General features: G+C 38.6%; 5 protein-coding genes across 5 annotated transcripts; 2 read left to right on the top strand and 3 right to left on the bottom strand.

Annotated features, from left to right (window-relative positions):
* Positions 1 to 37,805: 37,805 nt before the first annotated feature.
* Positions 37,806 to 44,905, top strand: OLFML1 (olfactomedin like 1; the record flags this gene model as incomplete). Its single annotated transcript, XM_082000125.1, has 3 exons — positions 37,806 to 37,931; positions 40,019 to 40,307; positions 43,369 to 44,905. 3 exons carry the CDS (start codon positions 37,806 to 37,808, stop codon positions 44,145 to 44,147), a joined length of 1,194 nt encoding a protein of 397 aa, XP_081856251.1. The 3' UTR covers positions 44,148 to 44,905.
* Positions 44,906 to 78,555: 33,650 nt separating this feature from the next.
* On the top strand, positions 78,556 to 168,281 carry PPFIBP2 (PPFIA binding protein 2; the record flags this gene model as incomplete). The annotated part of the gene is made up of 28 exons (XM_082000656.1): positions 78,556 to 78,631; positions 96,198 to 96,412; positions 116,726 to 116,815; positions 122,271 to 122,384; positions 132,037 to 132,168; positions 138,411 to 138,593; positions 140,611 to 140,703; positions 143,172 to 143,280; positions 144,814 to 144,846; positions 146,625 to 146,686; positions 148,722 to 148,797; positions 152,471 to 152,568; positions 152,764 to 152,828; positions 153,096 to 153,164; positions 153,567 to 153,627; positions 157,499 to 157,643; positions 159,272 to 159,304; positions 159,861 to 159,999; positions 160,654 to 160,782; positions 161,355 to 161,505; positions 161,686 to 161,797; positions 162,311 to 162,399; positions 163,321 to 163,443; positions 164,136 to 164,261; positions 165,089 to 165,277; positions 165,690 to 165,860; positions 167,468 to 167,533; positions 168,210 to 168,281. Exons 1-28 carry the CDS (start codon positions 78,565 to 78,567, stop codon positions 168,279 to 168,281), a joined length of 3,012 nt encoding a protein of 1,003 aa, XP_081856782.1. The 5' UTR covers positions 78,556 to 78,564.
* A 2,418-nt stretch (positions 168,282 to 170,699) lies between these two features.
* Positions 170,700 to 187,571, bottom strand: LOC309405420 (NADH-cytochrome b5 reductase 2; the record flags this gene model as incomplete). Its single annotated transcript, XM_082000190.1, has 11 exons — positions 170,700 to 172,057; positions 173,901 to 174,000; positions 174,870 to 174,955; positions 175,500 to 175,583; positions 177,022 to 177,151; positions 178,195 to 178,301; positions 180,082 to 180,154; positions 180,930 to 181,076; positions 182,590 to 182,767; positions 185,154 to 185,230; positions 187,521 to 187,571. 11 exons carry the CDS (start codon positions 187,569 to 187,571, stop codon positions 171,885 to 171,887), a joined length of 1,206 nt encoding a protein of 401 aa, XP_081856316.1. The 3' UTR covers positions 170,700 to 171,884.
* A 264-nt stretch (positions 187,572 to 187,835) lies between these two features.
* OVCH2 (ovochymase 2) lies at positions 187,836 to 207,702 on the bottom strand (the record flags this gene model as incomplete). Its single annotated transcript, XM_082000929.1, has 21 exons — positions 207,398 to 207,702; positions 204,943 to 205,052; positions 204,157 to 204,248; positions 202,830 to 203,002; positions 201,706 to 201,801; positions 201,158 to 201,309; positions 200,266 to 200,461; positions 198,767 to 198,790; positions 197,284 to 197,374; positions 197,047 to 197,180; positions 196,505 to 196,645; positions 194,295 to 194,425; positions 193,806 to 193,899; positions 192,871 to 193,002; positions 192,385 to 192,465; positions 191,565 to 191,751; positions 189,968 to 190,037; positions 189,202 to 189,397; positions 188,777 to 188,928; positions 188,276 to 188,444; positions 187,836 to 187,858 (listed from the first exon to the last, which is right to left on the bottom strand). Exons 1-21 carry the CDS (start codon positions 207,486 to 207,488, stop codon positions 187,836 to 187,838), a joined length of 2,535 nt encoding a protein of 844 aa, XP_081857055.1. The 5' UTR covers positions 207,489 to 207,702.
* Positions 207,703 to 233,870: 26,168 nt separating this feature from the next.
* FAR1 (fatty acyl-CoA reductase 1) lies at positions 233,871 to 262,566 on the bottom strand (the record flags this gene model as incomplete). The annotated part of the gene is made up of 11 exons (XM_081999840.1): positions 262,372 to 262,566; positions 257,651 to 257,826; positions 252,909 to 253,088; positions 249,927 to 250,104; positions 248,829 to 248,873; positions 248,597 to 248,715; positions 248,050 to 248,117; positions 246,357 to 246,528; positions 238,767 to 238,896; positions 236,105 to 236,232; positions 233,871 to 234,033 (listed from the first exon to the last, which is right to left on the bottom strand). The coding sequence occupies exons 1-11, from the start codon at positions 262,558 to 262,560 to the stop codon at positions 233,871 to 233,873; spliced, it is 1,548 nt and encodes a 515-aa protein (XP_081855966.1). The 5' UTR covers positions 262,561 to 262,566.
* Positions 262,567 to 288,358: the final 25,792 nt, after the last annotated feature.

Below are 288,358 nucleotides of genomic sequence, written 5' to 3'. Positions count from 1 at the left end.
AACTAATCCTGAGTTACTGGTTTTGTTCAGTTATTCCTAATATGACAGATCCTCCTAATACAAGATAATGAAAAATGTATAAAGTTCTACTGATTACATGTACAAGTAAGTAAAAGAGTGAAATCAGGACATTAGATTCTAGATCTTACAGTGCTTAACAGATTTTCAGCACATGTATTAAATTATTTCTTTCATCAACTGCCTAAATGCAGGACATACTATCTATAGCATCTTGGGTGGATAGAAACAAACAAAACAAAAATTTCTTTATCTACTTGCCTCAGATTATTACCATTGTTACACTTGACCTATATCAGTATACAGCAGGGTGGATGATGCCTTGTAGTTCATTTGCTCAAAGCATACACAAGTTGCCAGCTGCCTGCTCATCCAAACATGAATATCCAGTATCATGTAAAACATTATGAAAGCTGTAGCCAAAGAAAAGCGTTTACACTACATTTCATCTGAGAAAGTCACATAAGGCTAATCTCTTATCTCAGAAGGCCTGAAATCTATAAAATTGTCTAAAGCTTTAATAAAATGCAGAACCTTTACTGTTTCTTCCTGCCCTGATGGGATACACACACAGCATAGCACTTACAGAAACCTCAGGCTAGCTCAGTCTGATATACATTATTATTTATGCAACAGATATAGGATTAATTATTTACAGTACATGTTTAGTCAGGTACACATTCCCTTATCTTTAAAATAAGCTTCCCATTTAATTAATATCTCATTAATTTCAACAGCATGCTTCCTTATAACCAGATTTTGAAAAGTAACTTTTGCTCTGTAGGTTCAACACAAAAAGCAGAGGTATGTATGAACAAGCCTGAAGCCCTCATTGTCCAGAGGACAGAAAAATCCTATGAGCTTTTAAGTAAATAAAACACAAATTACTAGAGAAGACTTCAGACCACCCAGCGGTTTTAAGTCAGCCAAAACTTAGACACTTCAGTACACATTGCATTCAGATGAAACTTTTTGTATCTAAATTATCCCCATATTACATACGGTTTTGTTTCGAAACATATCAGAGGGTGCATTTAGATAATCCTTATTACAGTACTTTCTGAGCACCTCACAACCCTTTATGGTTGTCATTTTCTAAGGAAGTACTTTCACAGAGAGCAAGAGACTCAAAGGTCCAGAAACTTGAAAGACTGCAAGTACCTAACTGCCTTCTTGAAAGCAGTTTTCCCACAGTAATTCAGACCTGCAGCATTAAAAATCTGCAGCACACCAACCATGCAGCATACATTTGAGCATGGATCTCATTTTCTTGTCCTGAATCACCTTTTCATTAACGGTACCAGAAACCCTTAGAAGACAGGATACATGAACAGATATGAAGGGTTACTGGTTTTGGGGTATTTTTAGTTGACTTTCTGAAGGTTGTCATCAATGTTGTTGCTTGAATTGCTCAGAAATGCTCTATGCAAACACAAGGACTGATCCTGCAAGGTGCTGATCCTTGTAGTCCTGATCCAACCATCACAAAAGTGCAAGCAGAACTTCATAGTCTGCTGAAGCTAAGCACAAGTGTTGCAAAGTGTTCTGCTCAGCTGGCACAAAAATCTTTAACATCTTACAAGATTCAGCCCCTACGTTTAAAACTTCTGTAGGGATATTTACTTGTGATGCAGAGGTCTCCGTCTGATAAGAAGAGGAAACTAACTTAGACACCAACCTGAATGTTCCTGGCACACAGTTGCTGTGAAAACTACCCTTCCCAGGCCTTGCATGGTTTCTTTGTCTGACAGCCACTGCTGTTTACTAGATTTATTTTTAAATGCTGCAAATTGCTTTTGGAGTTCCAGTCCCAGATACTGATTTCCAAAATGCAAAGCTTCTGAAAGAATTTTGTGTAGAACTAACTCTCAAACATATTATGCAATTTTTTTTGCCCAAGATCTTTCTGACATAAAAGGAATTTATTTTTAAAGGAATCTGCAGCAGATTATGTATAGAAAGAGATAAGACAGCAACAAATGCAAATTAAACTTTCAGAGGAATATTATTTGAAGAGTTTTTGGAATTCTGATATAACTTTCACTTCTAGCACATTTAGACAGGGGCAACAAACACCAAGCCAAAAAATGTTGCTGTTGATTTCAACAGGTTCAATAGTAGTTGCAAAGTTGAATATCCCAGCATCTTTATAGCCTCCAAAATAATCAGAGGGCATAAGATTTCCAGCAATTACAGAAAACATTCTTTAAATCTGGAATCAAAATCATCTGAGCGCTTATGTCTGAAATTTCATCTAATATAAATTCCCATTGAGTAATTCCCCAAGAAGTATTCCAGGCAAGGTGAGGGAATTGGCTATGTTGGCTTCATAATACAACTGTAAACACTATTGGAACATACTTTATTATTTCAGCTATCAAACAGTGTTACTTTACCCAGATCCACAAACTGTCATGTGTCACGAAACTCAGGCTTGCTTTGGCTACTCCTGTAACTCCGGCAGACTTCTGACAGGCTCTGGAAGAGTTCTGCAATCACAGCTACAGCTGCCTCAGGCCTCTCTGGCATTTGTTGAACAAGAATCGTGATATTTGAAGGTGCACAGGCTCAAACTCCCAAGAGGTCTTCTCTCATGTCCTCCCTAATCAAGGATGTCACCTGCCACCTGACCTCAGGAAGTCCTCTAAAAGACACTAATTGTTAGCTTTTCTGCAAAATACTCAGAAAACACACTGAACCCCAGCCCTTGTTTCCTGCACCCAGTTCCAAATTCAATTTTCCTTAGCTTTGCCCAGAAGTATAGCTTACCTGCAGAAGTATAGCTGTCTCTAAGCTTTTCCCCTACAGCCTTTGATAGAAAATGCTTACATACCCTTACTATCAGCTTTCCGCATTAATCTAACTGATTTTAGGAGCAGCCCTTCTTATAGCAATCTGCTACCAATCTCTTCTAGGGCATCTAAAAAACCCAGCTTGCCTGAACAGTACCATGATTTAATTACCCTGTTTTCTGCAACACACAGCCAAACACACACAGAGGCAAAACCATGGTTCACTTTCCTCCAGTCATCCACAAAACTAGCCTTATCAGTTTTTAAGTGTTTATAACAGCACACCTGCTCTTGCATTCATTTCCCCACAAGACCCCATATGGCCATAACAGTTGGTCAGCAATGCCAGCCTCCTCACTGGTCATGTTTTGCACAGGCTCCTGCCTAGCCACTGTGAATTGTGATTGACATAAAATTTGCCAACATACACTTTTTTCTTGTGAGATAATGTGAAAACAAATACAATGACACACGGAGCATTGCAAAGCCCCACAGTTAGAGATGCAGGGTAAGCCAGCTGGAAAAGTGGTTTTGAGGCAAAGAGCCCGTGGGAAGAAGCTCTTTTCTCAGTTTTTGCTCTTAATCTCTATGTTCTTTAGTTTTCTTCTTATCTTACCAGAACAGAGTTAGCAACACAGTAGTGCAGGGAAAGATGAAAAATTAACAATTCTGAAAATACTGAGATCCAGAATCTGTGATATCTCAATTTTCAGTAAAACTCATTACTGAGAGCATATTTACAAGTGAATTTCTCATCATCATTGAGATGTAATGTAAAGAATGGAGAAATTAGTTGTGACGACTAAAGAAGCAAATTAGTGTGAACTACACATTTCTAACAGATCTTCAGAGAACAAAATTCAGCCAGCATAAAAAAGTAAATAATGACTAAATTATCAATAGTTTCCAAAAATTATCTGATTATATAATATTCTCTTACTTTCTGCTGATGATTTTTTAAATGGAAAATATTTCCACACATCCCCGCCACAAATGCAGCTATTTCTTTTTTGCCCAGAGGCACGTTGTCTCAAAGGATGTACACAGGCAGAGACTAACTCACACAGACACATGTTCATTGTTTTTTCACAGAAGCCTTTAATTTTGGCCTTTTTCCTTTGATGATCTCAGTAAAAGTAAAATGCAGCCTCCAATCATTTCAATTTCTCTATTTATTGCAAATTTGAGCTTTAAAGCATTGTCCTGGTTTCAGCCAGGATAGAGTGAATTTTCTTCACAGAAGCTGGTATGAGGCTATGTTTTGGATTTGTGATGAAAAAATGTTGATAACGTACTGATGTTTTGAGTTGTTGCTAAGCGGTCAATGACTGTCCAGTTTTTCATGCTGGCCTGCCAGCAAGAAGACTGGGGTTCCATGGGAAGCTGGGAGGAGACACAGCCAGGATAGCTGACCCAGGCTGGCCAAAGGGATATTCCATACCACATGATGTCATGCTCAGCATATAAAGCTGGGGGGAAGAAGAAGGAAGGTGTGAGGGGACATTTGGAGTTATGGCATCTGTCTTCCCAAGTAACCGTTACATGTGATGGATCCCTGCTTTCCTGGAGGTGGCTGAACGCCTGCCTGCCCATGGGGAGTGGTGAATGGATTCCTTGTTTTGCTCTGCTTGTGTGCATGGCTTTTGCTTTCCCTATTAAACCATCTACCTCAGAGCATGAGTTTTCTCACTCTTGCTCTTCCGGTTCACTCCCCCGTCCCACTGTGGGGGAGTGAGCAAGTGGCTGCATTGTGCTTAGCTGCTGGCTGGGGTTAAACCACAATACGCATTGTACCCAACTCCTTCATGGTACCACCTTTGGCATTAAATTGAGTTGAATTAAACTCTTGAGTATAAACCTATGTGGATGGTTGGGGTTTTTTTTCTTTCTTTCTTTTTAAACACCTTCTCTCATTAGGCAATGTGAGTAAAAATATAAAATATTTTGCATGCTGAAAAACAATGCACAGCGAGAAGGTATATGGATATATGAATACTGTAAGGTCTGATGTAGTCATCAAGAATTTGAGAGATAAAGTTGCTCATCGGTAATTTTTATACAGCTGGTATGATAACCCCTTGGCTTTCAACCTATTTATTAGTCCCCCTAAATCTGTGAATTTATAGCTCAAATATTTGTTCAGGCTCTGTTATCATGGCCTCTCTGACTCTGAAATCCTTGGGAGTTTCTGTGCCAAGATTTTTACAGCCAACAACATTTCTGTTACTTGACTTGCATAACCTCCTCTGTCTTGTTTTATAATACACATTTAAGACCCAAAAAACCCCCATCATTTATGACAGTGTTGAGAACAGCTAAAACAGGAATTTATTGACTACATTTCTGTATTCACTGGTGAACAGAACTTAAGATATTTTTTTCTAACAATTCACCAGAATTATTCTTCTCAGGTCTATCAATCACAAAATGAGATCAGTGGCTCTTTAACCCAAAGAAAGAACATTTGACCATTATTTTTTGACCATGCATCTCAGGAACCCCAGTGCTATTTTATCCTTTTCTGTAACACAGTCCCACTGAAACACACTGTCTTGAGTCACAGAAACCTAGACATACTCAAACTGCATGTATTCATCAGAACTTCTGATACTGGCACTCATGCATGCATTTCTTTCTCCACGGTCCTCAATGAGACTTATGGTTCTCTGATGTCCTTTGACAGAAGGAAGAAAGGAAGGAAGGAAGGAAAGATGGAAAGAAGAGAACTCTGGCATTTGTGACAGAAAACAGGCAGATGCATACAGTTTCTGACTTTTAATGAATCAACATCCTGACTGGGGAAGAAATAAAGATATTCTCTTCTTTGATAGAGAAGCTTGCTAAAATGTGCCCTCTTGGAGCCATTCCAGGCTGTGAATGGCACAGTTAACACATGGTGCTTCCACACAACTGCACAACATGTTACCTTCCAGAATGAGAATGATCATACTATTTCTCAGAAAAATTAATGAATGTAGCACACAAAACTTTCTCAGCAACTAGCCAATTAGTCTGGAACTTGCTACTGGAAAAAAATCAAGGCACTGCTGAACCTCACAATGTTAGCAATGAACCTTTCCAAAGTTAAAGGTACAGAGAGAACAAATGAGAAAGCAAATTTAAAAGAAAAATCTCTTTTTTAAAAAAAGGGAAATCAAGGATGCTCAGTCCTTGCTGAGCTCCAAAAGTGAGCCCTTCTGAGCTCACCTGAATTTTTTTGAAACAATACAAAATTAGTTGACTATAATATGAATCTAGTCTTAAGTGACATATATATGGGTAATAATATAAATTTGCAATTGCCATAAATCAGATTAAAAAAAGCTGATGCAGGAAGGAATTATACCTTAATTTCTTGGCATTTATTAAAACGAGGACTACAGTTTAATGTTGTTGTGTAGTAGTTCTCTTAAAAGCTTACAGAAAAATTACTCTCTAAAGAGATTGTGGAGTTTACATGGGAGAGGAATTAAATTAGGGAAGGAAACTTGCAAACTTGCAGAAGAAAACTTGCAAAAACTTGCAGAAGTGCACCAAATTACCGTACTTTAAAATAAACATATCAAATGCCATTTCAGCTACGCCATTCAGACTCATGATCCTAAAAAACACTGGAAATTTCAGTGGGATGCTGGAAGTACATAAGAACACAGATGCCTAGAGCTGTGAAATTCTCTATGTATTTTTAGAGGAAGTACTGAAAACTGTAAAAGAGTTCATGGCATCATATCTTTTAGTCTGCTTGGATCTCTGCTTATCAAATGTCACTAAAGAAGTTACTGGTTCTGTCCTGAAAAAGCATCAAAATCCTACAAGCTGGAGTACCATATTTCATGACTGGAAAGATTACACAAATTTCATCACTGCAAAACAGACATTATTACATTCACTTAGTTCAAAATCCAAAAAGCAAAATCTATGCATTTTTCATCTAAAAGTATTTTGAGTTGCTTTGACATCACAGTATCATAGCACTGAATAGTCGTCATTATTTATATACATTATACACAATGTCTCTTATAAGACTGGCAAATTACTTAGAATGTCTTTCCCGCAGTAGTTCTAGATATAGCTGGGTTTGATTATTTCGTAAAGACCTGAGAAAAAAAGTAGGTCTGGGAAAGGACTTTGAAAGTATGTTTTGGTCAGCCTGGTTATGAGGACTACCATAGACAGAAAATAGTTATGAATGTACTACTCACCAGCACTGTACACAGCTATTCCATGCAGAGACAATGAAAAAGCAATCTCTGTATTAGAGCCCATGGGGAATCTGAACCTAGAGCAGGTACCCGAAATTAGTTTTGAATCAGCAGCTTATTTTAAAAAGCTATAAACTTACAAGTATTGAATGCTTTCAACTGATAGAAAAAGACAGTGGGAATCCCCTGCATAAAATTCCAGCTTCACCCACAGTAGTGTGAAGTATAAGTGCTTGACAGTATTTCCACAAAGTATTTGTCAAAAAAAAAAAAAATCTTTCCTTCCCCCAGTACAAACCTTTTCTCAAAAGCTGTCAGCTAGTTCTAATGAAACAAAACAGAATTGCAAGCATTTTTAGGACAGGACCATAACTCAAGATGTTACAGATAAATTGGATAAATGATAAGAAATTAATAATGTGGCATTCCATGAAGACAACCACTACTGATTGTGGAACTGTTAACTCTTGATACTCCAAAGTTGAGCTAAAATTTGACTGAACTGAGAATTCCTGTCTCAATATAAAATTGAGTTTTACTTTTGAAAAATCAAGATAAAATTATTGTGCTACTCTATGAGAAAATTAAAATTCACAGTCAGCTACAAGTGCTTCCAGCTAGAACTGGTACTATGGAAGGACACCTTGCAGGTCCATTTATTTTACCTCCAAAGAAACTTTACAACCTACATGTTTTGTGTTTATTCAATGTTTATTTCTGCAGCATGCACTCCTGTAGTTTGTCTCAGCAAGTCATAGTCTGAACAACCTGTTTCTCTTCTGTTACCACAAAAAATACAAGACATGTCCTGATCTGGTTTCTACTCTGTCTAAATACATGGGATTTTTCAGCTGGGTTCAGTAGTGTCAGACTATGACTCTCTTACCTTTTCTTAAAAACATGAAGACACAGTGGATACTCAGAAACGTTTTTTTTTCATGACAACTGAGATATACAATGTAATGCATGGTCATCAAATGCAAAATCAAACAAAAATTCATTATTTACTCATCAGTAAATTGCAGTACTGGTAAGACACAATGAGTGAAACATACTGAAAACTTCAGCACTCATAAACTTTTCCTTTGTGACAAATGCTCTTTCTGCACTTGATGATGATTCTACCTTACATAAAGTTTTTTAATTTCCCCTGTTCAAGTCCCTTTTATCCATCACTACAGAAGAAATTATTTTCTGCTTGGTTTTCAGTCAGCCTGAGGTATTTTTGAAGATCATAACTACTGAGATTATCAATTGGACAATACTATTTATGGACATGAAGACTGAACTGTTCCACTGCTGTAGCACAACAATTAGTGGAAATCTGAAGCAGTATGACAGATTTCTATTGCACTACATAGCCTTACTAAGTAATGCTTCTTAGAAAATTGCTTCTTAGACAACGAACACTGTAAAACTGTGTTTTCCCTCTGTAAAACTGAATAATTGCATTTCAAAAACCACACATAGGACTGGCAGCATCCAGCTACTCTCCCTGTGTATAATTGGGCTAAAGAATATAGTGACATGCACATGATAGCTTAGGTTGTGTCATATAAAATAAGATAGCACTGTGTAATCTTATCTGCTACCTGTTCTCTCTCAAGCAACGGCGTACCTGTGTATTTTCTAATTTATGCAGAAATAATCCTCATTTTCCTTCAAAACTCTCATTCAGATTTTCTTTTACTGCATTAAAAGAATTACAGTTTCTCTAACGCAAAGAGTACGTTAGGAAAAAAAAGTACATTATCTCTAGAACAGCGTGGCTAAGCTTTGGTCTGTTTTGACCAGTGCTTATCAAACCATTCAGAGCCACTCTATTATGACTTTTTGTCTCCTGCCTGTTTACCTCACTGAGTTTTTGACTACTTTATCGCAGAATCTTCTCAAAAGCAAGGGCTATAATATTGTACCATTTATAGACTACCATATACATAATTTCACAACTGCAACTGCAAAACATTGATGGATGAAAAAAAATTTTAAGAAGAGTAGTAACATCACAACTGGCTGGATTTTAATTGCCAGAATTTAGCCATAACAGTATGGTGAATTTAGTGCTTATTTATGGGCACTAGAGATTTATACACATTTTCTATCAGCATTCAGTTTGGAACTAAGGACATCAAGCTGGGCTAGAGCTTGGACACAAGACTGATTTATTGCAGGTTTTCAGTTAATTGCAGTGGTGGACTGTGAGGTAAAATAGATCACTTTGAATTTATTTCACTGCTACAGGCTAAAAGCATGTACAGTATCTCTTATGAATTGTCAACTGACATGTTGTAACTCAACCAGTAGCTCAGTCCTTAATTTTGATGTTACAGAGAAAATTTTAAGAATATAGAGGGAAAATTGAGGGGAGATGTGTATATTGTCCATCACACATTTTTCTTTCTTTTTCTTGCCACCCACTCTGGCTGGATATTATGAGTTGATCCATAAGTACATTGTTCAACTACAACGTGTATGTCTGTTGGGGTAGCACAGAGTACAGCACGTCTCCACTAGAAAATACGTTCTCTCAGTCACCTTTACAAAGACAGGAGACAGTCATGTAAACTACTGAATACTGTATCAAGGTATTAAGCATCAAGCATTCACACTGAATGAATTTGAGAGGAACCACAGTGAAAATTCTAGCACAATGGGGAATACTCAAAAACTTCAGTTTAATTTACAGAACTGTAAAAGTTCAGAAGTTTATCAGAACTAAAACTAATCATCAACTGCTGGAAAGATAGGGCTGAGAATCATTTAAAAATTGCCTGGTACCAGAAAATTTGGTTGACAAATTTTATCACAAGTTAGCAAACTTTGGTTGACTGGACAACCTTACAAAACAGAAGGTTTTGTCTGATTAAAGAGTAGCTTTTGAGTTAAAACAAAGAACAGATTTTCTCTCCAGATCTTTCAGAAAATGTACTTCTGGTCAGGCTGGAAACACTGCATGGAACAGACACTCTCAAGGGACTTCATAAATTCTGTTTCCAAACACAAATTGCCCCTGGGAAGGCAAAAACATGGAAATAAATATACTGGAAAAGTAATCTCAAAATTTTCATATCTTGATCATTCATATCTTCCTTTATTTTTTGTGTGATAGCTTGAGCTTTGACTTGCTATTACTGTCTTCAATATATTATTTAGTAATATAAAACCACAAACATTTTTTTTATTCCCTAAGATGAAGTTCCCTTGCCTCTATATTTCTTCTTCATTATAACTTCAGATTTCTGAGGCACCAATACCAGAAACAGGTAATTATTGTTTCAAGTGGGAAATTAGCATCAGGAAGAGAGAAATTCTGAATGAATAAAGTTACTAGCTTTGCAATTGAATTGGAAGACAGGCTCTTTCCAAGTCAGTGTTCCTCCTGGTACAAAAAAGTGCCCTTTACTCCATGCACTATACCGTTAATGGGGCATTTGAAACTTCTGAAAGGGTGATGGTGGACAATTTTATTGAAACTAATTGATTGCAGAGCAGCACAGTCTTAAGAAGATCTCCCCAAATTACCCTCGTTATCCCTCAGTGTTCATTCAGATTGTTAACTCCTAGAGAAGTCATTGGGCTTGAATGTGGACTCAATTCTAAGCAAATATTGATGACAGTGATTTTAGGATCAACAGGAGCAAAAATATTAATTTACATAAGTAGTTCAATAATGTTGAAAATTATGCTGATCTTATTGTAGACTTTTGAAGAAAATTAAGTGTAATCACTGGAGGTATTGAGCAGATCTAACTCGCAAAATCTTCATGGAAGCCTCAGGCTCTAAGTTATTCTGAGGGTCAACATTCAGACCAGGGTGAATTCGGAGGTTGTGGCAGCCATCATGAAAAAATCACTAGCACAAATAAAGTGTTAAGAGTCCAAAAGTAAAAAGATGAAGCCTCAGTGTTTATAAAGTGAATGCAGTCCTGAACTGGAGAAACCAAAATAGCACTGTTCATCTGTAGCTTACAAAAATGATGGAAATCACTAATTAGAAGAGGGCTGCAGAGCACATTTGAAGTAATAACCAGAAAGAGAATAGCCAATATGGATTTCAAAGGGAAAATTTTCATCCACAAATATGATTATAAAAGGTTATAGAGCTGATTATGGCAGCTCATTCAAACTGTTTGATATTCAAAAGGCATTTGAGGATACATCTCCTGCTGAAAACCATAGAAAAAATAAATTTGAGTCACATAGAAGGATATATCCTATGGTGAGCACTAATTGCATTCATCTTTTATTTATATATGGAAACCTCATAAAACATTCCCTACCCCAGTGTCATCCAAATACTTTCCAGACTGAGCTATATTTAGGACCCTGCTCTACTCCCTGGAGATGGAGGTTCTGCCACACTCTAGGATCTGTCTCACTAAAAATCCTAAAATTCTAAGAGCAAGGGGATTCACCATTCTTTGTTATAAAAATATAAATTAGTGCAGTTTCACCTTACCTTACCCATCTGCATCTTTCTGTCAACTCTTGCCTGACAGAAAGAAACATTTTTTGGGCAGAGACAAGACTTTTTATTCTGACTTCACAAAAGTAGGGTCACATTTCAGAACCTGGATGTCTGCACTTACTTGTGTACATGCTGATGCTGTTTCAAGTCATGAGTTATCATCACCAATTGCCAAAAAGTAACAATTCAAATGACTGTATCTTTGTTCCATAACTAAGCAGTATTGGCATGATTCCATTAATTTTAATGTCATTCCCCCTCCCAGACATTGGGTTAACCAGATGCAACCTCTATTTCTGTCATGTTCTTCAGTAGTTCACCTTCTGCTACTTCCCTGCAATGTGTCTATTATTTCATCAGACCATTAATATCTTTCTGAATTTGTCATTTTACTAATGATCAATGCTACAGGAAATCACAGAAAAATTTCATTCTTTTTTCATCACTCCATACAGCAAATTATGAACAGGAAGGATTGCTTCTTTTTTATAATGTCTAGTTGCAGGCACTCACATATTGTAGCTATATGCAAATACATAAGTACCTTAATTTGCAGAGATTGTAATTAACACCTGTAACCCCAAATGTCTTCACTGTGAGTTCTGGATAATATGCAATTTTTGTTAGCAACAAAACAGAGAAAGAGTATGTGGATATCTCAGCACATATATCTTAGCACAGAATATTTGAGCAATTCTGTTTTAACACATTTATCATCTTAATAATCTGGTGAAATAGAGAAGCTATAACTGATTTGCACAAGTAAGAAGTTTAAAAAAAATAAAACCTATTATGAAAATCCATTAACTAAACCTGCTTGCTCTTCAATAAATCTTTTTATAGATAGTTTAATTAGAAAGAGGAAAAATGGGTAAATAGTGTTTCAGAAAGCCTAATCCAAAACATGAATACATTCTTTAAATTCAACTAACATTGTATCTGTTATTTTTTATTATTTTTATTTGAAAAGCCAGAATTTTATTCACATCTATTATTACACTAAATGGTAAAGTCAAAGCTGTAAAAAGAAAAAGGAAAAAAAGGGGTTTATGGTTACATTTTTAAGTATTCAGAATATTGAAAAAGATCACACACGCATCTAAGTACCTAACCATTTAAATCAACAGAAAAATATTTTATGTTTGATACTGGCAGATATTGTAGTTCCTGCCTGTATATCTGTGCTTGTCTGGGTCAATTCTTTCATATGTATATTACTGCCGCATGTCTCAAAATAGAGCCCTCCAGTTAGGGCCTGAGCACACAAATCCTATCTGACTGCTGTGGGAGTTGAGGGTACTCAACACTTTGAAAGAACATTAAGCACTAAAACTGGAAAAACTTTTTTTCAAACAATTTCAAAGAAAAAGAGTTCTTATTTGCACACAAATGAATTCTTGAGTCATTTCAGCAAAGAACAAACAGCTTTGTACTAATGCTGAAACATTTCATTTAGGCATTTTTAAACCAAGGGCCTTAACTTTTCATTTTGAAATGAAAATTTGAAATGGAATTCCATTACAATTAATTTTACCAAAAAAAAAAAAAAATTCTAAAAGTAGGTCTTGGCTATGCTAGTAAATTAATATGCACAAGACTGTTCATCAGCCCTCAGGCCAGCTGGCATGGAATGGCTCACGTCCACACTATAAAACTCTCCTCCCTGCCAAAACAGGCTGCATTCAAACTGCTTACTGGGAGGGCTCCCTGACCAATGTTGACTCCTGAATCATGCCTAGCTATTGTTTGTGAAAGTGGCAGTGAGCTCAGGCCAAAATCAAGCAGAAGACCTTTTTAAAAGTGTGACAATATAGACAATGAAGCTCTGATATATGCCAATGTTCCTTGGCACTATTTAATTTACTAGAATCAACATACCCCGAATGTTCTTGAACTGAAAAACTAGTTCTTTCTTATTCACTGAAGGGCAGAGAAACATGTTAGACAGCATTTAGTCCTCCACGAAACCAGAGAATGCTGCTGGTGCCTGCCATAAGAAAGAGTGACTGCCGTTTCTTAATTTTGGCTGACCATGAGATCCATGGTGGGATCCAGATGTACAATTTTAGGTGTTCCAGCATTAGCACTGATGAGCTTTACGAGATACCGTCACAAACAACGAAATGCTCGTTCACTTCTAAATTTTCAAAAAGTGGCTATGAAATCTCCAAACTGCCACACAATACTTATGTCTGCCTCTTTTATAGCCACTTGCAACAGTAGATAAAACAGCTCATTAAAGAGCTGAAGCCCTTTCAACAAACTTCATTCAACAAACTGTTCAACAAACTTCAGCTTAGACACTTAGATCTTCCACTCCCATGGATTGGCATGCTGTATAGTGAGACCCTGTACCATGATGAACAAGTGATGAAGTTCCTCATGTGACTTCATCACACAGATGCTTTAGAGGCTCTGTAGCTCTGTCAAACATCTAGAGTTTTGAAACAAATTATTTGAGCACCATGCAATCTTAATACTTTTTTGCCAACACAATGCTATGAAATGTAAAAGTCCTCTTATCCTCACTTCACAAAATCAAAAAATAACTATAGTCAATGGAGAATGAAAGAGGGGTCCTTCTAGAAGATCACTGAAAGTGATTAAGCTAGGCTTTTCCTGTGAAATGACCACTGGAGAAGCCTCTCTCTTTCCAAAAAGGCAAGAGAGAGGCAAATTAATCTTTCTGAATAGCCCTCAAGTCTGTTTTTGCCTCTAAAATGAGTAAACAGTACTTCTGTATTTCACAGCAGTGCTACAATGATGAACACATTAAAGATTATAACTAGGCAAAGTTTAAAGGCAATATCCTCTATCAGAAAAAAAAAAAAAAAGCAGAAATTATTTTCAGGACTGAAAAACAATGTGAAGTGTTCAAGTATTACGGTTCTGTATATGTAGCTAATCACAAGTGTCCTAGCTTTGTCTAATTCCCACAAGAGGTCAGTGGCAGCATTCTCCAGTCCTTGTCCAGAGCTCTGGTCACTGGACTATTATTTCTTTTCCAATGTGAATGAAAGGTTCGGCACAGTATCAGCACAGAAATAGTGCCTATTGTGCAGCACTTCAGCAAAACAGTTGATGATCTTCCTGCAACCTATAATATTTAACAACTCCTAAATTTTGTATGACTTGAAACTGGAGATAAAACACGAGAAACTTCATGGGCTAAATAACAGGTAAGAGGATAGAGATGCCTTCGTAATACCCAAGCAGCCCATTGATATTATTTATCTTATAGTTAAATTTTACTCTCCACAGTTAAATCTTGCTGTTTGCTTTCAGTAAGCTTTCTCTCTGCTCATTAAATGAGGTTTAAAAAAAAAAATCTAATTCAACAAAAAGTTCATTTTAGCACAGCAAAGGATTTTTCCATACTCACAACTGCCCTAATCTTCCATCTCTTTTTAAAAACAATTCTTTCTTTTCACTGCTTCTGTTGAGCTTTTCAAAAGCACCAACTTCAAAGTATTCCCTTCTGCAACCATCTTTCTGCATATACTATGTACTGCATATATACAGTATGATCACATAATTCACAAGCCTCTCAACATTTTTAAGGGTTTCACTGTCATAACTGGAGCCCTGAGGGCCTGTAGGATAAAGTTAACCTGTCCCTGAATGGTATAGGTAGAGAAAAGAATCTCCTAGCTCAATATGGTGCATTCACGATGTGGTGAATGGTCTTGATTTCAAAATCCTCATTCAGTAAGTAAACAGTTATTTTTGTGCCTATGTGGACTGCATCAGGGAATTACGTGAATCAGGAATCTCTGGGTTAGAAGATTCCTGGGAAACCTGCCAAAATTCACTACCTGAAAGACTATTTCTTACCCAATTCTTTCACTGTGACACATCTTGTAATTGCTGTTTTATGATCCTGTTCAGTTTTCTGCATCAGTTGCGATGACAGTATTACCGTAACAACAACCCTCTATCTAATGAGACCAATTATTCAAAGGTTATTTCTTGTCTTGTGACAAATCATAGGCTGTCACTACTTCCTTTCTCTCCAGTGACAGAATATCAAGAGTGACTTCAAATTTTCCTCATCTTGGGAATTTTCTTGTAAACACTAAAATGTGTCCTTACAAGGCTCTGCTTCAGCAGAGTAGCAGGGAACAAAGGGGACTTCTGCTTGCCCTAAAGGACCCATGAAATCTCAACTGCTTCATTCTGAGTTACATAAAGGCTGAAAAAAGCAAAAAGTCAACTAGAAGTCATCATGATAAAGGACCAAATGATAAAACAAACAGATTAAGCCAAGTGAAACCTCATTTACTCCAAAATAACTTACAATCTTGTTAATACTAGATATCAAAGACTAGAAAGAGATCTACCATAACAAAGCACATGCTTTTCCCAGTCAAAGCCTTGATGTATTTCCTGCTCTAATAGCTGACTGTGATGCATACAGAAATTTGTGAAAGGTGATGAGAGGTCAAAATAAAATGGTATGCCAAAACCATAAGAAAGGCAGTGTTCAAACTGAGATTACAATGCAAATTCCTTGATTTTATACTGACTCATGTCTCTTGCAGCATGCTTCTTCCTACTGGAAAGGATGCACATGCTACACAGGGTACAAAGCTCATGTCTTAATGACAAAGGAAGACATTTAAGATCTAGTAGCTGGCTTGCTAGATATGTCAATATCCCGGTAGTGATCTGACTGATGTGATTGTGTCCAAGAGAAGGATTCTTCAGAGCAAATGTGGGCTTTGCGCTGTTCACATCTCAGTCTCTCACTCTGATCTAGCATACTTGTCTTTGCATGCACAATACACCCAGTAAAGGCCAACTTCTGTGTCAGTTACTGCACTAAATTACTTCAACTGTAGCAAGGCTGAGAAGGGATGCGAATTAACAAGAGACAAATTCTGTAAATGGTGTCATCACAGAAGATGGAAAGAAAAGCAACTTCACGTAACTAAATTTCATTTCCATTTATACTGAAGTAAGGGCTCTGAAAAGACCCCCACAAAAATATCTGGAGAATGATGGAAGAGGCTTACTGAGCAAGGATTAATAAATAGTAGTAGAGTCATTTTGACTTAGTTGTCTCAATCTTTAATCATAAACCAGAAATTTTTGATGTTCACGCTGGAATTCACAAAAAGCTTTTCTTCTGAAAAATTTCACCACCAGAATTACTCATTGTCCAACCGTGCATTTCTTTAGGCTTTGCTGAAATCATACGTTCCTTCACGTTTCCACAAAAGTAATAATGCAGATATATCTGTGTTAGTAAATTGATCATATACTTTTGTAGATGAACACCTGAACAATCTTATTCCATACAGCCACAAGATAAATAGATATGCTCCTTCACACATCCTACCACCTAGGCTGACACGTGCCTTAGCTGTCCTCTGATCTTTATATAAGTTTCCTTCCCATGAAAAGCAAGAAACGGAGGAAAGGGAAGCCTGGCTTGCACTTGAGTCTTTTCTTAACAGGTAGTCATGTAAACACCTAGACCCACAATTTAGATATAACATTAGAAAGTCTATTACCTACACAATTTAATTAACACTCTGTTGGGACCTGGCTAAAGAAACCCCTTATGGATTTGTCTAAGTCCATCCCTATTCAAATGTGGAATGAAGCATATATTTAAACATGTGATACAATTTTATACATTCAGTGAGTCCTAGGTATAAATACCTGTCTGTTTTTCTACATAGGAATGTTTTCTTGTACCAGAATTTTTATTAGGTTTTAAGTACATTCTTGTATTAGTTGTGTACATTTAAAATACACGAATATCTCATATTGCAAGGATATATGGGACAAGTTTATTACTTTTATAGTAAAATAAATTAATTCAACTTGACTGTACATGAATTTAGAGACAAGTGTGTTCCATAAATCATTAGCGTATCAAAGAGAAGGGAATGCAGAAACTCACAGGATCAAGGTGGTATAGTAGTTTTAGCAGAGAAACACTATGAAAAGGCATAATATTCAGTTATTAATAAAGTTGCTAGAACCTTTCATGAAATTTTGGTCCCAATCATGTGGATGGAAGTTTTGCTGCAAACTTTGGTGAGTCCAGATTTGGCTTTCCCTGTTTTCTTTTGCCTCCTCTTCAGTCTTACCAGTCCCCCAGAAAAATCAATATCCACGATAATATCTTGACCCCATGGACTTCAAGGAAATAACTGTATGTAATTGAAGCTTTCCTTCAGTTAGAATCACAGGATTGTTGATTTTATCAAATAATAATATATACATTTCTGAAGTGTAAAAATAAAACTACTTAAGCATATGACAATATTGCCCATTTAGCCTGAAAAATATTCCAATTTAGAGTAGAAATGATGTGTTCCAGTGACATACAGATTAATTAATAATTAAAAAAAACCTCAGTGTGAATTAATGAACACTGTAGCTTCATACAATACAGTTTATCTTTGTAACAATATAAACAAGGATTTAACTTTGTAACAAGAATGCAATATGCATGACCTTCAGGAAATCAACTTATAAATACTAACCAGAGTAAGCTGTATAGACAGGTATGTCAGGCTATGATAAAAATTACCTTGCCAACAATATCCTGATGCAATGTTCTCTCATTTCAGATTTGCATATATTGGAGACACACTCTAATCCTTCCTCAAATGCAGCAGTAGAATGTTTCGAAGTTTGGAATACTGCAGACCTAGATGATAAAAAAACCAACATTATTTCATCAGAACAATGAACACAAAATGATCTGCCTTATCAACTATCAGTCTTACACAGAATTTGTCAAAGAGATGATATGATTTATGTGAGAAAAAATTGCTTTAGACTAGAAAACCTGAAACCATCAAATATTAAACAGAGTAAGGGTAGCATTAGTTCTTTCTGCATAAAAAAAAGTGGGTTTTTTTCATTGTATCCTAACAATATAAACTCTAACAACCCTGCTAAGGCCAGGTCACAGTTTGAGTTTATTCATGAATATTAGTGTCCAAAGTATTAATCACATATCAAAACTGACTTCACACAATTTCTAGTTTTGTTTAGTTGCTAGATGATAGGATTTAAGTTCTACTTGTGAAAAAAAACAACAATACAGAATATCTTTTTTTTTATCATCATCATTCTGCTATTAGCAAGTTAGTAATAATAACAGAGCAGTCATGACACAAAGTTTGCTAAGCTTTTAGAAAGATACTGAAACAAAGATATGAAAAAAAATTCACACTAGTGTATGGGAACCTGGAGGAAGATGATGATGGTATGTCATCAAAAAAACAGCTATATTATATGTTTTTCTGGTTACATTAGGTTGACACAGATATAATGTTAAATTCTGGCCAAATACTTATACTTCTAATTTCATCTGGTACTTCATTCAGCATATTTTCCTCTCCCATATTTAGGATACTACTTTTTATTTTTCTTACTTTGTCTGTACTTTGCTGTTGCACTGCACTTAGGCACAAAAATTCATACCTGCTTTGTAACTCCTTTTATACTGCCAGAGCAGTCCTTAGACATTGACTCTCTAGAAAAGATACAGTGGTGTCACTATTCCAGTGAACTACATTTCTTTCTTCCAAGAGAGGATACCGATAAAGTAAATTCACCTACACAGAAATTAATTGGACAGATAGGATTTACTTTTTTTCCAGGGAAGCTTACTGTTAACCAGTAAGCTAGCTTACTAAACTACTAGCATAATCCTATCCAGGCATCCATCCTGAGAAGAAAAAGAATTAAGAAAAATCAGAACAATTTCTTCTTATAACAGTTATATTGCCACTGGGACCTAAATTACACACTTTTGCTTTCAGGTTATTTTATTCTCTAGAAGTCCACATCTAGAAGTACCTAGAAGACTCAGTGTGGGAGAGAGACCCTCAAGAAAAACTTAGAATATTCACAACTCTAAACTTGAAAATGTTAAGAATAATTTCACATTTTCATCAGATGGTGATGTAGATGATACAATGTTGTTGGCACTAAGTGATTCCTAAAAAAAATTGCCAAATGTCATTTAATATTTTGCCCAGTCTTTTAATCCTGTGCTACCCAGGTGAGCCCTAGAAATGTCATTCTGCCACCTTAATGCGTACTCAAAAATCAGTGCAAATTTTAAGAAGTTTTTCAATAACCTATACAAAATTTTTCATCACAGATATTTGTGTACATATATTTCTATTTTTTTGAACTTTCTTGTTCTTTTCTGAAAAAAATCAGTGTTTATGTTTTTTCCTGAAAGGCATCAGGAAAAAAAGAGGTGTTATAAATAACTATAACAGCTACAACTAAATTTCAAGTGGTTTTTTTTCCAAATGGTAATATTTGGTCTATGATAATCTAACAACGGAAGAACGATAAAGCTTGTAGGAAGAGGTAATATCTTTTATTAGACCAATTAACACAGTTTAAAAAGACAGACTGCCAAAGATGGGTGCGCATTGCATGATAGCTTGTGGTTTTTTTCATATGTATCAGCTACTGCAACACCTTCCCCTGCAAGCTTTCCATCTCAATGAATGGTTTCATTACCAGTGATGATTTCATCAGTTTGGCACCTACCTGTTCTATCCATTGCCAATGAACCCTCTCTAGGCAGTAAGGAAAGACTCTGGCCCATGGAGCAACCATTTAAATACATCTGTCATTTTTGTTTCTATGGAAACATACATCTTGCAGCTTTTCCAAGCTAATAGTCAAGTTAGCCTCTCAGTCATGTTCTTTTATTTTGGTATTTTCCTCTTAATCATCGTAAGATATTTTACTCTCATGTCCATATGTTTTGGAAAAACTATGCTTACAGCCACTATTTGCCCTTTAGTTCTGATTGTTATTTATTTAACCTTGATTGAGTTAGCAGATATCTTTTTGGTTCACAGCCACAGTTCATCACATAATACCTACACAATACAGTTCCTGACCTCTTATCTGACTCTGTCAAAATCCCTTCCATTTTGCTACCTTAAAAAAATTTGAATTTTTAGGTGCTCTAGATCTTTCTGATTAATGATTTTTTTCTCTACCTCCTACATAGGCATATTCTCTGGAGAGAACTCCAGACAATGCCTATCCAAACAGTCAGAACAGTTGCTGGAAGTCACATGACATATCAACCAAAATGTGCTCCAGTAACCATGGAAACAAGTACACCCATTTGTGTATTAACTGTTAGTCTGAAAATTTACAAAAATAGTCTGTTAATTTTCCTGACTGCTATAGTTGACAATGTGTCAAAAGAGATCTTCCCTTATTTATTTCCATACCTAATGGTTACTTGTCTTAAATAAAGTCTTCAAATCATCTGATCTTCTATTTCCAATCACTTTATTTCCTGCATGACTGACCATAGGAGGCTTCTCATAAACTTATCTGTCCAGGCCCTTCAGACAACATACTGAGGAACAAGAGTTCTAATTAGAGCTGGCTTGAAAAGCTTTCAAATGAAAAATAACTAATAGAACTGCCCTTGTTACCTTCAGCACCAGATGAAGGTTGCTATCATGCTCCTATCAACCCGAACAACCTCTCACTTTGGCCTTCAAAGAGTCTGCCTATGCCATCATGAGAAAACATACAGTCTCCTCCTGCATCAAGGCTGAAATTTTCACGTAACTACCAACATGAGTCACTTTAAATTATCAACACATATGGGGAAGTTCCCACAGGCTCTCCAGCAGCCATGAACACTCTTCCCCTTTGCAGGACTGCCAAGAAGATGCAGCAGTGGGTACATGCCTCACTTCTCTTGAAGTTAATGTCCTTATAGTATGACAAGGTGGGAACAGATTCTCATCAGACAAAGCCCGTGTTCCTATTGTCATGCAGCAGAGGAATCCAAGAAAGGCTTGCCCTCCGAGACAGTAATCTTTGTTAGCTACTGCACTGCTACTACTGTCTGATTTTTACTTTTTTCAGAACCTTCTGCAGTTTTAAAATTCTGTTAGAGACGCAGGAACATTTCCTTCATCAGGAAGTATACAATGTTCACAAGAAAGGGCCTTCATCCTATGGGTCCTGGGACGCTGTTGCATTAAACATCAAAAATAATGAGCATAATCATTGATATAGCTCTTCCTAACTGTATACTATTTCCATACTCTCCCAAAATGAATAATTAAAACAGTAGCCTGGCTTCACCTTCAAAACTCAAAGCATTTTTCTTCTCAGCCTTTCAGTACTTAAAGAGGGCATCTGAGAAAGATGGGGACAGACTTTTTAGCAGGACCTGTTGCGATAGGACAAGGGGTAATGGTTTTAAGCTAAAAGAAAGTAGATTTAGACTAGATATAAGGAAAAAAATTTTCACAACGAGGGTGGTAAAACACTGGAAGCGGTTGCCCAGAGAGGTGGTAGATGCCCCACCCCTGGAAACATGCCCCTGTTCACTGCAGGGGGGTTGGACTAAATGACCTTAAAATGTCCATTCCAACATGAGCCTTTCTATGAGTCTATAATTCTATGATTCTATTTCAGCAGAGAGAAAGACAGGCTTACTTGTCTCACTCAAATGCAGCTCATTACAAAGGCCTTTGTGACTATAAAAATACCATCTTGATTTCACCATGACTTTCTAACACACAATCCATCATATCAGCAGCAGACATGAGTGCAAAACGGGTGTCTTGAATAGTTCAGATGTCCTCTGCAATACTCGCAGTTCCTTCCTCTGAAGAATATCAGAAAGTATTTCAGAGCTCCTTGAACAAAATCTTCCAACTTGGTTTGATTAATTAGTGTAGTCAGAACCCTTTTACAAGACTAGTATTATATCTTAATTAATTGCCTAATGTTTCTTTTGCCTTGGGAAATTTGATTAATGGTCTTCAAATGAAACATCTGGTCATACAAAGAAGCAATCACTCACTCCTCTAATGGAGTATACAGATTGTAAAGGCACTAGGATTGGTGCAGATAATGTACATGTAGCACACACTGCTGCTGCTGTCTCTGTTGTTCCAGGACACAGTATCCATTTTAGGTGATTTTCAGCCGAATGCCTTTCTGTGCTTGATGCACAGGCACTCAATCCCATTCTTGGTTTCAAATGTAAATTAGTGCAACTCCCAACTTGCATTGGACAAAATATTCATACATCCAATTCTGTACAGACTGCCTTTTCAAAGCCTGTACTAACTACTCCCTCAAACAACCACGAGAAACAAACAAAAAACCCATATTCTTCAAGCTTGACTGGTCTTAGCCTTCTCAAGGATTTTCTGTCTGTGCTATCCTGATTTCTTTTTCTTCAGTGAGCCATGCCAGCGCCATTATTTTTGTATAGAGAAAAAATACTGAGTTGTCAGAATAAATCAGTAAAAATCACTCTGCACCATTATATGAGGTGCTAGCACTTCTGCACAGGATGATTTAGATCACCCTGCATGCCCACTCAGAGCTCTTCCACCCAACCATCTGTTAGTTTATGCACATGCTTGCTCACACAGGTGTACCTGTGAGCTGGCCCATTTTATAGGTTCAGCTAAGAAAGAGCCATTTCTATTCAGTGCATGTCCAAGGTAAGTAGTAGGTTACTCAGCTCAGCATGAAAATCACACAGAAAATTTCATAGGATCTGCTAGAACAGAGCTGAGATTGTGCATTGTAAGTGTCCAAAAAGAGTTAGTACAGCTTACAGTTGGAAAGTCTTGCTCAAGATATCTTCCAGAACACTTTCAGTCTCTCAAAAGCAGTTTCTATCACTGAACTGCAGCTTTAATTCCTGTAGTTTTGAAGCACTTCAAGAAGGTCACTTAAGTCTTTTTGCCAAGGAAGTATACTACTAGAAATTTAAGAATATAAAATTATAAAAGTTTGTTTTATTAGTTGAACTCTGACATCTTTGAGAAAGTGCCTTAAATTAGGAATTCAGTTTTTATATTCTAGTTTTTAAAATGGGATTTCAGAGTCAAGTCCTGGGCACTAACTTTCAGGTTAAAACCCAAGATGATCTGTGTCTTCAGAGATTTTAATAAAAATCTCAGTCACTAGAACTTGTTCCTTATACCTTCAGATGCTTGTGAAAAAATAAAAGGATTTTCAAACTCAGAGAAAGATGAATTGAAACTAAAACAAAATTTCTTTCCCTATATGTGTTATTGCATATTGTTCACAATTCATGTCCATAAACTATTTTGAGATAGCTGGCTACAAACAGACACATGGTGCACTTACATGCAATATATTGTGGTTATTAAATACCATGTGAGATTCTGAGAAAATAACATGTTCTGATACTAACTACTTTTAACTACATTGTTATGCATTCACCTTCTGACAGAATGGGTTATATTTGTGTAAATCACAGTGAAAAGAATAGAAACCAAAGATCAGTACTGCACTTAACAGCATCAATATACTTTTATCTTTTCCAGGCCAGACATTGAAAAGAAGTATCATTCACTTAATGGGTGGTTATGTTTGCCTCCCTGGTACAAATATTTAATGATTTATAGTGATGCATTTCTAAAATACTTTTTCAGACAGATTTGTGGGAGCTATTCTGGGTACAGGAAGGCACCTTCATCTTCTGAGACTGCAAATCTGAAAAAGTAGTCAACAAATGATAAAGTCATATTTTGGAATCAAGACAAAATGAAGAGTAAAAAGTACTGCCTAAGGTAATGGCTATTAAGCTATTTAGAGTGCTTTCAACTGACAGTATCCATTTTTTATCCTCCTGATTTGAAGAAGCCAAATGACAAAATACCCATTTGATGTAGTCGGTCTGAAGCACTCAGGACAGAAAATTCCAGTGTTTATTTTTGTCTAAATTAGTTTGAAGGACATCTGAGAGGTAAAAGATCATCCAGGTCTATACCATGATGGATATTCTACTTTGATTTGTCTATGGCATTCCTTGAATAATGAAAGAAAAGAGAAAATAGATTGGAAATTTGTGGTAAAACTTTAAAAAACAAGAGAAGAAAGTGGCTCTTCTTCTTGGCTCAACAGCAGAAGAACATTTGGTTAGTAATCTGAATTCATATGTGGAACCACTTTGATACAGCAGGTTGGTCCAACTGGCAGCCAAAAGAGCCCACAGGGCAGCCCAACTTGGCTCATCAACTGTGTCTCAAAGGAAGCAAGGTAGCAGACAAGGCTGAACAGAACATGTAGTGGCAGTCCATGAACAAGCACTCAGACCCAGAAGGTCATGGTGCCCATGTTCTAGGCCCATGCCTAGAGCCCAGAACAAGTCCAGTGCCACAAATAGAAAAGATAGGCGATGCCAGTGGATGGCATAAAGATTGCTGTGATAACCAACTGTGCAGCAAAGCCAAAACAAAGCCATAATAAAGAAAAGCAACTAGGCATTCAGCCCTGAGAAAGCAAACACAATCTTTTCTCTATTGTTCAGTTGTTTCAAGGCTGTGCCTGCTGTCTGATTCCTACATCATATATCCTTCTTCCCCAATAATACGTTAAAAAGAAAAAAAAGGTTGAAAAATAATGAAAAAAATTATCACATTTCTATAAACCTGAAAAACATCCCTGCCAAAGTGCATCACTGTTTGGTTATTATATCACTGATTCCATACCGTGCTGTTAACTACATTTAAATTTATGTGATATAAAAATCTTGGACAAGATTTGGTATCCCTCATTTCAGCCAGTAATGAACTAATATTGTAAGTATTGTTATATATGAAAGCAAACAATTAAATTCTATTCTGTCTTTGTCATCAGGGACATTATGCCTAATACCTGGGTGGACTTCTATGTTATTTCACTATAAAGGCTATTAGTAAAACAATAAATTGCATGTAATATAAAAATGGAGCTACTGAATGCCTTTTGTATTTCCTGCTGGTAATTATTGTCAAAACATCGTATTATACAGCCTTCACTGAACAGCAGCAGAATGTAGCTTTTAACTGAAATTGTTGAGACTGTGTTTAGCAAAGGGTGAGTAGTAAATTATTCTGCTTATTTATTATTCAGATTAAGCATTCCAGAAACATTTCCTATTCTATTAATTAATAATTTGAGAAATACTCAATGCAGAAAGCTGTGAAGAGACAGCTTTTTAGAATTTGGTTGTTTCATGTGCAGAATGTAAAATTAAATTGCAGGATTGCACATTTATTTGTTAAGAAATAAACAAGTAGCCTTCCTACTCATCACTTCTGATGTGCAGCTTCCCCAGCTCTGTCCTGGCTGCCAACTCTTTACAGGAGCAAGACTAAAAATAATCTAAATACTAACATGTAGTTGATCACCTAATGTATCAAATCCTGTCTATCTTATTTTATACTTCTCCACAACCTGGATGTGCAAAATCTGGAAAATTAACTAACATTGTTGTAGCTACAATAGCCTAAGGATACAAGCCAGGCAAGATTTATTGGGAGACATAATACCTTTTATCAGATCAAGTGATGCAGCTGGAAAAAAACAGCAAGCTTTCAAACACACAAAGCTTACTTCTAAGTTAATTAGGGTGCATATACATATATATGCACATAGGCCAAGCCAATGGAGTCAAAAAAAACCACAGAACACAGACCTATGTCCAAATTCAGTCTTTTTTGTTCCAATTTTACTTCAAAAGTCACATATTTCAGAAATCTCTGAGATGGCAGTGCTACATCAGATGTATTATAATCAGTTCTGGGAGAACTGAGATTCTTTAGCCCCCATAGGCAGTGCTGAAAATTAAAAGCCACAATCTGTCCAGCTTGCTCTCTTTGCCAGTTGTAATTAAATAGACCTTCACAGTTTATGTTTTCTCTACAATATTTTGCATACAGCTAAGGTTCTTTTAAAATTAAATTATCAAAACTTGTTTGCCTTCTATTTGTAGTAAGACAGGGCTCCTGTTTGTTTAATTTAGTACCCAAGAGTTCACACTGAAGACTGATGTTTGAGATTACAACAAACTATTTGCTTGACTATTGTAAACTGGCAGACATTCCTGACATTAAGACAGATGTGCCAGAAGTACATTCTGCTCACTATTTTCTGACAGTATAAAAAGTACGTTAACTTATAAATAAAAGATTTAACCATGCTTGTGACTGCAAAATTTATGACTTCTCCTGCAAGTGTGTGTGGTCCAGTGGAATTCAACTCCCTGAACCAATCTTTTGCAAACACACAATAAACTTCCTTCAGGCAAGAGAGCTGTTTTTTTATTTATGAGTATATAGTTAATATTACAAGCAGCTATGAAAGGGAAGAAAAAGGAAATCAGAACATGTGAAGCATCAAGACGTTCCAAAATAGGTAAGCATAAATTTCAAAAACAGGCTTTTAAAATTCAATTGAAAAATCATTCTGTATTGTATACTATTCAGAAAAAGAATATTTGCTGCTTTTGGATAAAAAGACATACTTTTACAATGCCAGTACATTGGCATAATGATACAGTTCATAGTCATCAATGCTCCTATACCATTTCTAGCTGCATCTTTCTCATGAACACATTATGTGAATACAAAAATAAGTGAACGATGGAAACCTCGGCAAGTTTCCACAAGTTCCTTAACTTGGTTCTCAAGATACTAAAGGACTGGAAAAAGCTGCAGGAGGGGTGTACTGCAGACATCAAAGCTGTCCTGACTAAACTGCACCACCTAAAAAGCTCAAACTCAAGCCAAAAGGAAAAAAAAAAATGAAAAAAGCACTAGATCCAGGGATAATTACCACTTATTTCAACAGTGTAAGAAGGAATGAAGTTGGAGAGGAGTAAATTTCAACTTAATGGGACACTAGTCCTGAAAAAGTAGTGGTGGGATAGAAACCACATAAATAAAAGCAAATTTAGTCACCATTTCTATAGAATCCTGAGGAATAATTTACCATCTTAGGAATGTTTCCTATCTTTAGACAGTTCCTTACTTAAAAATACAATTCCATGCAAGGATTGTTTACCTGAAGGATCTAAATCCAGCACAAACTATCTGCATGCTGTTCTATATTGAACCACTTTGTGACCTTTTTTCCACACACATGTAAACTGTTCAAATCAGAGATCAATCACATATACATACATTTATGATATAGAATCATATTTTCTGAATAACTAATCACCAATTAACTCCTGTAATCTGCAATGCTATGCTTAAAACAGTAGAATTCCATTCTCATTTCATGCTTGACTGTAACCTCAACTATAAGGTCGCAGAACTTCCCCGCACCCCCAATGCTACTCTAAGTAAATCCCATCTGATACTATCAAAAGAAGCATTACAGCAGCCAACCATCACTCATATGTCACAATCTGGAAAAAAGGGCAGTTTACAGCTATTCTATAATAACAAGGATACTGCTATAGAGAAAAGGAGTATATCATACTAATCAGGTAGTTGTGGAAACTGTGTATCTCATTGAGCATAAATTGGCAATTGCTATCGAAAGGAATCACTCTAGGTGTTTTGGACTAAATTAAAAACCTTCTGTAAGAATTCATCTGTGCAGAAGTCCTGCTGGGCAAACTGATTTTTCTATGTGCATTTTCCATTTTGCCTACATTCAGTTATATTGCAGGGGATTTGAAATTTCTCATGGGATGATGTTCATTGAAAAAAGGTAATTGGGATAGCACAGTTTGTGAAGCTTTTGAGCAGTAAGAATAAAGCCAAATGTTCTGTTCGTATCACTAGCATTGTAAAATCTCTGCACGGCTTTTAAAGTTTATTAGCCCAGCTGTAGACAGAAACACTAGGTAATTAGGTAGGTAAAAAAGACTCTCAAGTGTGCAATTGCATTCCCAGTAACTACTTTGGAAACAAGTCCCGTAATAGCACTCAGTGGTCTGTGGCATCTTTCATCCAAAGTGTATTTCACCTATCACGTTTATGACTGAAATGCAGTAACTGTGAAAAACATAACAACTGCTTAATAATGCCAGGCAACCAGGTGAAGTTTACAGCGATAAAGGAAAATGGGTTTCAACTCATTTCAGTCAATGGCAACTTCAAGAAGAAAGAAATTATTAAGAGTTTACTTTTACCAAACCATCCAGCTAGAGCCACTTCTCCATGTTACAAAGCATATGGTTGGATCTGTAATTACCACTAACTAGTCAACTAGTTTTGTCCACGAGCTCTCTCTTTCAATGTCATACCATCCCCTAATAGCTGTCACACCAGCTCAAGACAGTTTACAGATGTGCATATCCCCATTTAAAATAACTGGGGTTAACCACATTCTCACTTAGTCTGGATTTGAGTCCAGGTTTGTACCCCAACTCAGAGCCCACCTCAGCAGCTATGCTTAGTGCACTGATGGCTTTGCAACAGTTTGCTCGGGAGAGAGCCAGCATGACAAACTCAGCAGAAGTTCAAGCTTCTGTGCAGTGAATAGGTTTTAAGAGGCAGGGCTTTTAGTTCCTGCCTCTACATGCTATCATGAACTGTTCCTGTTGCCATTTCAAAGTCAAACAGACTGACTTAATTTGTGGATGGTGCCAGTCTTTTTGGCTGTACACCAGAGCAGAACAAAAGAGAAACAATGAAATCCATTACCAGTAGGAACTGAGAGGCCACAATACTAGTGGTCCAGTGTCTGTTATCTCCCTCCTGAGACAAGTACCAGCCCACCCTAAAGTGAAACAGCTGCTGAAGGTCAGGACCATTGCCAGGCCAAAGCTTAGGTCTCACAAGTGGGTCACACATGCAGCATAAACAATCACCAACAACTTCATGTCCCTTGGCTGTGTGTGCAAGAATGTGCTGTAATCCTGACAGTGCTGTAATCCTGCTGACAGTCACTGGTTCATACTCCTAGTTTTCTATACTCGGCAGAATTATATGCATGCATTACAATATACAGAGGGCACCAGTTTGACCATCTGGCCGTAGATGTCAGACTGAGACATTTTCCAGTGGCTGCATCTGGTTTCTCTACAAAGAGCAGTATGTTTGCAGCTTTGGGCCTGTTATATGGTATGGCTGCAGATGCGTTATGTAGGCTGCCAGATTTTCTTGCATTGCTTTCTCTTGATTCATTTTTAACTCTCTAGTGTTTTCTTTGGAAGACTACATACAAGCGTATTTGTTTGGTAAAGGTTTAATAAGGAGCTAAGGCTTATCCTATATATTTCTCCATATGTGCTACCTTCATCCACCTGATACTTAAGCCAAAACTATTATATAGAGATGGTTTTGGAAGTGCTTAGCACTAGAAAGAAGAGCTCATTAGCTTCCAACAGGTTTGTGAAGCAACAATTCCCATACCAACATCACTTTCTAGTTGGTCCAAGTTGTCTCCTGTCTCTATAATAGGTAAGACACATCAGACACATGGAGAAAACGAGTCAAACATGATTCAGTTGTTTTGAAAGGGAAAGCTATTTGCAAAACTCTCATAACATGAAAGAAAAAAAATAAAGAAGAAAGAAAAAGAATAACTAATTAGTGAGAAAAGCCAGCTAAAGATGATGAGTCCTGTTCCCTGCATGAAACATACACAAGCAGGAAATATGTGGTCCTGCATGGAGGCAGGAGAAGGCATTCGGAGATCCTGATCTATAATTAACATGGCATGTGTGCTGGTTTTAGCTGGGATAGAGTTAATTTTCTTCATAGTAGCTAATATGGGTCTCTGTTTTGGATTTGTGCTGGAAACAGTGTTGATAACACAGGGGTGTTTTCATTATTGCTGAGCAGTGCTTACACGCAGTCAAGGTTTTTCTGCTGCTCACCCCACCAGCAAGTAGGCTGGGGGTGCACAAGAAGTTGGGAGGGGACACAGCCAGGACAGCTGACCCCAGCTGACTGAAAGGATATTCCGTACCATGTGACATCATGCTCAGCATATAAAGCTGAGGGAAGAAGAAGGAAGGGGGAGACGTTCAGAGTTATGGCATCTGTCCTCCCAAGTAACCATTATGCATGACGGATCCCTGCTTTCCTGGAGATGGCTGAACTCCTGCCTGCCAATGGGAAGTGGTGAATGAATTCCTTGTTCTGCTTTGCTTGTGAGTGTGGCTTTTGCTTTCCCTATTAAACTGTCTTTATCTCAGAGCATGAGTTTTCCCACTTTTACTCATCTCATTCTCTCCCCCATCCCACCGTGGGGGAGTGAGCAAGCGGCTGTGTGCGGCTTAGTTGCTGGCTGGGGTCAAAACATGACATCATGGCACATCCTCAGCTCTGTAGCAACTTTGGCCCTTAGGAGCTAAGATTAATATATATAACAAATGGTAGTACACAAGCATATCATTCAAGATAGATTACAAAACTGTCTATACTTTCTAATGCCTGGCACACATCAAACATGGACAAAAGTTATAACGTTCCCTTAAGAGGGAGTTCCAATAAAAAACACGAAGCCCAGAAATAAAGATTTAAGTCTCTTTCTGTAAAGTCTCTGCAGAAACATGCCACAGGATTTTTCATATATCCTACGCCATTTCATTCAGTGTGAAATTAGTAAATGACAGATGTACTTAAGAGTTTGGAGGACCAGGAACTAGCTTGTAACAAAGACCAGGAAGAAAGTCACAAAAAAGAAGCTAGTGGCCAAGTCTAATTTGTCACTTATACCATGTCAGGCAGTAACATCTTTTTAAATCACCCTTCAGGCAGGCATAGATAGATAGCATTGTCAACAGATCTAAAAAAATATACGTAACACCCATTCGTGTATTAGCACTAACACAGCCCATAGCATGATACACAAATTCTCTGCCTAACTCTGCCATGGCAGCACAGCATGTGAGAATGACTGCAGTGATTGCTTACCCCAGACTGTTCTCAAAATTAAGCCAACTGTGTTTATGGGCCTAGTACAATGACATTTCTATAGAGACTGTACAATCTTTCTGCCAGAGGTAGAAGTGCACAGAGGAGACAGTGAGTTCATGGTAGAACATTTGGATGCAATACTCACATATCATGTGCAGAAAAGGGAATACCTTGTTGTTATACCAGCAGGCCTAAAGGATGCAGTAGTGTGCTAGCTCCCAAGTGTCAGGAATAAATACGTCCCAATGGAGGATTACACTGATTCAAGTGCAGAAAAGATATTCCCTATGTACAGATGCTTCTTGTCCTCTGTTGCAAAGAACCACAGCAGGAATTTTGTGTTTGAACATATGGACAAGTTAGTCATGCCCTATCTACTCAGAGAAACAAACAGAGCCAGGCTGAATAGCTTGCAGGGCAGAACAGCTTTTTTTTTTTTTTTTCTACAACCCAGTAAAAGGCCATGATGGTGACACTGAATTTCTATTTTAATCAGTTAATAGAAACAGTTTCTGATTGTCTGGCCAACTGAGGGCTAGAGAGATGGCAAATTTTACCATATATGTATTACTCTGTGGATTCTGTCCTTTTCAGTTTGCCTATTAAGACAAGTGTTCTGCTTTTTTCCTAAGAAAAGACTCTATGGGTTGCATATTTTCATGACCAGACTGAGTTGTCTTCAGCAGAAACTTGCATTTCAAAGCATACAAATTCAGTGTGCACTGAGCCCTGACAGATCAAAGGGAACAGATCAAATCCACTTGTTACAACATTGCAGAATGTTATATGCTGTGCACAGACATATGTGACCCTTTTCCTGGGTGGAGATAATTAATTTTGGTGATATGATAAAGATTGAGGAATGGATTCAGTATAATAATGATAGCATGATTGCTGAACAGTTGGTTGACTGAACATGGTTGCTGAACAACAGGCTGACTCCTTCAGAAGAATCAAAGAAATGGTAATCTATTATTCATGACAGCTTAACATGTTTATGTCTTTTTCAATCAGCATAGTGCATGTGCTTTATTATTCGTCATGAACTGGCACTAGGACCACCTCATCAGATACACTGACTTTCAAATGTCATAGCTCTAACCTTAGAGAGAGAATAAAGGCCACAAAATCCATTTCTTGCATATGTACCATGCTTAGAGTTCACTCTCTGTTGGTTTGGAAGATAAAATTTCTAATCTGGAGACTTTTGTGAAATTCTTATTTTTTATTCCTTTTCAGAGATTGGGTGCAGCATAATATGAAGCCTACATTAAATGAAAATATGAAAGCGTCTTGACATGATGGGGCTTTGAAAAATGACAATTTCAGAAGTTGTACAGCTGAACGCTCTGCAGGTCCAACTGATATGCCCTCTCCTGACCTGGAGCTTGTCTCTCAGATTTCTCTGAACTGCTCAGATTAATGTGCATCAAAAAAACATGCTCTCCTATTAGGTATTTATTCTGTACTTATTAGCTCAAAATCCCCTGCTCTGTACCACAATTACTAACAGTATATTTTGTTTAGACTCTCTGGCATGCATCAGAGATAATTTTGAGATCATAAACAGGTTGGCAGAAATTAAAATTTGAAATAAAAGAAATTAAAGTGATGAAATTTATTTTTCATACCAGATTAGAGAGAGACTGAAATCTATACCTGTGGATCTCCATTTAAAGTCAGAGTATGTCTCTTTGGCTCAATTCCTGAATGCAATTTTTAATTTTGAATTCATCCAGAGAAGTATGCTTGAACAGTATAAAAATCTAACCAACCTTTCCAGAAGTAGAAATGTCAAGACTCCCAAGTAGGAACCTGAGAACACAGTAGGTCTCATTAACCTTAACTTAGAAACATAGAACTGTAGAAAAGTTGGGGTTGGAATGGACCTTTAAAGGTCAACTAGTCCAACCACCCTACAGCAAGCAGGGACATCTTCAACTAGATCAGGTTGCTCAGGGCCCTCTCCAACCTGACCCTGACTGTTTCCAGGCATGGGGCATCTACCACCTCCCTGAGCAACTGCTTCCAGTGTTTCACCACCCTCATTGTGAAAAATTTCTTTCTTATATCTCATCTAAATCTACCCCCTTTTAGTTTAAAACCATTACCCCTTGTCCTATTGCAACAGGTCGTGCTAAAGAGTCTGTCCCCATATTTCTTATAGGCCCCCTTTAAGTACTGAAAGGCTGCAATCAGATCTCCCTGGAGCCTTCTCTTCTCCAGGCTGAACAGAACTTTGAGACCAGGATTCAGCTGATAGCAAGCAGATATAAATAGCAAGAAAGATAATCACAAACATTTTCTTCTTTATTCACATTCTGATCTTTTTTTAAAAATTTATTTTAAAACATCCCTTACTTTTAAGTATGACTTTTGAGTTTACGCTTGGCCCCTCTTTCATTTTAGGACTCATTTTTATTAGCAATGTGAAAAAAACAGCTCAACAAATCTCAATCACCCTCATCAACTCCTGCAATGGCCCCTTCAGGGCCTTTTATGTCCTAGTTCCCCCAGTTCATAGATACTTTCCTATCATTTAGGTTTGGGGTAGATTTAGTTAGACACTTGCTAGCACAACTCCATTCTATTCAATTCAAGTTTCTGGTACTGTAGCTATCACCATAATCTCTGAATATGTCAACAGCAATCACTTGGAAATTTAATATAGGGTCAGAGTTTTAGTTTTAAACAATATAACTGAAGAGTCCTGAATTCACTGCTGTAGTCTCAGAGCACATCACTCTGTTACAAACTCTCTTCATATCTGCCAATGAACTACAAAAGTATGCGTTATACATCATCAGTAAATATATTTTTTCCACCAGCTAGTGACATTTAGTCATCTCAAAGGGACAGTTACTTAACGAGTTTTGACAGCTTTCCCAGGTATATACAGAACCCTTCTCTCTTCTTTGCAACATGCAGGTACACAAGTTACAAATCCATCTCTTCAGGGCAACAACAAATGAAACAACACTGAAATATGATGAAACGTCATAATGTCAGTGTCTACTACTCCCCCCCAAAAAAGTAAACCATACCATTGAAGGCATTTAAAATGTTAAAAATATCTTTTCAGGTTTTTACTCTGGTAACCTTTAATATGATATTTAATAAACAGAAGTCATGCATCACACCTAAAACATCTGTTTCAAAAATAAATATAAACAAAAAACCACAACTGGCATTGTCAACTGAACTGAGGGGGCAATTGCCATAATCATTTGCTGTAAACACTCTGAATTTAAAACAATGTCATTTTGAGTAGTGTACTCCTGTGAATAGGTTTCATGAACACGGACATTCAAGCAAAACAAATTTTAGTGAGAATATTCATGAGTGTATTTCACACTATAAAACAAGCCAAAAGCAGCAAAAATTTTAATATTAGTTTATATTGAATTCAAAGTTTGTTTAGTTTCAGGGTTATACAAATCTAAGCTTCAAGGTACAGGGAATTAACTTTGATAAACAGAACATGTAATCCTGAGTTTTACAACAACCAAACAAACAGACCATGCAAAATAATTACACATGGTTGATTTTTACATCAGATTATTTCATGATCTGTGTCCAGATGAAGTTCTGTGGATTTTTTCAATACTTAAAGGGGGCTTATAAGAAAGATGGGGACAGACTCTTTAGCAGGAGTTGTTGCAATAGGACAAGGGGTAATGGTTTTAAACTAAAAGGGGGTAGATTCAGATGAGATATAAGGAGGAAATTTTTCACAGTGAGGGTGGTGAAACACTGAAACACAGGTTGCCCAGAAAGGTCGTAGGTGCCCCATGCCTGGAAACAGTCAAGGTCAGGTTGGAGAGGGCCCTGAGCAACCTGATCTAGTTGAAGATGTCCCTGCTTGCTGTAGGGTGGTTGGACTAGTTGACCTTTAAAGGTCCATTCCAACCCAAACTATTCTACGATTCTATGATTTAACTAGCTCCAGCTGTAAATCAGTACAAATAAAAGAGGGATTCATTTTGCCTTTGTGATTTCATTTTTAGAGCCAGTCCTCATGAGATGATTAGTTTTTCCTGCAGGTACTGGGCATCCCGAGCTCTTGCTGATTCCAGGAGGTACTCACTTTCACCTTTTTGGAAGGCACAGACCCCTAACACTTGTGAGCTTATCACTGCAGCAGCAGACTGCTAAAGTTTACTAGCACCTGGCGTATTAATAGCTTTCCATTCATGTGTCTCTCTCATTCTGGACCATCTGAACCATCCTTCTTTCTGTATGTCTTATCTCGTTCAGAGAGTTTGGAAATGGTGTATTTCAGTGAAGTTTGCCTTTCAATTCTAAGGACTTGAGAGCCGCCTAGTGGAGGCCGCTGTCTGAATGCCAAAATTCACCGAAGTCACCTTTTTATCACAATGTATTACATCCCTTATTGGTATCACTCCTGACACTGTTCTTATAGCTGAACACCACATAAGGACTTCAACTGGATTTCATGTTTGTCTTTTTTACAGAAATGTGACTCACTCTCTAAGATATAAAACTTAAAGCGGTGTAAAAAGAATAAGGCAGAATTAGAATTGAGTGTTGATTTCCCACTATGAAAAAAATCTTTTGTAACCTCGTAGATCTCAGCATTAGACAACCTCATCAAGTCGTGGCCAGTACTAACACGGAACTTAATTCTGTAGACCCAACTCTGAACAAAATTGGAAAATACACAAGAAAATAATGATACACTATATATTATTAAACATTATGGTTCATCAGCGCCAAAATCTACCAAATTTCACAACCATAAACTAAAGAAAATTGCAATCACAAACAAAATTCCATTATTTCAGATAGTTATCTCTTTTCCTCTTGTTTTGCCTATAATACATTTGATTAATGATCACAAGATGCAAACCCACCAGGCACACATGCACTGAGGTATCACTGATGCATCAGGTTGTGTAGCCATTATTCTAAAGCATGCGTGTATGAAGTCAGTAATGCAGAAAGCTGTAAATCATACTAGGTCTCTGATGTTTTCTTTTCATCTATCTGTTCTTGCTTTATGTGTAGAGGTTAACTAAAGATGAAAACCATAATCGAATCTGTTTTAAGCCAGTCTGGACTTCAGGAGTAAAATCTGATGTATATGTGTATTACTTAGATCTAAGCGATAGGAGTGTGGACTTCCCACCTTTCTCAAGGTTGTAATAGCATAGGGCACAGCATTAGGAGAGCATCTGTTGCTCAGTAAAAGCCAAGGAAGAAGGGTGAGGGAGCTTGGGAGTTAGGGTTGTTTCCAAAGCTCAGAAAGAAAAATGGCAGGCTGGGTTTATAGAGCACACTGGGAGTCTATTACAGTCACAGACATGGATAGACCCAGCAATGACACTATGTGCTTTATGTATTATGGCTCTGGTGGAACACTGGCTTTGCCTGTAAATAGGAATTGGCAAATTGTTTATGTCTCTTAGGATAAAGCAATATTAAAAGAAAAAATCTGTGTACCTCTGTGAAATTTGCCTGTAAAGCACGCAGACTGGTACCTCACAACAATCAAACAAATAGAGGTAAAAATCTGCCTGCTCTGACACATTTTCATGAATTCTGTCACAAGTCGCATGCTTACACACAAGGCAGTCAGAAAGAAAAAGAAAGCTCTGTTAATGTGAGGGGAAAAAAAACTGTAGAGAAACAAAAATGGGAAAAAAGTAAAGAGGTAGAGAATTCTGAGAGAGAGAGAGAGAGAGATATCCAGTTTGGCTTCAGATACAAAAGGAGATTTCTAACACCTTAGCACATGGTTTCCTAGCAAATACAAAGTTAGCATAGCCACATATATTTCCAGACAAAGCATTCAGTCATGGAAATTATGAAAAAGAATAAATAAAAATTGCCTCAGATGCAACAGACTCATGTAAGTTAAATATTCTTTAAGTCATCCTAAGTAGAATTATTCTGAAAGAAGAGATCTATCAAGGACTCCCATTAAATTGACACAGAACTGTGTTAGGGATATTGATTTTATCTGGAAAAGTACTGGCAAGAGAAGAGGGCAAGTAAAAAGATTTTTTTTTTTTTAATAATTTTATCTATGGTTTTCAGTGCTCTGCACACTAGAAGTGAAAACAATTGCTTTAGATTGTTTTACAGCAACAACTGTGGTTGCTGAAGTAGCTACAGAAACTATGCATCAGATCTTCCTGTGAAAGAATGACCAGTGCTCCACTGACTTTGAATCTATGCTGACTTACACCAAGTACATACTGTACAGTGTTGGTCACACGGGAAAGCAGATGGGAGGAGAAAGGAGGGAAAATAAATTATTTTTATTTGTATTTAATAAAATTTGGCCTACAGGCTTTATGTGACTCAGTACTGAACATCTGGGATTGATCATATGATCACAAACTGGAAAGCAGTCATCTGGCTTCTAGAAATAAACACATTCAGTTCCTCTTCCACAACTTTATTTTTTTAATGATAAACTGCAACAGCCATTTTAAGTCTTTCTAATACTTACAGCCTCAGTATTTTTAACTTTTTAGTAATTTTTAATATTTTAATTTTCACATCTTGGCATTAGGCAACTGTTAAATCTTATTTAACACTGGATCAGCAGTAGTGTTTAGGATTGCCCTCCACACACACACACACACACACAACTAATTCACTACTTTTTTGCTTCAAAATTTTATGAAACATGGTAGTCTTGCAACTCGGATTTTTATTAGTTCCATTCCTCACAAGCATCCTGGGAGCGGCACAATATATGATGCAAGATGCAGCACTGATGAATTACATTGACCGGCGTTTCCTATCTTTAGAGGTATGTGCTATCTGTATCATTGTGTAATGCTGCCTAATTGCAAAGAGGTTTGAAATTGTACGAATGTTCTTCTGCGTATGAACACAGAACAGTTTGTATGCTAAACATATCAGGAAGATAAATTTCCAGCTTTTTCAAATAAATAAAATTGTAGCTAAACTTTTAACTATAATGATTGCTAATTACCACATCAATATTTATTGTAGGTTGTAATTTCATAATGTTATGCTTTTATTCTATTACCACTTCTATTTTTTTATGACATCAGTGAATTTAGCTAAATATGCAAATGTTTCTAGTACTGTCACAGTCCATCCTAGGGAACAGTATAACCATATTGTCACCAGCAGAAGTGCTGTCAAGTATTAAGGAGGAGATAAAAATTTATCAGGTATTTTTTCCTATGTACAGATGAGCCTTCCTGGAATAGTAGTTTAAGACATTTTTGTGTAAGCTAGCAGTGTATCTCCAGTTTAACTAGTAGTTTAAATAATCCCTTACAGCTGGGAGACTGAAATAGGTATTTGCTTTCAATTAATTATATAAAAATACCACTACCTGCCTCTTTCTCTGCAGTAAAAAACTACCAGTACTGCAAAATATCTTTTCAGTCTCGGCACGATAGATAGATAGATAGATAGATAGATAGATAGATAGATAGATAGATAGATAGATGATCATAGATAGTTTATCTTAAATCATTAACATGTCCTTGGCTCCTGACTTGCATTGGAGACTTTTAGAGAAGTTTTAACTTGCCTGATCTCACATCCCCTTTTTGCACAAAGCTCTCACTGGTCTTAACTTCACAACATGGAAAGAACCGAAGGATTAGTCTGGTATTCTGTTCCCATTGTGTAGACCGAGATTTAGATTTTCTTAACCACTACAGGAATAACTTCAAGTGGTAATTTCTATTCACTTGGCACACATTAAAAATTATGCCATTCCACCTATGGAATATGTTGCAAAGGGCACCAAACAGAGAACAGGAAAAATGGTGAAGCAGATATTGAAGAGAACACTTGAAAACATTTAAAATAAAGTTTTTGTAGAAAGTAATTAAACAGCTTCCTGGGGACTTATATTCATGTATAAAGGGCAGGGGGAGGGCACACAAAAACCACACCTCGCAAAACAAGCAAGCAAACAAACAAACCATCACCACCAAGTTTACATGGAACATGTGCATACTGCACTAGTCATTCTGTGAAGTCAGACATCCCCTAGACAAACACCACCTTAAAACAAAACACCTGAAATCTGTGCAGAAAGCACCAAATCAGAATACCCAGTCTCGCAGTTAGATCTACTACAATTGTGTGTTTGGCTTTAATGTTGGCTCGATTTCCTCATCTTCCCAAAGTGGCAGCTGTCCTTCTATTTTCAGGTCACCTGTGATCTTTACAGAAGCAGCTGCATTACAACAGAGAAATCGCTTTCCTCACCTTTAAAAATGTTGATAACTTGCATCTAGATATAAAGAAACATTTGTGGGTTTTTTTAATACATACAGCCAACTATTTGACTAAAAAAAAAAACCAACAACAAAACCTTCACAAACATAGAGACGTCAGTGTTTCCATTTTCCATTTTAAATGGATGATAAATAGCAACACTATATACTGTCTTGGTCAGAAAAGGTGTATTCATGTAAAATGTTCATGTTTGTAGATTTCTTGCAGAAAACTTTTTGAGACTGCTTCACCAGTGGTCCTACAGGATGAGTTCTGAAAAGTTTCTGGAAAGCATGTAATCAGAGATCATGTGCCCTTAAGTATCGCTGGCTGTTTCCACCAGAGCACTTTTCCCTCTTTAGGCAGCAAAACGAAGTATCTGGTCATCAGCAACCACATCAAGAACAAAAATGTGTATTTTTTGTCGAGAGCTGTTAATCCTAGTGCCAGTCTAATATGTCCTTTTCATATAGATACACAGCAACAGACCATCAGTTTGAAATAGATGGGGGGCAGGGGGACTGGAATGGAGAGAATAGCATCATTTTTAAAGTAATCGTGAATAAGGTTGTAATCTATACAGAATATACACGTATATCCATGTATTTTCTTCCTGTGTTCTACCTCAAGAAGAGGCTGGAAAAATGCAACCAAGACATACTGGATTACGTGGAAGAATTCAGAGACTTTTCAAAGATGGTACTGTCACGCCTGGCAGGACTGAACAATTATAAGGCTGAGGTTAAAAGTCAAGTAGAGAATTTGCTAACAAGAATTGAACGAGCACAAAGGGACATTGACTATTTTGGATCTGTCACAGATTCTAATACATGTATAGAAGTACATGAAGACCTGATGAAACAGCAGCTATTTGAAGAAGCAGAAGAAAAAAAGAAACTTAAACTCATTCTTAATGCAAGTAAGAACAATTTACTTTTCAGAACTTTGATCTGAATGAGCCAGTCCCCTGCCAATGCATGTATGCTGATATAGGGATAACAGATTTTCAAAAGTTAGGTGGATACCACAGATAATTGCATGGGGTTTTTGTTGTGTAGATACTAGACTTAAAAAAAAAAAAAAAATATTACAAAAAAGGTATGGGAGAGGGAGGGAAGAAAGTACAATTCAAACATTTACTTTGCAGATACTCTACTGCATATCAAACTGATTCTTTGGAAGCTGCTTTTTATTAAAAAGTAATGTAAAAAGCCTCTGATGGTATGCTCTTGTGAAGTCTCAGAAAAAATGCCACTGCATTTCAGAGTATTGCACCTATGCCAAGGAATTAATGATGGTCTTTGTTTTTTGGTGTGGGCAACGGTCAAAACCTCAACTCAAAAGCGAACTCATGAGTTAATAAGAAGACTTAATTCACTTCTACAATTTGCATCTGTCTTACTGTCCTGCTTTGTTGTTCTTTTTCTCCCTCTCTCCCCTCCACGTACTTTATCAAGAGAGCACACTGACTTAGTTGCAAGTGTTAAGATACGTAGTATGAAGAATATATACACAATCTATACTTTTTTTAAACAAATTAAGTTTTATAAGTATCTTTACCTTAAGGAAGTTATAGATGTAAATTACATATTGTAGACATATTTGAAGTAGTCTTTCATTTTCACCCAAAAGTAGTAAGAAATGAAAAATAAACAATAAGAAATATAAACTGCTGGGTTTTTTTAAATTCAGCTGAAAAATCTTTAGCATCATCACTTATAAAATTCCACTAACTTCAACAGAATTAAACTGATTTAATTTTACAAATAAGTTTATAATTTGTTGCTTGAACTCTTCCAGCAGCAGAGAATTAAGGCAGATGGTAACAGAAGCAATCACCTATTCTGCTTCTAAGCTCTAATCCTATACCACAGTTGAGAGCTCTGAATATCAAGATTTTTTTTTCCATATATAGATTTTTTGAACATTAGGCATGTTTTTGAGAAGCAAAAAAATTTTGGGATTTTTAAACTGACTGTGGTAATGACACTTCGAAAATTATATATTTCTGACGGTTTCATAGGGGAAAAATTACTTTCTATTTTCCCTTTTTGGAAATTATTACTTTTAATTTTATTGCAGCAGTTCATAGCAACTTTCCTTTTGTCAATACTAGTCAGATCCTTGTCCCATTGAAGTCAATGGCAAGACTAGTTCCTGTGTAGATTTTACAGCACTTAGAAAGCAAGATCCTAAACTCTAGCAAATAGCAGCTCTGCTTCTATGCTAGCAGATATCAACCAGAAGTTACGATTATTTTTGCTGAGTTGCTCCAAAAGTCAAGCAAAAAAAAGGTTTTTTAAGTCCAGCTTTGTTACTGGATTTGGTTCAAGTTCACACAGACTTGAAAATAACAATCAAGCAGGATCACTGTTTTTACATGCAGTAGTTGATAGCTCATCCTGCTTTGGGTGGGAAATGGGAAATTATCTTCTGCACATTTCAGGGTATGATAAGAAACAGTGGGCTTTGAAGGTATCATTGTGGAGAATGTGGAAAAATTTTGGTAAACTTTTTGCTCTGTGAATATTTCAGTTTCTCAGTCTTCCTGCAAGCTGTTATTAAAGCCAAGGAGAGTTTAAAATCTTCTCTCGAGAAAAGATACATTATTCATTGATTTCAGATAGTAATCTGGTTACTTCTCCTGCAGAGGAAGATGTTGCTAAGGCTAGCTAGCTATTTTGACTCAACAGTTTTAAGTTTTTAGAATCTATCTAATCAATAAGCATTAGATTTGGGAAAGCTACTGTGGCTTGCTCAGGGTTGGTGCATCCAAAGGGAGGACTTCCAACACAAAAATCCATGCTGTAGCAGCAATATCCAAACGCTTTGGTCAGAGGGTACAGTACACACAAATGACATAAAGGTTGCTTTCTACAGGCAACTGGAATCTTGCCACTGACTTCAATAGGTTCATATCAGGCCAAACAGGGAGGCTGGTTTTTCTTTCTCCATTTCATCTACTGCCAGAACTTCCTGCCTTAGGGTTTTGTTTGTTCTGTTTACTCAAATGGCTGCACTTCACTAAAGGCGATTCTTTAAACTTCAGATAGTACCTCTTGTAATATATCTGTGCCTTTGGTAAACAAGATCTTAGCATCTAAACGCTTGAGTCTTCACAAGTTCAGTGCTTTTCGGTCTTAAACATCTGTGCAAAGTGCATACAAAATGTAATGAAGCCAAAACTATGATTCGCTCTCTGCTGGCCAATTTTATCCCTATAGTGAGGTAAAAAACTGTGTCATTCCACCAGCCATGCTTCTAGCATAAAAATTGGTAACACAGACATCATACCAGTTCATTGAAAGACCAACTTAATGTATGAGCATTTCCAATTTTGTGATCTATATATTTTTCTAGTTCCTTTGTCCTGAAAGTGTTGGGAAAGGAAATGGGATGATAACCCAGTATTTTGGCTTTCTGTCATATGATGATCTATTTTTACTTGTCTTCATACTAAAAATGCAAAAAAAGAGGCTAGCAGAGGATAAGAGAACTCCTGAAACAAAAATACTATACACATGGATATCAGGAAAATGGATTTTAATTTGTATGCCTTCAATAAGAAATAAATTTCATTATTTTACAGTGTTGATCTAAAACAGAAGTCACTTCTCTGAAGTAAAAATTACATCCCTGTAAAAGAACTGGCAAGAATAATCAGAGAATCACTAATTGTGCTCTTGGTCTCCTCTCAGGTACACAAATAGAATCCTTTTTGGATAACATGGGTCTAATAGAGCAGAAAACAACACACTGTGTATCTGGAGAGATGCAGTTTCCTTAGGAGGAGATGCTGAATATATCATATAAAATTAGCTTCAACACTACTTACCATAGGCACGCTGCTGACACTTTTACTGATGTATTGACCCTGGCCTTATAGTTGGATTAAAAGGAAGATAAGTAATTCAAAGAAAGGAAACTAGAAAATTCACAAATATTCTAATTCATTTTTTTCTTTGGATGTTCCCTTGCAGGTTGCGACCACATGCTTGCAGGTATTAAATCCCTAAAGATAGTTAAGAAGACTGGAGATAAGCATGGCTCTTGGATGAAAGATCCTGGCAAAAAGCATACAAAAATTTATTTATTAAATGGTTCTGTAAATAACGTTATTTTGGAATTTGCAAATATCATGACATTCATGGAAAGCAATCATACACTAAAAGCTCGCAGAGTCACCTTGCCATTTCCCTGGGAAGGAACTGGCCACATTATATATCAGGGTTTCCTGTTCTATCACAGATACGGCTCCTTAAATGAGATAATAAAATTCAATATCCAGAAAAGAAATATAACTGACCAAATGCTACTGCCAGGGGCTGGAAGGATTCCTGCATATCAGCTTTCTCCGTCTACAAAAATAGATCTTGCCATTGACGAGCAAGGGCTCTGGGCAATCCATGCAGAACCAGAGACTGGAGGAAACATTGTAATTACTAAAATCAACCACATAACCATGGCAATAGAGCACACTTGGGACACATCATGCAATAGCAAGGATGCTGAAGCAGCTTTCATGGCATGCAACACACTCTACGTTGTGTACAACTTTCCTAGCGGAGGCACCTCTCGCATACAATGTGTTTATGATGTTCTGGATGCTGTAAATACTTATGAAATCCCAGTATTGCATTTTCCAAAACGTCAGGGTAGTCATTCCACTATACATTACAATCCTAAAGAAAAGCAACTCTTTGCTTGGGGTGATGGATCCCAGATCATTTACAAGCTTCACACAAAGCAAAAAGTTTAGAATCTTCAGCAACTTTTCAAATACACTTAAAAGCTAGCAGTCGCATGTCAACATGGTCATTGCAGCGTAATAAAATTACATTATTCCCATCTTTACAATCTATTTTACATAAATTTAGTCTTACATATCCCAGTGATCTTAAACTAATGTCCAATTAAGAATATGTAAAGACTCCATTAATATGAATTACTTGATGACTAAATACCACACATGTACAACCTCTCCACCCCCACACAAATTAGTCTTAAAGACTAAGGCTAATTAAAAAAAAAAAAAAAAAAAATCCATCTCTGGCATGTTCTCTTCCAATCAAAAGTATGTAATCAACTCTAGTGCCACTGAAATCAAACTAGAAGTCCTTCCTGTCCAATACACATTATCTGACAACATTTACTACCCTGAAGCTCACTGTAGGAAGCCTTCTTGTAAGCAGTATAAAATCACATGCTTACAGACAAATTATCTATAAAGTTTTAACAGAAGAGGTTTATTGTATGACAGCATAAGAGTATACAAGCTCACAAACATGGTTAATTTTTAACATATAATTCATTACATATTAACATATAACACATTAACATATAGTACATTACACCAAGGCTATTCCTAATAATTGAACTTTGACACTATTTCCATGAAGTTTCCACATTTTTCTTACCCATATAGCTGTACAGTCCACTTTTCATCCTGCTAATACATTATCTACAGCTAAATATTCACTTTTATCAGCTTCAATTTGCCACTGTTCAATTTTTTTCAGTGTATCACTGCTCCTGCATCAGAAGGAATGTTCCTAGATGATCTGTTCTGCACCATACACTATTTTTAAATGCTTTACATATTACTCTTTAATTGTTTCCTTTCTTATTAGTTTGCTTTCAGCATCTAGTTGTGAGGAATTTTTTCAATACTTCAAATCACTTCCTTTGCTTATAGCAGAATCTTTGTTATCCTATCCTCTGACTCTAGCAAAATACCTGCACAGAAAATGTGGCCCTGGTGAACACAATAGTGCAAGTGAGGGCATGCCACTGGTAGTCCTGGTTTTGTGAGTAACAGGTAAACTCTAGGTAAACACAAACACATTTTTGTTTCAAAAATAATATTAAAAAAACCAAAGATACCTCAGACTTTTACTTGTGAAATACAAGTACTGGCTGTAGTTTTTGGATTTCAATGACAGATGCATTTCTGTTTAATAAAAAACAAAACAAAAAACCAAGAACAAAACAAAAATGCTGCTTGAAAAGCAATCCACAGCTACAGAAAGCCCACTTTGTTCTTTACACTGAAAGAGGTGTTGTTCTGGTTAAAAACAGCTTCAACAGAACAGCCAAACATCAGGGAATGATTTTGAAAAGGAGTTCCAGAATACAAGAGCATATGGACTTCTGAGCTGCAACAGTGTTACTCTGCTTTTAGCAGAAGAAACTATATCATTCTAAGCAACCTGAATGACTACAGCATTACCCCTGTGTTACAGAAGCCACAGGAAACACTGTTTAAGACAGTCTCAGGCTGAAAGCAAGGTGCACTGGCACTGATTTCCTGTGTGACTATGGGTCAAAGGCAGATTCAAGTATTTGGCCTTTTATTTGTCATCTGTAAAATTACAAACACAGAAATACAAAATGGTATTAGCTTTGGAATGCTTTGAGATCTTTTACTGCAAAAGGATGTGTAATTTTCTTTACTTAACAAATAAAGGCTTTTGATGCAAATATGGATTGAGTCAGCTCTTTAGAAAAGGCATTCTTGGAATATGCTATGCACCACACTACTACATAACAGAGAAAGCCTACGCTATTATTCAATATAAAGATTTCAATGAGCAATCCTCAAAAGTTCAGGCAGGGTCCTCTCTGAACCTTGCTGCCCTGGAAATGCAAGCTTCATAATGAATTAAAAGGTACTGCCTAGTTTTGATAAAAGGAGAAAGTTTTGTATGGATTAGCTTCACTAGATTATTTCCTATTGTACAAAATGCAAAACAAATGAAAACAAGAAAATAGAATAACAAAGTTTCCAAAAAAATCAAAATTGAGGTTCAGTTCAAGGTGGGGAAAATTTTCAAGCCTTCTAGTTTCAAAAATCTATATGAACAATCAAACACTTTGAAGAGCTGAAATTCCCAGACGTTAACCTTGATACTGATTTGTTGGAAAACCATTTATGTACAATCATAAGACAACAAAGATAGAAGGAAGCATCATTGAATTAGCCTGTCTCAACTATTCTTTAAAGCCTTTGATAGTAGGGATTCCACAGCTTTCCCAGGGAATTTACTCCATCAATTCACAAGCCAGATGCTGTAACATTTTTCCCAAAGCACAACTTCAGTTTTCCTTGCTGCAATGCAACCCCATGGATTTTTGTCCTGTCCAGCATAAGAACATGAGTAGCCTTATTTAATCAACCAGAGAGTTATCCAACACAACAGCCAATCTCAAAGAGGTACGAAGAAAGAATACATATGGAAGGGCATAAAAACAGTGCAAGCATGTATCTCTCCCTTCAGTGATTCAAGACAGAGGCACTGTCTTTGTGGTCAGTATCGCTGAAGACATTTCTTTCATGAATTTCATACAATCATATAATGGTTTGGGTTGGAAGGGACCTTTTATGGTCATCTAGTCCAACCACCCTGCAGTGACCAGGGACATCTTCAACTAGAGCAAGCTGCTCAGAGCCCACTCCAACCTGACCTTGACTGTTTCCAGGCATGGGGCACCTACCACCTTTCTGGGCAACCTGTGCCGGTGGTTAACCATCCTCACTGTGAAAAATTTCTTTCTTATATCTCATCTCAATCTACCGTCTTTTAGTTTAAAACCATTACCCCTTGTCCTATCGCTACAGACCCTGCTAAAAAGTCTGTCCCCATCATTCTCAGATGCCCCCTTTAAGTACTGAAAGGCTGGAATCAGGTCTCCCCGGAGCCTTCCCTTCTCCAGGCCAAACAACCCCAACTCTCTCAGCCTGTCTTGATAGAAGACGTGTTGCTACGGACTGAGTTTTTGGCCTACTCATTTCTACCAAAATTAGTCTGGAAAACAGTCAGGAAAACCTGGGATGTAATTCAGTAAGGACAAGAGCAAAGAACTATACTTAGGCAGGAACGATCAACTGCACAATTACAAAAAAACCCAAGCTTCAAATATGTAAAAAGCTATTGCAAAGCAGAAGAGAAGTGTCTGTCCTCCATATTTCTGATAGACAGAAACAATCAAACTGCAGTCAGGTTAGATATCAGAAAATTCTCTGACTACAAGGCTCGTGAACCTTGGCACAGACCTTTTTATCTTAGACACTTTCAGTGACAGAGAACTCACAATTTCCTCTGTCGGGAGCAATATAGGTTTGGGCAATTTTGCATTTTGTCAGGTGGTTGATCACAACAATAGTTACCAGCAGAGAGGAGAAGTGGTTTCTGGATGCTATCTAAGCCATCCTGGGAAGTTAACTGAGAAAAATGAGCATATTGTCAGGTGTCTATTTGCTCTCTAAGAATCTTTGAAAACTCTCTTGAAAACTAGTGAAGCTCCAAAGCTGAGAAAAATCACTTGACTAGACCAACCTTTCTGTATTTGTACAGTCTGTGTGATCTGATGTTGCATTCATTTGCTTTGAAATATGTAATTGGTATAAAAACATTGAAAAATAGATCATTTTATAACTCTTATCTGGGTTCTCTTGTCCAGTGTTTGTGATATATAAGGTTAGAAACAATATTTTTATTCGGATGTGCAAGTAAAAATCATTTAAATAGAGGATTATTACACTAGATTGTTCTGTGACCTCAAAGTTAATAATAATTTTCTTATTCTTAATTAGCTGGAAAATGAAAGAATCCAACATATGAACACTAATTGGTAATGCAATGAGTTAGATCATAAACTTCTTACGTGTTTATCTGTTATCCAAATATTATTTGATAAATAATTATCTTTATAGCATTTTGGGGGTCAACACTGATCTTATACTTTGTACTTTTTTTCTGATCCCTTGTAATGCCTGAAATCACCTGCAACCATTAACAAATATCCAGGAAGAATTAAGCAGTTTTGTGGGGTTTTAAATATAGTTTTATCAGAATATTTAATTTAAATGACACATATTTATCAGAATATTTATCTGAATGTTTAATTTAAACAACACATATGCCCAATCACTCTCTTTTAAAGGCCCCATCTTATGCTGCTTGCACTATCACTGTCCATTTACTTCAACTGAGGATTAGAAGATAAAGTGTCAATGCAATTTCCTGAGTACATATTCAATTTGAAATCAATACTGTGCCATGTGGATGGATGGCTATCCCTGTAAGAGCTACAAAGATTTACTTTGGCTTTATGCTCACACTGTATTTTTCCAAAAGCAATTTTAAAGTGTCTGCAAGATGCATGCTGATTTAATGCCAGCTTTCCAGTGCCACATGTGCAGTTGGTAAAAAAAACTTTGACAGGAAAGATTTTCTTTAGAATAGCCGCAAAACCTGATTTAAAGCCTTACTTCTTCTCTAAGAAGATCCAGAAAACTGAAAGAACCATCTGAAATCATCTATTTCAGTCCCCGAGGCAATCAGCTCTGAAGTGTGTGGAGAACTCATATCACTGTGGAAAACGTTATCTCCTATCAGGATCTCCAAAAAAACTCTATTTCAGTAATCTTTTAGCAGAAGCAATTTTGCTGAATGCTACAAATTGCTTGTTTCCTCCACCATTTTGGAAGCTAGTGACTACATCCAGAAAAAATGCATTTTCTATTTAACTGGTTGGCCACAAAATGCAAACATAAACTTGCAGGATTAATGACAGAAGTAAAGTCAAAATGTATTGCTCCAAGTTTACAGGACTTGCATGTAGACAAACTGAAACAGCCTCCAGACTACCCTGCACTCTTTTCTTTTCATGGCATTAGTATCATAAGAAAAATAACATATTCCCATCCTTGCTCCAGGTTTGATACAACTATATTGCTAGTTGGTCCTGTCAATAAACAATTTCTTATTAAATTTCAAATAAATATAATTTCATTCCCCAACTTACTAATACCAAAAGTAAGATATAACTTTGAATAAACCTTCTTCTTATTACATTTGGACTGAAAACAAGGGTTTGTTTTACTAACCAGTAGATATAAAGGAGGTATACTTTTTTCTATCTAAGCAATTTAAAAAATGTTGGCAATGGTCATATACTTGTATGTTTATGTTTTGACATGTACAAGTGAACGTACATAAACGGGGAAAAATATAAGGGCACACAACTGTAAAAATATAAAATCATTCACATATGCCATTGTAGTTTTCCAGGTGAAATCAGAACTATAAAACCATGTATCTTAAGCTTATTTCATAACCTGAAACAAAACACCTCCTTTTTCTTGAAGAGCAGAAGAGATCTAGTTTCTTTAAATGAAAACATCTGATTTCTCCCCACCCACAACCACCCAGCTACTCCTGCAACATAAACCCCCATACGTTTATCAGACATAGCACAGCACTGAAATCCAGGTAGCACAATTAAGTTGCAGTTGATTTTACCAGCTATGATTTTAGTGACACCTTCGAACGGAGCTCTAAGGCAAGGAAGGTGCTGCTTATTATATCCTTCCAGATAAAGGAAACTTTTTGTTGAAATATTTATATTAACATTTGGTGTCATGATGCTTGTCTGGTATTACTCACAACATCAAATTAACTTCAACACTCTAAGTATTAGTATTCATAAAAATTGAATTTTAATTTCACCCTTGTTTGTGTCTACGCTAAAAGAATTTGTTTGACTGTTTAGTGAGGAACTACAACATCACATGACTAACTATCCAAGAAAAACAATAAGGAATGTTCATAAACAAGATATGAATAGTTTTTAAAAAGGAATGTGGTATGTTCACAGAAATAGAATCCTGATACCTGACAATGCACAAGCAAGACAAACGAAAAGTTAAATTCATATCCTTATTCATTCCATTATTCAGGGAAACAAATATTTCATCTGTGTACAATTGTACTGAATAAAGTCAGCATTTTAGGTTCTCTATGAATGGTGAACTAGGCTTTAAGACCAAACAATATAGCTGTGTTTTTTAAAGGACCCTAAAAGTAAACCTTTTTCTGAATATATCAGCTCAAAAGCACACAACAGATCTTAACAGTGGGAAAAAATCATTTACAATAGCAAAAAATGAAACATTGCTTAGGCTGAACCTGTGAGTCACAATTCAGATCTGGATGCAGAAAGTCACTGTCTTAAGCTACAATTATGACAGGAATACAGTCATTATCACACCAGCAAGTTTTTGATACTGAGGTACTCCTTTTGATTTGACATAAGTTCGTATTTAGGAAAAAACTAAGGATCATGATGTTTATAAATATGCAAAGAAAGAAATCTAGTTCCATAAGAAGAGCAGAGCACTTCTGCTAAAACAAGTATCAGAGCCACAATAAAGATGACTGACCATAATTATTTCCTGCTCAGAGGACTTTTTGGGAGACAGAAACTCCTATTTATTAACATAACAAGTCAAGGACAGTGCTCATTAAGAAGCTGCAGAGAATAAAATAATCTTATGATAACACACAGTAACATATACATCTTATCTAAGTTTGAATGTGTATAATAAAATTAAACTGCAAATTACCTGAAAAGGCTTGTTTAACTGCCCAAGTGTCAAAAGTCACAGTGCTTGTAAATAACTTCTTCCATGATAAGTTCTGGTTTTATTTTGGACTAATGGAAATTATGGTAAAGCACAGAAGAAATTGTTTTAGTTTTTAATCAGAGAAAAGCTTATTGAGAGGTTTATATAGCTGCACTCAGTGCAAAAACACAGCAGGATTTAGAAGTCATTTGCAGTGAAACACAGGTTTTCTCAGAATCAACCAAAACTCCAGAAGCTGTGGCACTGTGATCAAGTTAAAAACAACCCTTGAGAGGGCTCATGCTGGTACTTAATGCGGTTCCCTACCAGCTCCAGTCCCAACGTGGTATAAAGGTGCACGAAGGCTGTGCAGCTTCTGCCCCCAGGTTATAGTCCAGTTCATCTCCCAGAATGGTACAAATAAGGGAGGCAGGAAATGCATGATTTGTAAAGAATGTCTCTCTGATTTTCTAACTGGAAATGTATATATAAGCAGCTCACACTGAAGACTTTGGTTTGGATTTTTTTGCTTCCAACCGTGGAGATACACCCTAAGACTTCAGTTTGTGGTAGGATCTATGCAGACAGAGACCATGAAGTAAACTGGACGTGTATCTCGATTTGAGTGAAAAGGACAAGATGATTTCTTTTGGCCACACCAGAGAAAGGATAATTTTAAAGTGGCTGACACTATTTATCATCCCCCAGTAATACTTTCAAATTTACATAAAATCTGTCATGAATTCAAATATGTCATCTTATACTCATTTTCTTGATAATTAGCTTTAAATTTATAGGCAATACATTGGAAAATTAATTAACATTGTTGTAGTCAGTTTTTATGATATGAGAGTTTAGATCCCTATGCTAATTAATTTTAAAAATAAAAACATATCAGGAGACATTTTTCTGGTTACTTCTAAAATCTCATGAAAGTATAATGTCCAAGATATGGACAGTCATCTACAAATTAGGTTTACAGCTCAAAGACAGAGCAGAGAGAGGAGACACATTAGCCTAAAAAAAAAAAAAACAACCCTAAGAGTGAAGAATTGCTGAAAAACTGCAATCTGTTGGATAGACAAAGTAGGTCTTGGATGCTAGATCAAGTTTCAGAAAACCACAAAGTTTATCTCTGAAGCCAGAGAGAGAAACAAAGGGAACAGGCAAAAGGGAAATGGCTAAAAGTCAGACTACAGAGAGTGAAGAAGGGCTCTTTGACAGGAAACCTGCATTGTGTAGAAACAGGCTGTGTGCCCCCGGGGAATCTGTAAATCTAGGAGTTCTTCTTGCATATGTCAATCATGGCCAATTACTCATAATTTCCAAGCTATGCACACTATGGTACACACATATATGTTATCAGCTACTGGATCCAGGATAATCATTAGAGATAGGGACCTGCTGCTTTTTTCTGGTTTTGGCTTGGTTTAGGGGAGTGAGTTGTTGGGGTTTTTTTTGCAATAGATCTTAGTGACTGCTTGCAGGCTGACCATTAAGATAATTTTAAGATGCGTATCAGAAAAGACTCAGTTATACTTGACCGGTATGTTGCTCACTTTTCTTTAATCTCCACAGAAGGTGCCATTCATCCTCTATGAAGTCACGTTTCAGCTAACATCAGAAAACCACAAAAGCAAGCTGATCAGTAAACAAACCAAGAGGTCAGGCATGTGACCGAGTTCCTGCATATCAGCTGAGTCACAGTAACTGACCTTGCCTGCTCTTGCTAATGTAGAGGTTCGATGAAAGGGGCTTAAGCTAATCTTCACTGCCTGAGAGTTGCAACAAGTCACACACCACAGCTCATTTCTGCAGCTAAGCAAGCACAGAGTGTTTTGTTATATCAGACTAACTGAATCATAATACCAAACAGCATTGGCTGGAGCTCCCTAAGGTCTGCCTCTAAAACAAAGGTGAAGGCATGACTTGTTACATCTGCATGTATGATTATGAGAAAACGAACTGTGTGATAGCAACTGTAACAATCAAAGACAGAAGCAATCAAGAGCATTATCTGGGAAAAAGAGCAGAGAGAGACCCTTGTCTCCTGGCTCAAAACTTGCAGGTAAGACTGACTTGGAGTTTTTCTGCTATTATGGTCTCTCTTATGTTTGAAGGTACAGGATTTTGTGTGTGTTTTTTAAATAAGACAGATCTTACAAAAAAAGACATCTTACTTGAATCAAACCTAAATGCTGTCTAGAAGCTTTCATGAAAAGATAATAGAACAACAGATATCTTTTGAGTCAAGAAACAGCTTAATAATGTCTTATGTAATTCACGATACTTTCTAGCATGTATTTTTTTTACTATTTCTTAATGCAACAGATTTAGACAAATGCCAAGTCCCCCAATGTTATGAGTTCAGTCTGACTGAAACAAGTCCCATGACTCAAAATTGCTTCAGTAAAGGAGACGGAATAACAGTTTATATGATAGTGTATTCTCTAGACATAAGCATGCAGTGACTTACAGTAAAAGCTCTGTTTTCCAAGCTGCAATAAGGCGGCCTTTGCCTCATGGTTACAGCAAATGCAGATGTTTCGAACAGCTGTCTGCCTGAAAAGACTGCACCTGCCCTCCATTAGCTTTAATTTACTATGGTAGGCTTGCCAACCCAAAAATTTATAAAATGCCTCAACATACGGAGCTAGTATTTACCTGGGAGACAAGAACATTCATTCCAAGAATTCACTCGTGCCTGATTTAAAAGTTGAACACTAGATGGAGCTATGTCCTCGTAGCACCACTAACTAAATTTGGATAGTAACAGCTGTCTCCGGTGTCATTCCAATTAATTAAATGCAAGCGGCCAGATCAATGGCTTCTTTATAAATGTCTTTAAAAATGCTGAACAAAAGTAATAGTATGTTCCTAAAAGCCTTTTTTTAAGAACTGCATGTGTCCATAAAAACTTCTGGAATTTAAACAGAAGACTGGAGAAAAAAAATCTCAACAAGTATAGCACTCTCTAAGAAAACTACCTATATATTAAGGGATTTTAAAAGAACTTTATTTCATCTGTCTGAGTAACGGCTATCTGAAAAGAAGACTTTTATGTCACATGTACTGCTACAGAACAGTTATGCTCTGAACTGTGAGAGAGAAAAAAATACTAAGTTCTGGGTTACTATCAAGTAGCTCAAGTAGCTGTAGCTTTCCTGGCAAGACACCAAGAAAATTTCAAGCGTAATCTTATGTAGAGGCACAATATCTTTATTTAAACTCTCATCTTGAATATTTTACATTAACTCCACCAAATAATGACAGGGGAAAAAACACACAGCCGTATCTTAACCCATTAAAAAAGAGCATACCACATATGTTGGAAAAAAGGTTTCAAAGGATAAGAGACAGTTGTCCATTATTTCCTGTCTACAGCTGATTTAACCATATTTACATGAAAGGAAATCTCTGAATATTTAAATTGAACCTTTTTTCTCAAACAAGATATTACACACTACTTGCAGCTTTCACAGTCCTGCATCACAATGTTTATTCATTGTTTTAATGCTGGTGTTTCCTAGTCTGTACAGTCTATGAATATGAGTACTGTGATTTGAGGAAAACAGTGAAATTGCACTGTGACTAACCTTTCTGTAGTCTTCTTGGAGTAACGATTTTGATAAAGAAGGACATGAGGTCTTAGGTACCTCTTGTGAGAATTATTCAGCAAATTGATAATAAAAAATAAGAATGATTTGGTTTGAGTTTAGACTACATTATCTGCAGTTAATTTACTCTCCTTCATAAACAGTAAAATTAAAGCTTTATAAAAACTTTTCAGCAAATAAAACAGCAATTTGGAACACAAAGCAAATTGATGTATCAAAACACAAGTGTGTTTTCGTGCCTTATAGCCATGAGGTTCTATCTAGGGAGCATAGCCATTTAGAGCCTCCATCTAAGTGTCTGTTTTGGTTCTCACCCTTCAGTGACTATGAACCAAGTGTCTGTTTTGGTCCTCACCCTTCAGTGACTATGAACCATTTTGTCACTTTTCCGTACAGTCCAGTAATAGATCAAACAGTGCGCTATGAAAGAACCACTAACATGCATAAGCCTAAGCACCATTCAGGCATACTTGCAGGATCAGGAACATGGCCTGAACTCAAATACAGGGCCTCTCAGCATTGTCAGCATGACCCATAATGTCACGGTGACACCGAGGAAGAGAAACACAGATAGTTCTGCTCAATAGTTTTTAACAAAATAAAAATATATCCTGGTCATTATATCTAGCTGAGATAAACAGTTATAGAGCAATACGTGGAATCTCACAGATAACTTTCCACTGATGTTCGAGATGGAAGAAATGGTCAGTAAAGCAGTGCCGAGCAGCGTTCTCTTTTGGGGTTCCTAACTTGTTTTATTCATAGGTCTTTTTTGAGAAGGATGGTTCTGCTCTCCCTGAATAAGCTTCATTGTTATATAAGAGAGGCAAAGATTTTAACACAATGCCAGCTTTGTGACAGTAATGTGTCTGCACTACTGCAGAAAAGAAACAAACCACTCTTAGTGAAGGGGGGACTTCTGGAATGGTAATTAGCCAAGAAGCCAGGACAGCTGAGGGAGTGCTTCGGAAACCCGCTACGCTGGGAGAGAGATGCAGAATTAATCCACTTCAGTTAAAATGGTATTAAACAGGACAGACAGGATCAGCAAGCTAAAGGTAGCCCAAAATTAGGATTCTCTCTGCTTTCTGGTGGTACAATACTATTATAGTAGTATCAGCACTCCATATATCAAACAATACAGAACAGTAAAATGACTACACATGAATACTGCAGCAGTAGCAGGACAGTGGTTTGTATTCTGTGCTTAGTCTGTGCTGCTCAACCTCCCTCTGCTTTTGCCTTTGCTTCCCAAGGGAGTGGCAGTAATTGCACAGCCTCCCTGTTCCAGGTCCTTTCCCTTCACAACACTAGGGCGAGGCCATGGTCGCCTTCCCATGCACTGGCTGACACTGCTTTTCCCAACAAAACTCTGGAGTACAGCATGTGCAAGCAGGGTCTTGACTATTCCAGGTCAGGAATAAACAAAAAAGGAGGTAACAACCCTACATAAAGGAGTAAACGAGGTCCCAGATGCAGCTTCCATCATGTGGAAAGTGACCCAGATCTGTCCCAGATCACCAGTGATGCTAGTTGGAGAAAAGGAGGGGAAACCAGGCTGGTGTTGAAAAAGATCCCCAGCTTTGCCCAGACTGTTCTAAATTCCACTAAGCCTTTCCCAAATGGTTTAACGACCCTGCAGCAAACAGTGCTATAGTAATACTTTTTGGTATCAGTATTACGAAAGATGCAAGTATTATCAACCATTACAATTTTGACCACTCCTCTGTGTGACCTATTTAAGATGACTACTTCAAAGCTCAGAGGAAAGACAAGAAAAATTCAAAAGCAAGCCAAATTAATACAAGCCTGTGGATTCTTGCCAGTTTTAATTATTCTTTAACATGTTCAGAGATGTTTCAAAGGCATCCTACTTCACTTCTCATTTTCTCCCTCTCCTACCTTAGGCATGCTTGCTCTGTAAGTGAGGTCCAATTCTTTATCTGGAATATCTGGTATGTGATTCATGGTCTTGGTCTCATGCATAAGCTTAAAAGAAAACTGAAATCATATATAACTCTTCACAAGGTCAGAGGGTGCATCAGTTGGTAACAGAGAACAAAATGTTTTAACATTCCAAATACAGTACAAGCATATGCTAGGCAAAAGGAAATCCTAAAATAGAGGACAATTATTGTAAGTAACAGAATTACATTAAAACATCACGCATATTAAACATGCTGAGACTATTTAGATGGAAGCCAACATCATCGCAGAGGGAAGACAGCGAATAGTGGTGGTTGAAACACAACCACTCCACAAACAGTGAAAAGCGTGTATTAATTACATTGTCGACGTTACAAGTACTCGAAACTCTTTATCCCACTTTCTGCTAAATGCTTGCTGTTATTTATCAAAGGAATACTGACACTGGAAAACTGACATACTCAGAAGTACTCAGCACATGCATGCTGTGAAAGAGCTGTGTCAGAATCACACATGGGGGATGACTTATTTGGGTAAAAACGGGAAAACAGAAACCCTTATCAGATTCTGGATCAGCAAGGCACTCAAAGTGACAAGTAGACTCTCAATGACCAAAACCTGCAGCATTTTTAATATTTCTAGAAGTCATCCTGGAACCTCTACAGACAGATGTTAAACCTACACTTTTCAAGTGTTAGTCTTTATGTGTTTGCTTCCTTGGAGACTTCCTGCACTAGAGGTTTTTGCAATCATAAACATAGCATTAGAGAATGTTTTTAAAACAGGAGTCAACAGAAATATGACATAAAACACTTATACCAATACAAATGGCCTATGTTATTATTTTACTACTAGAATTAAAATAGATAAGAAGTGCTTTAAGTATGCTTAATACCTGATTTTTAAATCTTTGAGGAAAGAGAGTATTGTTTTTCTCAGTTAACAACATAAAGTTTTTGTTAACTTAGAAAATCCCTGGTATGTAGGAATATGCACTGAAAATATGTCTGGTAGCACTATTTAAAACAACATAGTTTTAATCAATTGTTCTACTTCCAGTATTAATGATACAAACAATAACACTCAAAAATTGGGGGGGGGGGGGTCCAAACCCTTCCCTTCATACTCAAATTCACTGAAGGGCTGATAATACCCAGCTTTCATCTCTGCAATGAGGTGATGGGAAAGGTTTCTGTGGACCCAAGGTGTAGAAGGCTGCAGCTTGGCCAGCCAGACCTCACCAGTTCCTGCAGGGAACCTCATAGCTGCAGAAACTGAGGTACTGAAGAGGCACGAGACGTCGTGAGGCACCAGCCAGGTGCCTTGAAACCCAGACAGACCAGAAACAGGATTTTCCTCCACTGTCCGTCCTGTCAGGGACCAGGCCGTGCTTCCTAGCCAGGAGCCCTGGCACAGCCTTGATTTTACACTGACATGAGAGGTGGGTGTCAGGCATTTTTATGCCGCTACAGGTGCACGCGCCTACGCTACGGTGCAGTGAGGAAACGGCGAGCACCCACCTGCCTACCAGCCTCACTCCTCCCTGCCTGGGCTCTGCGGGGGACGTCTTTGCGCGGGCCAGACCTACTGCGGATGTCCCGGAGCGCCCCGTGAGCTCCCAGCGGGCCCAAGGCCCGGTCAGGAGGCGCCGAGGCGGCCCCAAGCGGCTCCTGCTCCCGCCGCGGGGCCGAGCTAACGGCTGCCGCGCGCCGTCCGCGGCCCCTTCGCACCTGCCTGCGCGGGGGGGGGGGAACAGGAACGCCGCGCGCCCATTCCCCCCCGCCGCACAGCTCGTTGTCACGTGGGGATGGCAACCGCCGCCGGTCCCGTCTCCGCAGCCAATGGCGCGGGGGCTGAGCGCGCCGCGTCCCTCGTGCGCGTGAGGGGAGCTGGGGGCGCGCGCCGGCCGCCAGCCGCCGTGTGGCGCACCTGGCGCCGCGGAGGGGTCGAGGGCGGCCGGGAGCTGAGCCTGGGAGGCGCTGCCACCGCGCAGGTCGGTGCCCGCCGGCGGGCGGTGCGAGCCGGGGGCGGGCTGCGTGGGAGGGCGCTCGGCGGAGGGGTCCTGCCTCAGCGTGCGGGGTTCTGCCTCAGCGTGCGGGGTTTGTGCGCCGCCGGCCGGGCGCTTCGGGTGTCCCCTGGGCGTGGGCTCGGCGGTGAGGTGGCGGAGCGCCGGGCCGAGCTGTGCCGCGGCGGTTCGGCTGAGGCACCGTCGGGCAGGAGGCAGGTCAGCGGGGCACGCCAGCTCCTGGCGCGTTTTTTACGAGGAAGATCCTTCACGAATCCTGTTGCCGATGTGACTACAATGCCTGTTGCTTCTCCTTTCTTAATGCTTTGCCATTGCTGTGGGAGTTAAGGACTCCATACTGTTGAGAAGACTTTTAAACACACGCGGCTCCTGTAAGTTAAATATTTATTCTTACAGCGAGCAAAGCTTTGAAACTTGAGTTCAGCTAGCGTTTCAGTAAATAAACCGTTTTATTGACATGGAACAGTCGATTCAGAAACTCTGCTGTCAGTAATGACATCCAGTTGTAGCCAAGTTCTCTGAAGTGGAAGTGAGGTGTTCTCCACCCTCCACCCCCTCACCCCCCAGTCTGTAGCTGAAAATTAATTCAGAAAAGAGGGACGTGGGGGAAGGAGGAGAGTTAAAAGGACGAAAAGAGCAGCTGGAAGATGAAACTGGCTATAATGGGCTGTTTTACCAGTACAGAGGTAAGGGAGGAAAGTGTATGAGGACATGTCAAGTGATCTCCAGTTTCATCGTTCAGCGCTCGTGTTACCGTGCTACTATGATAAAACTACCGCCCCCTTAACATTTACAAGAAGGATAAGGAATTGCACCCCTTTGTGTATGATCATTTGTTCAGTTTTGCATGGGGCAAAATAAGATATTAAGCATTGATTTGGTAGGTCAGTAACTGTGGTTCTGGCAGTATGTAGGTGAGGTGCAGTATGTGCTTTTGAAGATTCACATGTACAGCTCATTTCCATAGTCACCTACATCTGAAGGTCTTGTACAATTTCAGATTTTTAATTGCAGGGTTTTGGCAGGAGGGGGAACAGTGAGGGGCACTTTTCTGTGTTTTGGGGTGTTTTTTTTAAATGGGAATATGTGAACAGGTGCGTGAAGGGCTTCATTCTGAAACTTGTATGGAAATGTGGAAAGAGTAGATGAGAGAGCAAAGAAGGCTGAATTTCAGCTTTCCAGGTTTATTGATTTATTTTGCTTGTGTTCCTTACTTTGGCTTGGATTAACGTGGCTAAAGCCAATAAATCTTTATGCTTCCTTGTATCTTCCCAATGGAGAAATTGTTGGAGTAGTGTGAGAGTGAAAGGACAAATTGGGACAAGGCTAAGCAAATATAGGTTGTTTTTAAATTATATGGATTTACCCTCCATTTGCTGATAGTCCCAGCTGGAAGCAATTGTAAGAGCCTTTTGAACCTAAAGGAAACCCAGTGTTAGCACCCCTTAGTGCTCTCCCAGAGCAGAGGGAGAACTCAAAAGAACTTTATGTTTGTCTTCAGGACAAGTACAGCTTGATACCAGAATATGAGGGGAAAAATTTATTAAAATTATAATATAATTTGTAATAAATAAAAAAAAAATCAAGTCCCTAGTAACAAGACTTAAGCTGAAGGATAGCTCAAGTCTAATCTTGCCACTGGCCGCTGCTGTTTTTTGTAGACACCCATGATATGCCTGTATCTGTTTCGAACTAATGTTAGCATAACTTTTGAAAACTTAAGTGCTTTATTTACTGAAGTCAGGTAATAATAAAGTGTCTTGTCAAAACTTATAGCAGTATCTGTCTTACATCTGGGACTCTGCCCTATGGAAAGTGCCAAATTAAAGGGAGGGGACAGAAACTGATTAATCTGTGTGGCTGAAGCATGGTAGGAATTGGGCTGGGAGCCTTGTTCCTTGGTTCTTAGTTCCCTTGCTGCTTTCATCTCCTGTCCCTGGAAGTTGAGGAATTACAGGAATGGTGGCAGAGGGCACTGCTGCTACCATCTTTATTTTACTCCAGCAACCTCATCTATATTAGGGCAATGCTGGAAGCAGGGAGGACAGGAAAGAAGTAGGGAAGGAATAAGTAGAGATGGGATAATAAGTACTATCCTCCCCTCACTCCTACTGTATCTGATCTCATTTCATCTTTGTTAATGTGGTACCTGGTATGTGGAAGAGTGATTGGTGTGGGTGTGTGTGTAAACAGAGGGAGAATACATCAGTGTAGGCATAAACTAGAGAAGCGCTTTCTGGGTTCTTGAATCAATTCTCCCTGTTTCCTCTGTCATGCTTCTGTCATACTGAGTCTCTCTGTTACTCTAGACTGTGCAGGCTCTAATGCACCATAATGTGACTTAATGTGGTAGTGTTTGAATGGAGGATGGGAAGAGAACAGATGGAAAAGAGTAAGTGAAGACCGTAAGAATCACCTTCCCTGAACACTTTGATACGGTCAGCAAACAAGGGGGAAAGGCAGAGGGAGAATGTGCTGTGAGTAAAAAACATGGAAAAAAGAAAAAAAGTTAGTGAGCCACCTTTTTTTTTAACATGTGCAGCTCTGCTTCTAGCTCTCATTTACCTAACTTCTTTCCTGTTTGCCTCTTTCCGGTCTCTCTCCCTTCAAAACAAACAAACAAACTCCCACAAAACCCTGTAAAGCACTTACCCAGCATTTACCCCTAGACACTCCTCTCACTCTTATTACACTATTCAGACACAGTCCAGAAACTTAGCCCACTTTCCCCACAGCTAGGGATTTGTTTGAGCCTTTCAGCTCAAACAAATGAGGGCCTTGACCTGGTAAGATTAGCAAAGGACTATGCTCATACAGGTAATGCAGAGCCTCAGTGGGGCTTTGCTAGTTAGCAAAAAATCCACCCACCCCCGAAAAAAAAAGAAGATGATATTTACAGGAATATGATGAAACCATCTTCTTGCTTTAGATGTCTATAGTATGATTCAGAGGATTCAGTGTTTATCAAAACAGAGAAATGATGCATAAGGAAATGTGTTCTGTGATAATGATCACTCAGTGTAGATGCAAACATGTTATCATTCAATGTACTGTACCAAGCAAGGCTTTTCTGCATTTTCTAGAAATAGCTAGTAGTGTAGAAATAATAATGCAACAGAAGATGACATTGTTTAAGGCAGTAGGTAAGAACCTTCAGAAGTCACTTTTCTGTTAGTGAAGTTGCATCATTCAAATCTTTGGAGACGTTTATCATCTCAGTTTGCCACCTCATCCTTAGAGTTCAGTGAATTCAACTTCTTAAGGTATAATCTTGAAATTCTCCTAAGCTACTGAATAAAGTTTAGCCAGCAATGGCTGCCCCTGCAGGCATGCTTGATCAGTTACTAGAGTTCAGTAGACGCACTTGAAATCATTTTGCTTAAGTAACTTGATCCCTTGAAAACTGGAAAGTTTAAGCCATGAACTAAAAAGTTCTCTAAATTTTCTCCAGTTTGCTGTTGTCTCTTCTGTGCTATCAGCTCACCTGTTACTTTGAAGAGCTGAAGAAACTGAGACTCCCACCTTTGGACAATCTGTTCTTTAACTTTGTCTAAGCACTAACTCTGAGGTGATAACATGTCTTTGATAAACTGTGACAGCTTGAATTTCTTCCTGCCACCCCTTTACAGTATTTTGTAGTTCTACTTTTAAATAGATGCACATTAGGCAACAAAATAAAGATACTTGTTTTGTAGCTAGATGCCTCTGCCTATATGTTTTAGCACAAATTATTTCGGGTCTTTTGTTACTTTTTTTGTTTCCCTGCATCTTCATGTGTTCATTTGCTATAAAACCATTTCCCAATAGCACTTTGCTCTTATTTGTCAATTCATTGATGCAGAGAACAAAGAAACTAAATTACAAAGATAATTCCTTTCTGAAAGAAACATAAAAAGTAAATCCTAATGGCACTGTTGCCAGTCTAGGTCAATGTGCAGATTTTACGTTTATACTGTGTGTCTGCCAAGTTACAATGTAGTGGTTTAAAGGACTGTAAGCATGACCGGGAAAACCGAGGTGGTTTTCGGTTGTTTTTTTTCTTTATTAATTTCTTAGGTTTTTTATTTTTGCCTTCCACCAATAAAGTGAAGTCACTATATCCTGTACTGACAACATATCACATACTCCTTGATATTTATACAGAGAAATGGAAGGAGCACAGATGCTCAGTGTACGAATGCATATTTTCTTAAAGCTCTTAGTACTGATGTTTCAAACTGAACAAGAGATAACGAAGATGCTCTTTAAAATTATCCTCATGAGCTTTGTCCAAAGAATAACCCATCAAAATCAGAGCAGACCAGAGAAAATTATTTCTCTGCCAGATGATCAACAAACTGATGGGGAGCCATTAGTGTTTTTCTCAACTCTGTGTGTGTGTTATATAAAATATATTGTTGTATTTATTTTATATCCACATGAAAATGTACGTTCATCTGTTTAGCTGAATTATCCAGGTAAAACTTGAAGTAAATGGAGATAAACGTTGAGAATTGAATACAAGGACAATAGAGCACTTTGTGGTTTAGAGAGGGGAGAAGATAAGAAACCTCATAGTGACCAGATAGTATGTGACAGACAACATGCCTGGAATGATAAATGATGGATCTGACTTCCAAAAAGTTGCAATGACAGAGTGTGAACTGCTGATTGTATGAGAAATCTTTTGCATATCACCCAATACTATGGTGCTAAGTCGATGATAGTTTCTTGAAGCAGGTGTGAATTTGAAGAAAACAGATCAGCAGGCCTGATTCTCCTTCAGCAAAATCTTGAATTAGGCTGGAGGGGTGAAATAAGACTGAAGGCTCAAAATCAAGACATGCTGGATGGAAGAGAAAGACAGGTCCAAAGCCTGGCTCTGTTACAAGTGTTGCTTATCAAATGCTGACTCTGAGTCTTGTTTTCATTAGAGCAATGATGTAACGTGTATGAATATTCATAGAGAAGGATTCACTTGTTGGCTATGTCTTCATACTACTTAAGATCAACAGATTGTGTGCCAGTTAAAGTAATTACAAATCTAATATGCTGAATTCTAATCTGGATTTCAAGCACTGACAGTAAGGGAACTGCTATTTTACTTTATCCTTTTCTGAAAACAAGTCTGTCTGGCCTCCACATTTAGAGGTGACTTAGCTGGGGATGTCTTCTTTCTGTCTGTACTGCTCATACAAAGAAGTAATTTTGTTTCCAATTTGCACTATTTTCAATCCAAAGTTTATTTCTTCTTAGTTCGACAGGGGAAAATATTGTCCCTTGAATACAGTAAATCATAATTTTATTCCACTACAATACAGTGCAGATGGTTTAATAACACATCATTAGAACATCTTATTCTAATGACATTGCAGGAAGATTTATGAATGTGTTTCTGTGATGATGATAAACTAATGCATGTAATCTAGTCAGCTCTGAAACTGAAGTATTTTGATGTTTCACTCCAGATAAAAAAAATTCTCCAGCAGAGACCTTGGGGAGGTAAATCTGACATCTTAAATAGATAGGAAACTAGCACAAAGCATGCTGGGAAGCAAAGTTTTTGCATTCCACCTGAATGGTATTTGCTATGTGCACTATTAGACAGGGGATGTATTAAGACTTCTCTCAGAAGTCTTCTCTATCTTTTACTTAAAATGTTCTATCACTTTGTAGTTCATAAAGAGATTTCTGTTAAATCATCTTTGTCCTATACATCAGTGCCTTGGTGACATTCCAGCCACTGCTAACATATGCTAATAAAAACAAACTCTTAGGAATTGAAGTAGAAGATCTGAAGAGGTGTCTTCCAGCCTCAACTATTCTGTGACTCAGTTATTCTGTGATAACACTCCCATATGCTTCATAAAACTGTTCTCATTGAGTTTAAGTGCAGGTCTTCACAATGCAGTTAACACAAACTCTTACCTGAAATTTAGTATTAATTCCATTCCTTTCTTTGATGTGGAAATCCTCATTTTTCAAGTTTTTACACCCAAACTAAGGTATGAAGTTGTGCTTTGGTTTATTTATGATTGTAGCCTCTCTGTATACGTTGCAGTGAGGGTACAAGTGAATAATCACATAAGCATAGGTCTTTTTCCATTGGCCTTACCATCATTCCCTAAGCAGTTTCACTGGCAGATTTATGGTCACTCAGCAGACCAGGAGAAAAAATGGCAAAACAAGTCACTGGATTTTGAGATTTGTTCAGGACATGCATTAACAACTTCAGAAACAGTGAGATTGTAGGAAATGTGGTAGTAGCTTCAACTCAGGTACTTAGGCAAGGACCCCAGCTACCCTTGTTAGCTGTGCATTTGAAGTACTTAACTAGTAAAACCAAACCAAAAAAACCCACACACCCTCAACCAAACAGTAAAAACTCCTCTACCTGAACTTAAGATACGTTTATGCAAGTGCTGTGTAAGCAGATATACATATATAAGTAAAGTGTTGTAAGCTCTCTTGTAATACATACTTTAATAATTGTTTCAAGAAGGGAAGAAGAAAAAATCCTAAAATTCAGAGCTACTTATATGGACCACAAACACAGACTGGTTGTAAAATATCAGTAAATGTAGGTTATGTAATTATCTTACAGAATGTGTTAATTGCACCTGAAAAAAATCAGAATTAGTCAAATGAATAGGTTTTTTTTTCTTGAAAGTAGTCTTCTGTAACCAAAATTGTATATACAAAGTATTCTAGAGTTAGTACAGATTATAATAAACCTGAAAACCTCAGTCATAAACATTATAACTTATTAGTTAAATATTTATTGAACTAAAATGTTCAATTTTAAGTGTAGGAAGTTGAATGTGTCCAAAGTAGTAAATTTACCTGAAACTGTAAAGAGCAGTTTATGGTCTGATCTGCCAAACTTCAGATGTACAAAAGGAAAATCATATTAGAACCTTTTATTACTAGAAGAAAGGAGAGTTGTTATAACAAGCTCTTGTGCAAGAAAAAGATCTGTTCTGGCCTGCTTTGCAGAACATACTGTAGTGTTGTGAAAAATACTTAATAGCCCACAATAGTTACTCACCTCTACTTTGTCCAGTGCATGCTACGTTTCATAATAGTTGTAGATTAGGCTAAGGATTAGGCAACTGTTGCAAGAATTGTGGTCCAAATGTGTTTTGCTTTGATTGTACTCTCCATTTTAATTAGGAAATTTGGTAGCATCTTCAGTTTTGCTTGTAGTTTGTGAAGCCCAACTGGTTCTCATTTCATATAAACTACTTGCAAAAGGATGGACTGTAGAAGACTGCTGGGTTTTTTTTAGCATGGGGAGAGGAGTTTGTGTTCAGAGTAAATTATTTGGTACATAGGGAATTCATGCCCTAGAATGAATTTAGTTTGGATTCAACAGTCATTTGTTGTTTTTTATTTAATCAAAGCTTCTGATTATCCAGGGACTAATTGAGAAGAACGGGAATAGAAGCTGCTCACTTCCTTTGGAAACCCAGATTTGGGTACGTAGAAACACGAGTTCCAAATTAGTCGAGACTGATAAAACTGCCATGCTAAGCACCTTGACTAGTTTGCCAAGCAGTATGCCTGTAAATATCGTTTTACAGTGAGTGTATTTTATTTGCTTTTCTTAACTAAGTGAACAGTACGGTTTCTGTAGTAGAGAAGAAACAATTTCCTCATGACAGAGCAGTATCTCAGCGTTTGTTAACATGACCATATTTTTCTTTTCAAGTAGGAAAATACTGGATTTTTTTTTTTAAAGTAATAAAACTATCCTGAATATTTCCGCTTGGAGTTTTTGAAGGCCACTGAAACACAGGGGGCTAAGTCTCTCATATATAATAGCAAATCAAATTTTACTTACAAATTTAGTATGAAAGTATGAAGATGTCATGATCACTGATATGGGAGCAGACTTTCATCCATTTTCTGGAAAATGAAATAAACTGAAGAACTGACAGTGAACTCTGATTTCTTCTTCTCTCCTGAAATAGAAGAAAAACTTAATTAATTTCATCCAATTTACAGTCATTTGAGTAGTTCAGTCTTTTTTCTTTTTTTTTTTTATTTGTATGCACTGTCACTTGGCCCCAGATATAAGAAACTTCTGAGATATTTTTCATAAAGCCAAATCAGGTGGTAGCTGTTAGGGATTAAAGGACTTTGCAAGTCATTTGCCTGAAATAATTTCATTTTGTGGTTGTTTTAATAAACAGGTCTGATAAAGGCGTTATTATCAAACAGTAAAATACATTATTAAGTTATTACCTCAGGAAACTCCATAGGTTTATTCACAGTCAGACCAAACATGAGTAGTAAGCCTTTCAAACGGGTCTGAAAAGCTGCTCTGAGTCTTGACGAATATGCTGAAGTAAGACAGTGTGTGAAGGATGTGTAAAAGCCTGACACTTAGTATCCCCTCAGGTGTTATTGCTGTTTGGGACTGTGACAGTATGCTTTAGGACTTCTGGCCTTGCTATAATGACACTCAGGCCCTTATACTACTGCAGTAATATAAAAATTCTGTTTTGTTTGTCTTCTATATCAATACAAAGGTGTCTAATCCGTTTATTTCAGAGCCCGGGAAATTCTCCTAACTTTCTAATAATATATTGCCTCAGGTACTGTTATACTCTAGCATTTGCAGTAACATCTGCAATTTTTCTATTCATTTCAATCATATGATAGAGTTTTTCTTTGGACTGGAAGTAACACATAGTAGCGCAAATTTTAGGCTACAGTTTTATTTTTTTGGCAAATACTTTTGGATCATTGTTCATGTTCAAGTAGTTAATTGAAACACTCATCTTGAAATTAATCTAGAGAAATACTATGTATGTTCATTACCATGGTTTAACTTCTATTTTTTTCATGCCCTAAAAGTAATGGGAATTCAGTAGTAAAAGAGAACAAAAATGATCCTTTATACATTTCCCAATTGATGAATTATTCTGACAGCATCCTGAACTTCATATGTAAATATGTATATAAAAAACAGAAGGATACTGAGTTTATGAATGGGTCTGTTTCTACGTCCAGTTCTTGCATTCAGTTTGTGTTGAGAAAGGCATTTTTTTATTTGCAAAACTTCTAAGAGCTTTCTGAATTAAGTGTCCTAGCAAACCTGTAAGCCAAAATGGCTAAAGTGGAATATGGTGGCTTTGGAGGCTCATACGTGTAACCAGTTCTACTGAGCAATTAGTCTCTTTCTGAAAATGATGTATACTTTTTAGATTTTGCAAATTCAGATAGGCATTCTGATGCACGGAACTGTGGCTATACATTTTCTTATCTCTTTCTTAGTCCTACATATAATGTATATTGTACAGGGAGAAATTTAAATTGATTTGACTTACCCTTGATAACATGATTTGACATGGAAACTTGTTCATTTTACATTTGTATAGAACTGAGAATAAATGCCTTGAAATGGTTGGCAGACATGGCATGTGGTTGATGAGAACGCCTAGCGTGTTTGATAATAAAAGATGCTATATACAGTAGTAGACTTCCAGAATCTCTTTTGTGTGTCATCCTGTGCCATCGTATGTATCTGCTTGATGGAAGCAGCATGCTGGGCACTTCAGAACTCTTGTAAGCCTATAAAAAGTTGGCACAAAATATCCAAAACTGGATATACAGTTACCTGAAACTTACTTGTTTCAGTTGTGGCGATAGAGCAGAAACTAATAGCACACATAGATGAATGTGAAATAGAAAAACTGAGGACTCGAGTGGGTTTTCAGTGTGGTGATTCTTTTAAGATCCTTTGCTAGCTAAACATGTTTTTCTGTGCGCAAAAACAGCTCCTCCATAGAATAGGTCATTGAGGAGACCTATATATCTACTCACACGTTCATTATGGGCTGCTTAATCTCTCTCTAGTCACCTTGGTGTTCATTTTCCTTCTGGAAAAACAAGAATAAAAGATGTAGCATTTTTCTTGCCACTTGTAATAATGTTTCTTCATCTGGAAGATACTACAGGTTTCTCTCACCTATGTGAATCTTAAATGTTAAGATTATTAAAATATTAAATGTTGCTTTTGGCTGTCAAGTTACTGTTGTGTTGGTCTTGCAACATTGCCTATCTATAGAATGCTTTTTCGCAGAATTACAAAATTATGTGAATCCATTAAGTAAAGTAAATATGATAGGAGGATACATAATTCTCTGATTCAAAAATCAGCTGTGGCATAATGTTTGATACAGCTACTTCCTTACTTGTTGACTAGTTCTGCAAAATCAACAAAATGTGTCATTTTAGATCAGGATTTGACTTGTGATGGAGAATTTTTGCTTCTTGGTTATACCTATTCATTAGCAGAGAAAGAGAAAAACTTGAAGACAGCTTTTTCCAAAGATATTTTCATTAATCTTCAGGAAGCAATCAATATAAGAATGTTTTGTTTATAAGCATAAGCATTAAACTGACACAGCTGTTAAAATCTATATTTTCATTGATTTGATGAGTAATGTGGGATATGTGCTTTTCATAGTAATCCATTTGTTGTTCCTAGTTTAATGCTTTTAATCCAAGCAGATTCACCTATGTTGAATTTGCTGTTTCTAGCAGAAGTATATTTTTACTTTCTTTGTTTCCCACAGACACTTTCCTCAAAATAGCTACTGAAGCTTAAATCTATACAGAAGTACTTGATACTGTCAGTTCCTGTTAGTGTGAATTCAGCATGTTTGTGTTCACAGACGCATGGTGGGTCATATTAGACCAGCCTAGTGATGTTTCCAGTTATTTATAAATTGCTGTACAAAATGTTTCAAAGAGGGAAAAATAGTAATATGAAATTAAATTTTACAAAGTCAGAAAAACTGTGGTTTTACTATTCATTTTTAAGCCCCGAGTCTAAAGCTGAGTTTAGACTTCACAAAAGTCTTCATATCACATTAATAAAGCTGTGGCAAATTCAGGACAGAGCTCTATAACCTGAGTAACCCAAAAGTAGATAAATTTGTAATGAAAGATAATCTTAAAAAATATCTCTCTTAGTTGTATCTATGTTGGACCATTTCTCTGTGTAGTCTAACCCAGACCTCAGCTTTTTACCTTAGAAATCTTGTGGATAAAAATTGTCTCTCTTGATTGTAGAAAAGCACTTTTCTAGCTTGTTAACCCTTCTCTTTGTTCTGAGGTTCTGTTCTCGGGTATCTCAGTGTCCATGGGTGCCAATTCCTCTGCCAGTCCTCACCCACTTCAGTGTCTGTCCATTTTAAGGAACGCTTAGTGCTGTCCACTCTTCTAATCCTCCAAAGTGAGTTATTTCTGTAAAGATTCATTGCTTTTACTTTGCGTGGAAACATTCACACATTCACTTATGTCATCATGTATTTCTTCTGTGGCATTTTTCTAAAGGTCAGAAATACCCTGCAACCTGAATGCTACAAGTAGCCTTGGTCCTCTCATCTCAACAACAGCACAATAAAACCAGAAAAATTCTATAGAGAAGCAGCAAGTGTGTTGAAAAGTATGGATTGGGTTTACTCTGAGGAGAGACTTGCAGGATAATGACTCTTCCATTAAACAGGGATGTTGTAGGGGAGAAAGGGGGATAAGACTGGAGAGAGACTGTAAGATAGTGGCATGAAAAAGTGAGCAGTGATTAACCACTGTTTGGGGTTTTTTTTCTGTAATGTCATAGCATTCACTGAAAAATTGTACAAAATGGTTTTGAAAAGAAGTCAGATATATCTACAGAGGGTAGGTCCTTCAACATCTATGAAACATGGTGTTTCCTGTCTAGTCTGTGTTTCCTAGTCTCATGCTTGCTGATTATTGGGAAAGATAGAGCAGCAGACTGATCGCTCTGCACCTGTGTTGCACTGAACATCATTAGAGACAGAGCACTGGGCCAGACAGGCTTTTAGAGTGAACGAGCATGACTGTTCTTATGGTGTTGTAAGAGTTCCAAAAATACATAGCTGTTTTCTGCCTGAGTCATATGAATTTGATGGATACCTGTCTTGATTACACTACAGGCAATAATAAATAGAAGTCAAGGCACTAGGACCAAGGACTGTATGGGTTCTAAAAACTAAGCCAGTTGGCTGTTTGCTCTTTGTTGGCGAAGCAGATGATTTTTACAACGATCATCTTTGTACATCAAGGAAGAGAAGAAAATGGACGCTGTAAGCAGATTTTAAAATTGGACTTCCTTACATTTCTTTGAGCTATCAGATCTCCTGGCCCTGTGTTAGCACTGGCCTCTGTCACTGAAACATCTGTGTTTTCAGACTAATATTCCAAATGGTACCTGCATAAGGTAATGCAAAATCTCTGTTTCACAGTGCTCATATACACTTCTGTGTCCCTAGTGGGATTTATACACATGTACTTAATCGATTAATAAAGTAAGTTATTAGTAATGCTTGTTCTGCAGAGTTGGTTCTATAACAACTTAGTGCACAAGAAGAATGATTTCCATTTACAAACTTACTGAAATGCAGAAAGGCAAACAAAAATTGAACACTAGGATTTTTCATAAGGGACTGGCCTAATCCAGTAGGTTGTCACGGCCAGGCTGAGCAGCCTTCACTTCAGAGATATTTGAAAAAGCCTGAGAACTATTTATGAATCATAAGAAATGTTATTCCTGCTTTGCAAGTTTTAAAAAATGTTTTATCCAGCAGTATAATTTGTCTAAATTTTTAGGATTTTTATAGAGGATAGCTTTGAATACTTTTGTTAATCATTGTTGTGGTTTAACTCCAGCCAGCAGCTAAGGAGCACGCAGCTGCTCACTCACTCCACCCCAGTGGGATGGGGGAGAGAATCGGAAGAATAAAAGTGAGAAAATTCGTGGGCCGAGATAAAGACAGTTTAACAGGGGAAACAAAAGCCACACACACAAGCAAAGCAAAACAAGGAATTCATTCACCACTTCCCATCGGCAGGCAGGTGTTCAGCCATCTCCAGGGAAGCAGGGCTACATCACGTGTAATGGTTACTTGGGAAGATAAATGCCATAACTCTGAACGTCTCTCCCTTCCTTTTTCTTCCCCCAGCTTTATTTGCTGAGCATGACGTCACATGGTACGGAATATCCTTTCAGTCAGCTGGGGTCAGCTGTCCTGGCTGTGTCCCCTCGCAGCTTCTTGTGCACCCCCAGCCTAGTCACTGGTGGGGTGAGCAGCAGAAAAACCTTGACTGCGTGTAAGCACTGCTCAGCAATAATGAAAACACCCCTGTGTTATCAACACTGTTTCCAACACAAATCCAAAACAGAGACCCATACTAGCTACTATGAAGAAAATTAACTCTACCCCAGCCAAAACCAGCACAATCATATATACCTAATATCTCTCAATTTCTGTCAAGGTCTTGTCATCTGTTTTATGTTAGGACAAAGAGTTCATTTGTGTGTGAATTCTCTGTGTGCTTTTTTTACCATTTCTCACCTTTCTGTTTACTAGAGCATGAATTTACTTTCACAGGTCATTCATAATATCGTTTTACAGCTTAAGTTTTAAGTTTTTCAATTTTTGCATTTTTTGTTAGATTTTTTGTTGTTGCATTTTTTTGGGGGAGGTACAGTTTCCCAGACATTGGATCTGGGGTTAAGTAACTTAGAAGACCTAATTGAAATGTTGACCTTCATGGAAGAAAATTGGAAGCTGTGACCTTGAGGGCAGTGAATACCTGAGATTAGAAGGGAAAAAAGTTTATTTTAAATATCAGAATTTTGTGGGTAATTGTAGTTCAATTCGTTATTGTAATACTTTTATAACTAAATGTGAACTGTAGTGCCAAATCTGACTTTTGTGTGCCATTCATCTTTGCATTTATTTTAAGACCAGAAGTGTTTACGTTTTGGTTCAGAAACTTTCATAGAATCATAGAACCATAGAATATTTTTGCCTGAAAGGGACCTTTAAAGGTCATGTAGTCCAATCCCCCCACAATGAGCAGGGACATCTTCAACTAGATCAGGTTGCTCAGGGCCTCCTCCAACCTGACCTTGAATGTTTCCAGGGATGGGGCATCTACCACCTGTCTGGGCAACTTGTGCCAGTGTCTCACCATCCTCACTGTGAAAATTTTCTTCCTTATATCTAGTCTAAATCTATCTCTTTCATCTCATGTATTTTACCAAGTAATGCTTTATTCAGTTGAAGTTTAAATCCAAAGCATTTATTCATTGTGGGTTTTTGACATTTTAACTAGCTAGAAATTGGAACTAATTAGATGACAACTGAACTACAGTAATTAGGGGTTCTTCACTTAATACGATAACAAATAATGAATACAGTTTTGGTTTTAAGATTTGTGAAGTTGGAAGCTACAATATTTCCCTTTATAGTGAAAACTTTAATATATCTGATAACAATTTAAAATGAGAACATGAAGTGCTTTTTTAAGCTTTTATGAACAATGTTTAAAACAACACTGAAGGAATGAAGGGCTTTCTGCGTTTGATAGAACTTCTATAGAGAGGAGCTGAAGAAAGCTCACTTTGCACATGCCATTCTGTCAGCATCAGCTTTTATGTGTAAGGATGAGACTTTGTACAAACACGAGTCAGGAAATTCAGTTATTTGGTTCCAATAGCAACTGTAACTTAATATCCATGAGTCCTGTGGAGGAGTTACTATGAGGTGTTTTGTATTCTTAAAGCATCATAAGGTATCAGTCAGATCATTTAGCATATTTTTAAGGGTGCTTTCTTTTTTCCTTTGCCCTCTCTTCCTCTAAAATTGAAATTCAGACTCACATTAGCAAACTTAATGGGTTTATTTTTGAAAGCAGATGTTTGGCTTTGACTTCGCTATTTCATAATGCAGCAAATTTAACTACATTCAGTTCCCTTCATATTTTAAATCAAATTATTTAGTATAATATGTTTAAACATGGCATAATTCTTACTGCTTGTCACTCTAACTTTTGTCAGCAGCACACAAACAAGGTGGTTTTACAGTGTCAGGATAATACCCATTTGCCTGCATAAGTTAGTTTAGCTTATTTAGTTAGTGAGCTTTGTTAGCTCATTTTCATCATGGAGGTATTGTACTAGTACTGTGCTTCACCTAAGAGTGTCTCTTCATATAAGGACTCACAGCAATATGTTGACCAGAGACTTTATCAGTTCTTCTACCATCTACCTGAAATAGTTCAGTATCAGGACTTTGTTCATCTTTGGCTACCCTATATTTCTGTCTAGAACTTCCCCCTCCCCCTTAGTGTGGACCCTTTACACTTTCTGGCTGAAAATATGTATATATATTTTATTCCCATTCTAGTTATTCTTTAAAAAAATCTATATAAACAATGAAGGAAGCGTCCTATTTACCCTTCTGCCTATTCTAATGCAGCATATGAAGTGGAAATAGAGCAAGTAGTGTCTGTATTAACAAATAAATTAAATTTAGGCTATAATCAGATGAATAGGATTTCTGTCTGGATAGTTCTGGAGGGTGCTGTATAAATAGTGTTCTTTAGGCAGTCATTCTAGTGATCATCAGAAATTCTTCTCTTCCCAGCAGCTGTGCATGGTTATTTAGGACTAAGGATTAACTTAATTAGAGACGTATGCCAGGTTCTAAAAGTCTAGGATCCAAATATGTATTTATAACTTTTGTATTTGATGGTGCCATGAGAACTACTGAGCCAGGTTGGAAAGATGAATCAGCAGTTGTGTTCCGGTGGTCATACAATACTGCATGTGGCTGGGGGAGAAGCAAGGTGGGAAATGGCACATTCGTTCGTTCTAGCTCGGGAGTGATCTTGCAGCTGAAAGAAGCATGGAGGACTTCTGAAGCTTACCCAAGCCACTTGATATTTCATATACCATTAAGTACAAAACAGTGTGATACTTTGAATTTGAATCTTTAAACAGTTTACAAATATGTATTTATTCATCCCAGAAAAAAGGGTGGTGGTAGTTAGTTATTAGCTGTGTCTTCTAAATGCAAGAGGAATTTGTAGGCCACCCAAAGCACTGAAATTAAGGCAAGATCTGGATTTCAAGAGTTCTTATTAAAAACCACACCCCTCTCCATAACTGATAAAGTTGGCAACCTCATTATTGGGAGCAACTTTGGAAAAACATCTGACTTAAGAGTTGCCTAAATGTTCACATTCTTATCTCTGGACAGCTGCTGGTTCAAGGCAGCCATGAATGATTCCAATTTAATTAAGGCTTTTCATAATCCTGAAGAACATTTTGCTCATAGTGAATACGTCTGTTAAATATTATGTTCTTTTTGGACACAGTAAGGTATAGTTTTACATACAGAAAGTAGATTAAGAAATTTGCAAGGGATATTGGCTATAAGCACAGTAGTTCTACCAGAGATTTTTCATTTTATTTGAAATGCAAATCTCAGATTGGGATTTATAGTGTAAAGCTAGCTGAGCAAAATAAATTTAGGGCATTCAGACCAGTTTGCTCTGTCTGCACTTCCTGGAAGATCTTATTACTTAGGTAATTATAACAAACAGGGTTGCAATATCTCTAGCTGTGGGCTGGGCTCGAAATTAGTATGAGCGTGTGGCTTAGAAGGGATGATAATAATTTAGACTTACATCTGCTTAGCAGTAAAACTTTGGCTATTAATAGCGAGCAATTTTTACTGATCAAGCAAAAAAAGTAAATTCTTTTCTCCTTAGGGACCTGAAAAGGTGAGTAGATTGGTGCTTGTATTTTGCTGGTATATAAATTAATCTAACAAATCCTGAAGGTTAGAATTTGCTAATATTAAAGCTTGTACTATAATGTTAGAGATAGGTTTTGTTCAGTCCTTACCAAAGCTCAAGAAGCTTATTTTTCAAAACATATGTATATTTCTATATAGGTAGATAAGTCATGGTGTTCTGCATCTGTTGATGTCATTCAGGAATGTGAACTGTAAAAGGAATGGCAGTTAAAATACCAGAAAATAGATGGATCCTGTTTGAGGCACTCAGCATGCCTTGGGATTGATACAGGTGTCTTGTTATTTAATAATAATGAAAAAGAATCCACAATTGCAGATATTTTTATAGAACTAGATCAGAAATGGTAACTGAAAGCACATGGGATCTAACAAGCTATTTTCATAATATTGCTCAGAACAGTCAAACTGTAAGAAGGGAGTGTCTGGGAAAGTAAGACTTGCCTGAAGCACAAGCAACAGGTCTGTCTAGAAAAAGATGTCAAGCAAGTAATATTACATTATTGCTCTGGAGCAAAGAACATTGCTTTTATTAATAAAATGTTGTTTGATCAGCAGGTTTTATTCTAGCTTAATGCGGTTAAACAGCAAATACGCTGTGGATACAGGTGAGAAAACAGGCAGAGTGTGGAGCTTGGGAGGAGATAGAAGACTTAGTTCTGGTGGTATTTTTCAGCAAAACTTTCTGGTTTGTGCCAAGATCTTGACTGAAACTTTTTCTATAAGTAAAATTTCAAGTTTGTAAAGTAATGTATCGGCATTTTCTGTACTTTTTACACTACAGATGGTCAAATACTATATTTGATGTTTAGAAGAAATGGTAGTCCTGCATTTTTTGTTAACGACTGTGTGTTACTCTAGCTGCTACTGCACACGGGGCAGTAGTTTACAGCACAAATAAGAGCATGCAGTGCAATCTTGCAATAGAAACTCTGCTATTTTTAGTATTTTCACTCTTTTTCTCCCTTCTAATTTGGAACCAGTCTACTGTCCTGATTTTCCAACACAGCTGGTGGCCATAGATATCTGGGAGAGTGGCTGGTGGCCACATTGCCAAAGGAGCAGGGTAGCCCAGGTGCCTCTCTGGCAGCTGCTTACTATAAGTGGATTTTCTTTCACTGAGGTGATTATTACCGATGTTATGGTTGCTTTGAACTAGGGAAAATATTGCAAGGAAGGATGCTCACTGCAGTTGAGAATCAGGTATCTCTAAAGTATTTAGTGAAACTACTAAGCTACCGGCAGGTAAATGTGACAACAGAAGATGGAAATCTACCAAAACCAACAAATTGAAGCAACAGAATCAGAGGGAGTGTCTGTAAAGTTCACATGTGTAAGCATTCTGAAATTTTACGTTTATATCAGCTTAGTGACTTTCCAGATTATTCTAAGCATAATTTGTGTTCTTTCCATACCATTAAATGCAATATTTGGGTCAGATGCATTTTGGTGAAATTCAGTTACATTTACCATAGTTAATACTTAAATTACTATTTTGACAAAAATGGAGAGACCAAAACCAGCCATTCATTTACATTAATCTTTGCCTGAGGTGACACAAAATATTTTTCTTCCATTTTCTGATAAGGCATTCTTATACTGCTCTTCAGGTCAGTTTGATCTGAAGTTAAATAATGGCTTACCCATTACAACATGCTATAAATGGCAGAGCTCAAATTAGAACATAGTAGTTTCTGACTGTCATTCCTGCATCTGTCCCTCTAGATAGTGGTGTTGTATACATTGATTAGAATGGACATAGGATACACACCTTACTGATAACACAGAGGTTATTAATAAATTAGCTTTCTTTGTGTACATTTCACCAGCACCATGAAGAAAAGCCTGTGTCTCAAGATTCTTAGTTTGTAAAAGAAGCAAATAATTTTGACTTGTTAGAAAAAAATTTTCCATTGCACTGAGCTTCTTACTGAGATTGAGCATTTCTTATGATGCAGTAATTTGGGTTCAGTCTTAAGTGTACTTGTAGGGAATTTTTGTTTTTCCTGATGGTCCCACTGAAGCAAAAAATAGGTAAGCTTTTATTTTAAAACTGACTTTATCTTTTGGCTACTGAGTCTATATTCTAGTGTTTAGGCAGGCTCCAACTGAGAGAGTAAATGTGGGTGGTTTAGCTACCAGTCATGTCATTGGTCATGGGGGCCAGTGTATGAACTGTCACTGGATGAACACAGTACAAAAATATTTTCATCTATGTGAACTGTCATTAGAGATTATTGTAATATTTATTTAAATTCAAAATAATTGAATTCTTAGCTGAGGTAATTTCATGCTAAACACGGATTACTGAAACTGCAGTGGCATTGGAATAATCAGACCCACAAACATATGACCATTGCCTATACACTTACCTACAACCTGCATCATTTGAAGGCTATCTCTAGCCATTGTTAGACAGGTGTTAGAAAACTGTGGTGCTTAGAAAACTGTCAAAATCAAACAGTTTAGAATCACAATTAAAAACTTTGGTCTATCAAGAAGATTGAATATCAAAAGATTGAATTGCACTCTTCATGGAAGAGAAATCAAAATTCTATAACCCTGTAAAGGCTTAGTCAGTATTTTGAGTTGTGTGTTAGAGCACTGCAAAAATTATGCACAAGTACAATCCCTGTTCATTGCTGTGTGGGCACAGGTTTCATACTTCAGTGATGAAGTGATGTGCAAAAGGGCCTTATTTCAGGGAGAATTTTCTCACAGGCAGTGAAATGGACAGTGTAAATTCTTTTCTCCTTTGAAATGTCATCTGTTGACAATAGTGACTGCTACTTGACTAAGAGTCCAGCAACACCAACTCACAAGTAGAGACTAATTTTGGAACAGTTTGTTTGTTATCCTTAATGCCAGATGGTAACATGAATGTCTTTAATCCTGTTTTAAAGAAGCAGCAGTAACTTCAGAAACTTCTTACTTGTGGCATTTTGGTTATAGGAACAGAAAGAACTGCATTTTCAGTGTCATGAAAGAAGTGGTAGAAAGATTGAAAGGGGGTACAGAAAGGAGAGGTAAAAATTATTTCAGAATTGTCTTTTACTCTTAAGGCAGCAATCAGAAAGCAGACCTCCTACAGAGTTCTGCTTATACTTGAAGCATGGTTTTCACCATGTGTTCATTCCTTCATTAAAACCTAGTCAATCTTCTTTTTCCCCACAGTGCAAAAGGTTGAAATGCACTGAACTTTGAATCTAGGAAACCATTGTTAAGGATGAGGGGTAGAGGAATATCAAGTTTCCAGTATTTGAGATTGTTTGGTTTTGTTTCCATCTGCATTTCCTTGTTTTATTACAATCTCGGCGGGGGGGGGAAGGGAGAAAGAAAAATATATGTCGCTATTACATTATAAATTAAGCCACACAAGCAAAAGTCCACACTAGTAAAAATACAGCCTAGTAATATGAAAACTAAGAAAATTGTTCTTGTTCTTGATAGATGACTTGGGATTTCTGAGGTTTTCATTTGTCATTGATTCCTTTTTTCTATCAGGTCTGGTTTAGTGTAATACACATGGTTTCCTCTGTCTTTTCAGTAGAAAAAGTAAAAGTCTGAAGAAATCACAGATGATGGCTTCTGACGCTAGTCATATGCTGGAAGCAGCTTTGGAGCAGATGGATGACATCATTGCAGGTATAATAATGCTTTATTGTACACCAAACTATTTTGAGATTTAACTATGTTTGTCTTTTTCCCTGCTGCAATTTTCCTGTTTGTTTTTGTTTGTTTTTTTTTTATTTTTTAATTACTATTCTCAATTTGTCAAGTTCTCTGTGACATGCAGATTTCTCTGTTTCAACAGTTATGTAAAGAAAATTTAAAGTAAAATAAAGGAAGAAAACCCACAATCCCACTTCAGGCGTATGAATATTGAAGTAAGAGAGTTTTGTTCTAATACTATGTGGCAACTTAAACACAACCTAATTCATGTGGTAACATTCCATAGTGTATGAGTTAGTTCATTACTTCAGTCTGTCTTTGAAAAAAGTTTTCACCAAGGCTTCCAGTTAGCTGGATAATATATGTCTATATTTTACACACACACATATATAGATATACGTAAATATGTATATATAAAAAATAGCTTGGCTATTAATTACCTTCACAGCCTAATGAGTTAGAATGCATATCTTCTTGTTGACATTGATATCCAGCAATGGAGCTATGAATTTCTTTTTACACAGCTGTCCACTAGAAAGGCATATGATACAAGACAGAATTTGCTGTCTTTTGGTGCTCTCATGGTAAGGCAATTAAATTTTCTCTCAACATTACAGCATCCAAGAAGGCAAGTTGATTTCTGCGGTTAGGAGTCAGTAGCCCTCAGGTTTGTACTCACACATCATTCAGTATGAGCTCCTAAAAGAAGTATCTGGGTAGGGCCATTATCTCACTTGTGCACAATGGGAAAGCACTCACTAAAGCTTTATAAATTTAAATAGTGACACCCATGCTGTGCCTTCATTTTAATTTTTTTTCCCTGAATGATGAAGAAGATGACATCAGCCTCTTGTTGCTGCAGTTGTGCTTCTTCCTGCTCTTCTAGTAAAGCTTTCTATCCAGAGACTAATATGGAACTTCAAATATTACCATCAGACCAGCTGTGATTAGTCTGGAAGTCATTATCCAGGATTTTTAGTTTAAAGAATCTCTAGATAATCCACATGTGAGTTTACACTTTATTCTAAATGTGCAAGCTTTAACAGACTGCTAAGATGCATAGAAGTGTAAATGTGAATGTGATAGCTATAGCTCCACAAATAACTTTTCATACCAAAGGAACAAGTTCCAGGCAAATAGGAAAATTTAGATATGCGTTTCCTTCTCCCTTCTTTTTCAAAATGCAAAACCTTACTCAAACAAGATTCTAACCAACAGAAGTTAATGGAGATTTTATTTTTTCACCCCTTATAAAACATGTAAACAGATACTCAGGGAAGCATTGCAAGTCCCAAAGCATAATTCATAAACTAGGGAACTGAAATAATTTCTTAGCCATGGCAAACCTTGGGTTATGATCCTGACTAGTGCTATAAAAGAGCCAAAGTAACTTAGAAACCTATGTCCCTTTTATGAGCACAGGTTCCATAGCATAATTAATCACCTGCATACATTTGGAAATTTTAGCTCAATATCACTCTTCTGTGATGATTTATACCTAGCCCAGCACACATTGGTGACATCATGGATGCACTGATGATTCCATTCTTCAGAAAAACAGAGAGAAAGGGAAATAGACATATTCTATTTAAATTTATTTTCAGATTAAACATTTATTTTCTTCCAGGAGTTGTCAGAGCTTTGTGGTATGCCTTCTTTTGAAGGAAAGGGTTAGAATGCTTGTCATGATTTTGAGGATTTTCAGGTTTGTCATTCCATAGGATTTCATCTGCTTCAATCTTTTCTGTTAATAAAATATATCAAATTGCCCAGTATCTCGTCTTATGAGCAATAAAAGACCATGTATTCAACAAACAGGTCTATTGCCTTGCTTATCTTAGCAGTTACGTTTTGTTTAGAAAAAGTTTCAATTTTACTTGAAGATGCCATTTCACATTCCCTTCAAAAAAGTTTTGCCGACTTACAGGCTGTATGGTTTTTGTGAGAGGATAACATTGCTATACTGAGTAGCAATTTCCAAGAATGGAAGCTCTGAAAAATGGTGATTGTGAGGCTAGTTCTGGGTAATACAATAGGTGTTTAGTGCTGGGTATTTTTTCTGTGGTATGGAAAGATAGCCTTGTAATATGTGGCGTAACTGGTTAAATGACAATATATGACTGCCTAAGAAAATCACATATTTCTTCTAGTTTTATGCTAGAAAAATAATTGAGGTCAGACGCCAGGTTTCATTTCTTTGTTTCTAATATTCTTTTCCTTTCTCAGATTGTGCCTGTGATGTTTTAGGGTTTAATCTTCATAAAAAAGCAATAGAATTAAATTGTTCCAGGCTTCCAAACAACATCACTTTTACTCTCCTCACTTAGATGCTGTGATGGTGGAGACAGTGATACAGAGAAGCATAGCAATTGATGTAAGAAATATTCTGTGTGAATCAGCAGATTGCATGTCCCATTCACAGCTGTTTTGTAGTAGTGTTGATGCCCCAGCTCTACAACAGAAAGATTCAGGCATGCTAGCAGTATATAGAGTTTGTTTCCACAGTGGATGGATAGGTCATGAGCAAATTGGCAACCTCTTCAAGACAGTTGACTTTATGGCTTCACGTTGCTTGCATTTTTAGTCTGCTGCACACTGATATGCAGTATAATACAGAAAACAAGCTTATATAAAGATACCTAATAGGAAAAGAACCAAAATATTTCCCAGATGATGCATCTGTCAAGTCTCATCAATGTTAATTGAATACTTCCCATATGATTTCAAAATTATATCTACCTGTACCAATAAAAAAATCATATTGCTTTATTCCTTTACTTATTTGAAGTTGTAACATAAAGTAAAAGCTTAGTTGGGTAGGAAAGTTACTTACCTTATTTATTTATTTATTTATTTATTTATCATTTTCCATTACTAGAAATAGATAAAACATTTTAAGACAGGTTGAGTTAAGTCTGTTCTGGTCATTCTCCTCTAGCTAATGTTCTGTGTGTTCCAGAACTGTTTCTTGAATATTTCGGTATGATTGAAGGACCAAATATATCTGCTGGAGCCTATGCTTGAATACAGTTATTATCACAGTTCATCGCAAATTGAGGAACATAGCAATTATTCAAGTTTGATTCTCTCTAATTCAATCTAGTAAGCTTCTGTATGCAATTTGGGCAGGGGCTGGAAAACAGAAATGTTCTGTTTTCCTGTATGGCGAGAGAGCAAATAAGGTAGGAAACTCCTTCAGAGGAGGACTGGAGGACTGTCATGAAACAAACCAGGACTAAGAGTCTTCTAACTGCATATTTATATATACCATATTGTGCAAGTATTGGACAAATCATCTGTGCAAATATAGCTGATCTCAGAGGAGATTGGAAACAGCAAAAAGTCAACTGTTCAGAGCTTGTGCTATTTCAGTTCACTGTATCCAGATTCAGTGGCTATCTCTAGGCAAGACTGGATTCAAAGACCAAGGCTAAACTTCATGACTGTCGGAAACTTACACAGCTGATGAAAAAGTTGTTTGCTTTGGAAGGAGGCCTGAGTAGGTACTAGGAGAGCTATGCTCTTCCCTTGGTCTCAGAAACCTTTGCTTTAGGCACCAAGTGAGCATTAATCACTGTTTTAGAGAGGTGAGAAGTCCAGAGATGTGTAACTTGCATTGGTTAATTTTTGAAGCTTGAGTAGATGTGTATATACACACACATGCAAAACCAGCATTCTCTCTGCTTAATGAGAAAACAGTCCTGATTGCTTTTATTAGCTGTGGTTATTATTAAAATATTAGATTGTGGTCTTGTCCTTTAAGGTAAGAACTGGGCATGCAAATACATATTGCAAATATTTACAGGTTTGCAGTCCTACTTCTAGCCTTCTAATTTCAAAATTCATGTCCCTTACTCCAAATGTTAACATAGCTCATATCATGATTCTGATTAATCCAAATAAAAAGTCTCACTGTAGGCTGTGCATCTCAGTGCAATACAAAATGTATTACTGTTCAGAGTGCATGAGGGTAGGACTGTGAGCAAGATTAACAAATTGAATTTCATTGGGCTTGATCAAATTTGACAGATAGGTCAGTGTTCCCAAGTCTTTTATGCTCCAGTACATCTGTACTGATAACCCACCCTCATAGCTATATAAATTAGGCATGCTAAATGATTAGCCTTATTTGACTAAAATAGCAAAAAGGGCTAATGTGATTGCCAGTGAACATGACTTATCCATTAGCTAGAATGACTTGCACTCCAAACAGAGGCTTTCTGTAAAGAAAGTGCCCATATGTAAGATCTGTCTACGCATTCTTCATTTGAGGTGCATGATTTTGGTATTGCTTCCCTCTGAGGTTTGACCAAGTCATTGCTTTCCCTTTTATTCAGCTTGTACCCATTTATTACAATGTGTTTCTTTATAGGGCTATAGATTTTGATTATTTTTTCTTTGCAATGTTTCCTAATGAATTAAAATAATTTTTATTTTACTTTTATTTCTGTCAAACTGCTTCTCTCTGTCAACAGTCTGGAAATCCATTATTTCCTTTTGTGAATGATGACCATAATTGTAAGATCTAAAAACTCCTGTCACAATATTATAGCCTGCTGCAGCTTTTCAAATTCACCAAGTAATAAGTGTAATTATTGAGTTTCCTTTTAACCAGAGCTAATGCAATTATTTTTTCTGACAAATAACAAGAAAGTTAAATGTATTATCACGTGCATGTGTACTGATATTTCAGTATTAGTACTGATAGATTTAAAAATATGAATAATTAAAAAGTTTGTCAGGAAGTTGTCCAAGAAGTAAGCATGTTTAAATTCACAGAATCACAGAATCATTAAGGTTGGAAAGGTCCTTCAAGATGATCAAGTCCAACCATTAACCCAACACCACCATGCCCCCTAAACCATGTCCTGAGGTGCCACATCCACATGTTTTTTGAACACTTCCAGTGATGGTGACTCCACCGCCTCCCTGGGCAGCCTGGTCCAATGCTTGACCACTCTCCATAAAGAAATTTTTCCTAATATCCAATCTAAACCTTCCCTGCTGCAACTTGAGGCCATTTCCTCTTGTCCTATCACTAGTTACTTGGCAGAAGAGACCAACACCCACCTCACCACAGCCCCCTTTCAGGTAGTTGTAGAGAGTGATAAGGTCTCCCCTCAGCCTCCTCTTCTCCAGACTGAACAACCCCAGTTCCCTCAGCTGCTCCTCATAAGACTTGTTCTCCAGACCCCTCACCAGCTTTGTCACCCTTCTTTGGACACGCTCCAGCACCTCAACATCCTTCTTGTAGTGAGAGGCCCAAAACTGAACAGTATTCAAGGTGCGGCCTCACCAGTGCTGACTACAGGGGTACAATCACTTCCCCGCTCCTGCTGGCCACACTATTGCTGATACAGGCCAGGACGCTGTTGGCCTTCTTGGCCACCTGGGCACACTGCCGACTCATATTTAGCTGGCTATCAACCAGCACCCCAGGTCCCTTTCCGCTGGGCAGCTCTCCAGCCGCTCCTCCCCAAGCCTGTAGCGCTGCATGGGGTTGTTGTGACCGAAGTGCGGGGCCCGGCACTTGGCCTTATTAAACCTCATACAGCTGACCTCTGCCCATCAATCCAGCCTGTCCAGATCCCTCTGCAGAGCCCTCCTACCCTCCAGCAGATCAACACTCCCACCCAACTTGGTGTCATCTGCAAACTCACTGAGGGAGCACTTGATTCCCTCATCCAGGTCATCAATAAAGATACTGAACAAGACCGGCCCCAGAACCAAGCCCTGGGGAACACCGCTTGTGACCGGCCACCAGCCGGATTTAACGCCATTCACCACAACTCTCTGGGCTCAGCCATCCAGCCAGTTCTTTACCCAGCGAAGAGTACACCTGTCTAAGCCACGAGCTGCCAGCTTCTCCAGGAGAATGCTGTGGGAGATGGTGTCAAAGGCTTCACTAAAGTCCAGGCAGACAACATCCACAGCCTTTCCCTCATCCACTAGGTGGGTCACCTGGTCATAGAAGGAAATCAGGTTGGTGAAGCAGGACCTGCCTTTCATGAACCCGTGCTGGCTGGGCCTGATCCCTTGGTTGTCCTTCACATGCCCTGTGAGCACTCTCAAGATGAAGATTCCTTTCTCTTGAGGTGGCAGAATGCTTGTTTTCAGTTCATCACTTTGGCTATGTGATACAAACCCAACCACTTCCCACACCCTTGCTGGAAAAGGGGCCTTTACAGGAAATTACACTTAAGGGATGAACAAGATTTTAATTCAAGTTTAATATATTTTCCTCATGGGATACATTTGCCAGAATTTGAAGGAGGACCTGTTTGTGGGGTTTTTGGTGGTTTTTTTTTCTTATTGTTTTAGTTCTATTGTTCAGCCCCATCATAATTTTCATATGACAACAATAGAGTTCAAGTTCCAGAGCTACACTGGATTTGATACACAAGTTCCTGGATTTGTTAGATTACTAAGACACCTCTAGTTAAGCGATTAGAATTTGGATTAAAAATGTAGGAATGGACAAAAAATACTGACACTCTCATTGGAACCCCTTTGGATGGATTTTGGGTTTTGTGGAGTAAGGTTTTCATAGAGTTTCTACATAAATAATAGGAAATCAAAATATTTCCTAGTGGCCTCGTCCTTTACCCATGAATAGTCATATACCTCATCACAGGATTCATTCAGAATGTAAGGGCTAGTCTCAGAGTACTTTAAGTGAAGAAGATAGACAACTCTGTTCTGCTTCATAAGGGACTGAAATTGTCCAAACCAGACAGAGAGTACTTAATCCTATTTTTTGTGATGTGTGTTGAGGGGATCTATGTGTGTCTTATTTGAAAGGCAATACAGGCCTCTTGTGATTGTGTAGAATGACTAGAGAATAGCTTCTGTTTTTTCTTTTCAATTTGTATACTTCCAGATGGCTTTATATTGTTATCACTTATGTTATGTTCAAGGTTCACAGTATTTTCAAATTCAAAATTTAGTTTCTATAGTAAAAATGTATAACTTTTTATTATTTTAATAGAAAGGTCTTTGTAGGATTTCATTTTAGAGCACTGAATTGACCCAGACTAAAGTTGAAATAATGCTGAGAGAAACAGAATGATTTGAAGAATGAGCTATTTCTTTCATTATAGATCAGAGTAACTGAACAGAAACAGCTGCAGTGTTTTTTTTGTATTTTCTAAATAAATTGTAATTATGTTGATAGGCTGTGCTTCAGTTATGATTACTGTATTTCCTTTTTATTTTCTGTTCTTTTTCAATCAATAATTTAGGCTTTATTCCTGAACAAATGAAATAATATATTTACAGCACTTGTTTATCTTGTTACTGCTATGCAATAATTAAGGTGAACATGAAGGTTTACTATACAAGATACTGTAATGGCCTTTTGAAACCATTAGCTAGAGCATATTTATGCATAGATCTTACAGCAACAGGGATATGAAAAAGGAAATTAAATAATAAATTACTTTAAATCAGGTCTTTGACAGAGTAATATATAACTTCCTGTCATAACAGTTCCAGAAAATTGTGTATCAAGAATATTGTGAGGGGAAAAAAGATAAAAATGGTGACCTTTAACCATCCTGGAAATTAAAGGGGAAAATATAAAAACTTAACACAAATATTTAGGCTTTATAATTTGTATTTTGACATTTAGCTTCAGATACTCAGCTTCCGAAAAGCTAATTAGTTAAATTCTTAGATGTCAGCAATAACAGATTTATAACAATTTAAAATCTTTTAAACCTTTAAAAATACAGCAGTTCACTGTCTTTCTATGTAGTTAATCTGTAATTTTTCACATCAGCTATTTGTGGTTTTTCTTTTAGGTTTCTTAACAACTTCTAAGACATGGCCTCACAAACTGTGTGCACACTTGAATAACCATTACAGCCATTTGATACTATATTTTGTAGGGGCTTTACACACGCTGTAACCTTCAAGCTAAGACCTTGAATAATCGTTCAGGTGCAGTTTCTATCTGTGATTTAAAAGCATGTGAAAATCATGGCAACTTGCATGTTGATTGCAGCATTGTCTACTCATTCCTTACCCAGGGTTGCCAGAGCAACCTGAAGTTTGGAATTTCCTCAATTTTGAGTGCTTAACCTTGCAAGAGGTCATTATAGCTATTTGGGCTACTGTCCCAAAACATGCTTCCCATACTCTCACTAGTCTAAGCATATTTTCTCACAGATCGTGCGGGTAAGAGCACAAGATAGAGAGCAAAGACGCCCTGAATTCTGTTTGTAGTACTGATGGATTCTCTCTGTAAACAAGGCAGTACTACAGAATCTTATGGAGCTGAAAGCATTGAGAAGTTGTTTCGTGTAGATACTTAATGATCTTTTACAAAAATAGATGTTTAATATTGTTTTATATAAGACAAATTTGTCCTTTGAATGTCCAAGTCAAACAGTGAATTATTGATCAAATAGGTCTTTGACTTCCCTTGTGGGGGTTCCTGCCTTTCCAGCAAAACAACAAAATGAGAAGTTTTCTTGAAAATAAGAGTTAAGACTAATTAAAAATGGAGAAATCTTTGCAACTGAAATATGCTACTTAAAATTCTTTATCTCTGACTGTTGATAAACAGCTCTGTCAGTATAGAACAACAAAAATACAGTCATGACCTAGACACCTACATCAACATACCAAAAATGCAGGACTGCATTGTGTTTATGCAAAACAAAATCCATACATCATAGGTATTTGTATTTAGTTTTGAAAAAGGATGGAAAAGAAACAGAATTGTAAATAGCTGCACATACAATATGTAGCACAGAAAGGCAGTTAAACCATGATGGCTTTAACCCCGTAGGATTGAAAAATTTGACACAAAGGTGCTTTTGTCATTTATATGATGTGATCTGATTTTCAGTACATGAGTCACTCAGTTGTTTAATGGGCTAGGGAACACATTTCTAAGATGTAAATTGAAACAAGTTTTATCAAACATGAGATTTCTTTAAATTCAAAATCATAGCTTCTCAGCTTCCTACTTTAAGGCAATATAATTGATTTGAAAGAGTCTTTTTAAAAATAAAAATAGTGTAATCTTTATAAAACAAGATGCCTTTATTTCCTCACAAACTCAATGCTCTTATTTTCCCTATTCCTTCAGAGATTAATTTTTTTCATGAAACAGTATTCATGTTACTAGTAGCTTACTACTGCTTACTACAAACAATTCTGGATGTTGTACTAAAAAGATGTATTTGTTGTCTCACTGTTTCAATTAGAATACTGGTTTCACTGGCCCTAAATACAGGCTTTTTTGTGTATGAAAATAAAAAAAAAAAAAGAAAATTGGTGCAAATATTTGTTCTTCTTTGTCTTTAATAAAATGTGTTGATCCTGTTTTTCCTGTGCAATGGAGACTGGGCCTCAAATCTCCATCATAGCTGCATAATTCATCTTCCTTTTTTCAGCAGCTGTAAGGCTGCTTAGCTTGTGTTTCTGGCTAAGAGAGATCTTTTTGTTGCAGTTGTATATACAGTACCTAATGTGCTGCACATCACAGCTTAGAGTCTACAAGCATGTAAAAGCAAAAAGGTTGAGTAATTACATAGATAATTTGCATAAGAAATTATAGACAGTTCTTTAAGATTGTCTCAAGGATTACACATGTGGTTGTAAAGAAAGTTCAGTTGAAAATCATCTGAGGTGCATTAAACGTGCATCTGTATGTGGTCATTAATGTTTCTAGGCTTAGAAAGTTTTTCCTAGGGCTTCCTGCTAATCCAGCTCAACAGTTACTGTTCCCTGTAGTTAAAGATCTAAAAGCAGAGATTTGAGGAGAGGCTAAAATGAGCTATGATTCAAAACACAGCATTTGTGATGTATTTTGCATTACAGTATTAGTAGAAAGGGTTGTGTGAGCTACCTCTTCACTCCTTTGACAGAAGGCTTAGGAACGAGGAGGCGAATTATGTCCCATCCAGACCTTGCTACTAGTTTACATAAATTCAAGTTTTCAAGGCTGTCTTCATGAGAGAAGGAGACTTGTGCTTCAAAGAAAATTACACTTTGTAATCTTGAAGGAGAGAAGACGACCATGGACAGCCTATATGCTCATTGAGTAAAAGCTCAGGTAAAAAAAAAGGTTCTCTAGCAGTGTAATGATTGCCTGAAAGGCCAAAAAATAATGTATGTTTATAATTTTCTTCTAACTCCTGTTGGTGAGACATGAAAACTGCTACCCTTGAGCATTTCAGCTTTATAGAAAGTCATCCTTACCCCAGCATAGAAGTATCTTTTGGGTTTTGTTGTGAGTCTTTTGTTGTTTTTTGCCGTTTTATGCACTAAAGGAGTCAGCAGTTTTAGAAAAATGTCTTTTTAACCACTTATGGTTGAGTTGTGCATTACCAGGGATTTTTTTCTAAAACTCAGTTTTAGAGCGAAAAGACTGAAATAATATGGATGAATGCAGGGGATCAGAAGTTCCGGGGCAAAACGTGAGAGATCAGAAACAGTATCTACTGCTAAGGGTGATGAAAGTTGGGTGATAGATGAATGTATACAATAGAAGCTGAGGAGAGTGGATTTTCAAATTGGCAAGGCTTTCTGTTTCTTTCTTTACTTCTGCTTAGTAACTTATTTTTGCAAGTTACCAGTAGTGCTGTTTTCTGAATAGGTTATGTATTTGCCCAAAAGGAACGTTTTCTTTGAAGCCATTCAGTTAATTGCAAGGAACTTTGAACTCAAAATGTCCTTGCATGGTCAGGGTGTAGGAAATGTGTAACTTAAAAGTTCTTTTCCTTTTTTTATTACTTTTGTTATTCTTTCTACCATATATATACTGTGCAGCAACATTTAATCTTCTTCATCCACTGTCTGTATGGGAAGCCAGAATTGAGCTGCTTGGAATGTCTTAGTTCAAATACCCACCCACCCACCCACCCACCCACCCACCCACCCACCCACCCACCCACCCTCCCTCCCTCCCTCCCTCCCTCCCTCCCTCCCTCCCTCCCTCCCTCCCTCCCTCCCTCCCTTCCTCCCTCCCTTCCTCCCTCCCACCCACCCACCCACCCTCCCACCCACCCACCCACCCACCCTCCCACCCACCCTCCCTCCCACCCACCCTCCCACCCACCCTCCCACCCACCCTCCCACCCTCCCACCCACCCTCCCACCCTCCCACCCACCCTCCCACCCACCCACCCACCCTCCCACCCACCCACCCACCCACCCTCCCACCCACCCACCCACCCTCCCTCCCTCCCTCCCTCCCTCCCTCCCTCCCTCCCTCCCTCCCTCCCTCCCTTCCTCCCTTCCTTCCTTCCTTCCTTCCTTCCTTCCTTCCTTCCTTCCTTCCTTCCTTCCTTCCTTCCTTCCTTCCTTCCTTCCTTCCTTCCTTCCTTCCTTCCTTCCTTCCTTCCTTCCTTCCTTCCTTCCTTCCTTCCTTCCTTCCTTCCTTCCTTCCTTCCTTCCTTCCTTCCTTCCTTCCTTCCTTCCTTCCTTCCTTCCTTCCTTCCTTCCTTCCTTCCTTCCTTCCTTCCTTCCTTCCTTCCTTCCTTCCTTCCTTCCTTCCTTCCTTCCTTCCTTCCTTTTCCTTCCTTCCTTCCTTCCTTTTCCTTCCTTCCTTCCTGTCTTTCTGTCTTTCTTTCTCTCTCCTCTAAGGTGGACACTTACGATGATTAATTGTGCTCCAGTAGTATACTAGGAAACCATGGAGTTGAGTATTATATAAACATAATGACAAAAGATTCCCCTGTGTCCCGTTTACTCCTGGAAAAAATGAGGCACAGGACAACTGTGACTTGCTCAAGGCTGTACAATGAGTCTTTCTGCAAGAGTTCAAAACTGCACTCATTTTTCCTGAGTATCTATAAAATTCTAGTGCTTGAACTACATTCCCCTCCACTTCAGCTATTTATAATAAAGCTACACTAAAATTAATTGCTGTTAATGGTAGAGGATACTGGTAACAGGTAGTGTTCTGTTTGCACTGTGGCATCTCATTTTTTTGCATCAGTCTGCAAGGACATACAAATTCTTACTGTCTGGTGCTAAAACTTAATGTGCTTTGCAGGATGATGATGTAGAAGTTTAAACTCATGCAAAGAAATATAATTATTTACTCCTATGCACTTTTACTTCTGTTTTTCAGGGTGTGTTCTTGCCCTTCTGGTGAGCAATATATGTCCTACTTAATACAAAACTACATGGAAAGCAAATAAGAGAAGCAAGCCTGTGATTAATTTGAATTTAAGCAGTGAAACAGGAAGCTTTCTGAATTAAAATGCTGAGTTGAACTCTGCATTTCTGCATTTATATCACTTCTTTGCCTAGTATAAAGTGCATTAGTTGTTGCATTCAGAGGAATTCTTCATTTTCCATTTCAGCCAGGAAAATAAAAGGGACTAGAGTGGCAACCCATGGCAAACTGGTTTAAAAATAATTTCGTAAAGGAGGAGCATATGCATGTATTTTATGGGGAGGTGTGAAGAGTCACGTTCTCTTGGTGAGGCACTGAGATCTGTGGGTGGCTCCTGTTCCAGACAAGGAGAGTTACTCATGGGAGGGCTTTTTTTGAGTGCTGTGGCCTCAATCCAGAAAGGAAAGTACTTTCAGGTCCTTGTATAATATTTGTGATCCCAGTGACTTGAAACTAGTGAAATTTAGATTGCTGAAAGCTAAAATCTTCAGCACATCTCAGAATTATGCCCTGTATTCTTGGCATGATAAGGTTTGGATTTTTGTTTGTTTGTCTTTCTGATGGTATCGGGCATGGGTACATTCTTCTCTCACCAGTGCTTGCTTTTTGAAGTTTAAATACAAATCTTGAATAGTACTGATATATACAAATATATTTTAATAATTTCTTTCATGAATAATAACCTCAGTTGAAAGACTGAAAGTTATGAATGAAATCAATCTTTTCCATCTCTACTTCCTTCGTTTAACTTTAGTTAGTATTAATCAGAGATGTTTTTCCTTTCAAGATTTAATGGAACTAGTGGATATAAGAATTTACAGACAGTTCACTTGTAAGATCATTACATCTTTATTCGTGTAAGCAAACAAATATTGTGCTGTTTACTATTATTAGCTAAGAAAGTTTTGAAATATCTTTATTCTGCAGTTTAAAATCATGTACTATTTATGCTCAAAATGAATTCCCAGTTGTAAGTATGGGGTAAGTCATAAAGACATACGAGCTTTTGTGTGTTGTTAGGCTGTTCAGGGAACATGAGTTTGTCATAAGAAGTCTTTGATTATTTTTATTTGTTTTGCATCTCTTTTTGTTAGCAATGGATAGAAAAATATTTCCTTCTCCTGGCTTCTTTTTTACTTCTTATTTCATGCGAACTTAAATGGAGGAAAACTTGAGGCAGGAAAGGAAACTAAGAAAAACAGGACCCTCACTACAGGTGGGACATTGGGGTGCTGGAGCGTGTCCAGAGAAGGGCAACGACGCTGGTGAAGGGTCTGGAGCACATGTCTTGTGAGGAGCAGCTGAGGGAACTGGGATTGTTCAGTCTGGAGAAGAGGAGACTGGGAGGAGACCTTATCACTCTCTACAACTACCTGAAAGGGGGTTGTGGTGAGGTGGGTGTTGGTCTCTTCTCCCAAGTAACTAGTGATAGGACGAGAGGAAATGGCCTCAAGTTGCGCCAGGGGAGGTTTAGATTGGATATTAGGAAAAATTTCTTTATGGAGAGAGTGGTCAAGCATTGGAACAGGCTGCCCAGGGAGGCGGTGGAGTCACCATCACTGGAAGCGTTCAAAAAATGTGTAGACGTGGCACTTCAGGATATGGTTTAATGGGCATGGTGGTGTTGGGTTGGTGGTTGGACTTGATTGTCTTAAAGGTCTTTTCCAACCTTAATGATTCTGTGATGCTGTGAAAAAAACTTGAAAATTCTTAAATTGGCTTTGTCTCAATCACCAGACATGAAACTGATGTTCTTTCCCAGTAAAAACACATTACTATCTTCTAAATGTCCCTGCACAGGACAGGACTGTCCTCAAGACCTACCTTAGATTACAGCTATGAAAACTCAGCATGTGTGCCTTACACATGGACCCAGTTCTTGAGAGTTCTGAGAGATGATGACCTACCACTGCTGCGTAAAGTGTGAGATTTTGAGAATGTTTAAGAGTTCTGCCAGTCTGAAAAGTGAGTTGAAGAGCTTGGGATAACTGAAGCACACATATGGAGTATGCCAAGTCTCAGGAAATCATGTAATATAATTCCTAGCTGGCCCTGCCTGTGTTCCAGCACTTGAGAATTTTTACCTTTATAGAACCAGTTTTCTTAAGGTGACAGTTCTTTCCCTTGCCAAGATTAAAGAGTGTGTGTATATGGGTTTTTTTCTAGTATTTTGACAGAGTGTCCTGGTTTCAGCTGGGACAGAGTTAATTTTCTTTATAGAAGCTAGTGTGAGGCTATGGTTTTGATTTGGGATGAGAAATCCCTGCCACCGTAGGGGAGTGAGCAAGCGGCTGCGTGGTGCTTAGTTGCTGGCTGGGGTTAAACCATAATATAGAGGCAAATCAAATAAAGGCATGCCAAAATGTGTGAATTTCACTGTCATTGAATTTTCCTACAGAATTTAAAATTGTTTTCTGCAAAAGGTAGGTGTTACCAGTAATGTTGTAGCCATGATAATCTAAGGGTGGAGGCAAGATATGATATGTAGTGAGGCATTTAGACTGATGAGATAAGATGTCACCAATACTGTTCTCAAAAAAGTTACAGCAGTATCTATGGTATGGCTGTATATTTGTCTGTATAAACTACCCAGTATAATTAACTAAACTCCTGAACAATTGTTTTAAAACTGTATGTAAGATCACAGATTATGGCTTTTCTTTCACACCTGAAATACTGGTTGTGGGCCTGAAAGTTTGTGTGGTTTTGTTTGGATTGTGTGGATTTTTCTTTGTTTGTTTCTCTCTTGTCTGTATATAAAAAATATTCATCTAAATAACATGAGGAATGCTATAGCAGAATGCTCCATTAAATTTTTCCCATTCCATATCTATTTTAAATTCTCAGTTCATTGAAGGAGTAGCTACCAAACTTGATCATGAAATAACTTTGGATCCTGTCTGCTTTTCTGGTGTGAAAAGTACTTACTAAGCAAAAAGACAGAAAAATATAGCATGGAATTTTCAAAAAGAAAGAGTGAGAAAACTACTTTAAAAGTCCTAATGTCACAATAAGCAAGGAAGCCACATCTTTAAACGTGGCATCAATGCCACTTGAGAAGACAATGCCAGATTTCTTTTTGTGTGCTATCTCTTTTGGAAAGTAAGTAGCGAGCCACTCTGGCTGAATGAAAAGATCTAAGAGGTTATATGATCCAAATGGCTCTTACACAATATGGAAATGTGTTATTTTTAGTTGCTAGAGTTTAATATTAATCTGCATTAGGAAGTACATAAACAGAAACAACTAAGCTGGCATAAGTAGCTGAGAGTATAGAAATACAGAAGAAAATATCTTTTAGTGTTTAGAATACTCAAATCCAACAAAACAGTTAGTTGATCCTCCCCTCAAAAGGAAATAATTCAGGAAGACAAGGTTGATTTACGAGGTGAAGTTGTCTTGTGTAACAGTCTTTGTAGCACCGGATATTGAAGAAACTTTATCTTGGACGTGGTCTTAGCTGGAAACTAAGATGAGATCTCACACTCGAGGTATTAAAATAAACTCATAAGCAGCGGAAGTCAACAGGACCCAACAGGGAATATTCTGAGTTTGAAAAGAGTTTAAGATGATACTAAATACTCCAGTAGTGCAAATAAGAGTGTTGCTTTAAAAAAAATAAAATCCCTACTACTGAGCCTTGCAAAACATTAGAAGTTTCTAGGGATGGTTTTGCATTGTTTAAAACATAATCAAACAAAGCCCCACGTAAATTGTACAGCAGAATTCAAACCACACAATTTTTTTTCAAATGTAATTGATCTGACAGAATTCTTTGTGTCATTAAAGCAGTCATTGAAGAAGACCTGGTTAACATTATTTAGTATTTTCCCAAAAGCTTTGAGTAAAGTTAAGCATTCACAAAATGAGAGACAAAATGCCGTCTTGGATCAAAAACTGATTGAGATGGGAAACAATATTAGGATTAAATGATCAGTTAGCATTTTGGTTAAAAGCTCATCTGGGAACAGAAGGCATTTCAGTGTACTAGGACCTCAAGTGTCAGTGTATTCCTGAGTTGTATTTAGGTATTAGTTGTATATCAGTCTATATGTAAAATGAACCATTGGGTTCAAACATAATTTTTAATGTCTGAATCATGGTAGATAAATAACAATAGCACACAAACTAACATTGATTAATGCAAAGTAGTGTGCATTCAAGAAGAAAATTTACTTATACATCTGGGTTTCAAATTAGATACATCCACTCAGGAAGAAAACTTAGAAAATTATTTTCAAAGGCCCAGTGAAGATTTTTGTTCCTTTCACAACTAAGATGTAAATGATGTTAAACACAGGAGTAAAATGAAGAATAGTATGATGTTTATTATAATCCCCTTGTGTCAATCAATGATATAGTCTTCTGAGGAATACTATATGCTATGTGGATCCAACATACACCTGTGCAGTATGTTACAAAATTAAAGGATTGAGAGGAGTACAATATGAATGATCAAAAGCCTAAAAAAAATCTACCATGAAGTAAAATAAGAGGGAAAATGTGATTGCTTATGCCAGAGGGAGCAGGAATGAAGACATAACATGAGTACAATCTATTATATACATGAGGCAATGAATTGTAAATAAATATTGTAAAAATAGAGCAAATAGAAGTTTTCCATCTGACTAGTTCTTAAATGAACAAAGGGATATTAAATGAAATCAAGGTCTGAAATTCATGACTGAGAAAAGATAGCTCATATTAATGTGCATCTCAATGAAACTCAGTGTATTAAGACAAAAAGATTTGGAGATAGTAGAATTTGTATTATTTATAACTCTTCCATCAAGTGAGATATGGCTGTTGCTGTGCTTGAGAAAATAATATCACTGCTGGAGGGCTGGCAGGAGGGAGGTGGTGTAATTTAGAGAGCTAGCAAAGTTTCATTAGCCATTTTTTATAGCTAACTTTTGGGTTTTGTGCTCTGTGGGAGGGTTTTAAACCTGCTCAAGGTCACGTATTTTTCTAGTTCTAGTAACACGATCTATTTTGAACTAAGTTTCTTTTCAAAGGACTGTATCAGTCTTTCTTATATTGCTTAACACTGCTCTGTATGGGGACTTCTAACTATGTATCTGAGAAGTTAGTGACATCTCATGGTGACCACGGAAAATTACAGGTGATTTGTGGTACGGTTTTGGCATCTGTAATTTAACAGATATTGCAAATGTTTTCAAGGTCAAAATTCTTTTTTAATATGCTTGTACATACCTTTCACATTTAATTCTGTAGTGTTTGTTATTTATCTAGGGACTAACTCAAGTATTTCTAAGCCTGAAATACTGATACTTGTCACTTAGCATCTGAAATCCCAATGGTGTAGTGTGTAGTACCTATATATTTATCACTTAAAAAACAATTATTTAACATTATTGTTTCTCCTGGTTTTACTTGTTTTAGGTACAAAGTCAGCTACAGAGTATGCTAATGGTGGTTATGATATTGTGTCACCTGCTCCATCAGTGTACTTGGGCACATTTCAAATTTTGCATCTCCTAGAAGATCTAAAGATGGCATTGGAAATGCTAGAGGATCCTCAAGAGAAAGAAGCGTTGCGAAATCAAATTCCGGGGGCCACAGCAGTGTGTATACGGGAGTGGTTTGAAGAGAATCTGGTGAGTAGTTATTTATAGCTTTCCCATTTTGTTTGCAAACAGCATTGGTTCAAGTATTTTGATACTTCAGTTATTTTTATAATAACTGAAATCTGCATACTTAGCTAACTGCAGTCTGAATCTGGTGGTCTGGCTTTTGGCCCCTCTGTTGCAGAAATATTAAGGTAGCTTTTCAGACTTCAAATTTGGAAGAGCTTTCTCCACTGACAAGCAGCAGCTTAACTTGGAAGTTGAGAAGAAATCTGATAAAATTCAGCTCAGTTCAGTGAAATGGAATATAGTTATGTCCCATGTGGAAAAATTCCTTCCTTCCAGCCCAAAGCTGTGGAACATGGTACTTGATATGTGAAAAACAGTAGTCAAGGTAGTAGGCTATAGAGAATGAGGACTCTGTACCTTGATGAATCCGTTCACATTGGAAGCATCAAATGAAGTTTGGTAATCATTAGTCTATGAAATGTTGGAGTGTCACAGGAAAACCCTGCTCAATTCCCATTGTTTAAACACATCAAGATTGAAGCGGTTTGCTGATTGATTAAACACATAATTAGCTAGAAATCAGTGAACTTTTAGGATCAACATCAGCAATACAACAGATAAACCAGAATACTAGATGCTTAAGAAATGTTAAGGAACACCTACAAAGTTCTAAATGCATAAGTAATGCAAAAAAGTTAAAATCACACTGACATGCACACACACATTCACAGTTACACGCACACGTTTCCTGTCTCACAGCTAGTGTTGGTTACAACCATGGACAGCCTCTTTTGTGGATGTGGGTTCCCCTATTTATACACGTCTCCTAATGGACATGTGTGTGCTTTAGCTTTTGTGTGTACCCGTGGAGCTCCCTACAGTCTGCTAACCCATGCACTGCTGAGCAAGCACACCATGAGTTCACGTAGGCACACCTGAGGTGTGGGTGCCCAATTGTTATAGCTGGTAACTATCAGGCAAAACATCATTACATAGAAAATGCTAGATAATCTCAAGTGGAATTTGCTACAAAGTGTCTCTTCTAAGCATTCTTTTTAAAGCATAGGCTAATAATTCACTATCGAGATTTGGAATATATTTTAATTGTTGTATTCAACTGAAATGTTACATAAAACAATGTTTGATATCAGTAGCAATAGTTGAATTGTAACAAACTTTGGAGTGAATTGATGCTTTTGAGCTTTTTTCGGAACTATTATAGGACAGATTGGAGGGGGATTTTCTTTTGTGGGTGATTAATTCCACATCTGTTTATTTTTGGGGTCCATGCACCCTCCTTTGAAGCTGGAGGCTGCTCTAGCATGTACTGAATAAGCCACTGGTTTTAGAGAATACAAAAACTGCTGTGTTTCTAACGTTGCACAGGAATAGGTGAGGTCAAAAATATTCCCAGTTTATCCTGAGTAGGAATACATTAGAAACTGAAGATACACGAAGCAATCTGACATTTATTTTAAAAGCAGATAAGCATGCATCATTCAAGAAAAGAATGTTGTTTTATTATTCTTCTTCATTTAAATATGTGTTTGAAAATAGTATTAAAAATCATTGCAGCTGCCATGCTTAATCAAGAATACAAACAATGTACCTTATGGAAATAATTTTAATTTGTGTTTTGCTACTGCCCTATATTGGCTTTTGTGGGAAACCACAGAAAGGGGAGTCAGAAAGATAGCTCAAGACTAGTTCCTGCTGGATAGTATCAAACAACAGCATTTAACAACTAGCATTTTCATTTAAGCAGAAGTACGGAATAGAAGTCCCAATTATTTTCTTTTGTGCTCCTTCTGCATTAGCAATCATCATAACCTAATGCAGCCCTGAAAGCTCTCTGAGGCAGAGTATGGCTGTCTCTACCAGTTCTGTCTGTGCCACACAGCAGTAGTTGGTATTGCAGGTTAGAGGACAGAAAGTGACTGAACCTTCTTTGTATTGTTTGTTTGTTATTGGAGTATCATCCAGAAACTAGAGCTCAACTGTACTAGAATGGGAAAAATAACTTCTGTAGAAAATTGCCCCTTGGCCTTAATTAATTCAAATAGCTTTGCAGCTTCGGTAATTGTCACTTAGTATGCTGAACTACACCTAGTCTTTAAATAAATAACGCTGTGGAGTTTAGCCTTTTGGTCAGCTTTGAGGCACATTGGCTCATCACTGATCAGTCAGGAAGCTTCTGTGATGATTATAGATGCTATAGCTGGTCTCACTAGAGTCTTCAATTCATTCAGTTCATTCCTTCAATTCATAGTACTGAACTATGGAATTTATCAGACATGAAATACCACCAAGTTCTCTTTTGTGGTTTGTTTGATTTTTTTTTTAATTTGTTTTTATTTTTTTAAAAACAATTGTAACTGTTACATTCTTTGGTCCATCTGCTATAGGTGTGAATACCAAAGATGTGGGAAAATACAGATACGCCTAGAGTGTGAAAACTTTAGACATCGTGTTTCATACCTGATACTACCTTGCTTACTTCCCCTTTTGAAAGCATGTGCTTTATTCCTTTTTTTAAGGAACCATTGGTGGTGATTTGGTGGAGTTGGATTTTGTGCTTATGATCTACAATCACCTAAGGAAGAGGCACACCATTTATGGAACTAAAGGTGTGCGTTTTGAAAAGGCTCCTTTTTGCATTTCTGTGGTCTGGGATCTGTGAACATATCAGGTTCTTGAGTTTACAGTATAACTGGGCACAGTAACTGTGCTGCCACTCCTTGGAGATAGATGAAATAGGCTTGACAAAGGTAGCGCTGAATTTAGAGAGATTACTACTGTGTATCATAGGATGAGCATTCAACAGTCGCTATAAGTGCACAAATCTTTTGACAAAGGTAAAATGGAATAAAGCATCATTAATTATAGACTTGTAACTATTTAAGAACTGTATTAAAAATACTTGCCTTGAAGTGAATATGTCTGGTGTGTTTTACATGCTTTGTGATTGTAAATTCTTTGGCCTTAAAAACAGAACAAAAAGACCTGGGAATTGTCATGGAGAGTTCATATAAAACAAATTTGTGTATAGTTTCAATGCTTCTTGTTAAATATTTTAGTATTGCTAGTGACCACATGACGTATCACAAAGGAGGTAGTAAGTTCAGCATTAAAAATTAACTGCTGCAGTAACAACTGACTGTTTGACTCGGTGAGCTATGAAAGAATGTATTTAGTTACAGTTCCATTTCATAACTCTAAATGAACTTCTACACTGTTAATTCTTTTTTTTTAATTCTATACATCTTTATGGAATATTTTTCTGAGTAAAGAGGAACCCTAGTGTTCTTTCAGTGGTCCTAAAATCATTTTAAGCATGAGTGAAAGCCCCATTTCCAGGATTGCAAAACATGATCTGCCTTCCAGTGGAACATTTATATTTAAAGCAAGCCACTTCACCATGTAGCTTAATGTACTGAACCTTAAAATGCTGATTCTTGAAAACTCATTAGTATTTTCCTGATTATGTTTTTTCTTGGAAGCCTAATTCTGAAAATCTTTCTAAATATTCTAAATTTCAGAAAACAGGAAGGAGAGAAGAACAGAAGAAATAGTACAGGAACGTGTGGTAGAGGCAATTTGTTAAAATAATGTGCTTTGCCTTATGATATATGCTGTGCTTTGTCTCATTTCATGCTCTGTAGTGGGAAAACCAGACTTTTTAGCAGAAATTATTTAGGATAAATTTCTTAGAGTCTTGGTTGCCATTTGGTCATGATTAATGTTCAGAAGAGACTGTTTCCACTGTTTGTTAAAATAATGGAATTTTTTTTCCCAGTGTCTTCACAGAGACTTGGATTAAAACAATAAACCCCGGTTCAGAATTCTGACTTGGTGGAGTTTGTGAAGTTTTGAAATTACTTCAAAGTTCTATTTTAAGCATGTGCTAAAGTGCTCTGCTGAAACATAATCACTGGTCTCTTTATTTCACTTTTGTCTGAGACTCGTTTTACAGAGTTATCTGTCCAGAACAGAGGCAGAAAATGAGTGCAATACAAGGCACTTAAGTATATTTGAAAAATGCTTTTATAAAAGTATCAGTAGAATTTTTCAGGAACAGCTGAGTGGGAAGAGAATATATTCTGAGCAATGCCAGTTACAGCCAGGATATTTATCTGCTGGTAGATTTGACTGTGGGATTCAACTGTGTTGAGAGTCACGATGGAGCTATATATAGCTGAATCTCCCCATTGCCAAGTGGTATTAACACATGTTAAATTGAAAATGGACCTGTAGAGCCTGCTTGGGACAGTGTAGAAAAGTCGTCATTGCATAAGCATTCATGTTTATTTTTGCCAGCTTGAAACATTAGATGAATATGTTTGCTGAGCAGTAGCCAGAGCTGAAAGTTGTATGACCCAATCCTTTGCTGCACTCCAGCTCCTTTTCAATGAGTTGATGATGTAAGGAAGCCCTGAACTGGAAGATCTGGTCCTCTCAGAGTTCCCCATGCATGTTAGAGCAATTCACAGCACACAAGAGACAGCAGAAAAGTGTCCTTTGTATGTGCAGCTGTTTATGAACACTAGAGAGTGCATTGGAGCCAGTGGAAAGGGGGTGTACACAGCTTGCATGGAATTTTTCTAATCCAGGCCTAATTTTTTTAATGTTTCATGGTTGCTTTGTCTGGGAGTCAACCCTATCATCTCTGACTCTGATTGCTCACTGTAGTAGCTGTCAACAGAGGTAGGAAAGTCTTCTCTACAGAAAGAACTAATAGAAGCTTAAAATAGCTTTGCAGTGAGTAGGGCTGATTTAGATCTCTTCCTTAAAATGACATGGTGAGATTAGTTTTTGGCATTTTCTTGTGATGGTCAGTAATGCTTAACAGACCTACCTTTAAACTACAATGACCAGAAGTGATTAAAATAAAGGTGGTATTTCTGTTATAATAGTAGGGTCTGTATTTTTAAACGCTAAGTTTTCAAAGATTTCAAAGTAGTCTACTGACATATTGTGAAGTTTAGCCCTTGGTGGAAATCCTCACCTATGTGGGCTATCCACACCTTGAAATAGAGGCCTACTCTATAGGAAGACATGATTGTACACAGAAATTGCATGTCAGGCTTCAAAAGAATTAATACGATTTATTAATTTTCATTTGTCTAAGACTCTTTCAGCTGTTGGCTTTAGTGCTTTCCTTTGCATTAAGTGGCTCAATACCACATTAGTTCATCTTTCCATTTGTGTCTAACGTTATGCGTGGTGTCCCTTTCTCATTTCACATTATGATCTGTCACTAGAATTTCCAGCTGCCTTTCTTTTTACTGATTTAAATATGACACACTGTATTAATTTAACAAACATTAATGTATAAATGTAAGTGCTGTGAAGTATCTGCTTTTTAAGTGTAGGTAGAGGAAACATTGGAAAATTCTTTCCATAAAGTAGTTAACAGTGGCACTGGTAAGAGAGAATTATTTCGTTAAACAATGGTACTAACAGATAAGGTATAAACATAATGGTAATGTAAAGAAGCTGGGGGCAAAATTTTTTTTTTTTTAAAGATCCTATATTGATTTGGAGATATTACTCGAATGTTAGAGGAAGGGTAAAAGTTTGAAGTATTTCTGTATATAACCTTTATTCAGATTTCACAGAATTTGGGTAGGTTGACCTATCTCACTTGCTAAATGTTATCAGTTATGACAAACATAGCAATAATATAATTCACAACAAAATTATTTCATTCTCTTTTGGAGTAGTATGCTAATAATAGTGGTAAACAGACCTGTATTTAGTTAAAAGGCAACTAAATATATTTTCAGGTTTTGTGATCTTTCAAAAATGGAAACAAACTGTATTTATTTTAGAGATAGTATACAACATGTAGGCATGCTACTCTTCTTCATAAGTATATAAACAAATGCTTCATTTTCCTGAAAGAATGAGATGCTTAAGAAGAAAATAATGAATGTTTATATATTTCTTATCAGAAATAAGGACTTGTAAAGGTTTATTTGCAGGTTATTCTGTTTGGAGGTTGTTTTTTTTTTTACAAATTTTTCTGTTACGAAATTTAAAGGATACAATCTGTTCTGTGTTATACTGAGGAGAGGCAAAATGTTACCTGGTAATGTTGATGTATTTGCAAATATTTGGTAAATATCCTGTTTCATATACTGATTTACTGCATATTTAGTAATTTCAGCAGTGCTTTGAAACATTTCAGACTGAAAACTAAACCTGAATTATTGTAATATGTTGTGTGGTAGGATGTAAATATATTTATTTAAATATTTGCTTTACATATCAGTGTACTTTTTTCTTGGCTATAGCAACTGGGGGGCGTGTTCACAATGATTTTGTTGTTCTGTTAAGTAGAAAACATTTTTAGTTTTGATGCAAAAACATAGTACTCAAGTTTCTTAGAATCCACATTTTCTTCTAAATAAGTTTCATGCAAAAAGTTATAGCTCTTCTAGAACTTGGGCTGGAAAAAGTATTGCAGCATGTGGCAAGGAATGTTTGAAACTGCCAAGAATGTGCAAATGTCTGTGGATGAATTAATAAACAGTAATTTCATCTAAGTATTAGTAATACATTCTTTATGAAGGCCAAGGGAAGAGAGCTAGTTATTACTCAAGCAGTAACCAGAAAGGAATAGTAGTGCTAGAGATACCTGATCTCATACAGCCTGCAGATGGGAATGACTCCAAAGACGTCAGCACCTGTTTGAAGTATTACTTCCCCCCCCAAATATGCAATAAGGGTGAGAGTTAACCATGCTGGCTTGAAACTAATGGCCATCTAAGTCTGATTATTTCTGAAATATAGATTTTAATCAAATAATTAAGCCATTTGGACTGAGTGCATTTTATGGTGGGAGAGGATTATTTGTTCATGTATCTACATAACCTTATTGCTAGTCTGTTTCCCAGGATACTTTTTTTTTTTTTTTTTTTAATTATCACAAGTAAAGCAAATGTGCTTATATACAGAATGCAGTATATTGGGTTTTTTTGGTTTTTTTCCTTTTATTCCAAGAGTTTCATCTTTCTCTGTCACTTAATCATGAGTAACTGATAATGCCTAAGACTCTTAGGCAAATTATCTTGCTGGAAATGCTTCATCTAGATTTCTGAAGGCATTCCTCACTACGTAAAAAGGATGTCTTCCTCCATTGTCTTTTGCACAAATGGCCTGAATAACTTTTTACACAAGTATTCCTGTGCAGGCGTATTCTCATATTTTCTCTCTCTTCCTTCACTCCGAAGCTCTCACGTTTTTCTGCAGCATGAGAATGACAGATGTGTGAATTGGCATGATGAGGACATTTTTCCCTTTTAAAATACGGTCCTAATGCCTTTGTTTCCAAAGCAGCCCAAACACTAGGATGGGGAAGAGCACAAAGTAATGCATATAGGAAAAGTTGATACTAATTCTTGGGAATTAGTAAATTTTTGTTGCACGCCCATACTGAACTCTATTCTCCTATGAGGCTGGGAAGACACGTAGTTGGTCAATTTAGTCTTGTCCTCAAAGGCCAAGTGTATGTTGTTTTAGAGTTTTCAGAGTCCGATGGGTTTTGAAACCAAAATGATCTAGAAGTTATTGCTGAAAAGGAAGAGAGGTGCTATGTTTCAGGGACCTGGACCTTATGGAGGTGAAGAAGTTCTGCTCTGCTTCCTATTCCCTTGCCCTCGAACCTCCCAGTGCCAATACAAGAATGCTATTGGTAGTTTGCATTTTGGGCTGCTTTGAAAGATCACAAAAACCTGTGTTTTAGCACAAATTTAACTGAATAAAAAGTAAAATTGCTAAAATAACAGTAATAAATATAATTTTGTAATATTCATAGGGCCTCAGCTGGTTGGGAGAAAGAGGGACAGTGGTGGAAAAGAAATCAATGCTACTTCCTCAGCTCCGGTGTTGGTAGGAGAAGAGGAAATGTACCAGTCAGATTGCCCTTCCCTCCACAGTTCTAAAAGGATTTGTGGATGTTTTCTTGCCTCTTCATAGCTCTGGAATGGAGGAACATAAGAAGTCTACTGGATTGTTTAAAGCATTCTGTTACTTTCAGTTTCAAAGCTGTTACAGCATGTCTGTTTACTATTTGAAACAGATTTAAAATCTTGTTTGAAATATTTGACATTCTGACTAATAAAGTAATGGGTTGCTTAGCTGAGTGTTTTTTATGGGTTATGTATTAGCAGACGTTCATGTGGCTAGCACCTTTGGTGTTCTGCAACCAGAGTTTTTACTGTTATCAACAGTGGCAGTAGTCAGCAGTTTTCTATAGAAGTACAGAATTGGCAAAAAAATCCTGATGGGTTTTCATACAGCTTGTGGAGTATATAAACTTTGTTAATTTTAAACATTTTAGTGCCCTACATTGCATTTATATTGCCATAATGTGTGTTTTCTTTTATTTTTTGAGACAGCACTGGAGAAAACAAACAGTTTCATGGGGGAACAGAGTAATAGCTAGCTCACTCTCTCCACTTGAGAGTGGTGGTACTGCAGGGGTAGTGGGGGATTTTTGTTTGGTTGGCTTTTAATTCTCCATTGAACTAGAAGTTAGAGCTCAGTGAAGAACTACACACAGACATGCATTTCCTAAAAAAAAAAAGAAAAAAAAATCAGTGGTAACTTGATGAAGCAGTCCTCAGATTGCAACATATTTTCCTCATTTTCACGCTGCCCAGAGAAGCTAACCTGCTTTTCCAGTGAAACAGAAAAGTATTCTAAGTAAATCTGGGGCAATTGATTTGCATTCAGTTGGTGTCTGAAACTTTTTCAGGCCAAAGCTCAAGCAGGACGTAAAGTTCAGCATGCAGGTGACAGGCTAAAAGTGAACATGTGACTGCCTGGAATGTATGTTGTCAACATTCGTGACTGATAAGATGTAGAAAATTCAGACACGTTTACCTTTTAATCAGGAAGAATGACTGTAATAGAATCAAGAGGCCTTTGCATGAAATCCAGGACAAATGACAAGGCAGAAATAAGGTATGTTTGTAATTTTAAATACTTTTAAGAGGAGAAATGATACTCATCTAGCTGCAGACACTATACTGAGGCACTAATAAGTGGAGTGATATAGTTTTCCTGTAGCTTTTTTAAAAGAAAAACAAACTCATTCAGAGAAGATGTTTAGTGGAATGTTTTGAGAGAGAGATGTTTCGCCCTTCCTTAAATAAGCCTGAAATGAGAGTCTTAGAGCCTATGTTTTGAAACGGATGAAATGTGGATCTTGAGGTTCCTTAGTGGTGGTGCTATAAGATATGCAATACTTTGAGATAAAGTTTGATGTATTTGCTGTTCTCCACAATTAGATAACTAGTTTTCTGGAGGAAAAAATGCCTTAAGCTGTAGAGAGTTCATGTTTTAATGTCAAAAGAACCCTTATTCAGTCTCCAGCTTGTCAGCCATGACAGAGGCTGTCATGCATAGAGAAGTGTATGATATTAAGTGCATCTTAATTTTTATGACTTTTTTTAAAAATGGACCATTGACAGTATACTAAGGCTTTTGGCAGATGGTGTGAGCTATTCAAGAAATAGCTACGCTCATCAACTTTAAGATAGCAAAAAACCTTCAACAGCCAGCATAGAATAACGAGGTTGTATGTACAGAGCAACCCAAATCCTTTTCAGGTCTGTCTTGTGGCAGAGTTCACTCTTGGAAACTGGCTGTTCTTTTATCTTGTCACATTTACTGGTGATTTTAGGTGTCCTAACACCTTTAGAAGACTTGTAGCATTACCTTTCTAAAAATCGTTCACATTTTTCTTGTCATGTGACTTTAAGTAACAACAGGTAATAGAAGAAAGCTGGAAGTGTAGGTTTACATCCTTCCCTCTTACTTTGGATCATGGCAGATTCTAAAAAGAGGTCCATTAGGTCAAAAGGATCAAAAATGCTTGAAATAATAAAACGCCACATCCCTTGCAGAAACTCCTTCATGTATCTGTGATTTCCATAGTTTGGACTGTGGGTAGATGGCTAAGTGAGGCAGATCCCGGTAAGAACTGCTTTTCAGGGCATTTTACAGCTTCAGACTGTTGAGTTCTTTGCATATATCGATAGTGTGATGGGCTTCTTTGACACTGGCACTTCCAAATTGCTGTTTTACTTCACCTTAAGTGCAGGAATGAGTTTGGCTGTAGCAGCTGAAGAAAATGGGGAGATAAGTAAATGTTCTGAGATCATCAGAAAAATCCCATAGGGACAGCTGCGTTTTGGTCTTAATAGGCATTGCCCAAGCAGTTGTCCTTGTGTGTGGAACAATCAGTTGCCCAGTTTAAGGCCAAAGTCACTTTTAACTAGTGGGAGATACAGCCTTGGAAACCTGAGTTTATTGGGAAAAATTAGAACTTAATCATAACTACTGTGTGGAGGCACTAGAGGACACCGCAGTAACAGGCAACACTTTTAAACTTCCCTTCTTGCCAGAGCATTGCTTTGCATATGCATTTATCTTGGTGTTGCAAGTTTGAAAAGTTGCCATGCTATGAGACTTCAGCTTCAGCAGGAGCAGACAAAAATTTTAGAAGGGTATCATCATCCTCTGTTAAGATGGAAAATTGCCTCTTTGGCAACAGCAGTATTTATAGGATAATTAACTTATCCACAGGATCATCCTTGAATTCCTCCTCTTTTATAATGTCTTTTGAGACAACAGGCAAGTAATTCAAAGAGCAGAGCTTATTTTTAGGTTTAGTCTGAGCCTGAAATAAACGGAGAAGGCTGAGTAGTGTTACGATAAACAGGGAGTAAAACAGAGACAGGAAATAGGGGGTCTTTGGTAATGAGTTCCAGCCACTCTTGAAACAGAAAGCCAGAGAAGGCATTACTTGAAAATAGTTTCTCAGTGACAGCTTAATAATTTTTAGCTTGTTATTCAACATTAAAAGGGAACAGTTTCTTCAGATTTATACTATTCTTGAAAGATCCTTTTTAAAGATCATTTAGCAAGTTATATTTTCGACGGTTTTAGAGTTACATTGTTCTTGTTGCTAACCAATCTGCTGTTTAAAAAAACCAGATGTTCGGGGGAGAGTCTGAAGTTTATACAGTTGTGTGTTATATATACATCTGTGAGAAGGATTTGGGATAAGACTGTGGGACACGCATTCAGGATTTTGGAAGTTGAGGGTTGAAAGAGGAAGAAGTCACAGCTATATCTTGTAAAACAAAGCAGTGTGCTTGCTTCCAAAAGTTTCTTTTAACCCTGGGAATGTGACTGCTGAGATGGGCCCAAAGCATGGATGGTGAGATTGATATTTACAAGCACTTCACGTGGCTAAAGAGGGTAAGTGATTTGCTGGGCTTTGTTTTCTCTTTGTAAATGCACTTTAGCAAATCTTAGTCAGAATTCTCAGCTTTGAGAAAGGAAACGTATTGAGTGCCTCTGAGTGTCTCAGACGTAAAATAGTATAAGTTTCTTCATGAGAAATGAATCAAAGACATTTCTTGATGCGGGAGGAGGAGGCTTAGGGAGGGGGGAGAGGATCAGCTGTCTTTGTCTTTAAAAATGAAACTCTAGGATCAAACTTTGAACAAATGGCGATATATTCTAGCAAGTGCTCGTGCTTTCCAGAGATTGTAATACAACAAAGCAAATCTTGCATAGGAATGTATGGCAAAAAAGGAGTGTATGTTGTTTACCATGTTGTGCTTTAAAATAAAAAATTATTTGCACTAGTTATTCCCTTAATTCTTCTTCGGTATAACTGTATGAGACCTTTTAGGATGCCTTTGTTTTGGATAAAAATGGTGGTACTTTTTTCCTGTGCATGTTACTCTGATAAAATTATGTTTTTTAAAAAGGCAGCGCTATTAAAATCCTAATTTTGTGTTGAACTGTCTGAACATGAATTAACTGCATCAGATTATTTTTGTCTTACTGTAAAAGAAAAAAAGTAGGTTTGTGCAGTTGTCTCGTCACCTTGGAAAAAACACTTTGCTTTTAGATTTTTTTTTTAGGTTCTAAGTATTTTTCAGTGTTTGAAAAATCCATGAATGGGATGTGAATAGATCCTTCAGTGTATTGTTTTTTAAATTACAGTATTAATTTAATTGTGTGTCACATAAGCAGCACATCTCGTTATACTTTTAAAATCTATTTTAGCCTGTGTGTACTTTTCTTGCAAGTTCTACACATGCCATTTATGTTAGTGCTTCTGTATGGCACTGGATTTAAAACACACATGTATGCATATGCACATGCACTCTATTATTTTACTATCTGTATAAATGTAAAATCTAGGTAAATATTTACATGAAATGTGATTAGGAACTTTGTTTTGGGTAGCTTCCTGAATGAATATAAAATATTCATTATATAATGTCAGTCTTTAATAAAAGCTTGAGAATCTTGAAGTTAATTTACAAAATATTTACATCAGGTTCTAGAAACTTTTACATTTCTGCAGTGTGGATGGGGAGAGGGTTAAATGGGGAGTGAGTGGGATAGTGAAGGAGGAGAGACAGCAGGAAGTAGCAGTTGGTAACATTATACTATTAGTTTAACCTGTGTTCTGTGCAGTTAAGGCTAAATAAGTCTGTAGTGCTTTTTGAGATCACACATTGATTTGTTATTGAAATGAGGTTTTGAATAAGGTATGTCTGCCACCCCTGCTTCCTAATTTAAATTTCATTTCTAAAAAGAGGTTTGTTCACAAAAGGCTGAGGTGTGGTGTTATCAGGTTGTGTGGCACTCAGGATACGCAGAGGACAATCCTATAATGAGAAACAGCTCAAGAAACATCTTCAGTGAAGAAAGTCTTACACTGAAATGTTCACAGATTCGGAGGGGTTCACCCAGGGTCTCTTTAGGATGATTTTCAAGTACTCCAGTGTTCAGAAAGGATACTGTGTTCAAACGTAGCACAGGCTTTTACAGAAATTATTCGTGCTATTACTGTTGCAGCGTGTAATTTCTTTTCTGCAGGGTACATAAAGGAGAATATGAATTCTGCTGCTTTTTCTTGCAAGCTCTTTAAGGGGGTGAACACACGTGGGGGAAGGGAAGAGAACTGAAAATGATCTTTCATTGTTCCCAGGAGAACTTAAGCAGTCTGCTCCCAAATTCCTTTGACAAGTGATTTTAAAAAGAAGTTGAAACAGCGTTAAGTTGCTTATTTAATTCTCATGTTCAAGAATCCTAATGTCACATGTCTGGCACTGACTGTGATAGCATTAAATATTTCAAGCCCTGCAATCATAAACTGTTGCTCTTTGGCTGATAATGAAAGTATGAGTACCCTCCAGAGTAACAGAGAGTAACTGCAACAGACTTCCATAAACCCTTGGTGAAGTATGCCAAAGCTGGCTCAAATTTCATCATTATCAGAAATCACTTCAGAGACCAGGATCAGTTTTGATGTTGCAGTTGGTTGGCTAAGCTAGACTTGCTTGGTATCTGAGGCTTGGACTGGGTTAGGGCAGCAAACAAATACAAAAATCACGAGATCCAGACAGGCAAAATGACAGATACAATTGCTATTTTCAGATGCTTAGAATAGAGGATCTGGCTTTAAGCAGTAGTCTTGTAATGTAATACATGTAGTAGCATCATGCAACAGCAGCAGGGACAAAGTAACATTTAGATCAAATTGAAATAAGGTATCACCACGCTTCAGCTCTTTCCACTGCATTGTCTTGATGTTAAAATGACCTGTGGAAAGTGCTGTGCCAAGAATGGCCATAGGTATGGACAGAGTGGGCAGCAAAATACAAGAGCAGATGGACCAAGCCAAAAAACAGTTTAGCCTTGCTTCAGTTACATATGAGGCACAGTTAATGTGTTTTCCTTTGCTTACTGTTTTTTTCCTCCATTTTACTTTTTTCCACCTTTTGCCAGTAATAAAAATTATTAATCTGCAGCAGTATTATTTCTCAAAAGAGAAAGAACTTTCCCTTATCTTACCTAGTATCAGAAAGACAAAACCCTGCAATGGGTGCAGCTGTGCTGTACTCCATGGCATGTGATACTGTGATGGCCATTTCAGAACTGTCCCAGTCAGCTTCTCTGGCTGAGAAGCTGAATGATCTCTGAGAGAGGCACATAGTACCGTATGAAACCATAGCCATGGTTTCATGCAGTGTTACAAGAGTTTGTAACAGTGCAGATGTTCAAGGATACCTTGTTAGACACAAAGCCCGGCTAAGGAGGTCACAGGAATTGAGCCATGTCTCTCAGCAGTCTGAGAGCTAAGCAGCTAAGGCAGCAGCATAGTTCTCAAAGTCGTTGGTGGGCAGTTTGGGGGAAGCGTTTTGCAGATAACTGATGTTTGAGAGAGAGATGCCTTCATATGAAGTGGGGGTGCCTATGACTCTTGTAGCTGGCTTTAGACTTACCTTTTGGAGTGCGTGCAGCACACAGCTGGTGGTTGACCTTAAACAGGTATACATTATTCTTACGCTTTTCTTTCCTGTCTTCTGGATGCTATTCATAACCTGTACTAGCAAGAGGGGGAGTGATCAAACCTATGCTATAGCCATTAAGCTCATGATATTGAGAGTGAATCTTATGACTTCTGTAAGGATATCTTCCTTTAAGTAATGTCACTGTCTGGAGGAGAAAATACATATTAGTATTAGAAAAAATTATCCAGATAAAATATAAATATTTGGCCAAAATTCTTTTATTTTAAGGACTACAGAAATTTACCTAGCTCTGCCTTTACTTAATTTCAGACTATATTAGGTGTTAGCTTTTTCAAAGTGACTGCCGCTTTCATTTAACCAACAAGGAACAATGGCAAATAGAAAATCCTGTTGTTGCTTTATTAATTGCCTTCAGATGAAAGGCAAGAATTACAGATCCAGAAATCATGTTCCAGCCTTCTCCTCCTCAAGTGCACTGAGTGAATGTACACATATTCAGATGGGTGTGTATCTGAGGTAGCGCTAACATGCCAAGAGATTAAATTTGTATTACATCCCTAGTCAGATGGCAAAATAAAAATGTTTATTGGGTAGGCTACTCACTCATCACTACACAATAGCAACTACTGTGACTCATAATATCAATTCTGCTGACCAAAATGAGTAATAAAGAGGTGGAAAGTCCATGCTCTTCTAAATATTGTCAACTCCAAGAAGGCTGGAAAAAGTCTATAGTGTACATTTTCTTGTATTGAAATAAAATACTACGGTCTGTGTGCTGCTAGCAGTTTGCAGGAAAACTCACTGGTTGAACTCTGCTGGCTATATTCCTTGTTTTCAGCTTCTAAACTGCAACAAAAAACAGTATGTCAAGCATGTCCCTAATCGTCCCCATTAATGCAAGTATTATAGTTGCCACAGGCATCTAATTCAATTATCAGTGGAACTGAAGGTGATTCATGTGACCGAATACGAAGAAGGGAGGGTTATGACATAATCTGTCTTCTAAAAGAGGTGGGTGCCTTGTTGAAAAAGCTTACAAATCACCACCCTGACTGACTGCCAGGTTTTTTTCCCCAGCTCCTCCCTGCTCCACAGCCCAATACGAGATCCATGGTATTAGTGACAAATTTCTGTGTAACAGCTTGCTGACCAACTTCAGAAGTTGCTATTTTTTGTTTCAAAATTACCTGTGTTGGAGATTCTTTGAGCTGAAACTGAAGCAGCACACATGAGGAGAATATAAACTGTCCTGTATTCAGTTTTATTATCTTGTATATGTGCTTGCTTTAAGGGGCTTACTTTTACAGCCTGTCAAGATTCAGCTAGAAGTTCTGTTACAGAAGCTTCTGAACAGAACATCTGTACATAAGCACTATACAATGGTTGTTGTTCTTTTCTGACAATAAGCTGCATTCTGAATTGTTTCCTATTAAAATAACATGCAAGAAAACTTAACAGTCCATGCTTATCAGTCTGTGAGAAGGCTGTTGAAAATTAAGATAGCTGAGTCGATCAAACATTTCTTCCCTTTCTTGCCATACCTTTTTATATTTCTGCTTATTATCCCCATTTTGAATTAAAGCTGTTGAATCATACTCTGAAGCCTTATTTTTTTTGGTCATATATTCTGGAGGAATATTTAGGCCTTTTTCTTGGAAAAGGACTCTGTAATGACTTGATCATGTAAGTGATACTTCAACAGTCAAGTTTCCAGCAGCTACCAATATTTTGTCCAAGTTAGAGTCAAGAGCATATTCCAGAGACAGATGTGGAAACTAAGGATGAAGAAGCTGAAGCAGGTGATGGAATGTAAAAAGCTTTTTTTTTTTTTTTCCTAGAACCAAGAGAAACAGTTGATTTGGAATTGTTTGATGCAATCTGACGGTCATTAAACTATATCCAAAATCTCTATGGAACCAGTGCTTCAAGACACTTAGGCAAAGTATTTATGGTACACACTTGACTTTTCATCTGCAGTGGTACTACCATCGACATACTTTCAACTACGTTGCCTTAGCATATCTTTCCTTCTACTTTGTTATCATGCATTATCATGCACTTTTTTACATTTTATGCAATTTCTCTCATTCTTCCCTTACAAGAAATGTAATTAACATGTTTAGCGTATAATTTGTGGAGCCCAGGTAATGATTTTTAGTTTTTAAGACTACATCTTCTGAAATAACACCTTTGTGGAAAATCTTCGTGATTCAGCCTTTTGGTCATGTGGTTACAAGTCTAGGGTTTATTGTTTGTGAGCTCTTACACCAACTCAAGTGGTCTCTAGTCTTATGACTTTAGTGTTATATGTCCTACATTCAATTGCTGCCCATACATGTGATATCTAACTATACTTTGCTCAGTTTCTTCTCAGTACTGACTTTCACAACTGCAGAATGCACTCCAACCATCTACAGAAGGCCTTGGTTAATATTACATTGTTTTATCTTGTCTTTATGCATGCCACGAAGATTTCCCAAGTCTTAAAACAACTGCAGTGTGTCAATCAGCCACTGTTATTTAGCAGGCCATTTTCTATCTACTGTACTTATCCCAGTACTCTCTGGCTGACCCTGACCAACAGTCAGGGTTGATTTCTGCGTGCACACACACACACTCCCCCACACACACACACACCCCCCCTTTCTGTTCATGTGGGTGTGATTCACTAGGTTTTACAGGGGCATGGAGTATTGGACTTCCAGCAGAGGGTATTTCACAGTCACTCAGTGCAGCAGACATCGTTGGAGGCTATACATTTGGTAAATGTGAGTGTAGTAAAATATCTTGATTATGATTTGATGTTGAACTAATTCTTCATTACTGATTATATAAAATGTTGAACTCTGTTTTGCATTCATGACAGACTGTGTTTGCAGTAATTAAACTCACTGTGCCTGTAAGACTAGGGGGGAGTGGTTACAGGTATATTTCTTAAATCTAGCATAGAAAAATAGCAAATGATGGCAGCAGAAAGGGTGCAAAATCTACCTGAATAGACAATCTTCATCATTACCTTTTGTCATTAAAAGAATCTTTTCCTGCCTAGCAGTGTGCTGAATACTTTCTTCTCTGAATACTCGATGTTCTAAGTGCAGGAAAGTCTCCCCTACCAGGGACATACTGGGGAAGGCCTGTGGGCTCTCCATTGAGAAACCTCTTTTAATGGTATGTAATGGAGTTTTAACCCTAATGGAAACCTAGCCACCAAGGCTAAAGATTTTGGTTCTAAAGTACAGTATAAGACATTGCTCTGCAAGTGGAGTAACCCAGGCAGAATTGCTGGCAGTATGATTGAGATGCATAGCTGAGGTCAAATTTAGGCAGAAATACAGAAATGCATGTTGTTTACTTACAAGAATTCCTTATTTTCATTATAGTACTACAAAAGTTAATAAGGAATGAACTTTAAGACCATATGGACTGACTGAATGACCAACTTTTAATAGAAAGGGCCTAAGTTAAACTGAAGATGCATGCTTTATAAACAGCGGGGGGGGGGGCTTGGGGCAGGGGTGTGTGGTATTTTTTAATAAAAGAAGACAACTTGAAAAAGTTACACTGAGATGTTAGGAAAGATGGGCAGAGATGTTAGGGACATAGAAATTCTAAGAAACTAAAACTATTTAGAAGGAATGGTGACTTCACTCCCTCTTCTTCAAGGGCATGATGTACTTGCGCAGTGGGCCAGCTCCCCACAGGTGCCACTGTAAAACTGACTAATTTGTCTGAGAGTTCTGTCTGTGTGTAAGTTATGCACTCAAATGTGCGTATTTACAGCCATTTCTGTGAGGTCTTGAATCTTAGTTGGACCTACTGTAAGCTGGTCAAAAGCTAGTGAGAGAAGTATATGTTGAGTGAAGTTAACATATTCTTCTGACAATGAATGCTTATAAGTGAGGTGTGAAGTTCTGCACATTCTGTTCTTCAGTGTTCTTGTTGACCCTCTAAAATAGGGAATAAGGACCAAGCTTAGTCCATTTATAGGTGATTCTAGTTAGAGAATGCTACATGCTAAAGGACATGACTAAAACATAAGAGCTTGATACTTAGGAAAACAGTATGAATAATAGGATGCAATTCAGTATAGACTAGTGCAAGGTTATACATTTAAGCAGAATCAATGAGTAAATGCAGGATGAAGAACATGATGCTAGCTACATAAGAGCATTAAAGAATGATCTGGAAGTTATGGGTCCTAGGCTGAAAATATATGTGTGTTACTATATGGCTAATATGACAAGAAATATGGCCCAAGTGTCTATGAAAAGGTTCTTTCTCCCCCAGCCATTTTAAGCTGGAGCCCTGTGTCTCCTCTTAGGCACTTAATTTTAAAAGAAATCAAGGAACAGTTGGTGAAGAGGAACCAAAAGAAAGCAACAAAACAGATATTGAAAAACTAACCTGTGAGGAAAAGACAGAAAAACTTGTGTTTGTTTAACCCAAAGAGGGACCTGCTAATTAGAGATCTACAGATAGTCTTCAAATACGTGAAGAATTTCTGAAGTGAAGGGAAGGACCTTTTTTCATGCTTGGTGGTATGATAAGCAGTAGGTTGTTGAAGTTGAGATGTTGATTCCAGTTAAACATTAAGAAAAATTTTCTAATGATGGGTAGCTAAGAAATAGATTATTTGGGGAGGCTGTGTAATCCATTTCTGGAGGTCTTTAGGAGTAAGCAAGACAAGAATATTGCAAATGATCATCTGTCCTGGGATGGAATAATGAACCAGATGATCTCTTCAGACACCTTTTGGTCCTGTTTGTTGGTAACTTTGTGATTCTCTCAATTCCTTTCAAAAATAGCAGAGACAAGGGTGCTCAGTTCCTCACAGCTCAGCTCATAAAAATGCCAAATTTATATCTAGTTTAGAACTTTATGGCTTGAAAACTGTCTTTTGGTTGGATAAATATTTGATTTCTTGATTTGCATTAATTAGCACCATGTTTTTTTTCATCATCTGTTTTACATTTGGGCCTGTAGACTTCAGTGGAGGTCACAGAATCGCACAGAATCGCACAGAATCACAGAAGCCATGAATATATTTAATATTATTTTAAAAAAATCCTGTTCAGAAATGTTTGGTGCCATTGTACAAGCAACTATAAATGAGTAGTCAGCTGCAGACTAGGGAACTCAGTGAAGTTGGATTCTTGTGTTAGCTGAAAAGGCAGCCAAAGTGTTTTTTTCCCCAGCAGAAATGCATTGTCTGCAATGGAGCTGGGAAATGAACCACTAAGGGCTCACATTATTTTCAGTGCTTTAAGCAAACAGCTCCGTTCCCACAGTTACACAATGTTTTAGTATGCAGGGTGAAGCTATGGGAATTTTCTGAATTTTTTAAAATGAATATGTGGATTTTATTTTTTTTAATTATGGTGTTTCCCTCTGGAGTATTAAAATCCATAGAAAATGGGACATAATAGTTAGGAACAGACCATGTTTTAGAAGGACTTGCTCCTTAGACCCATTTAGAAATCCGTAAGTGATTAGGTAGCTAGAGTTGTTCCTGGTAAGAATTTGATAATTTAAATAATTTGTTTTGCTGACAAAAAATTAGACTTTTCTTTCAATAATTTGTAGGAATAGTGTAATACATATGGCAATTTTTACCATTTAAAAATAAACACCAAAATTCTTTGACTTTGGCAAAAGACTACTGAGACCAGGTATTTCAAATTAAATGCTTTTTGTCTTGATAAGATGGCATTTCACAATTAAATGATAATTTTCAGGAAAATACTAAATCTATTCCTGTACCATTCTTGATTGCTGGAGATGAGAAAGTATTCAAAGTCCAGCTCAAAAAGGTACATACAAAAGATTTAATGTTTATGAAATAAACAGTTTTAGTCTGTAGACACATTTTGCATGTTTTTGTATTCTAATAACCATTCAATAGATACAATTTTTATTAACTATTGCTTGAAATTTTAATATTAACTGTAAAAATTCTCATAGAACTTTTTTTCCCTAGTCACAGGTGAATCATCATTCATCTAATAATGAAACCTATCAAGAAAGATTGGCACGATTAGAAGGTGATAAAGAGTCGCTCATACTGCAGGTATGTCTTAAAGAGAACATTGTCTACGTAGTTGATATTCAGTGAATAAAAGCTGAAGTGACAGAGTATTTTCTGTTAGTGTTAGCAGATCACCAAATGTAACTGATATTTAATCAGGAATTAATTTATAATTTGTACAATCTATCTGATTGGCTTCATGGTGGGGTAACTGGGTAGAGGAGATTGTGGTAACAGCAGTAAGAAGGAGAAGAATGACTGTGATGGGTTGATGCTGGCAGGACACCAGGTGCCCACCAAAGCCGCTGTATCACTCCCCTCCTCAGCTAGACAGGGGAGAGAAAATAAAATGAAAGGCTCGTGGGTCGAGGTAAGGACTTGGAGAGATCACTCACCGATTACTGTCACAGGCAAAACAGTCTCGATTTGGGGAAATTAGTTTAATTTATTACCAATCAAATCAGAGTAGGATAATGAGAAATAAACCCAAACCTTAAAACACCTTCCCCACAGCCCTCCCTTCTTCCTAGGCATAACTTCATTCCCAAATTCTCTACCTCCTCCCCAAGTGGTGCAGGGTGACAGGGAATGAGGTCTGCGGTCAGTTCATCACACGTCTCTGCCGCTCCTTCCTCCTCACGGGGAGGGCTCCTGGACTCCTCACACTCTGCTCCTATTCCAGCATGGGGTCCCTCCCACAGGACACAGTTCTCCATGAACTTCTCCAACGTGAGTCATTCCCACGGGCTGCAGTTCTTCATAAGTTGCTTCAGCCTGTGTCCCCCACAGGGTCACAAGCCCTGCCAGCAAACGTGCTCCAGCCTGGACTCCTCTCCCTGTGGGGCCACAGGTCCTGCCAGGAGCCTGCTCCAGCGCAGGCTTCCCACAGGGTCACAGCCTCTATTGGGCATCCACCTGCTCTGGTGTGGGGTCCTCCATGGGCTGCAGGTGGAGATCTGCTCCACCAGAGACCTCCATGGGCTGCAGGGGGACAGCCTGCCCCTCACCAGGGTCTTCACTATGGGCTGCAGGGGAATCTTTGCTCCAGCACATGGAGCACCTGCTCCCCCTCCTCCTTCACTGACACTGGTGTCTGCAGAGGTGTTTCTCTCACATATTCTCACTCCTCTCTTTGGCTACAATTGCTGCAGCAATTGGTTTTTCTTTCCCTTCTTAACTCTGTTATCCCAGAGGCACTACCGCCATTGCTGATGGGCTTAGCCTTGGCCAGCAGCGGGTCCATCTTGGAGCCAGCTGGCATTGACTCTACCAGACATAGGGAAGCTTTTAGCAGCTTCTCACAGAAGCCACCCCTGTAGCCCCTATGCTGCTAAAATCTTGCCACACAAACCCAATACAATGACAAAGGGGGAAAAAAAAGTGTTGTGGAGTCCCAAGACAATGCCATGGTAGTGGTTCTCATTTTAGGTTTGCAAGGTTGTACCAGTTGATATTCTAGGTTCTCTGTGCCGCCACTTTTAATTAACTGGAAGACTGGCAGGTAGATAGACTGATATTTTTCCTGCTTGTATACTGTACCACAGAAGTTGCTTTACATCGTCAAAAAGCGTAAGGGGGAGGTAAAGGGGGAAGAAGAAAATTTGACAGTAAAATGCATGCCTAAGCTCTTCCAGGTTTCCTCTTTCTCAGCTTACCAAGCCTTTTTCAAACAGATCTCCTGTCCCATGTAAGTTTTCCTCCTGGAGAAAATACATTTTTTACAACTTAAAATAAAAAAAGTTAAGGTTTTGTTTCTGGATATTTTCACTATTACTAAACTGTACATTACATGCTTTTTAAAACCAAAGCTGGAGATTCTTTAAGTGGTCTTTGCATGTCCTTTCTCTTTATGCTTACAAAAGCATATTATAAACATATATGTTTATATCAAACAAAACTTAAGTATACTGGGTAGGTGTTGTCCCTAATTTCAGTTACTAGTTTCTGTAAGCATGTTTTATCCTGTATGTTCTGTTCACACTTGTGTTAATTTACTGAGCAGAATTCTCACTGATGTTGTTAAATAAACAGTAAATGGTTTGTGAGACATAAGCTTAGGCTTGGTTGCATTTTTTCGTTATTCTTAAACTAAAATGGCTATTACCAAACTTAGGAAAAAAAAAAAATCCTGAATGAAAAACAAACTTCTGTTTGGAATTTAAGTGTTTAAATATGTGCTACAAATTCCCTTTCTTCTGAGAGGGAATCAGGTGAGGGGAGACAACATCACAACTGATATTTATTAGAACACCTTTTATTAATCAAGTGGTTATTAACTGTAACATCTTGGTTCTATTAGTAATAGCAAAGAAGTTTTCACACAGTACATTAATTTCTTGCACAGTTCACACACACATGAGCAACTCATAACTGGAGCAACAATCAGGAGGCCAAACCCAGCTGTTTACTCAGAAGCAGAGGGTTCTACTGATGCACCTGTGGCTTTGTCCCTGAAGGCCTCCTTTGTTTCATCACATGCGTGTATAGTCCTGTAATCTTTGTCTGCATATTGCAGCCACTGTTGTCTTGGATGTGGTTCATGCTGTACAGCTGGTTGTTGATGGTCGTGCGTGCTGGTGGGCTTGTACAGATTTGGCAGAATCTTGATGTTCAAAGTGTATCAGCTTTTGTGGCTTTAACAGGACCGCTAGTCTCCAGTGCTTCTAAGTTCCCAAAGACTGTTCCAGGCTACTGCTCAGTATGTACTTTTCCTGTCTTTGTCAGGCTTATTTTTAGTAACTGTTTCTTATCCAAATGAATAGGTACCTATAGAATGCAGGCAGCCAAACTTGCAAAGAAGGGACTTTTATGACATGGAGACCTGCTGAGATCTTTTTCTCAAAAGGAATGCAGTAAAATCAGATTTAGAAATTGTCTTTCTCTTGCCTTTTACTCCCATCACACCCCCATCAAATCAAGAGGCTGAGTCAATATTTATGCATTTTCCTATCCCATTGCACAGCATTGCAGTAAAACTCCAAAACCCCAGGCAAATAAGATAGATGAAAACCTCCATCTGGTAGATGAACACCAGCAACAACAAAAAAAAGGTGCCAAGATGGAGCTGGGGTTAGAACCTGGTTTACACCAGCTCTGCATTATTCTATCTAGGCAGTCAAATATGAGGAACACCGGCAAGTCCCATGCTGAGGTTACACTGGCCTGAGGGAGTTTGCTGGTACAAACCTGGCTCCTCGGTGTAACCGTTGGTGTGAAGGATGAGAAAGTGATGGGAAACAGAGCACCCCTGTTCTATAGCTCATGTTGCATTGTGCCCGTGACTGTGGTCTGTAGCTGTAACCTGCAGGGAATATGAGGCTGGGAGCACTCCAGTCTCACATCAGAGTTGCTGCAAAAGAAGCTGTACAAGGCACTTTGTAGTGGGCACTACCTGTGCCCACTATCTCTGTCCCCCAAAGCTGTGTCAGACAGTGCACCTTGAAACCTGCTTCCACTGTTCAGTCTGTAGCGGAGGCTGGAAAGGCCACAGCATCTGGGATACCTTCTCATAATTCAGTGCCCGTGTATAGGAGCTAATGTATTTCTTCAGATGTTTGGTTTGGGTTTGAGGGTTTTTTTCCCACAAAGATGTTTTAAACTCCTATGCCACTTAATTTTTAGCTAGTTGTTCAATATGCCTCACTTTATAGATATTTGCAGAAAGTATATTATCTATGGGCTGACTCCTGTGAGTGTTGCACTGCTAAGGCAAGATAGACTTGCCAGCGTAGCATATGCTGGGGCTATGTTCTGTGTGCAGCCTGCTAATTCTCTGAATTGTCTGGCAGATGTGATTCTGAACAGAGGGGAAAATTTGAGCTTAAAGTGGCTAATGTGCCTCTCATCCTAACTACTGGAACATCCAACACATGCTTCTAAACCTGCTAAGGTTTTACTAGATTTCTTTGCAGGTCACATGTAACATACAGTTTTCCTTACAGGTTACAATACTAGTTGGAACCTAACCTGACCCTTTAAGTAGAGCTTGTTCTCTTTCTCTGGAACCTGCATCAGATTGACGGAGAGGATTCCGTTTGTTTCTTCTCGCTTTCCGACCTCACAGGGGTTTTTTTGTGTGCCATCACTCATTTCATGGGAGCAAAATGAAAAAGCAGATAAGCAACAGTTTTCCTTGCAGGGAGTTCTCCCCCTGCCCCAGCTTGGATATGTCCCCCTGCCATCTGCCTCCTCCAACTCCTTCCTATCATGTCTCATCCTGCATTCATCTGTACTCTACCCTAGAGCCAACTACTTTAAAGGCATAAAGACAAAATAGTCCTTGGGTTTTTTTCTTTTTCTATATTCCTTTCCCAGGCATGCTTGTCATTATGTTTGCAGGTAAAACAAATATGGATTACCCAGTCACTCTCTCTGCAGCTTCCCTGATGTGAACTCAGTTGTTCATTGATTGGGTTTTAGAAGTGCTGTGTAGCCGGTACATCTTAAAGGTTTCACTTCCATATACTGTACTTTTTTTTTTTTAATAAAGGTGTTGTGGTGTTGGATGGGAGAGCATAGATAAGTTTTTGTTAATGCACTTCATTCAAACTGGAGTTTAAACCCCTACAGTTGCTTTTTTGTTTGAGATAACATTTTTCCTGTATAATCAAGGCTTTTATATAAATAAATAGTAAAAATGAATATACAGGGTATATATGTGCTGCTTGACATAGGAATTAACATTGGGTTGTTTTTTTTGACATCTCTGTAATGTTATCCTGAGCATAGTTTTTTCAGCTTTGCAAGTTTTGAGTTAGGCTGCTGGGCTTTTCTTATTACATACTCACTGGTCTGTACCACCATTCCCACAGTTCTTTACCAGTATTGCTTATTGTTTCTTTTCCTGGGATTCATTGTCTGTATCTCACTTCTTTGCTTTCATGTTTTGGCTTGCAAAGCCTGGGAATTTTTCTTGGAATAGAACTTTGCCACTGCTAAAACATGCCTTTTACTCATTGCATTCTTTGTAATTTCAGAGCGCTTTATTGATAGGTAAGCTCTTTTTCTGTTCTTGTAAGAAGTAAAGTAATTGGTTGGTTTCCAAATCAACAGTTTAATTGTTTATCCATTTTAGAGAACAATATGCCAATGGAACCTGAGATGGCAATGCATGCTCCAAAACCACTTAAAATGTTATCAGTATCCTATGTTCTTGTTCGGTGCTTTCTAATTTTTCAGACTTTTGCACAAACTGACTCAGGCTACCTATAGGTAGTCTTCCATCTCTTCTAGAAATGGTCTTTCTTTTTCATATTAAAACAAAATCATTGGGGGGGGAGGGGGAATCAGAGGGCGGGGTTGAAGCAAAGTATAGGTAAGACTGAAAAACTCTTTATCTTGATAGAGCAGGTTGTTGCAGTGCACAAGAATATTAAACCATTGAGGACTTTAAAAGAACTTGCTGTTCAAATGTGCATTTGGATGTTAATTGTATAAGGTAATTGAAACTTATTTACAGTCAGTTCAGTAGCATTGTGCTTCTCTTCTCAAATTACAGGTGAGTGTTCTTACAGACCAGGTGGAAGCTCAAGGAGAGAAAATTCGGGACTTAGAAATCTGTCTTGAGGGGCATCAGTTGAAACTGAATGCTACAGAAGAAATGCTTCAACAGGTAAAAATCTGGATTGGAAAGCTTCTTGCATAATCTTTTCCACAAGAAGAGTGAACATATATGGTCAGCTTGTCTGCATGTGTGAATGCCTTTGGCAACAAGATAAAATGGGGAAAAAATGCCTATTTTATTGTTCTCTTGCTGCTTTGCACATTTGGGGTTGGTTGGGGTTTTTTGGGGTTTGGTGTTTTTTTTTTTTTCCCCAATAAATGTTTCTTTGTTTTCCTGTTGCAGAAACGTTTTACTGGCTGGTTGCATAATACTGTACGTGGCAGCATGTAAAATGAAACTAGTGTCTTATTTGTACTGTGCTGACGAACTAACTTTGGACATGGTTGAGTAACTGGTTAGACGGGTTAAATGTATCTAGTATATGTCGGAGTTATAGAAGTAAGACGTTTTATTTAAATATCTTCAGGGTTTGTATGGCTTTGAAGCTTCAGAGGTAGTAAGTTGAAATGACTTACTGTATCAAATTTGGTTTTATAACCATTTTTGCTTAATTTAGGAGCTTTTCCCTTATTTTTTGAAAGAAAATTAGTATATAAAGACGTATTTTTCTTTATTTCAATCGACAGTTTCAGGCTATGTGATTTAATTTTTGTTCTTTCATGTTATATGTTGAGGGAGCAGAACAAATGGTAAATTAAATACCTTACATTTCATGTGTTACTGCAGAGGTGGCAGGTCTGTCGATTCAAAAGAACTTTCCTGGTACAATTTTCTGTTATTTACAGATGCAGATCATCCCCTGGTAATACAGTACATAGATATGAAAAATAGATTTGAAATTGTAAATAACCCTCAAAATTTATGCCAAAAATTTGCAGGATAGATACTGTTCTTGATGAACTTACTTCCTCTCCCCACCAGGAATGTTGTGTTACAAATATACTGGTTTAGCTTTAAATTATAGTTGTGTTAATCTATATGAACTTATAAATTACAGTTGTGTTTATGTGTATAAACTTACTTTACTGTAAGAAGCCACGTACAGAAGTATGTAAACAGTAGCAACTTCTATAAGGTAAACTTGTATCCTAAACTTTTTAAAGTTATAATTCTCCAAGCTTCTCCAAAAAAAAATTGGTCACACACAACTTTTCCAGCACAAAATGCTTCCAGCTGGGAAAAGTTTTATTCTCATACTTAAATGAGGGGATGTTTTTAAAAATGCAAATAGCGAGTGTGTTTAGTTTTTCAGTGAGATCTGAAGTGAAATTCAAAGAACAGTAACTATTTAAGTTACGAAAATTTGTTTTCAGACTTCAGGAAGGCATTCACAATAGATTGTAAAAGTTTCCTGTTTCAATCTAAAACTAGATAGTTGTTCTGTGAATTCTGCTAAAACTGCTTATTGTTTCTCTGACTTAAAATTTTCTGCTCTCAAAGTCTTCTAAGGAAACTGTGAATTTAAAGCCTGATTTAACAGAACACTGAGGCATCTGAAAATAGAATATAATAATGCATGTACATTGCCATTTCAATGAAAACGTTTGACTCTACCTGTCTGGCATTAGGCACATGTGCAAATTGCATACACAGCAGATCCCAAAGTGATAAGCTACAAAAGTCTGTACTAAAGCTAATGAAGTCAGAGAATCTCCAAATATGTTTGACATAAACCTTAAATCTAAATTTTGAGATCATTTTGAGCAGCTGTAATTCTTGCCAAATGGGAGTAATTTAAAATTAATTTTCTTTCTGATACACATGTTAAATAGTTAGCAATAAGCTCAAATTTGTTGATTGTTTTTTATTGTATTTTTTGGATCTTGCATTTGAACATAACTTACAGAAATACTGGCAAGCTTTCTTGTTGATTGCTAAATTTCCAAATGACTGATCTCTCATGCTCACAGCATATATGATAGCTTGAGCTTTGTTGTGTTAGGTTTTTTAAGAGAAAGAGTTGTCTAGGCCACAACTTCTTGGTAAAGATTTGTGTTTCATTTTAACGCTGTGAGTTTGTCGATTTGACACAAACACATATGCTTAGTATTTTAATTTTTTTGTGTGATACACTTTCAGTAGCTGACCCAAAATTAAAAAATTAATTCAGTGTGGAACTGAGATATTTAAAATTTATTTTCTCACTGGAATGAGAATAAATTATGTTGAGTTAACATTTTAGTCTTGTGAACAGTAAGAAGAGCAAATTAAGTGAAATACTAGAGGATGACAAGGGAATGGTAGTTGTGGTGTCTTTCTCACATGGATTACATCCCCCAGTAGACACTGAGATACAGGAAACCCAAGCTACATCTCTGAAAATCTCAATAGTTGGAGAAATTATACATCTATTATGGCTCAGCACAGGGCCCTATTTGTCTATAATTTATTTTGAAGGTTCTTTTTCTCAGTTCATCTTGCTGAAAAGATTACCCTCTACAGGGAATGAATTGAGATTTGGAGAGAAGAGAATGACCTGATAATGTGATGATTGGGACATTCATGTAAGATATGTGGCCAACGGGCCTTCTTGCAGTTAATTTATCAAAAGCAGAGTGAGTATCTGGCCTCAGGATCTTCAACAGACGGATGGATCAACCCAGTTTTGGGGAGAGTTGGGTTCAGGTCTTCTCAGCCAGCAGTTGCCAGTGTCCTGTACAAGTGCTCATGATGCTTAGCAAAAAGGTGAAAGATACTAATGTTGTCACTGTGTTTTTCCACAAAACTATTTAGCGGGTCTTTCAAGACAGTATTTATTTATTTTTACAGTAAACTAATTTATTTGTAATAAGAAAAAATCATCTAGCTCTATGTACCTATATAAATATTCTTGCTTTTCAGAAAGACTTCTATTATCTTCCTAAGGTGCATATAAATCCAATTTCATTTTGTGGTTCTGCTTGCTTATTTACAGTATATTGAACTCCACTGATTTTTACCTTTGTGAACTTAAGCTGACTGCTTCTTCTAAATGGAAAATGGAACGATGAAGATAATTGCCCTAGCTTGAAAAATCTTTAATGTGTATTAGTCGAACTAAGCTAACTGCAGTATGGATAAGCATATTATTTACTTATCTAGGAAACCATATACCTGAGTCCAGTATAAGCCCTGTCATTTTAATTTTGGAAACTATAAAAAAGTGACTCTTAATAAATTCTGTGCCCAAAATGCTACAATAAAAACAAAAATCATGCTCTGTTAAGATAATTTAATGACTATATCTGGAAGTTCCACAAGAGAAAGGGTATGTAATGTTACCCTGCAAAATAGTTTTTGCTGAATCTCTGCTAGCAGAGACTTGTCCACTTTGTAAGGGTGGGGTTACTGGCTAAAATCCTTTTGGCTTATGATTTATGCACAGTTGTTTTGAACCCTGCTACAAAGTGATCATGGAAACACTTTTGAAAAAACAGGTAAAATAAACTTTATACAAATTACATAAAATGGCTGTTCAACATTTAGGGTTGAATGCGGAATAGTAGCAACAGACACTGCTGCTTCTTTGCAGAAAATTGGGATTCTTCATCCCTCTAAGAGAACGATGTAATATCCCTTAGTCAAAACATGAACTTTCAAGAAGTGATTCAAGCCAATCTAAAGGTTACTGCTGCAAGAAGGAGAAGGCCTCATTCTCCTTTCATCATTCTACCTGTTCCTGACCATGTGCTTCTGCAAATTATTTTATACTGATTCTCGTGCTCATCAGACTTTTTCCTCAATGACTGGGAGAAAACTAACTTGGGATTTAAAAAGAAGGGAAAGGTTTTCTGCTGGGTTAGTGAGTTGAAACAGCTCACAGAAAAGGTCAAGGCGTGGCATTAAGGGCAATGGTGAGATGTGCATTTGACCTAGCTGTGTATGAAACTACAGCCAAAGAAAATACAGTTCAGCAGCATTTGAGAAACAAAAGAATCCTGTATAACAGATGCAGAGATGCCCTGATGTGCACAGTTGCAGATAATGCATGTAAGTTTTCATGAGATGTAATGCTTACGGTGTCAAACTCAACATTTTGCTTCTGTAAGGGTACTTATTCCACTACAGACTCTAATCAAGAAACAGCATTTTTCACCTTGAAGGTGTTTGCATTTTCTTTCTTTAAAACAAAGTAGGTCTTTAAAAAACTCATGAAAGTCAATGGCAAAACTTTAAACCAGTCCTTAAGCATGGTTCCGATTTGGGCCAAGAAACACATTTCCCTGGTCATCCTTCACAGTAACTGTTAAGCAAAAATTTTCTGGAGCATGACTGGGAGCAAGATGCCAGTGTGGTCCCACTGAATTACCTTCCAGTAGTAACTCTGTCTTGCCATTGAATGTGTAAAAAATATGGAAATGCCAACCTGTGTGAATAGTTACCTGCCTTGGCCCTTAGTGCATTGTAATGAATGTCTTGAAATAAAAAAACCCGAAACAAATTCCTAGAATTATCCTATGAAAACAATCTATGCTGTGACAGTCCATTTCCAGTATATCTTCTGCTTTAAAATGTAGAATTACAGCCAATTATGGAGAATAATGTTGTATATGTGTCTTCTTCTAAGTTAGTTTGTGGCATTTCCAAGTACTTTCTTCCAGCCAATTTTAAGGATTTTTTTTTTTTAAGAGAAGAGAAAGTCTTGAACATCTGCTATGGTAGCCTTGAGGGAACCTCCTATCAACTTGCTATCAACTTTTCTTTCATTTGTACTAGACAAATGAAAAATATTTGTATTTGTATTTGGACATTTGTACTGTGTACAAACGTAGAACCAAATTGGAAAGCAAAAATAATTTTTGATCTATAAAGTAGCCTAAATTGTCCCATAACAGGAAGTGCCAGCCATGTAAACACATTGGTGCTATGGAATCTATGCTCTTAATCTTGACAGCTGTGTTCAAGTCAGTTTGAAAAGTGAATTTTCTGCACGTACAGATTTGTCCTTTACAGTTCTTTTTAAGTGCATTTTTTTATGGTAATTATCATGAATAAGAATAGTTAGTTACCTCTTTGCTATTCCAGTGCTGCATTTGATTTATTTAACAGATACTAGTTGCTATTGAAGCTCTGTGGCATAAGTATAACAGCGTGCAGTTTGCTTTACCAATCAAAATGCTGGTCTGTGTGGCAGTGTCTTTCCTGTACCTGGCCTGTTCCAAATCCTAAATGTGGTTTCCCTGTGTGTTTCTGCCTTCCATCTTATTTCTGACACATAATTGCAAGAAGCAATCCAGGAGACCCTTGTCAGATGGCTGCATTGTGTAGAGAGCATTGTGTCTTCTATCAAGTAAATTCTCTTGCAAAGTAAAAAGCACTTGGCTTTCGGATTGTTTCTGTCTTAAAAATACACATAGAATTGGAAATGCTTAAACACAAACAGACGTGAGTTTCTGTTTCTCATGTCAGTTTGTGGCCAACTTCTGCCTGGGTGCAAGGAGCCAGGGAAAGTGTGCCAGACAGTGCCCTTTGTGAGGCACAATGGAGAATCTTTTAAAAAACAGTGAATTATAAAAGAATGGGGGGAGGAACTGTATGAGAGTAGGAACTTGAATCCAATGCGGTTCAGTGTGTACCTGTTCTGGTTTTGCAGTTGTCTTACACTCAGGGGAGCCAGAATCCTATCTTGGTTGCAGAGTATAAATCTGGTGTGTGTATCTGTTTGCTTCCCAGGAACTTTGCTGGCCAGCAAGCATCATTCCTTCAACTTTCAGTTGCCTGAGTTATCTGATCTTAGATGAATTTCAGCACTTGTTTATAGCATGCAGTAACTTCTTGCCAGCAGCTAGCTTAGTGTTTCAGATTTTGACTGTGTGCTCTGTGCTGCTCTGTTTGTGAGGCATAAAGTTTTCAGAGCGTGCTCTCAAGTTATTCAGCTTATCTGTACAGGTGAGCGTTACTGCTTTGTTATTTTACAGTTAACGTAGGCATGAATCTGCTCGTCAGGCATATGCAAAGGGTTGTTCAAATTGGCAGGGCAATGGGAAGTTCTGTCCTTTCCGTCGCTTAACTATATAATGGGCAAATGATGAATTGGAGGGCTGTAATTCACTCTGCTACTGGCTTGCACCATTTCATGGTGATTACATGTGTACATTGCTCTCAGCTGTGTTTTCAGTTAAGCAAATATCTTGTTTCTACCACAGCTGACACACAGCACTTGAAAAGTGCAGTCCTCATTAGCAGTGGTTCTTGCTGAATTTTGCTTACCAGGTAGGTCTGTCTGTGTCTCTCAACTATTTTAATAAGGGTGAAAAGTATTAAATTTTTTTAGTGTTGTATTTTGTACAGTGCACAAGTGCAAAATGATATCTTTGGGGTTTTTTCCCCCCCACTTGACTAAAATCTTACTTATGGTTTCTCAGTCAGTGTATGGCATGATTTTTGCTTCTGTTTTGTGGAGTGTTAAATATCCTGGAATTTTCTGTGCTTGCAGCTGACAGCCTAGAATAGTGCAGTGTTCTCTTTTTAAGCTATTTTCTGTCATGTTAAATTTTATAAGCAGCTTTATAAGAATTATGTATTTCCAAGACAATAAAATGTGAAAGTGAGATATACAGCCTGTGCTTCAGTTTCATTGGGAATATTGAAAAACATGACTAAATGTTTAAAAAGTATACAGTGTGAATTTTAAATATACAGTTGTGTTTGGAATTAGTTTGCTGTTCATTATCTGCCTGTTACATGCATGCTGCAGCTTCTGCATGACTCATCTTTGTAATTATTCTACTGTAAAATAGGTTTTTCCCTTAATTTTTAAAGTTAAAAGTTGAGTTTCAGAAAAAGAACTTTGAGAAATTAAATTATACTTTTACTACATTTTAAAATTAAAAACCATTATCTTGTTTATAAATAAGTTTCCCTAAAATATGTTCTATTTCTGTTTTATATTTCAGCTTTTTAAGATCCTTCTAAAGCTGCTACAGCCCAAATTACCATTATGCCTGTCTTATATTATCTTTTTTGCTTTAAAACCAATAACATAAATTTGTATTTTCTTTTCTTACAATTGCATATTTATTCTGGCTGAATTCAAGTTGCATCATACCATTGAAATACACTATAATTTCTCTGTAACAAAATGGGTCACATTCGTAATGAGCTGTTCACTGTGAGTATCTGCTTGAAGATGAAAATAATTGCTTCCAGATGTTACCATTTCAAGAGGGGACATTTACTTTAAACGGCACTTTCTTTCAAAGGAAAAGTTAGACTCTCTAGATGCAAGAGAAATTGTCAGCTGTTTTAAATCAGTGTAGCTCCATTGAAAACAAACTAGGGATAGTTAGCTGTTTTGTCTATTTTAAGGCAAGAGTTTTATGCCAGTTTACACTAGCTGAGGATCTGATTCTCCAGCCTTAGAGCAAACTGTAAAAATTTGAGTTGATTTAAAAAAAAAAAAAAAAAGACTGCTGCCTTCATGCTCACTTATACCAGGTAGCACCTCAGTGTTCATATGGAGCTACTGAACTCTGAATGAGCAGACTGAGGTATTACTCTCCATTGCATAACTAAGTGTCATTTTGTGAGTCTATCGAAAAAGTAAGGAGTAATGCCAGATGGTACATGCAAAGGATGGATCTTTTGTTAAAAATCTCTAGAGAGATGCCACATCTCCTTGCCTTATTAAGAAATCTTCCTGTCCTATCATGGAACACCATGTCAGTGTCTAAATGTTGTTTCAGTTCAACAGTGAATAGAGTCTGTCCATGGGGCCGAAGTCACCTCATCTGGATAGCCTTTTTGTTGTTCAGTGGCCTTATTTCATATCAAAGTTCTCATTTATAGCTATATCTTAATATCCAGAAGTCTGCTATGTTAACAGCTGTGCAGAGCCTGTTCCAGTATGGACTGGAACGTGCCTCTGGAACTTGTGCAAATTAGTGTTTTTCTGGAAGATAGAGGAATAATTTGTAATCACCTTTGTAGAAAACAGTTACTACTGGGATTTCATTAGGTGACTGCCTTTTAGAGTTTCTCAATAAAAAAAAACTCAGTGCACTATCCTTCCCTGAGTAGTGCTTGATTTATTTCATTCAGAGAAGAAAAAAAAAAACAAACCATGAGGCTACATTTCTGTTCATTTTCCCATCCATACACAGATATCATTGTCAATGTCAGCAGGAATGGGAATGGCACTGGGAATAGTGGGTGGCTTAGATAAGTGGTGTTGCAATGCAGATGCAAGCTTAGTGCTATTTTTAATTTGGGCTGTATGCCCCACCAGACTAAAACAATTTACATGTAGAGCAGATTTGGGTTCCAAATAAACTTTAACTGTATAATTTTTAAAATAATCTTTGTGGCTTCCTTGGCTCCAAGCCATAGTCTGCAACATACCATACAGTTTGTGGAAGAGGAAGACATGAGAAAAGGGTGATGGACAAGACAGTTTCTGATCACTCAGTAATATCAGTGTAGAACCAGAATAACTATGCCAACTTCAGTTAAGTCACTTCCATGTAATTCAAAGCAGAATCTGCTGCTTCCTCAGTGCATTTCATATGATCAAAACACCAATGTCAGTTATGAATTACAGTAACATTTTTTTAACCATTTAGAAACCTATGTTCTTTTGCAAAAATTAATTAGGCACTTGGAAAACTAGCTATTGATTTTTTTTTTTTTTTTTTAGTAAGGCTTAAGCTCCTTTTCTCTTTGAAAATGGAGGCCAACAGAAGCATTTTATGTATATAATACAGTCTGTTAAATTTTAGAAGATTTTTTTGCTTTGGCTTTCTTGAAAACTGAAAGATACAACGAAGATGCTAATATTGAATGTTTTCCAAACACAGTGATACCACTCGGTCCAAAGTATGGCTTTCTCTGCCATCCGAAAAACAAACTCAGGGCACACAAGCAAAAGTTTTGGCCAATTGTTTCTCATTTACACTGTTACTCAGTTTAGACATTACCTTTTAGATTCCAGTTAGGGCATACCACTTTTCATTCAATGCTGTTCCCTCCAGAGTGTGTAGCCTTCAAAAGTTAACAAGTACTACATGGTGTAAACTTTTAGGTATTATTAGCGTGATTGCTGAACTGTTGCTTGTCTTTGGTGCTCTCTTTTGGCTAGGGTGCTTGTTCTGTAATACAACCTTTATTGGATAACACATGATAAGAAGTTCTAAAATGGTTCATTGTAATACTAAAATGTAGCTTTGATGAGTGTTTTAGGAAGTAGCCAACTGTTTTGTAATGTGTCATGTGAAGGTCTCTATGGTATTATGTAGGTTTTGTGTTTGTTCAGCCTTAGTATTGTTTCCTGATTTCATGTCTTGCCTCCGGCATTAACTCTACCACACTTTTTCTTGAAATGGGGGGGGATGACCATGGTTTAGTGATTAACACAGGAGAATGTTTAGGTGAAAATAGCTGCAAAACTCGAGCAACACACAGTTCAAACAGTTCAAAGTATATGTGCCGTGAAAAAAGGTAGACAAATTTGCTTTCATATGAATTTGCCAATCACTCCTTTTCTTTTCTTTTTTTTTGTTACTTTTTCTGCCTGAAGTAAATGCTTACATCAAATCTGTATTGCTGCAGGTTTTGCATTGTAAAGCAGTAGCAGGCGTGACTTTTGAAGGGAATCATTTTGCTTTCAGACTGGAAGTGTTAAACACTGGGGTAGAGACTCTTCTATGGGTCGGAGAGTAAATCATGTAGTATTCTGTCAGTATTCCAATAAATACCTGGACAAAATATTCTGCTTTGCTTTCAGGAGTTGCTAAGTCGAACATCACTAGAGACTCAAAAATTAGATCTAATGGCTGAAGTTTCAGACCTGAAGATTAAGCTGGTTGGTATGGAAAAGGAACAGAGTGATTATGAAGAAAAACAGAACAAAGCTGAGGTGAGTTTCTTTCATTAGCTTGTTTTCTTTTTTTTTTATCATGTGTCTATGGTGTGCTGTCATACACCTAAGCTTTTGACCTGAAATCAGCATGCAGTAGGATTTTCCGTGCTTACAGCGCAGTCCGTATCATTGATCCTGTGAATTCAGTGAGGAATACGATTATGCATTTTTGGGATGTGGTTTCTTTTCCCCTCTCTCATTATACTTCAAAGGTTGCTGTTTGGCTTTAATCAAGGCACAAAGTCCCTTCCAGAAGCATACATTACAATTGGTGTTCTCTTAACCCTTTCCTTTCCACAGGAGCTCGACTGGCATGGCCACGTGAGGCCTACTAGAACTCTTCCGTTTCCTCGTTTATGTGGCAGACTGTCAGCTCAGTAGTATCGGGGGTACTACAAACACTTAGGGGATCACCCGTGGTGATTTTAATGCATTCATGGCACTTGGGAGGGCAAGACAAGGGGCAGGGCATTTTCCTCAAATGAGCCTTTCCCTTGTGGGTACATAATAGATAGTGCAAAAAAATTACATGTGTTGGAGGAAATTCTAATCCTTACTCCCCTTCAGATGTGGAGAGTTCTGGACATCAAAGAAGCTTTGCTTTTTACCATATTGGTTAAGAAAGAGAGTATGAAATGGGGAATCATATCGACAACATTTACTTCATGGTAGTGAGCAGCAGGTGAGAGCTGGGAAGGAAAGCGATTATGAAAGACAGTAATTCGTATGAATTGCTATGCGTTGCCCTACTCTGTTGCCATGTAAGGGGACCAGCTATCAGGAGAGGATTACTTGGCAAGGGAGGATTACTATGTCCAACATTTATACGTTGCTGACTGAAAAAAGACTTTATGTTCCACATTGACTTAGGAGAATTTGAAATGCAGGCAGTGTTAGAAAACTGTTTGCTCTCCATAATGGTACTGGTGGAGTATTTGATAACTATGTGTAAATAATTTACCTGCAGTGACATAATACGTTTGGGGCGTGTTTGTTTTTTGACTTATTTATCCTCTGAAGTTTTCTTTAGAGATTAAAGGATAGTTTAAAGAGAGCAATTTCTGGCAGAGGCTGCAAGCCAGAGAGGCACCAGCTGCTGTTTTTACCATCTGTGGCCTTCTCATGCTCTTTCACCCATAATTGTCAGTGTCTTGTGTAGGCCTAAGCAGTCTCCTACTACCTGCAAATCTAAACAGGTCTGTGCAGCACCTAATTGCTACAGATGGCAGCCTGCTCCCAACAGCCATCTTCCTGAGAGGCCTTCAGCACTTCCCATCGCACGTCGAATATGAAGACGAGGCTGCTTAAATTATTGCAGGACATGCACAGTCAGCCTGACTCCTGCAAAGCAGCAAAGCTTTTGAGTGCATTTGCATTGACAGGACTTCGAAGTATCCGATAGGGGTGAGGCTGTGACCTGTGAAATTCCTCTGCCACTGCAGCTAGGTGTGTGGCCCCCTTGGATGGAAAAGTTGAGCTTTACTGGCCTGGAAGCCTTTGTTGTATTGCTAAGTGATAGGAAATGTTCCTGCTGAGATGGAAAAGGATCCTAATCTGATGGAAAAGTTGAGAATCATTGTGTTAATCATGCCCTGAATTATTACCTACCCCAAGATGTGATTAGATTTCTGGCCTGTTGAAAGTTGCAAACCTGTATATACAAAGCAAGGAGAATGGGTGTTGCAAGTAAAGCTGTGGGAAATAAGCATTTTTGGTTTGCTCATTGAGCCTCTTAAAAAAAATATTTCAGATCATTTTGAATAAGCATTTGTCCAGTTTGTCAAGGTGCACAGGGGTTGCTTTCATTCAAACTGGATGCCTGCTTGAATTCTAATGCTTTAACCCTATTTCAGCTCCTTTTATCGTAAATTTTACTAATTTTCAATACAAACAGAATTTCAAATATCGGAATTAAATTTATTAATATATTTTCTCTATACTATTAGACTACAACTTCTGCTTAAATTAGGTAATATCTTTGAGTGTCTTCCTGAACCCCTTGCCTCCACTGCCCAACAACATCTTTCTAGTGAATAAACCACTCTTATGTATGCCAACAGTCTACCTTTAGGTTGCTCCTGTTTGTGTATACGCGGTTGCGTTGTGGTGACCTAATTGCTTCAGAGTGAGACAGTGGCTGAATGAAATTAATCTTGTGGTAACTGTATCGCTGAATGCCATGGCTACTACAATGTGCTTTTACAGTATATAATGCCTCAAATGAAATTGCAATTAGTATTTTTATATAAATGGAACAAAGCTATGGGTGACAGAGGTAAAGTCTTTCTTATAGACTGAAGCTGGCCAGTGGCTGCTTTCAAGACTGAGTTTAGGATTGACAGAAGTGAGCAGAACAGTGATTCTATAGATTTATTACTACCAGAAGTAATAGTCCTCAGTTTTCACCCTAGTGCCTTCTGTTACAGAAGCATCCAGTAGTTAAACCCTTTTAAGCAGCCTGTTAATTATGCTTCATAGCTGACCCTGCAATTTCTAAATATAATAACTAGTTTTAAAAAGTTTTACATTAAATGTGACATTGTGGAATAAGTCAGCTAATACATATTTGTTCTGTACTCCAATTTTGTGTCCGCTTATTTCACAGCAGCTGTTTCCAGTCATGTAGAATTTAGCTGTGGAATTATTTCATTGGTTGGGGGGAAACAAAACAAATTAACATATCCTTCTAAATATGAGTAAGTTTTAATGTGTCAGATTCATTTCACTTTATCTTGTGCAGCTGTGGTTCAGTTCTGGTTTTAGTTAGCTGCAAAGAGTTTATCAGGCATCTCTGTCCTCTTCTCAAAGGTATTAATTTCAAACTGAATGCCACTTGTCTCTGTCTCTTCAAAAGCACATGCTAAATTTAAAGTGACTTATATTTATATATTACACAGGGGCCAGGAGAATAGCTGCTTGGAAATGGACAGTCTCACTTTTGTTTTTGTCATTTTAATTGCTTTTTTGTGGAATAATGTTCTAGGTTTGCTGCAGTGATGCTGTGAAGGTTTCTGAAATCCCACCTGAGGGAGTTTGTGTAGCTTTTCTCTTACCTGAGAAGCCTGAGAAATTTTGGAAATGTATTCTCTTAGTGTAGCAAGCTATGAGTGAGCAGCATTATCAAGTGATTAATGGCAGTGCAGATGCCTGCTCTACCTGAACATAGCCAAAAGAGACCTTCTATCACTATCAGGAGACTGCAGGAATGATTGTCCATTTCAATTTGCTTGGCAGCCCCTCTCTTTCCTACTTTTTCTTTTCTAATGATCAGTGTTGGGTTTTTTGCGTTTTCATACTGAGGATCTGAAGATTGCTATAAGCTGTTGGGAAGGGGTTTGTGTGGACACTTCTGAATTAAATATCTAGTGCATAGTTACTTGCAATTTCAAAGAAACTTGAGTCAGGGAGCCACTGATTGCCACTGGGGACTTTGGTGTGTTGTCTCGCCTGAAACAAATTCAAGATATAGTATGTTAGTGTTAATAAATTTTCATGCTGTGAAAAAATCTCAGACATGAGAAGCCTTTTCTACCTTGAAACTAGAAACAACTGTAAAGGCATATATTGCAGCTGGAGTTCATCTGTTTCTCCTCCATAGACCTCTTACCCTTCACTGGGGTAAGGATTTCTGCCATTTCTGCCACTTCTGTCAAGTTTGCCCTGAGGCAGGTCCGTGTGGACACAGAGTGTTTCCCATTCTTGTTTTTAATGTGAGGCAAAAGAGAAAAGAATTCCAAGGCAGCAGGAGAAGTGTTTCTGAACTCTCCCACATTGCCGCAACTGGAGCAGCTGTCAGTTTGTGCTTGTAAGTCTGTGCATCTTGTTTGAGTAGTGGTTCTTCAGAACCTCGTACCGGTTAACAGTCTAACAGTGTTCTCCGTCAACGACAAGCACAGACTAAAACCTTGCTGCTTAAAAGAAAGCAAGAGATGGATGTGTGTCCTGATGATTCCAATTGCCAGGTGGTACTGCTCAATGAGGCGTCTGATTGTGGAGATGATGGTAGAAAAGAAACAAAATCAAAGCATGGAAGAGGAAGGTATTGTGGATAGTTTCTAAACTGTACGTACAGCTAGTCCTACAGGTGTTCCGCTTTGCAGCGCTCTGCTAAGAGAACGAGTTAGCTAGGGGGACGTTCTCCTCACCATTGTCCTACTGCGTTGCTGCCGAGCAGCTAATGTAGCCACTGAACATACGAAGGGTACGGTTTCACCTAGGGGAGCTGATGCTGAAGAAGGCTATCTTTTCTTACCTGTGCAGCCCTAGCAAAACAAGTCAGCCTATGAAAGACTGGATATTGCAGAGTTGGTATGCTGGGGCCCAGTACTCTTTTGAAATTTTTTGGTTGTTTACAGAACTAATCCTCATTTACATGTATAAAGGGTTTGTTGGATGAAAGAGGATGAGTATCAGATGTTGTGATCCTGATTTGAGAATAATATATATAAAGTGAAATATATGCAACTGTTTTCTGAATTTCGTCTTAAACACAGTGCCCTAGAAAAATACTTAACTGATGTGAAATTCTTTTACCAAACTGATACATGCACTTTCAAAAGGGAATCTTTGTGAATGTTTAAAGTTGTCTGTGGATGCTGATGCAGTTTGAGGTTGGTTGTAACAGATGCTTACCTGGTCAGAATAATGTCCTCTCCTTGTAGTAGCTGTTTCCTAGCTTTGAGATTATGAGCTCACCAGAGAGTTGAGATTACAGGAGGACTGTTGTGCATTGTAATGAAGAAAATTTAAAAAATATATGCCATGTTATCTCTTGTTCTGTCCACTAAAACCTTTTTCATTCCTTTGGGAGATGAATTAATCTCATCAAATTTATTCCACTTGAAAAGATTAAGAAATCACAAAACATATGTTGTTAATGTATATGTAATTAACAGAAAGGCACTCCAAACTTGCAATACCTGAGAAAATACCCACTAAATACCACACAGCCACTCACTCACTCTCCCTCCCCCTCGGTGGGATGGGGGAGAGAATCAGAAGGGTAAAAGTGAGAAAGACAGTTTAATAGGGAAAGCAAAAGCCACACAACACAAGCAGAGCAAAACAGGGAATTCATTCACCACTTCCCATGGGCAGGCAGGTGTTCAGCCATCTCCAGGAAAGCAGGCCTCAATCACGTGAAACAGTTACTTGGGAAGACAAACACCATAACTACAAATGTCCCTTCCTCCTTCCTCCCCCAGCTTTATATGCTGAGCATGACATCACATGGTATGGAATATCCTTTTGGTCAGCTGGGGTCAGCTGTCCCAGCTGTGTCCCCTCCCAACTTCTTGTGCACCCCCAGCCTACTCGCTGGTGGGGTGGGGTGAGCAGCAGCAAAGGCCTTGACTGTGTGTAAGCACTGCTCAGCAATGATGAAAACACTCCTGTATTATTAAAAACACTGTTTCCAGCACAAATCCAGAACAGAGCCCCATACTAGCTGCTATGAAGAAAATAAACTCTACACCAGCCAAAACCAGCAGAAGATTTTAGTACTTGTCTTTGGTTTGCTTTCTGTAGCTGGATATTTTTGTGTGTAACACTGATACACACAATTCCAAATCAGTGGACTTTAGAAGTCATTACTTTTTGTCCTGTGGTATCCTTTGATTTCTTCTATGTATGTTGCTTAACTCTTTCTTCATGTCAAGATACAGCCTAGCTAGCAAGCTAGGTAATAAAGTTATTTTTCTGACCCATGCTAGAGCTGGAAACAGAATCACTTTTTTAGTAAATTCTGTGTGTAAATTGTGAAAGAGGAGGTTATGGCCCTTAACCGAGCACTTAGCAATTTCTTCCTAGTGGATGATTTGGCTGTATAAATGAATGTAATCAAGGTCATTTCAGCAAAATTGTGCCTCTGAGCCAGCATATTAAAATATGTTCCAACTTTTCCTGATACTTGACTTCACGTGACTGGATAAGTTTCCAAAAATGAGAGGCCGAATTCTGATCTTCACATTAGGATCAGAATCGTGAATTAGTCTGGAATACAGATTCTGTTCTATTTAAACTGTAGCTTTGTGCAGTATTCCAGATTTATACCCATTCACATATACTTTATCAGAAGGAAAACACATAATCTGTCTTTTTTTTAGTTTGCCTTTGATGTGCTTCATGTATTTCTTTGTGCTGCAACTGTAGAAATACCATCTTTGCATAATTTTCTTTCTCACCTGTCTTTCTTTTTTGTCTTTTTTTTTTTTTTTTGTCCTTTCTTCCCATGTTTTCAGTCAGTAGTGAACCTGATCAGTGAGCTACAGGAGCAGATGTGTAGACTGCAGCTGGAAATTAATAGTAGAATCCAAGAAAGAAAGTCTCAAGATAGGAAACCAGACTTGACACCTAATGGTCCTCAATCTAGTCCGAGATCAGTGGTAGAGACCCTCAGCCAGAAGAATTGCTCTCAGTGTGATGTATGAGAAGTACACCTTAGCAGAAGTCTGTGTATTACCTCTCCCTCTCCTCTCTCTTCTCTTCCAGAAACTAAATTCTGCTAACCAGAGCTATGTTGTGAATTATTGGCATTAATCTTTGTGGCTTTCATTAGCAAAGAAGTGAGGTGGTCACAAAACTCACCAAAAAACCCCCACCCCAGACACCCCACTCAATTATTGTGACAAATTTGGTCATCATTGATGTCTGTCTACTAAAGCACAGATATCTGTAAGACCCAATCACCTCTTTCAGGTTTTTTTTATGATTTTCATTTTAATTGTAGGTCTGTAGTGCTGGTGTGGTGTAGAGTTTTTTTGATTTGGGGGTTTGGTTTGTTTTTTTCCTTAGTTGAGATTTGTCTTTTTGATGTGCAGCATGCTAGCATGGTTTGATAGTTTGCTAATTTTCCTCACAATAATGTCACCCTGGCCATGCATGATGGTGTACCCTAACGAGTCCTCTGAACACAGATTATTAATTCCTGAATATCTTAAAAGCTTAACACAAGTATAAAATACAGTTTCAGGTAAGACTATCTGAAATACATCCTTTCTTTTTCTAGTGATAATGTTAAAGTGAATGAAAAGAGCCATAATAAAAATAAAAGGTTTGTACCTTTAAAAGAGCAAATCCAAGACATTTTTGTTTATTCTCTGACATTAGCAGTTACTAGGAAAGCATTTTTGAATTTACATTACAGATCCTAGTTGTATTTGGTCAAAACTATGTCACATGTCAAAACAAGCAGAAGCTACTTTACTGCTTAAATTTACTGTAGGCAGAATGATATTGGTATGCCTGGAAAATCCATTTTAGTATTTGTTTTTAGATCAGTTTGCTTTAGGTGCCACATTTCTTTGGTTAAAATATGGATCCCCAGAACTAATTTTATAAATAATCTGCTTACATTGTGAGAGAGTTTTTCAGCAATTTTTCTCATAGTTTTATTTTACACAAATAACTCTTTTGGGTGTTTTGAAAATAGTGCTATTGTTTCTGAGCTTGCCTCTGTTCACGACTAATTAGTGAACTATTAGACTACAGTACAAGCTGCATATTGGGGAAATAATCTGAGAGTCAAATCTGGGAGTCATTCAAAATAAACATTAATTTAATCCAATATATTAGTAAGGTTGCTTAATGTATATACTATCCAGGATTCCAAAATTGAGTTAACTTACAAATTTTTCCATTCCTTCATTTTAAGACATTTGGTCTTGTCAGAGCTCCATCAGGGATTTAATAATGTCAGAATAAACAATAAGGTAGGGTTCTATCAAGGGAAAGGAGAAGGGACATTTAAGAGACAACTTCGTCGTTAGATGGAGAATGTTCGGAACCCTGCTTGGCTGCTGCCATAGGCTGCATCAACTTGGTTTGCAAAGTGGCAAACGTCAATGCTGAAAGTAGCATCTTTGTAGTCATATTGGACTGTATGTGTATGGTATTAAATGCCTGTAACTTGCCAGATACTATTTAGTCTGAGTTTTATTCTTCTTGGTAAGTCGCTTAAACACCTGTTTGGGGAGAGGATTGTCACTTTAATGAAAGTTAGTAAACTTTTAGCACTGCATGTTTCTGCTTACTTTGAGGTGGCTGAAAAACAAAACAAAATGACAACAAAACAACCAACTCCCCCCCCCCCCCCCAAAACAATAGTTACTGTTACATGAGACTGCAGTTGTGGATTTTTTTGGCTCATTTTCACCGAGACACACATGACTTTACTAGGCTCATCTGCATTCCTTAATATGACTAAGAAATTTGCTCATAATTTAAGGTAGAGAGTTTGAGAAAGTATTCAGAATCACAGAATCACATTCCTTCTCTCTCAATTCAAAATAGTTTTTGACACCTTAGACTAGGTCACAGTTTTTAAAGTGGTGGTTCATTCTTCATTACTGTGTGGCTCATGCATGATCTCTGGTTCAGGTCTATGGAAAATTAATATCTACCAGAGTAATCTTACTTTTATCTGCTGTTCTTCCTTTGCAGGGTTTGCTACAGGAACTTAGACACCTCAAAATTAAAGTGGAAGAACTGGAAAATGAAAGAAATCAATACGAGTGGAGATTAAAAGCAACTAAAGTAAGCAGAATACTTGGTATTTACTGATGACAGTCTTATTTCAGCTGGAAAGGGATATGGTCTGCATCTCGTCAATATTTACTTTTCTTACAATTGCCTTGTGTCAGGGCTTACTATGAAGTCAAGTTTTTTTCAACCATCTTTGGAATAAGTATTTTAAAGTTTTTTAGCTTCTTTTTGTGAGTTTTGCTCCCTCCCTGCAATTTCTAGTCTGCTACCTTTTTGTAATTATTGTTTAAAAAAAAAAAGGCATGTTGACTTACAATGACCAGTTCTCAGGAAAGGCCTCTTTGAAGGTTTTCTGTCTTTTATTTGTGTAATGGTGACAAGCCTCTGTGGAATATGCTTTCCAGACAGAAGAGGAGAGACATGCAAAGTTGGCTAGGTGTTCATTTACTATGGAATTTATTTTAATAGACATTAAGCCCAAAATACACCATTAGGTCATTTGCTTTGACTTTGTGTATATCAAAGTGCATAGCTGCCTTACCCTTCTGTTGACCTTAAATCCTGGAAAGCTGTCAGATCATAATCTGGAGAAACTTGACATTTGAAAGATTTAATAATTTTCCCCAGTAATTAATTTTTCCAGTTGAACATGCTTATTGTTAAACAGTTGCACTTTATTTCTAGTTTGAATTTTTAGCCCTTTTCTACTAGACTAAAAAACACCTTATTATTTTTCCCTGTTGAGGTACACGTTTGTGCTGTAATCACATCTCCTTTCATTTGTGTAGTACTATAACCCCTGTGCATACAAATGACTGACTCTTTGAGTTGTGGTTGGTTCTTGGAAAAATGTTTCAAATTATTAAACTGAATTTTCTTTTTAATACTTGATAGCTTGATCCAGAAATGACAGATAGCTATTATATATATTAGCATTTCTTTCAAGAATTCTTAGATTAATATTGAAATGTTGCTATCGTGTCTTTTTTCATATTAAGATAACAGCACTTGTATCCATGAAAATGTTTTTTCTGACATGGTGGAAATGAACAGTCTTTGGAAAAATATTTTCTCAAGCAGTGTGTGGCCAGCTGCCAAGACAGATAAAGATTGTGGAAAGTGTAGGAGCAGAATGAAAATAAGAAAGAAGAGTCATACAACCTCATTGAGTGAGAGAAGATACAGGAAGAAAAATACAGGGAAAGAGAGAGGAAGACGACAAATAATTGTAGAGATCACCGGAATGAGGCATTAAGGGAAAAGAGGGCATTTAATAGAGTACAAGATCAAATAGACCAGGGGAGGCAGATCCAAATCTGATCTTAAGAGGTCTGCAGCTTTTGTCTTCCTGTTGCTCCAGCTTCTTAGATGAGAAATTGGAATATTTCCATGGCTGGATATAAAAAGCATATTAGTCACTGGGAAGTGTAAGAGCCCTTCAGAGACGCAAGAAGGCAGATTCTTCTATTCCATACGGAATTGCAGGCAGAGTGGTGATCTTTTGCTGCCATCCAGCTGCTTGCTTCCTGGTGAAAATAAGTTTGTGTATTAGCGTAAAATAGTTCATGTCTTTCCCTGATTGGATAACGTGTTTTGGTGTTTTGCATTATTTCCTGATTTATTTTAGTATTTTGAGAAACTGCTCACATTACTGACTTTTTTTTTGTTTTGTTTCCTTTTTTCTTTAACTGCAAGGAGACTTGGTAGGCTTTTGCTGGGGGAAATACAGTATATTGCATTTAATAAAGGCTTTAAGGCTGCTGGAGAAAACCTTAATGAAGCTACTGACTTAGGAAAGCATGCTGTTGACAGTTTTTCCTCAAAAATAGGAAAAAGAGATGAGAGTCACTGTATTTCAAGCTGGACAATTTCTTTTCCCTCTGTATTGTTGAGATCTTTAATGCATGATATTCTATCCCAACCTAGTGGCAGCACAAATTGCAGTAAGTGTAAATGAACCACTGATATTTTGTTGCATATATGTGGTTGTTTTCCAAGCCATGCTTTGCTTTTAGCCTATTGCTGTAGTGTCTGATGTGAGGACGAACGGTTTTGTCATGCTGCTGAGAAAAGGGCTCAGCATTAATAGATTCTCAGTTATATTTATAAGTAATAACTAGGATTAAAAAAATCAGTATCTTTTAAAAAATGCTTTGTTATCTGCTAGTGGTCTTCATGCAAAACTCAGAAGTTTCCCTGTAAGAGTCATTATTATATCACCAGCATTGTAGCATTGAGAGCTTTCCAGAGTTTTTTTTACCAACACGAATCCTTGAAAATTTTACCTGTCTGTAAGTCTAAGATATAATGGCATTGTAAAAAGTGAGCTTCTGTAAAAGGAATAGGATAGTAACACCATGAAATATGTAATGTTGTTACAGTGTTTATGAAATGTCCTGTTCCCAATTCAGGACATCAGTCAAAGTAAAATGTTATGCTTTGAAGTCTTCTAGTTCATGGGAAAGAATCACAGAGAATCGGCAACAATATTATTCTGAACTTGTTGTACTCTCTTTCAGGCTGAGATAGCCCAGCTTCAAGAGCAATTAGTTCTCAAAGATGCAGAAATAGAACGCTTACAAAGCCAGCTCTCTAGGACCTCATCACATAGTGAAGTGGCAGAAAGAGGTAAGAGGAGGGAAAATAAAATGAAAAATCCAAAACCTTACTTTAACTTCACTTTGGTAGCAGCTTGGCTTAGTATTTCAAAGGAATACAAAGAGATAGAAGAATGGACTTACAGAATTTATTTTGGGAGGAAAAAATGGTGCAAATTTATTTTGCCTTCTGATAGGGTCCTTCAATGTGCGAAATTCTATCCCAATCTAGAGCCAGCACAAATTGCAATAAGTATCTCAAGGGCACTGAAACTTTTTCTACTGGAATTTTATTTATAATTTGAAAGAGTCATTGTAGTTCAGCAGGAATATATTTTTTTGTGTATATCTTCAAAATGTCTTTGAAAAATCTTTGAAGTTTCCATTTTTTAAGAAAAAAAAGAATTTCACAGTAGTAGCTAAGCATGATATTTAAATGTCCAAACATTCTAAAACATAGTCATTGATTCGCGTCTTTCCTTTCTTCAGGACTATGTCTCATTTAGGCTCCCTCTCCCATGAAAGGTTGGGCCGGATGGTCTTTCAAGGTCCCTTCCAGCCTGGGCTGTTCTATGATTCTATGATATTGCAGGTTTCTGTTTTAAATTTGACTGTTGATCCAGGTCAATGGCAAATAAACCAGTTTGTTTAGCCTTTGGTCTCAACCAGTCATGTCACAGTTCTCTGAAATATTGACTCCCTGGAGCTTCTGTCAATTGCTGGGCTGTGAGCAATATGATGTTAGTGAACTTTTTCGTCTATAATACTGACACTTATCCATGCAGGAATATTTGTGTGTGGTTGACCACAGTGCATCAGCTGAGCTGCACTAAATCTTTTTGTGGGTGTTAACTAATGCTTCCAAAAAGTGCCCTTGCCGAGATGTGACTTTTCGGGTGCTGTGCTACCTCTTTCTCAGGGCTTGCCAAGAATCTCCTTGTAGGAATTAATGCAGATACGTCCTTTCTAGAAGACTCTATATTTTGACTGTTGCTTATTCCAAAGAAGTGACTTAACATAAACTTGATGCTGATTTCACTGAGCTGCAGAGCTTGTGCATGGAGAGAACTGCATGTCTAACTAGAAAACTAGTTTGTCTAACAGCACTGTTTTGTAGAGAAATCCTTCTACTAGTATAATTTTGTATTTTCTATGAGATTCCCAAATAGTTTATGATATTTCAAAGGAAAGATAGTGTATGACAATAAATCAAGAGCTCAGCAACTTTCGACTTCATGCTGAAGATGGGTGAAACTGTCCTTGATTCCAGTGGGAGAAGGATCAAACCCTGTACAGATTCTTTAAGGAATCCATTTAAAGAATACATTTAAGGAAAACACTTAGACTATAGTAGAATGGAAACAGTATGCAGCAGTAATAATTCTTCTTTTAAAAAATTTACTCATTTATCAGATTGTTAGCTGGTCTTCTCAAATGAGGTTGAAAAATAATGTCAATGTACTTGTAGTATGCTAGAATGCATATTCTAATTAAATTGCAAAATGTATCTAATAATGTGCTTTTTCTACATACTTTATTTGACTCTCAACATTTACCATCGTAGAGGAAGTTTATAGGAGAAGGCTAAAAGAGAAACGTAAGCCTTGCAATTCACTTTTGGCTTTATCTCACTGTTCCTTTCACACAAATTATAACTCAGATGCATCCTGCAGCAATAATTCAATGTTTGTTTAGATTTGGCTGTCTAATTGTAATATACATGAGACATTGCTTTCATTGCTTGCATCAAGCAGACAGCTGCTTGCCCTGTTTAGTAAGATTTCACTTCAGAAAAAAAAAATCAGAGGTTCACAAATCAGATAGTTGGACTTCAAAGGGACATTGTCAAGGTTAACAAACCCCAAACTTAACCTTTACCTCTTTTTATTTGTACATATGTCGACCTGTATAAGTAACATATTTGTACATATGTAAGACCCATATAATATCTGGAAAGATGGCTTTAATTGAAAACCTCCTTCCTTGGAGGGGAAGGATTTGGGCTTTTTTCAAAATCAGTGCAGTAAATTTAAAAAAAAAAAAACAAAAACAGTGTGAATAAAAAAGTTTCCACACTCGATGTTGTTATAAATATTGTAAGCAAAGTTTGCTTTAATGTGCTTGAAAATACCTTGACACCAGTTCTTTTTGAAGTCTAATATTTATAAAGATAAGTTAGTAGGACTATGATTTTTTTTTTTTTTTTTTAGTAGCTTTTAAAAAATCTTCCAATTGCTTGCCCACTGCCTGCTGGCTTTAGTTTTTGATTTGGCTGTGTCTGTGCATGTCTTGTGTTGCTAAGTGTTCTCTTTTGCAAGAGAAGTGTTTGCAAGGTTCAGTTACATGTTTTAAAACTTAATCATTACAAGGTGTGTATTTTTCAGAATCACTACAAGAAAAGCTGATTACAAATAGTTTAGATACGACATTGTGTGTTCAACATTTAGTTGGAAAACATTTTTTTTAAAGATGTTCTTTAGCAGTGTTGATTTTCTTTCCTCTCTTTCACTTCATGCCTGCTACATCTGTTTTTCATAGTCCTTTGTGAAACAAGTGAGTCTGTTTTAATGTCAAAGCATGAATTCCCTGAGTGGCAGCTACAACAGATAAACTACTTCAGGTTCTGTCTCCACCATCTACACTTGATTTAGTATAGGTTGGTACTGGAGGACTTGCTAGGAATAGCATGTAGAGAAGAAATGAAAGATTTGGTTCAGCAAAGTTAGGATGACATGATTAACAACCTCATAAATTTTCAGAGAGTGTGTTTTAATTGATTTGGCTATAACATTCTTGAAAAACCTCTATCTTGTAACACTAAATTGTGTGTGAGGCAATTCTGTATTAGCTCTTGATTTTAGATTTTAACTTAGTTATTCCTACTGAAATGTTGTAAGAAAAAAATTTTACAAATTTTCCTTGTATCAAACTAGTTTTTGTTATTTTTCATTTCCAAGTTTCATTAATGTCCTTGAACTACTTCTCATAAGCTGGTGAATATTTTTCTCAGTTGGAATATAATTAATTTTCAATCATACTTAAATTATTTCCTTCAATGTATAACAGCAAACACATTCTCATATTTTGCAAAATAAGCTTCAGTGTTTCCTTCATTTTCTTCATTGCTTTTAGAATATAAAATAAGATTATGTAGTCTTTTACAAGCAAAACCAGCATGTTTGTCTTGTGCAATGCTTTTAATAGTTCAGCTATTGAAAAGCTCTAAGGTAAATGTAGTTTGATAGTGCCTTTGCCATGCCACTGATACGGTTTTGGTTACTCATAAGAACATAAGGAGTGTAGCACAAAACATACATTGTTTACACTAAATATAGCAACTGTATTTTCCTTATAACATTTTAAAAAAATTTCTAGATCAAGAAGTTCAACGGTTGAAGATAGGAATGGAATCGTTATTGGTTGCAAATGAAGAAAAGGTGAGATAATTATCCTCATTCTGCACAATAAGAATGAAATTATGGTTTTGAATCTCTGAAATGTTCTGAATATCCTGCTTTTTGTAAACGTGGTATTGCCCTGATTTTTGTATTATCCCATGAGAGTGTGACAGAAGGTTGATTTTTAAATAGCCAGTGTGGCTGACCTTGCTAACCTGGCTGCAGAACCTGGGAGATGCATTAGATTCCAGAGGGGAGTAGAAAGCCAGGGTGGTTAATGAGCAGAATCTCCTGGTTTCTGCTATTGAAAAGATCACTGAGGTTTGGTCATGTCTGGCAGCTCTCCACCTTTCAACCTAATCTGAACTGCATTGATATCCCCAGTTTAGATTGTGATATTAAAAGAAAGTCAAAGTGGCTTTTGAATCGGACTCAATTTTTAGGAGAAAGGGACCAGGATTTAGAGAGACAAGGGTAGAGAGGGAAGAAAAAAAGGAGTACTAAAGGAGAGGAGGAGTTAAATTAGACCCATTTAAATGGTAAATATGGCTTTTGTCTCTTATCACCTATATGCTGTTTGTCTGTGAATCGGACAATTTAAGTGCGGTGTTTAGGGCTTAGTCTTGGAGGATGTTGACTCTCCACCTTCAGATGCCATTGACCTACTGCATAACTGTTCCTTATTTTTGGAGGGGGTGGGGGGCTTCGAGGGGGATTAATTTTTGAGGAAATTGTAATTCTTGTTTTATGGTAATAAACCAGGCCATAGGATTTTCCTTTATGGTGACACACTCATATATGGTGAAATAGACAGTAATATACATCCCTAAAAACTTCCTTTAGCAAGTGGGGAATCTGGACAGGGAAGTGTTAATTCTGGAGACCATTAATGTGACTCATAACAACATTTAGTTCTCAAAAAAATCAAAAAGCCAAAATTTATATCGGGAAAATAAAAGACTTGGCATTATCCCCTGCCAAAATTATTCCAAGTCTGCATAAGACGTTTGCATTTGAAGGGAACACAAAATATCGTTGCTTATGTCCTAATATCTGGATATACTCACAGAGAAAGGAGGGTTATTTCCTTGGAAACTGTAGTGTCTAAACTAGTAGACTGGTGGTTGACCCACAGCTTCTTAGATGTTTAACGTAGAACTGTTACTTTCAATAATACTGCAAAATAAAATATTCTCCCTGAGGGAAAATGGCTCTAATAGCTTTTGGGATAACTAAACATTCCTTGTGTCATTTATGACAGAAAGCGCTCAACTAAGTTGCTAGTAAGTGGTGCACATACTTGGTTTGATATCTGCTGTGACTGTAATGTAGCATGCATGTACTGGAGCAGACGTTAATTGAAATGTCTCTGACAGTGACCTAGCTATGGCAGTGCAGCAGCTCCGTATCAGCTAATCACTTAAATACATGCCAACTTCCCTGGAAAGTTGGGGTTTTTTTCCCTAATGCCCACTTCTCTGCTTCTGTGGCTTTCCTGACACCTGCTTGTGAAAACTAGTTCCTCACTAGAAACTGAGACCTCATTTCTTTTGTTCTGTACAGGTTTGCCTAAGTTCAGAAAGGTGTGTTGAAAACTAGAGTGAGTGTAGATATCAGAATGCAGAACATATCCTACAAGAGAGGATTAAAGAACATGACTAGATTGTTAAACTACACAAAACATAAACATGATTTACTTTATGATTACAGGTATGACGCTAGCAAAAAAAACAACCACCACCCACTTCAGGCAATTGAGGTTCAACTCCAGAATATTCCCTTGACTCTTAGAAGTCAAAGCAGATTTCCAAATTATGCTTCTGTAAATAACTAATCTAGTAGTAATGTCAAACTTCTTTGCTTTCCTTATATCCATAATTTCACGCTCTCCAGCAGGTATTATGTACAACGGCAAATAAAAAACAAGAAATGTGCTTTACGAGGCAGGTGAAAGACCTGATCATGCTTTCTTTGAAAAGCAGGCCAAAATCACAGAAATGAATGTGTAATCCAATTTTTCAGCAGGTTAAAAATGTCAGGTTTTAAATATGATTTTATTTAATGCTTTTCACAGGACCGTCGAATAGAGGAGTTAACACTATTGCTAAGCCAGTACAGGAGGGTCAAAGAGATAATGATCACAGCTCACGGTAAAATGTCTTGTGAATAATTTCCTGATATCAGGTCTTCTAAAAACTGCGTGCACTACACCTGCTATTTGTTGTCCTTTTAAATATATGTGTATAATAATATTTCATTATGCTTCTATTTGTATCATGTTGGAGTGCTATGAGAGCAAGTATACACTGTTTCAGATACAGAGAGAACCAGAGTGTGTCTTGAGCAGGCTTGTGTGTCACTGCCTGTAGTTTGTGGAGATCTCCTTTTTGTTTCCTGTGCTGTACTCAGTACAGAAAAATAGGGTCAAATCTGTCTGGAGATTTAGTTGCAACGTTACTATTCAGCAAGACTTCTGTGACTGAATCTTATGCTCAACTCCACAAGTCATAAACTAATACTTGTTCTACATCAGTTAATAGTAAATTCCTCCCTGGGGCCTAATTTTGATGCTATGTGTTGTTTTAGATGGTGTCATTAAGACTTTCATTGATAAGGAAGGCTGACTGATGAGATTACTGCTCTGGCTGCACAGCTGTATGACCTGCTCATCAGTTGGGTCTGAAGCCCTGTAGTTTAGCTCCTTATGTGCCAAGGCTATCTGAAGTCAGCAACTGCTCTCCTTAAAACACTTTGCTATATACTGCAATGGGGCAGGAGCTTTGGTTGCAGAACTCCTACATCCATGTAGCGACGGCCAGGTGGACAGCTGGGGCCATGGTTTTGCTAGCTACGTCATGCAGCCCTGTCCCTCCTCACTGACGGGACTCCTGTAAGTCTCTTCCACAGTGCAGGCCCATGACAGGTCCTTCATGGCCAAAGCTTCATACTTCCTTTTTCACTGCTGCTGGTTGCCGTCCCCTCAGTTGTACATGGGTTGTAGAGGCCAGAACAAAAGGAATTCTAGCAAAAAGGCTGAAAAGGAGGGAGCAAACAGCAGGGCACTCATGCAGACATAGAACTTGTCAACACAGCGGCAATTAGGAAAGTTCATTCAAATTAGCTAAAGGCATGGATTTACAGTATTCTTGTGAAATTGCACTATATCCCTCTCAAGAATCAATTATTCAAAATTAAAATGACATTCAGTTTGATTTAAATTAATTAATCTGTAGGAGATTAATAAAGCATACAGATCAGTATTAAGTTTGTATGGGGTTTCCTGTGACCATTGTGTTATGAGTAACCAGTTTCTACAGTGTAAAATGACATCAGGAGACCTTAATGGATGATGAACGTTAATTAAATACATCCTATATTCAGATTTCCTACAGCACAGTTCAATTCAGGAATGGCAGTAATGACGCCAGCTAGTGTCAATGACACGATGTTTTCCTTTTATGTCATGTTTTTAATACGGCATTCATAAATGGGAAGCTGATCTCAGGTGCAATTTGATACTGTTAGTAGGACTTTTTTTTCTTTTTTGCTAAAAAGAGTTGCAATGAATATAATAAGTTCTGTTGCCTTTCCCTTCCGCTAAGAAAAATTCTGACAGCTGACTAGGCAAGTTCTTGTTTGGAGGGAACAACTGAAAACCAGAAAAATTTTATACATTTAACTGTAAAATCCGGAGAAAAATCTTTGTCCCACTTATCAGTTACACTGCAGGAAGTGGAGTGGGTTTTAGGACCACCTCATTTTAAGTTGCCACCTTAGTCTAAATTTAGTAATGAAAACTAGGAAACATGACCACCTCAAAGGACAGTTTTGTTCAATGTACATCATCATGTTAACAAACACAGTATTTTCAGGTCTTGTATGGCAGAACAGAAACTTGTATTTAACACATAAGAATAAGGAACAAGAGTCACGTAAATCTCTCTCTGAACGTTCATTTAAAGAAGGAAAAAACCCAGTTATCCCACTTCAAAGTTTTCTGAAAGGAAATGCAAAGGTGTGATCGGAGCCTGTAGAGACATATTGCCGTTAACTCCCAAGATAGCTACACCACTGTTACCCTGAGAGTAACAGTGCTCTCAACAGTAACACCCGCAGTTCCAGTCTCCTTGGCCACATCCTGGTTGTACATATTTGAGTACACCATCCCCCTGGGGACACGGCTTTTAGAGGACACGGCTTTTGGAGGACGCTTGTGTGCATGAGCAAGGAGCAAGCCACCATGCATTGGATTACTGAGTTGGTGCTGCAGGGAGTATGATGGTGTTTATGTATGCTAGTATAGACATTCAGTACAGTGTAAATAACAAACCAGTGATGCTCAGCATAAGAAAACAAAATCAAAACCCAAAACCTGTGTGGATACTAGAGTGTGTACTGAGATAGTCCACACCGAGGTGCGTACTGTGATGGCTACAACATTATCACAGGCTGAATGAGCTTGTTACCTTATGTGTGTTTGTGGGAGCCTCATGTTTAGCTTGCCAAGAAATATCTTGCTGATTATTTATTTTTTTTATTTTTAGAGGTGTGTTTTTAAGGTTCCCTTTGAAGTGTAATCTCTGCTGAAGAACTTCTGGTACAATCAAGGGGTTGAAATCTTCTGATAACTGTTTCAAATAATTACTTGACAGAAACACAATATATTGTAAGCATTTCTTATTTCTGCTTAAGGCAAGCTACAGGTCATGTTGACAAAAGACGACTGACTCTTCACCATAGGTAGCACATACATTTTAAAAAACAAAATCTATTTTGGATTAAAGTAGGGCAGCTGCTTGAAACAGCCACCCACAGCTGAATAGACTGCAAAGGCGCGATCCTGAACTCAACTATAGAGGTAGTTCTTTTGGTTGTAGTCATTTGTGCCAGCTGAAGGGCTGTGTACCGGGAACCACAGCATAAGAGTCACTTCATATCCTGAAGGGCCAATGGTCCGTGCCAGGTTTGTGGGCGGTCTTTGTAGCTGAACAGCATGATAACCAAGCTCCTGTCTAATGAGTTTTTAACTGATTTCTCTTCTACTAGTGCAAAGGCTTAACCATAAGATTTGGTGGTTTTTCATAACTGCCTAGAGCTGCTGCACATCTATCGCATAAATTAGGAATTTAAATTAATGTGCTTAAAGGTCAGTCTAAATTTCTCCATCATGACATAGCAGTCCTTCCACATCCTGTTCGCAACCCTATGATAGGAGATCTCCAGAAAAAAATTCTTATCCAAGATACACCAGAAGTTTGGTGAGCGCTAAATATTCAGACCCTGATTTAGTATTGCAGCTTTGACAATTTAGGAATAAAAATCCTACTAAATAATGATTTTGGAGTATTTCAGTATTTGTTTAGATCTGGGATACCCAGAAAAACCGGGAGCATGTTTACCATGTTCATCCTTGAACTGAGCATGGGTTACTGCATTATGATACAAATGATGTCAAACATGCATACTACCTATAAAGCGATATACTAAGAGTGAGAAAATGGTACCAACTCACACTTGCCTCAGAACATGACAGTGAGAATTAGCGTGGTTCAGAAGCCACCTCATAAGCAGCCCAGCTACTCACAACAGAGCACAGCACAGAACTAGAAATGGTAAATTTGTGGCTCTAATATAAACCAGCTTGCTTCTAAGTCGGAGCCCAAAGGAGGGGCAGGGAGCGGAGAGGCGGGTAAACTGCATGTGTCAGATGAAGACTGAAGGGGAATTTAGAAACTAAAGTATTAGACTGTCTGATATGGTCCTAAATGTTATTTTTTTGGCCTGTTTCTCTCCCTTTCTACTTCTGATCTTTAACGCTCACAGGCTCTTCTGTTTCTGGTGGCAGTGAAGAGGAACTTGAGACAACTTTAAGGAAGTGGAATCTTTTGAATAATCCTCAAGGAGAATTATTTAAAACAGAGGTACTTAGTAAAGATGTTTTAGAAGCAAGTTCTGCTGTATATATGATTTGTTTGTATTGGTCTCTCTGCAGTAGCTAAGGTAATCTAGATGAGGGTTTCGCTCTGGCTTGAATTTTTGTGTATCTTGGTATGGGCACTATAGATTCAGAATCAGGCACTAGAGTTACAGGCTTGAAACTCTTCTATTTTGCATAGGCCTCTTCAGGAGAATTGTCGCCAGCTATGCTCTCTCCAGTGCCGCACAAAGCTATGGAAATCAGGCAAGACCTTTGTTTCTTGTTTTTCATGTGGATTGTCCTAAGTCTGTATTATTTAATCTGTTTAAGATTTAATCTGTTGGCATCTTGTCTTGCCTGTTCCTGGCTTTGCAAGAACTTTTGGGTACTTGTGAAAGCAGTGTTTGCCCTGGGAGTTTGCAATACGTAGCTGTATAAGGTTTGCATTACAGGAATAAATTAGCACTTTTATGTATCAGAAGATATATGTATTGTAGTACTTAAACCAGTGTATTTTATTCTGATTTAAAGTGGAAGCATTCCAGTATCTTCAACTAATTTAGCCTCTCCACAAGAAGAATCTTTGGAAATCATAAATAGGTAAGAATGAGTAACTTTAATTGAAATGTAAACATATAGCCAGAAAATTTCTATAATTCTGCTTTTTTCAATTTTTAAAATCTTTTTAAAAGCCGCTAATGTTGCACACTGTTCACACAGAGTTCTTACTGTCTACGTTTACTTGTTAAGAGCTGCACATTGTACCTTGTTGCCTCTCATTGTTGATCAAAGGATGTCTTCTTGCTGTTTCTGACTTCATCTACTGCAGCTCCCAAAGCTATGAGTTTCAGAATAAAAATATGACAAAAGAAATTTTTTCCTAATTCTGAATTATTTGTTCTATGCAGACATTATGTGATATATACAGCTGTCATATGACACAGTTGTGGCATATGCAAATGTTCTATTAACTGTTGCTTTTTTGCCTGTCATTATTTTAAGGGTTTCACAGAAAAAAAAGTCAAGTAGTTTAGAAGATTTGCAGAGTGAATCCCTGGAAAAGGTTGGTTTATTTGTAATCACAATTTCTGGTGTTTAATATCACGACTAAAAGATAAGGACCAAGTACAAATATTCTTTTTGTTTCACATGTCGTAACCTTAACCACCACTAACGTTGTATGCGGTGAAAAAAGTCCCAATGATAAAACAGTTAAGGTTCTTTTTTTTTTTTTTTTTAACCCCATTGCCAAGCTTATAGACTAAACAAACTAGCTGACACACCCATACGTACACATCCTGAAATTCAGCTTTTCAGCTGAAAAAGAAAAATATTTAAGAGAAATACAACTAATCATGTTAATGAGGAGTCATTTTGTTGAACTGCCCTATTATTTTGTTTATAGGTAAGTGCTTTTAAAATAATTTTGACTTCCAAATTGGTAAAAATATTAAGGCAGCAAATCCTGAAAGTAATTAAGCATTGGGTCTGGATATTTCTACATAGGATTCCTTTTTGAGTGTTTGCATGTAAGTATGAGTGTCGCTCCCTAACTTAGACTTCTGATATAAATGGCATCCCTGAAGATGGTAGTGATGCTGCCTTAGCTAAAACAGCAGGAGCGCTGTTACTAATTAAAAGGCCTAATTCCATTCCAGAATAAGAGACTTCCCAATTTACAAAGGCTCGTTACATTATGGTCCAGAGGCTTGTTTTGTCATTATGTGCCTTGAAATATTTCTGCACTTGTAATAATGCTTTGTGAGACTTGTTATTGACACTTTCTATACTCAAATTAGGCTTAATTAGATGCCATTTAAAATGGATACTAGTAATATGATTGTTCCAGTTCTTCGAATTTTCTTAAATTTTTCTTAAATTATTCTTAAACCTCTGAAGATGACAGTGACCAAATAGAATGTTTGAAGTTGGCATTGCATTCATGTGATTGTGGTCATACATGTGACAAATCAGTTTAGAACTAACATTTTATTCCATGTGGAATTTATGAAGGTCTGTTTTCTTTTCATAACTTTTAAATTATTTTCCTTTCTTAAATTTAAAAACTTAATTTGTCTCCATGATATGATGTGATAAGGCTGTACCTACACATTTAGGCTATAAATCTATTCTGTTACATCAGAGTCCACAGAAAACCAAGAACTACCAAGGATATGAGAGAATTGTAGCAAGCCAGCCCCATGTTCAGCAAGGCATTTAAGCTGTACACACTAATTTGAGGCATGAGGCTTCTTGGGGAAATAACTGAGACTGCGCTACGTGTATGAGTAAATGGCTAAATGTGAATTAGTTACAACCAAGGGCCAAGAGAACTTGTTTTGCTGAGCCAGCATGACAAGACTTTGCTTCTTGCATTAAGTCCCAGAGAACCTGTGCTAGCGGCACTGTTTCCTGGAGCTATTCTACTTTGCACAAAACTCAAATTCCAAGTCCAGCGATAATAATAATAAAATAAAACACATTGGTGTCTCTGACGTAGCCATGCAGATGTTTTTATCACTTCATTTCCATCACAGCTCTTGTTTATGGTTTCAGCTGGATATATACCATATTATGTACTTTTTATGTCAGTCATTTTCATACTGTTTTAACTGTTAAAGAACTATTACGTTCACAGCTTAAAGTAAGCTTCCAGGGACCACCCAAGAAGCCTAAAAATAGAAAAATACCTTTGATCACAACAGAACCTAAACATGGCCTGAATTCTGTAGAATGGTTTGAACAAACACATTTAGTATTAAGTATTTTATTGAAATGAAATGAAGAGATAACAGGCCTTGTAATATATTGTCAATGCATTAAGTAGCATCACTATAGTAGTAAGACTACAATTGATGTTCTGTGTATGTATGTTAATACTAACATTTGTCTGTTGCTTTTTTCCATAAAACTTTGACATTACCCTCCCTGCAACTCCGTAGTATGTAGACGGAAAACCAGTACAGCCTGTTGTAGAACAAGAGGTATATTAACTGTAAACTGTCGTAACATTTGTCTGTTGTGATGTGCTCTGATGGTACGGCTGTGTTTTCATTCTATATTCATTTTCTTTTTAAAATGTTTGCATAGTTCAGTTACTGACAGACTTGGAGAACAGGGGTAAGGATTTGAGAGGGAAATCTGGGGTTTTTTATGTAAAAGCTATTATGTGAGATTAGAAACTGAAGTCCATCAATTTCAGAAAATATGGTGCTAACGTAATTTCTCTCCTGATATAATTTTTGGTACAAGTCAGGATGTACTCCTGCAGTTGCCAAAACAGGAGCAGGGGTTGAGGAATGCAGGAATCTGGACTGCAGTTATAGTATCACAAAGGTACCTTTAGGCCTTGAAATAAGAATAGATGAACCAGTGGTTATCTCATTAAGTGTTTCATGTATCATCCTGTCAGAGACAATGTTTTAGAGACAATTGTCAGAGACAATTTTGTTAAAATGGGGTTACTTAATAGAAGCATACTACATAAGTGTTGTGTATTTTCAGTACAAAGTTCTCCTGCATAACCTCCTTTCTGAGACTGAAACATTTACCAATATGAGCTTGTTCCAAAACACGCAATGAACATACACCACTCACACTAATGGCAATTGGAGCGGCAGGTTCATTTTTCTCTGGAAAAGCCTCTAGTCCCATACTTTTGACAGGTGTGGGATATACATTTTTGTCCAGCATGATGGCTCCTTCATCTTTTCATTTGGATTCAGTATGGAAGAAGCCTCAACGTGCAGTTTCCAAAGCACCTCTATGAAATGCATACGTTGGCTGGAAAATTATCTTGTTAGGCTCCAAACCATCAGATTGATATGCAAATTCTAATCTACCCTCGCACAAGGAGCAAGATCCCCAAATAGTTGATCACTGAAAAATTGAATGCAAGGAAAATTAAGAGATATTCAATTTTTAGCAAACCCTATATACCGGTTCCCTTTCAACAGAATATACAGAGACTTTGAGGACCACCTCTTGTGAGCTCTGTTGCTGGTGGAAGGTCCTCCCAGCATAAGAAATCTCACTGATGCTAGTGACACCGTGTGTGTGTTCCATAGCTGCAGGCAAGCATACCTTAGACTCTCTTTTAGCCTGACGTGGACAAAAATTGTAGAGTCAGCAGCCATTCAGACTAGCCCTAAAATACAGCTCAGTCTATGCTTTTTTTCCCCAGCATATATCAAAAGTATACCTTGTGCTTAGGGTCTATAATAGAATTGTCAGTTACATATTTAGCTATATATTTGGCAACTATATATTTAGCTATAAGTATTTTTTTAAAAACATCAAATTTGTAATGTTATTTATACAACAAGATCTTAATTCTTACAAAAGTGAAATTTCTGTAGCCTAACTTCATTGTTGATTCTTTTACTGTTATTAATGGTGGTGGGCAAATATGTTTGACCAGATTTGAGTTATACAAATGCTTTTGGCTTAAATTCCTGTGAGATACAATTGTGAGGCAGAAACATAGACAGTCTGGTGAAATACAGGGTAAAAAATTGACAGAGCAAGAATGGGCTCAGAAGTAACTCAGAAGAAGTACATTTCTGGCACTAAAATTATCTAGACCAATTATCTAGTGCCAGGGTTCTAGAGGAAAGGGAGACAGGTAGAAAAATTGTTTTGACAAAACCAGATTAATTTTCAACATAATTCTGTTTTAGTGAAATATACAGTCTGGCTGAAGTGGAAGGGGCATATGAGGGGAGGGAAGAGAAGGCTGTGTCTTAGCTAGAAAACTTTCAGCTGACTATTGGACTTAAATTGAATTATCTGTAAGGAGGAACATGGAGGGCATGGTGTCATTTAGAACCATGAACTTGAAATAATTTTTGTCAACTTTTAAAATATTGTGTACTGGATTGCAAATGCTAGGAGTGATTTGATTTATTTTATTTTTCCCTCTGTAAAAAAAACAGAGTAAGCCACTTGTGAAAGGCAGCAAGTATCAAACCTTGCCAGGAAAGCTGCCTAGACCCTTACAGAATGGAGAGCAGGGAACATACAATTCGCCAGATGGGTGTGGCATGAACGACAATGAGGACAACAGCATCCTGGGCCTGAGTACGTATCCACGCCTCCCTCAGAGGGTTATGCAGAAGGGAAAAAAGCAAACTGCTTGAGGGATTGGGACATAACATGATATATAGTCTGCTATGCCGCAACAATGGGCTATAAGGTTCACCTGATTCGGTTAGGGAAAGTTCGACTTCTTTTTTTAGCGATGTACCAAAAGTATTCCACATTAGCTCAATGGAGAGTAAAGGATGGTTTTAAGTTAGAGCATTCTTTTCTGTTGCACTTGATGATATAATTTGCTGACATCATTAATAGCGTAAGTAATGAAGAGATGCTGTTTTGAAGATTGTGGGGAAAGCATTCTGAAAGTCAATAAATCTGTAATCCAGAAAACGGCAACTTGTAGAGCTGCAGACATACTGATAATATGAAGAAGCAGTATTTTTTCCAGACAGGCTTCCAGTGCTCCCCTGAGCTTGCTGATCTGTTTCCTTAAGAAACAAGCAAGCAAACAAAAATGCACAGCCAAGTACATCATCAATACTTTTTCACTACACTGGTACATTAGAACAAACCAACCTGTCCCTTGCCATCCCACTGCACTTTCATGTGTGAAACTTTACAATATAACTAGTACTCATGCGCACGTTGCAGGTGAGAATCCCTAGTACCAGCACTACTGGTTGCTGTAGCTTGTGGAGACCCACAAGTGAAAAATTAACTTGCTAGGTGCAGAAAAACACCGGTGGATTTTGAAAATGCAATTATATTGTTATTCCACAATGATAGCCACTTGTGGAATCCTATATTATTTCTTTTCAGTGACATCCTAAGGATAGATTTACTGACAAAAAGTATTAACAGTGAGACACAGAACCAGGTGTTTGCCAAGGACTGAAGAGCTTGGGAGCACAGGCAGAAGAGTATTCTTTGCAACTTTTAAGTGCTCCTACACTTTAAAAGTTGTGGTGGGTTTTTTTTTTGTTTAGTTGGCTTTTTTGTTTAAGAACTCACAGTCCTAAAAGCTAGTGGGGTACTGTAGTTTCAAGATTTCAATAGGTTATGGGTTGTTTAGGTTTTTTTAAAGAGTTTTTCTCTGATTGCAACATTGTAGGCAATCCATGAGCCATGCTATTATGTCTTTACTGTAGGATTATCCAAGGATGGGTGGTCTTGTAAAGAAAAATGTTCTTTTTCTAGAGACAAGCAATGACTCCTTATATACGCTGAAGTAACAGAATTTTTTATGCAGGTTGGTTTGTTTCTTGTGTATGCAGTAAACTCATTACACTTCTAATTCTGTATTTCGGAGGCATTTGATGTAATCTTAGACATTGCTTCATTTCAGATGTTCTGCAGGCTTTATGGAGCTCTGTAGTATATGCTTAATGTGTTAAAAATGTCTAAGAATAGTTAAAAAAAAAAAAAAAACAACAAACCAAAAAAAGATAAATGATCATCCCTATTTGTTTAAGATGGCCTGTACAGAACTCTTGAGGCTTGTGCACACCAATGCATATTCACTTTCACGTCAAGCATATCTGCTTCTTTTCTTTTTGTTTCTGCTTTTAATACTTAGCTTACTTCTTTGCTCTTCTGTAACTTTATTTTGCTGGTGTTTTGTATCTTCTTTGCTTCTTCATTTGGCTTTCTGCTTCTTGGGATGACTGAAGATCGCATCAGGAGTGTCAGTGCACCAGTGCTAGGTACTGTATCGAAACAAGATGCATCTTTAACGTGAATTTTGCTGCTTACTTTTTTCCTTTCCTTCTTCCCTCCCCTACTCTTCGCTATGAAATACTAAGTGGGCCATCCAGACTGAAGTCCTTAATTGCAGTACTGAAATGAAGTAACAGCTCAAATGGCATTTCTTTTTAAGATACTTATTCCTGGTTTCATTCTGTTTTCACTGAATTCAACAGAAAAATTCCCTCTGATTTTCGTGGAGTATTATGGTATTAAGAATGGGCAAAGCAAGAGTCTGCTTCAGTCTGAAGACCTTAAATTAATTAATGTATTTAAATACAAATGACTGAAATAACCATACCATCTTACCCAATGTTTTATTATTTTCTTTTTTGTATCAAATGTACAGCTACTTTTTTTTTTTCCACTTTCTGAGCATGGTGGTTTTTATACAAGAACAATTTCATAGATATCTTCACTTTTTTATTATGTTCTGCATTTAAACATTAGTCTCACAGATAACAACTTTGTTAATAATTAGTATAAAATATGACTATATTACTGCTCTTAACCCAGGAGAAACTGAGAATGTGGATGGCACAGTAGTCTCAGATGAACCTTCACCGCTTTCTTCCGGAACGGATTCAGGTCCACAGTCTCCATTGTCTCCAGAAAACAGAAAGAGTCCAAAAGGGATCAAGAAAATCTGGGGAAAGTAAGCTCATTTTTTTTTAGTTCCCTGTCAAAACATTTCAGCTCAGAATGAACCCAGTTCTTGGCAAAAGCTACACTATCTACAGCAAGAATAAAGTACAATTCAGGAAAAGGAGAGAAAGCAGCTCTGTGATTGTACGGGTGTGTTTCTATGTACACATGGGTGTAGAAAAATGGATGGTAATGTTCACAGCATCATGCTGTTGGAAGAAATAAGACACTCTGCTGTCATCTTAATGGTAATAAAATGCCAGCAGTTTCATTAGATATGAAAAAATAAACGATAGTAAGTTGTTAATTATAGAAGGCATCAGGTAAAAACTGAGAGAAAACAGAAGAAACAACAAAAAGCAGAGGGACCGAGCTTTACTGTGTTCACTTTATCTGCTTCAGGACAGCAGGCATTTACAAGCCTGGCCTCCGGTGCGGTTTATTAATTGGATTGAAGGGTTAGGGGTGCTCTGCAGAGCTTTATTCTTTCCTCAGAGTTAGGTCTAGTCAGTGTTTGCCTGGAACTTCTTCAGCTACCACTTGAATTAGATGTTTGTAGTTTACAGGAAGATTAATACAGCTGCTAGTTGTCACTGCAGTTTCCATACGAAACTGTTCTCTGTTGCAAGCTAATAGTACTATTTTGGCACTCTTGTCTTGAAAGAATAAGAAGAACTCAGTCAGGTAACTTCCCTGCAGACGATCTGGGTTTAGCAGAGTTTCGAAGAGGTGGCCTCCGTGCAACAGCTGGACCTCGGTTATCCAGATCAAAGGAAACCAAAGGCCAGAAAAGGTAACGGTTCCTTCTTTACCTTGCACAGCATATTATGCAGTATTGCTAAATGTGCTGAACGGCCAAACTCTCCTCTTGTGAAATAACGTTTTTCCCAATGTACTTCATTACATGTGGAATTCCACAACAACTGTAAAGTATCTCTCTGGTAGAAAATGCATCCTGAGTAGCTCCCCTGTCTGCACTCCTTCAACTGCACGTTACAGCACTAGCTGTTTGTTGGACTGCCACAAATTTCACTTTGTTAAAGAACAAGAAAACCCATAATCATCTCCTGTGGGAATATCTGCAAAGGGATAAGGATTCAGCAATTCCCTTTTTCCTCTTTTCAAATAGAAAATGGGAAACTCTCATTTGTGCCCCCTCCCCAGCTGTTCACAAGTTGAGGCTAGGCGGCCAAATTAAGAGGACACTAGTACCACAGCACATACTGTGAGAATGGCCGTTGGCTTTTATTACTGCACAGAACAAAGCACACTAATGCACATGCTCCTCTGGCACACGAGGAGCTTTCTGATAATAACCATAATTCTGTCCTTTAAGATTCTTCAAACATTTCTTGTACTTTCCAGTGACTACAATGCTCCATTTGCTCAGTGGAGCACTGAACGAGTTTGTAACTGGCTTGAGGACTTTGGTCTCGGTCAGTATGTCATTTTTGCACGGCAGTGGGTGACTTCAGGCCATACGCTGTTAACTGCGACACCTCAGGACATGGAAAAGGTAACAATCTGTAACTTTCTCTCAAGCAACATTACATGTTGAGTCTGTATAACCAGGCCCCTTGAAACAATTGGCAGTTCTGCCTTTCTGAAATATGTAGTATCCATTTTCGTAGATACTTAAATGAGATTAAAAGAGCCAGAGGCAAGGCAAACCATTTGTTAACGGTTACTGTTGCAGGAAATGGGAATAAAGCATCCACTGCACAGGAAGAAATTAGTTTTGGCCATTAAATCAATAAATGCAAAACAAGATGAGAAGTCTGCACAACTCGATCATATCTGGGTGACACGTAAGTGTTTGAACTGTCAGGGAATTGTTTGGAAAGGAATTTAGGAATTTCCCCCACCCTTGTGGAAGGGCTTCCTGATACACGTTTGTTTAAGCAGTTACTAAACATCTTTTTAAAGGTACTGAGTTTCAACACACTAGAATGAGAATTTTTGGGGTGTTCTTGACATCCCAATTATACAGCTCTGCGGTATGATCTTCCAAGGGGAACTCCATCATTCAGATTGCAGGGAAGTAAATAGGGGTGAGGGGGCTCAATCTAGCAAAAGCCACGTTGTGCTGCAGAAAGTATGTGCTCAGTCACACACTGTATGTAAAATATCACAGAGGGAGTATGGACAAAGCTGGTGGGAATTGCTTTTAGGCTTCTGGTAAAAGGCTGTCCTCTAGAAAGGCGAATAGGTAGAACAAGCTACCTGAATGCCTCAGAAGAAGCCAGCCCAGACAAGAAGGGGAGAAGGGCTTCGTTCTCGCTGATCTGGATTTGGGTACACCACTGTTCTTGTATCTGCAGGATGGCTTGATGATATTGGTTTACCTCAGTACAAAGACCAGTTTCATGAATCCAGAGTTGATGGGAGAATGTTGCAGTACTTAACTGTGGTAAGCTAAAATCCTTGTTCCTCAGTTTAGCCAAATTTAGCTTCAGAATGAGCAAAGAATTTTACAATTTTCCTTTGAATGTGAGCAGTTAAAGAATTTTTTGCAAGACGGAAATAGTCCCAGCAGTAACTCATCTATGTTGTCTAGTGCATGATTACTATTCCTAGGGTATAAGTCATAGGGTATGTTATAGCTAACTTCCACAAAGTCTTTCTTTCAATATCGTGTAGCACACCGTGATTAAAGGTAAAATGACCTATTTTACTTCTGGAACGTGGTGTGCTCCACACCAAGTTAGCAACAATACTCGGTACACTAACGATAAGCAGCAATTCTAGTAATTTGTACAGCTCCAACCACATTAGCGGCAAACCATGCAGTATACATGCCACTGTGTTTTCTTACATCTTCCCTGCCCAGGTTTGGATAATTAAGTATTTGTTTTTGTTAGCTGTGCTATGAAAAAAATGCCTCATCTAACTTATCAAAAGTACAGCCTTGTCTGTGCTGCTTCAGGAGCCTCTGCTATAGGACCATGGTCCCTACTGTTCATGGTTAGGTGTGTGTTGCTAGCCACAGTCATCCTACCCATGACAGGATCTTAGCCAGATTGGAAGCAAATATTTTAAATTTTAAAATGCCCAAATATTTTAAAATTATCCAAGAGCCAGGATTTTTCTCAATAGGGCTATAAGCTCTCCTTCATATTTTAGCCAGGTTTTTCTTTAAAAAAAACAAACAAAAAACCCAACAAAAACCTGCAGAATCCCCACGCTAAAAAACTGTCTTTAAAATATAAACTTTTACTTTACCTAAACCATAGTTACTGTGGTTTGTATAGAACTACATAGCAAGCTCAAAATCTTTCTTCGTGGGGGAAGTACCTGTCTTGGTATGCATTCTGTGCTCTCTCCTTTACAGAATGACCTTCTCTTTCTGAAAGTCACCAGTCAGCTGCATCATCTGAGTATTAAATGTGCCATTCATGTGCTGCATGTCAACAGTTTTAACCCCCACTGTCTACGCAGGAGACCAGTTGAGGAGGTAAAAGAATGTTTAAGTAAATTAATTTAAAGAAGCACTAATTACCTGATTCCAGCCAAAGGGATAGAAAGTTAGCAGTGTATGGTGATACCTCAGTCACTGCTACTAGGGAGTTGAGGCTAAAGCAGTAGTTATGCTGCTTTCTAGCTCTGGAATGTAACATGTACTCACCCATAATAAAAATCTACTCGCTCCTTAAGTGCTTGAAACACTTATTAGTTGAATCTCATCCACTTCCTTTAGAAATTATTGGCTTAGTTTAAAGACGTTAATTCAACTTCCAAGAGAATAATTTGAAAGTTTTTTCTTGCCTGTCCTAATTTTTAGCTCTCAAAGACTGTAAGTTTTTTGCCTTTCCTGGTCAGCATAGCTTATTCTCTTAGTGTTAAAGACTGACAATAATACTGTTGTCAAAATGCTCCCTTTTTTACACCCCGCAGCTGTAGTCTCTACTGTTATACTACATGATGCAATATATAGGGTTTCATCTGTACTAGACTATGCCTGCCACCTCGTCAGAGGATGTTTGAAAGAAGCCTTGAACAGAAACAGTACCTTAGAATGGGGGAAAAAATACCGCTCTTTGAGGAAGAGGAGGAATGATGTTTTTATCAGAACTGAGGATACATAGCATGAACATGCCGTGATAATGCAGGCTACATTGTTATCGTCTTCTCTGGTTACTTTAACAGAACAACATTTCGCCTTCTGAAGTAGTTCAGTGGTCCAATCACAGAGTGATGGAATGGCTCAGGTCAGTTGATCTGGCAGAATACGCACCAAACCTTCGAGGAAGCGGAGTGCATGGTGGCCTGATTGTAAGGACCCGTTTTAACATTTTACTACATATATACTAAAAATTGATAGTCTGTAACATAAAATGTCTTTTATCCAGTGTTTGTCAAGAGGAGAAAACAAATACATTTGCAGTATGACAGCATGATCAGGCCTTCAAAAGAACCTCTGTATCTGATCTGTGCATCTTAATTTTACAAAGGAAAACTAAAACAAAGAAGGGACTGCTAAAATGTTTTTTATAATCAAAGCTGAGCTGCACATGCGTGTTTAACAGCGGTATTTTAAAAAACCTGAACTGTACTGTGGGAAAGTTACTTATTGATAAGGCATCATTGAGTTTTTGAGTGGTTTTAATAGAATTCTAAGCCACAGTAAATAACTGTCCTGAACTCACAACAGTCTTGCCTGCAATCAGGACTGACACCTTCGTAATTCAAAACATTCAGAACCGTTTGCAGCTTAGTAAAGTCAGGGTTCTGAAATACCATGATTCTAGTACTGTAGAATTTTTGCAAAAATGAAATGGAAAAAATGGTGCTAAGATTAAGTTTATACTCTCAGAGTAGAGCAGAAAATTCTGAAAACAAATTTGTTCAATCCAAAGAAATGTAAGGTTTGATGATAAATATAGTTAGGTATTTGTCTGATCACGCTCCGCATTTCTTGGTGCCTACCTTCATGGATTTCCCACTCAAGCCCTAGTGAGTATCGTATCACAGTGAGTTATACAAGGTCTGACATAGATAGCTTAGCAAGAATGAGAAATCCCTCTGATAAGCACTGTAATGGTTTACTATTGCAACTATTTTACCATATGCAAAATAAATATTCTGCCATTTTTTAATAGATTCTGGAACCGCGCTTCAATGGTGACACACTGGCAATGCTGCTGAATATCCCACCTCAAAAGACCCTACTGCGACGCCACCTAACAACCAATTTTAATGTATTAATTGGCCCAGAGGCACAACAAGAAAAAAGAGAAATAACGGAGTCAACAGCATACACACCTCTGACCACCACTGCCAAAGTTCGGGTATGTACTGCTTTCAAAAAGGAGATATTTCAGAATGTCAGACTTCCTCTCCCCCTGCCATCTTATGGGGAGAAAAAGAAAAAAAAAAAAAAAAAGACAACAAACATGGGCAGAGAGATCAGTTCTAGGTGGAGTGTTACATTTTCCTTAATTCTAACTACCAAAGCATTTAATTTGTATCTGGTTAAATGAGCTCCTGAAATAAGCATGTAATCGCATCTTTGCTTCGAAGGAATGCTATCTAAATGTATGTAAAATCAACTGCAACTCCCAAGTTGGAAACAAATTTATTTAGTTCAGAATGTATGTACTTTAAGGACTGGGGTAGAGCAGTAAATCAAAAAGGAGAGGATTTTGAATGTTTAAAGGACAACCTTATTTTTCTTATTTAAAACTTGTTGTCTTATTTTAGCCAAAGAAACTTGGATTTTCACATTTTGGAAACTTAAGAAAAAAGAAATTTGATGAATCAACAGACTACATTTGTCCTATGGATACAACCCCAGCTGCTGCGAACGGTACTCAGAAAAACTATGGTGGCTACAAAGGACTTAGTCCATTCACTGATAGGGAACTGGAGCAGGTGGGACAGACAGACTGATGCCATTCTCATCTCATCCTCTCCATGCATTCCAAAGCTTGCAAATAACCAAATGTTAGCATGTAACAAAGCATTTGCTATGTCCGCATGAATTCATTGAGAAAGCAGTGGCTATGGACACTGGAAAGAGTTCTATGCTAAGAATATGTCAGGTTAATTTTTGTAATCAACATAATAATAAACTCATCCATCTTCAAGCCCTTTTTCAGGAACACAACACCTTTACACTATGAAGATCGATGTATTTTGGCAATTAAGGTGGTGGTTGCAGTAAACACAAGACTTTTGTACTTCTAGCTTTCATAATCTGAATATGGCACACTACATTTTTCATTATCTTTATGGGTGGTTTTTAATGTAATAAATTTATTTGGACTAATTTGTACAAAGCTGTCAAGTTATATATTAAAGTACAACTGGATTGTATATTTTACAGACATTAATCAAAGAATCCAACTGAATTTTTCTTCCTTTATGTACAGCAGGGAATAGTTATGCTTAGACAGTATATGTGAAAATAATGCATCAGTAATTAATCAAGTAAACACGATTATTAATAAACCAATACTTAAGTAATTCACTTCTGTTATGTAGTAGTGAATTTGTGAAACTGTGTCTAGACATCATACAGACAAATGATGAAGACTAAAAACCATCAAATTTTATTCAACTTTGCTGTTGTGTAAAGGGATGTAAACCCTGAAAAATGGAGCTCCTGGAGTCTTGTGTGAACTTTGGCAACACATAAGAGCCAGACAGAGGCAGCTGGGGTAAACTGTCCTATCCCCACTGACCTTAAGTGAGATAAAACATTTTAAGCCTAGTAAGAGAATGGTCACAAAATTGAAAAGACTAACTGTGAAAGTAATTGTTTCATTTGCATGGTTTACTGCATGTAACACCTCATTTGTGTTCATTATCTAACCCCTTTTTCAATGCACACCTTAGCAAAAAAAGTACTGTTCCTAAGTAGGGACAATACCAAATCCTGACTATAATTTAGTATCACTGCCCACTTGCACAGTTAAGAGTTGCAAGCGAATGCATTAACTTTGAGCCAACAGCTTACACTGTGCAGCTGTTCATGCATTACACAAATGCTGGCTTTTTCTCTAAGAGCATGGCCTTCCCATTAAGCAGGAGTTGTAAGCATGTGGTTATGCAGGGAAATCTCAGTGCCCTAGAACTGATAACCTTTTTATATAAGACTAGGTAGAACTGTGTCATGAAGAACTCTTACTGCTTGCCTCTGGAAGATGACTACCAGAAGTACAATAAGTGTTACACCATCTGGGAAATACTACTCTTCACTGATAATATCAGTTAAGCTTTTTTATTTTCTTGTGTGAATTACAGCTCACGTTTCATGGAATCAATCTTTCTTAATCAGGATTCACTCTTCCTGTCCTTAAACGCACTTCCACGTACCTTGTAGCATGGAGGCATTTTTGTTAGTGTGCAGAAATCAGAGCTTTTGAACGTACCACGACTTCATTTGTCCAGGCACAGATACCTCCCAAAGATGCATGTAGAGTGAATAAAATGGCACATACTGTGTGGTTTGAACTAGTTCCTGAATACTTTTACAGATGGAACATTCAGAAGGAACAGTAATGCAAATAGGGGCTCTTTCTCAAGGCATAAGCCATCTTACGGTACGTACTAATTTCACTCTTGTTTTAAAGTCACAAATGTATTCTGCTAGAATTTGGTGAAAGTTGGTCATTGCTGGTGATAGTTAAAGAGTAAGTGGGTCATTATATTGTTAATTTTTTGTATTATTGTAGCTTTCTTGTGCATTCACAGTCTAAAAAAAACCCTGCTTTTAAATAGCACTAGAAGTTAATTTTAATTTAGGCCTGTTTTAAATTTTCATGAACTCTGTCATTGGGTCAAAGAGATAGCAGATATTCATCCCCTTAAACAATTCTTCAAAGATTTTGCAAGTAACAACCATTGAATGCCTCGGTCACAGCAAAGAGAAAGACTTGAAAATTTACACAAGCTAAAACTCCATGGAAAACAAAACAAAAAAAAAAAAATCAGTGTATTAGTTCCTGACTCCATAGCACCTAATTTAAAAAAAAAAAAGTTGACTGAAAGTTATAATGAAGAATTACATAACATAGTTGATTCACATGCCACACACACAATCTCTGAGAATTTTCTCAAGTAAATAATAGCTTATTTAAAGCTGCATTTGAGAAACTCCTTTTAATTTTATGTGACTCTAACCCCCTCTGTTGTGCATCTGATCTCATTACAGTTGGATTTCTTTAACCATAGGCCTCTAACTGAAAATGCTGACTTGTTCACATCTTGTTTTTTCAGACTATGTTAAGCCAAGATGAAATGCTGAATGACAGCAGATTTTTAACACCTACCTTTGAAGACTGGAGATGATGTTTCAAGGTGACCAAGAACGCTAATAATACCTCATGCCTATCCAGAGAGGTGGCCAGGAGAAGCTTGATGCTGTGGTACAGAAAAGCTTTACCTCTTTTCTGCCAACAAGACTTGTCACATAGCATTTAATATTGTCAATGCAGCAACGCATTACAGGTAACTCTCCTCGGTGCTGTTCTCCACATTACATAATGTGAAATAGGTGTTGAGAGAGAAGTGGTATTCAAATCCAGAGTCTGGAAAGCCAAGACTGGCACCATGTTCTACCCTTTAATTCAGTCATCTTTTACATGGTATGTTTATGTACTGTTCTATGAAAGATCTTTTGTAAATTTTTATTTTTATAATTAGCTTGTAATGCAGAAATCATTCATGTTCTGTTGTGCCACGTGGACTAATCAGAGCCACCTAGAAATTCAGATGGATGCTGGTGAGTGCAGCAGTAATGGCTCACTAACTACTACTGCAGTCTTGCCAGAGGCTGTTTCCCATAAAAGGATTTTAATCTCTCATCCCTTCCATTAGCACAGGTCCTGCCCTCTTTTTCTCTCAGTGCAGTGTAGAATGGGAAGAATGGAACATAATACTATCCATCAAGCTCCTGCTTTTATCAGGAGGACGACAATAAAGATAGGTAAAGATGTGTGAACATGCTAACTCAAAAATATGCTGAACAACTTACAGCAGGAAATGTAACTTTGAGACTCCCAGAAAAACTGATCAATTCAAAAGCAGGTGCTTCACTTAAAGGGATTTTTTTTTTTTAATTGTGTGATTTTTACACGTGCACTAAGATATTCATGATCAAGGAGCAATCACAACACAACTATTGTAAAACGTAACTTTAAGAGCGGTGTTTACCATGCTCTGTTGAGTAAGTGCAACAGAATTTCCAGCATGATCATTGTTTGGTTTTAAATGACAGTTAAGTAGAACCATTGAATGGGCTCTTTCTGTACACAGCCATTTTGTCTAAAATGGCTAGGACTGGTGCACATGTGCAAGCATCAGGATGCTCATAAGCCTTCTGAACAGTCAAAGTGCTTCAGACAAAGTTTTCCGAGCTCCGTGCCTGGCTGGTCTGAAACCTAGTACAGGCTCTCAGGAGAACAAAGATGGTAATAAGCCTATTTTCCTTCCGTAGTTACACCTAATTAAAGATATGGCTGCAAACAGCCCTGAGGACTGGAGATGGCAGTAGAAACACTTCTATAATGTTTTCATGAGAACTGGTGATGTTGTAAACAATATTGCTGTTCACTTTCAGTTCTCCCTTCCTGCTACAGATAGATTTTCATAGAATACTTTATTTAGCAATAGGAGACAAACGTTACTGCTCTGTGATGTATAAAATGTGACTAAGGAGCACCATACAAGTACCATAATAAAATAAATATTTGTTTCTTTACAACACCTGACAAAATAGATCTGTTGCTATTCTACTGAGCTAGGACTGCAGCACTGTAACAGAGGGAAGTATGGCCTCTCACTACTTAACTCAAGGGGCTGTTCGGGGGTGAAAGTGTCTCTGTTACACAGCAGTAATTACTTGCGGCATCTGTTGACGTATGCCTCTCATGTATTAATAAGGTATTAACAAGATATCTTAGTAATTAGGGAAATGCCAGAAAAGAAATCTGCTCAATTGTAAAGAAAAGACTTCATAAGTATATGGATGGTTTGCATTACCCTCACCTTGCTGGCTCCAGGGTGTTGGTTTACATGCTAATACAGCCTGAGGACAGGTCACTCCCAGCCACAAGTCTCCCAGATAAAGGAGAAATCTCAGGTACTGCCCAGAGGAAGCAGCACAGGGCTCTTCGAGAGCTATCAGTGGCACTTTTTAAAGGTGACCTAGTCCTCACTCCATGAGCCCCTCATGACAGACCCTGCACTGTATGGTCAGATTTTAGAAGCTAAACACATTACTTTATTGTCCAAAATGGTAAAACCAAGGCAAATTTTTTTCCCAGTCACTGAACAATGAAATGATAATGGAAAATCCAAAGGAATGAGAAGTCAGTCTACACATCAGCAAACTAAAAATGCTTAATAAAAGGTATTAAACATACCGGTCAAGTATGTCTTCCATCTGGCAATGCAATCAACACTAGTGACCAGATCACGTACTACAGCCATTTGAAATACTTTGTCAGGTTAATTAGCCAGCAGACTTATTACAGCACTACTAATAGGATAAGCTGCTCCAACAGAGACAGCCTTAATATCACTGGGGTATTTCAAGCAGATTTTCAGATTTCTTTTGATGATGTATTTATAACTCAGCGTGGTGTTGGCTGTGAATAGTCAATCTACAAAATTACTGATTTTTAAAATGTATATATATTAAGAAATCCTAATTAGCATAACACTGGCATAAATGCTTATTTTTTGACTGTTATGAATAAATTCTGGATGTTCCTCTATCTCTTGCTGACTGTGGAATGATTCTAACACGTGTGGTTGATCTCTCATCAGGGACAGAATCACAGTCTGAATCCTTGCATCTGTCTTTGCATTATTGCTACAAATGTAACTGAAGAAGTACAAAACCCGTATGTCAGTTTTTAACTAGTAGATTCTTTCCGTCTTGCTTTAGATGAATAAAAACATTTAGTAAACATATTCATTAGCATCTGAAGAAGCAAGTCTTCTGTCTAAGGGATTTGGCAGACCCTAAAACAAATGTAGTATAAACTACTTTCTGTAAATGAACATGCAGTACTGCAGGCACCGAAGACTGACAATTAAGTGCTATATGGTAAAAAATGCTAAGATGAGACATTAGCTGAATATAACATCAACTTAGCGTGGCTTACAATAGAAAGTAAGAAGCCATGTTTTCTTGTAAGCAAAGGAAATTTCTGAACCACCAAAAGAGCAAGCACTATACTTAGAGAATGGCATTCAAATAATGTAACATCACTGGATATTTATGTCTGTATATGCAGCCCAGAATTTCCATAAACAGTTGGCAGCGATTGTTTAGCTAAGGCTGTTAGAAGACAGCATGAAGTTATGTAATCCTCCCAAATAAATTTCACACTACTGAGAATTTCTGTTACAATAATAAGTAATTTGCATGTTACCCAAATTCTGCTCACTTTTACAATATCATACTGGGAGTTCTTTCTTAGTCCCTGGTGAAGGGCTGTAAAACAGCATTTAAAAAAAAAAAAAAAGGACAAAAAAAAAGACTGTTCTTTGTACTGTTCTTCCGCAGGATTTGCTACATGACTTACCTATAAAGCACAGCCAAATAATCCTAGTCCAGTTTTATAGTCCTCTCCCAAACACCATACCTATGTTAACAAGTGGTTTTCTCTCTCCTGCCTCTCCGATTACACTTAATGTTTTTTTTTTTTTTCTCAGAATTAACACTAACTTCTTAAGTTAGCATGAAGTTACTTCCACACAATTCAAGATTATCTCTCAACTTCTTAGTATTAAAACATGCCAAGGTAATTATGAAGTTATAAACCACAGAAATTACATTAAGCAGTTAAAACACACACACACAAAAATACTGCACAGTTACTACCAGTTGTTCCTGTAGGAAAATATGCAGTACTTACAAAAAGGTATCAGATGACATCAGCGTTAATAAGAAAATGTACTGCTCTTGGGATATCCAAGTTTGTCCAGGTTGGGCTGACACGCAAACTGAATCATAGGTGGTGGCCCACACATGAGAATGAGTGTCTCACTGCCAGGAGAAGGGAGGTGGGTTTTAATCATGTCTGCAGTGATGAAGCCAGAACTGTACTTCCAATCTGAAACAAAGAAATTAAACTATTAATTTGAACCTCTGTACAGTCTGAAGCCTTTTTAAACTGCCTATGCCGTACTCACAAAGTAGCTGAAGAATAAGCAAAGTTACTCTACTATCACTGCAAGCCAAGAGAATGTTAAATCTCTCACTGAGGTCAAACCGAGTGGTCCCCTTCGATAGGGCCGACAAGCACGTGGGTAACAAGGATCTCGGTGATAAGACATGAAAGTCTGTGAATAAATGATAGACGTAAAAGAAATTAGACAGCAGGTAGGACTAAGCAGGAAGAGTAAATGAGCTTTTCCAGTGAAGAGAGGTCACCCAAGGGCAGTTGTGCAGGAAAAGTTATTGAGACCTGTGCCATCCAACACATTAAAAAGAAAACCTGGAAAAGAGATCGAGTGGTGAGGTGATGAGGTTTGACGATGACAAAAGTTCTGCCATGTAGTTAAGTGATAAGAGGGAAACAAAAAAAAAAGAGGAAAGAAATGCTAAATGATACCAAGCAGTGATATTATTAAATGCATCTGCCATTTAAAAAGTGAGCCAAGTAGGAAAAATAATCCTGCCTTCACATATAAAAATATGTGCTTTAAGCTTATTTATCAAGAGTAAGATTATGAAAGCAGCAGCAGTGAAAAGGCATATTAAAATGTTACGTATCAGGAAAGGAAAAGGAAATGCCATGTCAAAGTAAAAATACAGTTTGCCTGCATCTTGACTACTGCTGTTCAGTTCTGATCTGCTCCACTCAAAAAGGGACACAGCAGAGCTGGAAAAGGTTGAGAGAACAAGGATGAGCAAAAGTTTATCATCACTGCTATGCAGGGCAGATCAGAAATCTTCAGTATAGATGAGATGGGGCAGCAGGGGTGATTGATAGATGTCTGTAAAAATTAGTAACATGAAGACAGCTGGTAGGCACCTTGTCACACTCTCTTCCAACACAAGAATGAAGAGGCAATTGCAAACCAGAGGAAGTCATTCTTCACACAAAATTGCTAATCCTATGGAACCACTAACAGACTGTCAAAAAGCTCACAGGGGCTCCAAAGGAGACACAGTAAGTCCATACAAAAGTAGTCCACTGAGGGTTACTGTATCTGTAGAAACACATTTGGCTCAGAAACTAGAAAGATTAAAGACTGGAAGAGTATCAAGGCCTCCCGATTACTCTTCTCTGGCCATCTACTCGTGGCTATTGCTGACAACAGGTACAGAACTTTGATCTGACTCAGTTTGGCTCTTATGTCTCTTAAATAAAAGCTCAGATCACTTACAACATCCACAAACAGGAATACCCAAGTTTCAAAGGAGATTTAGTAGAGTTCAACCAATTTCTAATTCAGTGCTACATCAGCCTACAGTTGATACCTTAATCTATATACATGGCAGCTCTGTTTTCCCAGAATCTAACCTGGAGCTGCTGCAAAACAAAGATATGCATGTACTGTTTACAGGTATTAAGCAATTTAATGCCAACAAAATGCTAACATAACGCGATTTGGGAGATAGCCCAAAACAGAGCTGCAACTTTTGCTGAAACGTCCCCAAAACCGGCACATCCTGAAATACATCAAAAGGTCCTCCGAGTAACATGTCCAACCCAACAGAAGTTAATTTAATATTAGTTCACACTTTCTAAGGCCCACCTGGTTTAGATCACTTTTCAAAACTGGAGTTGTGGTAAGACTTGTTTCTGAGGGGTTGGGAGTGTCTTTGTTGTTTAGAAGTGTAAGAAAAGACAACTTGATATTATACTAATGGCCCCTTGAACAAGACTGAAACTCTGATTGCTGTACAGCAACAAGCAAAGGCATTTCCAGTATGTACCAGTAGCCTACCTTGTGGAGGTCTGTCCAGTGTATACCAAAGCATGAACTGATCGGGATGCCTCTTAGCAATGTCTTCTAGCTCACCTCTCAGTAATATATCTTTTTCTGTCTGCAAAGTGAGACCACGGTTTAGCTCCAAACCATCTCAAGATGCCCTCTAATGTGGGCTCGTCTGGCATTCAACAAGCAAAATGCAATGACAACTCATTCAAACCAAGAAAGTGATCCCCCCTGCCCCGCCCTTACATGATAATTATTATCATTACAGGCTTCTGTAAATTCAGATTAAGAACAACAAACTATGAGACTTAATAGCCACCTAAACACTGTCTTAAAGGTGGCAATTTGAACAACTTTTTAATCCAGGCTAGAATCACAACTAGCTAGATTTTTAGCTAGCTTAGCTAATTTAGATAGCTCTGACCCTGGAAAATATGGCCTTGTACCAGTATGGTGAAGGGAAACTGTGGAAAGAGATTCACAGAAAAAAATCCTGTTTCCTTGAAATCAGTGGAAGAGTAAAATGAGTAGAGGGATCTGGATCTGTTCACACTATTTATCCCCTAATACAGGAATTAGGGAGTACAAGTGAAACTATGAGAAGCCATCTTCAAAACAAAGAAAAGATCACGGGGACTATGACAGAACCAAAAAAGTATTTATAAAGGGCCTTATGAATTTTTTTATTCAGTTTCTCCTCCTTAAATCGTTTTAACCCAAGACAAAATACTAAGTGCTTTACATAATAACCATTTCCTGCTCTTCCCTATACTGATACTTTTTAAATGTGCTATCTCAGATAACATTTTCTTATAAATGGCTGGGTGAAATTACAAACCCAAGGACACTGGAAGAGTATGAAACATGTAGAGCAGTATTTTGTCCAGGGGTCAATGTTCCATCAGTTTAAAAAGCTCAGGGGCCAGCAAAAAAAGTAGGCCATTAAAGAAAGACAAACAGATGAGTCAGTATACTCACCTGATTAGCAAAAAGAAGGTAACATTTTGTGGAGTCCTTTGGATCATCTGTGATGCGGCGAATCAGCTGCAACATAGGAGTTATTCCTGTTAAAAAACAAAGTGGTTTAAAAAAAATGGGTATTTCTTGCTACAGCTGCAGTTTCAATACTAATGCTGCCTTCCTTCAGCCTTCAGTGGCAGCTTAGTTTGCAGAGGGATACATACCTCTGAATTTCTAATCCATGCCACATTCAGAGGTTGGGGGTTTCTATTCTTACAAATCATTTCAAAACAAAAACAAAACCACAATACCTGTATCTGAGGCGTTCCTCTTCAGCATTCTCTTTCACATACAGTAATTTTACCCACAAGACATTCTCCTAAAATATTTGTCATTGAGACTGAAGCTCAGAGAGATGAAGTAACTTCTCTGAGGTCACACAGTAAATCAAGATTAAAACTCTGAAGTTGCGCCAAGCACTGAGCTCAAGCTCAAGCCACTGGAAAGCCTCAGTGTTGCCAAACACTCATGAAAAGAAACAGAGGTGTAAGTGCTTTGCTACTGAAGTACAGTGTTTGATACTCCTCACACGCATCCATAAAGACATCTTCATTCCCTAGACATTCCGTATGAGGAGAATAGTTTTACCTGTTCCTCCAGCTATCATCCCAAGATGCTTTGCAAACTTTTTCTCTGCTTCGGACTTCTTATGAGGCTTGATAAGAAAGGTACCTAGAAGAAATATTCAAAACGTATAGGTACATTAACTCCCAAACATAGACACAGATTCCATGGGAGTAAATTACTATAGCCTACCAATTAATTAGGACAGATCTTCTAGAAATGCTAAATGGACTGAGCACAGTGAGTAGAAACCTCTGTCTCTGTAAACTCCAATCCTAGTTTGAACAACTGTTTTACTCCTTCCCTGCTACCCAGCATTGTTTATAATAAACTCAAGGATTCCCACATCACTGCCTAGAACACAACTCGGCAACTGTGCATGTTAGTGGTAGCTAAAGGTAACTACAGCCCCGACTACAGAGAAGCAGGATTCTTAGGCCATCTTCATCATCCTCACTTGCACCATGGATCTAGCCTTTTGTCTGTGTCCACCAGCATCAAGCAGGAACACCTGCAAAGATTAGAATCAGGAATGCTGGAGTCTTGCATACTTTTATCAAGTACTTATAATTTTTTAATTCATTTCCAGTTAATGAGATCCCCATGACACTGGCAGTCAGCTAGGTGAGTATCTTCTAGTATCCCGTGATCAGAAGACCTTGCCGATTTCTGCTCTGCACCTGGGTATAGTATTGCTTCAGAACTATCACAAAACCAGACAGTTTGTAACTGAATTACTCCCGAAGGACCAAGCCAAATGAAAAGCCCATAAAAAGTATTCTGTACGAAAAGCATTTGACGTATTCCCATCTTAAGAGATCTGTAACTAGTAACAAGCTTTCCTAGCTACTACTCTTCATAGCAGCCAAAGCAGAGTAGAAAGGAATGTTTGTAAAACATGCATCACTCCTCTGAGATGTAACAGCTTCATCAGTATATTACTTATCACAAAAGGTCGTGATCCAGAGAAGCACCGAGCACTTACCCCCTTAAAGCTAGAGTTAAGTGCACAGTCCCTCTCAGTCAAGATCAGTGCAACATCTTTCACTTGCATCTTGAAAGAGGATTACTTCGCTGCACTTATTTCATCCCAGTCAACTCAGACCCGGTTTAATCATGAAATGGAGCTGGCTCTCAGTCAGCAGGTTATTCAGTAACAACGCTGAGATTCTCAGAGGGCATTTTAGGCCACAACCTCCCTTGTTCAAGAAGCATCTGGAACATCTCCCTCCTCATGTATAGCTGAGGTATTATTTCCAGTGCAGCCTTCTCAGTAATATAATCCGATGGCAATTTTTTCAGATTTAATATTATGGTCCCAGGAGTGAGACAATAAGCAGCTGTTCATCACACAAAGTAAACAGAAAGTACTCTTTCCCATCATATCAACTCTGATGGGCTCTTGGCCAAAAGCAGGAAAGGTAGATTTGCTCTTTTCCACTTTTTAAAAAGATTCTCTATCAAGTTGAAAAGTTTTATAAAACACCTCTGAAAAAAAACAACAGAAGTTCCTCCTTTTTGCTCTCCCACCTTCATGTCACTGTACCTTCCCCCTTGTAGACAAGGAGCCCATTTGGCCCTCTGAAATCAATAATATCTCCAATCTTCATGTCATCTAGGTACTGGGACATCTTCCCACCTTCTGGAAACTTGGGATTCACGTTTTTGTGATAGACCTGTAAGAACAGTAATTTGTATTATATCAACCACTAGCTTTCCTGCAGACAATATTACGAACTGTAGAATACAATATTGCAGGTCTAAAATTTAGCATCTGAGAAAGAGAGACAATTCTTTGCTGTCAGTTATCTGTTGTGCCTTGCAACAGGAAGCAGCCAAAATAAGTAAAATGCTCTGTCATGCACATGTTCCTGTGCTCTCTGCAAGCAGCCAGGCTAACAAGAATAGGTGGGAGGCAGATTACGTACTGGTGCCCTGATTTCACTATCGCTCCAGCAAGGACCTTATGTCACCCCATTTTTGTAATCATTCCTTCTGAAAATTGCATTGCTGCATCTTTTCTTTTTAAGACTTTCAGAGACTTCAGCCACACAATAGCTTTTTCACCTTTCAAAGCACATAATAAGTATTAGGTAGGTAATAACCGTTCACCATACTTGCAACATGAAGAACAGAGCACACAAAAAAAGCCCGGATTTTTGCCTAAGGACAAACTCTATCATAGAAAAGGATTAGAAAATCCAGAAGTCCTGTAATCAAATCATCCCGCATACCCAAGCTTAAAGGGTTTCCCTTGTTCAGGTATACCGTTTTCTTAATCAATAAACACATTAGCAACAACTTCTGATGCTTACAGACATATAAGTGCAATCTCTTTAGTGTCACCAAAAATAGCAGTTCTTATTAACTTGTTCTCTACGTACAGCTATTAGCAGCAAGTATTAGTAGCAGCACAGGCATCCTGAGGGAGAGTGATCGTTATTTGTGCATTGCTAAATAAAAGGTACTGGGGAAGCTCCTGCAGAACTGCCAAAGTGATTCCCTTCTCCATCCACCTTACCTCTGCTACCTCTCAGTGATACACAGCAGATACACAAGATACAACTTACTACTCAGGTAATGTGAAACCAGTTGTTTGCCATGCAGTCATCCTATCTGAAGGAAGATGAATCAAAATAATGTCTGCCATTTCACTAATGAAGTACCTTCCTTCCTTCCACTTAGCAATTTATCTATATTAAAGGAAACCAAAATTTACCTTTATAATTAAATCAACATAACCTTTTGTCTCATCACTGGAAACCGGGGTATAGGCTCGAATCACCAGATTACCATCAATTTTTGCAGAAAGGTAAACATGTTGGCCTAGGGAAAAAGAATGACAATCTCATTGTTTGCTTTTTCATCCCATTTCAAACTTTTCTGGAGGACAAGACAAGAGAGAGAAGCAGGTATTGTAACGTGTTAAACAAAAGCAATGACAGAGAAAATCTTTACCATATAAATGCTGTATAAAACATCTACTCTCTCTTCTTTTTTCAGCAAGAGTTTCTGGAGCATGGGGTAGCTAAGGCGGGGCGGTATGTTACAGAATCAAGGATAAGATGCTAGGAAAGTAGGAAATTTATAGTAAAATAGTGATACAGAAATTTTGTTGCTCATTCTGAAGTGCTCTCTGTTATTTTGGATTTTGCTGTTCTCATGTTCATTAATGAAGTGAATGTAAGGATGCACCGGTTGGAAAGAAAGAAGTATTACATTTTAATAGCAGCAATCTCTCAGAGCAAACTTCCCAGAGATCCTGCACCAAGACATCGAGAACAAAGCCTTGGGCCATAGTCCTTCTCCATAACTCCTGCCTCCGTAATGCTGTGGCTTCCACAGCACTGGGCACTGCTGTCCAGGGAGAGCTCTGCCCACTCTGATGCTCCAAGAGGCAGACTCTAGAAGAGTCTGGTTCTGCTGATGAAAAGAACTCAAACTCCTTCCCAAGAGCAGTCTCCTCAGCCAGACAGCACTAATCTAGAGAGTTGTATAAAAAAACCAAAAAGCAGGGACGGTACTGGTAGAAAACATTTCATTTTTAGCAAAACACTCACAGTAAAAAGCAGAAGGCAGAAATCTCCCAGGAGGTAATCTGGCCTGTGCAGTTTCAGGATCTTATTCCTAAATTCTTAAGAATAAAGTTTGGATAAGCACAAGCACTTCAGGGCACATCTCAATTCACTTATCATTTGTCTAGTTAATGTGGACAGTTCAATTACAAGTCCCCCATACAAGCCGGAAAAGAATTTGGAGAATGACTGCTGCCCTTGACAGGCAGCATGCAAGAAGAACGTGCTCACACCATGGAATGGGAAAGACCCTGACACTAACCAGACAGCAAAGGAAACTGCAAAACACAGTACAGCAGAAACAGGTCTACATCTGCCACATCTGCAGATCAGAAAGGGAGACCATCCCCTGCATAGATTACCCTTAATTCAAGGGCCAAGGTTCAATGCCATCAGTTTTGCAGGGTACAGGAAAGACGGCTGTGCCAATCCTAGCTTGAAATGAACGCTGTGCTACAGAGAGCTAGACAAAGTTGTATGCATCTGTATGTAATCAAAGGTAATTGCATGCACAGACAAGGCTCTGAATATTGCAGCATCTTCTATATACAGTAGTTGTATTTTCACCTTCGTTCTGCACAGAATAGTTACAAGTTTCCCTGACAGAAGACTTGTGCTCTCTCTCATCTACAAGTGTGACTGTATTCATCAAAGCATGAGGGCAGCAGACAATAAAAGAGAGGTCACCGGATGGAAGTAGAATGCGAATAAGAAATATGACAAAGCTTTAACAGATACCATTCTGCTTGTATCCTGACCGGTGGGGAATTTCAGACTCAGTTCACTGTTCTTGTTCTAAACTACACCACACACTTTAAGACAAGCAGAACAAAGCACACAGAAAAGATAAGAAATACAACCCTTCGGGAAATCTGACATTTCTCTCTGACACAGCAGCATTCAGATGCAGCTTTTAACTCCTTGCTTTTCTGAGCATTAAATTCCCAAACAGTCAGAAGTCCAAGTACTCTGAGTACAGTTATAAATCCTAAAAACAGAAATACATGTAATGAAGTGTTTTCAGTACTTACCTACAGGTAATCCTAATACATGATCTGGCGAAGGTAGTCCAAACCGGAATTTCTTAGTATCATGACTGATTTCCTAAAAAAACAGACAATATGAGAATGAGGTCAACATCACCTCTGCTTTGAATGCGAAACTATACTCAACATGATATGCTTTAGTAAGCTTGTTCTTTGTTAGCATGCAAGCCAAATGCTAGGAAGGGAAGCAGAAAGGACTTTGAAAAATAAAGTTTAAACAGATCAGAAGTTTTAGAACCAAAGTCTTTTCCTCTTTAATTCCACAAGGAGCGACTTTTGCATGTCTGCACAATCCCTACACCACCTTTATGTAGGGAAAAACTGGAAATGCTCCATTGCCCAAGGCCAGTGAGCACATTTCATAATTTGTGGCCAAAGATCGGGCAAGACACAACGTGCAGAAGCACAGGCTGTTGGGGTTACTTCTCACCGATGCACATGGGACAAAAATCAAAGGAGAAACACAGCTCTAAACGGAGATTTAAGCACACGAAGAAACGAGTCCACCCTTCACTTGGAACAACCGTGGCACCGCAGCTAGGGAAACTCTGCCGCGTGGCTGCGGGATTCACAGCCGCCCCCCGAGAGCTCTGTGCACTTCTCCGGCCCCGAAGCCCGGGGCGGCCCACGACCAACCGCCCCTCAGCCTCCCCCCGCCCGGGCCAACGGACCAACCGCCCCTCGGCCTCCCCCGCCCGGGCCAACGGACCAACCGCCCCTCGGCCTCCCCCGCCCGGGCCGATGGGCAGCACAAGGGGCCGGCACGACACCACTCAGAGCCGGGACGAGGGAGGGGGTTCAGGCGCGAGAGGCCGCCCCGGGCGCTCGGTCACCTCTTTGTCCACCAGCCGCAGCGCGTATTTAGCCAGTGGGTCCTGCAAGGTGACGGGGCCGCTCGCCCTCCGCCCCGTCCCTCTGAGCAGCAGCAGCAGCAGGGCGGATACAGCCACCGCGGCCAGGGCGATCGCCACAGGGGCGTCCTGCGAGGAGAAGGGCAGGAGGTCAGGGGACGAGCCCGCCACACGCGCACCCGGCCCCACGGGGGTCCCTCCCGGCCCCTCACCACAAGCGCCTCCATGGCGGCCGCGCGCGCAGCTCCCCAGCGAGCAGCCAGCGCTCCCCCGCGCCCTCTGCCCTCGCGCCACAGCTGCCCCGCCCCGCCCCCGCCGGCGAGCGGCCCGGCCCCCCCGGAGCTCCGCTACCCCGGGGATCCCGCCTCCCGGTGCCCAGCCACCGCCCACGCGTGGGGCGAGGCGGAGGCTGCGTCTGGGGCACAGAATCACTAAGGTTGGAAAGGACCTTCGCGATCATCAAGTCCAACCATTAACCCAGCGCCACCATGTTCCCTAAACCATGTCCTGAAGCGCCACATCCACACGTTTTTTGAACACTTCCAGAGATGGCGACTCCACCACCTCCCTGGGCAGCCTGTTCCAATGCCTGACCACCCTCTCAGTGAAGAAATTTTTCCTAATATCCAATCTAAACCTCCCCTGGCGCAACTTGAGGCCATTTCCTCTTGTCCTATCACTAGTTACTTGGGAGAAGAGACCAGCGCCCTCGTTGCCACAATCCCCTTTCAGGTAGCTGTAGAGAGCGATAAGGTCTCCCCTCAGCCTCCTCTTGTCCAGACTAAACAATCCCAGTTCCCTCAGCCGCTCCTCATAAGACTTGTGCTCCAGCCCCCTCACCAGCTTTGTTGCCCTTCTCTGGACACACTCCAGCACCTCAATGTCCTTCTTGTAGTGAGGGGCCCAAAACTGAACACAGGATTCAAGGTGCAGCCTCACCAGTGCCGAGTACAGGGGCACAATCACTTCCCTACTCCTGCTGGCCACACTATTGCTGATACAGGCCAGGACGCTGTTGGCCTTCTTGGCCACCTGGGCACACTGCCGGCTCATGTTCAGCCAGCTGTCAACCAGCCTGTCAACCCCAGGTCCCTTTCCGCCAGGCAGCTCTCCAGCCACTCCTCCCCAAGCCTGTACCATTGCATGGGGTTGTTGTGGCCAAAGTGCAGGACCCTGCACTTGGCCTTATTAAACCTCATACAGTTGATCTCGGCCCATCAATCCAGCCTGTCCAGATCCCTCTGCAGAGCCCTCCTACCCTCCAGCAGATCAACACTCCCACCCAACTTGGTGTCATCTGCCAACTCAGACGGAGCACTCGATTCCCTCATCCCGGTCATCAATAAAGATATTGAACAAGACCGACCCCAGAACCGAGCCCTGGGGAACACCGCCTGTGACCGGCCGCCAGCCGGATTTAATGCCGTTCACCACGACTCTCTGGGCTCGGCCACCCAGCGAAGAGTACACCTGTCTAAGCCATGAGCCGCCAGTTTCTCCAGGAGAATGCTGTGGGAGACGCTGTCAAAGGCTTTACTGAAGTCCAGGCAGACAACATCCACAGCCTTTCCCTCATCCACTTAGGCGGGTCACCTGGTCATAGGAGATCAGGTTGGTCAAGCAGGACCTGCCTTTCATGAACCCGTGCTGGCTGGGCATCCGCGCAGGAGGCGCTTAACGCCTGCTCGAAACCCCGCTCCTCTCGCAACCCAGGCGGAAACGGGTTACCCTCGGAAACGAGGTCCCGATTGAAGTGTCCATTTCGCAAAGCTAAGGCATAGTTGAGGAACACTTGGCGGTTCATCAGCATTTCACGCGTCCTGCACGCAAGATCTCACGGACAGAGAGGACTGCGGGGCCGTTTTGGACAGCAGGTCCCGCTCCCCAGAGGGGAGCCCGCTGCAGGCCGCTGCAAGCATCCTGACCCACTTCGCACGAAACAGCGGGACAGAAACCGCCACAAAATCCAGTTTCCCAGGGTGGACGCTCCCCAGCTACAGTCCTTTTTCCTCCCCTGCATTTTCGTACCTCAACTCTCATTGCCTTCATGTTCAGTTGCCGAAACCAGTGATGCGGCAGTTGCAGTCCAGTCCCAGTTTGCCACAGTCTGCCCCATAAAATAACCAAGTTCAAGTCCTCCAGGCAGAAATAGCACACAATCTTATAATCTAACAAGACAAAGTTCACAGGTAAAGACGGCATCTTTCATTTTCACGCACAAACATCCTCCCTCAAGCCTGCAATAGGTACAATCCTAACGAAAGGCCGTTAAGGCTGCTCCGACATCACAGGTAGAGGCTGCGTCACAATGCCGGCGCACCCAGCAAGGGGCTTTGCGTCGGGCCTTTCTCTGCCGGCGGCAGGTACGGCCGCAGTCTGTGCTGCGAACTACCGGCCAGCCACCAATTAACTGGGGAAAGAGCCGGGGAGGGAAGCCGGCCTTCAGCTAGTGTGACTCGGGGAATAGAAACGATTTCCAAATTCCTTCCCTGCCCTCTGGGCCAAAATTTTACTTTGTGACAAGCAGCACTAACAAAGTATTTAGTATCTACAGGCTCCAAGTTGCTTTAAAAAACAAAACACAAAAAAAATAAACTAAAGACATCATTATTCCCTCTACAGACGGTAGGACAGGAGCACACAGGTGGTGACAGACACAAAAGTCAATTAAAAGAAAATACAAGACTTTGAAGTCCTAGCCCATGCCACAAGGTTCAAAATAGTTTGTTTAAAATAACAGCATGCCCATATCACACAGACAACGTCTTCGTCAGGAGGAGGAAATAACCTGATCCAGCCTATGGGGAAGGAAGGAATGCCAGGAATAATGCCAGTGTGCCAAGCTGTAGATGGCGATACAAGGAGGAGATAATAAATCTGATTTTTTTTTTTTTTTGAATGCTTGTATTTTATGCGACTTTTAAAAAGACTGAAAGAAAAAATACATTCAGTCTCCTGTGCTACTGAAGTACTGACTATGGAAGACCAAAGAATTAATACCCCGCCATACTTCTTTTTATTTTTTTTTTGTTAATAGCTTTCCCTCACCTGACTTCAGAAGTAAAGGAACCACTACCAAAATGCTACATATTACAGCTCCATTCCCAAAGTAAATTAACTCCTTGCATTAATGTCATACACAGCCATTGTCCCCAGAGTATTGTTAACAGAGCACAGGACCTCCAGGCTCTGACCCATTCTCCATGATTAAAGAAGCTAGATTCTCCCACTGAGGTGTGGTGACTTCTTATGTTCTGACAATACGGTAATGGTCCAGCTTGCAACATTTTCAGATTTTGCTTTCCTCAATGATCTACCATATATCCATGTGGCCAAAGGCTCGAAACTCAAGGAGAATAAAGCAGAACAAAAATAATAAACAAGAAACATTCAGATCTCTCAGTCAGAATATATCCTGAAGGATAAATAGGAACAAGTGAAGGATACATAGGAGTTATCCTATTTTCTTTTAATTTTCAAGACAGGACTTTCTGTCTCCTTTACTATGACTAATAATTGCACAGCTATGCAATTACCAGTGGTTCCTTGAATTGCACTGTTGATAGGAATCGTTAATCTTCCTTCAAGAACAGGACTCTTCCTTGCCTTTAGTAAGGGAAAGGCAAGTAAGGGGTTTTGTAGAGCTTGAGAAACATTTAGAGGTATTTCTTGTTTTCTCTATTAACTATTCCTAATGCTACTTCAATTTTTTTCTGATTATTTTTTCTTTTGAGCCAAAGGCAGAGTTTTGGTGTATATAAAACTCACTTTTTTTTTTTTCTTTGAAGTACCAAGCCTAATTCTTTCCTCTTCTTAACTTGTCTGACACAGACAAAACATCCACAGTTCCTCTGGCATTACTGCTCAATTTACTCTTTTGAAAACATGCAAAGAACCAAGTCTAGTCACTTCATATGAAGAAATAACAGTCTCTCTGTGCATCCAATACACGACAGTAAATGGATTCCTAAATGAGGAGAAAACTTCCCTTGTGCCACTTGTCCTCAAAAAATATAAAGGAAAAAAGGCAAGGGGAAAAGAGAAGATCACATGAGAATATAGTTCTACAGTAGCACCTAAATACTGTGATTGTCAGATACTTTTCAGCAAGCCCACTATGGAAAGAGAGAGAGTCAGGAAATACATGGCGTGCATACCCCCAGCCAGGGTACATCTAAGGAAGATAAGATGCTTCTGCAGCGTCACTCCTCTGGCTTCATTGGGGAGGTCATGGAAGCACAAGCAACCAAGAACAGTACGATGCAGTAAGTCACTATGCTGTCCTAGGCTGGAAAAGGAGGAGATGGCAAAGTAAAAGTAGTATGAACCAAGAATTGACAGAGTCAGAGATCAACAATGCTTTTAACATCTTTTCTATCTATACAGCCAGAACCTAGATTTCAGACAACTGCCTCCTCTTCTGTACTATTGCCAGGCATGCTTTAACAATGGACATAATGCTTTCTATTTTCTGAGGAAGATCTTCCCTTTCCAACAGAATTACAAAAATGTTCTAACAACCCCTCCTGCAAAGGCTACTTAGGTGCATCCTTGGCAATGTAGCTGGACTCCCAGCATGCATGCCCATGCACACACACGGAGCAGGACTACCAGGGCTAAGCAGGAAGACTTATGGTCACACATGCTTGTGTTAACCGAAGGTCAGAACAAGGTGTTTTGGGGCATAGACTTTTATTCTAAATGTTCAGCACAGTGCCAATGAACAATGCAATGATCCTTCATTTGCTTCCATGTAACGTTACAAAGATGATCTTTTTACTTACCTGCCAACAGAAGAAGGTTTATATCCAGATTTTAAGCATGCGGGAAACCTGAGCCTACACCTCAGTACTCAGGTAGGCTATCAGTAGCCTACCTTTTGACTGCAGGGTTCAGGAAAGCCTCGTATAACTGTTAAGAATTAAAGTGGACTTCATATAAATTATGTAAAAACTAAAATACAATTCCATTACATGAACTCCATTGAAAGTATTTTTTTATTTTTATTTTTTTTAATCAGATCTCATCTGCATCACAAAAGAGTTGACATTATTGCTTGGATGGTGACAGCTTACAATAGACTAAAAATATACAACACACAAAAGCAAAACTAGACTACTTGTAAAACCATACTAGGAGAAACACCAAAGGTGAACATCATACAGTCAAGCAAAAAGTAAGTACCCTAACAATCAAATCAAATACAAATAATTTAAGGTAGCATCCTTAATATATGAAATGAACTGTTTAAAAGCTTTATCAATTTATCAGTATATAACCATCACATTCAACAGGGCTAGTACAGCTGATACCTGTGGTTCTCCCACTCCCCCTTTTTTTTTTTCCTTCTGAACACACCTACTGATATTCTTGTATTAGATTAATAAGCATATAAAAACTTTACAGGTATTTTAAGTCAACTTGTTCCTGTTAAGCAAAACAGAATCTCAACCAAGTGATTAGATGCATGTGGTCCCAGCCTAATTAAACTGATAGTGTTAGCTAATAGCAACTTCCACCATAAATGAACAATAACAGACTTCCATAATGAAAAATTGCAAAGGATATTTTCCCTCTATTGCTTTCTGAAGATCTCTTCAAAGAGCTTATCAAAGATAGAACAAGCATACTCTATCAATAACGTAATACAACAGTGCCTTACACTTAATCTGAATTTGTTCATAGTCCTTCCACCATGAAGTATTTTCAAAGTTTTAGAAAAAGTTCATGTTCCAGATTATTTTGTGAGCTTTTGCCTAAAACTTTACAATGGAGAGAAGAAATCAATGAAAAACATTTATTGTGTTCACTTGGGAACAAAGGTAGAGAGATCTTTTTTTTCCCCGGCTACAGATTAAAATTATATCCATAAAATAATCAGAAGTTCTAAACTAATATTATCAAAATGTAGGGTTACTGGCACCAAATGCATGTGTGGGAAAACACATTGCTAAAGATTTTTGCCATTAATATCAACAGAAACAAAATGAGTTATCTTGCTTCCTTTCTAGTTATTTTCCAGACCATTGAGTCAAAGAAGGATTATACTTGTGTTACCTATTGTACTATCGTACTGATCTAGTTTCTGAACACTAAGACTGTGCACAGACCAGTCTGCAAAGCTAACTGGAGTCTCTCATCACAATTTCTCCTGTAAACAGCCATTAGGGCATTAAACAAACTGCTGTTTACAAGTAAATGTGCTCAGTTTGCAGCATATGGATTACACAGTACCTCTTTAATTATATGCTTAGATTAATTAGGATAGCTGTCAGTTCTTGCATGGTGCCAAAGGCCCTTGGCCTGTAACACCTGTCTTTTCAAACACTTGTATCTGTTTAAACAACACGCAATTTGTTGAAACAGGAACTGTATTAAAAATATCCTTTTCCCAGCGATTGGATTGATTCACACCACTAGTGACTAGACAAAGTTCTTCCGCTCCTCAGTGATGCGCTACTGCCACTGCCTCGGTCCCCTCAGACCCAGAGGTAACACTCTTGTTGGAAAGATGACTGACTGCCCCCTCAGTTGTTTTACGCTTGCACTTATTTCATCTCATTTCCACAGTACTTTTATGCTCTCCAGTACTATATTCAAGGACATGCTTGCCATATGGTACATGGTGGCTTATTTTCCCTCTCTTTCCTTCTAATATAGTTTAAAAGTGCCAGAAGCCTGCAAGTAACTTGTGTCTGCCCCAAGCACATGTAAAGCCAAAGTCTCAATTCAGGTAAGTCAGCAGTAAATTCACCAGGATAAGTACCACCTACTCTGGTGAACAGATTCCAATCATGAACTAACACGCTCTCACCAATTTGCTTTCAGTGACATTTGTGCTTTGGAAATGTTTTATACTGTGGCCCATCAGAACTGCTATTTTGACAGTCACACCATGAAAATGGGGAGATCTACAAAAAGGAGAAAAAAAACCAACAGGGAAAACCTTGCAAAGATCATCAACAAAGGCAGTTTACAAACTTGTCAAAGTGCACTCTGCTGTCATTGTATGTCAGTTCGTGTCTCCTTACCACCTCCCAACCCTGAGAAATGAGGCAGCAAAGCAGCAGTAAGGAGAATACATTCATCAACATGAGAACTGCAATAGAGAGGGGAATAGCAATACATCTGGAAGAACTAAGATTTTCAGAAGTCAGTACTGATTTAGATTTTTCTGCTTCTGGGCATTCAGCTGGGGATATTTTAAACAGCCAAGATTTCAGGAAGTGCTGGACACCCAAATATAAAAATGGCACCCTGGAAAAGGCCTCAAATTAAGCATCTATCAATAGCAAAAGGATTCATTTAATTGTTTTTTTCATACATACCACTACTATTAACACTCTGCTTTATCCAGTCAACAAACACACCAACATTTGTGTATACTCCTGGGTAGCTCTTCCTTCCACAGCCCAAGCCCCAGCTAGTGATTCCATGAAGGCTGTAATATCCTGAGTTATCTTCTGAAGAACAAACTAAGGGGCCACCAGAGTCACCCTGCACAAAGACAAAGGAATCTTGTTATGAGCTAACGTCACACCTTATGTTTTCAAAATAACAGTTCACCTACAGGAGGTCCCAGCTGCTGATGTGTTTGGGGGTTTGTGTTTTTAAAAGACAGAAAAAGAAAGAACCTTTGTTCAAGGGAAGTGCCTCTTTTTGCAATACGAGTAATTAAAATCCTACTGCTAAGGAGTCTTTCACTCTAAATCACCTACAGCCTGTTTGCAAGAAAACAGCTCTTAGTGAGGTTTTAACACTCCTCTTTTTCAGAATCCATCTGGCCATACCCCAGCTGTCAGAAGGCAAAGGTGATGTGCGCAACTTACTGTGCACGAGTCCTTGCCTTCTTCCAGAGGGAATCCAGCGCAGATCATCCTCTGCGTGACTTTAGTGGGAAGATTTATGTAGTACTTCTGACATGTGTCAAGCACCAGGATAGGGACTTCCAGCTGATGCAATTTTTTCCCCTTTTCTCTGTCTTGAAGTGAAAGACATCTTAGAAACCAGTAGAGGCATGAATCAGTGATTCCAGAAAGCAGCTTTGCTCTTCCCCTCTTCAAATGGTCTCAATCTAAATTATCTGATTTCCTTCCTCCCACTCATTTCCCTGCATGTCTATCTGAGAGAAAACTTTTTAACATGTCTGTTCTCCAGGAACTAACATATAGATAGAATGAATGGTACAACACAGAACACTATTTAAAACACAGCTACAGCATGCTTAATCTTTGAAATGGCAAAGACTGCATACCTTCTTCATGTGCACCCCATCCTGTGACAACACACACCCTTGAGGGCTGAACCACCTCCTCCTTGGCAGGGAGGCACACTGGGTGCACGTACTGGTTGAATTCTAAGGGCTCAGCCAGTTGCAGTAAGGCGATATCAAAGTCCATAGTGGTCTTGTTAAAACTGGGATGTATAATATACTGCTTTACTGACCTTTTCTAGAAAAGCAAGGACATTGACATTTTCTGAATGACTTGTGAATTTGAGTCTTTAAGTAACTTTGGTTTTATAAAATTTTCAGGGCACACGCAAGATGCTTTAAGAGGAGGAAAAGTTTAAAAGCAGCTGCTCAGGTCACAAGCTTTCTTATATTAACGGGTCAAGATTATGCCTCTTGGACATGGGTGAGGGAACATGCAGGAAACTCCATCCAGCAAATGTAGGAGAGGGTCTTGGAAAAACATTCGTCCAGTCTAAACAAAGTGGAAAGATGTGCCCCGATTATTTCCATCTTGGTAATAGTCACCAGGGAATTTGGAGACAATAGAGTTCCCACTCCCACATCCTCCAGGATACTGAGCTTTGGAGCTCATTACTGGTGAAGGCACAGGTCCATGTTGATACAATTTCTCTGACAGTCACACAAAAGCTGTTGTGTAAATGCAGATTAAGGTCAGCACGCAGGCTGTTAGGTTGCTGCATCATGAACAATTTGCGAGATACATTTACATTAAAAACTGTTTTGCAATATTGATTTATATTTCATTATTAAGCAGAACTTACAGTACCTGTCTGTATTCTTGCTCTGCAAGATCATGAAGTCCTGTTACCACCATCCATAAGTCTCTGTGTAGTTCCCTAAAAAAAAAAAAAAAACAAAACAGAAAACCACAATCAAAAAACCCATAAAAACAACCCCCAAAAACATAAGTACATTCTCAGGTTGGTATAACAGCATTCTTGAAAACTGTGAGTCTTAAAACCTTCCCCACCCAAAATAGATACTACATATTCCTAGGCCAACAACTCCTGGGGCCCATACCCCCACACGAATCTATGGAAATCTTCCCATTGACTTCTAGGGAGCATGAAACACTCATGATGAGGCAGAGGGATCTCTCAAACACATAGCGAACTGAGAGAAAGGTCACTTTTATAAGGACTGGCAGTGTTTGATGCAGAACACAAGGTCTGCATGGTCCACATCATCCAGGGACAATGCTGGTCCCTGCCTTCTTAATGAAGACAATGGGTCACCTCTAAAACATAACCACCCATCAAATGATACAAAGAAATGCAACAGAAACATTTCATTTCTCTTGGTTTCTTAAACAAACCCTCTCAAATCCTTGAAAACCTGTCATAACTCCCTATGAAATTACTTGTGTAGAATCATTTATCCATGTACGCAAATTCTGATGTGATGGCAATGTGCAATAGAGAACTCCTCCTTAATACAGCTCTTAAAGCAGTACCTTCAACACAGCATAACAATGCTCCCGACATAAAATTTTGCAAACTAATGTTTAGAAACTTAGAAGTCAAAGTCCAAAATTCAAAACAGCACTTGCATTTCAGATCCCCAGTTTTATGGGGGTGGAGAAGAGAATCAAAGAAACTGAGAATATACATGTCTAGGCACCTTTGGCAGTCAGGGCTTTTGAAAGCCTACCCTCATTTTCAAGCAATTGCAACTTCATTTGAAAACAGGCCAGAAATACCTAATTACCAGCAATCTTGGAAGGATTTTTTAAAATGTTTTAATGACCCAAGGTATGAGAATTTTAAATTATTAATCTGTGATTAATTTGAAAATCAAAACAGTCAGATAGTGTTCAGCCTAACAGATGAATAAACAAATTACATTTTAGAAAGTATTTTAAAGAGACGGAAAGTCATACACACTATCTTTTCAGTTTCTCTCAAAAAAGACAGAAAAATTCTCACGTAATCTGATTTAACAGATTGATAGGTTTTTAATAAGGGAATGGCATCATTCTGCCCTCCAAAATCTACACAAATTCGGTAATTTTTGAATTTTTTGATAGGTTGATTCTACCTGGATGAAAACGTGCTCTGTAAATGAACCAAATACAAAGAAGTTACCTAGGAGTAAGTGATGGATGACAAGATACTTAGTTTCTTGTCACCTCTTCCGAAAACTGTTCTGAATGAAAATCAAGCCTACAGAAGTAGGCTACTTACTTCCTAAGTAGCCACTGTGATCCTAGTACATGTGGAGCGAAAGAAGCCAACGCCAGTGTGAGCTGCAAGTAGGTGGCAACTGAAAGTGTGCCAGCCACCCTCGGCAGAACCACCAAGCTGCAGAGGCACGCTGTGCAATTACAGGCATTCCCAGGGGAAGGTTCATCCCGGTGTACTTACTTAGAATTAAAGCAGTGAGCAGCTGTGACAACCCATTCTTTGGCAAGAACTGCTCCTCCACAGATATGCTCATCTGAAATTTGCACACTGACCTGCCAAGGCCATGAGTATGGTACAGCTTCTTCACCTCCAATTATCCTACTGAAAATGAATCTGGGCTGATTTGAAGGCATTCCACAAATATCATCTGAAACAGAAAGCACTGATGTCTCAAGAAGTCTGTAGAGGTTAAGATTTGGAGAAGAACAGAACAGCCCATTTCAGAGCTACTGAACAGCTTCTCAAGCTTCCACCTCCCCTTTTCTGCTAAATCTTTCAACTTCTCTCATTACAAAGGGTCCAAATGTTTAGAGATAGCATGAGGAGATGATCTCAGCAAAAACATAGCTTCACCAAGATGAAAGCAACTGCCTACCTTCAAAAGTTTTAGCCTCAAACCTACAATCAATATCGACTCATCCCATCCTCTATAAAGTACTGACAGGGAAGAAGGGAAGTTCTAAAATGCTGGTTATTATTTTCAATTACCCTGTACTCTTTGCAATTATTTTCACCAAAGCAAGTAGGTATAAACTAACATACAAGCTTAAATAATGTCATTGCATTGCTGTAAATGACTTAACAAGAAAAATTAGGTTCTGCTATTCTAAAGCCAAAGCATAGAACTGTTACCATTCATCTTTTTATTTCCTCAAAATATCATAATGAAAACTTCTGGGACAACTGCATCCATTAAACATTTGGAGAAAACACCATTTAAATCATAGTCCAAAAGGTACTCCCTTTTCCCATGAAGAAAATGTAACTTGGGTTGGCTTACCTGTTGTAACCTGTATTTCTTCTTCAGTCATATCCATATGTTCAAATTCTTCTTCACTAGTTGAATCCAAAGTACCTAAATCTAGCAAATGAAAATAGCAAATATGCTAGCAGGCTGTTTTGAGTGATATTTTTATTACAAAATCACTTTTACTTCCTTTATTATAATTTTTTTAGAAGGAATAGATTTCTACAGTAGGGATCTGTGCTGTTATATCTTCACATGGTAGTAAAGTGCCATTTAAGATGCACCAAAATACTCTTAAACAAAACAACACTCTCAGGTTTTGGGTAGATTCATTGTTTCTCTTCACCCACTCAATAGGTCCTTTGTTTAATGTCTCAACAGGTTCACAATACAGTTTTTTCACTGAAATAATTTATTAGATGAGAATCTCCTAGAGCAAAATAATTCTGAATAGGCAAATTCACCGAAGAGCCCTTTGTGCTGCCCCAAAGAGGCAGTTTCCCAAGTTACTTCTATTACCTGTTACATGAACAAAAGAGATTGTAGCTCTGAATCCTCCAAAGGTCTCTGTTTCATCAGAGTGAAAGACAACCAGCATCATAGCAGAGGAGCTTAGAACAGGTGCTGGTAGGGCAAATCCACAAGACTTAGCTAAAGATGAGAAAGCAAAGGTTCGTTGCAGATTAACATGTATCTTTTCATCCTTATCTCTTTCAACAGTGGGTATTTAATATTCTGTGTATTCCAGCTCTCACACAGCAGGGTAAAAAATAACTATGCACAAGAGAGGAGTAGGGATAAGCAGACTGAGGCTGAAGGACTGTTCTTTTATTCCTGGCAGTCTGTCTTTGTTCAGTAATTATCTCATAAGATAAAAACTCTTGCATTATTTCACAAGAGAAGATTTCAGCGCTCATGCTCATAGGTTGCCATTACATATAGAACACGCTGGAAACTTGATTTCCCCTTGCTAGTGTAATCTAATGACCAGCATCAGCAAGTGCTGAGATCAGTTGATTGGGACAGGTCTTCCTCTCATTCAATGTAAGCCAGAGGAATCTCCATCAAGGTGGCAAGAATTACATGAATGGTCATCAGGAGTGAAGAACAACTGGAGTCTGAAAGAGAGACCCCTTGGGTGCTCTCTGTGCCTGATCATTACTATAAAAATAAATTATTGTGTTATGCCCTTTTCTTCATTCACATGAATTCAGAACTGCATTTCATATAGAATGAAAATATACTAAACTGTTTTGTTCTATGTGGTTTTGCCTCTGTAAGTGGAATAGAAGAAGCAATACCTGCAAGTGTGTTTCAGGATACTGAAACTAGTACCTAGAACATCACCCGAGACTCTAGAGGTGAACTTGATTTTAGACTGTAAAATAGGGCCGGTGAAAAACATAAAAGAAATAGGTCATCCCCAAACTATGTCAAAAAATGAAATGTCAAACCAATTTCCTCCTCCTTTCCCACATCTTCATAGACAGTCACAGCATCGTAAGAGCAATCTTCACTCTCTTCTACTTCAAAAGACTGGTATGTAAGCTTTAAATAAAAAATGAAAATGTGAACCTTGTTGTTAAATTCACAAAGGGAAATTCAAAGATCTATAATAGTGTCTTTAGTAGTGTCAGTGATTCCTTTAGGGTTTGGGTTTCTGTGACATTCAGACCTTGCACAGGTGATACACAGCATATTACACTTGCCAGATGAAGCCGTCACGATAAAATTTAAACCAGGAAACCCTGTTTTACTATAACCTAAAGGAGAAATCAAAACCTATCTGGCTTTTGTGATGGCAAGTGATTTCTCTTAACTGCATCCTGCAGCGTTATTCAAGCTTATGTTGCTTGATCTTGCTTGTCCTTAGTTGCATAATTTCTTATTAACAAAATGATGCCCATTTCCACAGTGTAGACACAAGAAGGGCCATATTATACCTTGATTACATGGTCCTCTGGCGCACAAATAATCCATTGACAATCTGCCATGTTGCTGTAGCCCTCTGGATAGTGCATACTTTGTAACGCTCCTTCTTCAAAGAGGACAACTAAGGACTCACAGCCAGAATCTGAAAATCCAGGAAAACAAAAATGGAGTTACTGTGATTTCCTATGAAATCATTCACAAAAAAAAAAAAAATTAAATCCAGAATAACTCTCGTGGTGCTTTCCTGCAGCTAAGAAAGAGAACAGGACAAGAGCAGGAAGCCAAATCCTTCAGCATGAAAAAGATGCAAAGAAAATTTTTAATCTGTTCCCAGACAGAAGAGCAGTTCAACCCCTGACTGTACCATTTCCCTTTGGCTACAGGCAGTGCATTGCAGATACAAGTACCTGCATGGAGTGAGAGAAGAGCAGGACACAGGCATGTCAGAAAACATTTGCCAGCTGCAGTGGTGCATTGCCCCCCTCCTTGCTCCTGGACCGCTTTACGGCCTTAGGAATTCTATTGCCTGGCAAGCCTTGGCCTTTGTGCAATGAGTTTGGCTGTTAAGAGTCAATTGACGGTACCAAGCACCTTTGCGTAGCTCAGATGGGGAATAGCACTGACCGTACCAGGAGTTCGGTTGCCTGGCCAGGGCAGGGAATGGGACCAGGAATAACTGACCATACACTGACAGCCCTGGTATGATCAGTACCAGTGTTACTGGAGATTTGAGAACTCCAGCAGTTACCAACCCAGAGTGTAGCCAGGATGGAAATTCATCGATGCCTAAAGTCAATTATCTTGTGACCCTATAAACAGTCGTCCCAAGTGAAGACCTTTGAGCTCTCCTGGACTGCAGTGGGCTACAACCAGCATCTCCCTCTGAGTGGGACACCTCTCAGAGCTCGCAAACTCTCCAGTTTGCGAAGTTTGGAGGACCGTCACCAAAGACTGACGACAGGACCTGGGCTGAAACCCCTGCTCCTTGAGGCTCAACCCTCACCCATTGAGAAATGCAAAGGCATTCGACATGGGTATTCCACTGAACTCAAGGGGAATTTTTAACAGGTATACCTTTATATATCTCTATATCTATATCCACATCCCTGTGTTTGTGTGTGTGCAGTTTGCCCTTTAGATATAAACTGTTGATTAAGGCGGGGACTAGGAGTGGATCCAGCCACACCTAGACTTCTTTCTGAGAAGGAGTTTAGAAAGCAAGGGAGACCGCTCTGAACCCTGTGACTCAACAGGAGGGTCTCCCTCACCTTCTTTCCCTAATCTCTATGTAAACCACACCAATGCGATTCTGACATTATTTCCCTGACCCCGTGTAAATCATTTCCCCGATCCATGTATAAATCATTCCAACTCAATTCTAATTTGATTTCCCTTTGTATGCTTTTTGCATATTGAGTAAGTGATAAGAGTGAACCTTGCCATCAAATTCTGTTAAGTCATGCTTTTTACAAATTCATATTAATTTCCCCCCTTCCCCCCTAATATCCTTGGCAGTGATTCTTAAGTGGCCTAAACCACTCATTCGCAACATCAACTTTCCTTGGAAATGAAAGTGGAGACACAAAACACAACCAGCAGTTGTGTCTTCCTGATGGTCTATGCCCTGGCAAGGCATATCCCCTCAGAGGGGATTCCTCCCTACACTCTGCAAAGGAAAGAAACTAACTGGAAAAGCTGCAGAAACAGGAACAACAGGTGTCTCTCTGTAACTGGATTGTCCAGATTCAACAGACAGCCCTTGGGCCTGCTCCCTAGTGATGGAAAACTGCTCTGCACAGCAAAACAGCAAGCAATTCTCCACTACATATATCCTAGCATTAGCTGCCTCCCTCAGGGCCTCTCCAGCAAAGCACGCTTGGGACTAGCAAAGCAGCTTTCATCTGGAAATTCTGCTCATTTGACTAATCTTATTAAGTTTTAAAACATTCTGGAAGCAGGGAAGGAAATGAGATCTTGCATAAAGTGGATGGAGAAGAGGCAGAGTAAAACAAAGGCTTCTCAACAGCATCTATCCCTATGTCCTTCTGGCATCCCAGTGTCTCTACAATGTCACATGGCAGCCTAAGCACACTTACCTTGTTCATAACATCATCCATACAGAAAAATCACAGGAGCTTTCTTGGATTTGTATTCTCCCAAAAATCTTTTTCAGGCCACCACCCAAGAGTGCAGACAGGTATATTACTAGACTTAGACTTACCAGGAAGAATATCTGGTGTAAGAGCTTTGTAGGTCATAGAAAAACCAGTTCCAAAATCCTTGTTGTCAGAAACAAATTTCAGCCGTATACTATCGGAGCCAATCAAAATAGGTAATGGAAGATCTCTTCCACAGAATTTCCCTGAAATATAGTATTAGAGAATAATCACCATTTAAGGCCTTGAGTCGCTTGAGAATACTTGCATGTACCATTTTAAGTACCTGACTATGCAAATTTAAAGGTGGGAAGGAAATTGTCTATCCATTCCTCTACATTCTGCATTAATCCATTAGCCCAACTAAAAGATACACACTATTAAAAATTGAGAACACAACGGACACAGTTCCCTAACAGGCATTTTTATATTCTTTTCCCCTACCACCCTCTTTATCTTTTATTTTATATCATATGTCACAACGTATTCATCATGAAAAGGTAAGTAAACCATAACCAACCGCAACATCCTCACTGGGTGTACTTGCCACTAGAACGAAAGAGTACACGGACAGATTACTTCACAGAATAAGAGGACAGCAACTCACCAACAAGTCTGTCATCTTTTGAATAGACTGATAAAGAATCATAGTCACAAAATGTTTCTGGCTCTATATCAAAGTGGGAAAAACGAAGCAATATATAATTCCCTTCTGGTATAAGTAGAGTCCATACACACAATCTGGAATAACAAATTAGTTCCCATTCACAATGCTGCAACAAAAAAACAGCTACACTGGCACAGGGAACAGTTTCTGGGGAAAGACTGTGTTTTCTCTACTTACTGGTGGCTTTGATAAAACTGTTTGGGACTTCCAGGAAAATGTAATTCTCCTTCACTGCCAGGGAGTTTGCCATCCTGAATGCTACAATATGCTGCATTGTAGAGTTAAAACAAAATAGGAGGACTCAGGTTTGACATATGCAATCATCTGTTACGCCAAAAAAGCTCAAAGACCTGGAGAATATTGTAAGACTGAAGACTGCTCAGCTGTACCTTGTTTCTGCTGGCAGACTGATGCTGGGTCTTCTCTCCCCTCTCTTTTATTTGGAATTATGGTAAATCAGTTTTCAAACATGTAATTTGGGAGCAAAAATTAAGCACTGCCAAGACGCTGTTATATTTTATTCTTTTTACCTTAAAGAAACTATTTGTTAAATGAGGATTTCGATATAAATGTTTTTCAGGGAGGAAAAATGTATACCTCAGGACATAAGACAAGTGTTCATTGCAGCCCATTTATAATAATGTCCTTAGCTATGTTACAGCAGGAGACTTTTGTAACAGTACAATATGGTATTGAAAACACTTTACTAGAAGAAGCAGAAGCTTTTCTCTCCAGATAAGTGTCACTAGAAACAGAATTAGTTACAAAAATTATCTCTTTTTGCCTTTTCTTCTCCTTGCAAGGTAAGCCAGCGAGACATTTTTCAACAACTACATATATGAAAACAAATTTAAAGAGTCATGTACTTATAAGAGTATCTTACCTGAAGCATCCTAGGAAGACCAGTAAAAATTCCAAAAAGACACAAACAGCACTTAAATACCAAATTCTGACTGGCTACATCAAATCTAAACAAACTGACCATGTGCCCAAGGTCGTTTATCATCTGAGAAATCTCACTCTAGATTGCTAAAATTAAAATTTTAAGACCCAGGTCGCAAGAGTTGTTTCTAGTATCTTTGTGTGAACTTGTACCTAGATGAACAGAGTGTCCAATAAGAACATAAACATGGCAGAATCAAAGCAAGACTTTAATTTTAAAACATGTTACATTAGGGGTTGGGTTTCATGGGGGTCTTTTTGCATTTTATTCATAGAAATAGACACCAGACAAGGAGATAGATTCATCACGGACTGCACAAAAGTGCTACTAATTTACCTCATACTTTCTATTTAGAATGTATATTTTTATACAGAAACAACTTCACTAGCTAGATTTCATGCATTGCTTGAGGTTCCGTTCCACATTTTTCCCATTAATTTTATTTGCATTTCAATTAAAATATGGCTTTCTATATGTAGCTGTCTTAAGGAAAATTCCTTTTTGAAGTCATCGGTACGTAAGTACAACCCTACATAAGTAATTTTTTTTAACAGAACCAGGAGGAAAAGAGTATATATTTAAAGTATACATTTACACGCGCTTTGATGAGTCAAGCTTCTTCACATTGCTTCCTTCATAGCTTATATATCAGGCTATTTTGGGGGTCTTTTTACGCTCTAACACAGATAGAAGATACTGAAAAAATACTGTACTCACCTGTGGAGCTTTTCATTTTCAGATCTAATAAAGGAGGAATAGGGAAGGGGGTGGAAAAAGACAAATACATTACTGTAGTTTCATATTCACAAATGTAGGCTTTCTTTTTATCTGTGTGAAATGGTAATTTTATACAGCTAGCACTGAGGCAACTTCAAATGCTTGTTGGGGACATAGTGCCTACAATAGACCAGGCTTGGAATTAAAACAACATTGCAAGTTCAGGCAATGCTGACTTTGGCATAAACAATTCTGGAATAGCCACTTCCAGAATTAATCATACGTTTGAGAGGCCACTGCTAAGTCTGAGCTGCACAGTACACTCTTTCTACGTACTTGTTGAGTAAATACTATACATTTCTGTTAAGGGTAGCAGAATCCGACTGCTAGCATCACATCGGGGACACAGAGACATGAAGCCTGACAGCAATTACAGCTAAGACCTTTTGCACCAGTGTGACAGTATAAAAGAGCAAGCCAGCAAAAGCTAGTGCAATGCAATTGAGAACGGTGTTTTCACTTTAACTACTAAATCACTTTTTCTGTTCACTGGAGCCAACACACATTAATTACCACAATAGCTAATCGTATTATTTTTTCCTGATAATACAATAGGCCAACTAGTAAATTCTTGATGAATTTTTTTTAAATTGAAAATCAAAATATTTTCAAAAGCTAAACGCTTTTCATTTTTCTCCAACGTTATGAAGGTTTCTTTTTTCAATCACCAGTTGAAGCTGGTTTCTAATGGGAAAGGGTGGGTTTTTTCCTCTCCTCACAATTTTTTTTCTTATTACTGAGTAGCAAAACCTCCAAAACACTCCTCAGTTTTTCAGTTCTCTGCATAAATTTTAACAAAATCTCCAATACTTTTAAATGAAAATAGCCCAAACTGGAAGAAAATATTAATTCAGTTTCTTAATGGTCTGTGAAGTTGAGCCCTGGACAGACTGTGATTTGTATCTCCAGCTCCATGACTTTGGAAGTGTGTTCCCCTGCACAGAGGGCATGTAGCCTTTTGGGCAGAGTAAGCAAAAACTCTTCTGAGAGCATGACTTTTCCCCACGTAGTCAAATGTCTGATCCAACACATTTTAGCTGAGAAAAATGACAAGTGACTTCAAAGAGGTGCTTATGGAATTTCAGACACTGTCAGTTGGTGAATTTCCACTTAAAAACAAAAATACCAGGCCAGCTGGATGAAAGAACCATCCTTAAAGTTAAAAAAAAAAAAAAAAAAATACACACACACATATATAGTCCAGGCAGAAGGCAAAGTGGAAGAGAAGCAAGCATTTACAAGGCTCTCAATTTGTTTTTGGCAACTGCCAATCAGTACCATATACTTAAAGGCATTATGAAATGCTACAGTGCTTTGCCAGAAAAAAATGGGAAAAATATAAGTGCTATACCTTGAAAAAGATAAAATTAAATGAAATATTATTATGAGACGAAAGAGTTGTTAAAAGTGAGGGACACATTAGTGTGGAAATTTAATACCAGCGCTCATGTTCTCTTGAATCCAGGAAAGCACCGCACTGAGGTCTGTGAATATTCCCGGAGATCCTCTGTCATAATGTTTCTTCCTCTCATTACTTATCCAGCCACGAGCACACCCCATTCCCCAGGAGATCACACCCGCGAGAGTCCAGGCACCATGCTTACGTCGGCACAAAAGAGGGCCTCCCGAGTCTCCCTGTAAAAAACAAGCAAAAGCCCAGAACCCACAGCTTACAAAAGCGTGTGTGCACCACTGAGCAAGCCTTAAAGAGTTTTCCGAGTTCTCTTTTGTGCCATATTAACAAACCTGAAACATAGGGAAGAGTAATTAAAAAAAAAAAACAACCAAAACTGTGAAGAAAGGTACTTTCTTTTTTAGTGTGTTTAGTCAGGATTGGCAAGAGGGGCAGAGATCAACTAATTCTCTCATGGGTGCACATTTGTTGTATTTTAGCATGTAAAAAGGAGTGAGGAGTTTTTTGGGTTTTTTTTAACCCCCATGACAAGGAACAATCACTTAACCTTTACCTCGCTTCCTTTCCTTCCTGTAATCCAAGGTAATACTTGTAATACTTCCTACTTTCCTCTTTAGGATCTTAGCAACATTAATTAATTTATCAAGTGCTTTGAAGTTAGAAAGCCCTAAGCATTATTGCTCTGGGATACATTGCAAAATTGCTCTCAGGGACCTGTCATACAACTCACACAATAATTAAAATGGAATCATGTAATTAAGTACATTGCCCCATATAGAACCTTTGAAAGAATTCACACATCAAAATAAGTACACTCCAAATATCACATTTTACGGTGTATTTATTCATTTAGGCACACAGAGCTTTGAGCTTGAGAGAAACACTTGTCAGTACACAAGGTGCTGTGTTCAGCTGACCTGGCAGGCATCTCTTCCTCCATCTGGAAATCCAGCACACATTATAGTGTCTCCTTGGATGGGTTTCTTCAAAGTTGATAATGCTCTTGAACACTCCTTACTGTTTAGGATCGGTAGATTGACTTCATATAAGACCTGAGGGAGTACTCCATCTGAAATACAAAAAAAAAAAAAAAGGTTCATAAGAGATGCTGAAAGGTGAAGTTAACGTCACTGCTAATACACACCCAAAAAAAAGAGTTGTAAACTTGCTACAAGCCATTTTATGGCTAAATAAACATCCAGTTTTGTGTAAATAAGCAGTTTTACTTGAATAAATTTCAAAATGTTTCAAAATTGAAATACGGGTCTATATATTTGAGAGATCCATTTTGAGATAATTGACAGGTAGGCATAGAAGCTAGCAAAGATCCCATTTTGAGATTACAATTCTTATGACCAGTTGATGTGTATTTCTCATCTGTCTATGACCTATGTAATCCAGCTCTTAGCTTCAGAAATAAGACACTGAAAAACCTGAACGTCAAAGAACAATTCAAGTGGCTTACTCTCATTTAAACGGCCCCAGCCACAAGCAGTGCAGACATATCCTGCTTCAAACCTTTCACCTGGATCAGGAAGACATGCTGGCAAAACTGATGAACCTGCCACACATGGACATGAATTTTATTAATAAGTATTTGAAAGAACAACAACAACAATCTTCCTTTCTCATTTTTTTTAAAACTAAAGAGTATTGTTATTTTTGTGGCATCTGAAAAATTAACCTGGCATTTGACAATTTATCTGTGTCTCCACTTCGTAGCTTTTTGGAACGGAAATAGAAAGCCATGAGCACCACAAGCTTCAGCCCAGGCCTTGCCATTCACCTTAAACTTAGCTGCTATCGTGACCCAGACTTCCATTAGAAAAAGTAGTTGCTCACCTTTGTGGTGGCAAAGAAAGAGCAACCTAACGACGTGAGCCGGAGCCTTTGGAAGAGCAAAGCGTCGGGTGGACTCTCCTGTGCACCTCAGTATTACATAAAACTGATGTGAAGTAGCCTTCCAGAAAACCTGACCCTACGGCAAAGTTAGTGGACAGCTGAGAAACTGCTGGCTCACAGGCGAGGAAACAGGGAAGCAACATCTGTCCTACCCTCACCGTCCTCTTTCCCTTCCAGCCCCCAGAGGGACCATTCCGCCGCTACTGAAGATAATCCCACGCTCCCTTCTGCAGTCTGCAGGAAGGGGAAAGAGGGCAAAAAGCAGGAGGGTCTGGGTAAGGTACAGACACTACTGCGGTACGCTCGGAGCTCTGGTCTGCCTTTGACGAGCTTTACTGTTCACCAGAGCCAGTGAGATGCATCCATTTTTTATCTCTACACCGGAGATAAAAAATAAACACACCTCTTCAGTCAAATTTTATTCTCCTGCATACAAAGAACAATACCTTTTTCTTCAAGGGATTATTAAGTCTGGAGAAGACCATCTAGTTCAACTGATACATTTTTCTGACTTTCCTCTGGTATTTTAAATGTTTCAGTTGCAAAGTACTCTGGAGATTTTTAGTAGCATAATCTGACAGCTGGGAAATAGGCTTAAACTGAGTTTCCAGACTTTGCACAGCACACGGGAGAAGCAAAGTCCTTACCTTCCCCACTGAAAAAGATCACAGGTAACTATGGCCTTACTGAAGTTGAAGGCTCCATCCAGCTTCAGAAGGGCAATGTCATAGTTCATCGGCCTTCTGGGGTCAAAGTTTGGATGCTTAATGACATATTTAACAGGGAGTGTCTGCTCGCCATTCTCCCTGATCCTCAAATCATGTTCTCCTGCAGTGACATTCAAGTATTGGAGCAGGTTCCTGTAGAATAGAAAAATAAAAGCTCAGCTACAGAATCTTCAAAAGGAAAGGAAAAAATATAGGTGTTTTTAAACAGAAAAGTTATTACCAGCAATACCTAATGTCTTTCATCTTTAGATTTTAGAGCACTTAATACGTACAATCAGCAAGAGCCGAGTATGCCCTGCAGTAGAAACTGGGAGATGAAAAGAACTGAGAAGAAAGACGATTTAGCTACACTCCCGACTGTGGTTTGGTTGTCTACTAAGGAACCAGGTCCTCTTACTGTGTTTAAAAATGTTGAGTCACACTGCTTTTTGACGAAGGAGGGAAGATTTGGACATAGGAAAGTACAGAAAAAAATAAGACCACTTCTTTAGCATTCTCACTTTATACCTTAAAAACACAGTGAAACCTGCTTTAGGGCTCCTAGTACCAGATCAGATGTGCAGCAAGGAAACACAAAAGCAATCATTATAAACTTTTTATTCTGCTTCAAATTTATTCATCAGACTTAAAGAATTACTTTTGTGTCAGGAGGCTTTATGCTGATTTAGATATTGCCTCTCTTTCTGTAGTTAATACAAACTCTGCAGCTATTGGCCAATTTGACCAAGATGTGCTCACATACAATGCCAGATACAGATCAAATTTATAATTCCAGGTGATTCATTAGTACAAAGATTCAGTATTAACTATACGGGACTCAATCTCAGTGAAGCCACCACAGAACCAGGACTGAAACTTCAGTACAACATTCCCAGACCTTTTTTTTTTTTTTTTTTTAAAGCACTAAGGCTGAACATCATCAGCATGCAAGAAGTCAGTACTATATCCATTCACCATTTAATTGCATATACTCTGCCAGTTGTTACCGCTTTAAAAAAAAAATTGCAGTCACCTGATAATTATAGTTAGGTACAGATTTTTACCTACACTTCCAAAAACCAGTTTCCACCAATCCCTGTAAGTTTATTTTATTCTTAATTATTTTTGAGATATTCAAAGGTTTTATTTTTTTCTCCTTTTCTGTTAAAACATGGAAAATATTGGTTACAAATGAAAGGGTAGCATCTGTAAATAATCACCACAAAAAGATGCTACAGCACACACACGTTTTTACAATTAATGTTTTACTGCACCTGCAGCCTGCTCCTGAAATACCACATCCATACCTGTCTAAGATGCAGTGAGCTGCCGTGATCACCCACTGAGCAGAAACAATGGTGCCTCCACAGAAATGCTTTTGCCTTCGTTTCAAGGAAACCTGCATCACATAAAAGAAGGCATATTAAATAAAGAAAATCTTTATATTTGCTCTGAATGTGTTTGAGGAAGAAAGAAGATAGCACATGCAGGTACTCTCTGAAGATTCACATAGCTAAAGTACATGCTGCATTTCAAGCAAACCCACTTTCACGGCATTTTTACAGTCACAGTCCTTGAGTCGAAGAGATCCTAAACCTCGCTGTTCTCCTCAGCTGTGACTTGGTATCTGGATATAAGCAACACACACGTAATAACTGCCAAGTCACTGAGGTATTCAGCACACTGTAAAGGTTACCAGTTGAGCCGAGAATTTCTCCTTTGCAGGTCACTGGGAGCACTGCAAATCCATGATGCCTGACAATAGTGGGGGCTCGAGATGGTTTTTGAAGACCTATTTTTGAGCAGTTTTACATGCTTTTTAACAATAGACTAATCTACAGATGCTCTTTCAGAAATAACGATACACAAAATAAAAATGGAGCAAAATAAGCAAAGCTTTATCAGGGAGCAGGACAGGTTCTATGTCCTCTCCACCTGCTTCACTGCTTTTCATAAAAGCAGGGTGGAGCTCAACAATACACCGTAAGCATCATCACAAAGTATACACAAAGTATAATGTTTTCTTCTTTTGTCATTTCTACAAAAAGTCAGGACTGCGTTCTGAAGATAAAACCACATTTGCTTGTGCAAACCTGCCATGGATGTGAGCCTTGTTTCACCTGGTTTCCCCCAACAATCCGAGTAAAAAGGTTAAGGTAACTCCATGGTTTTGTCTCTTGAACCTTCTGCCCACACTTTGGATCTGAGGAGTAAAATGGGGAAAAGAAGGAAAGATTTAGTCTGGATTTATGTTTTTCAACTTTTTAGTAACAGCACTGGAAGGCATGGCCTGGTGCAGAAGTACGTGCAATCTCTCGGCCGTGACAGGAACCACATTTTATAATTCCTAATACAAACTGCCCAGACTAGGGCTAAATTGGGCTAAGAAAAAGGCAACGTCCTTTATTTTGCAGAAGTTTTCCAGATGAGCACTTTTTGATTCAATTGTATCACAAATTAATTAAATTTTGCTTGCCATGAGCAAATGTGTATGTGTATATATATATTTATATAAATGTTCTCATTAGGTCCATGCTTACTTGAACTTTTTGAATGTCAACATTCTCTTTCAAGCAAATTTTGGAATTATTTTGGGACTAAATCACTGTTTCATTATCACTTTCAGAAATTTCTTTACACCCAACATTTGTACTTAAAATATCTAGGACAAACAGGGTCGAAATGCACAACGTACAGACCTTGATGACCAACAACAAGTGGCTTAATTTCTCCAGAACATCTATTACTGGGCCAACTTTATTTCTTCTTAACTCACTATTATTATCATCTACTATGGATAAACGAAGCTGATAATATTTGTGTATTTGTAAAGGAGTAGATTTATAGAAACAAATATTTGTTGTGATAACTACTGATTTGATAGTATTTTAAGAAAGAGAGAAGCAAAGCAACCAATTCTGCCAAGCAGCACATTGTAGCAGAGGAATTCCTCGTAGTGCACTTCCCAAACCCAGCAGTAGCCACATTTTTGGGGTTTTTTTTTCCTTAAAGCTGTATGAAAACTCATTGAGGCCAAACACATCTCTAAGATATTTTACTACAAATTCTGTTAAACACTACATTGGGGAAAATTTTGCATCCATAAACTTGGAACATTTTGTTGTTGTTCTGGTAGAACAACACAGGTGGCTGTGTTCCAAGGATGGAGGACCAATACTTGTATACACTGTCCGGAAAATGTGCAGTCCTCCACACCATAAAATGCAGCTCACAACACCTATGAAAAAGGTTTTGCAATAACCTTCAGGATTAGCATGGCTGATGCAGGTGATTACAGTGTCACAATAATGCTGACACAATGCTACTTACCCTAGCTTTTAAATGAAAAAGGTTTTATATATAAATGATCCAGTTCATTTATCTGACTTTTTTCATTCTTTCCTAATTCTTACTGCATCCACCTTTTTCCCATGTGCAAAGATACAGTGAGGAAAGAGGAAACAGACAAAATTTTTAAAAATAGGATTTAGGTTTTACCAAAAGGAGTTTGATACTGGGGAAACGAGCAAAAGTAAACAAATAAAATCAAAAATCAGATTCACAAACTAAAACTTTCCTTCTTTCAGCATTGAATAAGTCTATTCTCCTAACACATGCAAGATGAGTTTAAAAGTTACAAGTTATATTCATATTATACCAGACTTAGATTATCTATATTTTGACAAACTCTAAAATCTTCTGCTCCATGGCATTTGTAAGCCCAAGAGACTCCTGACTGCTTTACAGACTGCTTCAGGACCAGGTTCGCTCACTGGTCGGATGAGAGGTTTCTATGTAAACCGCATCACATCCATCTGCGCCGCAGGACGCTGAAGCAAGAGAATACCATTCTACAGAATATTATGCTTTGGACTGCGTAAGCGAGCAACTCATTATGATGATTTAGATACCACACCTGTTTTGACAGTCAAACTAGAGTTTTTACAGTGAAGACAAGTAGCAGAATTTAGGAAATTAATGCTGTAAATTTCCCTCTTTTACTACTGCAAATTTAAAATGGAAGCAAAAGAGTTATGCAAACAGCCAAGATCTGAATTCCATTCCGGTTTGCTATAAATCAGTAAATCTTCATGAGGAAACGGGAACAATTGCAACCATTAATCTTTCCAAAAAAAGAATACTCCGGATTTTAAGATGTAAGACAATGGAAGAGAGGACTCACTGTATTTTGTTTGCAGCCCATGGGTGCTAAACCATGACCTTCATTAACTTGCTGCAAATCTAAGAGTATTTAATTTAATTTATTTAATTATAAATCATACAAATGTTTCATAAGAATTACTTAACAAAAGATAGCTTTCAGTTACAGATTTGGATTGGAAGAAAAGCCAGGAATGAAAACTAGACCAATTACTCTAATGCTGCCTTGTGTCTAGGTCTATGAGCTCTTAGGGTCAAAAACTTAAGGGCTGAAACTAGTGCAGCTTCTTTATTTCCACACTGACACCCATGCTTGTCACTGCCTAAGAACAAATCCGTTAGGTACGTAGAAAACGGTTACAACTAGAGGTGAAATTTTCACCCTACCTTTCTGATGAGCGGATGGTACAGCACGAAACTCTGTAACGCAAACGATCCCCGTCAGGAGTAACTGCAGCTTACTGGGGGCAAAGCGCATCTTGGGGTGCTAAATGACTGAGTGAAAACAAGGAGAGCTTTTACAGGGAAAAAGAAGCCCAAATACTATACTGCAGGAGAACAGCAACTAATTGAAGTAGAAGTTACTCATTAATCCAGCCATAAAGCATTTACCTGAACAAGTAAGTTCTCCAAATTTAACAGAGCATGATTCTTTTACACACCATTACTGAAGTCTTTGCGGTAAAATACGAGCTAAAATCCTCCCTAAAACTAGTTTTTTTCAGGCAAAATGACACAATTAGGTTACCACTGCATGCTTTGCTAGCAACACTTACCCAGGCTGATCTACACATCAAAGTAGAACACACGTGAACAGAATGTCAACTGCTATTTGCCCCTACAATTCCTACAGCTCTTGAAGAGGCAATGTTTTATATTTCCTGCACACTTTATATTTAGCCAATTTCACAGACCTGAGAAACATAAGAGAAGTTTATCATTTTGTTGGCAGCATGCTCCGTGTTGTACAAGACAAAGACATCTCTCTGCATCAAAATGTCATTTTTTCAAAAGAGCGGTGTTTACATCCCATTTTTGAAAGGTAATTAAGGAGGACAGGGCTCAGCTTTTAAAAAATATTTCAGTATTGCTGTCATCAGCAGTGCCAGTTCCGACTCACTTTGATGGCTAAGCTCTACTTGTAATAGCAATTTAAGTGCAAGCCTCTTAGAAGGCTATTCAAATCCTAAATAAGGAACACATCAGCAGTTAAATTAAAAGATTTCACAAAGCAAAAAGCGTAAGTTAAATTACCCTGCAAATTCACCACTCAAAACTTTTGTCTCATCAGTTTTAGCAAGTATTGCCTGACTTGGAAGTGAATGAACAAAGTGGTAAATACAACTAAAATACTATCTGAACTATCTTGAATTCATATAAAAAAAATATAAGCACCAAGTAAGACATTAAAGTCATCAAGAGAAGCAACAGATTTACTGTGGATGACAGAAGCCACAAATGTCACTTGTGCCAGAAAGGGCAAAGGATATTTATACCTGGGAACAAAAAAATATTTACACAATATCAGGAAAACACATTGTTTGTTTTCTTGGCTTAAATGGTTGAGACCCTCAGCTTCCCCTCTTTTTGTAAAAAATAATTCAGTATTTCCACCTTCAATACTCCCACAAGAACCATAGTTTTCACATGGGAAATGCATCAAACTTTGAAGACAGAAACATGGGGTAAACAATACACACATGTTAACACAAATTTCAGTCTTGAACACCTTCACAGTTATAACCTATTAAAAGTACATTTTTTCAAGATGCCAACAGGTAAATGCAAAATATGTCTTCTTTTAAAATAAGTTTCAACAGTAATTTGAAATGATGCCATCCAACAGGATGATATAAAAACAAAAATAAACAATCCCCGCAGTTATAAGTGACACTGTACAAACGGCATCTGTCACATTACCAAGGAGAAACAGAAACATCCAGCCCACTGGCAAACGAAGAAACAATCAGCTCATTTCATATTTATGACGGAGAGGCAACACTTACTGTGCAGCAGCCAAAGAGGTTGGAAAGAAAAAGCGTAGAAGGGCACGTTCTGTACAACCTGCTCCTTATCTGGGACGGCAAAACAGAAGCGCAGGCTTTCTTCTCCTACTGTTCTTTGTTCTCCTCTTTTGCTACCTATTCATCTTTCTCCTGAAGCCCTTATCTTTATCCTGTGTGCAGACAGAGGCACTAATGACTCTACCTACTTCCCGCCCTGGGTAGCCGGTGCTGCTCCTAAAACTCGCCGCTCTGGCAGGCAGCGCTGCCAGCATCGCTCCTCAAAGGCAGGCAAAGGGCAAATCTTGACTCAATCGCCAGCCACACGTGTGCTCTGAATCTCAATGCAGAGCTGGCTGCATAACCTCTTAGCATCCCGTACCTCTGCAGTACGAAAAACAAAGCCGTTAAATCACTGTCCAAAAAAACTGTCCAAAATGGCCCGATGCACGTTTTAGCGGGTAGAGCCAGTCCCTAGCCCCAAAATAACGGCGCTACTCGATGCTAGTCTGTCTGGCCTGTCCCTTCTTTTGCTGGGCACTTGGAGAATAAAATGCTTGTAAATCAAAGCATGCTTGATGCTGTAGAAATGTATATAGCTGCTCCTTCCCATGAGGTTATTAAAAAATAAACATGCAAAAATACAAATAAGTTTAAGACCAAGAGAAAGCAAAGAATATAGATACAACGTCCAACATCAGAACCTTCCACAACGGTTGCTCTGTTCTTCTGGTTTTGTGGGATTTTTAAAGGGGGTCAGGGGCTGGTGGGAGGGAACACAGGCTGCTTTTTAGTGAAGGTTAGCGGACCGCTGACACAGCCAGACTGCAAGACATAAAAACACCACTTTCTAATTTTGCTAGAAAAGTTGTTTCGTGTTGCTCCTCCTGTCTGAGGAGGAAGAAAGGTGGAAAATTTATTCACTTAGTGACAATGTGAAGTTTTAAGAGAAGAGGGACCAGGAGTGACGGACAGAGGGTGGGGAGGATAAAACAAGCAGCAAATGCTGGTTAGTAATTAACCTGTTAAAAGATCAGTAGAAAAGACACATTTAAATTGGAGGGCTTTTTGTTGGGTTTGATTGTGTGTTGGTTTTTGGGTTTGGGGTTTGTTTTGTTTTGCTTTTTAAACACAATGAGCTGTGCTTTCAAGGGCCACTGATCACATCCAAACCATTTGCCAGGTCATTGCTAGAAAACTGGAAAACCTATTAGCTCAATAAAAGTAACAGTTTCATATTTTAAAAAAAGATTTAATGTCTTGAAATATTAAACTTCAAAAATCTTATCATTCATGTATTACATTTATGAATCCTGTAGTTCTTAACTGAAAGCAGATTAAGTTTTAATAGGGATGAAATGTATTTATGTTTTGATAGTTGTCCATGAATTTTGATTCTCCAACAAACTTATTTTTCACCAGTTTTAGCTTACTGTAATTTCAATTACTTGATTCAAATTATACCTGTTTGATGTAATATTACCTACCACCTTCCCAAAATGAAAGACAGTAAGATGTGTGTAAAACACCCTGAATAGCACCAGCACAAAACTCGCTTCAATTTTACCACCACACACACACGCATTTCATTCACTTTTTTCAGCCAAAGTCTTCATGTTACTTCAAAGATCAATGCATTGAAAAGCTGAGGGAACTACCTCCTTGAAATTCTCCATTCCAAGAATCAAAACATTAAATGACTCTTCAACTCACAAACATGTTTGTCCCTCTCCCTCTCTAGAAATACAGTCTCATCTCAGAGCAGAACCACACTCTTGTGCCATGTTATGCTTTCAGTTGGGATTCACGTACTTTTTTAGACCAGCAGAGATCACTGATAAATTCGCTTGAACTCCTGCAAAAGACAAAACCACAGAATTTCACCTCAACATTCCCCCATGAATCCTAGTTACACTAGTTTTATGGTTTAGGATTATAACTAGGTTTGGGTATAAGTTGCAAAAAAGATCTGCAAACTAAAATTTTGCAGTAATAACGCTCACAATGATAATAATTAATTTTCCTGAAAGACATGTATCCATGATTTTTCAGTTGCTGGGACATTTTTTAGGAAGAAAAATGTTTGCCTGAATATTAAGCAAATAAATATTTACAAAAAGGCATCGTGGTTTAACCGCAGCCAGCGACTAAGCACCACACAGCTGCTCGCTGTGGCCAAAAGGTCAGAGACAAAAGTTTTAAGCCAGTACCATTCTGAACCTATTTAATTCCATCTATTAATAAAACCAGTGCTGATGATTGATTGCTACTACACCAAGGACAAACAGTAACTATTGAAAACACACAAAGCAAATGCTTCACAAGTGATCCAGAAAATTGATGTATGTTCCCAGAGTGCTTGTAGGTTCCCGATACCTTTAAACCAACCCAACTTTAGGCTGCTACCAAGAGGGCAGTTGTGCCCCATCTCCTGTGAAAGTGCCCGTTGCTGCCATTCCCCCTTGTGATAGCTTCAGTTCTGGTCAGGCTGTGTGGAGAGCTGAACGCTCTTCTTTTTTTTATGTAGCTGGATTTGCTTTTATAGCTGGATTGGCTTCTTGATCAAAGCTGTCACTCAAAAATTGAATGCTAGTACCAATGCAAAGGAGGAGGAATGAATGCATGCACTAGACAGATCAGTCCATTCCTTTTGATTGCAGCCTCCACTTACAATTTAAAATACATAAAGCAATCATGAAACTTCAGCCAGACTGGGTTTTAGACACAGTATTCTCCTAAAAACAGACCTAGAGTTTTCAGTTCTCTTCCAAGCTTTGTTACAACCTCCTGTCTGCTCCTGGCTGGTAAACACGTCTCAGCTAAATGGTTTGCAATATTTAAGTATCAACTACCACACTCCGGGGATTATGAAGTCCCTTTTCTTAGGTGTGAAGATCCTTGAAAGGGCCAAGTATCTTTACAGACTTTTAGCAGCATAGCAGAAGTTAAAAGACACACTCATCTAGTAACTCCATAGTTCAAATAGGAAAGTTGCTACCACTCCTGCACAGTTTACATCCACTCCACATCCTCCCAAGTATTAGTCAGCCTAATATATCAGATTCCCTTGGATCTTTCTGAGACTTTGTGCTTTTAACATTTCCTCCCCTGCTACCACTGTGTTCCCATTACAGCCCCCTGCATAACTGGAAGGGCCAGTGTTCTTGCCTCACAGAGAGACATTTAGTTATGTTTTATTGCTTCTAATTAACTAAAGTAAGGACTCGGAGAGAACAGTAAAACAAGAAAGGCTGGCTTTTTAAAATGTTTTTACTCCAACTTGCTACATCCTCCTAAATTCTTCAGTTGACCTGTCAGGGCACAGAACAAAGTGCACAATAGCAAGAATGTTCAAAAGAGCACTCGGTGGAATAAGAACACACAGAAACCCCCCAAGACATTGTTTCCCGGAACATTTGGTCTTTAATTCAGGCTTTTGGATATGAATCAAGATCTATTTGAGTCTCCTGTGCAAAAAAGAGCACAATTCGAGAGGAAAATGCACTAAGTTCTTTTTCATTATGCAAAGCAAAGCCCAATAGTTGCTATACTAGCCAAACGTAACCAGTAACCAAGAACTAGAAGAAACACCACCGGCTGGCCTCTTCCCACTTTTCACAACAGCTCCATTTTTCCTGCTTTCAGAGCTCACCAATATATGAGAATTGCAGATACAGGCTCAGTTACTTGCTGCTGCGATGAGTAATGCTGTGACATACATTTTCCTTTTGTTGCTAAGTCTTTTCATAGACAAAGATTTTACCTTTCAAGGTAAACAAGACCAAAACCAAACAAGAACAACAATATCAACAAATGCAAAAGCACTGCAGGCTATGAAAAGCACAATAAGTTAAGATACAGACCAAAGCTTCTGTCCCCTGGACAGAGTTCAGCCTTACATCTACAGCATAACTGAATAATTGGGAAAGGACAAATGAAGGATGAGAAAGGGAACAAAACTGTGCTTATCTTAAGTATTTGGCCTGAATATCTCAAAAGGCTTTGTAAGGGAAGATCAATACTAACGCTTTTCAGCTAAGGAAAATCTGACATCTGGATTAAGCAAACCAATGAGAGTCAGAAGTGTGCTGGTCACATAGCTCCCAAACGTACAGCATCTCCTCAGATGTTTTGTTGCTAATGAAATACTCTTCAGCACAGTGGCAGCTCCTCAATGTAAACATAAATCAAAAAACAGAGGAACACTAAAGCACTGATTTCATGTAACGGTACTATTTTATGCTAACATACTAGCAGTTACTGGTTTTGTTCTGCAGGTATCTAGACCCTCTCACACCCAGAAGAACAAAGCCTGAAATGCAATGAACCTCGGCTCGCAAGCCATCGTACCACAGAGACGCTGCTACCAGCAAACGGGTGCGAGGCCCTGGCTCTCGGCAGGCACCTCGACGGTACGAGGTGTGAGGCACTGGAGAAACAGGCCCTCCGTTGCCGCCAGCTGCCTCGGCTGTTCTGCGCTGCTTTGCGCACAGACAGCGGCCGAGTCCACCCACCCCTCCCTCCATCCCTCCTCAACCTCCCTCCACTGTCGGTATGGCGTGCGCAGAGAAGAGCCCTAAGGATGCCTCACACAGCTAACTGCTGCACGGCGAGCACGCCGATTAACGAGCACGCTTTTACATCATACCACACTGCGACGAGGACGGCTGAAGTGATGCTAGTGCAATCCGGCACGATTTGGCTGAACAAACATTCATCACGCAGGCTTTGTAGGTTAGGAGACAGCATTTTTTTGCCAAGAACATAACTTCTCTCATCATGGCCAATGCTAAAGAATAGAATGCTTTCCAGTGTAAGTAGTTAAGCCACTAAAAAAAAAAAAAAATACATATACATCTGCTACAATTTATCATTTGTTCCCTCACCATCCTCTCGATAAGAATAATTCTGGTACATTTATATTGACCATCTCTCAGGAATAGACCTCCAGCTCACCTGTACAAGTATCAGTTTGTGCCTTGCTTACTGCTTCTCTCATCTTTGGGCCTTATCCTGGGTTCAGCTGGGACAGAGTTAATTTTTGTCGCAGAAGCTAGCGTGAGGCTATGTTTTGGATTTGCGATGAAAATAATGGTGACCACGTACTGATGTTTTCAGTATGTTTTTCAAGGACTGTCCAGCTTTTCAGGCTGGGCTACCAGCGAGAGGGGTGGGGGTGCTCGGGAAGTTGGGAGGGGACACAGCCGGGACAGCGGACCCAGGCTGGGCAAGGGGATATTCCATACCATATGACGTCATGCTCAGCATATAAAGCTGGGGGGGAGGGGGGAGAAGGAAGGAGGGGGACGTTCAGAGCGATGGCGTTTGTCTTCCCAAATAACCGTCATGCATGGTGGAGCCCTGCTTCCCTGGAGGTGGCTGAACACCTGCCTGCCCATGGGGAGTGGTGAACGGATTCCCTGATTTGCTCTGTTTGCAAACGCAGCTTTTGCTTTACCTGTTAAACTGTCTCCATCTCGACCCACAAGTTTTCTCACTTTTACCCTTCCAAGTCTCTCCCCCATCCCACCGTGGGGGAGCGAGCGAGCAGCTCCGTGGGGCTTGGTTGCTGGCTGGGGTTGAACCACGCCAGGCCGGATAGTAGGAATTCACAACTGCGCACACTAGATCGAGCATTTCTAACTGCCCATTCTGATTAAGCGTTTCTGTGATGGCTTTAGAATTTAGAAACACAAACAACCCCTGAACATAAGAACCACCTTTCGTATAGCCTTTTGATGACTAAATTTTTTTTTTTTATACGTGACAGTATAAATGAGGTATATACCGGTAAGTGACAGATGCAACAGTAACACCAGGTGGAAGAAGGGGCCATACAACCTCCTCCCTGTCGTTGGTATGGAACAAATGCAAGTGAGACTACAAGTCCTAACCTGTCTCCCCTCCCCAACTCCAGGTACTCTTGCCCCAGATACACATTTGCCAGCAAGCTCTGATTATATACTTTCTTACAACAAGGTTCAAAATGTCGTAACAGAGTAAGGCATAAAAGGAGAATTTTTCTGCTATATAGAAGGCATTCATAGTAATTACATCAAATCAACCGCACGTCTCTTACTAAGTTGATGCATAACAGACACAGAGTCCAAAATAAATGCGACAAATTACTTGATTTTTGGAGAGGACATTGAATACATTTTAATGTCTGATTTTAACATGGGAAAAACACAGTATTACAGTGCTAAAAAAATGCTCAAAACACATAAATACACCACCTCAGGCAAACAGTGGCAAGATGAATTCTTGCATGCTTCTTCAGAAACATACTGAAGATAAAAAGGTATTATGTCAGCATGGCCATGCTGCCAGTACAGTGTCCGTAGTTCACATCACATCAAGAACAGGACAAAAGGACAGCACTCCAGGTGCCTGCTAAGCTCAGCACTGGAAGTCCAAAGCTCTTGGTATCATTGCACAGCCTATTTCACGGAGGGTACCACTGCCTTACAAAGAGAAGGAACTGAGGCCGAACGGTAGGCAGAGATGAATGTTTTGTCAAACTAGCTTAGAAGTTCAGGAGAAGGAAGTCAAAAAGTAATCTAGGTATTTGCTCTTGATCAGTCAACAGAGACCAGCTTCCACTGTTACAGAAAACTGGCACATAACCACAGTCTGTTTGCTCTTGGCCAGGCTTGGTCTCCATGGCTAAATAACTTATTTTCAGGACCAGGGGTAAATGCAAGCAGCATAAGGAGAATCAGAGCGCAGGTTCACAGCCCTCAGCTACTGGTTTAGCCTGAGAGGTCAAGCCAGAAGAGAGCAGAGAACAGTGACCAAGTAGCATGCTCATAGAGCTATTTATACTGTGCCAGAACTGTAGAAAGGTGGATTTAAAAATCTTCAGGGGTACTTTCCAGGCTGAAATCTGAGTAGCAAGTTTTGGGTTTCTTTGAGAAAAATCACAAGATTCACAGTCCCCATATTTAAATATGGAAATGGAGACACAGAGAAAAAGAGAGACAGAAAGGAAGCCTGCAACAGTTAAAAACAGAACTTAGTCTTCTGTCTACTATCATATACCACCAGAGTAACGTAAAAATTATGAAAGTACAAGCCAAGTCAGCCTAAGCCCAAAGACAACGTAATTTCACAGAATCACAGCATCATTAAGGTTGGAAAAGACGTTCAAGATTATCAAGTCCAACCATCAACCCAACACCACCAAGCCCACTAAACCATGTCCTGAAGTGCCACACCTACACATTTTTGGAACACTTCCAGTGCTGGTGACTCCACCACCTCCCTGGGCAGCCTGTTCCAATGCTTGACTGCTCTCTCCGTAAAAAAATTTTTCCTAATATCCAGCATAAACCTCCCCTGGTGCAAATTGAGGCCATTTCCTCTTGTCCTATCGCTAGTTACTTGGCAGAAGAGACCAACACCCACCTCACCACAACCCCCTTTCAGGTAGTTGTAGAGAGCAATAAGGTCTCCCCTCAGCCTCCTCTTCTCTAGACTAAACAACCCCAGTTCCCTCAGCCACTCCCCATAAGACTTGTGCTCCAGACCCCTCACCAGCTTCGTTGCCCTTCTTTGGGCACGCTCCAGCACCTCAACGTCCTTTTTGTAGTGAGGGGTCCAAGACTGAACACAGGATTCAAGCTGCAGCCTCACCAGTGCCGACTACAGGGATACAATCACGTCCATACTCCTGCTGGCCACACTATTGCTGATACAGGCCAGGATGCTGTTGGCCTTCTTGGCCACCTGGGCACACTGCCGGCTCATATTCAGCCGGCTGTCAACCAGCACCCCCAGGTCCTTTTCCGCCAGGCAGCTCTCCAGCCACTCCTCCCCAAGCCTGTCACGTTGCATGGGGTTGTTGTGACCCAAGTGCAGGACCCGGCCCTTGGCCTTATTAAACCTCATACAGTTGACCTTGGCCCATCGATCCAGCCTGTCCAGATCCCTCTGCAGAGCCCTCCTACCCTCCAGCAGATCAACACTCCCACCCAACTTGGTGTCATCTGCAAACTCACTGAGGGAGAACTCCATCCCCTCATCCCGGTCATCAATAAAGATATTGAACAAGACCGGCCCCAGAACTGAGCCCTGGGGACCACCACTTGTGACCGGCCGCCAGCCGGATTTAACGCCGTTCACCACGACTCTCTGGGCTCGGCCACCCAGCCAGTTCCTCACCCAGCGAAGAGTAAACCTGTCTAGGCCACGAGCCACCAGTTTCTCTAGGAGAATGCTGTGGAAGATGCTGTCAAAGGCTTTACTAAAGTTCAGGTAGACAACATCCACAGCCTTTCCCTCATCCACTAGGCGGGTCACCTGGCCATAGAAGGAGATCAGGCTGGTCAAGTAGGACCTGCCTTTCATGAACCCATGCTGGCTGGGTCTGAGCCCTTGGTTGTCCTGCAGATGCCCTGTGACCACCGTCAAGATGAACCTTCCCATAATCTTCCCTGGTACAGAGGTTGACAGGCTGACAGGCCTGTAGTTCCCAGGATCCTCCCTCTGGCCCTTCCTGTAGACGGGCATCACATTGGCAAGTCTCCAGTCATCTGGGACCTCCCCTGTTAACCAGGACTGATGATAAATGATGGAGAGGGTCTGGGCAAGCTCCTCTGCCAGCTCCCTCAGTGCTCTCAGGTGGATCCCACCAGGCCCCATAGACTTGTGGGTGTCCAGGTAACTTAACAGGTCCTTAATTGCTTCCTGCTGGATTATGGGGAGTTTACTCTGCTCTCCATCCCTGCCTTCCAGCTCAGGGGGCTGAATACCCTGTGGATACCTGGACTGGCTATTAAAGACTGAGGCAAAGAAGGCATTAAGCACCTCAGCCTTATGTCATCCTTAGAGACAACATTCCCCCACATATCCAATAAGGGATGGAGATTCTCCTTGCCTCTCTTTTTGTTGTTAATGTATTTGTAAAAACACTTTTTGTTGTCCTTTATGACCACGGCCAGATTGAGTTCTAGCTGGGCGTTTGCCTTTCTAATTTTGTCTCTGAGAAATTTCAGAGAGATGGGGAAAGATAAGCCAAACAGGATTACTGAACAATGATGGGATATTTTCTTTATTTCTAAACAAAATACAGCCAATAGCAGAATCAACTGCATTCATATTTATTCTTTTAGCTGCCCCACATAAATATGCATAAAGTAATCTTCACTGAAACTAAATTAGGAAGTGTCCTGTTCTGTTTTCAGCTGTGCCATAAGATGGCAGAGCAACACTGTTTCTGTCATGGAAATAATTGATCTATGTCTGACAGTTTGATATTGCCTGCATAGTAAACATGCAGCCATGCAAGCAATTGTAGAAATAAAAATCGATTGTTTCCTCTCTGTACTGCAAGGCAAGCGTCATTCAAATCCACTGAGATATTGAAAGTCATATCAGAAAGTCTGGCTCAATCTTCTTAATAGACTTTGCAGGAATAAGTTTTTAAACTGTTTTCATGATTGCAGAGAAGGCTTCAGGAAAACCAAGAAATCTGCCACGTTATCTAATCCTAAGGAACTGCATTATGAATAAGTGACACACAGTCAGCACAGATCTTGCTGCATGATTTTTATATGGCTTTTCCAATTTTGTGTCTCATTCTCAGTGTTGAGTGTACAAGGGACAGTAACTTGCAAACCCTTTCTGCCCCACAGCAAATCTAAGTAGGATTCATCCTAGTACAGGTATATGCACAATTCAAAATCATCTGGCTTTAAGCTTCAGCTAGCTTAGAACTCTCAAAGGCATTTTAATTCAATATTTTCTCACTTTCTTAACTAGTCTCCTGCTTCCAAGCAGCAAAGACTTAACAAGTAGTTTGTATCAATGCAACCACCTACAGTATTTTCTGCCCCAGGGGACTAACTGCTTGGGTACTACCAGCCAGCAACGAAACTACTAGTGCTCTCTTTTAGGGAAAGACGCAACATCCATTGTGCTATAGTAAATACCACACAGCAGGATGAAAGAGGGGATGTAGAAAACTGTTCTATTGAAATTGAGGGGATTCCTTGTCTCTGCAATGGTAGATGCAGTTCTAAATACCGAGTAGCAAATGAGAAGTCTGCCTTACAAAATATTCAGTAGTTTGAATGTGCAAACACAATTGAAGTCTTTGCAAAAATAATTGTGGCGAGGAGAAGAGGCAAAAAGAGCCAAAGCAAAAAAGGTAAATAATGCAGCTACTAAAAACCCGTTGTTGTACATAAGCAATGCTATCATGCATACTGTGAAGAGACACGGATGTACAGCCATTCCATCACACCTCTGTGTTGGGAGGGATAAATTTCAACCGTCTCAGCAAGATTTGGCAGAGTTGCCAGAGGTTGAGGGTGTAGGTTACTACTATCACATCTGCAATGACAAGATGAGAGCAAGCTCCAAGCAGCACATTGCAACAAAATGATTACAGAAGAGTCTTAGTAGCTTAAGAAAATTAATCTAAAGGAGTTCCAGGGCCAATGTGACACCTCAGGAGGTAGAAAGCTGAACTATGCCACTGGTCAATTCTTTTACAGCAATACAGTCAAGAATTGGAGACCTTTAATGAACGTCACAGAACGCTACAGAAACCACATTATGCTCAAAGACAGGAAATGGCTTTTGCCTTTCATCAGCAGATGCATGATATTCCACACACAATCAGCATTAGCTGAAGCTGCTAAATTCTTTCCACTCAGAACAGCTGCAATACAGTCCACCCAAGCTAAGCAGACAATTTTAATGTCAGCTTTTTCTTCAAGTCATGGTTATTTCTAACATAGTGGTACGTGGCACTAGAAGACTGGTGACATATGAATTCAAGGAATACAGACATAGTGTTAGATTAAAATGAACAAGCTTTATTCTTAAATTGATGTAAATGGGAGACAGAACTAAACCACCTACAAATTCTATACATGCTTGACTTAAGACTTCATTGTTATGGGGGTTGGCAAAATATTTGTGAGCAGCTCTGTGCTGATCATGCAAGGTCTCTGGCCAGTTCTAAAAAAAAAAAAACCAAACTAGACAGCAAATACTAACTCCCTCCAGATAAACAGCTGAAACACACTGAATGGCAGTGTTTCTTTCACAACTTTGTGCACAATGCAACCCTTTTTATGTAGGAAAGTGCCATGTCAAGCCCTCAGTTCACAAATACTGCAGAATACTGTAGCTTTGTGCCACTCTGTGCTAGTTTATACTGAATTAGTACATTAGTACATTGCTGTGTTGTTCCTTGCCCTAATGCAATATACATGGGGTTGCATCACTAATTCATGATTTAGGAACCCTTTACCTTATCTAGAGCAGAGATCAGGGGTAAACTGTAATTTTTGATATCTTTTAATGCAAAACAAGCCCCAACATACAAGGCTTGAGTGGCATGTGCATATGGACAGATGGACAAAAGGAAATGGGGCAGGACAGATAAATCTGCAATCCAAGTACAACAAACTTCAGTGAGGCACATCTTAACCTCCAGAGTAACCTACTTAAAAAAAAAAAAAGGCTTCCAGAGGCGAAGTCATGTGTGGTGTTGAGAACGAGAGACATAACAGGGCTGTGGATTAACATTAAAAGCCAGGCAATGGAAGCACTGCCATCGACATTCAAGAAGATTTTACCAACAGGCAACTCCTTCAGTTAAGCAGCTTCTGCATCATTTGCATGCTTTTTCACGAAAAAAAGAAGAGCCATTTTCTTTCTGCATTGTATTTCTACCCGTAATGTTAGAGGTCTTCCATGGGCCTGTTGTAATCTTTGGAATCCTGAACTGTTCCCAGATAGCAAAACCACAAACCAAAAGGGTCTCTGCAGCTTCAGACCCTCTCTTAACTTGCAGGAAGGATGCCAGATTTAGGACTCTGAAGAGTTAATAATTCAAGTAGCCTCCAATATTTTCATTGTTACAGGCAGGAAAGAATCATACAAAATTAATATGTGTGTTCAGGTGAGTCATTTTCAAACACCAGATAAATTAGAGAATTTAACACTGCAGTGCCACAAAACCTTTCATATGGACCTGGATTCAACACACTGAGCACACTAAGTTTCTGGTTATATTGCGATTTTCTGTGCTTTCACAGCCTTTATCACTTGCGAGCTGTGTTTAGCCAAGTTGCTCTTAATTCCTAGAATAAGTTAAAAATAAAGTTGACATACATAAAGCAACTGTCTAGACTGCATAAATGCAGAAAAAAAACTTGACAACAGAATTTGGATACACTTTGGCTTAAGACTTCTTAAAATTGAAATTCCTTTTTTTTTTTTAGTTACCCTCATTCGTTCCTCACTCTGAAATACCTGGTTTGCTGTACAAGAGCCTATTATTAAATGATACAATTACATAAACAAAACCAGAATTTCATCTCTCAATTAACACTGCATGAGTGACCATAACAAAGGTCAAAATAGCACAATGGCTAAATTAAATTAAAAACAGGGAGGGAAAAAACCCCAAACCAAAATAAATTCAGAACCTCTGTAATGCCACTCTTCTGTTGAACATTTTACACATGAATTTCTGTCTATTTGGACACCCAGAGACTTCGATATCTAAAACTCTGAGTTCAGCTGAGGCTAATAATCTTGACTTCTGGGCAGAACAGCTGAGCCCAGAGGAAGCTCCATTTTGCCACAGATAGACTACTATTGACACCCAAACATCCCAGCAAACACAGCAGTCTTCTCTAGTGTAAAGCTCTCTATAGTAGAGAGCTTATGATTCTTGGTAAAAAAATGCTGCTTTTAGAATTCACGTTTACCAGTTATCAAATCATCTGCTGCAGTGTAGCTTTAATTGGCCAACCTCAAACAGCATCTGAGCTGGGTTGTTTGCCTGTTTAGTCATTTTTCCCTCTCGGATAAATTCTCTTCAAGCAGAACAATCCACTTCCTCAACAAAAAGCGTGTGTGCATGCATGCATGTACAAGAATCCTTGGGAAAAGTTGGTTTTGCCATGCAAAGCATCCTCGATGCAAAATCTGTTTCAAAGCCCTCACAAGACTCACTTTGCTCTTTCAGTTTGCAATCCTGTAGTTGAGCTCAATGGCAGCAAAACCAGGCCTGGCCTGTTTGCCAAGTTCCACCCTGAAGGGCTTCAGGCTGTAGACCTACAGTTTACTACGGAAACACGACCGTCTCCTAACAACAGGGGCTCTGAGTGACGTTGCAGGAATGTGAGCGACTTGGAGCTGGTCATCAGAATTTCCTGTATTTCCTATCTCTGCAGGCAGAGCGTTCAGAGCAGTGCCAACAGTGACAGCGTGCAGTATTACCATGTAACAAGAGCGAAATAGGCATGCGGAACAAAAGATTAGGTACCTGTCTCAAGGACTCTAACCACAATTCTATTACAGAAGTGAAGTTCGACAACAGGCTAACAGCCTGCACTAACAATGCTGTACTTGCCAGAAGCTTCCAAAACAGAGCACGCAATAATTGCCATCAACGTGCAGTCTATCTATTTATCACTACTTACCTAACTGTCTGCATTGCAACAACAGTCCATTGTATGATCCCTATTTTAAAACCTCCTTTTTTGGCTTGCTCTCTCTATTCAAATGAATTGTCAGTCCATAAACTCACTGAAGCACCAGCATCTGCAATATCGTTATTAATGGTGTATCAGCACTTTCAGTCCACCACTGCTTAGCTGTGCATTCAAGTTTGCTCTAAAAATTAACTCTAGAATACAGCTCATACAGAGCTGTAGAAAAAGTAAACTTAAAATTGTTTTTCCCCCCTCATATGTGTGCAGTTACAAGCTCCCAGGTTGTTTTCATTAACTAGCAGAAGGAAAGTGCCTTTGATGGAATGCAACTGAACTTGCTCTTCTCTCAGCCTTCCATTTATTGCAACCTGCTGAAGCATGTGCAGAGTGTTTAAGACTGATACAGTCTCTCTGCAAGTTCATTTACCAGTCATCAAGCTTTCAAACCTGTCAGTAAACAAACTAGAGCCTACATATCTTAATGCAGTCATAAAAATAGTTCTTATGTCATAGTTTTTAATTTTTCAGTCTCTTTATTAATCCTTTCTATTCAAAACTCAATTGTTCTGGAGCAGAACTTAACAATAATACATGCACCAGCTTCTCTATGTGCAGTAACTAACTTAAAAATAGAACTATAAGGCTTCAAACTGTATACTGCATTTAATATACCTATAATGAAATGGAGATGATAAACCTTTTAGTGCTGTAAAGTGGTGAAAATCCTCTCATACACCTTGCACCGCTTTAGGCTTTTGCTACAAAGATTGAAATTGAATAGCCATTCATACATTTGTGTACATATATGTGTGTGTAAACACACATATATGCTTGTAGAGTTTACACAGAAAATAAGCGAATTGTGTAATTTAGAGAGGATGATTTTTATTTGGAAGTACTTGTGGCTAGTATTTTAATCTTCTATTCAATAACGACATGGAAAATGTTTCATTCTATTGCAATTAGAACTGTCTGCCTAAATATCACAATATAGCAGGTATTGTCTGTACAGCGTTAAAACTTTAATTGATTCAAAAAGTACTGACTGTAATGATTATTTACTTCACTACTTTTTAAAACACTATTGGTAGACATGCACCACTTACAAAGAGTCTCCTGAGGCAAGCCTCTTTCCTAAAGAAGGTAATTGCCAGGTAAGAGAGATCTGGGCTCTGTGTTTCTTAGTTTCCAACAAACAACTAATCTTCAGTCATTCTTTTCTAAAGAAAAGAGAGGTGAAAGAACAGGAGCGTCAGAAAATCTGCTATGACAATCTTACAGTCTGAGTACATAAAGAGAGTAATTGCGTGTCACTTCTTCAGAACACTGAATATTGCTTTTCTAGTAAGCTTACTAATACACACACTAATACACACAGTTCAAAATGATAGTGCAGTTAAATCTAAGCAGAGCTTACCAATTAATATCACATGTATTAAAATTACTTTAGCTCCAAGACATCCCAGCCAGTGGCCAGGAGTCTGTTGTTGAAAACCTGCAATAAGATCAGCATTTCAGTTACAGCCTTTGTACCTTTTATCTTTCCTTAGATACTTCATTTTGGCAGAACAAAATTAAACAGTCCGAGAGACATCATCCTACAGCAATTTTACCAATTAACTATAACCAATTCCTGCAGGAACAAAACCCAGTGTTTGCAATAACTTAATTAAAACTCTTTGTAAGTGTTTACTTTGAAAACACAATCTCTAAAGCAGTTGCACTTTCCACCCTAAAGAAAAGGACAACAGTAGAAATGTTTTGAGAGCAGTGATTCATCATCCACTTCCCGTTTTAACTCTCATTTTCCACTTCTCTTTCAGACAAGTGCAAATACGACTACAAGCTATCCAGGTTTTATTTAATCCATTTGTCTAAAATTTGACACTATTTTACCCACTTCCCCGTTTCTTTTATGCACACATACTTCTTGCTTTCAAAAGGTAGCAGGGCAGAAAGCTTTAGACAAGTCCCAAGAAGTAAATTCTGCAATAAGGATAAAGTGTTTGTTCCCATCTTCCACAGCTATGTCAAGACACTGGTGATAACCCATGCTCCCCCACTTCAGCTCCGGTGCTCCCTGATAAATCATAAGCCTGTCGAATCGATTAACATTTTAGCATCTATCATTGGTGTATACTTCAAAAGCATCTTTTAGAAGCTCAGCAGTGGACACAAGCTTAGAAGTATTTAATTCTATAGCATAGCATCAGCCAGCAGCCTCACAGAATTTGAAATACTGCTGTATCCAGACTAGCTTCATGTCTTCTCCTCAGACCAAACAGTGCTTTTTCATACAGCCAGCACAAAGACCATGGCATCAACACAGCAAAAGGCCTTAAGAAAGTACTGGACGAGTGCAGTTTTGATGCAAGCCAAGCACCCAACAGATGGCACAAGTTAGCACAGGCATTCTATATTTAGCCTTCTTGTAAAGCAGTTGATGTTTTTGAAAATAGTAATGGTTAAATGTTTCCTCCCTCAGTTCCAAAAGGAGCCACAGATAGAACAGCAAATCAGAAGTCGTGAACAAAAACAGAAGAGGAAAGACTGGCAATATATATTGCTCTTCATACATATGTACATGTTTATCGACATTATGAGACAGGTACACATTAAACACTTTGGAAATTTTTCAAATTATTATTCAATGCTTTCAAATTACCATGTATATTCATGATATGATTAATGCAACTGACTAATACTTTAAAGAAGTATGAGGACTCAAATCTGCTGTCGATATACCTGTTTTAAATAGAATTCTGTCAAAAAAGACTATTTCCAGGGAACATGAAACCAGCACTAAACCAGAAGGCTGGACAACAGAAGCTATATGCATGGTATATATATTTTGAGGAGTCCTACAAAATCAAAAAATTACTAGACAGCATAGTATTACAGATAGCTGGAAGGAAAAAAAAGTAAAACCACCAGTAGTTTTTCACTTCACACATTTTACATAAAAAAAATAAAATCACTTTTTCATCTTACAAGTTGGAGTGCTGACTATGTGCACATGAAATCACATCAATGTTTTCCTGGTGAGCTATGTCTAGGAAGTTGCACTAGCTTCCCAAGCTACCCAGGCTAAGGGTATTGAAGTACTGAGAAGACATAAAACATCACGCACAGAAAGCTATTTGCTCTGTATTTAATAGGACATTCAAGAAGTTCTACAAAGCCCGAAAGCTATGAAGCATATTTGGACACCTGCTAAGACACTATATATGCTCCAATAGAAAAATTGCTGCCTGTGATCAAAAGAACTACGGTTGCACAAGGCCTGCAGTTGAGGACAAATGCTTTAATTAAACGCAGTGAAGCAGAGGAAGCAGGCGGTCCCTCTGGAAGCAAGTGTTTACAAGTCAGCACAGAGGGGCACATGGGTGATGCAGAAAAGATGAACAAGTAGAGCAGCAAGTTTATTGTGGGTCAGTTCAAACAAGCCACTATTCAGAAGAACCTCTGAGCCTTTTCTGTTCTGTCCTTACGGAAACTGCTCAGCTCTATTCTTCTCTTTCCTCAAGTCTGTGTCCATCTCCATCTGTGACCAACTTCCTAAGGAATCCTATGGAACTGCTGCTGATGAAGAGAACACACAGAAGCTTCTAGAAGAGCGATCAAGAAGATGCAGCAGCAATCAACCCTGACAATCCCATGAAAGGAACTGGAGACAAATTGGGCGGGAAGACTAACAGGAGGTGCTCCCAGTTTAAAGTGGTGGCAGTCAATTGTTTCAGCATCACTTGAGGCCCAAGTGAGCTGCTTGTTCTACTCCAAAGCCCCAAGCAGTGAATGTGCAACACCTGTGTCCTTCTGCAGCACCACATGCTAATAGCCACCTGTTCTAAACTCACACACCTAAGGGGAGTTTAGAAGCTGATCTAAAAATAGGAGCCACTCAATATTTCACAGGTGGCAAGAGGAATTAAGAGAAAGATGACCTGTAAGCAGATTTCATGCTTTAAAGGGTATAATCATTCATCAAGATGCAAGTCATCATCTTCATTTGTCACATTTTAATAGCTTTCAAACAGAAAATGCAAAAAACATTCTGATATGGTGACAACACTGCCTCAGGATTTAGAAAGGGTATTACTTTGAATATGCAGGTGACATTGGCTTTCCGCTTGGCATGGTTTTTCTGGATTTTTTTTTTTTTAAAGTGCCTGAAGAGATGGCCCTTTCAGGCAAGCTATCTTACCATGCCACCATGTATCCAAGTTACCCTAAAAGATGCCTGACAGAAAAAGGTTAATTACTAAACCTGCATGCCAAGCACCTATAAATCTACCATGAGTGAAGGGAGCATCTGTTTCCAGATTTCTCATTCAGCTTCTATGCCAGCTAACTGATCACTACTGGCACCCAGGGTAATAACTCCTGACATTTCAACAAAAGACAAACAAGAAGCACAAAACCAAAGAGTTTCCAACAGAATGACTAAAGTGACAAGACTGCATTTGATTAAGAGAGTAACAGAGAGAAAAGTGCTAAGAAGAATGGGCTGATTTTTTTTGCACTTGCTTTCTGGTCTTAACATTTTTTGCTTAGAAAAGTTACAGTAAAGTTCTAATTAGAAGCAAGGTTATTTTGATAGATACTAGCCCAACCTTTAAAGAGAAAAGCACCAACTGCTTCTATATTCTGTGGCTCTGAGTTTTCCCAGTAATTTTCTTTCTTTCAAGACTGATTAAAAATATTTTAGCTCACTAATTCAGACATAACTTGTATTTCCTTCCAGTGGTTTAACTCATATCAGTACTTTCCTCTTTCTCGACAGTAATAGTGGAGATTGATATAACAGTGAGATGACCTAACATTAAAAAAAAAAAAAAAAAAAAAGAGTTCTGTCTCTAACCAGAGAGGACTGCTACAAGCAAAGCCTTCACAGAACACTGTTAAAGTCCCTAAAATATCTTCAGCCACCTAATGTTCTGTAGAATTTCGAGTCACATTTCATGCTCTTTGAACTTATATATAGGTGCTAAGCACCTACTGGCTCTGAAATGCAGAAACCAGCACAGAAGTAGCTAATTCATCCAGAAGGCGACTGACTAAGCTAAGTGCAGTCCACTCCTATTAAAAATAGATACACTTGGTTTTAAATTAGAGTCACAGAGAGTAGAAGTTACCTTGCATGTTTTTCCTTCCAAATCAAAAATTTACAGAGGAAAACATCAGGTGTCACTGACAAGGAAAGATTAGTTGTGGCTTAAAACCACACACATGGATTGAAAAACAGCAAGACATGCTCTGCTCACTAAGTAACCTTCTAATTGTGCTATTTAGACTGGTACGTGTTGTCACAGGAGAATTAGAAGCCTTTATTTCCAAGAATCGGAATTTAATATCCTTAAAAAAACCAAAGTGGCCACTTCCCTGGTATCTACAGTGCCTAGCATTAATAAAGTGTTTACAACCAGGTGTACAATCTTTTCATCTCAAGAAGCCTAGCACTACAACTACAGTTGCCAGTGGGTGGCAAGACCAGAGGAACCAATAGCAGCATCTGGATGGGGGAGGAAAACAAAGCAGCCAACATTAAAGAGTTTGTTTACTCAGTGCAAACTAGCCCACCATAAAATACTCCAAACATAGCAGATCAAACCAGAGCATAGTTAAACCCAGAACTCTGTTCTTCCTTTTAAAAAAGCCCCTTTGGCAAGGGGAGATGAAATGCAAGGCCCAAACGTGGAAGCAGCCTACTGGATTGTCACTCTTGCAACATGATACAGACGAAAAAGGTGATTATTACGAGTCCTGCATTAGATCGTGTTAAGCTGATTATAGACAAGTGCTCTGGCAGCAAACAAACAGAATGCCAGGACAAATCAGTTTATGGGTCCTCCACCATTGTATTTGGAAGACAGCTCTTTCATTTGCAGGCTTGGAGAAGGTTGCATTAAAAGCCACAACAGCGTATGTTGTTAAGTCACAGTTACTCAGTGAAAGCTCAACAGCTTCAGGAGGAGTGTGCTGCTGTGGCCTGAAGGCTTGAATCCCTACCCTAGTTACTAGCCACAAGATTCTGAAAGTATGTGCTGTGTGCTTTCTGCAACAAGTAACAGGTCTCTGACCTAAATTGGGAGAGCCTTTATGCACTCAGGAAAGGTAAACGGGAAAGGTAAGATGGATTTGATACAGGCAAACAAAAAACAACTAGTAGCTCTCAAAGTAAAAGTAACTTCACACAACTGGAGAATTAACTATTAAGCTAAGTACAACTTAAAAATTAAGCATATCAAATAAGAAGTCCGTGAAGGAACACGAAGCAAGAAATTGTACAGGACAGCAAGTGGATCAGGAAATTTCTATTCTTCCTAAGGATTTACAGTAGCTATTAAGTCCTCTTGTTCTAGCCTATGCAATTTGTTCAAAATTAATTATCGCCTTGGAAGTACAAGAAATTTTTTAAAGCCTATATGAACAGATTGGGAGTCTGTTCATGGGAGCGATTAATATCTGTATTTGTGGGACACACTGCCACACTTTATGCCATGTAAATAACTTAACTTGCAAGAAGATTTCTATCCTGTAAATTGCAAAGAAAATCTCATCTTCCACAGACTCCACAAACTTTCATAGAGTGTCAGCAATATTCCAAACAGCTTGTTAGCTGCTGTCCCTTTCCAAACTGAATCTGAATCTTTACGTTGAATAAACACAGTCCTAGGAGAGTACATTAAGTGAGAAGTGCTGGATGACTGACTTGCTCACTTAGAGTTAACTTCTTGTCTGATTTATCTGTTTGGACCACAAGCTTTGTATATAAAGCAGAGCATGAGCCACATGACAAAATACACTGTCAATACAGCCTCAATTCCATATACATACTATTCAGCCTGCTCCCATAATTTAACCCTTTCCTTTCATTTCCACAGGTCTTTCTCTCCCCACTCCACAATGTGACTGCTTTTGAGAAGTCCCTGCTTATTTTAAGCATTTGCCTTATGATTCTGAATCATACTGAGAGAACTGTGTAATAGAGGAAATCCAGCCTCCTAACTTTAGATTCTTGAATTCCATCCACGGTTTCTCCTGCTTCTCATAGTAAGAATAAAAGTTGCTCAAAGCTGTCATTGTTCCATATTCCAGAAAAGACAGTTACATAATTACTAATTATCTATCAGTGAGTCATATTTGTTGCAGAGCAGGGAAAGCCAAAGTGAATGTCAACTCTGCACTGAAGAAAAGTACTAAGATAACATTAAGGCGGAAAGCATTTATAAATATCCTGAAAGTGGAAGCAGGGTTAAATTTAGTTCAAGATGGCAGAGAAGCAGCTCACAGTTTGGTTAAGTAACCTTTAACTTGCAGTCATCTGCAGACAGGAAGGAAGACAGAGTTGTCTGAAGAAAGTCTGAAGAATACTCTAGAAGAGAGCAAGAAAACATAGAATTTAAAGTGGTGGGACCCATCAACCTTCTCTTTTAAACTTATGATGGTACAGCACATATTAAATATAAAAACAGACAATTCATATCAACTCTACTGGCACTATTTTACAGTTTCTAGAGATTTACTCAAACACACAGTGAATGTATCCAGGCTAGACAAAATAAATTGCACATACTTCAGCACAAAAAGATTGACAAACAGCACCAATACACTTCAAAGCAATTCACTTACATTTCTCCAGAGTAGCCACTCTTTGGTGACTTTTCTTCATTTCTGCTCTAAAGTCTGCTCAGCAGATTGTGAAATATGTAGAAATATTGTGAGAAGTTATACTTCCCAGCTGTGCGTAGGGTACTTCTCAGATCCAAGTTACCTCTATAAACCCGTTCTTTGTTTTTGAACAACATACAATGTAATATTGTACTACGAAGAAAGGGCAAAATGTTTAACGGCACAAGACATGTAAGGGATAACATCTTAAAACATTTTTTTGTTCCTTGCTTCCAATTTTGAATCAACTAAGGAGACCAACAAAAAACATCTATATTTGGTAGTTTAACTCCTAAAGTCAAGTAAAGGAAAGGTTATACTTTAAAGCTGGTAGACCCCAAACCATAGCTTACAGATCATGCATGATCTCTAGAACTGTGCTCTTGATAAAAGGAGGAAGAAACCATGAAATCTAAAGATTCCAAGAAATTAAGGTTAAGTAACAAAAAAGCATCACCAAAATGGCTTGTGCTAACTTAATGCTACCTCTTCCTCCCTCACCACAAAATGTAGATACTATAAATCGCCATAGTTGCTTGCAATTCCTCGAAATGTTAATCCAAAAGCTACTGCAGAACCACAGTAACGTTTTAAACCATATGAAAAAGCACTCATCTATTTAAGTAAATTTGAAGCAAAGACTACAAATGAACAGGCAATGACAGTGAGGAGAAAACTAGCTGAGACACAAGAAAGTCACCATGAGCAAGCACACGTCACCATGCATTTTGATATCACCCCATGAAGGTTTAGATTGTGGGGGTTTTGTTTGTTTGTTTTGTCTCATGATTGTGAAGGTTTTTGTGCTTTGTTTTTTAAAATGCAGTCAGCCATTAACTTGATTTTCAAAGTTTCTCACACAGGAAAGAGCATATTCATGTATATTCAGATGGCATTTACACTATCCAGTTATTTTCCACAAATTAGACTAAAAACATGCAAAAATACAATGAACACTGTAACACTTTCAAGGGATTTGTTTATTTTTGGTTTACAAACAAAGGCACCCAATAATTCTGTTTGTCTTATAAAAGCTCACAGATTTAGCATTTGTTTCCAAACATCTGTTCCTACAGCAGAGAAAAACATTACAGGAAAATGTAAATTTTTTTCCTGGTCCCAAATTTAAATACCAGCAACTGTTAAGTGAACATGTTGTTTCAGACTGCTCTTCTTCCTACTTAACCAACTAGAATACCTCCTGTAACTTGCTTTTCAGTACAGTGAGTCTAGCTTACTGTATCAAAATACAATTCCACTGTATTTTTTGATCGACATCCACTATGTGCAAACACTGGTATGAAGAACTGCAAGAGAACAGGGTTCTGATATGGAAAAAAACGCCAGTAGTTTCAGATAGAATTTCACAGACTGACCCCAGGAAGTGACAAAATAAATAAATTCAGACAAAACTGAATCTATTGTCAGTTAAATAGGATGACTGATGAATTTGTGTAAGATACCAATGGTGCACAAAACCACAGTCTCCAAAGAGTGAAAAAACTTGGGTTTCTAAATTGTCAAGTGTTTAGAGTAGACGTTCAATATCTTTATGTTTAAGGTAATCCTTTTCTTTGTTATTTATTCAAAAGAATAGATTTCTAAGCAGTGTTCTGGACCAGAAATAATCAGTTCATTGGCTTGATAGTTCTTAGTATTAACAAATCAACATTGAAAGTATCATGTATAATAGTTATAAACAATCAAACTCATCAGTGAATTGCTTCACAGAATCACTTTCAGAATATGATACATGTGTCTTTTCAAACTTCAGCCACATGCCAACATGGGACAAGGGGTTGCATTGGATAGTAGGCACCTGAAAATAAGTCTACAATGCAGGAATGCTTAAGCATACTTTCAGGTCTAGTAAGATACTTGGGGAGGCAACTAAAAATGTAATACACCTAAAGTATTTGTTAAAGTGTAACATCTTCAATCACAGAAGCCATAATTTATTGTCAGCCACAGTCAGAGGTCTCTCACACAAGGTGTGGTCCTAGACCACTTAGGCTTTTCATCACTAGCTTTATATATACACAAGTAATTTTAAAAAGGAATTACAGCTTAACTACTTACTACAGAATATTTAGCTTCAACAAGGAAGCCATTATCTTTTCCAAATGAGATATACACCTGCACGAAAGGTGTTCTCTTTAAAGTAAGAGTTTTCACAAGAATAGCAAAATAAGTTCTTTACATACTTAATTCAAATAGGACAAAAAACTACCAAGGGCAAGTATAATGTAGGTCTTGTTTAATTAAGTCATTATTTACCTTTCCAAGCACATTCAAGAACATATTCATCTCTATAAACTGGTTTTAATGAACAAACACTGGGCAAGGTCAGTGCATCAATTAGAGGAACATTACAGTGTTCTCAGAACTGTGCAATCAAAATTTAAAGGGATCTTCATGCATTGCCTTGAACAAGGATTCAATCTTTCCTTACAACTTGCTACTTTTACAAATGTTTTCCTTAATGAAACAAAGTAACACGCAGAAAAAAAAGGTTTCTTCAGATTTAAATGTAATAATTTAAGACAAATGGAAGAATTGTTGACATACTTTCATTTTGAAGCAAGGTGCATCTTGCTCTGCTTGCCCAGTGAAATGAAAGGTTTTATTGGGACAGGCATGAGAAAGTTTCCTTATGCATTGGTGTTGTCTATGCATCAAATCTCATAGCTCAGATTTAAAAAAATGATTAATTTATGGAGTATTTGTTAACATTGCTTAGAATTTAAAACAGGTATATCTCTTAATGAAAGCCTATAGTTTGTCCAACTACTATTACCAGTAATAGAAATAGCAACTAAGCACAATAAATTCCTTTCAAATACATTTACCTTTTGAAGTCAGAAGTGTAACAATCAGGTGCTGGCTCTGTGTTCCCAATAAAAATCATTAAAAAAACAGGACGGTCAATGACTTTATTTTTGCCCCCCTCAGGGTTACATTTCCTTTTATCTACTCAATGACAGGATCAATTCTACTTTCAGAGAAGCAAATTGTTCATGCTGACATAAATGCAAGTTGGATGCAGCCAGTTTTGAGCACAGAACTGAATCCCTAAGTGCATTCTGAAGACCAGATCAGACAAAAGGCCTTTCAGTAATTAAGGAAGGTTGTGGTTGGTTGGTTTGGGTTTTTTTTTTTTTCTTTTAAAGCAAAGTAGGCACCATTGTTGCATCCCTACTTTGAGAAGAAGGGAAGAAATGGCAGAAAGTAAAGACAAATTACAAAAGTCTTCAAATAATTTGAGATCTACCATCATTTATACACTTTTGCAACTTGTAAAACCCTTTGTAGTTTAGAAGAATTTCAAATAAATAGGTCTACAGCAACTAGTAACTACTAAGTCAATATTTATCTTGCTCAATGTGGAGTAAAACTTAAAAAAAATCATGTTAAGGCAGATTTCAATCAAACACGTTCCAAATTGCACAGTTATGTTGGTCAGTGGTCTAAAATGTTTTCCTCAGGTCAAAGAGTTAAAGTTATTTAAATGCTTGTCTAATGCCAATTCAACCTGGCACTTGACCATTTTATTTTCTCTGTTTCCAGGAAGATACATAACTAATATTACATATACCATACCGTGTATTTCACACTCCAATTTAAGATGAAATTATGCTTTTACAAAATGTGAGATGACTACATGTTACAGGCTTTGTGCAGTTAGACCACCATATGCATAGATGTCCTAATGCTAAATTATCTTCTTTAGTATCTCATAGTACTGGAGGCTCTGAAGTAGGAGAGGAACTTGTAACACAGACTAACCACAAAGTACCAGATATTTCTTGCCATTTGTGATCTTGCAATAAAGATACGCCAGATCAGGATCACAAGAACTGTATTGAAGCCATAGCGTATATTTCTCAACCTAAAGAAAAACAAAAGAAATAATTAAGTGCAAAGGTACCAAGACTTACAGGAAAAAAGAACACTAAAAATTAACTTCTAATGTAGAATTTAAATTTGCTCATCTATTCATCTCAAGATACATTATGAGTGGTATTAAGAGAATGATGGAAGTAAGCTGGTTAAGTCAAGGACCAAACAGATAATGCTTTTCCATAGTTCACTGCTGAAAAGTTGAACACATGAAAACTAAGGAACAGAGCCAGCCCTGTAGCTAACCACATGTACTTCTATTTTACAATTGCTTGATAAAAACCTCTTAAAGCCAAGGTCACACACATGGTAACTAACCTGTTATCTGCCATCCACCCCAAAACCAAGGAAATATTTAACACTATGAACTCCCCTCCTCCCCTCCATGTGTAACTGAAGTTAAAACTATATATATATATGTGGAATTAACACCAACTGCTGCTGACAAAAAAACAAATACCACAAAAAAGCTCATAGGATTTTCCAGCCACAGAGCCCAGAGTCTTCACTGCAATTTTAAACTCATTCCTTCTCAGGGAAATATATTTAAAGATTAGGCAAAACTAAGTGTCCTTTTAGGGCAACTGTGAGTTTTAGCAATCGACTCACATGTAAAGATGGAAACTTCAAGACTAATGGCAAACAGAATTTGGTCAGATTTCTTAGAAACAAAGCAATCTCTTTGGTTCAGTAGATCATGACAATTTGTATTTTAAAAGGCAGCTCTTTTTAAGGAAATACTTACTGACCTTATTTTGTTTCACAGGTAGGCTGGGTGTTACTATAGCCAGACCGTCCTCTACATACTTTATTTGTAGAAAAAACAGTCTAAATTTCTGTATTACAAAAAGTAAAGCCTACTTTTCTATTTGAGGAAAAATTCTACTCAGTAGTTTCCTTAGAGAAGCCAGGTCCCCTAGGCTGCCATATCGGGTTAATATTGAAGCAGTAGAGTCCTCAAATTCAGATTAGAGTTAAGGGCTAAATGTTAACGGAAGAGACCAACTTAATACCTCAGAGTAAGTTTATGTTAGAATCTAAACCTCTTGCAAAATAATCCACTCAAACTGAGAGATGAGGGCAATCAGATGCTGTTCCAGTACAAGACTATTTCTGATGTTAATTTTGGTATGATTCTTTGTACAAAGAATGGCAACTGTATGATAACTGCTATGCATTTTTTAACAGCATTTAAATTTATTTTAAAAAATCAGAAGGGGACGCCTCTTCAGTTATCCCCACCATTATCAAAGATTACCATCTTCCAAAAATGTATCTGAGGTTGTAATGCATCATGCCAATCTACTCTAAAGACAAGGATTTGCAGCTGTAGAATAATGACACAAGTAATGAATTACACCACTTTGTGCTATCAGGATAGCAAATGTGAAGCAGTATTGCAGAACAAGATTAACCATTTTTATTTCATTCTTTAAAAAGACAAATCAAAAAGTCTACAACTGTCTTTATGAATCAGCCACAAACAAAACAAGGGCAACTGTGCCAGTAAAATTCTGGGCAGTAACAACATACTCAAATTGGGGGAATTAAGCTACAGATAAAAGACTAAGAAAAGTCATCTTAGAGCACCAGCATCAAAGTTTCCTGCTCTGAGGTGGAGAGTCCATGCCTGTTTACTCACCTGCTTCAAAAGATCACATTCCCAGAAGAAACAAATATAGTTCTATTAAACCTCCTTAACTGACCAAGCCATTCTGACCTCGTGTTACTGTACACCTTTTTACCCTCCAGAATATACTTGGGTAAAATCAGAAACCTGGATTACAGTATACAATGGTGATCAAAGCTATAACCATAATCCCAGAATAATACTGTAACTATTAATACAGAGAGCAACCCAGAAGCAACAAATAGAACAAGAAAGATGACATCTGACTTCTTCAGAAAACACTGCAGACCACTGGACTAGAACAGAAGAATTATGGAGGACATAAACAGATGCTACAAAGAACAATTAAGTCATAACATGGAAAAGCAAAACTTGACAAGGGCAGGAAGTCACAGAAAATATAAATAGAGGAAAAAAAAATTATACTTACTTATTCAAGTGTTTCCTAGCTGCAGGGAGGCCAGACATTTCTTCATTCAGCACATATCTCTTCGTTCCCATGCAGTAATTTTCCATGTATTCGGCCCAATGTAGTTGTCGAACATCAAAATTAAATGTCTGCATAAAATAAAAGCCTTCACTGTTAGCTGCCTAAAACTTTGCCTGCTATATATAATAATGTAAAGAAAAACAATATATGTCTTTATATCTGATAAATCCAATTTGTCTTTGATGCAAGAAAGATATCTTGTCCTTAATCATAAGGACGATCCAGATTTAGATCCCATTTCTGACTCAACCACCAGCTTCTTACACTATCTCATCCAAATTTCAACTATTTCATGCCTTATTTTTCCTCCTCAGCAGTTTCTTCCCTCCACTTCCAAGCGCGCTGCTTTCCCATTTCATCTGTCTGTATGGAATTCCACTCCAGAAATAACTATTTTCTATCATGTTGTTTCCTTTTAAGCAACAAAATAATTCTAACATGCTATAGAATATACACTGCTCTATGCCAAGTCCACTGTTTGATAAATGCAGAGTTCTTTTAGCTGTGCTTATAGTTGCACAGCTATATTTTAAAAAGAACCATGTGAGTATCTTCCTCAGGAGAGGACGTTACTACAGTAAATTCACAACTCAAGTTTTTCACTTATGTACTGATTTCCACATCTCAAGATTCTACAATAATAGCTGTTTAAATCCCAGTAAACACCAAGATTTTCCTAGCAGGTTTTTAACTCTGCTGATTTCATTTCAGGTAAAAGAATAAGCGAGATCATTAACAGAACAAGAAACAAGTACCAGTTTTGTGCAGTGAAACTGTATTCAGCTTTAAAAGTTGCTATACATACACTAAATACCCAACTCCATGCTTCCAAGTAAGCTGCTTAACAGCATGGCAGGTGTGTTATAAGATGTGATGAATAATAAACACGTTAGTTCTGAAGACAATCCCTCGTAGTAAGTCTTTCTAATTTAGCATTCTTGGCAAGTTAAAGCTCAGCAAGTAGTTCTAGTCATGATCATGATATAAAATACATACATACTAGACAGCCTTCTAGTACTGGTAAGTTATCAGAATCTCTCAATTAAACTTTATTTTCCGTAATGTATCATCATAGCAAGAATGTAAAAGTAAACACACTAAAGTTTCAAACAGTATTTCAACTAGTTCTTTATTACTGTATGCACATCTTACTAAAAATTCATCTATTTGAAAATACTAACAGTCCAAAGCTCTGGGGCTATTTTGTTCTGTTTTTTTAAAGTTTCCCTGAACTCAAGTTTCTCCCTGGAGGGACGCAAGAGAGCGGAAGGGGTGGAAATCCTCTCCACACATGAATCAGCAAAAGCTATTCTATTTCCTACTTTTAGGCAGTTTATTTAGAAGTTTGGCAGCTTTTCTTCAATTTAACTATAGAACTAGATTCTGGAAAACACCTGAATAGGAAAGACATCTTCAAGATGACAAAACTGTTCAAATGTATAAGGGAATTTGAGTTTTAAAAACTGTAGCTGCTGATTTTTATCCTGCTGAATATTAACCAACAAAAACATAGCAGAAAGGAAGTTTAGACTTAGTTGCACACAGCAGTTTGATTTCTGCGGGAGCAGAAATTGATCTCAGTTCCAGTACTTCTTTATTTTAACACATACGCGTATCTTCCTGTGAGACATTTGGGAGCTGGGGAGGATGGGAACAAGAACTCCACTCCATTACAGCTTCACTATTGCACAAATATATTTTGAATAACTTGGAATGAATCTGGTAAGATTTACCTAACTTTCCCCAGCCATAAGGGGCAAGGAGGTGGGAATCTGGCAGCACAGGCACACATGAAGGAAACGAAGGTAGGTTTGGTCAATACTAGTCACCAGGGTGAACCAGCTAGCCACATGCATGTGTTTCCATTAGTTTGACACTGGTAAACATAGCACAAAAATAGAGGCTCACATAGATGGTCAACAACACACAGGGGGAAGATTAAGATTTTTCCTTTGAGGTCTTTCATTCACTCTTAACTCAGACACTGCACTCAACAGTTTTCATTCTTCCTCAGCCTTCAGGACTTTTCTGTCACCCTGCTTCTGTTACACTTTACCCCCTGCATGGGGCAGTTTTACTCACACTGTGTGCTTCAGAAAGAAGTGAGATCATTTACACTTGCATTTCTTTGAATACACGTGGCGCTCTGATCAAAGCATGAAAAGGGTATATGAAAGTTGCTACTATTCTAAAAATAAGCAAAAAAAAGTCCCTCAAAACACACCTTCTGTTCCTCAGAAAAGACAGTAGTTAAGAAGTAAAGCCTTGTTTTATTCATGATGTAAGTAAAACCACTTGGTTGATAAATGGGCAACACCAGATCACATGATCAGGCCACTCCAAAGACAACCACCTTTTCCATCAGGCCTCCTAGAGGGGGTCCAGCCCTTCCTCATCTCTGGTCACACCACTGATCTAGCTTATAACACAGCCTTGGCACAACTGACAGGATGTGACAGGAATCTCCAGTGCTGAGTTAGTAGTAGGGTCAGCTCCACATAACAGTAAGCAGCATTACCAGCTCATGTCCTTATCTCAATCTTAAATAAATTAACTTATATTTCATTTTCAGTCTCCATGCCCGTATCACACAGCTACTTGCCTTTTTGTCTTCGGGGTTTAGCTGGTTCATTAGCATAGTCATATTTTCAGTATTCCAGATCCAAGAATTGCTTGTAAAGTATTCTAATAACATCATGGCCTTATGAAGACGTGTTATTGTTTTCATCATCCTACAGTCCAAGGCATGGAATGTACAGGTTACAGTGGCAAAGTTCAGTTCAAACAAGAAAAACAGACAGCAAGATTGTAAATTTTTTGCCTCCCAACCCCACACCCCTATGTTAACATATCCCATCTTGCTCTGTACCCAAAGCATGTTATATTAGATCAAGAGGATATTTCTGCATATTATTAAAGTAGACTTTGGCTGTCTAATCTTAATACAGAATCAGAAATTATAGGATAGTCCTTTTTTCCTAATCCTATCTCCCAGTGCAATAGTAAGTTTCCTCCCTAATAAAAAAAAAGAAGATATGGTAAAATGTTGTCTTCTGTTGGTAACTCTTATTTTAGGACACAGACACAGAACATTTTTCACTTCAGCATATTGGAATATCTAGCTGTGCTGAACAATTTGACTTGAGGAAGGAGTCAAATTGCACAGTGCACAACACATGCAATATGACAACTTTAAGCAAAGAAGTAAGCTTCCCTGGTCTTCCTGCACACTGTGCAAGACCAGATCTCTGTAACAAAACAAAATTGGTTTATTATGGTCACTAAGAGATCAAGGCTTTAAAACTACCAGAAATATGGCTTAGCTCCTTAACACTGCTGCTTTTGCAGCAAAGGGCAGGAAGCTATTTAAGAGCACAGATAGATCATAGCAGATCCTGCTACTTAGGTGATCCATTCTATGCTACTCCAAAATATGCAGAAATACCTTCCATCATCCCTTATTATGCAGAGGAAGCAACTCTACAAAATCATCACTTGGAGTACAGAGAGATTATGTCATAAGGATCAATTTGGGCAAGTTTCTCTTGGACCAGAGTACCTGAAGTAGACCCAGAAAACTGCAGGTCATCCAGTCTCTCAGATGCAAAGTTCCCACATTTATGGCGAGAAAACTATTTCAAGTGTTGCAGTGCTAGAGATGGGCACTCAATTTTAATAAGTAATAATTAGTACCACATAACCTAATGCTATTAAATTCCTGCTTTGGGTGCTTGAGGTATTTCCATCTCGCAGAACTGCTTCCAATTTGATCCTTATGGCAGGACACACTGATCATTTTAAGCAGAGTGAGGAGGGGGGTGGGGAAGGTGTGGAAGGCAAAGAAAGCAGAACAACCCAGCACTAACAGGAAATGGCTTTCTGAAGGTAAGTTTTGTTCAATAGTTTATAGAAGCAATAAAAACCACTGATTCTTCTCCAAAAGCTTCCTTGATGAATTCATACTTGTAGAAGGGATATAGCACATTGTCCCAGAAACTCTTTCTAAAGAAAGTATTTTGCATCACATTAGTGTCCCCTACTGTCAGTAATGGCTGGCATCTCAATATCTAAGAGAATATCAAAATTGTCTCTCTTTCTCATGGAATAATACTCTACTTTTCAGTGGTCTTTGCAATTTGTATCTCTAAAGCACAAAAAACACAAGTATTTTTCTTTAAACCCCATAGGAACCTATCTACAGAGTAATTCAAAGTTGTATTCAAATTTTAGACCACCAGCTAATTTTATTAGCAAACATTTGTAGATGCTTCCAAACACCTGTTTATAGTTTCAGCAGTTGGGCAAGGTGGCAACAGTGGGAGACGAGCTGAACCAGAGCTACTTCAATTCAAAAAATAATTAGGAATATAGACTGTGCATCTAAAACATATCCTGTGCTATTAAGATCGAACTAAACATACAATAAAGCATATTAGTCAAGTCAAAAGTCACTGCTCAGGGCTAGCTGGACATCGGTTAGTGAATGATAAGCAACTGCCTTGTGCATCACTTTTTTAATCATTGTTTTTCCTTCCTTTTCTGTCCTATTAAACTGTCTTCATCTCAACCCACGAGTTTCACCTTTTTTCCGAGTCTCTCCTCCATCCCACTGAGGGGGGAGTGAGGAGCTGTGTGGTTTAGCTGCCTGCCAGGTTAAACAACAACAATCCTTTCTGGCACTCAACGTGGGCCTCAAAAGGCTCAAGATAACGACAGGTTTGATTGGAGTATGAGAGATCAAATTTATAGCTGTTATTGCTGTTTAACTATCAATTGCCACACTCCTGTGCTTGCCACGGGGCTTGCTTTCTTTACTGTATTATTAGAGTCTAGTGCCCATTAGTGGCTGCTTTTTGCTTTCACCGCTTGTTGTCTTACTCTGCTGTGCCTGGGAACATTTTGGTAACAGCAAGGGTGATGCGCCTGGGCTCGCAGATGGCCAGAGCATCACTGCTGCTTCTGTGCTGCTGTACTGGCCAGGCTGGAACTCCAGTGTCAGCACTAGTTGAAGAGACTGTGACCTGTGGATGAGTCCACACAGGAGCACAACACCCCAAAACAGCTGTGGCCATGGACAAGCCCATGCCAGAGCAGGTACATCTCAAAGTGTTTGTGGCCATGGTTATGTCTGTGCCACAGCATGTATACCTCTGAAGGGATTGTGGCCCAAGGATAAGTCCACAGTAGAGAAGCATCTGTGGCTGCTGAGAAGCCTGTGACAAAGCGGGTACACCCCCGGAGGGACTGCAGTCATGAGTAAGGCCATGTTGGAGCACGTTTACTTCTGAAGGGACTGTGGCTGTAGGTAAGGCCATGCTGGAGCAGGTGCACCTCAAAGTAACTGTGGCAGTGGATAAGTCTGTACCACAGCAGGTATAGTCCTGGAGAGACTGTGGATCATAGATAAGGCTCCACTTGGAGCAGGTGCAGCCTTAAGGGACTGCAGTGTGTGGAGAAGTCCAAGCCAGAGCAGGTGAAAGGGGAGGAGTTCATTGCTATATTAAACCCTATAACCTGGCCCAAAGGGACCAGGGATGGAGACTGTAATGGAAATACCTTTAAATTGTTGTAACCCATGATTTGAGTTGCATGTTATAGGAATTACGATAGCAGGAACCCCCTGAACAAACGGACAACAAGCCTTACAGGAAACAGTGCAAGTGCAGAATTAACCTGACCTGAGCTGGCTTTGGTGACCAGTAGCTTCACACAACATACCACCTCTCCTGTCCCGAGTGACCACCGTAACAGATGGAGCCCAAAGTCATGGACTAAATGAACTCAATAGACATTCTGTGGACATTTTACAAGGGTGGTCCATAGACTAAGGGAATGACATCTGTGTATTATATCAAAGGATGGGAAGGGTGGTGGTGAATGAGGATGTATTGGATAGCGTGGGACCTGAGCATAACATAAATGGTATGAAATAAGGGGTGGAGAATGTGCTGGCTTTGGCTAGTACAGAGTTAATTTCCCTCATAGTAGCTAGTATGGTACTATGTTTTGGATTTGTGCTGAAAACAGCATTAATAATACAGGGATGTTTTAGTTATTGCTGAGTAGTGGTTACACAGAGTCAAGGTCTTTTCTGCTGCTCAACCCATCCCGCCAGCAAGTAGGCTGGGGGTGCACAATAATTTGGGAGGGGACACAGCCAGGACAACTATGTCTTACAACAGTTTGAGAAGCACATCACAGGAATTAAAGGTTTTAAGCAATAGTTAGTTCAATTATCCATAAATTAGGTGGGCATATTTCTATACCAGACAACTGAAAGCGACCTAGCTTAAGGCTATGACTGCATTTTGAAGAAGTCTTATACACAACCTATTGCCTCCAGGTGAAAAACAGTTCTGATGCTAAATACAGATTGATCCTTCAGTGGATCTACAGGTTGCTAATCTGCAAGTCTCTGCATAAGCATTAGAGATAGTTAATTATATATTTTCTTTTAAAGAAAACATAACTCCTCCAAAATACATAACACAAGCTTTCAGATTTGTCTTTGTTCAGATTTTCATTTGGCTGTAAATTTTGAAGACATACTACTGGAATTCTTATGTCTCCAGCAGTTCTGTGGTTCCTTTAAGTGCACAACTTAAAGAGCACTTCCAAGAGGAAAAACCGTGTTAAACTATTCAATAAAAGTGTACTCTTTTCACCTAATTACTGTCTTACAAACCAGAAATGAGTAAGGTGCTTCATGTTAAATTTTAAGAAGCTTTAAATTGAAATGATAGATATGAAATCATGTCCTTTATACCTCCCTACATACATCAACCATTATCTTCCCTTTAGCTTTCTAAGATGCAGTAACAGAAAATGAACTGCTGGAGAAATCCTCAAATTACAACTTTGAATATTTCACGCTACATTCTGTTCTTCCAGAGTAATTTAAAAGATCTGCTAGGTGTGTATTTTTAAAGGCTTTAATATTTTAAATATACTGAATTGTTTTAAAATATCATATGGTTCTGTTGTGCTAAGCACTATGCAAAGTTACAAGCCAGAACAATGCCTTATATTAAGGTTAATTAGACAATTAATAAGCTTTGTTATGCAACTATATATATATGGTAAGCTACTGACAACACTATCCTTAAACTTGGATGCTAAGGATTATCACCACTATTCATGTAATTGCACAGTGCTATAACAGTCTTAAGTATTTAGTATAAAATATTAAATCTTCGTTATGCCAATACTTACTGTACATGTTATTTCTATAAAATTTGGAAAAAATATTATATGCATTATTTCTTCCTTTCCTTGTTAATATTCTCAGAGAATTGTTAAATTCAAGAACCTTCAACTAGATGCAAAAATAGCAAAAAGATACCCATCTCACTAAAAACATTGCTTCCACAAGTGAAGTGCAAAAGAATGATTTCATATTGCAGAAAGATTTCAGGTAAGTTTTCAAAAAACCCTGAACAGGAAGATTTTTTTTTTTAATTATTACGATTATGAACATAATCCTTTACTTCTGAAGGGTCATAGACCTGACCTATTTCTTCCACTTGTTAAAATTTTCTCATTCAGTTGCAGTATGATACCTTGACAGTATGACAACAGTGCAGTTAAACCTTCACAGTTATTTCATTGCTTAGTTTCTCCTACATTGTACACAATAAAGACCTCAGAAGTATATTGAGGCTCAGCACAGAGAGGGCAGGCTGTTGACCATGTGAAGTCAAGTTACGACAGTATTTGAATTTTCTTGTGCTGATTTTACCACAATTTTTACTATACTGCTCAAGTTTTTCTGCTAAATCATGGTGGAAAAGGTCACATTTTAGATTAAGCCAGCCCTTCTTCACTCAGAACAGTATTATATTGAGTTTAAGAACCTCCAATAATGTTTCCAAGGCTTTAGAAGTTTCCTAGTACATGCTACCTGGTAATTAAAACCATTCTGTCAACTGTACAGAATGACTACAGCAACAGTAATACATCCCTATGCCATGAGTGTCTCCAGTCCATCAGTTAAAGCAGCTTTCAAAGTATTTTGAGCCAGAAGACTAGAAAAAAGTAGAAGAGTAAGGATCTGCCTCAAATTTCTTCTATTATTAAACAACACATGCAGCCCATTAGGATGTAACACTGCGTGTCCTGCTTGCATCTATGTATTTACTTGCTTCTACTGCTCCTATTGCAGGCTCACATTTTTTTAATGCTAAAAAAAAAAAGAGAGAAGAGCACTACAGAATGAAAGCTCTCTCCCCTGTAAGTGGGCTGGGTATCAAACTTAGAAGCTTTTTCTTTCAAGTGCATTTGAGTAACCTCGGTGACTGAACAATAGCTTGTTTTAGTTGAATCTCCCATCTTTCCTCCAAACTGGAAATTTTGTGCATGACAGGAAACTCACTCACCCACTAACAGTATGAGACACTGTTATGTCTCATGTATATATACACACACTGAGTGTGTGCACACACACACAGAGAATACTCTTATCAGTAATACTTCACAGGCTAAAGAATACGTATTTAACATCACCAATTGTACTAGTTCTGATTAAAGTTCTAAATTCCATCTCTGGACATTAAATAAGAACTCCAGGAAAATCAAAACCAAGATTCAACACTCCCAGCTTTATAATATAAAACTGCTAAGAGTGTTCTAAATAACATGAATATTCACAAACTTGTTTTACTCCCAGTGGTCAAATACTTAAGACTAAACACCTTTTAAAGACTGACAAGATTCTGGCAGCGTTACTTCCTAACCATCTGAAAGACAGTAGGTTGGCATTTATAGTATAACTATTTTTAGTGAGCAATGAAGTCTTCACATCTGTCAGGGAATTTCTATCAATTTTTATTAAGAATAATTTAAAACTGCAAAAGAACCTAAAAGCCAAGAGCTTGTATGTTCAATACTTTCCTTTGATCTGAAGAGCTTACATTTTTTTAATGTGGGAAGATTACTACACAGGCACAGCCTCCTGCCACTACTGTTGCTGTGAACATTACATTATTGAGTAAGCTTGGAACAGACAGAACTCAAGGCAGTTCAGAAGTTTTCTCCTACAAACCACTTACATGGCTTCCTTCTACCGATCCCGTGCCAAGTCTGTTATAGAACTTTTCCCCTCCTTGTGTAAGACAGGCCTAGACTACAGGACAATGAATGAATACTCACTTGTGTTAATACACTGTCACCACAGAGGAGATTTTATAGAGTCTGAAGACAAATACTTTTGAAAACATAACATATGCAATGAGTTAAGATCATATGCCTCGGCAAATCTGAAACAAATTGAAGTGACATCTTATATTCCTTCTACATAGTTTAGTTTAGCCTATTTTCACCACTTAAGTTAGCAAGATGCTAGTGTAAATATTATAAACTGAATGGAATGTTGAGAACATACAACCCAACATATCACATCAAGTTGTATCACCTACAGAAATAACCTGCAATTATTAACTCAGTCTCCCATTCCATTTTCAGTTTATAATAGCAACAACAATCTTAATGAAAGCCACTTCCTAGAGTTTAATGACTGATTAGGATTCTGATCTGAGACATACCTCAGACAGCACTGTTGAGCCAGTCATTAATCTCTTCAAAATGCAGCCATTGGATTGTTATTGCTTATAGTTAATAAACCTAGACAGAGCCCATGCCATGTCTTCTTCACAAGTCTCCACCACCTTACCAGCAAGATATTTTTAGCCCTGTCCTCTTACCATGGTTTATGACCTGTCAATCTGAGCAAAAGATCGTACAAAAATGCAGGCATTGTATGGCTGACTGTAGTCCAATATTGACACAAGAGGGGGTTGGATTGTAAACTAAAGCTAGGGTGCCTTACTGCACATTCTAACGGATTTATCTTGAAATTCAAATTAATGTGGTAGCCTGTAGGAAAAAAAAAGGATCGACACATTTTGAATAGTTATTATACAAGAACAAACATCACTTGCGAGATCTTGTAATTCTGTTTACCTTGACTATTCAAACCCCCAAACTATCCACCAAAAACATCCTCATTTTTGCTAGAAAGTTCAAAGTCACTTTGAATTCAAGTACCTGTTCTCAGGAAAAAAAAGGCTGAGTTTTAGCCACAAAGCATTCAGGGGCAGAAAAAAAAAATTAAAAAATAATCAATATACATAATAGTGTAAGCATAGCTTTGTTTAGAAGTCAGAAGAACAGACAAGACAGAGCTAGTCACCGTTACCTTGGGCTTCTTCCAGTAATCCTGAGGTAGATATCATACAGGAATGCTGGGGCCTTATGGCTTACAGCAATCCAGTAATGATATAAAAGGTGATTAGAAGTTAGATTTACATTGGGCCGTCTGAAGGCCTGTTCAAGAGGATTCCTCTTGAAAGTAGAAATTACATGGTATTCTGAGAAAGAAAAGTTGTGTTAACAGCTTTGATAATAACCATGTAAAATTTAATGGTTTTCAAAGTACATTACAGTGTACAATATTTATGTCAGTATGTTATTTAAATAACCAACTTAACTCTTCTACAATTCATAAAAACTAAAACCAAGTCATAAGCTTTTAACCTAAAATATTGTTGAATTGGTTCTTATTATAGTCAAGACATCTTTTATGCCTTCATCTTCAGTATCATATTTTATTGTAGCTTCTCTCTTTCTGTTCCTCTTCCCTACCTTAGAAGTTGTTGGTTTCAAAATTCACAGCAATTTCACTTTATATAAAGCGTGAAGCTATTTAAATAGCCATCTATATTTCACAAAGGCGGCTATTCTGATCTCGTGTGAAGAATAAATTGAAAACAGACCAAGGACTTTGCAAGCATCTGAAGTGCATTTCAAATTACTTTTAAACAACTTAGGCATTGAGAAAAAAGCGGTTAGGATGGTGCTCCATGTGAAACTCCTGCTGACACCTGAAAATTCTGTACATGACAGATATGCAGGATCAGCATCTTAAAAAGTTATGTTCCTTTTAATCATCTCTTGCAACTTTATGCTGTTGTTTATAGAGAGCATTTAAATAACCTGATTCAAATTGGGATATAAATGAAGTCAGCAATTTTCCAAGTTTGGCTGAAGCAATAAGGTTTATAAATAAGATGTATATAAAATGGGCAAACACAAATAAAAAGCATGAAGAAAGCAGTAAAGAGAAATAAAATAAGTATTGAAGTTAACTGAAAGAAAAAAAATAATCTGAACGTAAGAACTCGTATTTCTAAAAAACTGAAAGCTAATGAACAGCTTTACCATGCCAGGCAGCTTGTATTGCTATTTATAACAAAAGCTATTAACAAAGCTTTTGGCATATGGGTTACATTCTAGTCAGGATATTTAAGAGTTGAAAATAGGTGGCCATACTTTCTTAAGGATTACTTTTCCGTGTACATGAGCAGTTGGAAGTCTCATGTCTGAATATTAAAAAAGCCACTCCAACCAACAATTAACTTAGACCAAACACAACAAAGAGCTACACAAGTGCAAAACTATTACCATGCCTCTCAATTATGCAAATGTACAAAACACCTAATTGTGGGCTGTTTATCCATTTGTATTTAGTAAGGTTGGCATTAAATCCACCATCACTACAGCTCCTCTGAATGACGGTCTTCTCTGCACACTACCCACACGCTGCAGATTAGGTCATGGCAGCAAACAGAAAAATCAGTTCTCCCATAGTTTGAGTTATAATGGAATAAAGAAACCCAAGAACAAAATGAAATGGTGATAATGCTGCAAGGGAAGAGAATTAACAATGAAAGATAATGAAAAAGCACAATGCACTGCAAAATTGAGAGGCATGGCTATTATACTAGTTTTAGCAATAAAAATGCAATATAACCTACTGATTATAGCCTGTGCTTTTATTATTTGACCTTATTTTTCTATTAAAGCTTATGAAAAAGAGAAATATGGCATACCAACTTCACCCCAGTGGAAAGGATTGGTGCCACCTGTTGTACAGTTATATATCATGACATTTCTTGGTCTGGGGAGGGGGGTGGGAAGAAAAAAAGAGCAAGTTAGAAGACAAACAACCTTTTAAAAACTCAGACAAAAGGCATACCCAAAGTTATCCTTTTCCTCAACAGCATCATTCACATAAAGCAGAAAGCATCAGTCTCATGTTAGTTTTTTTGCTTTCTGTATCATCTTCCATTATTTTTCTCCTTCTTTAACTATCATAGAGAGTTAGGCATCACCTACATTACTGGAGATTATATGGATTACGACAAGACCCAAGAAGGAATTTTCAGGCATAGCTTGTACAACAGTATCAGTAGGTGATGTCTTGCTCTTAGGCATAAGTAAGTTACACTTTGAGGGACTAACACTGTTAGAACCTTAGATTCCTCTGTCCTGGGTGAATAGCAGGACACTGATTAGAAGTTCAATAGAAGACTGATTCATTAAAGTACACAATATAATTTCAAAATACTTAGTACTTTCTATTGTCACCTGTTATACCTATTAACTCCAGAATACCAGGCTGCAGCCAGTGTCGTATTGACAACAACATCTACTGGAACAAGATCTGCTACTGCATTGTTGGAAGCTCTCATTGTTCGAAGAATTCCTTTTCCTGCCTTAAAGAACAAAACAACAACAACAGAAGAGACAGGAGACCCACCAGTAAAACATACGGAGCTTTGTTGTCTTCCAAAAGGAGGAAAAAAATTTAAGTATATTCATTACTTACAGCAATGAAGAGACCACTAGGTCCATTGAAGTTATCAATCCATCCCTATTATGAACAGGGGGGAGGGAAAGGGTTTGGTTAGAGTATGCTGAAGTCAGCAGTTTCAAGTGAAAATCTGAGAAGTTTCTACGAGTATAAGCGGTAGAGGGAAAAGAGGAGAGAGATATTAATTTCCATGTCTCTAAATTAAGTTCTTCCATAGCAAAATCTGGTGATGTAACAAGTTGCTATGACTCAGACAAGAGATCTACCTATAGACTTACTGGTCCTTCAAAGTGAGATGATAGCTTGTTTATTTCTTAGTGAATAAAATGCAGGACATTGTCCATATAAACATGTTTATGTTGAAAGTATTCAAGTTTACAAGTATTTTCAGACTAGCTGCAAGCAACTCATAGAAGACAGATAAGCAGTTTTGCTATCAATTATTAGCTTTTTCATTTTTCAAACAGAAACTTTAATGACAGTATTTAGACACTATATACTTACTGGTTTGACATGTACATTGTACATAATCAAACGGTATGCAAAGTCTGTTATATGGATTTTAAGGGCTTAGAGACATTCAGTCTTGAACTGGAGAAGCTATTCCAACACCAATCTCCCATACAGGGGAAAGCATATGGCATATATCAATATAGCATACAGTACATAAAATTTATGCCATCCCCTGCAAAGCTGACAGGTCTTAACTAAAAGAAGTCGAGCCAGAATGTCTTTATGTCCTGCAGCCTCAGTTTTCTTAGTCTCCCTAACTGCTACTAACTACTAAGTATCTTGAAGAGGGAAAAACAGAAGATGATACACATAATGATACATCATGAAGTAAAAAGCTAATAATTTATTTCATGTGTGAAATAGTATCCCCCATTGTGATAGAAGCGTATTGTTCTATGATTAAAGTAATTTACCCCTCAATTTCACACATAAGAATACTGTATTTGACAGCTTTTGTATCAGAGTTGTTACTCAGAAGCAACCAAGCCACAACTTCATAGCCTAAAAGACTTCCCTCCATGAAGGTCACCAGATAAACAGCCTGTGAGCACGTACTACAGTTTACAAGCAAGATGGTCAGGTGAAAACTCAATGACTTACAGGAAAAGGCTCCTTCCAGCTAGCACCAACAATAGATGGCCTTATAATGGCTGTGTTTAGTTTTGCACCTTCTTGTTGTACTACATATTCGGCTAAGGCTTTTGTATATGTATAAGTATTAGGTCTGTCGCCTATCAGTTTAGGAGTAATATCATTTACCAGGCCATCATCCATCCACCTAAAGAAACAAAATAAGAGGTAAGTATAAATTACTGCATGCTGCTTTGCCAGGGTGGGGCAAAGCCAATACATAAAAAGGATAACCAGATAAATCAAAAATACTTTGGAAAGTAAAATTAAAAACCCATCTCTTCTTGAGATAGAAAAGAAAAACAAACTCAACAAAAAACCTATACCAAAGCATTAGCATTGCCCTAGAACGCTACGTAAGCGCAGAGAACAAGTAATTCTGTGAAGAAATTTAGGCAATAATTAAAACCTCAGCTCTGTATTTCATATTTCTGCAACCACCCCAGAATCTGATGCTAAACTAGTACACTTTAATCTCAGCTTGATTTTCAAGTTACCATGTCACATACTTCTTTCTACTTTAAACAGTTGGAAATTGTAAAACATTTCCATGAGCATTTGCATACCAAATAGTGTCTGCTGACAGCTTATACTGCACTTAACTTTAAAACCACATAGCCTCCTAAAATACCTTTCATCAAAATCTGTTAGGGGTTTTTCCTTATTTAAACTGAAGGCCAATCCCAGAGGCCAGAATAACCCAGTTTAATAGACACGGCCTATTACTCATTTTGATTATACACTACTATTTAAATTGAGGTGGCAACTGGATCTGTAGAATCCTTCTGAAAGGGGATCTTAAGGAAGAATGTTATAATTGAGATCCTAGAGCTGCAGTGTAGTTAGGCTGGTTTGTTTAAGGACATTACTACCAACTTACTGTTTATACTGAGTTCATGACCATTTTCTTTCAAATTAAACCATAGAACCTAAACATTTGACAGTAAATGCCAAGGGGGGGAAATCTTTCACCAGAACATGTGCCCAGTTCCAAGTGTTTTGGAACTTTTGTATGGTATACTGTAGAAAGTAAGCACATTCATGAACTTTGTTAAATATAAAATATTTTTTAAATTTGTTCTTACAGTTACCATGATCTTTTTTTCCTCCTTTAGAGAAAAAGGGACACAGGCTGAAATGAAAACAAGTTTCTCAGTAAAAGAGAGGGGGGTTGCATGTTCAGTGTCCACTGAAAGAAGCATACTGCTATTTACTTTTTGCCCAAGTAATTCATTTATTACACACCAACTACAGAGCATGCAGTACATTCTTTTACAAGGATCCTAATTCTATCAACCATGTTCTCAAACATGAAGTGCAGACACAGCAAGTTAGTCTTTGGACACAGGCATGCTGCTCCTACAGTAGCATTAAGTGATCTTGAAAATGATGCCACTGCAAAGGAGTCCCAGCTGCATTACGACCATCACTTCCACCTCTGTGCTGTTAAGCAATCACACACCACCTCTGATACAAGCTGGGTCACCATGTTCCTCCCCTTAACTAAACTGAGTCTTGCAATTTCATCTTGCTTCCCAATTCATTCAGCAGTTTGTATTTAAAATCGTAATAACTTTCAGTCATAGCACACAAGCACCACAGAGAGGTGCCTCTTGAGCTATTGCTACTTTGGTGTTCCCCACTTCAAAAACAGAACTTGTATTTTATTTGCTGCAACACCCAACATCTTAACCACATAAACAGAATTTAGCCAACACTGTTATTCAACAATGTTCTTTTACAATCAGAGCTGACATGCATCAGACTCCCTTCATGATATGAATAGGGCAGGGAAAAGGGGTAAAAAAGCCCTGAAAGAGACACAAATCTGTTTCTATGTCTCAGTCAGCTGTAGGCTAGAGAGATGACTCTTGCACAAGTGTACAAAAGCCTTCCCACATTGCCATGAGTTCTAAAATACAAACAGCTGTCCAAGCCCAAACCAAGCAGCTTAAGTTGTATTTATCCTGCTTTTGAAGAGATAGACAAAAAATATGACTATTTCAGAATATCTCATTTGAAAGTGTATTTAAAGTCAACATTTAAAAAAAAAGGTTGGATCAATGGGCATTCTAGGTAGTGGCTCAGTTGTTTTTAATGTTAGTGCTCTTCTATTCATAGTAACAAGTTAGAAATTTTTTTTTTTAATTAGTTATTTTTAGTTTCATACTTCTCTTACAAGGCATGATATTTTGTATGACAGGGAAGAAGGGAAAGACTGTTTAAGAGTTGAGATTATTATTTATTACATCACACGACTTATCCCGTATCTTCCACCTGTTTCAGTTAGGGTTTGACAGCTACTAAATAAGACCTCAGGACAGCTAATATACACAGAAAATAAAATATAATGAGCAATTCCCCCACCCCCCCACCCCGTAATGCCCAATTCAACACTAAAAAGCTACAGAAAACAGATTTTTCATGTTTGCGCTCTCTGAATACCTAACGGAACTACGTCTACAGTTGTGTTTCTGAGCAATTAAGTAATATTATTTCAGTATGTCAGTCTAATCTTGCAAAGGTGTTCAGGTAGATGTAGTGAAGACTGCTGTTAAAGTGGACTGTCTTGGTTTTATCCCTTTCCTTTACAATGCCCGTGCTAGCACACTTGCTACAGCACAGCTTTTTTTGTTTTTAATAGCTCCTGATTCAGCTCATCATACAGCTGAAAAACTGCCACACTCAGCATACAGGAGGCATCATGAGTAGATATGAGTATCCCTCTCCTTCAGTACCACTCCACACCTAGCTCAGCTGAAAGCAACCATAAAACTTTAGCCCATCTCCTTTGACAGAAAAGGGAAATGTCAACCCATGCTGTCAGACTTCTAGGACAGCATAAGCTAATTTCTTCATCTTTCAGGTTCCTAACCATTTTTTTGGTACTTCATTGCTAGGAAACAAGTGGTTACAGATTACTGAAGTAGCTTCACAAAACATAACACATACTCAAGAGAATCAATCAGTTTCCTGGGATCAACAGGAGGTGGATAAACTATTTCCTCAATGTGTTTTCGATTGCAATATGCATAGGCAGTAGAAATGTGCATGAACACTTCCAGATTCTTCATTCGCTGTGCCAAGAAGAGGAGCTGTTGTGTAGCAGTCACATTTAACTGAACAGCATCTCTGTTGATTAAACAGAAATTTTATTAGCAGAAAGCAAGACAAAAACAACTAAAAATAATGAACTAGTCAATTCACTCCTAAATGCCTCAGTGATGGGTATATAAAGTATTCCTAAATATTCCACCCTCCCCAGAAAACCAGCACAGTGTCTTAACTTTCTGCTTAGAACAATACGCTGCAGGCTTAGCCTAGACCATCTGCCTCTCAACGTTCAGGATAATTTTCCTAACTTTTAGCCTGTTCTTATTGGCATCCTCATGCTCTATGACTAGAGTGGGAAAATAAGCATACCTTTGATCTCCTCAAGCTAAATCCCCATCCTTCATTTTTCATAAAATGTGAAGGAAATAACACAACGCAACACTTAGCTGCCACATGAGACACATCTCTGAACTTCCTAGTTCAAGCTAAGTTAGGTCAACAAGTCAGAAGGAAGGCTTAGAGGGCTACTAAGTTGGAGATTGGCATCTTCTTGTAGGACAATACAACAAGATTACAGGAAGGAAGGAAGGGGGGGAAAAAAAAAAAAAAGGGAAACCACCAAGAACCGCACTTTCCTCCAACTTCACTGCTTCTCATTAAAATAGAGTCCTTAAGGACACTGTAGGAGAGTAGGTATATCTCTACAACTCCCACTAGAACACAGCTTACTGACCGCTCAGATATTCTCTCCAACATATAAAATTTACCATGGGCACTAGTTTTCCCACACACAGTGTACTAAACAACTAAGTTTCAAGAATACAGCTAAATAAAGTTTTATCAAAGTCTTTGCAATAAAGTGTTACATTAACAAAAAAACCCCACACCCTTAGTACCCCCAAATAAGCACTAAGTTTACGACTGCTTTATCACATATTATTACTGAAGCACTGGGAGGACAGGAGAGCGGGACCAGTATGCTAAAGCAATTAACATCAATGGAAAATGTTACTTCAGAATAAGTTAGTTTGGTGTTTCGGTTTTCTGGTTTTTTGGGGGGTGGAGGGGTGGGGTTTTGGTTTGTTTGTTTAGGTAAAAGCATTGTTCTCCGTCTTCACCGCCTCTTTCAAGAAGTCAAAAGGAAGGAGTTCATAATCCAAGCTGTATGTACCACTTTACGATACAGAAATATATAGCAAGTAGAAGTTAGGAAAAGTTCCAAATTAAGTCCAAGTATTTTACTTTCTTGACTTTATTCCTACCACTGGCCCTAAACCAAGTATTTTGAACTTTACATTAGTTATTCCTGTTAAATATCTGATGAAAGCTTCTCTAGGTGGTCTTCAGATTTGTAAGGTTCCTCCAACCACTCCAGCAGATCTGCTAGGAAAGAGTTGAGGCCAGTGCACCTAAGAAATGCTCGCATTTTCTACTTTGTTAAACAATATACTGGGCCAACCAAGAAAGCAGGAACTGCCAGAGGCTTTTTTGTACCAAGACCCTATTCCACCAGTCTTTCAAATTGTTTTAAAGTCCCTCTGGGCTTTTGTCAGGTTGACAGCTCCTTAATGTTTCAAGACCATTCTACATTATGTTTCAGCATGCAACATAGCATTCTTAGAGAGGTAGTGCCAGCCTTTGTAACAACACAAAGAAAATCTGACTTCAGAAGTGTTTTATCTCAAAGTTGCTTTACTTGCCACCCCTCGCTCCCCAATAAAAAATGGAGATATTCCTCAAAGTCCTTTACCCAAATTGGTTATTTATTCTAGTGTTTCAACACTAAATAAAGTAATTGTTTTTGCCAAAAAGCAAATAGAATATTTTCTTGCTTCTTTTTCTAGAGCTCAGTCTGGCCACAGTTGTAAAGGATAACGAAAAAATGTTTTTACAAATATATTAACAACAAAAAGAGAGGCAAGGAGAATCTCCATCCCCTACTGGATATGGCGGGGAACATTGTCTCCAAGGACGAGGACAAGGCTGAGGTACTTAATGCCTTTTTTGCCTCAGTCTTAAATAGCCAGTCCAGGTATCCACAGGGTATTCAGCCCCCTGAGCTGGAAGATGGGGATGGAGCACAACAAACTCCTCATAATCCAGGAGGAAGCAGTTAAGGACATGTTAAACCACCTGGACACCCACAAGTCTATGGGGCCTGATGGGATCCACCTGAGAGCACTGAGGGAGCTGGCAGAGGAGCTTGCCCAGACCCTCTCCATCATCTATCAGCAGTCCTGGTTAACAGGGGAGGTCCTGCCGATGTGACACCCATCTACAAGAAAGGCCGGAAAGAGGATTCGGGGAGCTACAGGCCTGTCAGCCTGACCTCTGTACTGGGGAAGATTATGGAGCGGATGGTCTTGAGAGTGCTCACAGGGCATCTGCAGGACAACCAAGGGATCAGGCCCAGCCAGCATGGGTTCATGGAAGGCAGGTCCTGCTTCACCAACCTGATCTCCTTCTATGACCAGGTGACCCGCCTAAGTGGATGAGGGAAAGGCTGTGGATGTTGTCTACCTGGACTTTAGTAAAGCCTTTGACAGCATCTCCCACAGCATTCTCCTGGAGAAGCTGGCGGCTCATGGCTTAGACAGGTGTACTCTTTGCTGGGTGAGGAACTGGCTGGGTGGCCGAGCCCAGAGAGTTGTGGTGAATGGCGTTAAATCCAGCTGGTGGCCGGTCACAAGCACTGTTCCCCAGGGCTCGGTTCTGGGGCCAGTCTTGTTCAATATCTTTATTGATGATCTAGATGAGGGAATCGAGTGCTCCCTCAGTGAGTTTGCAGATGACACCAAGTTGGGTGGGAGTGTTGATCTGCTGGAGGGTAGGAGGGCTCTGCAGAGGGATCTGGACAGGCTGGATCGATGGGTTGAGGTCAACTGTATGAGGTTTAATAAGGCCAAGGGCTGTGTCCTGCACTTGGGTCACAACAACCCCATGCAACGCTAAAGACTTGGAGAGGAGTGGCTGGAGAGCTGCCTGGCGGAAAGGGACCTGGGGGTGCTGGTTGACAGCCGGCTGAATATGAGCCAGCAGTGTGCCCAGGTGGCCAAGAAGGCCAACAGCATCCTGGCCTGTATCAGCAATAGTGGTGTGGCCAGCAGGAGTAGGGAAGTGACTGTGCCCCTGTACTCGACACTGGTGAGGCCGCACCTTGAATACTGTGTCCAGTTTTGGGCCCCTCACTACAAGAAGGATGTTGAGGTGCTGGAATGTGTCCAGAGAAGGGCAACAAAGCTGGTGAGGGGTCTGGAGCACAAGTCTTCTGAGGAGCGGCTGAGGGAACTGGGGTTGTTCAGTCTGGAGAAGAGGAGGCTGAGGGGGGACCTTATCGCGCTCTACAGCTACCTGGAAGGGGGTTGTGTTCACGAGGGCGCTGGTCTCTTCTCCCAAGTAACCAGCGATAGGACAAGAGGAAATGGCCTCAAGTTGCGCCAGGGGAGGTTTAGATTGGATATTAGGAAAGACTTCTTCACTGAGAGGGTGGTCAGGCATTGGAACAGGCTGCCCAGGGAGGTGGTGGAGTCACCATCTCTGGAAGTGTTCAAAAACCGTGTGGATGTGGCGCTTCGAGACATGGTTTAGGGAACATGGTGGTGCTGGATTAATGGTTGGACTTTATGATCTTGAAGGTCCTTTCCAACCTAGTGTTTCTGTAATTCTGGTACTCTTTTCTCTAGTATTTCCTTAACAGACTTTCTGTGTAACATGGAGGTTTTCAACTTCTAGTTTTCGTCTTTCTCCCTGTGCATCTACTTCTCCCTACTCTCCCTCCAATGCAAACTTCTATTCTTCTTAATGAAGGACTTTCTGAAGACATGGAAAAAGCTGAGTAGCATTTAGTCTCTTATTTGTTCATCAGGAAGAGAGCAAGTGCTAGAACTTCCCCCCACATAACTTTTTAGCAAAACTGTATCTCTGAAAATGTGCATTCCCCTTCTAACAAGAAAGGTTAAAGGAATAATTTGTGTTCCTTTATAAATACTAGGAAAAAAGCTCTAATATTACTACGGAGCACAGTACATATAGGTACAGATTATTCGTATCCTTTCTAACCATCTCAGAGATCACAGCAAAACATGATGTTAGGAAGACTCAGAGTAGTAAGATGTTCCCTAGCCTCTTCAACAGCTTCCCTTCAAAAAACAGGCATGGGATTTAGGTAAAAAAAAAAAAAAAACACCACACAAAACAAATCCCCAAACCAACAACAACAAAAAAAACAAAAAAAAAGCCACACAGAAAAAACCTGAGGGGCCTGTAGCAGAACTACAAGAATAATTTATTTAGTTTTAAGTGCTAATAATGGATTTGTCTTTTTGCCTAAAGCATTAACAAGAGATGAACTTTTCCACATTGAATAGTGTAATTCTAACCTCTGGCAAAGCAGTTCTAAATAATACACCTCCATCTTCCTAAGAAGAGCAAATGAAAACCCAACAGCTTAAGATAAGTTTGGGGGAAAAGGTTATTTCCTTAAGGGACATCACAAAACTGACCAAGCACACAAACAGCAGAGTCCATGAAGCAGCCTGACAGGCTGAATGCTTCCAAGATCATGCAGACAACCCTATTTACCCCCTCCCTTTGAGTACCATTGGTTTACCAGACCAGAATAGACAGAATTTTAGACTCACCTCAGTGTTTCATTGAATCTGATTGTAGCAGCACAATGAAATATAATATTAATGCATTCTATAAGTTCTTCCTTTATTGGTTCACTAAGGTCCAGTTCAGGCTGTGTAAGTTCACTCGTAATTACTATTATTTTTGCTCTGAAGTCTGGTTGCTCATCTCTCAACCTGTCAAAGAGCTGTCAAAAAAACAGGACTAAAAATTCAAACTAATAGCCTGTGAAGACAAGAGAGACACATTTCATTTAAATGAAGAAAAACCCCCACATTTTCTGCCTATATAGACTTACATATCTCCTTATTTCTCAAGATCATCAGTAAGTTAGAAAAGCGTGTTAGAAATATTACAACATCACGTTACTGACTTCCCATGAACATATTCAGTGATGACATTGTGCACACTTTATCCCACACAGTGAAAGCAGTATTGCATGTGTTGTATAGAAGGCAGTAAGACTTCAGTTTGCACTTACATTTTTTTTTAATACTGGTTCCTATCCTTAAAACCAGATTTCTATCAGTATCAGAAGAAAGAAAGAAAGGTCTCTATTAGACACCAGGAGTGAAAGAAATTTTAAGTAGCAACCTAAATACTGCAATCTCTTTTCTTTCAACAGAAGGAAAGGGAAAAGTCTGCCCAGTTCCCAAGCTTGATAACAACTGTTCAAATCCTTATAGACTTGCACAAGTCATGCTGGTTTTTATGTTTAGAAGGCTTTAATGAAGCTTTTAAAATTTCCAGTGATTTAAGAAATTCTATCCTAGAATTATGCCAGTTCTGGGGAACTTCCAGATCTAAAAAATTGCTTCTCTGGCTAGTTAAAAAAGAAAGGCAGGGTTAAAGTCTGCATACCATGTTAGAACATCTGATCAAGTCTTATCAAATTGGTGTTTGGCTACTTTCACTGAAAAAAATTCACCTATGTTATATTCCATCATATATTCTCCTCATAATTAACTAGGTTCTACAGATAAAAATTCTTGCCTCATCTTATTTACACTTATTAGTATGCAAGTTTTCCTGAGCAAAATAGTACTATGGGAATAAAACACACTTGAAGTTTCACCAGAGCAGACCCCTCTTCTTAATTGTATAGGGGCCAATACCTTAGCAAGTGCTTCATCCATCACAAGTCGATTAAAATGTATTAATCACAGCAGTACTTCCCCCCCCCGCCCTCCAAGCATGCAGTTACACCAAATGCAAATAGTTAAAACACATTTCCTTATGGAATAAAAAGAAGTTAATTCATTTTCAACTATAAATTAAGTCACCTAAAGGTGCAGTTTCATGACTCAAGGCAATACAGCTTTGTACTGCTACCAAATAGATTGGTCCCTCTCCTACCTTCTTCATTTTCACATTGCTTCTCCTGCACTGGCAATAGCAAGCAGCCAATGGCTGTGTGAGCATGCCAGCTTGCAGGTCCGAGTGAAAAAATACTGGTTTTTTTTTTTTAGACATTTTTTCAGCTCAGCTGTGAGCTAATGCAGCTCACTGTGTGGCCACTTAAAGTACTAGTGGTGATGCTATAGTGAGAATATGGGACATCTCCAGCGATAGAATCTTGAACTGATTTCCCAAACATGAAGCCTCACCTTAAAAAACAAAAGTTGCCAAGACAGCACTTAAAGATTCCGTAATTCTTGGAGGTACAGCAAACAGCACCTACCCAAGGACAGGAAGCCTTCTGTCATTTTGAAAATAAACCTGCTATGTTTTTAGTTGGAAAGATGATGCCTGCCTCCAGGGAACTGAAACAACTACCTTTTGAGCATATTAATGTGTAGTATGCATTATACTAGAAAAGCAGTCCCGTGAATAAGCACTTAAAGAACCAGTCTGGTACTTTTAGCTTATACGTTATGTATGTTCTGCCTATTTTCACATCCACAGCCGTACATTATTCCTACATGCCTCATACTAGCACTGACACCAGTACAAAGGGGAACAAGGACAAGCATCTAGCGTACATGCAATACATACAGCAAATTAACAGAGGAATTGGGTATCTCGAGTCCAAAGGAAGTAGAAACCTCAACATTTTTTGGCTATTTGCTGCTCAATTTATTTTAATTATGAGATTCACCTGTTCAGATTTTGAACTCTTCAAGAAACAGAATGTCCAACTACCTGTAGAACTCTTAATGAGTCCATCCAAATTGTGAGAAATTACTGGCAGGGCTCTTGCAACTGGACAACTTAAGACAACAGATCCCATTAAAATTTTTCATAGTCTTTTGGAGGAATCTTGATTACATTAATGCCAGTTAAATAATACACTGTCAATATAATTTGTCTAACCAGTGATGAAGGCAGAACATCTACATCTCTGCATAGTTGTGCAACACCATCCCTTTGTGTTCTTTCTCTAGGGACTAAGATGTAGGACTACCTCAAGCAGTAGTCCTGCTTACCAAGACCACTGCTGTGAACCTGTTCCAGCAATAAGTGCTCACCAAGACTCATAAAACACATCAGATTGTTATCTCAGCAGCAGTTGGTATAGACTATAAGCAGAAGATTTGGACTCAAATTTATAAGCCTTTTAACAACACATGAGTTACACAAAAGCTATAATGAGGCTTAAGTCTCATTGTATTTTAAGTCAGCCCACACCACCGCTACTCTCCTCCCTGCCTGAATATTCCCCACTTTTTTGGGGGATAATACTGTATACAAAAATGGGATTGAGAAACTTTTCCTTTCTCCTTTCAGACTTTAGCCTTGAGAACTTTTCCTTGTTTCAGGAAATGACAAACTGAGGGTTTTTATGTAGTGAGAATTTGCAACTCTAAGACAGAGCCTCGCTGTAACTCATTCAGTTGCATTCTACAACACTGTATGGGACTCAAGCAGATGCTTTTGAGCAATGAGCTACAGGTTTGACATGGTTATAGAAAATAATTTACTAGGGACAGAGTCGTCCTCATGTCTGCTGTAATTTTCACTAGTCAGCCACAGAAATTCATTGCCTTACTTTAAACAACTTACCTCTCCTAACCTAAAGGTATTCATACTTTCTTATTGATTCCCTTTAAGCACCTTCTAAGCACATGCTTTGTGAAGACTACATTGCATCTCAACGTAATTCCTAAGCCTGAAAGATTAAACTGCCAACTCCCGTGCCCCGTAAGAGAAAGGCCTGGATAGAAATAAACAAACTCTGGTTTAGCAAAGTTCATGCTAGAAACCTCTGCCCTTCCTGTTCATCCTTCTCATCATAAATGGGATACTCTGTAGTAAAGAGATGGGCAACACTGATGGATGGTTCTGCATGCAATAAGAACACGCAGCCTTGTTCTCAAGAGAATCAGGGAATCGTTGGGTTGAAAGGGACCTGTTAAGGTCATCTATTCCAACCCCCCTGCAATGAGCAGGGACATCTTCAACTAGAGCAAGTTGCTCAGAGCCCTCTCCAACCTGACCTGGAACGTTTCCAGGGATGGGGCATCTGCCACCTCTCTGGGCAACCTGTGCCAGTGTTTCACCACCCTCATGGTGAAATATTTCTTCCTTATATCTAGTCTGAATCTACCCTCTTTTAGCTTAAAATCATTACCCCTTGTCCTATCACAACAGGCCCTGCTAAAAAGTCTGTCCCCATCCTTCTTACAAGCCCCCTTTAAGTCCTGGAAGGCTGAAATAAGGTCTCCCCAGAGCCTTCTCTTCTCCAGGCTGAACAACTCCAACTCTCTCAGCCTGTCCTCATAGGAGAGGTGTTCCATCCCACTGCTCAGTTTTGTGGCCTTCCTCTGGACCTGCTCCAACAGGTCCATGTCTTTCCTGTGCTGAGGGCTCCAGAGCTGGACGCAATACTGCGGGTGGGGTCTCACCAGAGCAGAGTAGTCACCTCCCTCAACCTGCTGGCCACACTTTTTTGAATGCAGCCCAGGATATGGTTGGCCTTCTGGGCTGTGAGGGCACATTGCTGGCTCATGTCCTGCTTTTCATCCACCAGTACCATCAAGTCCTTCTTGGCAGGGCTGCTCTCAATCCCTTCATCTCCCAGCCTTTATTGATACTAGGGGTATCAGAATATTAAGACTCATTAGCCTTTTCACAAGAAAAGTATCCCACCCAGCATGCACAGAAAATGATTTAGATCGCCACTTTGATAATTCCATAGCACAGAATTTCAGTGTCTTTCCTTTGCTGTCACAGAGATATAGTAAACTGTATACCTAACAGAAATCCGTGGCAGATTCTATTAAGTCAAACATTTCTGTTCTGTCTACAAACACAAGCTATTTGAACAACCTGTTGAGATCACATATTCTTGCTTACCAGTAAATCAAATATCACATCCAAGAAAAAAGAAGTACTAAGCCTCATCTTACAGAAGGCATAAGGAGAAAAAGTGCCTTGCTTGAGATATAAAGAAGGGTCTCAATCCCATGTTAAAACTCCCAGTCCACCCTGCCTCTTGCACTTGATTATACATTCTCTTAAGTTTTAATTCAGGTGTTTTACTTCTCAGTTCTGCATTACAGCTGAATATCCTTCTCCTGAATTAAATACAGAATAATTTTCCACTACTGGCTTCGCTAGAGATTAACAGCTTGAAAACCAGCTCTAGAAGCACTGCCAGGTCTTGCATTTTATATTTCTATTAGAAAAATATTTAACAACAATATTATGCTTTAGACAAACAAAAGTTGTTCTCAAAAATGGGAACATTATAAAGAAGAGCAAAAATGTCCTTTGTGAGCACATGACATACCTTACAGCTGGTAATTTCTTCTATTCGTGCTTCAGGTGTCTGCCCTGCTTTGTGTCTTACCAATACATACACTGCTTTCACTTTAGGACAAGATCTGAGCAGCTTTTCCAAAAGCACTTTTCCCATGAATCCTGTAGCTCCTGTCAAGAGGACGTTCTTTCCTTCATAGTATTCGGGGATGGAAACCATTATGACCTTAACAAAAGTTAAAAACAAAAGCATATTAGAGAACTTCTAGGAGTTCAGATTTGCAGAAGATAGAAATAAACGACACAGATACATACATTCAGTCTCATACCTAAAACAAATGCTTAGCAGCCGTGGTTTTTATCTATAACCATTATTTAAAGATGTCTTTTTCACCACATTCCAACAGAGTCCCACAAGGTCACAACAGTCATCCCAGATCCTCTTGTAAATTGTCCCTGTTAACAGTATCTTAAGGAGTTAGAGACCCACTCAGCCTAGGAAAATAGCTCAACCTCAGTCTATTTTTACCTCTATGTGCATGGTCCTTTACCACTCTAAGTGACTGTTGCATGTAAACTAAAGGTCATATCATTAAAATATAATCACAAGTAGATACTTCAAATGCGCTGACAGAAGACAGGGAGCCAGGCATCTGCCAATTGCAGGCCCTGGTATTTCTCCTGTGTCAGCAAAGTTCCCTGCCAGTGTTAGGCTGAGCCTTCCTACAAATTATGCTATGCCAGAGAGAAAGTAGGGTTAGTTGCTTGGTACCTGCTGGTTTTATACTGATTACAAAAAACTATACAGTTCCACAGATGATACATGTTTCCAGCCTTTTCATCAATTAAGTCTGCCGGGTTTTTCCCCCAAATGAGTGATTAGAATTCTCACAAAAACTAAAGATTTGAGTTAGCCACAAACCAACCTCCTAATAAAATGAAGGGCAAGGGACTGTTACTCAAATCCAGCACAACACTCAAAACTGTTGTAGATTTTGCTTCAGTTAGGAAGTTAACTATGAGAATTATTATTTATTTTCCCTTTCTTAATCAACCATTTGGAAATACAGCTTACTTTTACTGTAGAAGACTGTAGCCTATGGATATACTTCCACCATGTTTCACCAATCTTTCTAATTAGACTTATAAAAATAAGCTGATGTAGTGAAGTCTAGTTATAGTCTCCTATAGCAGATACACACACAAATCATTATGACCAAAACACTATCAAAAGGGACAGATTCCATAAGACCATGATACTAAAAAAAACATGACAAAAATTAGTCTGTAAAGACAGATGGAATGTTTCTTAAGCAAGTAAGAACTACAACACTGAATACCTAAACAGGATGAGAGCCCTTCTTCACCTGCCACACAAGAATAAAGAAATGCAACTTCTAAATATGCTTAGCTCTATTTGACACAGCAGGGTACGGCAAGCAGGAACTTACCAGGGAATACACACAAGGTGTTGTAAGTTAAGAGCGAACAACTATAGGCATAATTTGCACATTTTGCCTGAGAATTAAGTACATCTTTTTTGAACACTTGTCTACATCTCAGGTACCGGTCATATTAAAGCAACTGTGCTGTGTTTTTCATGTGCTTGTATCACAACAAAGCCTCTGAACAAGCTGTAAATGATGACTTGCCAGAAATGAGTTATCACCTGCACATGTCCCAGTTTCAGGACTCTGGCTACGACGTCTTACGTTTTTTGGTCCAACACTCCAAATCTTATTTTGACTCCCTTCTTTGACAAATTTATCTCCTGTATTTGTTAGCAAAGCATCTAAATACTGATAAAGTGATACAGTAGCAAGTTTAGAACAGAACATGCCCTAGTTTCTCCATTGGTCACAGTACATCATCCAAAATTGTTCTTTAAAGGTTGATGAGATTGAAAGAGGTGGATGGAGGGAAAAAGCTATTTACATTAAACCACTTTTGCCACATACTTAAGAGACTTAAAAACTTAAAACGCAAATTTCAAAGCACACGTCCTGCAATAAAGTATGGAGAGAAAGACAGAGCATGCTTATGAGTCATCTTCCCCTGTTCCATGTAAGATACAGGCCTGTTGCCTTCCCTGTGGCTCTTGAAGTCAAACTTAATACTCCCTGCTGTTCAAGTATTTCTTCCCTGTAACTTCAATTCTCCTGGTCTTTGCATGCACCGTTCAACTCCATTTCCTCCCAAAAATGTGCATGCTTGCTCCCACATATAGGATAAGACTTCTGTTCCCTAAGAGGGAAGAGAAAACTCATGCAGTCATTACCATACAAATTTTGTTACCAAGATTCAGTTTTGTTATGGTTCCTACATAATCTTGTTACTAATTTACCTGCCTAGCCATAATGCATATTTTTTACCCCTTAAGACTCTATGACAGTGCTTTTATACATCAGTTCGCTTGCTCTTCCTCAAAAGGCAGGCATAATACTACTTCTGACATACTGCCATATCCTCTATCTGCAAACCTGTTCACGTGGGCAGAGACAGTCTGGCTACATAAACACTGGAACCTTGCTACAACACCCAGTACATGGGCTACCATCCAACATCTGTTTCTAAAAGCTAAAACAATGAAAAAAGTTATGCTGCCAGCGGAAATATCTGTGTTGCTATGGTCCAGCTTTTTAGCTAACTGAAAAATCTGACAATATTTAGGGTCATACGATGCGAAGAAAACTAGAAGCCAGAATAGATCAGAAAGTTTCCTGCCTCAGTTATTTCTGGCCATACTCCTTTGAGTATGAGGTTGATACCAGATCAAAAATAATTATATTATCCTACTGAAACTCTTACAGAATACCAGACCTACAAAACATCCAGAGACAAAGCTATGACTAAGTATAATGATGAAATGGGTTCAGTTAAAAAAACATGAAAATGCATACTCACATTCACACTTGAGAGACAGCAAGACCTATATGTTTGCAGGCTAATTTTTTTTTTTTTTTGAAGGATTGACAGAAATGTTTCCTTTGAGAAACTCTCAACACCATTTCTCTTTACCCTGCTCTCCGATAACTAGCCTCTGGTAGATTTTATTCACAGCAATTTTCCACACTAACTTTTTCTTCTACTTCCATTCCTCTAGAAGATTCCAGCTAGAAAACAAGAATTGGTGACCTTTTCAGAAGTACACATTGCTGCCAAAGTTACAGCAATAAACACTGGGATTGTGAGGGAACTGCTTAGAAGCACCAAATTTGGATTAAGCATAAAAACCAAGTATGGAATCTAGGTGTGAATGAACAAAGTCTGAAATCAGCAGCCTATGTTTTGCCCCACTAGAAATAAAGGTTTTCTCAACCAGAAGAATGTTCCCATTCTCTACCTATCTTTCCCAGCCTTCTCTCAGAATGCATCTCCACATGCCAGTTAGCTTAGCATTGCTGGCAACTCCTAATTTCAAGCTCAGAATCTCACAGGTATATTACCCGTGTTACCTTTTAAAGTTCTTTGTGGCAGCAAATTACTGAACAACTACATCATAATTGCATTAAAAAAAAAAAGGAGTTAAATAGATGTAGTTCCCAGTGGAAATTTAGTTTGACCTCTAACACATAACAGGCTGGAGTAGGTCCAGAAAATACCTACCTTGCAAGACAACATAGCAAAATCAAATATACCATTTTAAGGTTGATATTTAAGTGTGAGCAATCATTTTATCTAGTTTTAGAGTGCAATTTGTTGCATGTTTGCAGGAGCTGAATTGTAGCTATTAACCAGCAATACATATTTTTACCAGTTATCCAATGACTTGTTAACTGCTACCTCTCCAAACATGCAGATAGATAACTATCAAACACAAAATTGTCTAACACACACTTTGGAATATCTGAATCCCTGTATCATAGATACTTTTTTTGAGCTAATAAGTAATAAGTCAAGAAAAAAAGAAATCTGACAGTTGAAAGGAGTAATAAGAGTTCTGTAAAGGAATGATCAAAATTACCAGATAACTTGTAGGGATAAACAGCCTTTGGTAGACGAAGTTTCCATTAAGCTGCCTCAGAAACAGATGCTAGGATACTTCAGCATTCACAGGTTCAGGGCTAAACCAACAGTGACACTTTGAAGATACTTCTGATTTGAAGGGTGCTGTCCTTTGATAAATCAAGAGCTCCTAAGCCCTTCAGTAACCCCCCCCCTACACACTCCAGGGACCCTAGCCAACATCCCCCATCTTGTAAAAAATTCTAGTGTCCAAGGCTGAGCAAGTGCTATTATGGAGCAAACAACAGCAGCTCTGTTTGCCTTCAGAGCTACTGCAGCAATATTTAACTCATTGCTTCAAATAGGTCTCCGACTCTCAAAACAAGGACAATTCTGGTTTTAACAGGAAAAAGATAATTCACTGATTTGTCTAAACACAGATCAAGATGCTTAAAGATTTGCTTTCCAAATGCCAGGAAAGCCCACTGCACTTCCACTGAATGTTTAAATGCTAAATCCAGCAACTAGAAACAGTGTGCATGTACGTCCTTGTTAGAGATTAAATGGTCTGTTTTCCATTTTATCACCGACAAACATTAGGTCAACAACATCCTCCCCCCAAATTCAATCATATTGAGCTTATCACTCACAGGAAAGAGAGCACATGTATTTTCCAACCTCTCAAGCTTCAGCAACAAGTTCTGCAAAAATACAGCCTGACAAACTAACTTCTTCTTATCCCTCTGAGAGCTTGAACCTCGTACTAGCAGCAGTACAACAGAAAAGGGTCTACAAGTAAGGTGGAAGAAACATTTTGTTGGTGTATGTTCAAGAGATGAAGTCCATCTCGACATCAAAACTGGATGCACCAAATTTAAAAATATTACCACACATGCATACATCCACACCAGACAAAAATCGTTACAGAAGTCCCTCATATAGAGCTTCAATTGCCACACTGCAACAACACTATAGCAAGCAAAAAAAAAAAAAAAAAAAATCTAAGACCTGGAGAGATTCAGGCAACAAAGGAAGTAATATTTAACTCATCTAAACAAGGCTACTGCCAGAAAGACAAGCCTGGGTCATATCATGATATTGTGTCTCATTTCGTTTGGCCCTTTGTTTCCACAAAAGAAAATCAATGAAGGCTATCAGCAGAATGTCCACATTTTCAACCACCACAAGGGTCAATGATCTGCCCTATTTGGACAATACCTATCCAGCATATCACCAAAGAATGACTGTTTGTTTGTCTTCACGGTCCAAGGTTATACCCATTGAGAAACCTTATCTATGAAAGATACTGTTTTAGAAGATGAGTAGACACTGAAATGATGGAACAGAGTATTTCCTGTTGTAAACTGCTTTTGGTGTAAGTTAACCTTAAAGCATACTCATTCTAAAGTTCACAATCACATGGAACATTTGGGATTCTTCCCACAGCTAGCAGAAAGACAAGCTTATCCATGTTTTAGACTTCATCAACATTCTTATCTACTCTCTGCAAGGTCATTTTCTTTACTAGCTGTAAGCCACAGTGTCCTGCAGGATAAACCTGCCAAGAAAATTTAACACATCTCCAGGAGCTGGAAAACACATTGCCAGGTTAGGAAGCTAATTAGAACAACTAAGTTCTAAAGAACTAACAAAATGGGTCTACTGATTTCATATTAGCTGGCCAGTCTTTGGCTTATGCCTAGTAGTATACCAGATGGTAAATGTCTCACTACACACTTTCCAGACAAGTAACTGGAGTGGATTCAAGGTAATAGTAAGTTCCCTCATGTATACCTGCATACCTTTATGAATGATCTCTACGAATAAGTGAAAACACAACAAAACTAAATCGATCTGAAAGATCATACCTAGGTCAACACAACTGCAGAATAAATGCCACCAGAAGACCTAAAGATGTACGTGGAATATGGCAAAGTTGTGGCTGACACTCTGTATATTACAGAATTTCTGAAAACCAGCAGACCTTTCAAACTACTCATATTCTTCAATCCTGAAGAAGTTCAAAGAGACTAACCTACTACCAATGAAGAGATTTGTCTATTTTAAAATACCAATTAGAGTAACTAATGTAGTTAGGTCAAAGTTTACATAACTAAGTGTATAGCCTTAAGTCCACAAATAAAGTAGACTTGCTTTTTAAAAACACTTCTCCTCACTATTTCTTAACTACAGAAATATGCTAGATACTTAAAAACATTCCTCCTGGATATAATACTACCTCTGGCAGTATATACATTCAAGGTAAGGAGCATTATTAAATTGATTTAGGTGAGATTTAACAAATACTGCATATGAACTATTTAACAGCACTACAACCTTTTGATACCAAAAGCTAGATTGATACCAGACACCGGAGTAGTTCTGCAACCTCCTTTAAGAGCACAATGAGAAAAGTCAAGTACAGTATTCACTCAATTGCTTTAAGAAGACAGTGAATTTGGACCAACTAACCCATGACTACACAATAATTTATTAGCAGAATTCATCCCAACCCACAAATTATTTCATTTGCCATTTGAAGACACTCTTATGAAAGTAAGATACTTTGAACTCAGGGCTGTGCCTGAAATCATGGGGTCTTTAACCTCTTCTAACCCTTTAGTCTGAGGGGAACCTGACCTCTATGTGGGCCTCCATTGAGTTGATCTCAGCAGAACCTTGTCATTAGAGGTATTCAATGCATGTGGACACAGATACTTCTTACATACGTATTCACACACCTTCTTTCAGACAAAATTCTGATTTTACTACAAATATGCATTCACTTACGCTTCTATTTCAGAGGGATTCTGTACCAGATGACTTTGAAATTACTTTTGAGTAGCAAGCACTCTGTTCACAAAATACTAGAGCACTCCTCCCTTGCTTTGCTGTAATTAATTCCTTTTATAGTAAGTCCCCCCTCTGAAAATTAATTAAAGCAAAGTAAAAGGTTTTCACTATCCCTTTATAATTAGGTTAAAAGTTGATGTTTTTCTGAATTGTCTACTGTTTGAGCTTAGTCTTCAAGTGCATGTTGAAGGAAAAATAAAAAATCTCTTTTGGCATAATTAACCTCATTTATCCAAGTTGCACAAAAGGCATAGATCAGTTCAGAAATTAAGCTATTACACTAATGTACATACCACATAAGAACATTTACTATACTCCATCTCCAGTTCATGTGGAATCATGTTTAACACTTATATCCAGAGAGCTTTCAAACAAGTTTTAAGAAAACAAGAGGCAGGCGGATTCAAGATTTGCTGAACAGGATCATAGTTCCAGATAATTTTATCCAAGTTAATTACAAATCTGCATTAGAAATCTCACTTCTGCTTTTGGTTATGAAAGGATTAAAAGATAAAGCCGCACTGTTTATCAAGGTGATTGCATAAATCACGACTCTTGTTAACCCTGAAAGGAGAACAAAAGCTGTCTGAAGCACCTACCTACAACATAATGAACAGAGTAACACTCACAGTCGAAAACTACATAAACTGCTAAAGCTAAAAAAAAAACCCAATAAAAACCTCAATTCTTATTCATTGCATTAAGAAAATAAGTCAAAGGCATCAATTTAGCCTTCATATGAGAATACATTGATATCCAGTCCAGGTTATCACTAGGAAAAGTCTCAGCAGCAGGATTATTGCACCTATCACAGTGGTTACTGTGATACTGTCATTCTGCTGAGAGAGGAAAGCCAAAAACCAAGTTGATGGGGGGCGGGGGGTACGGAACAGGACACCACACATGACAAAAGCATTCAAGTGGCTCATCAGTTTGTTTAGTTTCGCTGTTAACAAGACAAATATAGGTAATTAAAACACAGATTCACATTCCTCATATTGATCAGACAGGACAAAATATAACAACCCAAAAACTGTACCTGCAATTACATTCTGTTCAAAACATCAGAAGGACAAGATAAGCTATCTGAGCTTGTCTTTTAGTATAATTGCCTTGGCATGTACTATTAAATTTATTAACAAAGCATTTACAATCAGAATACTTCATCAAGAACAAAAAACTCAACTCTTATTCCTCCCTTGTTTTAAATTATACATTACAGAGTTAGAAGGCTTGAGTCACATTTTACAGTAGACATTAGACAATGAATTTGAAATCCTAGGAATCAACACTTCAGACTTCTTCCATACTTTCCCATACCTTTTACAAATGAAAAAAAAATCCAAAATTATCAACCTCGCTGAGCCTCTCAGCTCCTCTCAGCTGAAGAGTTTCAGGTAGTTTAAGAAAGATTTGGCGAGGGGGGATGGGGGGGACACAGAGCAGAAACGTAATGCATTATTTGACAGATACATGTGAATGTTTAGTACTAACTCACTAACTATATTTCTGTAGGAAAATCCTCAAATGCCCCTGGTCATGTTTTACAAATCACAACTTCTAGTGCCTTTGTAGTAAAGGACACCCATAGTAAGTATACTCACAGCTGGTGAGCTGACTGTTGAACAACTCTAAGAGTCGTCAAGATTTTAGAACTCTTCATTAGAATTACAGTTAAGTCCTCCATAACTGTAACCAAGAACTTAATTCCTTAAAGTTTAGGTGTGCCATTTCAAAATTCTTCACGAAAAACTGCAGTCAAACAATGTAACATCTTAACATGGTGCAATTCAATGGCTTTCCAATGCAAACCAAGTAAGATACTTACTCGTCCGTTAGGGTCTTGCAGAAACTCCCAATAATTCTTCTTAAACCTAAAAATAACTCATTTATCTGACAACTGCTCTATCAAGTTGTATTTGAAGCTGATCACCTTCTAAAAAAAAAAAAAGCCAAAAACCACACAAGTTGACCTTTCTTTTTTCAACACATGTAGAACAAAACCCTGTCAAAAAATTAAAAGCCCATTTTAACAACTTTCTTATCTTTAAAAATAGGTTAAACACATACATAGTTAAAGCAAGTTCTACTAAGAGATTGTCTATGCATCCTACAAACAGGACAAATAAAAGTGAACACCAATTAAACAGCATGCATCAAGCCTCTGATTTCCTTCTCAGGAGAACAGAGTTATTTGCTCCACTCCAGTAGCTGATACTGATCACGTAGATGCTAAAGTGTCCAATCTTAAGTCGTGTTTACACTAATGGATGTGTTATTTGGATCTATCAATTATGCCTACTGCACAAGAAGCCCTACAAATTTACAAACATCAAGCTGAACAATGACATGAAAAGGTTGGCATGGAATAGTGAATAAATAGCTATCAACACCAAATGGCAGCTTAGCAAGATGTACTAAGCATAGTCTCTAACCACACTTAAAGGAAGAAAGTAACAGGGTACATCAACTGAGTCACACATTCTTCGAAAAAGCTTGGGAAAAGCTTAACGAAGGCAACAAAGAACAGTTTTATAAAAGGGCCTATGTACCCTGGGTTGGAGACAGTAGGAAAAAAGTAAACAGGAATACCTAGTCTATTCAGAGAGACAGTATTTGTTACAACTGTTTGCAGCTTCCAAACTTTAAAAGTGTTGAAGCTAAATAAAGCATAGCTGGAGGCCTGTATTACTGGGACACATCCAAAGAAGCATGGCCAGCAGGTCGAGGGAGGTGATTCTGCCACTCTACTCCGCTCTGGTGATACCCCCACCTCGAGTACCGCATCCAGCTCCGGAGCCCTCAGCACAGGAAAGACACGGACCTGTTGGAGCGGGTCCAGAGGAAGGCCACAAAACTGAGCAGTGGGATGGAACACCTCTCCTATGAGGACAGGCTGAGAGAGTTGGAGTTGTTCAGCCTGGAGAAGAGATGCTCTGGGGAGACCTTATTTCAGCCTTCCAGGACTTAAAGGGGGCCTATAAGAAGGATGGGGACAGGCTTCTTAGCAGGGCCTGTTGTGATAGGACAAGGGGTAGTGGTTTTAAGCTAAAAGAGGGTAGATTCAGACTAGATATAAGGAAGAAATATTTCACCATGAGGGTGGTGAAACACTGGCACAGGTTGCCCAGAGAGGTGGCAGATGCCCCATCCTTGGAAACATTCAAGGTCAGGCTGGACGGGGCTCTGAGCAACCTGCTCTAGTTAAGAAGTCCCTGCTCATTGCAGGGGGGGTGGGCTAGATGACCTTAAAAGGTCCCTTTCAACCCAAAGATTCTATGAAGGCACTAACCATTTCCAGCCATTAAAGGATTACATGAGATAAGTCCTCCACCAACAGACAAAGTACCAAACTAACCAAGTACAAGTTTTGATGATACTGATTCCTTTTCGTAAGTTTTTGTTTGTTTGCTTTAAGTTACTTGTCTGCAGGAAGCATTGCTGCTGAGTAACAGGCATACTGCACTGAACATAGACTCTCCTCAAACACTGAGTATTTTGTGACCAAAAAACCAAATACGCACACAAAACACACAATTTCTGGCTGGAGAAGCTAACCAAACCCGAAATCACTGCAATGATACAGCCACATCTTCAATGACATCTAGTACGTATTCTACCACTTGCTTAAACTTTCCAAATTGCTGTATAGCCACCTTAGTTTGTTATACATCCCTTCCAAGCACTGGAAGCACAGCGCTTGTGAGGAACTGAGTTCCTACAGGACCTGGAACTCAGAAACAGGAAGATGACAAACGATCCTTTGCTTTATGGTAGGAGAAGATTCAGTTTGGCCTCTCAGGAGCTAAGAGGTTCTATGGATGGACTGATTCTCCATTTGCAGAAGAAATGTTAGTACAGGTATTTCGAGACATCTATTACTCCCATTTTCAAAGATTACTCTCTCAAGCAAAATGATGGCATGCTGTTAGGAGTTAACACTATAAAACTGACACTCAGTGATGCTCTCCGCTCACATCTGGCTAGTAGGTATCCAGTACATTTTCAAAGTCTGAGGAACACTAAATACCAAGTGAGGAAAAATCCTTTGCTATTATAAAAGTTACAATTTTGCTTCAACGCTAACCTTTTACTGACAAGTATCAGCTGCTTAGAATGATTAAGGTGTCAACAAGTTGGGTTTTTAGTAACTATAGACAGGAAAAAAATTTATCATGTCCAGAATACACCTCTATGTTAGATAGTCACACTTCATGGAAAACAACTGCCCTACTGTGCTTTTACTGTTAAAATTGTCTCTAATAAAGCTTCATTAGACTTGCAGTCCAGCACAAGGTAAATAAACAAAGCCTAAGTCCTTGCAGTCAAAAGTTACAGATCTAGATTTGCATATTACTTTATAGTTCTGCAACAGCTAGAAGAAAAAAAAAAAAAACATGCAAAGTCAATCTTTCATATCGTTGTGGGATGTTTTGAATGGGGAAATGGCTGATTTTTAAGCCCTCTATATTTGAGGGGAGGATACAAAAACAGGGTAGAAAAGCTGAAGAGTAAAGATCCTAGAAATGTGCTGAATACTTAATCTCCAAATTGCTGAAATAATGGTAATTCAATTATGAAGCACAGACAGGATACGCAAACTGGAGGTCAAGAAACTCTAGCCCACTACAGTACAGATGGATGTCACAGGTAGTAAGACTCCTACATGCTCCACTGCTGGTTTAATTATTATTGAAACAGTTATTAAAGTAGCAAAAACTTTCAGTTGCTAAAGCTGTCAAGTAGGTTAAATGAAATTAAAAGCTTCTATTTCCATGGGATTCAAACTAGTTTCAATTACAAGTTTGCTACCAAACAGTATATCGCTGCAATTAGCCACACTTTAAACTTCACTCAAGAAAGTCTTTCTGCAGACTCACGCGGCTCCTGCTCCACAAGGACTCCAAGCCTCTACCCAGCTAGGGGCTGCTGCACACACCAAGAGGTATCACAGCTTTCACTCTATTTCCTGGCGCATGGACCCATTGAACTGGGATTCCTGTTTGAAGAAACGGACCGCTTCGGTTCTCTCCCCCATACATTTTTGTAAGCGGGAGAGAAACTCGTGGCTTTTTCCTGTAAGGCTATTCTTTGCGCTAGCCGCAACTACACGGGCTCTGGGAAAGGGGAACTACTGTGGCAGTACTGGGGGAAGCCGGAGCTGCTTCGCAGGAGGCCCCTCCAGCGACGGGAGGGCAGAGCCGACGGCGAGGCGGACGAGGAAGAGCGCGGAGAGGTGGGTGGTACCCTCCGGCCCCGGGACCCGCGGCAGGTGGAGCGCGCTGCCGCGGACTCCAGGGCTTTCGGCCTCGCCTACGCGAGAGCACAGCCCGGCGCTGCCGAGACAGCCGCTCGGAGAAGCGTTTGCGGTTATCCCCTTCTCTAATTATCGATCCCGACAACCGAGCTCCTCCGCCTGTAACGCGCCCCCGGCCCGGCCGCCAGTCTGCCACCACGACGCACCTCAGAGCCCCCCCCCCCCCCCCCCATCCCCAGCGTCTGCCTGCCTGCCTGCCCGCCTCCCCTCCACGGCTCCCGGCGCCCTCCCTCCCCGGCAGCCTCCCGGAAACGCGCGGCGGCGGCCGGCTCCCTCCCCGCTCCCCTCACGGATGGCGGGAGAAGATGGAGCGGCTCAGCCTGCGGCCCCCAGCCGCGCCGGCCTGCCCCGACTTCCCGCCGCAGCTCGAGCGGCCGCTACCTGCTCCGGGTGGCGTCCCTCGCCGCTCTGAGGGGTTCGGACAGCGGTCCTAAAACAGCCGCTCCCGTTGGCCGTTGCGCACACGGTACCCGCCCGCCTATTGGCTCCTCGCTCCGCCGCTCGGAGCGACGAGGACGCCGGGGGTTGGCGGCTTCCAGGAGCCCCACCCAGTGCTGCGGCTCGGCGGGTGGGGCGGCTGGGCGCGTGCGGGGGCCGCGTGCGGGGGCCGTGGGGGGAGCGGCTGTGATTTGCGCCGCCGCCTCAAGTCCGCGCGCGCGCTCCCCCATCGCCCCCCTCCGCGACGGCTGGAGCTTCGCGCGCGCCCCCCGCCAGCGGTCGCCGCAGCCGGCGTGCCGCCCGCCCGCGAGCCTGGCACGGCGGGGGCAGCCTCGCCGCGGTGGGGCGGCGTGGTAGGCGCCAAAGCGTCCCCACGGCGGCCTCCATCCCCACGGTGCTGTGAAACTGGACCCCCGCCATCCCCAGGCCTGCTCCATCGCGGCGTGGCGGCTGACCGCTGTCCCCCCGCGGGCCACCACCGGGGGAGCCCGCCCTGCTCTGCCGTGCTTCCCGCCACACGGGCAAAACACGGGCCCATCGCACGGTTGTACGTGTGTATGTGATGTGCCGGGTCGCTTTGTACATCTGACATCTGAGATAGGTGCCCACCAACTCATCAATTGCCACTGTGATTTCACTTGTTTCTGTTAAATTTCTAAAACTTAGAATATTGAGATACTAAGTCAATTCGTCCAAAAGGCCCAAAACCGACAAGAGGCTATAGAAAGCAACCATGGCCTCTGTAAAAGCTAAACCAGTGATTAGGGGAGGTAGAGAACGCCTGAGGCAGAGGTGGACCATTCCCACTAAGCTGGCATTTCCACAGGGAGCAACACCGGAGAAGTTTTCAGCAGCTTGCACCTACAAGCCAAACGCCTGAGGACTCCGTGCCAAGTTACATGTGCAATGTCAATATTACCAGCTCTATCCTGGCTGAAACCAGGACAATATTATTGATACACATTGTACCTGTGCTGCAAAACTCATTGCACTCCACTTACCTCACCGTTTGTTACCAAATGCTGCTAGGCTACAAAGCAACATGCCATTATGCCATGCCTGTCACTATATGCCGTTTGTTTCACAACTAAATACTGCAGACATGGACATGCATCAATTAAAAAAAATAAATAATCAGGCATTCAAAAGTTAGGAAACACCCTATATAAGCTTGTGCAACCCATATTAATTCAGGTTACAGTGTATATAAAGTATTGTATAAGAATTGTTGTAAACACAGCCTTTGCTTATGCAACTGCATATTAGTTTTTCAGAATGGCTTCTGCCTGATGCAGGCCATGAGAATGGGAGCTGCGCTCACATAATCCACAGAGGTTCAATAATGATTTTATCCTTATTGTTAGATGTGTACTCTCATGATTTATGTACTCCATGCTAGTTAAACCTAAGTACTTCTAAGTACCTAAGTACTTCTTGACAGAGTACTTAGAATCGCATAACTCTCAACTCTTTATCATAGGTGTTAGTGGACAGTTTTCCAAAGACACCATTCCTCAGAAAATAACTGCTTGTCGAAGCTGAAGCATTATCCGATCATCTGCCATATAGGAAAACCAACTCAGGCAGTGCAAAGATTTGAGTCCAAATCTCCCACATTCCTGCTGAAAGGTTTTACTACTTTGTTGGTACACTATTACAGCACCAATGTTTCCTTTTTTGTTCTAGTGAAATCCTGACATATGGTAGGCAGCCCTACTGACTATAGGGATGAAGCTTTTTCATTTCAGATTCCCCAGTATGGAAGAGTCCACTGCAGCAGAGAGGTGCAGATACAGAATTGCAGTCAGTGCACATGAACTCTTCAGAAAATCTATTTTTAAAAAAATCTCTATTCGGTATATCCAAGTTAAAGTTTCTCAAATTATTACAGAAGTTAAATTTGGGTGCATTTTTCAGAAGTCACTTTGTAAAATGTGTCTGTAACACCAAATGGAAGTAGTGGGGAAGATATTAGTAATATTTCAATGAGGGCACAGCAGTGTGTTTTGTCCAGTCTCAAAACCAAAAATGGTGGGGCTTTAAACCTTGTCTGTAATAAATACCGTGTCATCTGATGATTGTCATAGCTCATTAATGATGTTATAATGCAATGACAGTGCATTAACTGATGCACTCAATATAAATTGTTGTTTATAATAACAATTAAGCAATTTTGGTATCAGAATTTTAAACCAAATTTCTTGGCAGAAAAATACATGTAATAGTTATCAAGCATGTACTCTGTAGGCTGAAAATACCTAATCAGTGGGGTCTCTGAGTGGCAAAGTACAGCATGAAAGTCATGATTTTCTTCATTTTTGTGGGTTCTATGACCTCCATACCTCCAATGAAAAGATCACCATGCCATCATCATACATCAAATACGTGCATTACCACAAGCTGACTTAATGGAAACACAGCAGAGCACAGTATCACAAAATTATTTCAGATGCCATCATAATAAAATAAAATAAATATAGAGTATTCAGAGCACATGGGTTTGTATTGATCATCGGTGCAGTATACAGTTCTGTTCAGTGAACTCAAAATGTCAACATGTCGCCATGTACTATTATGTGTCTGAAGCAGTCTTATACTGCAGTAGGATAAAATGTCTTGATAAAGCAGAGTATTGCAATGATACAGTGTGAGTTCACAATGCTGTAAAACTTCTTCAGGATCTCAAGAGCCTCAGAAATTGTGGGGATACTGTGAGACATAATGATCTGATTTTCTTCCAGATTACTCTTTCAAAGTCACAATTAATTTATCCCTCTTAAATTATTTATCAGCAGGAAAACATCATGGTGACATAGTATCACGATGCGTTTGCATTTTAATGTAGTAACATACAGTTGCTTCACAAAGAACCTACCAAACTGGTTATTCAAGGTAGCATTGTGAATTTTTCATCACAGGAAAAACTGAGAAGATAACAACACAAATGTGCTCTGGTCTGGGAATGCTGAATAAATTATTAAAAAAAACCAACATAGACTTGCATTAGCTAATATTTTTTTAAAAGCGTTTCAAACTATTATCCAACACAAAGAGGTGGTGTGACACAAGGTTATAGAAATGGATAGATAAATAACTACAAGTGCCTGCATGGCCAAATCTTGATTTGTTATCTGTGAGAGTACGAAACAAACACCTACATACTCACAATTAGAAAATAAAAAAAGAGAGACGGGCAACAAAGCTGCTGAGGGGTCTGGAGTACAAGTCTTATGAGGAGCGGCTGAGGGAACTGGGGTTGTTCAGTCTGGAGAAGAGGAGGCTGAGGGGAGACCTTATCACTCTCTACAACTACCTGAAAGGGGGTTGTGGTGAGGTGGGTGTTGGTCTCTTCTCCCAAGTAACTAGTGATAGGACGAGAGGAAATGGCCTCAAGTTGCACCAGGGGAGGTTTATGCTGGATGTTAGGAAAAATTTCTTTACGGAGAGAGCAGTCAAGCATTGGAACAGGCTGCCCAGGGAGGTAGTGGAGTCACCATCACTGGAGGTGTTCAAAAAACGTATAGACATGGCACTTTAGGACATGGTTTAGTGGGCATGGTGGTGTTGGGTTGATGGTTGGACTTGATGATCTTGAAGGTCTTTTCCAACCTTAATGATTCTGTGATTCGATGAATAGGTTCCCCAGTCTCCCTGCTTTGGAAACTGAAAAAAGTGTCACTGGCAGAAGTGCGAGAGGACAACTGCGAGACCAAAAACATGGAGTATCATTAGAAATGACATCTATGCTACAGGAACACAGTGTTCATACAGAAACCTTGTTTCTCTGTGCGTAACTTCATCACTTATATACCTCAGAAACAGAACTGTTTTCATGCAAAAAATAGTCATGAATCTTTATTTCAGTCAGCTGCAGACATATTGTAAGGGGTGGGGTTTTTCTGCATAAACTAAGGCATGTATCTACCACAAGCAAGCTACTTGAGGGCTATATGGATGCTTACTTCTATTTCTTGCTAAATGCAACACATTTAATGAAATGATTAGTCAACAAAAAATTCACTTTCTGTGCTGCCAGAATTATGTGCACAGGCAGTTTCTATTCAGCAAACTTACACTCTCATAATATTTCATTTGTGCTCATGCTGATAGAAGTTAACAGCCATACCTAAAGAAAGTGTTTATAAAGGGTATATTTATGATGTTATGAGCATTAACAGCTCTTAACCTCGAGCTACAGTGCATTCCAATCACCGTAGTATAGGCTGGAATTTGCTAACTTACTTCTCTATGTGATGTGGTACGAAAGATACCAGAGAAGCTCAAAACAGGAGCTTTGTATGAGCAGTAACTAATACAGTTAGAACCAGTTGTTTTCTAATTTCAGGTACTACGGTTCCAAGATAAGGGTCTGATCAAAGCTAGTTAAACCAGTTTAGGAAAAGTCCAGGAACTTATTTTCAGCTGTGTATTAAAGCCAGTTGGAATATTTAAAGATATCTTTGGATTCAAAACAGAGCAAACACCTCATGAGAGGAAACTTACAATTTTACTCTCGAAAGAACTAATACAGTTTTTGGTCAAATGCTGCTTTTGTCTTTTACTAGTGAATTAACTGACTGAGCATACCTATTTAGTGTTCTGAGTGTTTTTTAAATTTAGTCTTGAATATATTTAACACATATTAGGTATCGGTGTACAAATTGGATGGGTAACAAAGATACTGTTTGCAATTGAATGCATTCTGCTACTTTCTGTATGTTTTCCATGTTAATGTGCTAATTCTTTGGTTTTCAGTAGCAAATGTTAGGTTTACAATGTATATTCGGTAAAGATTACTAAATCACTAAACCATAGAATGGAGGGGACCTCTGGAGATTGTCTAGTCCACCCCTGCTGCTCAAAGCAGGGCCACCAAGAGCAAGTTCATCAGGGCTGTGTCCAGCTGGGTTTTGAGTATCCAAGGACAGAGACTCTACAGCCTCTCCAGACAACCTGTGCCAGTGTTTGACAACCTTCACAATAAAAATAAAGTTTTTTCTTTTGTTTAAATGCAATTTCCTGTATTTCTGTTTGTAGCCTCTTTTCCTATCATTGGACACCATGAGAAGACTCTGGCTCCATCTTCTTCGCTTCCCTGACTAGATACTTACTCTCTTCTCTAGGCTGAATAATCCCATCTCTCTCAGCCTGTCCATGCACAACAGATGCTCCAGTCACTCCAGTCACTTGATCACCTTCATGGCCCTTTGCTGGACTCACTCCAGGATGTCCTGGTCTCTCTTGTACTGGGACCCCAGAAATGTCTCACCAGTGCTGAGTAGACAGGAAGGATCAACTCCCTCAACGTGCTAGCAATACTCTTTCTGATGCAGTCCAGGAGGCTGTTGGCCGCCTTTGCCATGAGGGTCCACTGCTGGCTTATTGTTAATGTGCTGTCCACCTGGATCCCCAAGGCGTTTTCTACAGAGCTGCTTTCCACCTGGTTGGTCCCCAGTCTGTAGTGGTGCATTGGGTTATTCCTCCTCAGTGCAGGGCTCTGCATTTCCCTTTGTTGAACTTTACAAGGTTCCTGTCAGCTGATTCTTATCTTTTGCTGCATGACTACACACAAACATCCCTTTTCCTTTTGCATTCCTGCTGCATCAGTTAAAAACAGCAGAAATACCTGTCGTGACATCCAAAGTATGAAGCTTAATTTCATACTCCTTATTTTGAAAAAAACTAATTAAAACACCTCTTAACTGCACTGGCTACTGTACTGAGTCCTGTCAGCTTGATATTAGTGATATTTGTGTTTGATATTTTCTGTCTTCTTTGTTATTGACATTTTCTGATGTAATTGCATTTTGGCATATCGATACACTTAATTGCATCTTAGTACATTGAGTATACCAGTAAAGCTGTGGGTGATAGGAACAGTTGCTAGGAAGTGCTGATATCTGTGAGGAGTGCTGTAGGGTGAACTGATCCTGTAAGAGGACAGACAGAGGCTTACTTACAACTTGATCATGTGAGGCTTAGGTCATCACACCATTTAAGAAATGTGGTTGTCTGGATCATATGACTAAAATAAAACAGCTCAGTAAAGAACAAATTTTTTACAGGATAGACTTGTTGAAAGGAAACAGATATTAAAGATGTGAAAGTTGGTGCTCATTTAGGAATAGCAGACTGGCTGAAAAAAGGGCGAAGACAGGTAGCCCTGTTACTAACATAGGATTAAAGGGAGCCTAATGCGCTTGCGGTTCTGGTGCCCAGCTATCACAGGCACTGGGTCACAGAAGTCCCTTTGTAAAATGATTATGTTCCATTTTTAACACAGTTGTACTTTGCTTCTTCTAACCATCTTTTAATTGTCCTTTAATTTGCAGTCTAAATGCATTTACCAATATACACCTTTGTTTCTCTGCCAGCACTTGCCTTTCTATCCAATGATCCATTCCCACAGTGATACATTTGTAGAGAGCAACCTTACCCCATTTCAGCTTTCATTTTATTGGGCTAGAATAGCCATGTTCTGTAAACTTTCTCTGGTGTAGAGAATCTCTTTCTTAATCATTCCAGGAGCCCATCTTCACATTTTTTCAGATTCAGTTCATAGTTTTATACAATATTCCAGATGAAGTTTCACTGAGATCTTACACAGCAAAAATATTTTTACACCTCTGCTGAAAACAGATCTCTTGATGGCAGCTTAGGCTTATGTTTGTTTTTCTCATAACTACCTCAGGTCAGCAGTTCATAAAAAGTGTGACTTTGATGAGTATATTTTGGTTTCCTCTTCTGTCATATAAAACTGTTGAGGTTCTAGCACATAGTGTTGTTATTTGTTCCAAGCACAAAACTACATGTCTCTATATAAATGAAATTTCTTCTCATTTCTATTAGTCTAGGCTGTAGGCTCTTTTAGTATTAATTCTAATTGATAATCATTAATTATTTGTGTTGATGATGTTTCTTCACTTTATCAGTGAAATTTATTAGGATGTATCCACATGTCAACACTACTTGTAGCCATTTCCTTTTGTGTCATTTCATGCTTCGCTTTTCCTCTGTATCTTACTTATTAGTTTTCCATATCAAAAGGTTGAAATCTGCTTACTTCTTTTGCTTAGTAGCTACATAACATACCCTGAGATTTAATACCTTTGAATTCATGGTCAGTTCTTCCTTCTATTTCTGTTTAGTTACCTTTTCTTGCATAGGCTTCATAATTTATCCTCAAGGACTGATTACACACAATCAACATCTAGTTCACATAAACAAGAACAATCATTTCTCTACCTGTATAATTATATAAACTATACAAGTTCTTGTCTTACTGCTTAGAAGGATTACCTCATAATTTTTGCTGTTGTTCTATTAAGCAGTTTAATATTCTTTAACATAAGCAGAACATCCTGCCTCAATGGTACCTTCTCCAAAGTGACTTCTTTTTAGCTTAGTGTTTCTGATTTTGTAGGTTCAAAATAATTAATGCATTTCCCATGTTTACTCTGTTCAAAATAAGCTATTTCATGCTTTCAGCTATGAAATTAAATAGTATCTCTTCTTCAGTCATATAATCACTGTTTCAGAAGTTTTCAGTTTGTTGGTGTTTATTGGATCTTTTATCCTTTGATTGATTGTTGCATTATATTCATTGCAACTTGGCATGACAGAGGCAGATCAGAAGACTGAAAGTAGTCAGGGCTGAGGCCCCTATTTCATCAAAGGAATATGCAGAGATGAGAAAAGCAAGCCTGTCAAATACAGGGCACTGTTCTGTTGCTTATGGTCTCTGTCCCCACAGTGCCCAGGTTCTCAAGAACAGGTTTCAGTATTGGAAGAAATGGGACAGAGCTATTTCTGCCTTGACTATCTGATGAGAGGGATGGGTAACTCAAGTTCTGAAGATGATGATCCACCTAATAGTCTCCATGCCATTGCCAGCAGACTGTGTTTCCTATGAAGTCTCCCATGGATGCCTGTAGTGGGGCAATGCAGAATGATAAGAGGCATCTATAAATGAGGAGAAAGAGAGCAGAGAATTGGGATCCCTTATTTTTTGTAAACTGCACTGAATGAAAAGTGGGTCAAAAAACTCCTGCTTGTTCAGTTGACCCCAGGGATAGTTACTGGGTGAGGCCTTTGAGTGCAGACAAGATACACAGTGACTGCTGGCCATCAGTTTGCTCATACAGTGCTACTGCCTGTGCAAATTCTGTGCTGCTGGGATAGCACAGAGACTTATGGTCTTGTGATCAGGTCAGCAATGTATGTTACTTCTCCACAGCTCTGAGTTCATTTGCTGTTATTCCACCAGAAGCCACATGCTTTCCACCCTAGAGACATGTTCAAAAAGTATTACAGTTATTTTGATTTTAATCAGGTGTGCTGATACAGGGAACTGCTGATTCTGGTTGCGGTGGGGAGAAATTTAAAGACATATCCCTTGCAGAGTCTTCTGTGGGATTATGAATTGAATACCCAGAGCCATGCTGGAAGGTACATACTCTTCCACGTTTTCCTGGGTAGTGACCATGGGACTGAGGGTGCAGAAGCCCAGATGAACTGCCAGCTTGATAAGGTGTTCCCACGTGAGGATCCCTTCAAGCTCTCTGTCATTGCTGCATCTGTTGTGTGGCCCCAAATTGTAGTTATAATTCTTGGTCTTCAAGAACACTACCTTTGTTCATTCAAATTTATTGAGGCAACAGTCCTCTCAAACCCAGCAGTTGCTGTGAGGTGAGCAACCCTCTGATACTGCCATGGGGTAATTCTGCTACCCAAGAAACATGTGGCTTTCTCTTGACACAGATTCACAAGGAGTGTCACTTTATTAGGGCTCCTGGTTGCACCTCTCTGAAATTTCTCTGAACTTGTAAAGATAGCTGTTGACATAGCAGAATTAAGTAGATAAAGAGCCAAAAAAAGAAAAGTAATAAAAAAAGAAGGGCATCAGCAAGGGGGGAATGGCAACAGAAAGTGGGGCAGGGAAAAGGATTTCAAACATGAAGATGTGTAGATGGATGAGGAAGAGCTGAAGACTGGCCATCAACAGCAAATGGAATAGTTGACATGGCACTTGAATCTTGAATGGATATATGATATGCCATTGACTTTTTAGACAGTGGAGGTGAAAAATGGTGTTTAGAAAAGACACCAGGCATGGAAATGAAGAATCATGGAAACTTTCCTTTATTTTGAGTGTGGATCCTTGAATGGGATGTGTGGATCCTTGAATGGGATGAGGAAAAATACATCTTATCTCACAGCTGCACTGTCAGCATTCATGTGATGTAGTTATGCAAAGTTTTGTTATTCTTCATAAAGGTTTTCAGGCAGGCATAACACAAAGAGCCTGTAAGATCAGCCTCAGACTCATGGCAAATTACAGCTTCAACAGATGAATGAGAACAACATCCCTGTTGAAGAGACCAGGTTGTAACACACATGGACACACAAATATGGACAAACACAAATCCTACCTTAGGAAACTACATCATGATGAAGCAAATGTTATGTTGAAGTGATTCCTATTGCTATTGTGAAATGATTACACTGCCAGCATCTCTGGCCAGAGCCTGGAAACTATCCCTAAATGGTGCTGCAGCAAATATAGCAGCACAAAGAAGAAGGGATCAATCCGGTATGTGCTCATCTACTGGCTCTTAGGCACAGTCCCAGTACCCATTCTGAGATTTCTTACTTTATTTCCACCTGCCTAAGACTGACTGTAGAATCTCATGTGAGTCATTGAGTGATATGACCTGGAACGTGATTAGAAATTAAAAATTAGAACAATAGTGGTAGCAGTAGGAGATCACATTCAGAAACTGGAATTTCCTGTAATGAACCTACTTGTTTATATAGACCCACAAGTCAGCAATAGCAAAAAAAGATAGTAAGGGCCCATGAATACTGAGTGTAAGATTAGTATTTGCAACTAACACATCTGTGACATATTCTTTTGTCCAAATTTTACTTTATGCTATCAGTTGGACAGACCAGAGACCATATATGGTTTAAGATGCTACCGTGATTCTAACATATTTGTCACTGATTTAAAGCCATCACCACAATGCCATATGCAGTTTCCTGATAATTTATTTATGACATGTAAGTAGCACTGGAAGACAGAAGTTGAATATCAAGGAGAGCAACACCCTGCCATTGTTTCTCACACTCTGTTTCCTTAAGTGTCTGCTACTGGCCGTACTCAGGGTAACATTGAGAAAAGACAATATTGGCTCAGTTTGGCAGTCATTATCTTCACTAATATCCACTGAGCAGATGTACAGCCATTGAGCAATGTAATCTAAGTTTATGATACACGGTTGCAAGATGCCACTGATGCTGGGACACCTCTGTTAAGATTAATTTCTCATCAGCCAATGAACTATATGAATTCTAACACTAAAAAATGCTTTGTTCACAGAAGTTACAGTCAGTTGAACCACATACTAGATAGCTGCTTAATCTCCACCTTAACATTAGCCATATTAGACCATAAGACTATTTCTTGGCAACACAGTAAAACTTAAACTCCACCAAATGCACTGTTGTAACACTTGCTGCCATGAAATTATTTATTTTTAAGACACTTGAATTTATAGTCTATGCTTTAAGTTTTAATTGTAGCTGTAATATTGCTATAATATTGCTTCAATCTCCAACAGGACTTGACTCTTAAAGCAGAATTATCAGGTCTTCAGGTTCTGAAGGACACAGCCTTTTTTTTGCAGAAGATTCTACAGATATTTTGACTGGGCAGATTTTAACGATATTGGACATTTGTCAAGGGCTTCTGGTTGTCCCACCATCCACTCCTAAGCAAACAGCAGGATGTTCAAAAATCCCAAACACTATAACAAACACACAATAGTTACAGTGCTTCCCAGAAGATTCAGATCTAATGTGCATGTGCTATAGTAATCGTTTGCAAATGCACAACAAATCCAGCAAACTCCATGTGTGTTCGAGTTACAGAAAATGCCTTATTTGCCAATGAAGAATATGGAAAGGTCGTCTACTGCAGCCTGAATGTGTCAGGCTCGCTGTTTAAGTGCTAAATAGATGGATATATACTTCTATCCAGACAGAGATAAAAGAGCAACAACCTAAGAATATCAGTCTAAATGCAATAGTACAACATAAGGATCAGAAGTAATTCTGAGCTGTGATATCATTTTGGAGAAGTCCAAAGATCCAGTAATCTGGCAATTAAGGCAGCCACATGGTGTTGACAGACCTGATTTCAGTCCTCAGTCTGCTTGATTAGTAACTTTAGTGTTAATTCTTTCTGTCATGGTCCATGAGAGTGACCTTGACAGCAGGTTGCTGTACACCCTGGGTGTCAATCTTCTGGAATCTCTTACTTGCACCATTTCACTTTATATAATAAATTCTTCAATAGGGATGTGGATGAGAGACAGAATGTAGATTAGAAAATACATCCCTCCTCCTAACTAGGATCCTCCTAAGGGGGAAAACTGATCTCTCACCACTTTCCTAAGGAGAGAAGCAGCTTTCTGTCATTTGGGATGTAAATTACATTTATCTCTGTTCTTGGAAGGACCAACTAGTGGGATTAGACTTGAATGCATTGCTTGACCAACCTGGTCTCCTTCTATGACCAGGTGACCCGCCTAGTGGATGAGGGAAAGGCTGTGGATGTTGTCTACCTGGACTTTAGTAAAGCCTTTGACACCATCTCCCACAGCATTCTCCTGGAGAAACTGGCGGCTTGTGGCTTGGACAGGTGTACTCTTCGCTGGGTAAAGAACTGGCTGGATGGCCGAGCCCAGAGAGTTGTGGTGAATGGAGTTAAATCCAGCTGGTGGCCGGTCACAAGCGGTGTTCCCCAGGGCTCGGTTCTGGGGCCGATCTTGTTCAATATCTTCATCGATGATCTGGATGAGGGGATCAATTCCTCCCTCAGTAAGTTTGCAGATGACACCAAGTTGGGTGGGAGTGTTGATCTGCTGGAGGGTAGGAGGGCTCTGCAGAGGGATCTGGACAGGCTGGATTGATGGGCAGAGGCCAACTGTATGAGGTTTAATAAGGCCAAGTGCCGGGTCCTGTACGTCAGTCACAACAACCCCATACAACACTACAGGCTTGGGGAGGAGTGGCTGGAGAGCTGCCCGGCGGAAAGGGACCTGGGGGTGCTGGTTGACAGCTGGCTGAACATGAGCCGGCAGTGTGCCCAGGTGGCCAAGAAGGCCAACAGCGTCCTGGCCTGTATCAGCAATAGTGTGGCCAGCAGGAGTATGGAAGTGACCGTGCCCCTGTATTCAGCACTGGTGAGGACTCACCTCAAATACTGTGTTCAGTTTTGGGCCCCTCACTGCAAGAAGGACATTGAGGTGCTCGAGCGTGTCCAAAGAAGGGCAACGAAGCTGGTGAGGGGTCTGGAGCACAAGTCTTCTGAGGAGCAGCTGAGGGAACTGGGGTTGTTCAGTCTGGAGAAGAGGAGGCTGAGGGGAGACCTTATCACTCTCTACAACTACCTGAAAGGGGGTTGTGGTGAGGTGAGTGTTGGTCTCTTCTCCCCAGTAACTAGTGATAGGACAAGAGGAAATGGCCTCAAGTTGCGCCAGGGGAGGTTTAGACTGGATATTAGGAAAAAGTTCTTTTTTGTCTCTCTTTTCTTTTCTCTCCTGCCATTAGGAGAGAGCAGTCAAGCATTGGAACAGGCTGCTCAGGGAGGTGGTGGAGTCACCATCACTGGAAGTGTTCCAAAAACATGTAGACATGGCATGTCAGGATATGGTTTAGTGGGCTTGGTGGTGTTGGGTTGATGGTTGGACTTGATGATCTTGAAGGTCTTTTCCAACCTTAATGATTCTGTGATTTTGTGATTCTGAGAGGCAGGGTTTCCAATCAAGAGCTGAAGCAGTCAGATGCTTAAAAGTCAAACACCGTTGCAAACCTTATTCAGATTGATTTGGTGAACTTTGAGGCTCAAGAGTAGAAGAAATCAAACTGAGTATTCTTCTTCTGTGAGACATTTTAATAGCTGCTTTTATTTGAAAGTAGGTCAGGATGTCCAGTGTTTGGCTATACTCTGGATCTGACATTCAGGAACAGTTGGAACTTAAATCTTTTTTTTTTTTTTTTCTCCTTCTTAATGCAGGACATGTTTTTCCCAAAACTGTCATGCTATAAAATATTATTTTGTACTGCGAGTTTGTTCTATTGAATCCTGGTTTCTCTCATATTATATCAACTGCATTTAGCATAACTCTTTCCGCTAGTTGAACGCCTTCACATTCCTTGGTACTTCATGGGAATGAAAACTGTAGCACTTGGTTCTATTAATTTTTCCTGAAGTACAGCAATCCATTTGGTAGCTAGAATTTGAAATAAATCAAGCCTCCATACTGTCTTAAACACGCTAATCTTTTCTTTCATTTCCGCCATTTCCCATTCTTGTTTCCTCACTCCCTTACCTCCTCGTTGCCTCACTAGACTGGGTGCTACAATCTCTTGGAATCTCTTGGAATCATAGAATCACAGA

Source organism: Phaethon aethereus, assembly GCF_964289735.1.
Source record: "Phaethon aethereus genome assembly, chromosome: 5".
In the NCBI taxonomy this organism is placed as follows: domain Eukaryota; kingdom Metazoa; phylum Chordata; class Aves; order Phaethontiformes; family Phaethontidae; genus Phaethon; species Phaethon aethereus.
Note: the sequence above shows the minus strand (reverse complement) of the source record. Positions and strands in the feature narration are given on the sequence as shown.